Source organism: Cervus elaphus, chromosome 17 (assembly GCF_910594005.1).
Source record: "Cervus elaphus chromosome 17, mCerEla1.1, whole genome shotgun sequence".
Classification (NCBI taxonomy): domain Eukaryota; kingdom Metazoa; phylum Chordata; class Mammalia; order Artiodactyla; family Cervidae; genus Cervus; species Cervus elaphus.
The window spans coordinates 44,918,746-45,207,103 of NC_057831.1; the positions used below are offsets into that span (position 1 = coordinate 44,918,746).

Here is a 288,358-nt window from a genome sequence, read left to right on the forward strand (position 1 = left end):
TTGGTGGGGGACCTCTCATCTGACAATGACAAGTGCAAGTTACTGTGATGAGGTTTTAGTGTGGGTTGAATAGTGTCCCCTTTTTATAAAAAAAAAAAAAAAATCCTATGTCCATTCAAAACCTCAAAACGTGACCTTATTTGGAGATAGGGTCATTGCAGATGTAATTAGTTAAGATCACATCATACTGGATTAAGGTACTCCCTAAATCTAATGACTGGTGTCCTTATAAAAAGAGGAGAGAACAAGCAGAGATACATAGAGAGGAGCAGGCTGTGTGACACTAGAGCAGAGATTAGAGTGATGTGTCCACAAGGCCAGGGTTTTCCAGGAGCTACCAGAAGCTGGAAGAAACAAGGATGATTTTCCCCAAGGGCCTTTGGAGAGAACAACATCTTGATTTCAAACTTCTTGCCTCCTGAACTGTTGAGAGAATATATTCTGTTGTTTCACAGCACCCAGTTTGTGATGGTTTGTTAGGGCAGTTCCAGGAAACTAATCCAGGTTTCAAAGGTTGAGTCCCAGATCTCTTTGCAGGCCCACACTTGCTCGCCCTATTCTTCCTCCTCCCTAGGGGCTTAAGGATTGGACCAGTTTTCCTTTTCTTTCAACAACGTCACCATCTGCTTGTCTCCCCTCACCCAGACCCAGCAGCAGCGTGGTACCTGATTTCCCAGCTCCTCATTTTCTTGCTGACAAGCTAACAGTCTTCTCTCTGCTTCCATTGATTTTTCAGTAAGTACTGTGGACCGGCAACCACACAAGTAAGAATACCAGGGAAATTACAAGGTATATAAAACTTGTTAAAACCACAGTTCCTGAAGTCTGTCTTGTCCCTGGATTTATCTAGTGTCTGCAGTTAGATTGGCACTTGGCTGGTTTTGCTTTCTGTCTATTGAAATAAAAATAAAGCAAAAAATTGAATTAGAGTTATAAAACATGTAAATATTTCCAGCTATGCTTAACTGTGCAGATATTAAACCACACAAACTGGAAGTACCAGTGTATGTTCATCAATTACCTATATTTGTAACCACTATCACAGTTTTGTATGCCATGAACCCATCCCCATTCCCAACCAGGGTTTTGGAAAAGAAAATCCGGCAACTCTTTGCTTAACTGTCTTCTGAGATGGCCTCTGAGGAACTCGGCTTCTGTCCTTCATCTCATTCTGGAGCATGGGGCTAGTCAGCCCTTTCCCTCTTTTCTTGCTGAGGTGTTATTCTTTCCTTTGAGAGCTCTTCTTCTCATTTGGCAAGTATGATTGTTGCATCTGGGATTGACATCTGGGATTGACTGACATCTGGGATTCTCACTGACAACTAGGATTCCCACCATTCCTGATAAGAATGACTCACTGTGCCTGAAATGTTTATGCAAACATTATGGTTTATGCTGAACACATGCATTGTTTCTAGGGATCTGGAATTTTAGTAGATGCTAGGCAGAGGATGCCTGCATGACCAGCCCCAATAAAAACCTCTGACACTGAGTCTCTGAGCTTCGCTGGTAGACGGCATTTCACACTTGTTGTCATAACTTGTAGTCTGGGGAGGTAAGAGTGTCCTGTGTGCCTCCACTGGGAGATGCCTCTTGGAAGTGAGTGCCTGGTTTCCTCTCAACTTCATCTCAGGTGCCTTTTCCCTTTGCTAATTCTGATTTGTGTCCTTTCACTATAATAAGTCATAGATATAAATATGACCATATGCTGAGTCCTGTGAGTCCTCCCACTGAATCATCAAACCTGGGATGCTCTTGGGGACCTCTCAACACAGGCTTTCTTGGTGATATTTGGGAAGCAAATATCAATATTATCAAAGGAAAGTTGAGGATTAATGACTTTCATTACAGAATTTATTTACAGACTCCTTTAAATATAATTTTACTGATTTGTTCATTTGTTCATGAATTTATAAAACCTTTGTCAAGCACACATTATGTTCTAGTCACTCTCCTAGGAACTGGAGGAAGTGAGTGAGAAATACAGAGAGAACATCACCTCCTTTACTGCAAGGGACTTGCACTTTCACAGCACCTTTGAATAGAGAAATGATGAAATTTAGTGGGAGGTGTGCCACTGAAGGAAGTCAGAGCAAGGATTTAGGGAGAATATAGGATAGAGACATGATGATCTCTGCTTAGGGAAGTGGGGTTTTAGAGGTGAGGTAGATTATGGCCACGTGGAGAAGAGGGTAGAGATATCCTGTCAGCAAGATTAAAGACAGGGACAGGGAAGCCCGGTGTGCTGCAGTCCAAGGGGTCACAAAGAGTCGGACACAATTGAGCGACTAAACTGAAGGTTAAAGACACAGGGACATGAAATAACTGGTCCTGGAAATAGGAAATCACTCCGGATGGCTGCAGCTGGGGTTGATGCGAAGGGTTAGAGCCCAGTTGGGGAGGGATTACATGCCATGGTAAAATTTTAGCTTTGCTTCAGTTTTTGTTTTTAAGTGAGCAGTGAGGATGGCATTAGAAGTTAGTGAGCAACTGTCAGCAGATGAATGGATAAAGGAGATGTGAGATATATATATATATATATATATATATAGTGGAGTATTCAGCAACAAAAAAGAATGAAATAATGCCATTTGCAGCAACATGAATGGACCTAGAATTTATTATCTTAAGTGAAGTAAGTCAGAGAGGACAAATATAATATGATATCACTTATATGTGGTATCTAAAAAAAAATGATGAAAATGAACTTATCTAAAAAACAGAAATAGACTCACAGATACAGAAAACAAACTTATGGTTACCAAAGTGGGAAGGGAGGGGAGGGATAAAGTAGGAGTTTGGGATTAACGTATACACACTACTGCATTTAAAGTAGCTTATCAACAGGGCCTACTGTACAGCACAGGGAATGATAGTCAATATCTTATAGTAACCTATAATGAAAAATAATCTGAAAAAGAATATATATATGTATATATATACACACACATATATATATACAGGTATGTATTGTATACTGAATAGAGTTTCCCTGGTGCCTTAGTGATAGAAGATCTGCCTGCCAGTGCAGGAGATGCAGGTTTGATCCCTGGGTCGGGAAGTTCCCTTGGAGAAGGAAATGACAACCCACTCCAGTATTCTTGCCTGGGAAATCCCATGGACAGAGGAGCCTGAGAGCCACGGCCCAGGGGGTCACAGAGTCGGACACAACTGAGTGACTAAACAATAGCAATAACAATATAACTGAATCACTTTGCTGTATATCTGAAACTAACACAACATTGTAAATCAACTATACTTCATTAAAAAAAAAAAAAGATGTCCTGAAGAAAAAAAAGAAGTTAGTGACAACAATCAGAACCATGATTTAGAAAGAAACTTCCAAAGAAGAAGAAGAAAAAAAAAAAAAAGAAAGAAACTTCCTTTGGTTTCCTAAGCCAAGACAGGCTGTAGAATGGAATGACTGAAAGGGTGGAGCCAGACCACTGGTATTTCAACATTAACTCTTCCACTTACATCTGGGTGACCTGGGACAAATCACTTTCACCTGTATATGCCTTAGTTTCCCCACATGTAAAGAGGGGATAATAAGAACCCTGCCACAATGGGTTGTTGTGAGGGTGTATATGCTAATTAACTCAAAGCACGTGGAACAACATCTGGCTGTCAATAAACTGTAGCTTTCATTATCACCGCATTAAAGCAGCATTTGTTTCAGAAGCGTTTTATCTGCATGTAAGTTTTTGGGAACAGATTCTGCTTAAAGCAGGATCCAGTATTAGTATAAGATAAATTTGGGAAATGACAGAAAACTGGGAATTGTGTTTTTCTTTCATATGTCTGTATTCAAATCATAATACATCCATATAAATATTGAAGTGGAGCCGAATACAAAGATTGGAAGGCTCATCTAGAGGATCTTTGTGTTTCTTCAAGGCAATAATAGATTCCCCATGAAGTAAAAGTCCACTGCAGCTAGCTGAACAAAGCCAATATAGATGATCAACCAAGCAGCTATTATCAGATTTACTCAAAGGCTAGTAGTGTTCTGTTTTCTGTGGTTACACATGGCATATCAATTGAATCATAACCTTAAAATCAACCTCATCTAATTAAGACATTCACCTAGGACCAGTAGTCTTTGTGTCTTTTTTCCCTCATTGTTATAAAAACCTTCTAGTGCACTAAAATCATTGTAATGTAACTTTTTAATTAAAAAAAACACAAAAATTAGAACAGAGCCAAAAAATACACAGAAGAAGCTCCAGAATTTTGACATAGACTGGATTTAGAAGTAACCATGGATTTGGAGCACTCATCTCAGATAGCCTAATAGCTATCATATCACTGTCCATTCTGTCTTTGAGTGTTTGACTACTGTATTATTTTCTTGGTACTGTTGACATTTCTTGGATTCTTTGGCTTGTGGCCACATCTATGTGTCATCTTCACATTTGCCTCTATGTGTGTCTTTTCCTCTTTTGTCTTAAACTTCCCTCTGCCTTTCTTTTATAAGGACACTTGTCATTAGATTTAGTGTCATCTGGGATGATACAATCCCCCAGTCCTTAATTACATCTTCAAAAGCTTTTTTTCCAAATAGCATAATATTTACAGGTTCCAGGGATTTGACATGGAAATATCTTTTGGGGGAAATCACCATCCAAACCATTACAACCACCTTTTATGCAATAGCATCCACTTGTTTGTACTACTGTTATTCTGTACTCTTCACCCTGCATTATTCTTTTTCATAACATTTGTCATCATTTCACATTCTAACATTCTGTTGGCTACTTTTTTTATTTGTCTCCCCCATGAGAACGGAAGCCTCATGAGAACAGAGGTGTGTGTTCTCTCTTCTTTCCCCAGCACTAGAATAGCACTTGGTACAGTTTATTTGTTAAGGCAATGGAGGAATAGAAACATTCTTCAGTCTGTGTTTGCTTAGTAAGGATAGTTTTCTATTTAGGGGTGAAAATAAAGATCATTTGGGGTACCTGGGAGAGAGGAGGGTTGTTGATGGAGTCCAACCAATACCACTAGCAAAAAACAACAGCTAGATTGCTGAAAAACATGATCAGAAATTTCAGGTGGGATTTTACTCCAGCCAAGTCCCTTCCCTACCCCTATATTCTCTCTCTTAGCCCTCTTTCCTGATTGGTCCTTCTCATATACTCTCATAGCAGCCTGTACTTCCTCCACAAAGCTCTTAGGATACTGTAGTGTAACTGCCTATTTGTCTGTAAGTTCCATTTCATCATAATTTCCATTAAGGCAAAAACCTTCAGATCTTTGCTGAGTTCTGTGAGTTGTTCTAGCAAATTACAGAACTTAAGGAGGTCATGGGCTCCCCAAATATAGAGCCAGTTGGTTATAAATGGAGGTGGCCTGAGGACCCATGAAGGGTAGCTGACATCTGAAGTAAGGATGGCCTCATGGAGGACTGACCCTTTAACTTGTAAAGTCTGTGCTAACTCTGTGTGGTTAGTAGCAGAATTGAATTCCAGTTGGTGCTGGAATACCTATCCTGAATCTTCCAGTGCTTCCTTGTGCTGGGGTGTAAAAAACCTGAGACTCACAACGAAGACTGGATTTTGAAATACAGATGTTGGTAAAGCCTTGATTAATGAATGCCCCATGAAGTAGCAACAGTGCTTCATGTCTTTTCTTATTAAAGGAGCATTAAAGGTGATGGTGACATTGGACATGGTGCATTTAGTCCTGTGTTAGGATGTTCTGAATACATAGGTATTGTACAGTTAGATTGCAAGAGTGATGCCAAGTTTCATTTAAAGACCTTGCATCTTCAAAACACCAATACAGTATATTAACACATATATATGGAATTTAGAAAGATGGTAATGATGACCCTATATGCGAGACAGCAAAAGAGACATAGATGTGTAGAACAGACTTTTGGACTCTGGGAGAAGGTGAGGGTGGGATGATTTGAAGGAATAGCATTGAAACATGTATTATTATCATATGTGAAATAGATCGTCAGTCCAGATTCAATGCATGAGACAGGGTGCTCAGGGTTGGTGCACTGGGATGATCCTGAGGGATAGGATGGGGAGGGAGGTGGGAGGGAAGGTCAGGATGGGGAACACATGTACACCCATGGCTGATTCATGTGAATGCATGGCAAAAACCACCACAATATTGTAAAGTAATTAGCCTCCAATTAAAATTAGAAAAAAATAAAGATCTTGCATCTTCTAAACCCTGACTACTATCAAAGAATGTACTCCTAAAGATATGTTCTGTGGGAACAAAGTTGAAGAAATATCTGTGAGAAATACTAGAGGCAGCAGAGCCTGAGAATTTTAAAACTGAGATGCTGACACAGGGATATATTTTACCATGTTTGTGTGCTGGTACTAAGTTGCTTCAGTCACGTTTGACTCTTTGCAACCCTGTGGACTGTAGCCCGCCAGCCTCCTGTGTTCATGGGATTCTCCAGCAAGGATACTGGAGTAGGTTGCCACGCCCTCCTACAGGGTTTACTGTATTTGTTGTTCTTGTGAAAGTCACTCAGTCGTGTCCGACTCTTTGTGACCCCAAGGACTATACAGTCCATGGAACTCTCCAGACCAGAATACTGAAGTGGGTAGCCTCTCCCTTCTCCAGGGGATCTTCCCAACCCAGGGATCGAACCCAGGTCTCCCTCATTGTAGGCGGATTCTTTACCAGCTGAGTCACAAGGGAAGCCCAAGAATACCGGGGTGGGTAGCCTATCCTTTCTCCAGTGGATCTTCCCGAACCAGGAATCAAACCAGGGTCTCCTGCATTGCAGGCAGATTCTTTACCAACTGAGCTATAATGGATTGAAAAAAAATACTTGCTTTGGCTGACTGATTTGATAGTGGATATTGGCTTTACCAATTAACTTTTAAGTTAGACCTTTTTTTGCATACATTGAATGAACCAAATCTGTAGTCCTAAAGTTTTGGCAAAAATATACTTAAAATTCATGATAAGATAAAAGTATTTTAACAAATAATACTGTATTGCCAAAATTCTATAGATACGTTAATATTTTTATTTTCTCAACTCAGTTAAAAAAAGTGTCTTGAAAGAGTTACAGAACAATTATTAATAACTGATAAGTCTTTTAAAAGCCTTTTTGGTATACTTGCCAGAAATTAAATAGCCAAAAGAGTGAATTCAGTTCAGTCGCTCAGTCATGTCCGACTCTTTGCGTGAAAGAAAGTGAACAACTTAAACAAAAGAGGACCTAAATGAATTGCCTGATGATAGATAATAAAAAATAATTTTTGATGATAGAGTGCTATATGACTTTTAGCATATATCTTAAAAGATCAAAAATTTGAGTGACATTGCTATTTCAAAGCATTCATCATAATCATCTATTTATTTGAATATATTTTCTCAGTGTTCATATCTACGAATAGAATTAATGCTGAATCCTGTCTGATCTAGCAGTAAGTAGTATTCTTCTACTAATGTATGCATGTGAGTTCAGTCATTTCAGTTGTGTCCAACTCTTTCTGACCCCATGGCCTATAGCCTGCCAAGCTCCTTTGTCCATGGGATTATCTTGGTGGCAAGAATACTGGAGTGGGTTGCCATTTCCTCCTCCAGAGGATCTTTGCAACCCAGGGATCAAACCTGGGTTTCCTGAATTGTAGGCAGATTATTTACCATCTGAGCCACTAGGAAAGCCCACTAACGTGAACTACGGACCAAAAAAATAGCACCAGTGCCATTCACCTAACTAAAATATACAGTTCTGTAAAAATATGTCATAGGAAGTTATATCAGACTAAGCCTTTTATAGATAAAGTCATAAACTTTGGATAAAATATAAAAGCAATTATTTGAAGATGCTGAAAAGTAACCCAAAGCAGGCAGGTGGAATTTTAAGGGATGGCCACTGTTCAAAGAATTGAAATATAATGAGTGTGATTTTATGCTCACACATGTTTTTATCTGAGGGCATTGCTCAGTCTGCACTGTGAAAAGCAGCTGTAACTCAGAAAACTACAATATTAATGGCTTAAGGAATTAGAGAATGCAGCCTGGGGCTTCCAGAGCAGCTGGAAATTGAAGATGAAATTCCTGAAAAGGAAGAGTAGTAGAGGAAAAGAACTCCAAAGCTGACACATACACTCTGCCAAAATCCTTGGTTGACTCCTAAACTCTGTGTGCACAGGGTAAAAATTAACTACCTCCTAGAATACATCAACATTTATCAGAGGAAGGACAGCAGCATCTAGAGGCTCTACAATATGCATATATATACATCTATAATATCTAGTATACAATAAAAAAAATCAGCAGATATAAGGAACAGGAAAGTTTGAGTCATAGTTTAGAGAGAAGGTAGTCAATAGAAACTGACTCCAAGATGACTCAGATGTAAGAATTAGCAGACTTTTTAAAAATTATAGTTGATTTACAAAGTTGTGTTATTTAGGTTCACAGCAAAGTGATTTTATATATACATATATATATATATATATATATATCTCCTTTTCAGATTCTTTTCCATTATAGATTCTTATAAGATATTGAATGTAACTCCCTGTGTTATACAATAAGTCCTTATTGCTTATTTTCTATTTAGTAGTTGTATATGTCAATCTCAAACTCCCAATTTATCCCTCCCTCACATTTTCCCTTTGGCAACCGTAAGCTTGTTTTCTGTTAGTCTATTTCTATGTAATAAATAATTTTTTGTATCATTTTTTTTGATTCCACATATAAATGATATCATATGATATTTGTCTTTCTCTGTCTGACTTACTCCACCTAGGATGATAAATTCTTGGTCCATCTGTGTTGCTGTAAATGGCATTATTTCATTCTTTTTTATGGCTGAGTAATACTCCATTCTATATATGTGTGTGTGTGTGTGTGTGTGTGTATCTATGTGTGTGTATATACATATCTTCTTTAACCATTTCATCTGTCAGTGGAGGTTTAGGTTGCTTTCGTGTTTTGGCTATTGTAAATAGTGCTGCTATGAACATTAGGGTGCATGTATCTTTTTGAATTAGAGTTTTCTGTGGATACATGCCCAGGAGTGGGATTGCTACATCATACTGCAACTCTATTCTTAGTTTCTTAAGGAATCTCTATATTGTTCTCCATAGTGGCTAGCAAAAAATTTTAAAGTTATTATACGTTAGGCAGGAGAAGGGGACAACAGAGGGAAAGATGGTTGGATGGCATCACCGACTCAGTGGACATGAGTTTGAACAGGCTCCAGGAGTTGGTGATGGACAGGGAAGTCTGGTGTGCTGCGGTCCATGGGATTGCAAAGAGTCGAGACGACTGAACTGAACTGAACTGATACACCATACATACAAGGACATGAAAAAGTATATGGTCATAATAACGAGTTAGCAGAAAAACTCAGCAGACATAAAGAAATTCTAAAAGGAGAAGGGGGAATGGAAATTCTAGAACTGAAAAGTAAAAATTTTGAAATAAAAAATTCACTGGGTGGGTCCAGCAGCTAATTAGAAATGGCTGAAGGGTTGGCAAACTTAAAAACAGATTAAGAGAAATTATTCCAGCTGAAATACAGAGATAAAAACTATTGAAAAAAAATGGACAGAGCTATACTAATCTTTCAGACGATATTAAAGAGCTTAAAGTACCTTTAATAGGAATCATCTTTAATAGGTACCTTTAATAGTAATAGAAAGGGAAGAGAGTGGAGTAGAAAATTTTTTGAAAAAATAATGGCTGAGATTTCCCCAAATTTGGTACACTTACAAATTTGGTAAACTTACAAATTAAGAAACCTAGCAAAACCCAAACAAGGTACATATATTAAAAAAAAGAAAAAGGAAGAAAATTATTAAAAAGTTGATGAACTAGAGAACAGATAATCAATGGACCCATAGATGGCTTTTTGAAAAAACTAAAAATTTATATAAACTTCTAGCTAGATTAACCGGTATTTAAAAAGAGAAAATGTAAACTACAATATCAGGAATGTTTGGAAAAAATGACGAGGCCCTGGCTCTCCGGGACTTCTAGTGGGGGAAACATATGTTAGTCATACAAAGAAATACACAGGTATACATTGTGGGCAACATGAGAGAATTCTGCAGGGGCGGGAGAGGCCGGTTTGGGTTAGAGAGAGGCACCTCTGCAAAGGTAGATTAACTTCCACCCCCGCGCTCCACAAGCAGTAACTTTAGCCCCGCCGGGCGCCTTCCCCAGTTTAGGGAGACAGGTGGCGGCCGGGCCCCGCACAACGCCCCCGCACTTCCGCGCAGGCGCGGGGTAGGCGCGAGGTGGGGCTCGGCCGGCGGGCGGGGCAACCGCCTGGCGGGCGCCGAGCTGGACAGTGCACTAGCAAGGTTTCTTCGGTCTGACCCAGAGGCTCCGGATCCCCGCGATGCCGAGGCCAGACCCGAACGCCTCGCCTCTCTGAGTCGGTCTCAGCGCGGAAGGCACAGGGGGAGGCCATGGCGGAGGCCTCGGAGCCCGGGAGGCCAGAGTCCGCCGGCAGCGGGAGCCTGGAGGAGGACGAGGAGGACGAGGAGCGGGAGCCGCTGCTGCCGCGGATCGCCTGGGCCCAGCGGCGGAAGGTCGCTCCAGGGGGCGCCGTGAGGCTGGAGACGGCTGCCGGGGAGGAAGGTGCGGCCTCCCCTAGCCAGGCCAGCGACCGGGAACTGCTGCTTCTGCCCGTGGACGCGTCTTTCTCCTCCTCCCCGGGCTTGGGGCGCCAGCGGAGCTCGCCCACCAATCTGGACCGGAGCCGCCCCGTGGGTTCAGGTGCGACCCGGCTCTTCCCTACTCCCGCGCCCTGCCAGAGTGCCCCTCTCCGCCGCGCTCAGCATTCAAGCCCCTCCTCGGGTCGCTGCCCCCGGCTTCTTTCTCTGTCGCCCGCTAGCCCTTGTCTAGTAGGAAAAACTGTTCGCCAGGCATCTCGTCCTGAGCACTGGCCGAGGGTTCAGCTGTCTCTCACACCTCGGTCACCTCGCCTTTTTCTCCCGCATCCCCGCTCCCCCTCTCCTCGCACCTTCTCCAGAGGCTTTATAGGCTGCTTCTCCTGACTCCCGAGGTTGTCATTAAACTCCGATCCTTGGGGCCGCCCCTAAGAGTGATCCTAAACTTTTGGAATCAGACAGGAAATCTTAACACTGTAAAATGACCTAAGTTGTTTGCTCAAGTTTGGCTTTAAAGTTTTGGCTTAAGAACCCTGAACTACCAAGAAAGTTCGTGAATTTGCAAGGTGGATGACAGTCAAGAGATAGCAAGAATATCCGGTTGCCACTGGGACACGTTTCAAAAACTTTATTGTTATTGTGACGTTAGCCAAAGGGGGCAGAAGCAGTTGAACTTCTGTACCTGCTTTCTCTCTTGCAAAGTTTTCTTTCTCGAGACTTTTTTATTTTTATACAGAAAAAGGAAAAACCTTTTTCACTATTAAGCAGACTGACAGCCTCAGATGAAAGAGGGTTATTGAAATGTTGGAAGGTAGTAAAATTTAGGCACGAAGCTGCAGGCATGGGTATTTTTGGTAAATGTAATTTTTTGACATAGATGGGTTGAATTAGGCTAATTTGAAAAACAGAATAGACTTGTAAGGGTCCTAGGTAACGCTGGGACAGGCTTGTTTTGTAAAATGGTCCTGATAACACTTGCTCGCAGGTGGTAAGGATGGTTTAAATGGTTTAAATGAGGTTATGTTTGCATTCTGCCTGGAATATCACTCGGCACATGACAGCTTAAAGAAAAGGCACAGAAAATGTAGTTTGCATTACGCTGCTGAAGTTTTTGTGGAGTAGTTAGATTTTACATATTCTTCTGGTACACTAGTGGGGCTTCTGCACTTGATAGAGTAGCTTACTCTAGTTGTAGCTATGGTCAAATGGTAGAGTAAATGAATCAAAGAGACCCAAGGGAAGCAGACTTTAATGAAGAAAGCTTTAACAAACTGGTCTGACTTACAGGTCAGCTAGCTACCATTATTACTCTTGCCTGGAAAATCTTATGGACGGAGGAGCCTGGTAGGCTGCAGTCCATGGGGTTGCGAAGAGTCGGGACAGGACTGAGCGACTTCACTTTCACTTTTCACTTTCATGCATTGGAGAAGGAAATGGCAACCCACTTCAGTGTTCTTGCCTGGAGAATCCCAGGGATGGCGGAGCCTGGTGGGCCTGCCGTCTTTGGGGTCGCACAGCGTCGGGCATGACTGAAGTGATTTAGCAGCAGCAGCTGCCATTATAATGTTAACTTTTGGATACATCGACAGTACAACATTTAACAGAAAAAACAAACATGGATTTGGAACCAGATCACAAATGGATCTACATTCACCCAGCTACATTGATTATAATGTTATATATTACCTAGAAAGATTTGTGTGGCAAACTTGCCTTTTTCTACCCAAAGCTACCTGTGTAGCTAGGTTTTAAAAGATCCTAAAACCTTGAAAATGTGTTTATTCTGTGAAGGTAAGGTTTTGCAAACAAGTGATATTAAAGCTAGAAAAAGTAAAAGTGAGGATAGAGTGTAATATTGGAATACAAATGGATTATTAAAGAGAATTTTAACCTTTTTAAATGGAATAACATTTATATCTCAATTGACGGTTTCCTGAGATCTTCAAGGCTTCCCTGGTGGCTCAGATGGGAGCCACAAAAGAATCTGCCTGCAGTTCAGGAGACCTGATTTCAATCCCTGGGTCAGGAATATCCCCTGGAAAAGGGAATGGCTACCCATTGCAGTATTCTTGCCTGGAGAATTCCATGGACAGAGGAGCCTGGCAGACTACAGTCCATGGGGTTGCAAAGAATTGGACATGACTGAGCAACTATCATTTTCTTTTTTTTATGTTTCATTAATTCTTACAATAGCACAGCAAGTTAGCTGGGTTAAGTCATCCTGGGTATGAGGATGGGAAATGAATGAAAACTTTGATGACTAGTAGTTGATAGAACTTCAGCTGTAAGCCAAAGTCAAGGTCCAGAAAGTGAAAAAGCCAGACTGAACCTAATTCTTTCATATCCTGCATTTTGCTATAGATCCCCAACTGTTATAAAATAATTGTTACCTTTATTTACCAAGGTCTTATTTTTAATGGATTTAAAAATAGTTTTGAACTACCAAATTTTTAAAATTTCAAACCATTCTCCTAAAAAGTTTGATTAATTTAACTAGATAATTAAATCATTATTTTTTGAATTCATTAACTTTCTTTGTCCTTTGCCATCCAATTTCCATGAAGCCACCTCTCTAGTTCCAAGATATTCCTGTCTTTAGATTGATATTAGCATCATTTATCAAACTTAACTATTTTGTGTATGTAAATGGGAGCTTTATGTACCTTAACCAGTGGAAGAATGGCCTAGCTCTGTTATCTTTACTTGAACAAGCTGTGTGGCAAAGTCTAGAACCAGCGTGAACATCGGGTTGTTGGATCAGTGTCAAAGTAGAAGAATTAGTGGTATTCCTTTTGCTAGTTGTCATTTTAATCAATGAGTTGGAGAGTAGTAAAGATAATAATAGTTAACACCCACAAAACAGTACGTGCAGGGCATAGTGCATGTGTTTCACATATATTAATTTATAACCAACCCTATAATATGAGCACTTTTTAAAATTCTCATTTTAAAGAAACAGGTGAATTGAAGGTTCCAGTTAATATAAACCAGAAGCACTTATCAGTTTTTGATGGCGAGCCTAGTGATTAGAGAATGGTGTTAGAATTTACAAGATACCAAAGTAAAAGAAAGTGTGTGTTTATAAGCCATTTAATGATTCATGGTGGGTTATAAATGTATGAACAAAATAAAGTCATTTAAAAGTAAGGAAGAATTATGAGAATGGGAAGTAAGAGTAATGAAATAAATAAGATGGAGGCCAGAACAAGACTACAAAAAATTAACAAGTGCATGAATTTGATTTTTAAGATTACTGACCTGGCAGCTTGAGAGAAACACAATCACTATGCCCATAAAGTTAAAACAGACTAGTTATTTGAACCAAAACAAAACTGGCAAAGGATAAACTGTTAGGTTTTCTCCTGAAGAAGAGACTATATGCTGAGTAATATCTTGGTAATAAAAGTGATGACTTTCATAAGAGTGTTTCATACAACTTCCCTGAAGTTCATTTCAGTGGAAGTAATTCTAGTGGGTGATGTTATCAGTATTGCTGGATCTAGATTCAAGATGCTGATTGTCTGGCTTAATTTAGAGGAAAGTATTAGAAGAATAGATAATCTCATGGGTCTTGACAATCTTCCAAAACTGAGCTTTTGAAAAGTAGTGAGCATCAGTGTGTTGGAGAGTTTTCCTCAAACCACTAATTAGAATGCACTTGTTGCAGAGATCCATCATTCAGTCAGCAAATGTTTCCGTGCCTTCAGGCGCCAGTGGAAATCCAGCCCTTAGGGAAACAGTGGTGACCAGATACCAAATGGAGGTCCAGTCACCAGCCCTGTCCTCATGTAACCTTATAACTTAATGGAGGAAACAGTCAATTAAAAGAGCCAGTTCTAACAGGATATATGTGCTTCATGGGGAACTCTGAGAGTTCCTTGGAGCCCTGCCCTGGATATAGGGGCCAGGGGAGACTTCGCAGAGGAAATAGCAACCACTTTGAGACTTGAATAGCGCTGGCACCCCTGAGGGTTCCAGTTTAGTCCGGATCATCAAACTTGTGAACCGGCTACTTCACATTTTAGAAGATATCTGGCCAGGGGGTAAGATACATTCCCAGCCCTTCGGTGAGGAAGAGTTCATCTTGATTTACTTATTTAAAATGAGAACTTGAAGGCAAGGGTGGGATGTTTCGAGAGAACAGCATCGAAACATGTATATTATCTAGGGTGAAACAGATCACCAGCCCAGGTTGGATGCATGAGACAAGTGCTCGGGCCTGGTGCACTGGGAAGACCCAGAGGGATCGGGTGGAGAGGGAGGTGGGAGGGGGGATCGGGATGGGGAATAAGTGTAAATCTATTGCTGATTCATGTCAATGTATGACAAAACCCACTACAATATTGTAAAGTAATTAGCCTCCAACTAATAAAAATAAATGAAAAAAATAAAATGAGAACTTGATAAGTTGCTATGCATACTTATATAAAAGTAGTTGTTAACAGGTTATACAATGGGTTCTCTTAATCCATTTTCATTTCTACTTACCAGAGGATCAGCTGTAGCCCTTAAGTGTGGTTAACGGTTTGTTGATAAATACTTCTCACATTATTGAAGGTCTGCCATGTGTCAGGCACAGGTTTAAGCACTTGGCATATATCACAGAACAGAACAAAGATTTCTGCCCTCCTGGGACCAAGATCATTTTGTTACAGCGTTACAAGTGGTCAGATGGAGCTGAAGGATGGATAAAAATTAGCCATAGGAAAGAAACTTGGCATGTACATCAGAACAGCATGGGCGAAAGTTCAGAGGATGGACAGTTCTGGACATCTTGTGAAAAGTGAGGATTTTGAATAGGACTGGAGCTTGACTGGAAGGCAGGCCACCGATCCATAGGTTGAGTCCCAAAGGGAGTATACAGAGGTAGAACTGACAGTCTCCTCAGAAAATCTGAATATTTTCTAATACAGAGACAAATCAAAGTTTCACAGTTTATTCCTTAGAAGGAGTAAACATAATATTAACTGAACAAAATTTGAAGAAAATATAGCTATTTAAGCCCCTCAGCTATTAACAATCAAACCAAACAATGACAGCAAACCTTCAAACCAAATCTCCATTGCACATATACCTTGAAGTGGTATAACTTAGAGTGTATTCTCCAAGTTAAACTCATGGCTAAATATGCATTTAAGTAACTAAAATAAAAGTTGTAGGATGTAATTTTGAGTTATGGATCAGAAAAATCTACCGAAAAATAATTATTTTGGTTTTTAGAAGAGTTGATATGTAATCGTGTTGCTTTTTTTTTCTTTTCCGGTAGTAATTAGACAAGACCAGTTGTCTTCCAAGTGCCTTTCTGGACAGTGATGGTAAATCCAGACCATCCTCAAAGAATGCCGATTTTCATGTAGGGAGATAGTCTCGTTTATCCAAAAGAATTGCTCAGCAAAGGGACAAGCTAAAGAGAAAGGGATTGAAAACATGCTGGCTGATTGTATAGGAATGGTTGTGGTTTGGGTTGAAGCTGAATTATTAAGTGTCCTGAGTATGATTGTGGGCTCCATGAGAGTAACAAAGGCAGGTTCTATGATGAACTCATAAAGCTTAACCCATAAAGCAACCTGAAAACATGTGATAGTAATGTCAAAGTCTGCACATAGTTTCCAAAAGAACTGCTTTAGTACAGGATGGGAGAGACCAAGAGTGGTCCAAGAGTTTAGCCAGTTCAACGTGAATTAGTATGACAGGACTCCTAAACAACAATTGTAATACTAGAGTACTTCTTATTTTGGTATAGTGTCAAGACTGAGAGCTGTCTTTGTTCTCCGCAATGAGTTGCTCGATTCTGGAGACCATATTTTTAAAAGGCACATTGGAAAACTGAAGCATGAAGCCGGAGGGCAACTCGGATGCTGAAAAACCTGAGAACACTTCCATGTGGAAGGAGGCAGAGAATAGAGGAATCTTAGGGGAGCATGAAATGGTCTGCAACTATGTGAAGGCCTCTCCCTGGGAAGAGAGGAGTAAGTAGACTTTTGTTTTGCTCCAGGTGGCAAGTCTAGTACATTGGGTGAAGCTTCAAGGAGACCTGTTTCTGAAAAAGAAAAGTTTTATATTTATTTTCAAAAAAACACAAAAAGTAAAAAAAAAAATGAGTATCTCTCTTTGAAAGTGTTTAAACATTGGCCCAGAGACCACCTGCTGGAGATGTATTATAGAAAATATATCAGCAAAGTTGAGATAAATAACTTTCTGACTTCTTTCTTGTTATGAGCCTTGACCTAGAAGAAGTATCATTTGATTAATGTAGTAATTATTAGCACATTCTGCCATATAAATAATACTTTATTCATTTAAATGTTTATTAAGAACCCACTAAATGCTGATCCTTCTTCCAGGTGCTAGGATACACAGTGAATGAGAAAGACAAAGTTTCTCCCTTCATTCTTAAGAATTTTCATGGACTAGATCTGAAAATAGTATTTCAGTTTTATGAACATGACTAAATACTTGGATTATTTATTGTTTTAAGTAGGTTAAATATGCCCAAGGGCCCTTTTTGCAATATTTTTCTCAGCATAAGCTTTTAAAAATTAGTAAATAATAGTTCTATGTCTGAATTAAGGCAAGTTTTAAATTAAGGAAAGTTTATAGTTTGAATTTTCATAACATTTACATGTAATAATATTTATATGCCTTTCAAAGAAAAATGTGAATATTTAACTTGTCTATCATTTTAAATGATTAATTATTAATTATGCAAATATTTATTGAGTGCCTCTTATGTTCCAGGAACTGTAAAAAGTTGGGTATGTAGCAGTGAAAGAAATACTTGTTCTTGGAGCTCACAAAATAGCTAAGTTATATGACAGGTTAGGTGATAAGTGCTAAGCAGAAAAATAAAGTGGAGGTTAGGGGAGATTGGGTGGAGTCTTGGGGGCCAATATTAGAACTTGCGATTTTTTTCTTTTGAATGAGATGGAGAGTCACTGGGCTGCCCCGTGAATGAAGGTGCTGGGTCCTCACCACTAGACGGCCAGGCAATTAACTGACTTAGGTTTTAGAAGGATTCTATAGCTTTCCTGTTGAGTATAGAGGGGAGACCCGTTCAGAGACTCTTGTGACAACCTAGGCTAGAGTTGATAGTGATTTGAATCACAGGGAAGGAATGGAGATTGTAAGAAGTGGTTCGATTCCGGATGTTCATTTAGGGTGGAGCTACACCACCTGCTGATGGATTGGATGCGAAGGGTGGGAGAGTGAGGTCATGGATGACTCCAGGGCTTTTAACTGCCAGTAATACGGGGAATACTGGGAGTGAGGCAGTCGAGAGAAAATGAGTTGAGTTTGAGGCAGTAAAGTTTGAGCTGTCTTCTAAACATACAAGTGGAGAAGCTGGGTATAGTAGTCTGGGGTTCAGGGCAGAAGTCCAGGCTTGAGATATTAATCTGGAAGTGCTAATGAGGAAGAAGAGGACCATGAACTGAACCTGGGCTTTCCAAAGTTAAGCTGCTAGGGAGATGAAAATAAGCCCACAAGAGAGTGAAAAAGAGGAGCCGATGAAATGGAAGGACAACCTGGAGAAATGGCATCTTGGCTATCAAGTGAAGTCAAGTCAAGTTTTATGTGTTTGTGGAAATGATCCAATAGCAAGGGAAATCCTAATTCAGGAAAGAACTGCTGAAGAAATGTCCTGGGGTAGGGCTTCCCTGGTAGGGGTCAGATGGTAAAGAATCCACCTGCAATGTGAGAGACCTGGATTCAATCCCTGGGTCGGAAAGATCCCCTGAAGGAGGGCATTGGCAACCCACTCCAGTATTCTTGCCTGGAGAATCCCCATGGACAGAGGAGCCTGGCGGGCTACAGTCCATGGGGTCGCAAAGTCAGACACAACTGAGCAGCTAAGCGCACAGTCAGAGAGAGAGGTCTAGTAGACAAAGTGGAAGAGTCAACTTAGATTTTGGATCATTTCTGTATAGTAATAAGTGGAAGGCAGAGAATGTGAAGGGGTAAATATGATGCTGAGGGTAGGTGATCGTTTTTCCTGGCTGCTTCTGTTTTCTTCTTGAAATAGGAAGCTAGATCATCTGCTGAGATGAAAGAGTTGTTGGGAATATGAGGAGAGGAGAGCGTATGAGGTAGTCGTCCAGAAGACTGGGAGAGTCTGTGTGCCAGGGAAGTTGTCCTAGTTTAGGATGTTATGACGAAATGCCCTAGCCTCGGTGGCTTTTGAACAACAGACTTTATTGCTCAGTTCTGGAGGCTGGGAAGTCCAAAATCAGGGTGTCAGCATGATCGGGTTCTTGGCAAGGGCTCACTTCTTGGCTTGCAGATGGCAGCCTTCTCCCTGGGTCTTCACATGGCCTAACTCTATCGTGGGATCCCCACCCTCGTGGCCTCATCTAAGCCTAATTACTTCCCCCCAAGTTCCCCTCCATATATGATCACATTGGGGATTAAGGCCTTGATGTATTTCAGAGGAACACAAACATTCAGTCTTTAACAGGAATGTAGTATGCTCCCCAGACAACATGAAGAGTCCAGCTGAGGTTTGTGGGTTTTTTTTAAAGGGGAGACACCAGGCATTTAAAGGAAGACACTGGGTGTTATGTTTGGCAAGTTCAGCTGTCCAGGCACAGGCATAGTCAGTAGACAGTTGGATTTAACCAGGATTGAGATTTTACAGGTAACTATGATGAGGAGTGGGAAGAAGAGAGTGATTTTAGTGATGCTAGCCAAGGAGGGACACAAAGTGGGTAAAGACCCTTGAACAGTGTCTGGTAGATCAGTGCTTTAAAGGTCCTAGTGGGATGAAAGAATTTTCGGACTCAGGACGCCAGAGGCAGTGAACTAGGAAAATAGAAGATGATTGAAATGCTAAGTGTGATGTGGTTGCAGGTATTGGTGATGATATATCTGAGGAATGACTGCAAATGCAGGCTGAGGCTGGATGAAGAACAAAATCACTGGGAGGGAGGAGTTCAAGTTAACACAAGGAATTTGTGATTTTTTTTCAGCGTAGGAAATCTTGCTTTCCTTGTGTCTTAACTTGATACTTAAAGTGGGGTTAGAAAACAAACAAACAAAAAGACATCGAAACACTCCATGGAAAAAAAGTGAAAGCGTTAGTCGCTCAGTTGTGTCCAACTCTTTGTGACCCTATGGACTGTAGCCCTCCAGGCTCCTCTGTCCTGGCCAGAATACTGGAGTGGGTAGCCATTCTCTTCTCCAGGGGATCTTCCCATTCCAGGGATTGAACCCGGGTCTCCCGCATTGCGGGTGGATTCTTTCCTATCTGAGCCACCAGGGGAGTCTACATTTTTCTGTGCCTAAATGTCTTAACACTAGTAACCTAAATCTAGTATTACAGGTCTATGTTGTGAGCGTTCTCATAGCTGGTCTTTCTTCTTTTTTGCATTCTGTATTAATGTTTTTCTTAATGCAATAATTGTTGATTCTTCAGAGTTGAACACATTTTTGGATGATCCAGAATTTGCCGATATTATATTGAAAGCGGAGCAAGCAATAGAATTTGAAGTTTATCCAGAAAGAATCTCTCAAGGTTCAAGTGGAAGTTACTTTGTGAAGGATCCTAAGAGGGTGAGAATTTCATAGAGCTACTATATATAACAGACCTTTTGGAAAACACTAGTTTTAATGTGAAGTCATTGTGAGTTTTTGAAGATATTTTCCTAATAAATCTGGTTGCACCCTCTTTTCAGAAATAAAGGTCAGTTTATTTTTAACTAAAGCCCTCTACTATTTAAAACTAGAGCTGTTTATGTAATTTCCATTTTATTAATATTTGGCTTCAAGTATTTATTGAATTCTCAACATTCAGCTGTGGATTTCTGGGGTTTATATTCACAAGTCCTTGTTGTTGTTTAGTTGCTAAGTTGTGTCCGACTCTTTGTGAGTTCATGGACTGCAGCATGCCAGGCTCATCTTTCCTCCACTATCTCCCACAGTTTGCTCAAATTCATGTCCACTGAGTCGAGTGCTATCTAACCATCTCATCCTCTGCAGTAACTAAGCAGAGTTTTCTTTTACCCTCAGAGTATTTTTTCTGGCTTTATTATACCAGAGAAGGATCCTGGGCAGTTTGAAGTTTGAAGGCATTGGAATGTGACAAAATGAAATGAACCAAAGAATAATCCTAAGGCAGAAAAGAGACGCTGATATGGACTTTGTTCAACTCAGTTTAGAATTTTTCAAAAATTTGCATTATCATTTCTAAAAGCTTTCTGAATGATGCATAGCCAGCAGTTCTTTTTTCAGGAGGAAAAACAGATTATAATTCTACCCAAATATTTTTTCATAGACTGAAGTTATATTTTTTAAAACAGTCTTTTTGAGATTTTAATATATATATATATATATATGTAGGTAGTGTCAATGTCTCAATCTTTATTCCAAGCTTGATTTCTTGATTTGTTCTTGTTGACTTCTTTATTAGTGACTTAGACTACTGCATTATAAAACAATTATATACTTATAATGAGATTTTTTTATTTCTTATCTAAGGATAATTCAGCTTCTAAATTTAATATGAATATATTTTATCAGACCAATAATAAAGATAGTTCTAACAGGGTATATATGCTTGATGGGGAAAGACTTTTAGACATCCATGAGCAATTTTTTTTAAGAGGAGAGAATTTATTTAAAATTGGTTCATAAAAAAAATTGAAAAAAGGAGAATCCAGCAACATAGATGTCACTATATCCTATCATTTCCTTTGTATCTTAGAGATGGCTTTTTGTCATTGGATTTATTCATTTAACAAATGCTTGAAGCCTACTGTATGCCAGGTACTGTTCTGAGTACTGGTGATACAGCCCTCACAGAGAAAGTCCCCTGTCCTTTTAGAATGCACACCTACTGGGAAAGTAGATAATGAATAAGCATAAAATTTGAATATTTAATAGATGTTGAATAATAGCACTGTTTGACCTAGGTCACTGATTTTCAAACATTTTAAAATCAGCAGAACTCTTTTTAAACTAGGGTGTCCATTATGTAAAATGGGTGAAACCAGAGGATGGGGTCTCAGAGCCCTCTCTTCTCACCTTCTCTAGGGTTCCTCAGAGCACAGTTTGAAAATCAATAGCTCAAAAGATTACTGATTTTAGATTGTTGAATGAGAATGAGTGTAAAACTGTGACTGGAATTAAAACTCTTAATTGTTAAGGGTTATGCCCAAATCTGTGGTGGGAAGGGTAGAAAAAAACCAGAATGCATTTTATGGATTATCATCTCCCTATATTAAAAGTCTAACAAAGTGTTTACTTTCTTCCTATATAGAAAATTATTGGTGTGTTTAAACCCAAATCAGAAGAGCCTTACGGTCACCTGAATCCGAAATGGACCAAATACGTTCACAAGGTCTGCTGCCCTTGCTGCTTTGGCAGGGGCTGCCTGCTTCCTAACCAGGGATACCTTTCCGAAGCTGGTGCCTACCTTGTGGACGAAAAGCTTCATCTGGGCATTGTACCAAAAACAAGAGTAAGGGAGGCATTCTTTCTATCATGTACTTCTAGTTTACAGAATCTAAAGTCGCGGTTGGTAATCCAGAGTCACAAATGACTAGTAAATTGATTCTAGTGTCAGTCACTTGGTTCAGTCACTCAGTTGTGTCCGACTGTTTGTGACCCCATGGACTCCAGCACGCCAGGCCTCCCTGTCCATCACCGACTCCTGGAGCTTGCTCAGACTCATGTCCATCGAGTCAGTGATGCCATCCAACCATCTCATCCTCTATTGTCGCCTTCTTCTACTGCCTTCAGTCTTTCCCAGTATCAGGATCTTTTCCAATGAGTGTAGACACACAGAATATTCAAGGGAATATCTCTTTCTCATGTGAGGTGAGATGATGCTGACAAAAAGAGGAGAAAGAACCAGCATTCAGAAAGCAGAAAAAAATCAGTGATCTAGAAATTCTGTTGAAGGTAGAGATAACTAACATACTCAGAAGATTCCTGTCTTTTTCTTTTTGGCCTTTATACATTTTTACTTAAAGTTCTCAAAATCTTCCTTCCTAATTCTACATACTTCTTTCTTCCACTGGCCAATTTTAGGCTGTATTTCTCTCAGAAAGAAATACATGTGTGCCATTTAACTAACTTTGCAAAGTCTCTTAGCTTTTCTGTTTTAGGTTCTCAGGGGCATTTAGTATAGCATTAAACTTCACTCATTTACAACATTAATGTGAGTTCCATGGTGTATGTGAATAGACAATAATAATGCAAATTCTAATAGCCATTTCTCTAAACTGTACATTTCTAGGTGGTTTGGCTTGTCAGTGAGACGTTTAACTACAGTGCAATTGACCGTGCAAAATCTAGAGGCAAAAAGTATGCTTTAGAGAAAGTGCCAAAAGTAGGTAGAAAATTTCATCGGATAGGACTTCCTCCTAAGGTAAGTTACAGTGATGCGCTTTATGGGGAGGGTGGGAGCAGAGAGCGGGCAATTCATCACATATTGGGCTTCCCAGATGGCACAGTGGTAAAGAATCTGCCTGCCAGTGCAGGAGGTGCAAGAGACACAGGTTCAATCCCTGGGTCAGGAAGATCCCCTAGAGAAGGAAATGGCAACCCACTCCGGTATTCTTGCCTGGAGAATCCCATGGACAGAGGAGCCTGGCGGACTACAGTCCATGGGGTCACAAAGAGTCAGACACAGCGAAGCACACACAAACTTCAACAAACTTTATCACGTATTACCTGAGCTCTCTAGGCTCTGTGCTGTGGGCTGTGGGTATATTAGTAAAAACGGTTTTCCCATCTTCAATAGCTTGTAGTAACAAGCAGTCTCAACACAATATGATAAAGCTGTTAATGATGATTAAGTGAGGAGAGCTTAGAGTGGATAGAGGAGGGATATTTAACCCAGTTTGGAGAGCTGGGGAATTTCTGAGAGGAAATTGCACCCAAGACTTTAGAAAGTTACAGTTGAAAGTACAGGCCTAGAATTAGACCTAGGTTGTACTCCAAGCCTGGAGAAGGCAATGGCACCCCACTCCAGTACTCTTGCCTGGAAAATCCCATGGATGGAGGAGCCTGGTAGGCTGCAGTTCACGGGGTCATGAAGAGTCAGGCATGACTGAGCGACTTCACTTTCACTTTTTACTTCTATGCATTGGAGAAGGAAATGGCAACCCACTCCAGTGTTCTTGCCTGGAGAATCCCAGGGATGGGGTCGCACAGAGTCGGACACGACTGAAGTGACTTAGCAGTAGCAGTACTCCAAGCCTCTTCACCAGTTAGCTCTGAGACCTTGATCGAGTCTCTTACTCCCCAAGCTTCAGTTTCTATAAATCGAGGATGACAGAAACTACTAGGGTTGTGAGAATAAAATGATAAAGTTTATGTCAGGTACTTGGTATAGTCCCTGGCACATAGTAAATGGTAGTAACCAGGTTTACTCACTACATATTAGATTTTGTTTTTTTTCCTTATCATAGGTTTTAAATAAACCTAAGGGATGATAAGCAACTAGCTCCGCAAGGGTAGTGAAGGTTAATGAGAAAAGCATTCTAGAAAAAGCACTAGACTTTTTATTATATTTTTTTAAATATATTTAACCTGCAATTTTTTTGTCTTGTTGTTGCTATGCATTTATCTATATAAAAGAATTAGAGTAAGAACTACATGGTTAACTTGTCTTTAATATTGTACTCCAAGTAAGCAGGAAATTTTGAAAACATTGACAAGGCCTGTTACTTCTTGCATATGCTGAAATAATTTCCCGATTTATGACTACTAGGACCTCATTATGAGTGCTTTAGAGAAAACATTTAGGAAATCTTTAAAATCTTCATGCCAGCAACAGGTCACATAAAGTGTTAAGAGATGTTTATTTTTGGCATCACCATCCACCTTGTAGGATTTTAATTCCCCAACCAGGGATCGAACCCCCAGCCCCTCAGCAGTGAAAGCATGTAGTCCTAACCACTGGACTGCCAGGGAATTCCTGAGATAGATTTTCTTTGTAGTGATTTGTTTGTATTTATGAAGCCAGTTTCCCTGACGGCTCAGACAGTAAAGAACCTGCCTGCAAGGCAGGAGGCCTGGGTTCAGTCCCTCAGCAGGGAAGATCCCCTGGAGGAGGAGATGGCAGCCCACTCCAGTATTCTTGCCTGGAGAATCGCACGGACAAAGGAGGCCAGCTAGGTTACCATTATCTATGTGTTCTGTGCTGTTTAAATTTGTATTTTCTTCTTTAAAAAATTGTTTAATGTTAACAGCTCGTAATTTTAGTGATAGGAAGCCTTATAACATAGACATATCTTCAAGGAAAGGACTTTTTTAAAAACCATTGTAGAGGTTATGATTAATTCTTTAAAATTTATTACAGGATCTTTAAACTGCATAGTCAAATAATTCATTCATTTTAAAAAATAAAGTTATTTTCTGTTGTAAAAAAGAATCTTAATGTATTTTTCCAGTAAGATAAAATCACACTATTATTAAATAGCCAAGATAGGTACAGATTTTGGTCTTCATAATTGAATTCATTTTAATAAATATTTTTAGAAAATAGCATTCTTGTTGAGAATATTACCTCGAGGACATGTGTGTATTTTCTTTTTCAATTATCCTAAAATAGCTTCTGTGCTCCTTAAAATTCTAGGATTGATCATTTTTCATTTGCTATATATTCTTTATGTGATTATTTAAAATTAATGTATAAAAATAGTTTTCTTGATAAATGTGGCTTATATAAATTAGTGTTAATTTCAGTTTTTCTTATTGTGTTTATATAAAGTATTTTATGACAGTACTGCTGAGAAATTTTAAAACTAATTCCTTTGTTCTTGTATTTTCTTTTCTAACTATAATTCTTAAAATTATAGATTGGTTCCTTTCAGTTATTTGTTGAAGGTTACAAGGAGGCTGAATGGTGGCTTAGGAAATTTGAAGCTGACCCTTTGCCTGAGAATATTAGAAAACAGTTTCAGTCACAGTTTGAAAGATTAGTTGTTTTGGATTACATCATCAGAAATACAGGTATGGAAGTTCTCTCATTGTTTACTCACATCTTAACTTTCAAACTGTATTCAACTCTTGTTTATCCAAATCAAAGATTTAAAGTTTTGCTGCAGTAGTCTTAAGGCTACTTTTTGAAAAAGACAAAGTCTTTTTCTTTGCCTGCCTTGGAAAGCAGATATGTAGTGCCGACTCTCCCAGGCAGCATTAACCCCATACTGGAGATTCTGACTCAGGGTGGGCTCCTGCCCCAGTGATAGTGATGAGTACCTGTCCCTCAGGTGGAGTTTCTTGGCAGCAGTACAAAGCCTACTGGAAATTGGAGATGTTATCTGCATAATATGAATAATTAAAACTTGATTGTGTAAGTTATTTTAGATGTTTATTTTGACATTAGGTGACTGTTAGTACAGTCTGTAAATACAATAAACTCTTAATTTTTTCTGTGCTGGCAGGGAGCAGTGACGTTGATGATTTGCAGCAGTGATTCCCAAATGTGGTTCACTGGTCTGTTTTAGGGTCAGTGTTATGTGGGCCCAAAGGCATCTTCTGGGAACCCATCCCAATCCACTGAACGTGGGTCCAGTAGTTAGTGTTTTAACAGGTCCTGTGGGGCTTCCCTGGTAGCTCAGTCAGTGAAGAATCTGTCCGCAGTGCAGGAGACCCAGGTTCAGTCCCTGGGTCAGGAAGATCCCCTGGAGAAGGAAATGGCAACCCACTCCAGTATTCTTGCCTGGAAGCTACTATGGACAGAGGAGCCTGGCGGGCTACAGTTCATAGGGTCACAAAGAGCTGGACATGACTGAACAACTAAGCCACCACCCCCCAGGCAATTCTGATGTACTCTGAAGCCTGAAAACTCTAGTTCAGAATTTTTGCTCATTTATATTAGTTTCTGAAAAAGCATTATGTATCTTTTTAGATTCACCTTTTAAAATCATATAGTCTTAAATTAATGGTAAAGTTAGTGTAGAGTCCAATGGAATATAGTACTCAATCACAAAAGAGAATGAACTACTGCCATTTGCAGCAATGTGGGTGGATCTAGCAAATGTTATACATGGTGAAGTAAATCAGACTGAGAAAGACAAAAATTATATGATCAATTATATGTGGAATCTAAAAAAAGTAATACCAGTGAATCCGCATACAAAACAGGAAGAGACTTGCAGACGTAGGAAAGAAACTCACGGTTACCCCAGGGGAGAAGGAAGGAAGGAGGGACAGATGAGGAGCGTGGGGCGAGCAGGTACACACTGCTGAGCTCAGATAAATAGGCACCAAGGAGGTGGTGAAGCACAGGAAGTTATATTCAAGATCTTGTGATAATGGGAAATAACCTGATGAAATTGTCTATTTACCGGAATCACTTTGCCGTACACCTGAAACTAACACAGTGTTGTAGTCAGTAAATCAACTCTTTCAGTTTTTAAAGAATTTGTGTCTAGAGTACTCTTGTCGTGACATTAGGTAAGAGAAATTGGCTTGGTAACGGGGGTAGATAGTTTTTCTCCCTCAGGTGAAGAGACATTATCCTTCCTAATAATGCTGATTTAAAAGTTCTTGACAGTAATTGTACCTACTTCACAGAGTCTTTGTAAGAATTTGATGAGTTAATACATGTTAAGGCACTTAACAACAATTTCTGGCACAGACTAAACAATAAATGTTAACTAACATTTATGAGTATTTTTAGTTTGTATGTATTAAATTGAAGCCTTTTAATGTGTTACTGTGCTACAGATAACAAATGAAGGTCTCAAAATTGAGGAGGTGACTAGATTTTTCTGCTTGATATTAAGCTATGATATCTATAAAAAATGAAGTAATAGATTTTCCGTTTGTTTTGAAAGACAGGGGAAATGATAACTGGTTAATCAGATGTGAAAAGCAGACACATGAAGATGAAGTTACGGTGAGGGAATTTTACTATATATGCATATATAAACACACTATCAGTGTCTATTAAAAATTCCTTGAAGTTATTCTTCATCACTTCCTCATTTCCTTCACCTTGATCCTTGGTTTTTATCTCCTTTTTCTGTTTTTATCATCTTTTTTCTTTCCTTCACCCGCTTATGTTGCATTTTTTATTCTATCTTTGAAATCTCTGTGCAATTTTATTTTGTATGCTGTATTAGTGTAGAAGAAGAATATCAGCTCAGTACTGATATGCTTTTTACTGGAAAAAGGTCAGTTTTCATTCCAGTCCCAAAGAAGGGCAATGCCAAAGAATGATCAAACTGCCACACAATTGCACTCATCTCACATGCTAGTAAAGTAATGCTCAAAATTCTCCAGGCCAGGCCTCAATAGTACGTGAACCATGAACTTCCAGATGTTCAAGCTGGATTTAGAAAGGGCAGAGGAACCAGAGATCAAATTGCCAACATCCGCTGGATCATCGAAAAAGCAAGAGAGTTCCAGAAAAACATCTATTTCTGCTTTATTGACTATGCCAAAGCCTTTGACTGTGTGGGTCATGGCAAACTGTGGAAAATTCTTCAAGAGATGGGAACACCAGACCACCTGACCTGCCTCTTGAGAAATCTGTATGCAGGTCAGGAAGCAACAGTTAGAACTGGACATGAAACAACAGACTGGTTCCAAATAGGGAAAGGAGTACATCAAGGCTGTGTATTGTCACCCTGCTTATTTAACTTACACGCAGAGTATATCATGGTACATTCCAGCCCTGGGCTGGAAGAAGCACAAGCTGGAATCAAGATTGCTGAGAGAAATATCAATAGCCTCAGATATGCAGATGACACCACCATTATGGCAGAAAGCGAAGTAGAACTAAAGAACTTCTTGATGAAAGTGAAAGAGGAGAGTGAAAAAGTTGGCTTAAAGCACAACACTCAGAAAACTAAGATCATGGTATCCAGTCCCATCACTTCATGGCAAGTAGATGGGGAAACAGTGGAAACAGTGGCTGACTTAATTTTTCTGGGCTCCAAAATCACTGCAGATGGTGACTGCAGCCATGAAATTAAAAAATGCTTGCTCCTTGGAAGAAAAGTTATGACCAACCTAAACAGCATATTAAAAAGCAGAGACATTACTTTGCCAACAAAAGTCCATTTAGTCAAAGCTATGGTTTTTCCAGTAGTCATGTATGGATGTGAGAGTTGGAGTATAAAGAAAGCTGAGCACTGAAAAATTGATGCTTTTGAACTGTGGTGTTGGAGAAGACTCTTGAGAGTCCCTTGGACTGCAAGGAGATCCAACCAGTACATCCTAAAGGAAATCAGTCCTGAGTGTTCATTGGAAGGACTGATATTAAAGGTGAAACTCCAATCCTTTGGCCACCTGATGCAAAGAACTGACTCATTAGAAAACACCCTGATGTTGGGAAAGATTGAAGCTGGGAGGAGAAGGGGATGACAGAGGATGAGATGGTTGGATGGCATCACCAACTCAATGGACATGAGTTTGAGAAAACTCAGGGAGTTGGTGATGGACAGGGAGGCCTGGCGTGCTGCAGTCCATGGGGTTGCAGAGAGTCGGACACAACTGAATGACTGAGCTGAACTGAAATGATTCTCATCGTTTAAAGCTGTTACATCACTTTAAAAAGTTTGTAGTTTTCATAGTTCATCAAAGAATTTTGAAATTACATATTCAAAGTACTTAGCAATAAATAAAGAACACACTTGATACATGCAGTAATGTGGATGAACCTCAAAACCCTGCTGAGTGAAAGAAGCTAAACAAAAGGGAAGATACTGTCTGATTCCTTTTGTATAAAAATCTAGAAAGTGCAAACTAATTCCTAGGGACAGAAAACAGATGATGCTTGCCTGGGGTGGGATAAAGGGAGGGAAGAGACTGCTAAAGGACACAAGGAAACATCTGGGTGGTTTCATATCTTTCAGTGCTTATCAACTTGTATACTTTAATGTGTAAAGTTTATTATGTGTAAATTATACCTCACTGAAGTTGTAAATAGAAAAAAGTGTTAGAAATAAAAATAAATGACAGTTATAGCAGGGTTTTAAAATACATATATAAAGTTTAAAAATACATATATAAAAATATACCTGCTTATAATAGTTTCTAAACATATTTTATTGGTATATCTAAAGCAACTGGATTTTACTGAAAACCTTATTCTTTTGCTCTTAAGTATTTTCTCATTGAGATAAGAAATTTGATATAAACTAACAGAAACAACTCTGGCATGTATCATCTGTACCTTCACTGTAATACTTTTAATTAAAAATTATCTTTTTCACCTTTTTAAAATCTAGACCACTTAATAATGACAATGTCTATTTTTAGATAATAAGAAGTACTCTTCAACATGAAAACTCTCTTGCTTCTGAGGCTTGCATTTCCGTTACAGGAGAATGGAGAAGTTAGAAATGGCCTACCTTCTATAATCAAGAGTATCTTGAGGTTCCTTCTACTGGACCTTATTACATTTAGCCATGGTTGTTGGGGAGTTTTATTTAGAAACATTTTGTACTTGAACTAATTATTTCTATGAGACCCTACGAAAGACTTTATTTTAGTAAGGTAACTTTGTCATTATCTTAAAAATATCAGTATTTTGCAAATACCATACATTTAAGCCCTGGTGGCTCAGTCAGTAAAGAATTGGCCTGCCAATGTGGGAGACCCAGGTTTGATCCCTGGGTCGGGAAGATCCCCTAGAGAAGGAAATGGCAACCCATTCCTGTATTCTTGCCTGGAGAATCCGACAGACAAAGGAACCTGGCAGGTTACAGTCCATGGGGGTCACAGAGTCAGACGCAACTGAGAAACTAACACACATACATCCATTTAAGCAACACATCTAACAGTAAATTATCCAGAACTACACATTTTATTTATTTTTCTCCCCAACTTTATTGAGGTATTATTGACACGCATGCAGTTTTAAGGTGTACAATATGATGATTTGATACAAGTATATATTGTGAAATGACTATCACAGTATGGTTGGCTGACACCTCCATCCCATCACATAATTAACATTTTTTGGTATACATGGTCATAACATTTATTTTTAAAAATTTTTTTAATTGGAGGAACATTGCTTTACAAAGTTGTGTTGGTTTCTGCGATGCAACAGCGCAAATCAATCATAATTATACGTATATCCTCTGCCTCTAGAGCCTCCCTCCCCTCCCCCGCATCTCACCCCTCCCTCTAGGTCATTACAGAGCTCCAGGCTGGACTTCCTGTGTTATCAAGCAACTTCCCTCCAGTTTTCTATTTTACACATGATAATGTATACATGCCAATGCTACTTTCTCAGTTCATCCCACCGTTTCCTTACCCAGCTGTATCCAGAAGTCCTTTCTCTGTATCTGCTTCTCCATTCCTTCACTGCAAATAGATTCATCAGTACCATTTCTCTAGATTCCATATATATGCGTTAATATATAATATTTGTTTTTCTCTTTCTGACTTACCTCACTCTATACAAAACTACCATATAACCCAGCCATCCCAATGCTGGGCATATACCCTGGGAAAAACCACAATTCTAAAAGCCACATGTCCCCCAGGGTTCACTGCAGCACTATTTAACAATAGCCAGGACACGGAAGCAACCTAGATGTCCATCAACAGGTGAATGGATAAAGATGTGGTACATATATATATAATACAATGGAATATTACTTAGCATAAAAAGGAATGAATTTGAGTCAGTTGCAGTGAGGTGGATGCTGGAGCCTGTTATACAGAACTACACATTTTGAAGTCTTAATAATGTCAAGCCTTCTTCCCCAAAAATTAAAAGAATGAAACTATTACTGTATAACTTTGTAATAGCAGATTTAAAAAGTAGTGATTATGAAGTTTTTACTGGTTCTTAAGACCCTGTCTTCCCTTAAATGGTAAATTGGTACTTTCTGGTAACTTTATTTTTATAGACTCTTCTGATAAAATGTCTTTAGCTCAATAATTATTATACATTTTTTTCTTTTGGAAATATACATATAAATTGTTTTATCAACTATTTTCTCCCTTTTAGGATACAAAATGGACTGATGATAGAGAAACACTTATTAAAATAGCTGCAATTGATAACGGTTTAGCGTTTCCTTTTAAACATCCTGATGAGTGGAGAGCATGTGAGTATTTAGAAATTTTTATAGAATCTCTAGTGACCCCTTTTTCAGAATAGGATGGGAATGATATCAAAATAGCAGAGGAAAACCTGGGTATGTTACAGTCCTTCGGGCTCAATTCTAGACCCTTGGGATGCAAAGATGTGTAATACACTCTGTGAGCCTTGCCATGTATCATTCCTTATTTTGGGTGACTATGTCTGATTTTTATTTCTTGGCTTGTGTTAGCCTTGTAAAATAAATTTGATAGCTTTCCAAATTTGAAATTTGTTAGTCATTCTTTGCTAACTTGATCTATGGCCAATTTAAAGGACTATTTTTGAGAAGAATGTGGTTGAGCACCAAATCTGTCTTCTAATGAAAACTTTGTTAGTTAGTCAAATCATATTCTTGACCTATTTTTTAACCACTTAATCTGCTAATTTTTGAGAGACAAAGTTCACCGTGATTGAGATTTTGTCAATTTTTTCTTGTATTTCTATGCACTTTTTGCTTTGTATTCCACACTCAAAGTCCCAGTGTTTTATCTTGCTGGGGTGACTTGTTCTTTTTGTTAGTGTAAAACATATCCCTCTTTATCCCTCACAGTGTTTTTTGCATTTCTTATTTTTTCTGTTGTAACATCGCTATAGCTCGTTTCTTTTTACTAGTATTTACCGGTATTATTCTATGCTTTTATTTTCAACTTCCATCATTTTGTTTTAAGTATATGACATATAAATAGCTCCTAGCTGAAGATTTTTTGCCCAATCTGAGATCCTTTTAATAGCTACACTTAACTCTGTAGTTTGTCTCAATAAACTCCTGATGTGTTTGAACTTTCCCTACCATCTTTTTTTTTTCCTATTTACCATGAATTTCAATTTTTTCTTTTTTTCCTTTCCTATCTTTGGTTGAACTGACTTGAGATGTCTTTGTTCTATTTTTCTTTTTTACCTCTAATGGTTTGGAATCTATATACAGATTGCCTTTTAAAGGTGTCAAGTTTAAGATGCCTACAATACACCTGAAAAATTTTACCAAACACAGACACCAAAAAATAAGGGTCTAGAACTTGAAAGAGTAATTGGTATTGAGGATGTAATTTTTAAACTGTTACTTTGGTAAGTGGAAGCCATGGTGGAGTTGCTATCACCTGGGAAAATCGTGGTGAACAAATGCCATCACTCAGGCAATGTGAGATACACAGGTACTCAGTAAATGCTTCATGAATGTTTGGTGGAGCTTCCCTGGTAGCTCAGTCAGTAAAGACTCTGCCTGCAATGCGGGAGATCTGGATTCAGTCCCTAGGTTGGAAGAGTAATTGGTATTGAGGATGTCATTTTTAAACTGTCACCTTGGTAAGCAGGAGCCATGGTGGTGTTGCACCTGGGAACATCATGGTGAGCAAATGCCATCACTTGAGCAATGTGAGATACGTAGGGACTCAATAGACATTTCATGAATGTTTGGTAAATGAAGGAGAGAAAAGACTAAGTGTAGAGTCTGGCAATGGTGATGTTGAAACCGGGAGAAAAAGCCAACAAAAGAGAAATGGCTTAAAAGACAGAAGGTAAAGTTTGAGACAGTGGTAGCACCAGAAACCACATTTCACAGAGGGAGACGATAGAGAACAGTGCTGCTTGCTGCAAAAACACGTGAAGTAGCATGAGGACTGCACATGGACTTCCGGAAAGAGCCTTATGAGATGACTGGTGGCTTTAGGGGAGAGTGTGAACGGTGATAGAGGAAGCTGAGGGGCAGGGATTGGAATTAGAGACAGGCGGAGAATCAGAGCTTTTCTTTTATGTAATTGATCAGGGGGTGGCTTTCTTTGGAATGGACTGTACTTTCCATAGTATTCAAAGAGACAGATAAAGGAGAATTCAGAAGAAATGACTCTAAAGGCAAAGTGTTTTTTCCTCGGGGCTTTCTGAGTGGTAGAAGCTAGAGATTCTTCTTGAATGAACTGTAGTTCTGTAGGGGATCATACCGTCATAAACCTTACATTTTCTTGCAAGAATCTGAATATGCACCCTATGTCTAGATTATCTCACTACTTTCCGAATCTTTCTAGTCCTGGCACTGTGTATATTTAATGGTCTTCTTGGGCGAGAACTAGAGTTAGCCCAAAATCATGAATCTTTTCTCTCTCAAAGTGGCTTACCTAATGACCTGAAAGTGAAAGTTGCTCAGTTGTGTCTGACTCTTTGCCACCCCATGGACTATACAGTCCACGGAATTCTCCAGGCCAGAATACTAGAATGGGTATAGCCTTTCCCTCTTTCAGGGGATTGTCCCAACCCAGGGATCGAACCCAGGTCTCCCGCATTGCAGGCGGATTCTTTACCAGCTGAGCCACAAGGAAAGCCCAAGAATACTGAAGTGGGTAGCCTACCCCTTCTCCAGCAGATCTTCCCAACCCAGGAATCGAATTGGGGTCTCCTGCATTGCAGGCAGATTCTTTACCAACTGAGCTATCAGGGAAGCCCACCTATTGACCTCCTAATGATTTAAAATTTTAGAACATTTTACCTATTGACCTACTAGTGATTTAAAATTTTAAGCACAGACATATACACACACACCAGTGAGTCATCAATTCCTGACCATTTGTGGCTGAAACTGCAGGGAGACCTACCTCAGTCATGATATCTGGGGCTGTGAACAAATTATAGGTACCCCTCAATTTCCAAACACAGCAGCCAGACATTCAGATATGATATAGGGCTGTTGGAGATACACTCATGATCAAAACTACTATTTTCCTGTTTAAAACTCAGAAACCTAACCAGCTCGGGTAAATACTGTGCTTTACCATCTGAAAGTAAAAGTGTTAGTTGCTCAGTCCTGTCCAGCTCTTTGCAACTGCATGGACTGGAGCCTGCCAGACTCCTCTGTCCATGGAATTCTCCAGGCAAGAATACCGGAGTAGGTTGCCATTCCCTTCTCCAGGGGATCTTCTCGACCCAGGGATCAAATCTGGGTTTCCCACATTGCAGGCAGATTCTTTACCTTCTGAGCCACCAAGGAAGCCACCTGAATTAACCATCTAAGCTTAAAAATTTGAATAACTTAGATGGCAAAGAGTAATTGTTCTGATAACTTCTCCTGTCTTTTTGTTAACCCAGGAATTATAGAGAAAAATACTGAATAAATGTGAGTCTAAATAAACCATTTCCCCTCACTGATAAGAATACTTTTTTTTTTAGATCCATTTCACTGGGCTTGGCTTCCTCAAGCAAAAGTTCCTTTTTCTGAAGAAATAAAAAATTTGGTTCTGCCATATATTTCAGACATGAACTTTGTGCAAGATTTATGTGAAGATCTTTATGAACTTTTTAAGGTAAATAGATTTTTAGTTTTAACTATTTCAGAAAATGAAATAAATCTTAAAAGAGTTTTTCCTAATAGAGCTAATTTGCAGTTTACTACTTCTGATATCACTGCTTGCAGAACCTGATGTAACAAAGGAGTTAGCATTTTTCTTTATAGGAGCATAAATTTGTGAAGTTACACTTTGGGTATTCTTTGAAATGAGACTACATTATAATTTGGGAAATTGTTTTCTTCAAAAGTGGAACTTTTACAAAATTACTCTGTGAATTATAAGAAATGTTTGGTGATCTGTTATTATTTAATTCTCTTAAAAAGAGCCTAAAGCTGTTGGCTGGAAAGTCATTTTAAATCCTTTCTGGAACAAGTTGGAGTATAAGTAGAGTTATTTATTGTCATTCTAGAGGTACACAAAAATGCATCAAGTAAAATTAATCTTTTCGTGTAACTTTTTTTTATTAGGAATGCTTTGTAATGATCTCATGTGCTAGGTTGAAGAGTTCATTTGTTTTCAAGTGTTTTTTTCAAAGAGCTTGATTTTTATAATAATGTTTCCTTTTCTGTTTGTGATAGATGGACAGAAAATTTGACAAAGCCACTTTTGAAAAGCAGATGTCTGTGATGAGGGGTCAGGTAGGTCACTTTTTTAAGATCTTGTTCATTATTGAAAAGAGCTCTCTCTGAAACAGTAGTCAACTTTTTTCCTTCATTGTGACGCAGAGACAACTCTCAGTACTGTCCTTTATTCTGAACCAAAATAGCTCAGATGATTAGAAATAAAGTTGATTTCATTACTCTTTTTTTTTCCGTATTGTTTCCATATTAGATTTTTTTTTTTTTTACTTTGTTGTGTATTATTTGGTTAGTTAGTTTCCTGCTACTGCTAATTCTTGTCCTCACTTTAATAACTGTTTTCCTGAGTGTTAGTATCTTTCTCCTTCTCAAATCCACTTGCCTGAATGTTTCAATACCAAGTTCTGTCCCCTGTGGATGATTTTCCTCAGAGAACTTGTTTGACCTTTGCTAGAGCAGTCAATAAATAGTCATGTCACCAAGGACGAGCACTACTTGGGACATACAAGTACTAGTTGTAACTCAGTCCTCTCACTCCTTTTCACCTCCTTTAATTAGAAACACAGGGTATTGATTACATCTGCTGGTGTGGACCTGAAGGCTAGACTGACCTACAAGTGACTCTGCTTTTTCTGCTCTACTACTAGTATTTAGATTCCAAAAGAAAGACTTGAAATAAAAATAAACTATAGTGCAAACATGGTCATTCAGTGACTTAGTAATTAATTTTTTCTTTCTAAAAGATACATTTCATTTAAGGTAGCTGCTGCAGACCTGTGACCAAGAAGACAAGTCTAGTTTTTGCACTATTTATTATGCAACATTAACAAATGGATATAATTAAATAACTGTTGTATTTATCCATTAATTGCTTATTGACAGAACCAGTGCCAGAAACTGTCCTAGTGATTGAAAGAAAGCAGTGAGTAAAACCACTATCTTGGAACCTTGGCTCTGATTCTGCCCGGGGCTAGGAAAGAGGACAGATTATTAGCTTGCATACCTCTCGGTGTTCTGTTGTGCTTACACAGGGCTTTGCTGGAGTCATAAGTTTTAAATAGTAAGTGAAAAGGTTGGAGAAGCAGGCTAGAGAGTCAGATTTTGGAGGGCTTTAGATTCCACATGGAAGGGATTGGAGTAGTTATTCATCATTTCTGCCATTTTTTTTCAGATAATGTGTAAAAATATATTTCAAGTAAATTAGTATTTCTGAGGTCCAGTGTTCCAAATAGGCACAGGTAGAATAGGAAATGAATGCTCTTCTTGAGATTGATCATGACCCTACTGCTATTTAATGTAAAATTCAAAAGTTTTAACTTTAATAAACATTATTAGTCACATTTTAAAAGAAATGCCTTCATACTAGGTCCTATTAATAATTCCAGTGAACACACAATAAATTTATTTGTTGAGTGAGTGGGTAAGGCAAGCGTTTAGTAAAAACGAGACTATTTAGACCAGTGTCTGTTTAGGACCAGTGTCAGTGGAGTATGTATGTGGAACCATTCACTTTATTCCATCTCTGATTCAATTCTTCTGGATGTAGATGCATTCTAGAATATTTCAGAGTTGTCAATTGGCAAAAATTATTTAATTCTAATCTTGTGCGTTTGTTGTGTATGTGGATGTGTATGTACAAGCATACATACCTCCACACACTTGTACTGATGGCGGGTACTCCGCATCACCGTCTCTGTTGGGCACAAATGGATAAAATAAAAGCTGTAGTTATGAATAGAGAGTTAAAATACTATCAGTGAGCTGAGGCCTTTGCCTCTGTTGAGCTGATGAAAGCCTCTCTCCCCCCACAGATCTTAAACCTCACTCAGGCACTGAGAGACAGGAAGAGTCCCGTCCAGCTGGTGCAGATGCCCTGTGTGGTGGTGGAGCGCAGTCAGGGCGGAGGGCAGGGCCGGATCGTCCACCTCGGCAGCTCGTTCACCCAGACTGTCCACTGCAGGAAGCCGTTTTTCTCCTCCTGGTAGCAGCTGTGTGGCCTTGTGTGGTTAAAACATACTGTCACGTAAATCTGCTGGCAAGAGCGCCAGCTGCCCGAGCCTCAAATAATAATAAGTTTCTAAAAGGTTGTCTTTTGAATGTAATCAGAGTTTACAGTTTTTTTGTCCAAATATTAAATTTCTATTTCAGGGAAGAAGTGATATATCTCTTATATCGTATTTTTGTAGAAAAATTTTATCTTATGTTGTTGATGTTAGTTTAAGGTAATTTCATAGTTTACACATTCTGAAATGACTGTCATTACTCTTGAATTCCAAACAGAAAAATAAGGTGTTTGTTGACTTTGAATACAGTAACTTTTTATATACTTTCTAAACATTGACAAGAATGGTCATGTTAATTCTTCTTACATTATAAAAGGCTTTTGAGGATAAAAGTGCTCTTATGAGCTATAATAGAGTAGTTAATAAAAAATAGGTAAGAATAAAGCAATGTTGCCTTAATTTAAAAAGCTGCTATTTTAGAACTTGAATAAATACTCCTAACATGACCATTATTAGGGACCAGAAAATTATATTTTGTTTAAGTAACTGATAACCATTTTCTTTTTCATACTTCAGAATATTTTTGTCAATTATTTTGTTTACAGTGAGGAAAAAAAATCTAATGATGTCTCCCACCTTTAAAAAAAAAATGGAAACACTCAATTGAGACTTGAGGGAAATAATATGAAATGTAGATCCCCAGTATTCTGAAATTCCAAAATAGCATTAAAAAATCCCTTCTGTTTCTTGCATGGGATCAGTACTTAATCAGTTAGTACTTCTGAGTACTGATCTGGTTCAATTTAGTACTTCAATTAGTATTAAACTTCACTGAAAAGTAAAACATAACTCAAACTGTATATTGGATGGCATTTTGAGGTCCTAGGACATAACCTCTTAAAAATAATAGTAGTTTTGTAGAGTACTTGAAATTACTGATGTTGTTATAATTACAGTCAACTTTAGGATATCAGCCCCAGTTAAAGGGGAACATGACAGAGATAACCATAAAATCATTATTTTATTTTAAACACCAGTATGTCTGACATGCTGGGAATTTGTAGTACTTTTAACTCATTGAGTAATTTAAATTGAGATGAGCTCCATATGAAGATTTGATCCCAGAGAAGCAAGCAGAAGCCTCTTTTCTCTTCTTAGGTTCCAAACAAGTAACATCACCACTCAGATTAAACTGGGCAGTTTGTGGTCTTGGCCTTGTGTTTTTCAAGCTTTCTGTCCTGTAATCTTTTAAACTAAGTTATTTTTATGTAAAAAGTATTTCCTGAAGGTTGAATTAGACCAGAAATCCTCCCTTCCTCTACATCTTTCTCTTGGTCTTTGTGGATGTGACGAGTAAGGACGCTGCTGTCCCAGTGAAGTCCACTGGAAACCTGTGTTTTCTTACTTTCTCCAACCCTCCATGATCTTCATACTGAGATAATGAAAAACTGACTGGAAATTCAAAACTCAAGCTACTATCTTTAGATAAACACCAGTAATTAAAATGTGCCTTTTGAAGATGTTTTCTTAATGACATAAGTTTTTATGATCTGGATACTGCTCTCATAAGACAGTTTTTTTCAGTATTTTGATAATTGCTATATTAATTTTTATAACATAAACTTAGTAAGTTGCTACTGTTTTATATCCTAAAATTAAGTGGTTGAAAATATTTTTAAATGATCTGACCACGTCAGAAAGATAAAGCTGAAATATTTAAGATATGATTACAAGTCAGAATACATTGGTTGTACTTTGTAAATTTTCATGAACTTTGTTTTTATTTAAATATTGTTAATTTTTTCAGTGAGTGTATTTGTATTGTTAAACATGTAGACTAAAGGTAATAAAAAGGATTGATTTCTAGATTTCTCCTGAAGTATGTATATTGAATATTTAGAATGTTTGTTAATATGTTTATGTTTATGAATGATGCCAAACCACCATTTTCTTACTTTATATGTTAGTACAGCTTAATGCATTATCATTCCAAAAGACGTTTAGCTGGAATCTTTATAATTAGAGGCATTTTAATTTTTATTTAAATATAAGCTGCCTTATTCTCCAAATTTGTCAGCAAACATGGAGACATGTTTTTTGGTAGTCTTGGAAATGACTTGATTCATAAATTTTTTTTAAGTTTTGTACTAATGGAATTAAAACCTTATTAAAAACAGTGGTCACCAGTTCTTTGATTGGATTACATTTTAAATCATTTTACAGATGTACAAAGAGATGGGTACTGTTTCATAGTCCACTTTCTTTCCCAAAGTTGCTTGGGCAGCTGTACAGAGTTGAGGAAGAGATTCTTGGTGTGGCTTTGTTTCCAGTCCTTTCTTGTGGTTGGTTTGGAGTCACGTGACTGAGTCTGGCCAAGGATGTTATGTGACCTCCAGATCTGGCAATAAAACTCACTGCCTCACAACCAGTGGTCACTGTTGACCACTTTCCTGTCTTCTTGTTTGGCTATAAACAAAGAATTTGCAAAGTGGAAGTACCCAGGGCATGGTAGGCTTGGAAACCTACCAGTAGAGCATGCCAACTGCACTGGACTGTGACATGTGCAAGAAATAAGGGCTTGTATTTAGTCACTAAGATTTTGCATTTATTTGTTAAAACTTACCATAGTCTGTCCTATCCTAGGTGTTACAGAATAAACAGAAAAATATAAAACATTTTAAAATTAAAAACCAATTACAGAAGGCTAGGTGGCAGCCACAGTGAGTAGTTACTTAATGTCAGATCCTCATAGAGCAACTGGAATAGCAAAAGAAAAGTCACAGTGACACCATCTTCACTAAAATTAGGTGGAAGAATATCCCTCTGGACCCAAGAAACTAATAGGATCACATGGGAACAACAGCATTGGAGGAGTGAGCAGAGAGAAAGGGAGGGGGTCTTGAGGGGGTCTTGTGATGGTCCTAAGAGCCAAAGATCCCAGAACCTGCCCACATGTCCTCAGCCCCAGAAGGAGGAGCCCCAGTTGTCATGGCAGTATCAACTGTTGCATTCAAAACCACAATCAGAATTGGAAGAGGGCTGTCAGCATTCAACTGGAGCCTGCAGGGAGGTATGAGGGGGTGAGGGCAACCTGGCCTGTGGGGTTCCCAGAAGTATCTGGGGAGAGCACAGAGGCCTACACTGAGAGAAACTCCTAGGTGCAAAACAGACATCAACAAGGAAGGGACCCTGGGGATAAAGGAGAGAAAGGTTCTGATGCATTTGGAACAGGGGACCAGATAAGACAATTCAGAAAGTACTAAGAAGGTACATAAAAAGCCATGTCATCTGGGAGTATACCTAGTGCCACTGAACTGTACAGTTAAATATGGTTAAAATAGTATGTTTTATATTATGTGGCTTTCACCACAATAAAAAACAGCCAAAAAACCCCACATCATCTGGAAATTCCCTGGTCCAGTGGTTAGGACTCCGTGCTTTCATTCCCAGGGCCTGGGCTCAATCCCTAGGTGGGGAACTAAGATCCCACAAGCTGTGAAGCACTGTCAAAAAGGTAAAAATAAAAAATAAAAATAATAATTTAAAAATAAAAGTTATTTAAAAAAAATCTTATCAAATGATTTGTAGTAACTGCAAAAGAGGGAAGCCTAGAACCACAAAACCAAGAAATTCCAGGCCCACCTCACCATCTACACTGAAATCTGAAAATAAAGGAGCAAAGTATGACAAAGTTCATCTCATTTTAAACATGACCACATGGTAAGGCATGCTTTAAGAAGACAGGATAACCTACAGAAAATGAAGATATCCTAGAAACATTTACAAAGCAGAGGAAAACAGTAATATTTGTTAAAATGCTGAAGGAATTCAAGAAATGATAGCCCAAGAAAGAACAATATAGCATCAACATCAGAAAAGCTGAGAAATTAGATGCGGAAAAAAAGAGGTTGATTATCTACATTAAAAAAAAAAGAAGAATTGGATGGGTAAGCAATAGGAAATAAAATGACTGCTGACAGAGCTCAGAAGAAATATTAGAGTTGAAACTATATAAGAAATACACTAGAAGGAACCCAAGAGCAAACAGATAACATATACATAGAAACTGCAGCAAACATCATACTTAGTGCCGGAAAATCTGGAGTTTCCTCTATTTGTTTTCTGTCGCTGCTGTAATAAATAGTCACAAACATTAGCGTATTCAAACAAGACAAACTCTTCCATGTGTGTCAGCTGTGTAGATGAGAAGGCTGACATAAGCGTTAAAGGGCTGTTTCTTTCTGGGGGTTCTAGGAAGGAATCTGTTTCCTTGTCCTTTCTTGTGTCTATGAACCTCAGACATTCCTTGGCTTGCAGCCCTCTTCCTCCATCTCCAAAGCCAACAACAGTGGGTTGAATGCTTTTGTCATCACATCATTCTGACACTGACCCTTCTGATTCCTTCTTGCACTTTTAAGGACCCTGGTTATTACACTGGGCTCACCCAGGTAATCTAATCTCCCTATTTTAAGGCTTGCTTACATGTAATCTCTATTCCATCTTCAACTTTTAATTCCCCTTGGCCATGTAATATATTCACAAATTCTGGATGCTAGAATGTGGGCATCTTTGGGGGCCAGAATTCTGACTTAGGTACTTTCTCTCTGAGATCAATGGGCTTCCCTGGTGGCACAGAGGTTAAACCATCTGCCTGCAATGCGGGAGACCTGGGTTTGATCCCTGAGTCAGGAAGATTCCCTGGAGAAGGAAATGGCAACTCACTCCAGTATTCTTGCCTGGAAAATCCCATGGACAGAGGAGCCTGGTGGGCTACAGTCCATGGGGTCACAAAGAGTCGGACACGACTAGCGACTTCACTTTCACTCTGAGATCAATAATGTGACAAGGATGTCTGCTTCCACAATTTGTATTCAGTATCGTACTGGAGAGCTTAACCAGTGCAGTAAAGGCAGGGAAGAATTAAAAGGAATGAGGACTGGAAAGAAAATTGTCATTATTTACAAATGTCATAATTATGCACATAGAAATTTTAAAAGAATCTACCGGAAACTATATTAGAATTGATAAGTGAATTTTGCAAGGTTTATATCCCAGCAGCATCAGTTAGAAAATCTTCAAAGATACCAGTAGCAGCAAAACATACGAGATTCCTAGGGATAAGTTCAACCAAAGACATATAAGCAAGCACTCTATACCAGCTATTAAAAAAAATTTTGAGAAAAAGATTTAAATAAATGGAGAGCAATGCCATGATTATGTATAAATAATATTAAGATATGGATGCTCCCAAGTTTGTCTATACACAGTCAAAATGCCATCAGGATTTTTTTTTAATTTGACAAGATAATTCTAAAACATATATGGAAATGTTTTGGCCAAACTATGAGACAAGAGTATGAGGTGGAGGACTTATAGGCTACTTGGTCTCAGAACTTACAAAGCTACAGCAATCAAGACAGTGATAATTGGGATAAAGATAGACATGAAGGACTTCCCAGGTGGTGCTAGACGTAAAGAACCCACCTGCCAATGCAGGAAACTTAAAGAGAGACAGGCTCCGACCCCTGGGTCAGGAAGATCCCCTGGAAGAGGGCATGGCAACTCACTCCAGTATTCTTGCCTGGAGAATCCCATGGACAGAGGAGCCTGGCGGGCTACAGTCCGTGGAGTCGCAAAGAGTTGGACATAACTGAATCAACTTAGCAGGCACATGGATCAATGAAACTGAATAGGGAATCCAGAAAAAAAAATGTGTAAATATTAGTTACACATAGTAAACTAATTTTCAAGAAAGATGCCAAGGCATTTCAATGAAAAGTGTAGTCTTTTCAAAAAATGGTGCTGCAATAACTAGACACATAAACACACACACACACTCACAGAACTTTCACCTTAACCTCATACAGAGACCTAAGTATCAGAGCTAAAATTTACAGAAGAAAACAGGAGAAAATCTTACTTTGTTTTCATAAAGATTTCTTAGAGCACAAATGGCACAAACCATTAGAGAAAAAATTGATAAATTGGTCTTGATCAAAACTAAAACATCCTGCTCTTCAAAAGATACTTCAGAAATTAAAATTCCTAGTCACAAACAGGGAGAAAATATTTGACAAATATATCTGATAAAGAATTCCAAAATATAGAAAGAGATTGCACAACTCAAGAATAAGAAGATGACTCATTTAAGAGATGAACAAAAGATTTTACATAGACACTTCACAAAATAAGACAAATGAATGGCCAGTAAGTACATGAAAAGAAGCTTGACGTTATCACCAAAGAAATACAAATAAAACCCACAATGAATAAAGTTAAACTTACACCTATCATACCACCCAGTCATTCTTCTTTTACTGACCCAGGAGAAATGAAAGCAAACGGCTAGATAGAACCTAAATTCACCAACAGATGAATGGATAAGCAAAAAATACATTTATAAAATAAAAAGGAAAAGATAAACTGATAAGCCCAGCAACATGGATGAACTTCAAAATCATTATGCTAACTGAAAGAATTACTGCACTGTTGCACTCATTTCACATGCTAGCAAAGTAATGCTCAAAATTCTCCAAACTAGGCTTTAACAGTACATGAAACAAGAACTTCCATATCTTCAAGCTGGATTTAGAAAAGCCAGAGGAACCAGAGATCAAATTGTCAACATCTGCTGGATCATAGAAAAAGCAAAAGAATTCCAGAAACAATCTACTTCTCTGCTTTGTTGACTATGCTAAAGCCTTTGACTATGTGGATCACAACAAACTGTAGGAAATTCTTAAAGAGATGGAAATACCAGACCGCCTTACCTGCCTTTTGAGAAATGTGTATGCGGGTCAAGAAGTAACTGTTAGAACCGGATATGGAACAATGGACTCATTCTAAATGGGAAAGTACGCCAAGGCTGTATATCGTCACCGTGCTTATTTAATTTATATGCAGAGTACATTATGCGAAATGCTGGGCTGGATGAAGCACAAGCTGGAATCAAGATTGCCAGGTAAAATATCAATAACCTTAAATATACAGATGACACCACTCTCATGACAGAAAGTGAAGATGAACTAAAGAGCCTCTTGATGAAGTTGAGAGAGGAGAGGGAAAAAGCTGGCTTAAAACTCAACATAGAAAAAAACGAAGATCATGGCATCTGGTCCCATCACGGCCAATAGATGGGGAAACAAGGGAAACAGTGAGAGACTTTATTTTCTTGGGCTCCAAAAATCACTGCAGATGGTGATTGCAGCCATGAAATTAAAAGAAGCTTGCTCTTTGGGAAAAAAGCTATGATCAACCTATATTTTGTATTAAAAAATAGAGATATTACTTTGCCAACAAAGGTCCGTCTAGTCAAAGCTGTGGTTTTTCCAGTAGTTCTGTATGAATATGAGTTGGACCATAAAGAAAGCTGAGTGCTGAAGAACTGATGCTTTTGAACTATGGTTTTGGAGAAGACTCTTGAGAGTCCCTTGGACCGCAAGGAGATCCAACCAGTCCATCCTGAAGGAAATCAGTCCTGAATATTCATTGGAAGGACTGATGCTGAAGCTGAAACTCCAATACTTTGGCCACCTGATGCAAAGAGCTGACTCATTTGAAGGGACCCTGATGCTGGGAAAGATTGAAGGTAGGAGAAGGGGACGACAGGATGAGATGGTTGGATGGCATCACCGACTTGATGGACATGAGTTTGAGCAAGCTCTGGGAGATGGTGATGAACAGGGAAGCCTGGTGTGCTGCAGTCCATGAGGTCGCAAAGAATTTGATATGACTGAGCAACTGAACAAGAACGAACCAAAATAATCTGCCAGGCACAAAGAGAACATACCATCTGGTTCCATTTATATAAAGTTTTCTAAAACGAAAACTAGTTCCTTGCTAAAGAAAACAGTCCGGTGATTACTTGGGGACTGAGATGGATGCTGGGGGTGGCATATGGGGTGGGGGTGTGGATGGTTTGCATGGGGGCCTGAGGAAATTCAAGGGATGATGGAAATGCTTTGTGTCTTGAGTGTGGTCCTGATTTCATAGGTGAGTACATTTGTCAAAGATCATCAATTTGCACAGCTCATTGTATGTTAAGTATTCTTCATGAAACAATAAATGGTGAATTACTACTGTAAACCTATCAGATTTGGGAGAAGTAAAAGCCTGGAGTTTGGTACAATCATTTTCGAGATCAATCTCTTGTAAAATTGAAGATGCAAGTTTGCTGGTAGTATATGCGTTCAAGGAGACATATACAAGATTGGTCAATGCTGTAGTGTTTATAATAACGAAAAATTGAGAACAACCTGAATATTAGTAGGAAAATGGATAAGTAAATTGTGGTATACCCATATGATAGAAGACCACAGAGGACTAAAAATAATTAAACGATAGCCACATGTATCAAAATGTACACATAAACCTGAAAACAATGTTGAAGGAAAAAAATGTTAAGTTGCAAAAGTATTTACACATTTATGTAAATATAAAGCAGTTCGATGGTACTTATCATTGCTTTTTGATATACGCATACATCTAAGTATAATATGTGGAGAAGGAAATGGCAGCCCACTCCAGTACTCTTGCCTGGAAAATCCCATGGACAGAGGAGCCTGGTAGGCTACCGTCCATGGGGTTGCGAAGAGTTCTACACAACTGAGCGACTTCACTTTCACTTTTCACTTCCATGCATTGGAGAAGGAAATGGCAACCCACTCCAGCGTTCTTGCCTGGAGAATCCCAGGGACGGAGGAGCCTGGTGGGCTGCCGTCTATGGGGTGGCACAGAATCAGACACGACTGAAGTGACTTAGCAGCAGCAGCTGCTAAGTATAATATATTAAAAAGTCGACAGGAAACATACAAATTAGCCTCCCATTTCGAAAGAGTTGTTACCTCAAGGTTAGGAGGATATGGAAGCAGATCTAAAGGGTACCAATTTTAAGTATTAACATTTTATTTCTTTAAAAACAATCTGTTGTTTGCTCTGTTTGCAAAGGAGTTGCCTCTGGCTGGAATGTTTGTACAGAGTTCTAAGACAAAGGCCTAATTGTTTTGTAACATTACCTCAACTTTTTTCTTGTCAAATTGCAAAGGAAGATCAATAAACAGATTTTCATATGAATGTAAAAAAAATTTTAAAAATCTGAAACAAGTATGATGAGATGTCCACATCTGTTAAAATCTGGGCAGCAGATTTTAGGTGAGCTTTTAAATATTCTCTGTTTTCCATATGTTTCAATTATTTCATTTTTTAAAGTAAGTTTTTATTCGGGAACACATTTATGTGAATGCTTTGTATACCACCTTTCTTAATTTCCTAGGGCTGGCTGACATGAAAAAAATACCACAGAGTGGCTTAAACAATGGAAATAAATGTTCTTACAGTTCGGAAGGGCTGGGAGCCCAAGATCAAGGTGCCAGCCAGCTTGATTTCTGGTGAGGCCTTTCTCCTGCCTTACACATCGCTGCCTTGCCACTGTAGCCTCACACGGGCTTTTCGTCTTGCACTTAAGTCCCTCATGTCTCTTTCTTCTTTTTATGAGAACACCAGTTCGATTGAATTAGGGCCTGTCTCATTTGATTTTTTGTTCTGTTTTTAATTTTTTCATTACTTTTTATTGGAGTAGAGTTGCTTTACAATGTGTGCGTTTCTACTGAACAGCAAAATGAGTCAACTGCACATGTACACACCTCCCGTTTTGGGGGTTTCCTTCACATTTAGGCCATCGGAGAGCGCTGAGTAGAGTTCCTTGTGCTTTGCTGTAGGTTCTCATTGTCTATTTTATACATCGTGTCAATAGCGTTTGTGTGGATCGCAATCTCCCAATCCATCCTACCCAACTCATTTAATCCTAATTACCTCTTGAAAAGTTGTACCTCCAAATCTAGTCACATGGAGGCAATAGCTTCAGCATATGAATTTGATGCAGGGACACAATTCAGCTGACAGCACTATCCCAACCAAAAATTACTAGGCACCTCCACATGTGTTAGTCTCTCTGAAGGTGGCCAGGCTCGGCCTCTCCCTTGGCCACGGCTGCAGTTCCAGCCACCTGCTTAGTCATAATCCTCAGTGGACAACTGAAATAATAGGAACACCCATCTGTAAATATTTTCTGAAGTGAAGATTGAGGAACTTTCATCTTCATAACGTGTGGGACTTTTGTGACCTTTGGATTTGTAATAAGTATTTTGACAACTGAAGTAAATATCTTGCTGACTGCTGGCCTCCTGGTTCTGTTCTACACAGTTGTGAACCAGACCAGCTCGTTTCTCAAACATGGCAGATACATGAATTTGCTTTAACTCTTTCTCATTTGCTAAAATTCCAATTCCTGCATGGACAACAGTTTGTATGATAGATATGTCACACATGGATTTCAACAAACATTTATGGGTATTCACGTGTGCCAGATTCTCCAACAGGCAGTTTGGACATCAGTAGCAGTTTCAGCCCTTGGACTCATTCTTTAGGTACTTCTAGGACTTCCCAGGTGGCACAGCTGGTGAAGAATCCTCATGCCAATGCAGGAGACTCAAGAGATGTGGTCAGGAAGATTCACCGGAGAAAGAAACGGCAACCCTCTCCAGTATTCTTACCAGGAATATTCCAAGGACAGAGGAGCCTGACGGGCCACAGTCAATGGGATAGCAAAGAGTCAGACATGACGTAGAACAGTGAGCTTGTCAGATACTGCTCAAAGGCAGAAGGAAAACCAGAAAATGGAGTTAGGTCTAAAAGTGTTTTCTAGGGAGTAATGTCTTCATCTTTGATTGTGTGTGCACATTTCTATCTTTGCTTCTTAAATTGTGCATTCCATGCGTACAAGGTGAGGGAAAATGAAATGCTTTGTAAACAAAATGCTTCACTGGATTTGATTTGAGCACTCAGCATTTTTCTTATTCATAGTAGAAGCATCTATTCAACATCTAGATTTGTACTGTGGAGGGTGTGGCTTTCATTCAGTGGGTATATTTAATCCGTTTTCTGGACGGAAGGGTGTAGATAGTCTGCAAAGATGGCTGTCAGCACTCCCTTCCCTCTTTGCAAGCATGTACTTTTCCATCCATCAGGAAGTGGAGTCTACTCCTCCCCCATTTCTATCTGACCTGGCCTTGCAACTTGCTTTGATCATCAGAATGTAACAAAAGGATAGCAATGCCAGCTTTGGGCTTAACTTTAAAAAGCCTGGCAGCCTCCACTTACCCTTGGAAGTCAGATGCCATGTAAAGAGGTTCAACTACCCAGAGTCCACCATGCTGTGAAGAAGCCCAAGAAGCTTATGTGGAAAGATGATGTTGAAAGAGAAGCAGATAAAGGTCATTCTACTTATCACAAGGTTGTTGCTACTAAGAAAATTAACAAAAAAAATTCTATTATATACACCACATTCAAATATCTTCAATTATTCACCAAGTGTATATTTTATAGCTGGGTTTCTTTGAATTGAGATCCAATCAAATTTCATACATTGCATTTGTTTGTTGTGTCTTTTCATCTAGAACAGTCCCTTAACTTTCCCCATGACATTAACTTTTGGGATATCCCCCATTCTGGATTTGTCTCATTATTTCCTCTTAGTGTTCCACTTGATTCTTTATCCCCTGTATTTCCTCTAAACTGGAAGTGAGATCTAAAAGCTTGAATAGGTTCAGGTTAAACATTTTTGGCAATATTTCCCAAGTGATTCTGCATACTTCGTAATGCATTTGTATCAGGAGTTAGATAAGAGAGATTTAATTTTTTTAATTCATTTATTTTAATTGGAAGCTAATTACTTTACAATATTGTGGTGATTTTTGCCACACATTGACATGAATCAGCCATGGGTGTACATGTGTCCCCCATCCTGAACCCCCCGCTCACCTCCCTCCCCATCCCATCACTCTGGGTTGTCCCAGTGCACCAGCTTTCAGTGCCCTGTTTCATGCATTGAACTCAGACTGTGATCCATTTCACATATGGTCATATACATGTTTCAATGCTATTATCTCAAATCATCCCACCCTCGCCTTTTCCCACAGAGTCCAAAAGTCTGTTCTTTATATCTGTGTCTCTTTTGCTGTCTCACCTATAGGGTCATCGTTACCATTCTACCATTTTACCCTGATGGTTTCTAGGGTAACCATAGTTACCATATATATGCATTAATACACTGTATTGATGTTTTTCTTTCTGACTTACTTCACTCTGTATAATAGGCTCCAATTTCATCTACCTCATTAGAATGGATTCAAATGTATTCTTTTTAATAGCTGAGTAATATTCCATTGTGTGTATATATATGTACCACAACTGTCTTATCTATTTGCCAATGGACATCTAGGTTGCTTCCATGTCCTGGCTATTGTAAACAGTGCTGTGATGAACACTGGGGTACACATGTTTCTTTCAGTTCTGGTTTCTTCACTGTGTATGCCAAGCAGTGGGATTGCTGGGTCGTATGGCAGTTATATTTCCAATTTTTAAGGTATCTCCACACTGTTCTCCATGGTGGCTATACTAGTTTGCATTCCCACCAACAGTGTAAGAGGGTTTGCTTTTCTCCACACCCTCTCCAACATTTATTGTTTGTAGACTTTTTGATAACAGCCATTCTGACTGGCGTGAGATGGTACTTCATTGTGGTTTTGATTTGTATTTCTCTGATAATGAGTGATGTTGAGCATTTTTTCATGTGTTTGTTAGCCAGCTGTATGCCTTCTTTGGAGAAATGTCTGTTTAGTTCTTTGGCCCATTTTTTGATTGGGTCATTTGTTTTTATGGTATTGAGCTGCATGAGCTGCTTGTATATTTTTTATTTTAATTCTTTGTCAGTTGCTTCATTTGCTATTATCTTCTCCCACTTTGAAGGCTGTCTTTTCACCTTGCTTATGGTTTCCTTTGTTGTGCAAAAGCTTTTCAGTTTAATTAGCTCCCATTTGTTTATTTTTGCTTTTATTTCCATTACTCTGGGAGGTGGGTCATAGAGGATCCTGTTGTGATTAATGTCAGAGAGTGTTTTGATTATGTTCTCCTCTAGGAGTTTTATAGTTTCTAGTCTTACATTTAGATCTTTAATCCATTTTCAGTTTATTTTTGTGTATGGTTTTAGAAAGTGTTCTAGTTTCATTCTTTTACAGGTAGTTGACCAGTTTTCCCAGCACCACTTGTTAAAGAGATTGTGTTTTCTCCATTGTATATTTTTGCCTCCTTTGTCAAAGATAAGGTGTTCATAGGTGCATGGACTTATCTCTGGGCTTTCTATTTTGTTCCATTGATCTATATTTCTTTCTTTGTGCCAGTACCATACTGTCTTGATGACTGTAGCTTTGTAGTATAGTCTGAAGTCAGGCAGGTTGATTCCTCCAGTTCCATTTTTCTTAAGATTGCTTTGGCTCTTTGAGGTGTTTTTGTATTTCCACACAAATTGTGAAATTATTTGTTCTAGTTCTGTGAAAAATACCGTTGGTAACTTGATAGGGATTGCATTGAGTCTACAGATTGCTTTGGGTAGTATACTAACTTTCACTGTATTGATCCGTCCAATCCATGAACATGGTATATTTCTCCATCTATTTTTATCAACAAATTCATCATGGTAGGGGAGAAGATCCCAAAAAAGCCAGAGAGCCATGGCAGCAAGAACTCTTTTCACAAATCAAAATATATTTTTGTCTGTGGAGCATGGCTAGATCTCCTTCCACTCCCATTTATTTGAAAACTTAATTCTTGTCCCATCTTTTTTTTTTTTAATCAATGAATTTTACTTATTTAGCTCTCTTTTTGATGATAATGATAATGATGATGAGTTGGTTTCCATCAAACAAATGTTCTAATCTGTCATAATATCAAAAGAATGTTGTCATGAATGGTAGTAATTAAGCATAAAATCTCAGGAACAAAATACATAACTTGAAACAAAGTCATATTTAACTTTTGCTGCATTTATCCATTGCTGGGAGTTATTTTGCTTTTCTCAGTGCTTCTTATATGAAGATCCCTAAATGTTAAGTGTGCCCATGGATTGAACTGTGAAAGTATATAACACAAATACATGTATCTGAGCAAAGTGTGTTATTAGTCAACATCATTTTGTATTCAGTAAGTTTTGACCTGCTTCAGTTGAAGCTGAAGCTCCAATATTTTGGTCACCTGGTGCGAAGAGCCGACTCATTACAAAAGACCCTGACACTGGGTAAGATTGAAGGCAGGAGGAGAAGGGGCCAGAGGATGAGATGGTTGGATGGCATCACCGACTTGATGAACATGAGTTTGAGCAAGCTCTGGAAGATAAGGAAGGACAGGGAAGCCTGGCATGCTGCAGTCCATGCAGTCACAAAGAGTCGGACACAACTGAGCAACTGAACAACAAACCTGCTTCAGATTCCATGTAAAAATTTTTTGATGAAAAATAAATCCTTAGGCTTGAAGCTTTTATTCTAACGCTAACTAATACAACAGGTTTAACTTTTGTCATTTTGAAATACATTAAACTTATGTTCTAATATTGCTTATCTTTAATAATTAAAAGGCAGGCCACAGTTCTCTTTGGACTGAGAGTCTGAGATTGAGAGAGACCTGTGTTTAAGTCCTGGCTCCACCCTTCGTTAGCTCTGTGCTCCTGGGCAGATCGGGTAATCTCTCAGAACAACTTTCTCTCCCCATGTAAATTACAAGAGCTAATGCTAACTTCAGAGTTTGCAAAGAGGATGAAACATAACATATATGTATTTTGTGAAAAGTGCAGTACAAATTCTGTTATAGATTTGGTTTCTATCCGAGCAGCTGTCTGTGTGTATTAATGGCACTTTTGGATTTTTGGTTTTAGATGATAAAATAAAGCACACATCTGTGTTTATGGGTTTGGATTATTGCATACATTTCTGGATTGAATATCATGTTTCCTGGAGCATGGTGACAGATTGGGAATCAAAGGCTATTTTAAAGTTTTCTGTCGTGTGACACCTGGGGTTGATCTGGGGTTGAGAGGAAAAGGCACCTGAGGTCACTGGGTAACATTGAGAGATTTATGCAAACCTGACTCCCTAGAAATTAAATGACATTTCAAAAGGTATTTGCTCAGAATCCTGACACTCCTTTCCAGCCAGTGAAATGTTAACCTGGCAGTTGGTGGCTGGTACTTCTGTAGGTCGCCTTGTGGGGTTTTTTAAGACCTTGTGGGGTTTTTTAGGACCCGGAAATTGAAAGCAGATGATATCAAAAGGAAGCCGCTAATCTACTCTGTATGCAAAAAGATGTGTTTATTTTTCCTTTGACTCCAGGAACCCTGGCTGCTCCTCAGCTCTGGATACACAACCCCCACCTGACCATTAAGCCTTCTGAAACTACCGAAGCTTTCAGAAACAGTAGAAAAACCAGGTAGCTTTGCCTTCTGCAAGAGCCAGAAAGTTGTGTAAACATTTAGGGCTGATCCCCTGGCAGCTTGGAACTGGTTTAACCAGATTCAGTGAGGCTTGTGCAGAAATGCCTGTCTGGGTGAAGAAGCCTGCCTTTAATCTCAGTGGGGCTTTGGGAACAATCCAGAAAGCTGCTCTCCCTTAGGGTGTTTGTTTCAAGTTGTGGCACTTACAGGTAATGAGGAACTGCCATTCAACCAAGGCACTGGTTTAAACCAAGGTCGCTACCATCCTGGCACAGTGTCTAAGCATTTTAACATTCAGCTATGCTGGCTCTCCGCGCTGTAGGTGAGGAATTGCAAACCACAGTTCCATCAATCTCTAACCTGCTGCTGCTAAGTCGCTTCAGTAGTGTCCGACTCTGTGCGACCCCATAGACGGCAGCCCACCAGGCTCCGCCATCCCTGGGATTCTCCAGGCAAGAGCACTGGAGTGGGTTGCCATTTCCTTCTCCAATGCATGAAAGTGAAAAGTGAAAGTGAAGTTGCTCAGTCGTGTCTGACTCTTAGCCTAAATGCCGCTCATTTACTGGGTCAACATCCACCCTATGTTTTGAGGGCAAATATTACTATTTATTATTTTAAAAGTTCAAAAGTCTGTGGTTCAAAGAGAGCAAGTTGTCATTGCTGGTGTGGAAATTTGATATATACAGGAATGCAGTAGGAAAAAGTCTCTGAATAAAGAGATGGAAAGGTAACAGAATATGCCACTTTGGCTTAAGCACGATTTGGAGCTTAAGGCAACTGAGAATCAGCAGATATAAGAAAAGCTCACTGTCCTCCTCTTATTTACCTAGAGGTGGGACATACTCTGTAAAGATAACTTGTAAAGATGCCCCCTTCACTCCCTCACTCCCAGCCACCTCCCTTCTCTATTAAGAACAGAAATAAACCACTAGAGATAATTCTAAATCCTTATTTACCATTAGTTTCACCGTCTCCTTGCCTTCCCGAAATTTGCCATTCACAGGAGCTCAAAGTCCTTCTCATATCTTATGTCTCTAAATATATACTGTTCTTTTGTCAAGAGATTGAATATAAGCCTAGGTTCTAACCACCTCTGTGAGAGACTCACTTCTAATGTCCCCATGTGTATGGTTGACAAAAAATGTTCATAAATGTCTGCTTGTTTTTTTCTTATTAACCTAGTTTTGGTTTTTTGTTTTTTTTTTTTTTTAGTTTAATTTGTAGGGCCTCAGGCGGAGAACACAAGGTGAGTAGAGGAAAAGATTTTTTTCTTTTTCTTTCCCTACAAGATGAACTAGATTCTAGTGGAGTTTCTGGTCATACTTTGGGGAGGTTGAGTTTCTCATGTATGTAATATGTATATAATATATATACACTATACGTGGGTATGTGTGTGTGTGTTTGTTCACTTATTTAGTTAACTGTGCTACCACTTATGAAATTTCTTACTCAGCCGTGTACTGTGTTGTGTGATTTTTTGTGCTGTGTAAACATCTGTTTGCTCATCCGTATCTACCCTCCACCTTCCCCCCTCTGCTCTATGTTCTGGGAGGCTGACCTTCATTCATGGACACCATCAGCAGGCATCTCCACATCTCATTTCCGTGTTTTTTGTTTGTTTTTTTTCTTTCTTTCTTCCTTTTTTTTTTTTTTTGCCCATAGGAGATGAAAAGATGAAAGATCTGAGGGCCAAAGGAAGAAAGTGAGGTTGGATATTTATTCCCTCAGCTTCTTCCCTGTGGGCCTGCCATGGCTGGCTGAGGCCCTCTGCTGAAGGCCATCACTCTGCAGGGCTGTTCCTTCCACATAATTATTCTCTTTGGGTTTGCAGTAACTTCCTTGGCCTTGTAGACCTGGGGTGGAAATAACTTCCCGCTATTAATAGCCCTAAGGGAATACACTTTCCCTGGGTAGTTCCCCTTAACTCTGCCCACAACCTGGTAAACAGCCCCCTTACAAGACTTCCTTCAGTTACCCCGTGTGATGTGCTGTCTCTTTCCTGCCAGGATCCGAATGTTGCGCACGAGCTTTCATTTCATTCTTCCCTCGACTCAGAAGCCACGTGTATTATTACATATAGTAAACCTGAGAAAGACTCAGAGATGCTGAGCAACTTGCCTGAAGTCGGTGGCATAATTAATTTGTGAATGGTGGAGCAGGATTCGAAGGGGGCTCTGTGTGGTTCAGTGACCCACCCTCACCAGGCTGAGCCGTATGCATTGGATTACCTCTATGGATGGTCCCAACCTTTCCCCTTTGTCCTCTTTTCATAAAAAATACTTTGCTGACCCCCTTGACTCCCTCAAAATGAAATTCATAGATAAGGCAATCTAACTAAACACCTAATTTTTAATAAAATAAAGTGCACAAAATGTTTTAAAAGGACAGTTACTTGCAATAGAGTATATATTTCACATGTAAGTGCTTGGCATGACCACACTGTTACATGATAATGTAGCTGTCAGGTGTACATGCTTTCTTCTTTTTTTTATAAAATAATTTTATTTATTTCTTTATTTTCGGTCATGCTAGGTCTTCACTGCTGCTCAGGCTTTCTCCTGTTGCAGTTGAGTGGGGGCTATTCTCCAGTTATGGTGCTTAGGCTTTGCATTGTGGCGGCTTCTCTTGTTGTGGAGCACCGGCCACTAGCGCCACTTGGGAGTGGTTGGAAACAGTACCACCAGACACTTGGTTGCCCCAGCGAAGAGTGCTTTTGTGGCAGACTGTGTCATTGCCTCCAGTTCTTCAGCCCTTTGTGACCTATTCCCTTTGCCTTGTAACTTTAATGTTTGACCCCATGACCTGCTTGAGCCCAAAGAAGGAGGTAGAAGTGATAGTGCAGCTCCAAGCCTACGCCTTAAGAAGCTTGTCTGTTTCTCCTAGCTCTATTGTGTTTCTGTTATTCTCATGAGAAAAATGTGCCCAAGCTGGCCAGTTGGTTACAGTAGGAGGCTGAGGCACACATGGAGAAGAGCTGTGTTATCCTTGTCAAGGTGGATGTAGACCATCTAGACAATGACTTAGCTTAGGTAAGACTGGAGAGCTGAACCCCTCCACTATGAGAAATCTCTGAGATGACAAAATGGACCTGTAACAGCTTTTTTTTACAGGCATTCCAGCAGAAGCTCCAAGTCATTTCCCCAAACCCAAGCCAGTCTATATGGTTCTTTGTTCTCTCAGACTACAATGGGCTAAGGACTTCCCTGGTAAAAGTGGTTAAGAATCTGCCTTCCAGTGCAGGGGATGCAGGTTTGGTCCCTGGTTGGGGAACTAAGATCCCACATGCTATGGGGCAACTAAGCCCAGATGCCTCAACTAGAGAAGCCTGCGGGCTGCAGTGAAGAACCTGAACGCTGCTTCAAAGACTTAGCACAGCCAAAAAAAAAAAAAAAACAACCTACAATGGGCTGAAACGGAGGATGGTTGTTTTCCCAAAGGAAACTGGAATTCTGTTAGAGAAGGTAGAGAAGACAGAGAGCCCTACCAAATGCTTCCCCCATCTTCTCTGCAGGAGATTTGGGGACTGAGGGCTTTTATTCAGAAAGTCAAGGAGTAAGACTTCCTGATGTCCATAGGAAGATCACCAGTTTGTCCTCTGTTTGGGGTGGAGTACCAAAATCAAGTGTCTCTTAGCAGCATTAAAGATCATGCTCTGAGATGGAAGTATGACAAGGGTCTGTCTCAGAGTCCTGCTAAGACTCTTAGCTGTTTTCTGCTCAAGGATTTTTGTGTACAAACTAAAAATATTATGAGGCAATAACATGAAACATTCATAAATTAATGCTCATATGCATGGCCTCTCCAGCAAGGAACCAACATATGCTATTTAACATTTTGTTGTTCAGTTGCTCAGTCATGTCCGACTCTTTGTGATGCCATGGGCTGTGGCATGCTAGGCTTCCCTGTCCTTCACCATCTCCTGGAGCTTGCTCAAACTTATGTCCATTGAGTGTATATCACTCAACCACCTCATCCTCTGTCAGCCCCTTCTCCTCTGGCCTTCAATCTTTCCTAGCATCAAGGTCTTTTCAAATGAGTCGGCTCTTCACATCAGGTGGCCAAAGTATTGAAGCTTCAGCTTCAGCATCAGTCCTTCCAATGAATTTCCAGGGTTGATTGCCTGTAGGATTGACTGGTTTGCTCTCCTTGAAGTCCAAGGGACTCTCAAGAGTTTTCCCAAAACCACAGTTCAAAAGCATCCATTCTTTGGCACTCAGCCTTCTTTATGGTCCAACACTTACATCCATACATGATTACTGGAAAAACCACAGCTTTGACTAGATGGACCTTTGTCAGCAAAGTGATGTCTCTGCTTTTTAATATGCTGTCTAGGTTTGTCATAGCTTTCCTTCCAAGGAGCAAAAGTCTTTTAATTTCATGGCTGCAGTCACCATCTGCACTGATTTTGGAGCCCAAGAAATAAAGTCTGTCACTGTTTCCATTGTCTCCCCATCTATATATATTTAACATATATATCTGAACATAATGGGAGACTTTTTTTTCTCTCCAAAATTATCCCCCAGAAAAGAGAAATTCACCTATGGATCATGTTATTTTTGAAAACTTCAATTTCTGTCATATGAAGGGATGCGCTCTCATTTACTTTATTTGGATCAATTTTTGTTATATTTTTACTGTTTGGGGAATCTTTCCTGTAAAGGCTGAAAATCCAGACTGATTTGGGCTGTTTTTACAGGTTATCTCATGGAATCACAATTATTTAAGAGAGAATAAGAAAATATAGAATCAGGGGACTTCCCTGGTGGTCCAGTGGCTAAGATTCCATGCTCCCAGTACAGGGGGCCCAGGTTCTACCCCTGGATGGGGAACTAAGATCCCATGTGCTGCAACTCAGACCTGGTGCAGACAAAGGCGCAGTCTCCAAAGGAGAGTAGAAGCAACCCTGGGAGACACTTAAAGAGACAGAGTCCAGTGTTTGAGAACATATTTATTAACCCCTCCAAAAAAATGGTAATTATTTCTGGTGATATGATTTCATGAATTCAATCACAAATTTTGTAAACAAGCCTTTTAAAGATTACAGATACATACCTATAAGCCAAAACTTAAAAAATAGAAGTGTTAACTGCTAATGTGAATGAATAATTAAGGCTTAAGATACATCCCAAAATACCATCAACAGCAGGTCCTGAAAGTTTCCTAACTGGAGATGTAGAAGTGCAGATAATGTGCTCCAGAAATCCGTGCTGGAGAACTTGAAAAGGGGGCATTGTTAGGTCAAAGACCAGCTACTACAGGTGCAGGTGAAGATCTGAGTGAAACTACTGCATAAAAAGTGCAGGAAAAGAGCGGCATTTCTAGATTAATATACCCTAGTATTAAATGAGTGAGTCAAAATATGTATGAGTAGCATCATTTTTTTTTTACATAATATCAGTTCAGTTCAGTTGCTCAGTCGCGTCAAACTCTCTGCGACCCCATGGACTGCAGCACGCCAGGCCTCACTGTACATTACAAACTCATTGCCGTTTTTGAGAGTGCATCCAAGTACTGCATTTCAGACTCTTTTGTTGACTATGATTGCAATTCCATTTCTTCTAAGGGTTTCTTGCCCACAGTAGTAGATAAAATGGTCATCTGAGTGAAATTCACCCATTTCAGCCCACTTTAGTTCACTGATTTCTAAAATATCAACGTTCACTCTTGCCATCTCCTGTTTGATGACTTCCAAGTTGCCTTGATTCATGGACCTAACATTCCAGGGTCCTATGCAATATTGCTCTTTACAGTATTGGACCTTACTTCCATCACCAGTTGCATCCACAACTGGGTGTTGTTTTTGCTTTGGCTCCATCTCTTCATTCTTTCTGGAGTTATCTCTCCCCTGATCTCCAGTAGCATATCGGGCACCTACTGACCTGGGGCGTTCATCTTTCAGTGTCCTATCTTTCTGCCTTTTCATACTGTCTGTGGGGTCTCAAGGCAAGAATCCTGAAGTGGTTTGCCTTTCCCTGCTCCAGTGGACCACATTTTTCAGAACTCTCCGCCATGACCTGTCCGTCTTGGTTGGCGCTACACAGCAAGACTCATAGTTTCTTTGAGTTAGACAAGGCTGTGGTGCATGTGATCAGTTTGATTAGTTTTCTGTGATTGTGGTTTCCAGTCTGTCTGCCCTCTGATGGAGAAGGATAAGAGGCTTATGGAAGCTTCCTGATGAGATAGACAGACAGAGGGGGAAACTGGGTCTTGTTCTGATGGGCGGGGCCATGCTCAGTAAATCTTTAATTCAATTTCCTGTTGATGGGTGGAGCTGTGTATATATATAATATATATTACATACTATAGCTATTGACTATTTCATCTACAACCATTCATGTGTTTACTGCAGTTACACAATAAGTCTTGAAATTGGGTAGACTAATTTCTCGTACTTTATTATTTTTCAAAATTCTTTAGGCTATTCTAGTTTTCTCACATTTCCTTATAAATTTCAGAATAATATTGTCCAAATCTACAAACATCTGACCAAGATATGCTCTGAATATGGGGATAACTGACATCTTTACTAAGTTGAGTCTTCAGCTATTTTTATCAGTCGTGGCTGGTGGTGGTGGTGATGCTGCCTTTTGGATTTGTAACCAGACCAAATCTTTGCTGCACTGCTAAGAGTCATCCGTGGTCATAACCTTCACAGAATGTAAGAGTGGAAGTCTTTCAGTCGTGTCCGACTCTTTGCGACCCCATGGACTATACAGTCTATGGAATTCTCTAGGCCAGAATACTGGATTGGGTAGCCTTTCCCTTCTCCAGGGGAAGATTTTTGCAATCCCGGGATAGAACCCAAGTCTCCCTCGTTGCAGGGGATTCTTTACCAGCTGAGCCACAAGGGAAGCCCAAGAGTCATTTCATCTCCTGGCTATATTTTTAGAAAAGGAGGGTACTCACGGATCCTAAGGTACTAAGGCTGAGGCAGAAAATAGGTGTGTTTACTGCACAGGGTCCAGCAAGTTGCCTGTCAATCCATCCCGTCTCCCACTCAATCCCAGGAGAGGGACCTCTTAGCCTCCATCTCGCAAGGGACAGGGTTTAGGGGCATGACCTCCGCTCCAGCAGCCGAAGTTCCTCCTAGCAGCGTGGGGGCGCGCTAAAGTCGCTGCAGGTCCAAGCGGCGCTCTATCTCAGCCTCTTTGGTCCGGACTGAGGCTTTCGGGACGGCGGTGGGAACATGGCGACCTCCAGGGACCGGCTTGGAGCCGTGGAGGCAGAGGAGAGCTCGAGTCGCCAGGGGTACTCGGGAGTCGAGTTGGTGCTTTCTTCTGATTCCGCCACCCCCGCCCCGCTGTGCCCTCACGGTGGGTCCGCGTCTGGGCTCAGCCTGGCTGTCGGGCGCCAAGGGGCGTGGTTATCCTGAGGGCGCCTGGGGCATTTAGCGCTCCCATTCCTAGGGAAGTTGTGCTTTTCCACTTACTTAAGAAACCTTCAAAGAAGCCCTCCTGTTGTGGTTTTGGCTTCAAAGCCGTTACATCTTTTTTGAAGGGACGAGGCAGAGGCTAGGCACAAAGGATGTATGTTATTAATTCCCATTGCCAAGTACTTGGATATTTCATTTGTTGATTTCCTTTATTTTTAGTTAAAAAAAGTTAGGGAGGCGCGAAATCATGAATTCTTGCTTAGAAAGCAGACCCAGTTTTTCTCTAACTCGCGGAGAGAGAGTGTGTCCAAATCTAAAAGCTAAGAGTTTCACTGGAAAGATAACTGAGCCGAGGTAACAAAGTGCTCCGTTGTTCGAACTCTGTTGTTGTGTCAGGACTTAGACGGTTCACCATGTGGACTGCAGCTGTACTGACACTAGCATTTTCCTTCTGCAGAGACTGGTTTTCAAAATGTTTCTTAAGTAGTCAGTGCCTGAATGTGTGACTTTCGGTTAAAAAAAAAAAAAAAGTTATCAAAGTATTGCATTTAATTATGACAACCTGTGCATAAAGCTAAAACAAATTTTAAAGTCGGTGAAAACTAGAAACTTGATATCGATGACTGTCTGACATGTTTTCTTTTTTATTATGGAACTAGGACCTACTCTTCTGTTTGTGAAGGTGAACCAAGGGAAAGAAGAAACACGGAGGTTTTATGCCTGTTCAGCTTGTAGAGATAGAAAAGATTGTAATTTTTTTCAATGGGAAGATGAAAAGGTATATCAACTTCTTGGATATATTTATTTACTTTTGATGTGTGTGACATTTTGTTAAGAACGTATGAGATAAACATCTTAAGAGATGAAGGTATCATGTTTTTTGGTCCAGAGATTAGAATTTATAATTACTTTGAACTTACTCTGACTACTGATATCTTAAACTACTGTCTCAAAGAATGAATTTCCTTTAAAACTTTCTGAGGTATTAATATTGAGTTTGCAAATATAGATTTCTTCCTGCAGAATGCAGGTCATGATCATTCCTGGAAGTGTTTTAGAAAAACCCTTTTTGGGAAGCATTTGCATCAAACATCCTTTCTTCAGCTACTGGATGGCTGATGAAGGCACTTAGAGATACAGTTATGAGCTTGGTATCCTCTTGGCTCAGCGCCAATTCAAGTTTCTGAGAGTTTTGACTAGAAAACTTTCAGCTTTGTTAGGTTTATTGAAAAACAGTCTGTGTGCCACTCTTTTGTAGACTTGTTAAGATCACCATGTGTGAATTAATCTCTCAGTGCTTCAGTACATTGTTTACTGTTTCAATCTGCTCTAGAGTTTCCCAAGGTCTTTTGTTTCCCCCTGAAATGAATGCTTGTTTACATCTTTGAGCTGCCTGAGTTTCTGGCTTCTTGGTGTTCAAATATGATACCACTTTTTCTAGGATGATAGCCAGTTTGATGATTTACTAAGTGAGTTTTGTACTATCTTTCAGTTGTCAGGAGCCAGACTTGCTGCCCGGGAAGCCCATAACCGAAGCTGTCAGCCTCCTTTATCCCGATCTCAGTGTGTGGAAAGGTACTGATGGGGTGTCACTTTTAATTTATTATCCCATTGTTGATTTTTTTCTCTGTGCCTTTAAGTTTACTTTAATTAGTGTATTTTTGTTGTGGTAAAAGGCATATTTAACATTTGCCAATTCAGTGGCGATAATTATATTAACAGTGTTGTGCAACCATCACCACTGTGTTTCATCACCCCAAACAGAAATTCTGTCACTGTCAAGTAATAACTCTCCATTGCACCTTCCTCCAGTCTGTGATAACCTCTAATCTACTTTTTGTTTCTATGAATTTGACCATTCTAGGTACTTAGATAAGTGGAATCATCCGTATTTGTCCTGTTGTGTCTGACTTATTTCACTTGGAGTAGTGTTTTCAAGGCTCATCCATGTTGTAGCATGTATCAAAACTTCATCTTTTTTATGGCTGACTGATATTCCTTTGTATATGTGTACCACATCTTGTTTATTCATCAGTGGGCACCCAGATGTTTCCACCTTTTGGCTGTTGTATGTAATAGTCAATGCATGTTGGTGTATAAATACTTTGAGTCCCTGTTTTCCATTTCTTTTGTATATATCCCTAGGAGTAGAATTACTGGATCATATGATAATACTGTTTAGTTTTTTGAGAAATTGCCAACCTGTTTTCTACAGTAGCTGCACTGTTTTACATCCCTATCAGCAATGTAGCAGAGTTCCAATTTCTGCATGTCCTTGCTAACGTGTATTATTATTATTTTTTGCTAGGGTCGCCATCCTAGCAGTTGTGTAGTGGTATGTCATTATGATTTTGATTTTTGTTTCCTTCTATATTAATGGTGTTGACCATCTTTTCATATGCATTTTGGCCATTTATATATCTTCTTGGAGAAATGTCTATTCAAGTCCTTTGTCTACTTTAACAAGGTCATTACTCTTTTTGTTGTTGAGTTGCAGGAGTTCTTTATATGTTCTAGATGTGTGTGTGTGCATGCATGTACTTAGTCGTGTGTCTGACTCTTTATGACCCCGTGGACTGTAGCCCGCCAGGCTTCTCTGTCCATGGGATTCTTGGGCAAGAATATTGGAGTGGGTTGCCATATATTACTCCAGGGAATCTTCACAACCCACGGATTGAACCTGAATCCCTTGTGTCTCTTGCATTGGCAGGGGGATTCTTTACCACAAGAGTGTATCAAAGGGTCTCATCTTTCAATTTTTTTGTTGTTGCGTGTCCTTTTGTTATCATAGCTAAGAATCATTGCCAAATCCAGTTTCATGAAGATTTACTGTAATCTTCTTTCTTGAAATAGTATTAATAAAAGAACTAAAAAAATTTTTTTAAAGCTACTACATCTGTCTTTAAAAATCTGCATTTTTAAAATGTTTTATTGGGTTAACTGGAATTGAGTCACAGATTTAATTTATTGGTAAACCTGTGAAGAAAATTCATCCCTTTCCTTTGTGGTAGGCATCGTACTCTATGCGCTGGGGGAAGCTTCTTAAGAAGCCTCTCGTCTGGGTTGCTGATGACAAACAGGTTTTCACTCTCATGACAGCTCCTTCTGGTTACCTGGGCTGCTGTGTTGAGAAGGATTCTGAAGTCTTGTCTAGGTTAAGTGGAAAGGATACTGGGATCTGTTAAAAATGTCTTCCTGAGTTTTTTTTTTTTTTTTTAACAGCACTGTGCACCTTCATTAACCATTCAAGTACAGTAGTGTCTGTAAGATCCAGGCAGAATTGGGATTTAAAAGTGAGCAGATATTCAGCATCTAACAATTTGAAAGAAGCCACTACATACTCTTTTCACAGACATGTTTGCACGGAGCCGATACAGTACTAGCCATTAACCCAGCACACCAGGCGTACTGAGGTAGAAAAGATGCAACAAGAAAAATAGCTACATTAGAAAGACTTCAACACTTCAGAAAAAGTGTAAAACACCTTTCGTTTCTCCCCTTTAGCCCCTAGAACAACATCATACCCTCTGGATCTACCTATAGTCCTGCATCAGCTTCTAGAATATTTGTCAGGAGGGCAAAAGTAAAATGACACTGGCCAGTACAGTCTTTGGATATTTAGGAAGCGGGCGGGGAGAAAGTCAGTTCTCAGATCAGATTAGTCGGCTTCAGTCTCGTCAGCAGGGTCTTTGGATCCTTTGTTCTTCCGCGCTTCTTCAACGTGCTTGTCCTTCTGTCGCAAATGCTCCAGTTTGGCAGCCATTTGTGCCTCCCGGTTCTCTTTGTTGGCTTCCATCTTGTGGGTCAGCTTCTCTTCCGCCATTTTACTGAAGGTGGTGTTCTCCTCTATGCTTTCTGAAGCACTTCTTTCTCATGCTCCCGTTTCTCAGCAAGCTGCTTCAAGACCTCCGCTTCATGGGACTTGCGTCTTTCTTCTGCAGCTTCTAATTTCTTCTGAATTTCCTCCAGGGAAAGATGCTTCTTCTTAGGAGGGGAAAGGGGAAATTCTGGGGCAGATTCTTTTGATCTCGAGCTGAGAATCAGCTCAAAAGCCTGGCCTGAGGCACGCTTCTCCAGTCCCTTCACCTGGATATCAGAAGAAGCCATGGTGAAGAGAAGACAAGAGACTGGCAGTGTACTCTACACGATTCACTGACAAGGAAAACCCTGCTCAGTCCGAGCCGCCTGGCCACACTCTCCTTCCTGAGCTTTTAATAGATTTTAAAGTCCTTTGATGGAGGTGACTTTTTTTAAGATAACTTGATTGCCCCTCAGTACTACAGTACTGAGATATCAACTTAATTTATGGGAATTAACTTGATATATACTTAATTTATGGGCATTAAATCAGCAACAAAAAATGTTGAAAGGAGAATTAATGAAAATTGGGAATCACTGAGCCAGGCATTATGTTAGGTGTTTTCCATGTGAAGTGAAATGAAGTGAAAATCACTCAGTTGTGTCCAACTCTTTATGACCCCAAGGACTGTAGCCCACCAGGCTCCTCTGTCCATGGGATTCTCCAGGCAAGAATACTGAAGTGGGTTGCTGTTTCTTGCTCCATGAGATACTGTTTAATCCTTCCCAAGGTGGTTTACTTAGATGAAAATTGAGGCTTGGAGAAGTTAAGTTAACCTCATCAACTTCATACTACTAGAATGACTGAGCAGTGACTCAAAGTTATGCCTCTCTGATTCTGAAGTGGTATTTTTAAGCATATAAGCAGATAGTAATTAATATATGATGTGTAGTAATTTAAGGAGATTTAAGGATGTAAAACAAAGTTATATAGAGAGATATTATTATGAGGTTATCATAATGAGATAGAATAAATGCAGAAAGTAGAAAGTAGGGAAGCAGCATCATGGTTTCTCCCTTTGAAGCCATCACTTTGGTCATTTTCTAGTACTTCCTCCTGGCTTTTTTCCTGTGCAAAAGGGTTGTGGTCATAATGTGTACTTAGTTTTGTACTCTACCATATCACTTTTAGCTAATAAGCATGTATTTTATGTTATTGCATAAGAATATTGGTGATTCAGTTAAACTCCATAAGAAAATTTAGATGATCTTCTTTCCTTACATAATAAGATTTTAGCCTGGAGCTAAACCACGGTGCAAATCTTTGTACTGCCAGAGTATGGTTTTTGATACTGAACAATTTTTGAAATGCATATTTCATGATAATTAGAAATAAAAACACTGGCTAGAATATGAAAATATTAAAATTTTTTCAAAAGGTTATTTCTTGGGGGCTGTAATTTCATCTGTTCTAGTGCTGATTTTTGAGAGCTTGTCTTAAATCATCTGTGATCCAAAACCTCAGATTTTGTTTCCCAGGCCTCTGTCCATTTATCTATCCTTCCATCCATCCAGTCATTTATTCATTCATTGTTGAGGACTCAAAAAGAACTTAAAATGCTAGTAATAATGGAGTTGAGATATATTTAAAAATAATACAGTGCAAAGAAGAATGTACTGTGTTGCCAGTACTCTCAGAAAAAACTGGGTACTGTGGAAGGTCAGAAGCTCTACAGATTACTTGTGCCTTCACTAACTGATTCAGTTTAAGGATATGGTATTTAAATAGGTTTTGGAGGATTGGTAAAAGTTTACACTTTTTGAAGTGTAGTGTCATTGATTTTACTGCATCACTTTATAGCTGATGCTCTTATGCTTTCTTATTTGCTTGCTACGGAGTGAAAAGTTTGAAATTATTCATTCTTCAAAATTAAAAATGTTGCCTTCCTAAAACCAAAGCTTATTAAATTACCTGTTCTGTGCTATTGATTGCTTATTCTTTTAGTGTGTCTTCAGTTTGAGACTAGCAAATTATTCTTGTGTGTAATGGACCTAAGGATGACATACTATTACTTGAGATTATAGTTGTTTTCTAGTTTAATTTTATACAACTCATTTGTGTTATCTTATTAAGTAACTATATTTGAAAGTGTTAAAATGCATTTAAACATTATCCCTATTCTATAAAGCAAACTTTTTATCTGTTACTGTGACATAGCATTAGCTTTTCATTGATTTAGTTTTGAAATTGTTAGAAAAGAACAATTGTAGTTATTGAGATAAATCGACCCTTGTTACTTGATTTTTATTATGGAGCTGGCAGTGCTGCACGGACTTCTAAGTTCCACAATATAGGATTTGATAATCATTTTCCTAATTTTACTCTTTGAATCATGCTTTATATTTCATATGTGTTCAGCTGACTGGTTTATATTTTTGTGCCTGAGACTTGACTTCTTTTACAGTTTTCAGCTGCCTGTTATGTATTCTATTATGTAGTATGTTGGCATCTTTATCATGATCCCTGAAGTCTTAGAGAAGATATATTTTAATGCTAAAATCAGCATTAATTTATGTGCATCCAGATAGTTTTGTTTAGTTGATAATTCATTTGGTTATATTTTTTTTCAGAGCTCATTTAAACTCAGATTTTCAAGGTCTGCTATTAGGGAAATGCCATAAACATAATTTGTCTACTCCTGGAAAGGCAAATGGAACATCAAATGGAGATCAATAAAAGTGACATTCTGAATGCTAGCCTGCAGTTTGTGAGTCATGCTGAGCTGTGCCGCAGAATGAATTTCTCCTTGCCCCCACGTGTGTGTAGTTAAGTACAAATGAGGAGGCAGCGCTGAGTAATCCTTTGCTCTAGAGAGTCTCCTGTTCTTCCTGCCAAGCTGAAAAAAAACTCTTATGTCTGAATGTTACATAAAGCCATGTTGTTGAACGATGATGTAATTTTGAATAGAAATATGCCTAAGATCTCAGTTGATCTTGTCAAGAGAAGGTTAATAAACTAGCAATAAAAAATTTCTGAAGGAAAGTTTTGACCAGGCACAAAATGTGTAAGTGGAGGTTCATTTAACATTGTTCTTTTTCTTTTCTTAAAAATAATTAAAGTTAGTGCCTTAAGATAGCCTCATGTAGTGAGTGAATTGCCACACTAGCCCCTGGCTTTGAACTTTCAGCTCTTTGAACTTTCATCTGGTGATTTTGCACTTTCTCCTGCTTTCAGTTGGCTTCAGTGGGTGTGTGATAGGCAGTCCTTTTGACTGTTTTTAAGTAGCAGAAACTGACATAGCATCATCTCTTTGGGGAGCTTCCCTTCTCCTTTTTCCTGTAAAGCCTTTGATTGTGTTTGTCATTCATTCAGTGACAAGTATTTACTTCTCTGATATCAAAAGTGTGCTGTGGTTCCCAGGGCTTCTTCAGGCAGTGCTAGTGGTAAAGAACCTGCCTGCCAATGCAGGAGTTGTAAGAGATGTGGTTTGACCCCTGTGTTGAGAAGATCCCCTGGAGAAGGGCATGGCAACCTACTCTAGTATTATTGCCTGGAGAATCCCATGGACAGAGGAACCTGGCGGGCTGCAGTGTAGGATCGCAAAGAGTCGGCCACGACTGAAGCGACTTAGCACACAGGCACGTGCTTCGGCTCTGTCGCTCTGCTTTGGTCCTTGACTGCAGGTACAGTAACTGTGTTTCGGGACTGAGTCATAGGGTGATGGCAGTGACCCTCCACCTACAGTCTGGCTGGTGGCAGTTTTAAATCGTGCCTCAATATCCTCGATGCTAAAGTATGAAGAGATATGCATCTTAGAAGTGATGAAGTAGCCTGATTGGATTTTGCTTTTGTGATCCCGTCTGTCTTCTAATGGGTGGGTTTATTTAGCCCGTTTTAATAGTGGGTATGATAGATACGCTTGGTCCTGGCTTTGTTGCATGATTTTTATGCTTCCAGATTTTATTGCTTCTTTTTATTCTCTTTCACTCTATGGTCTATGTTTGCTTTTATTTTTTTAATATGCGTTTCTTCTGTATTTTTGTCTTAATGGTTGCCTTTGTGGTTTTTTAAACTAGATTTAATTTTTTTTTTTTTTATATTGCCTTCCTTCATCTAAAAATGAGAAATGGTGACTTTATGTATTTCTTCTTCTGTGTTTCCTTCTCTATAGTTACTATCTGATTTCAATTGATTATTTCTTGTTAGGGTTAACCTCATACCTTTGATTATTGCTTATAGCACTTGATTTTTCAGTTTTAAATTATATCTTTTGGCCTATGGCTCTAAAACATGAGAAAATCAGTATACTGATACAGATAGTATACTATCTCTCACTTTCTCTTCCCCTTCCTCTGCTGGTATTATTTGGATTTTTATTGTTTCCATTTTATACTCTGATACTCATATTTTTTTCTCATTTTAGTCTGTGGTCAAATGGATTTAGTGCTGACTGACAGTCTAGTGTTGTTTCATCTGACTGAAATTTATCCTCCAGCAGTTTTAATTCTTTCATAAAAAAGGCTTTTGTTAATTAAAAAATAGTTTACATCAAAATATCCATGTGGCTATTGTATAATTCCATTTATATTAAAACATGTTTTAATCATAATAACTTCTTTTCTGCACAACTTTTGTTTTGCAACTAGCTAATAACAGTTTTGGGTTATTTGTTTTGTAATGACTATCTGTTTAATTATTTATGTGCTTCAGAAATGATTCAACTGCAAACTCTCTGCCTGTTGTCTGAACTCTCTCAAAACATTCAGATGTAGCATAATCTATCAGCTTCACCTTCTTGAAGAAATCTGTCCTCAAACTTTCTGAACTGCTCCTGTCTGGAAAAGTTGCCCTTTCTCCTTGACATCCAGCTGTCCAGCAGTTTCTGCATGAAGTACCCAGATTATATAACCATATAACCCGTATTCTCCCAAGTCCAAAAATATTTAATGCCTTTATTCTTTGTTGTTGTTGTTGTTGTTTTTTACAATTAGAAATTTAATCTCTATTTGTTTCCTTTACACCTGTATATATTTTAATTGAAGTATACTTGATTTACAGTGTGTTAATTTCTGGTGTACAGTAAAGTGATTTGGTTTTATATGTTGTTGTTCAGTTGCCAAGTTGTATCCAACTCTTTGTAACCCCATGGACGCCCAACTCCCCTGTCCTGCACTGTCTCCTGGAGTTTACTGATTCATGTCCATTGAATTGGTAATGTCATCCAACCATCTCATCCTCTACTGCCCTCTTCTCCTTCTGCCCTCAATCTTTCCCTGCATCAGGGTCTTTTTTAATGAGTTGGTTCTTCCCTTCAGATGGCCACAGAATTGGAGCTCCAGCTTCAGCATCAGTCCTTCCAATGAATATTTAGGGTTAATTTCCTTTAGGATTGACTGATTTGATCTCCTTGTGGTTCAAGGACTCTGAACAGTCTTCTGCAGAACTGCAGTTCAAAAGCATTGATTCTTCAGTGCTCAGCCTTCTTTATGGTCCAACTCTCACATCCATACATGACTACTGGAGAAACAAACCATAACTTTGGCTGTATAGACCTTTGTCAGCAAAGTGATGTCTCTGCTTTTTAATACACTGTCTAGGTTGGTCATAGCTTTTTTTTCAAGGAGCAAGCATCTCTTAATTTCATGGCTGCAGTCACTGCCTGAGTGATTTTGGAGCCTAAGAAAATAAACTCTATCACTATTTTCATTTTTCCCCATCTATTTGCCATGAAGTGATGGGACCAGCTGCCATGATCTTTGTTTTTTGAATGTTGAGTTTTAAGCCAGCTTTTTCACTCTCCTCTTTTACCCTCATTAAGAGGCTCTTTAGTTCCTCTTCACTTTCTGCCATTAGAGTTTTATATATATGTATCAATTTTTCGGATTCATCTCCATTATAGTTTATTACAAGATACTTAATATAGTTTCCTATGCTATACAGTAGAGCCTTGTTGCTTCTTTTTTATGTATAGTAGTGTATATTTACTAATCCAAAACTCCTAATTTATCTCTCCCTACCCTCCTTTCCCCTGAGGTAACCATAAGTTTTTTTCTATGTCTGTGTCACTCCTTTATTCTTGAATGGCATTGTATTTAAATATAAAATTATTCAGGTGTGTATTTTCCTTGGGATTTTGCAGTATTGCTTCATGTCCTCCAGAGCAGTGCTTCCTAATGATCTTTGTTAAGGGTCAGTGTTTTGTTTGGTTGGTTGATTTATATTTTTATTTACAGTTCACTGGGATTGGATACTTCTATAATGTAAAAATATAATTAGAAAATAAGATGAATAAGGAGAAATACAGAATGCAAGCCCACATTTTTTATTATTAGACTGAACAGACATAAAAGTACTCTGCCTAAATGGTATCAAAGTTTCTAAACATGTACTCTGAATGTCTGTCTTTGTCTGGTCAGGAACTAGAAGCACATGGTGGCCAGCTCCAGAGCCTGGCCCTCTTTGCGGAGCACTGTTCTAGAGTTAAGTAAATACTATAGATGTCTGGAGCCAGTTTGATTTTTTACCACCCAGCAGTTGACTTGATCTTTTTTCTTTGCTTTGAAATCTTGCATTTCTGTAAATATCTTTATGCTGATACTTCATTGATAGGATTCTAGGTTGGGAATATATTTTCTTCAGAGTTTAGAAGGCAGTGTTCCAGCTTCTTCTGTCTTCCTCATGGCTGTTGAGAAGATCAGGTTCAACAAGTTCATGTTCAACAAGTTCATTCCTGATCTCTTTTGTGTAACCTGTGACTTGTTTGATCCCTCCATCAATTTTTTAGAATCTTTATTCTTAGCAATGTGATATGTCATGAGGGTCTATCTTGATGTGAGTCTGTATTATTTTATTTTGCTGGGTGTCAGGTAAATCCTTGCAAACTGGAAACTCATTTTCTTGAATTCTGAGAAATTTCCCTAATTACGTCCCCAATGCCAAAGAATGAAAAACCGAGTCTTACATTATTTTACGGCTGAGTAAAACCCAGTTCTTGCTTAGTGATCTTCTGGAGTTGTCTTTGTGTGTGTTTTTTTGAGTTTGACTCTTGCCTTTCCTTTAAAGTGCTTTTTAACACCTTTAACTTAGGAAAATTTCAAGCATACACAAGAGAAGAGAGAGCAGTGTAAAGAGCCTCCTTTATTCTTTGCAGTGTAAAAAGCCTGCCCTCACACCCAGCTTCATCAGTCATCAATATGAGGCTAATTTTGTTCCACCTGTACCCTCTACCCTCACCTTCAACCTGGACATTATTTAGTTCTACCCAGAAATACTTCTGTATGTATAGCAAGAGATAAGGCCTTTAAAAACATGATCACAATACTATTAAAATACTTAAAACATAAACAGTTTCTTAATATTATGTATCATGTGCAGTTAGTAATCAACATTTCTCTGTTTACCTCATAAATGCCATTTTATAGTTGGTCTGTTCGTATCAGGATCCAGACAACCTTCACACACTGCAATTGGTTGATATCTTTCATTCTTTGAAGAATCAGAGTCATTTGTCTGATAGACTTTCCATATCTGAATTTGATTGATTGAATCCTGTAATATCATCGGACTTTTATTCTATCCCCTGTATTTCTTGGAGGGTAACGTGTTACCAAAATCAAGTTCAGTTTTGGTAGCAGACTCTTCTGTAAGTGGTGGGGAATATTTCCTTTAACGTCTCATCAAAAGACAGATAATATATCATAGTTTTCTTCATTTCTTGTGCATGTAGCTCACTGAGTTTCTTTGATCTTTGGATACAGTTTTAAAAAATTGTAATCATTATTTTTTTTTAAGCTTTCTCCCCGCTTTCCCTTCTTGGAGGTTCATTTTCACATATTTGGGCCCTTTGATGTTCCATTTTAGATAGTTTCTAGGGCTGTGTCTTTTGAGGACCCCAATTTTTTTTTTCTATAGTGTCTGAACTACTGTTAGTCCTGAGTCCTGTCTAGCATGTTTTTCATTTCAGACAATTAAAAAATCTTCATAGGTTTGACTTTGGTCTTTTTCTGTTTCCCACGTCTTTACTTTGGCTGTTGCTTTTGTCTGCCTTCTTGAACATATGGAATATAGTTATAATAAAATGGCTTTACTGTCTCTGTCTGCTGATTGCATTGTCTCTGTCATTTCTGAGCTGGTTTGAATTGATTTTTTTTCTCCCTCATCATGGGTCATGTTTTCTTGTTTCTTTGCATACCTGATGCTGGCAATGTGATTTTTACCTCGTATATATGGATATTTTGTATTCCTTTACCTATTTTTGAACTTGGTTCCAAGGTACAGTTAAATTACTTGTCTACAGTTTGATATTCTTGAGCATGATTTGGCCAACAGTAGTCTGTAGGCCACATCTGGTCATGCCTCTTCGTTTCTGTTTGGTTTGTGGTTGCTTTTGTGCTCTGGTGATAGAATACTAGTGATAGAGAATGGATGGCCATGCTCACAGTATTTACTGTCTGCTTGTTTACAGTCCTCTGCTTTTGAAGGCGGATCTTTAAGTCTTTTGGAGGATCAGAGCAGCCTTTGGGATGTGGCTGATTTCTCCCCACTCCTGGGGCCGTACGTGCTGAGCACTGTACCCAGTGCGTGTGGATTTGGAGGCTTCCCACTCAGTGCCCTGGCCGATTGTCCCACCTGCTCCTTTGCACTGGCCCTTTCCCTCTGAGTGGGGAGTGTTTTCACACGCCTGCTGACCAGGGTCAGCGTAGACTAGGGGGGACTCCCGTCAGGCCTCAGTGCGCTCACGGTCCGCTCTGCGCCCTCTGTACCCTGTGTTCTGACCTGTGGACCCAGCCCGTGGCTGCCAGGAGTTCTGAACTCTGCCTCATGAACTGGTCATCGTGCTGCGTCTGGAGCCTTGGTCCTGTGTAGCCAGCTCTCCACGGGCAGGGAGCTGGACACCGTACCACTCGCTCATCTCTTCCCGTCTCTCAGCATTCACTGTTTGGGCTGCCAGTCGTCCAGTATCTTAGCACTGTGGTTTCATATGTTTTAACCATTTTTTGAGGGCCAGGACGGTGAATCCTCTCTCTGTTGCTCTGTCTTGGCTGGATGTGGAAGTCTTCAACAATGAACAGTTACTAATGAAGGGTAATAGCAGTGAATTCAGGGTGTCTGTTGTTGACGAGGGTACTGGTTCCTTCCACTTGCATCTCATGTCTTGGGGGCCCTTTTCCCTACTGACGTTCTTACTTTGAATTACTATTAAAGTTGCTTTTAATGTTGTGTTTCTTTTTCTTTCCTGTCATAGACAGAGCTATCAAAAGAACAGTTTATCATAGAAATAGGAGCATTTAAATTACCAGCATGATAAGCTTATTTCTTGCTGTAGCCTTTCAAAATATCTGTCACTGCCTTGGACGCTTTGAAGTGAAACTGCACTTAGATACAAAAAGTTTTAAAACCCACTTTGGTTCTATGTTAAGTTCACAATTTTTGCAGTGCAGTTCAGAGTTCAGTTCACCTGAAATCATATGACTCTTTGCAGACTCTCAAGAATCCTTTGGTGTGCTTAGATTTAGACATTTCTGACCTTCTATGAACCGTGATGGCTCAGACAATAAAGAATCTGCCTCCAATGTGGGAGACCCGGGTTTCACCCCTGAGTCGGGAAGATCCCCTGGAAAAGGGAATGGCTACCCACGCCAGTATTCTTTTTTTTTTTTTAATTTTTTTATTAGTTGGAGGCTAATTACTTCACAACATTTCAGTGGGTTTTGTCATACATTGATATGAATCAGCCATAGATTTACACGTATTCCCCATCCCGATCCCCCCTCCCACCTCCCTCTCCACCCGATTCCTCTGGGTCTTCCCAGTGCACCAGGCCCGAGCACTTGTCTCATGCATCCCACCTGGGCTGGCGATCTATTTCACCATAGATAGTATACATGCTGTTCTTTTGAAACATCCCACCCTCACCTTCTCCCACAGAGTTCAAAAGTCTGTTCTGTATTTCTGTGTCTCTTTTTCCGTTTTGCATATAGGGTTATCGTTACCATCTTTCTAAATTCTATATATATGTGTTAGTATGCTGTAATGTTCTTTATCTTTCTGGCTTACTTCACTCTGTATAAGGGGCTCCAGTTTCATCCATCTCATTAGGACTGGTTCAAATGAATTCTTTTTAACGGCTGAGTAATATTCCATGGTGTATATGTCCCACAGCTTCCTTATCCATTCATCTGCTGATGGGCATCTAGGTTGCTTCCATGTCCTGGCTATTATAAACAGTGCTGCGATGAACATTGGGGTGCACATGTCTCTTTCAGATCTGGTTTCCTCAGTGTATATGCCCAGAAGTGGGATTGCTGGGTCATATGGCAGTTCTATTTCCAGTTTTTTAAGGAATCTCCACACTGTTTTCCATAGTGGCTGTACTAGTTTGCATTCCCACCAACAGTGTAAGAGGGTTCCCTTTTCTCCACACCCTCTCCAGCATTTATTGCTTGTAGACTTTTGGATAGCAGCCATCCTGACTGGCGTGTAATGGTACCTCATTGTGGTTGACTTCAGACTCTACTACAAAGCCACAGTCATCAAGACAGTATGGTACTGGCACAAAAACAGAATTATAGATCAATGGAACAGAATAGAAAGCCCAGAGATAAATCCACGAACCTATGGACACCTTATCTTTGACAAAGGAGGCAAGGATATACAATGGAAAAAAGACAACCTCTTTAACAAGTGGTGCTGGGAAAACTGGTCAACCACTTGTAAAAGAATGAAACTAGAACACTTTCTAACACCATACACAAAAATAAACTCAAAATGGATTAAAGATCTAAATGTCAGACCAGAAACTATAAAACTCCTAGAGGAGAACATAGGCAAAACACTCTCCGACATAAATCACAGCAAGATCTTCTATGACCCACCTCCCAGAATATTGGAAATAAAAGCAAAACTAAACAAATGGGACCTAATGAAACTTAAAAGCTTTTGCACTACAAAGGAAACTATAAGTAAGGTGAAAAGACAGCCCTCAGATTGGGAGAAAATAATAGCAAATGAAGAAACAGACAAAGGATTAATCTCAAAAATATACAAGCAACTCCTGCAGCTCAATTCCAGAAAAATAAATGACCCAATCAAAAAATGGGCAAGAGAACTAAACAGACATTTCTCCAAAGAAGACATACAGATGGCTAACAAACACATGAAAAAATGCTCAACATCACTCATTATTAGAGAAATGCAAATCCAGTATTCTTACCTGGAGAATCCCATGGACAGAGGAGCCTGGCAGGCCCCAGTTCATGGTGTTGTGAATACTCGGACATGACTGAGCAACTAACAGACGCACACGTGAGCCATGATAATCTTACTTATTTTTCTTTTGTTCTCCTACTCTGATTTCTTAGTTGGATTTGAAAAAATCTGCAGTTTTGAAAACATACTGTGATTGTCTTCTGTCTTTAATCATCAGGAGTAAAAGGAAAAAAACCAAAATGATGACTTTGAAATCAGATATAAAGATGACTTGAAAGGGATCAACTAGGATATCTGGTATCATATTTTTTAAGGCTTTTGATTATTGTTTTGCTTTTTAAAATTTTTTTTTAGTTTCTATGGCCAGTTTTTTTTTTTTTTTTACTTTTTTTTTAATTGAAGGATAATTGCTTTACAGAACTTTGTTGTTTTCTGTCAAACCTCAACATGAATCAGCCATAGGTATACATATATCCCCTCCCTTTTGAACCTCCCTCCCATCTCCCTCCCCATCCCACCCCTCCAGGCTGATTCATAGCCCCTGTTTGAGTTTCCTGAGCCATGCAGCAAAGTCCCCTTGGCTATCTATTTTACATATGGTAATGTAAGTTTCCATGTTACTCTTTCCATACATCTCACCCTCTCCCCATGTTCGTGAGTCTATTCTGTATGTCTGTTTCTCCATTGTTGCCCTGTAAATAAGTTCTTCAGTACCATTCTTCTAGATTCTGTATATATGTGTTAGAATGCAATATTTATCTTTCTTTTTCTGACTCACTTCACACTGTATAATAGGTTCTAGGTTCATCCACCTCATCAGAACTGACTGAAACATGTTCCCTTTTATGGCTGAGTAATATTCCATTATGTATATGTACTACAACTTCTTTATCCATTCATCTGTCAGTGGACTTCTAGGTTGTTTCCATGTTCTAGCTATTGTAAATAGTGGTGCAATGAACAATGGGATACTTGTGTCTTTTTCAATTGGTTTCCTCAGGGTATATACCTAGGAGTGGGATGGCTGGGTCATATTGTGATTTTATTCCTAGTTTTTTAAGGAATCTCAATACCATCTTCCGTAGTGGTTGTATCAGTTTACATTCCCACCAACAGTGCAAGAGCATTCCCTTTTCTCCACACTCTGTCCAGCATTTATTGTTTGTAGACTTTTTGATGATGGCCATTCTGACTGGTGTGAGATGATATCTCATTGTGGTTTTGATTTGCATTTCTCTAATAATGAGGGATGTTGAGCATCTTTTCATCTGTTTGTTAGCCATCTGTACGTCTTCTTTGGAGAAATGTCTGTGGTCTATTTCCCACTTTTTAATTGGGTTGTTTGTTTTTCTGGCATTGAGTTGTATGAGCTGCTTGTATATTTTGGAAATTAATCCTTTGTCAGTTGTTTCATTTGTTATTATTTTCTCCCATTCTGAGGGTTGTCTTTTCCCCTTGCTTATAGTTTCCTTTGCTGTGCAAAAGCTTTTAAGTTTAATCAGGTCCCACTTGTTTACTTTTGTTTTTATTTTTGTTACTCTAGGAGGTGGGTCATAGAGGATCTTGCTTTGATTTGTGTCATCGAGTGTTCTGCCTATGTTTTCCTCTAAGAGTTTCTGGTCTTACATTGAGGTCTTTAATCCATTTTGAGTTTATCTTTGTGTATGGTGTTAGGAAGTGTCCTAATTTCATTCTTCGACATGTAGCTGTCCAGTTTTCCCAGCGCCATTTGTTGAAGAGGCTGTCTTTGCCTCATTGTATATTCTTGCCTCCTTTGTCAAAAATAAGGTACCCATAGGTGCATGGGTTTATTTCTGGGCTTTCTATCTTGTTCCATTTGTCTGTATTTCTGTTTTTGTGCCAGTACCATACTGTCTTGATGATTGTAGCTTTGTAATATAATCTGAAGTCAGAAAGATTGATTCCTTCAGCTCCATTCTTCTTTCTCAGGACTGCTTTGGCTCTTCGGGGTCTTTTGTGTTTCCATACGAATTGTGAAATTTTTTGTTCTAGTTCTGTGAAAAATGCCATTGGTAATTTGATAGAGATTGCATTGAATCTGTAGATTGTGTTTGGTAGTATAGTCATTTTGTAATATTAATTCTTCCTACCCAGGACCATGGAATATCTCTCCTCTGTTTATGTCATCTTTGATTTCTTTCATGAGTGTCTTATAATTTTCTGTATACAGTTCTTTTGTCTCCTTAGATAAGTTTATTCCTAGATATTTAATTCCTTTTGTTGCAATGGTGAATGGGATTGATTCCTTAATTTCTCTTTCTGATTTTTCATTGTTAGTATATAGAAATGCAAGTGATTTCTATGTATTGATTTTGTATCCTGCAACTTTGCTAAATTCACTGATTAGCTCTAGTAATTTTCTAATACTGTCTTTAGGGTTTTCTGTGTACAGTATCATCATCTGCCAACAGTGAGAGCTTTGCTGCTTCTTTTCCAATCTGGATTCCTTTTTTTTTCTCTTCTCTGCTTCCTGTAGCTGGGATTTCCAAAGCTATGTTTAGTTGTGGTGAAAGTGGACACCCTTGTCTTGTTCCTGATCTCAGGGGGAATGCTTTCAGTTTTTCACCATTGAGAAGAATGTTTGCTGTAGGCTTATCATATATGGCCTTTACTATGTTGAGGTAGGTTCCTTCTGTGTACATTTTTTTAAGAGTTTTAATCATAAATGGGTGCTGAATTTTGTCAAAGGCTTTTTCTGCATCTATTGACATGATCATATGGTTTTTATCTTTCAATTTGTTAATATGGTATCTCACATTGATTGATTTGCATATATTGAAGAGTCCTTGCATTCCTGGAGTAAACCCAAGTTGATCATGGTGTATGAGCTTTTTGATGTGTTGCTGAATTCTGTTTGCTAAAATTTTGTTAAGGATTTTTGCATCTGTGTTCATCAGTGATATTGGTCTTTAGTTTTCTTTTTTTGTGTCGTCTTTGTCTGGGTTTAATATCAGGGTGGTGGTGGCCTCGTAGAATGAGTTTGGAAGTGTTCCTTCCACTGCACTTTTTTGAAAGAGTTTTAAAAGAATAGGCATTAGTTCTTCTCTAAATGTTTGATAGAGTTCTCCTGTGAAGCCATCTGGTCCTGGACTTTTGTTTTTTGTGAGATTTTTGATCACAGCTTCAATTTCGGTGCTTGTAATTGGGTTGTTCATAATCTCTATTTCTTCCTGGTTTAGTCTTGGAAGATTGAACTTTTCTAAGAATCTGTCCATTTCTTCCAAGTTATCCATTTTATTGCCCTATAGTTGCTCATAATAGTCTCATAATCCTTTGTATTTCTGCATTATCTGTTGTAACCTCTCCTTTTTATTTCTAATTTTGTTGATTGATTCTTCTCTCTCTTTTTCTTGATGAGTCTGTCTAAAGGCTTGTCAGTTTTGTTTATCTTATGAGGAACCAGCTTTTAGCTTTATTAATCTTTACTGTTGTTTCTTTCATTTCTTTTTCATTTGTTTCTGCTCAGATCTTTATGATTTCTTTCCTTCTACTAATTTTGGGGGTTTTTTTGGTTCATCTTTTTCTGTTCATTTTAAGTGTAAAGTTAGATTGTCTATTTGATGTTTTTCTTGTTTTTTGAGGTAGGATTGCATTGCTGTAAACTTCCCTCTTAGAACTGCTTTTGCTGCATCCCATAGGTTTTGAGTTATCGTGTTTTCATTGTCATTTGTTTCTAGATATTTTTCGATTTTCCTTTTGATTTCTTCAGTAATCTATTGGTTATTTAGAAACGTGTTGTTTAATCTCCATGTGTTGTGTTTCTTACAGTTTTTTTCTTGTAATTGATATCTAGACTCATAGCGTTGTGGTCGGAGAAGATGCTTGATACGATTTCAATTTTCTTAAATTTACTGAGGTTTGATTTGTGACTTAAGATGTGGTCTATCCTGGAGAATGTTCCGTGTGCACTTGAGAAGAAGGTGTATTCTTCTGCATTTGGATGGAATGTCCTGAAGATAACAATGAGATCCATTGCATCTAATGTATCATTTAAGACTTGTGTTCCCTTATTAATTTTCTGTTTTGATGATTTGTCCATTGGTGTGAGTGGGGTGTTAAAGTCTCCTACTATTATTATGTTACTGTTAGTTTCTTCTTTTATGTCTGTTAGTGTTTGTCTTATGTATTGAAGTGCTCCTATTTTGGGTGCATAGATATTTACAATTTTTATGTCTTCCTCTTGGATTGATCCCTTGATCATTATATAGTGTCCTTCCTTATCTCTTGTAATCTTCTTTATTTTAAGGTCTATTTTGTCTGATATGAGAATTGCTACTCCAGCTTTCTTTTGCTTCCCATTTGCGTGGAATATATTTTTCCATCCTCTCACTTTCAGTGTGTATGTCTTTAGGTCTGAAGTGGATTTCCTGTAGATAACATATAGGTGGGTCTTGTTTTGTATCCATTTACCTGGTCTGTGTCTTTTGGTTGGAGCATTTAATCCATTTACATTTAAAGTAATTATTGATATATATGTTCCTGTTGCCATTTTTTTAATCGCTTGGGGTTGATTTTATAGATCTTTTTTCTTCTCTTGTATTTCCTGACTATATAAGTCCCCTTAACATTTGTTGTAAAGCTGGTTTGGTGGTACTGAATTCTCAAATTTTGCTTGTCTGAAAAGCTTTTTGTTTCTCCATCAATTTTGAATGAGATCCTTGCTGGGTACAGTAATCTTGGTTGTAGATTTTTCCCTTTCAGTACTTTAAATATATCCTGCCATTCCCTTCTCGCCTGCAGAGTTTCTACTGAAATATCAGCTGTTAAGCATATGGGGTGTCCCTTATATGTTACTTGTTGCTTCTCCCTTGCTGGTTTTAATATTCTTTCTTTGAACTATGGACAGAGGTTCATGACATTGTACAGGAGACAATGGATCAAGACTGTCCCCAAGAAAAAGAAATGCAAAAAGTCTGTCTGAGGAGGCCTTACAAATAGCTGTGAAAAGAAGAGAAGCCAAAAGCAAAGGAGAAAAGGAAATATATACCCATTTGAATGCAGAGTTCCAAAGAATAGCAAGGAGAAATAAGAAAGCCTTCCTCAGAGATCAATGCAAAGAAACAGAGGGAAACAACAGAATGGGAAAGACTAGAGGTCTCTTCAAGAAAATTAGAGACACCAAGGGAACATTTCATGCAAAGATGGGCTCAGTAAAGGACAGAAATCGTATGGACCTAACAGAAGTAGAAGATATTAAGAAGAGGTGGCAGGAATACACAGAAGAACTGTACAAAAAAGATCTTCAGGACCCAGTTAATCGCAATGGTGTGATCACTCACCTAGAGCCAGACATCCTGGAATATGAAGTCAAGTGGGCCTTAGGAAGCATCACTATGAACAAAGCTAGTGGAGGAGATGGAATCCCAGTTGAGCTATTTCAGATCCTAAAAGACGATACTGTGAAAGTGGTGCACTCAATATGCCAGCAAATTTGGAAAACTCAGCAGTGGCTACAGGACTGGAAAAGGTCAGTTTTCATTCCAAATCCCAAAGAAAGGCAATGCCAAAGAATGCTCAAAATACTATACAGTTGCACTCATCTCACACACTAGCAAAGTAATGCTCAAAATTCTCCATGCCAGGCTTCAGCAATACGTGAACCGTGAACTTCCAGATGTTCAAGCTGGTTTTAGAAAGGGCAGAGGACCAGAGATCAAATTGCCAACATCCACTGGATCATCAAAAAAGCAAGAGAGTTCCAGAAAAACATCTATTTCTGCTTTATTGACTATGCCAAAGCCTTCGACTGTGTGGATCACAATAAACTGTGGAAAATTCTGAAAGAGATGGGAATATCATACCACCTGACCTGCCTCTTGAGAAACCTATATGCAGGTCAGGAAGCAACAGTTAGAACTGGACATGGAACAACAGACTGGTTCCAAATAGGAAAAGGAGTACGTCAAGGCTATATATTGTCACTCTGCTTACTTAACTTATATGCAGAGTACATCATGAGAAACGCTGGGCTGGAAGAAGCACAAGCTGGAATCAGGATTGCCAGGAGAATTAACAATAACCTCATATACGCAGATAACACCAGCCTTACGTCAGAAAGTAAAGAAGAGCTAAAGAGCCTGTTGATGAAAGTGAAAGAGGAGAGTGAAAAAGTTGGCTTAAAGCTCAACATTCAGAAAACTAAGATCATAGCATCCGGTCCCATCACTTCATGGCAAATAGATGGGGAAACATTGGCTGACTTTATTTTGGGGGGGCTCCAAAATTACTGCAAATGGTGATTGCAGCCATGAGATTAAAAGACGCTTACTCCTTTGAAGGAAAGTTATGACCAACCTAAACAGCATAGTAAAAGGCAGAGACATTACTTTGTCAACAAAAGTCCATCTAGTCCAGACTATGGTTTTTCCAGTAGTCATGTATGGATGTGAGTGTTCGACTGTGAAGAAAGCTGAACTCCAGAGAATTGATGCTTTTGAACTGTGGTGTTGGAGAAGACTCTTAAGAGTCCCTTGGACTGCAAGGAGATCCAACCAGTCCATCCTAAAGGAGATCAGTCCTAGGTGTTCATTGGAAGGACTGATGTTGAAGCTGAAACTCCAATACTTTGGCCACCTAATGTGAAGTTCTTACTCATTTGAAGGGACCCTGATGCTGGGAAAGATTGAGGGCAGAAGGAGAAGGCAATGACAGAGGATGCAGTGGTTGAATGGCATCACCGATTCAATGGACATGAGTTTGGGTAGGCTCTGGTAGTTGGTGATGGACAGGGAGGCCTGGTGTGTTGCAGTTCATGGGGTCGCAAAGAGTCGTACAGGACTGAGCGACTGAACTGAACTGAACTGAACTGAACTTTGTGTTTAGTCTTTGTTAGCTTGAACAGTATGGGTCTCGGCATATTTGTCCTTGGGTTTATCCTGTATGGGACTCTTTGTGCCTCTTGGACTTGATTATTTCCTTTTCCACACTGGGGAAATTTTCAGCTATCATCTCTTTAAAATTTTCTCATACCTTTTCTTTTTCTCTGCCTCTGGGACCCCTATAATTTGAATGTTCAGTTCAGTTCAGTTCAGTCACTCAGTCGTGTCTGACTCTTTGCGACCCCATGAATCGCAGTACCGAGGCCTCCCTGTCCATCACCAACTCCTGAGTTTACTCAGACTAATGTCCATCGAGTCAGTGATGCCATCCAGCCATCTCTATTAGCTTACTCCTTGGAAGGAAAGTTATGACCAACCTAGATAGCATATTAAAAAGCAGAGACATTACTTTGCCAACAAAGGTCCATCTAGTCAAGGCTATGGTTTTTCCAGTGGTCATGTATGGATGTGAGAGTTGGACTGTGAAGAAAGCTGAGCGCTGAAGAATTGATGCTTTTAAACAGTGGTGTTGGAGAAGACTCTTGAATTCGAATGTTAGTGTGTTTGATATTATCCCAGAGGTCCATGACACTCACCTCAATTCTTTTCATTCTTTTTACTGTATTCTGCTCTTCAGAAGTTATTTCCACCATTTTCTCTTCCAGCTCACTGATTTGTTCTTCTGTTTCAGATATTCTGCTATTGATTCCTTGTAGAGTATTTTTAATTTCAGTAATTGTATTGTTTGTCTATGTATGTTTATTCTTTAATTCTTCTAGGTCTTCTTTAATTGATTCTTGAATTTTCTCCAATTTGTTTTCAAGATTCTTGATCATCTTTACTATCACTATTCTGAATTCTTTCTCAGGGAGTTTGCCTGTTTCCTGTTCGTTTGGACTTCCGTGTTTCTAGTTTGTTCCTTCATTTGTGTGGTATTTCTCTGCCTTTTCATTATTTTTTTTCTTTTTAACTTATTGTGTTTGAGGTGTCCTTTTCCCAGACTTTAAGTTTGAATTCTTTTTTCCTTTTGGTTTCTGCCCTCCTAAGGTTGATCCAGTGGTTTGTGTAAGCTTTGAATAGGGTGAGGTTTGTGCTGAGTTTTTGTTTGTTTGTATGTTTTTCGTCTGATTGGCAAGGCTGAATGAGGTGGTAATCCTGTCTGCTGATGATTGGGTTTGTATTTTTGGGGGTTTTTTGTTGCTTAGATGAGGCCTCCTGCACAGGGTGCTACTGGTGGTTGGATGATGCCTTGTATTCAAGTGGTTCCTTTGTGTGAGTTCTCACTATTTGATACTCCCTCGGGTTAGTTCTCTGGTAGTCTAGGGTCTTGGAGTCAGTGCTCCCACTCCAAAGGCTCAGGGCTTGATCTCATGAAATGGACTGTTGTCCACCATAAAATGCCCGTGGTACTGCATCCTGTTCCTATTCTCTGGGTTCCGGTAACTCATTGTCAGAAGGTTGCTGGTACAGCATCCAAACCAAACTGCTCTGCTCAACTTTGAGTGCTCGAGAGATGAAGGATTCCTCTGAGTCCTCCAGAGTGCTGGCTTGATGAGTTACTGGTCCCTGTAACTCCAGCTCCAAAACCCTGTGGAGCAGCAGAAAAGCCCCCCAGAAGGGCACTTCTGCACACCAGCCTGTGGAACCCCCGAGAAGGGCAGGAAAGAATGTTCTGCTGTTTTGCACGTGAGCTGCTCAGAACTGCCTCTATCAGTACTGCTAAGAATAGAGGAACTTTGTGGGAACATTTTTTCTTTTAAGAGGTAATTTTTCTTGCTAAGTATGCCATAAGAAATTGAAGAATGATCTTAATTCCTCATTTTAAAATGACTGTCTTACTGAGCCAGACTGTTTAACACTTCCAAGTTAGAATACATGGATTTGTCAATAAATTTAAAGGTGATAGTAGTCTCCATTACTACTAAGTTGTTTGAGTAATATATTATATTCACATTTTAAATGAATATTGATCTTCATCCAGTGGCTAAATTGGAGCATCTCAATTCTTATGAAATCGCTGATCCTTTTCTACTTTTAGGTGTGCAGCCAGACATAAATTCTAGCCAACATTCCATAGAGTTTTTTGTACCTTTACTTCTTCATACAGCACTCTTTGGGCTTCGCAGGTGACGCTAGTGGTTAAAGAACCAGTCTGCTAATACAGGAGACATAAGTGACACAGGTTTGATCCCTGGGTTGGGAAGATCCCCTGGAGGACGGCACAGCAACCCACTCCAGTATTCTTGCCTGGAGAATCCCATGGACAGAGGAGTCTGGTGGGCTACAGTCCATAGGGCTGCAAAGAGTTAGACATGACTGAAGTGATTTAGCATGCATGCACGCATAGCACTCTTTAAGAAGTAATTCTTTTTGCATATTAAAACTGGCAAAAATCAAATGCCTTTAAGGTAACCAACTTAGAATGTATTGCTTTCTGTTCTGTTGTGTCTTGAAGGTACTTGAAGTTTATTGAGTTGCCCTTGTCTCAGAGAAAGTTTTGTCAGAGCTGTCAGCAGTTGCTGTTGCCAGATGATGAGGAGAAGCATCGTGAACATCAGGTAGTGGGTGATGTTTCTATCACCCAGTTAAAAAGGCCCAGTAAACTCCTTTATCCACTGGAAAACAAGAAGACAAATGCCCAGTATTTGTTTGCTGACCGGAGCTGTCTGTTCTTGGTAGACCTGCTCTCGAACCTTGGATTCAGAAGAGTACTGTGTGTTGGGACCCCAAGGTATGTGATAACAGTGTTTTAAAGGCTTCTCCCATCACCACTGTCTAAACGGTAAGAAAATTTAGTGAGTAGTTATTTACTGTATAGAGGGTACAACATGCAAACCCAAGTATACAGTATAGTCCTTCTCTGAAGGAGTTTGTAATCTTTATTCCATTCAAGAGAAATCTTTATAGATTTCTGATGTATGATAGGAGATTCTGGCTTGATTCTTCAGTTATTTATTATTAATTCTAGAGTTTTCTGTTTTAGTATCTAAACATACTTCAAAATTGAAACTTTGCTTATACCTACCAAATTTTCTTCAGTGTTTCATTGAAATGTTAGAAATATCAGGAGACCATTGATGGGTTTTTTGTTTTTTTGCTTGTTACATGTGACATTAGTTGTTTCTTACTAAATTTGCTTTCACTAATTGCTTTAGGTTACATGAGCTGATCAGGTTGAAAGAATCAGGTGACAAGAAGTCTAACATTAGAAGTCTTTTATTGGATATTGATTTTCGGTAGGTTTACAAAGTATAATATTTATTCTCCTTCATTGTGATCTGTTTCTTTTTAATGTTTTCCTTTTACTAATCCTGTTATAATCCTTTACTTAATATAGAAGTAGTAATTGTTTATATGGTATTTTTTCAGTTAGATAAACTCAACATGTAAAAGTGAAAGTCGCTCAGTCGTGACTGACTCTTTGCAACCCCGTGGACTATACAGTCTGTGGAATTCTCCAGGCCAGAATACTGGAGTGGGTAGCCTCTCCCTTCTCCAGGGGATCTTCCCAACCCAGGGATTGAACCCATTTCCCGCATTACAGGTGGATTCTCTACCAGCTGACAGGGAGGCAGTAGGCTTTTTGCTAGTAGGCTTCCTGAATTTTTTCTGTGAATGTACCTAGTTGTCTTTGGCTTATAATTTAGACATACATTTCTATTGAGTGAAATTTCTTCTTATATACTTACTTTTCAAGGGTAATTCTGAATTTCCTCTAGGATTTTGTTTTATCATAATGTCTTAAATGTGATAAGATGTGTATTTTAATGTTTCTAATGAAGGATGTGCATACTGTCTTTCACTGGATGAAGCCTGAAGTGAAGGGAGTGCTAACTAGGAAATAGATCCCGAGGCAGAGGCTAATTAATAAGCAAACAGATAAGCTTTGTGGGAGAGAATCAGAATTAAGCAGCACCTGATATGTTGGAACAAACAGATGAGACAGTGGACCACATCTTGATTCTTCCCTCTGGGAGTAATTGAGAAGATTTTTGATTTACAAATTTTTGATTTACAGCACAGGATGGCAAATGTGTCCATCCACAGGCTCTGATTCTGTAAACTTGTAGTACTCTTCCTAGGTTCTGTAATTGTTTGAATTCCAGGAGTTCATGGTAAGTCTATGAGATACCATACCCTTAGTACATTTTTCTTATTCTTGAGTGTATTGAAGGAATCAGTCTTTGAGGTTTTTTTTTTTGTTTTGTTTAATCTGATAGAACTTATTTGGCCAATATTCCAGTAGTTATGTTCTCTCCAGTATTACTCAGATTCTCTGTGAAATTACATATGCTTTTTCTCCCTAAAAACAAGGCAGACAGAATTTTAAAGTGTAGAAGTCACAATAAAAAGTACAGTTTTCATCATTTATTTTTCTTTAGATTTCCAAGTCAGCTTTGGGTTATCTACTGTAAGCATGTACGTGTCTCAGAAATAACCCACATTTTCTACAACTCTTATTCCTTATTAACAAGACAAGCACACACTTTACAAATACCTGTTTGATGTTAGTAATCTTTGGGAAAATGGAATTCCATGAGTGATAATACAGACTTCTTCTTAAAGATAAACCCAATTTCTTTTTTAAAATTGAGATATAACTCATTTAAAATAGACCATTTTAAAGTGTGTATTTCAGCAGTTTTTGGTATATTCACTGTTTTGCATCTGCAATCTATCACCCATAACTCCAGAACATTTTTAATCACACTAAAGAGAAACTCCTTACTTCTCCTGATAAGCTCCTTACTTCTCCTGATAAGCATCAGTCTTCTTTCTTTCATCCAGATTTGTCTCTTCTGGATATTTTATATAAATGGAATCATACACTATATGACCTTTGTGTCTGACCTTTTTCACTTAGCATAATGTTGTCAAGATTCCTCCATGTCATAGCATATAAGTGTACTTCCTTTTATGACTGTATACTATTCCATTGAGTGAATATATCAATTTCTTTTTTAACTACCTTGTTTATTTCCTAAAGTATTATTAAATTATTATAAAAGTATTATTTTAAAGGTAGAAATTTAACTTTTAAGTTCTTATAACATGAAATATTAACTATAACATATTTAGTAAATGCTTGTCCCATGTCAAACCCTATTCTAAATTCTTTGGTTCCCACAATAGCCCTCTAGGATAGTTGCTATTAACATTCTCCTTTCCTCAGAATAGAAAGCTGAGGTACAAAGAAATTAAGTATCTTGACCAAAGTCACAGTTATAATTGTCCTATGGTAATTCTATGTTTAAATTCTTGAAGGACTCCCAAACTGTTTTCCAAGGTGACTGCACTGTTTTTTTCTTTCCCAACAGCAATATATGAGAGTTCCAATTTCTTCGCATGCTCATGAACACTTGTTATTGTCTGTCTTTTTGAAATAGTGGCTCATTGTGGTAATGATGTTGAGTACCTTTTCATGAATTTATGGCCAGTTGTTTATCTTTTTGGAGAAATGTCTATTCAGTCATTTGCTCAATTTTTAAAATTGATTATTTGGCTTATTGTTGAATTGAAAGAGTACTTAATATATTCGGGTACTAGACTCCTATCAGATATATAATTCATAAATATTTTCTCTCATTCTGTGGGTTGTCTTTTCACTTTTATGTAGTCAAAAGTTATTCTCTTTTCTTTGGTTGCTTGTGTTTTAGGTGTCATACCAAGAAACTATTACCTAGTCTAAAAGCATGAATATTTACACTTGTTTTCTTCTAAGAGTTTTTAATTTTTAGTTCTTACATTTAGTTAATTTTGAGTTAATTTTTTAGTATGATGTGAGGTAGGGGTCCAGTATCATTCTTTACCTGTGGGTATCCAGTTGCCTTTGCACCATTTGTTTAAATGATTATTCTTTTCCCATTGAATCCTCTTGGAACCTTGAAAACCACATGACCATATATCTGTGCATTTATCCGTAGACCTTAAATTCTATTCCATTTATCTGTGTCTGTCCTTATGCCAGGCCCATGCAATCTTAATTGTTGTTTTGTAGTGAGTTTTGAAATTGGGAAGTGTGCATCTTTCAACTTAATTCTTTTCCGAGATTATTTTGGCTATTGTGGGATTATTGCATTTCTGTATGAGTTTTATAATTACCTACTCAGTTTTTGTAAAAAGCTTGCTGAGCTTTTTATAGGAGTCACATTGAATTTGTAGATCAATTTGCGGGGTTGTTGTTTAGTTACTAAGTCGTATCCAACTTGTTTGTGACCCCGTGCACTATAGTGGACTATAGTCCACTGGGCTTCTCTGTCCATGGGATTTCCCAGGCAAGAACACTGGAGTGGGTTGCTGTGTCTTTCTCTGGGGGATCTTCCTGCCCCAGAGGTTGAACCCACATCTTTCCATCTTAAGTGTTCTGTTTCATGAATGTGAGCTATTTTTCCATTTATTTAGCTCTTCTTTAATTTCTTTAAACAATATTTTGTAGTTTTCAGTGTGCAGGACTTGCACTTCTTCTGTTAAATTTATTCCTAAACACTTGATTCTTTCTGTTGTTTTTATAAATTAAATTTTTAAAAAATTTTATTTTGTGTTGTTCATTGCTCATGCCCTGATTTACTTGTTTTTTTTTTTAATTCCAATAAAACATACATAGTATAACATTTACCATGTTAGCCAGTTTTTTAAGTATACCATTCAGTAGTGTGAAGTAAGTGAAGTATATTCACATCAGTGTGCACTGTCCTCCAAAACACTTTTTTGCATCTTATCTGTTTTAGTTTTATTTTTTTTTAAGTTAATCACTGTAACATTAATTTTTTAAAAATTGCTTAAAAAGAAATTCTAAGTCTTATTACTGGTTTACTTTTAACTTGAAAGATTTATATTGTGCTTTAACTCTTTTGCCTTAAATGCCATACCTTGCAGTTTCACCTTTCTTGAGCCTATAGTTAAATCCCCTGGTCTGAGTAGGGAGTAGGTGATGTAGATAAAGTTGTTTTATAACCTATGGAACACACAGATGCTTTTTTCTTTCTGTGTCTGCAAACCTCTGTGTGTGTTGCAAACAAAAGCTGAAGGTATTGAACTATGGTCTCCTGGCTCAGCTTCTTTGATAGCTACTCTATTTTTGAGTCACTTCTGTAAAAGGTCAACATTGAGTGCTAAGAGAGAGCCGGTTTAATTGAAATACGTTACTAGTCAGAATGAACTCTGCCTGTTGCCTGTGTTTACATTATGATGGAGTGTGGGGTTGGTTCACATTTTTCACAGAGACCACGATTAAATCAGGGAAACATTCCTGTGTAGTATAGTGCGGCAGTAGATAGTTCCTTTGGCACTTTGCATTTGGCTTGTTGTTGCCCTACAGAAGGTCTGTGCAGACTGTTTATAATAGCCAGGACATGGAAGCAACCTAGATGCCCATCAGCAGATGAATGGATAAGGAAGCTGTGGTACATATACACCATGGAATATTACTCAGCCGTTAAAAAGAATTCATTTGAACCAGTCCTAATGAGATGGATGAAACTGGAGCCCCTTATACAGAGTGAAGTAAGCCAGAAAGATAAAGATCATTACAGCATACTAACACATATATATGGAATTTAGAAAGATGGTAACGATAACCCTATATGCAAAACAGAAAAAGAGACACAGAAATACAGAACAGACTATTGAACTCTGTGGGAGAATGTGAGGGTGGGATATTTCAAAAGAACAGCATGTATACTATCTATGGTGAAACAGATCACCAGCCCAGGTGGGATGCATGAGACAAATGCTCGGGCCTGGTGCACTGGGAAGACCCAGAGGAATCGGGTGGAGAGGGAGGTGGGAGGGGGGATCGGGATGGGGAATACGTGTAAATCTATGGCTGATTCATATCAATGTATGACAAAACCCACTGAAATGTTGTGAAGTAATTAGCCTCCAACTAATAAAAAATAAATAAATAAAAAAAGAAAAAATAAATAAATAATACTACCATATCAACCAAATCAATGCTAAAAAAAAAAAGAAGGTCTCTGCAGAGCTGAGAGAGCCACCTCAACTCTAGGGCTCTGTGTATATGTGCTGTAAGTGCTCTTTCCTTCGTTCCCTCCTTCCTTTTATTTTGCCCGCACTGGGTCTCTGGGTGTGGGCTTCCTCTGGTTGCAGCAAACGGGCATCCTGTTGCAGTGGCTCTTCTTGTAGCAGAGCACGGGCTCTAGAGTGCAGGCTGAGGTGTCGTGGCTCGCAGTCTTAGTTGCCTTGTAGCATGTCAGATCTTCCTGGACCATGGACAGAATCCATGTCCCCTGCATTGGCAGGTGAGTTCTTAACCACTGGGCAACCAGGCAAGTCCAAAATGTCCATTTCTGAGCATCTAAGATACGAACTTCTTAAAGAGATGGAATACCAGATCACCTTACCTGTCTCTTGAGAAATCTCTATGCGGGTCAGGAAGCAAGCGTTAGAACCGGACATAGAACAATGGACTGGTTCAAAATTGGGAAAGGAGTATGTCAAGGCTGTATACTGTCACCTTGGTTATGTAACTTATATGCAGAACACATCATGTGAAATGCCAGACTGGATGAATCTCAAGCTAGGATCAAGATTGCCAGGAGAAATATCAACAACCTTAGATGTGCAGTTGATACCACTCTATAATGGCAGAAAGCAAAGAGGAACTAAAGAGCCCCTTGATGAAGGTGAAAGTGGAGAGTGAAAAAGCTGGCTTAAAACTCAGCATTCAAAGAAAGAAGATCATGACATATAGTCCCATCACTTCACAGCAAATAGATGGGGGAAAAGTGGAGACAGTGACAGATTTTATTTTCTTGGCCTCCAAAATCACTACAAACAGTGACTACATGAAATTAAAAGATACTTTTTCCTTGGAAGAAAAGCTATGACAAACCTAGACAGCGTTTTAAAAATCAGAGACATCAGTTTGCTGACAAAAGTCCATATAATCAAAGCTATGGTTTTTCCAGTAGTCATGTATGTGTGAAAGTTCGACCATAAAAAAGGCTGAGTGCTTTTGAATTGTGGTGCTGGAGAAGACTCTTGAGGGTCCCTTGGAGAGCAAGGAGATCGAACCAGTCAATCCTGAATATTCATTGGAAGGACTGATGCTGAAGCTGAAGCTTCAGTACTTTGGCCACCAGATGCAAAGAGCTGACTCACTGGAAAAGACCATGATGCTGGGAAAGACTGAGGGCAGGAGAAGAAAGGGCTGACAGTGGAGGAAATGGTTGGATTGCATCACTGACTTGATGCATATGAGTTTGAGCAAAGTCCAGGAGATAGTGAAGGACAGTGAAGCCCGGCATGCTGGAATCCATGGAGTCGCAAAGAATCAGATGCGACTTAGCAAGTGAGCAACAAAGAAAAAGAAAATATGAAGTTAACATTTGCTAAGATGGATTTCTGTATGCTCCAATTTTAGCATGAAAGATGTGAAATTCTGTTTGGCAAACTACATCCAAATAAAGTTATATCAAAAAGCTGAATTTCTTAGGTTCATTTCGTGAACTAATTTTATTCAGCTCTTGATTACATTTCCTGTGTGTAGAACATGTTTCATACTTGGTAACTGGCTCTCATTTAAAGAGAATGAATGGCCAAATTAAATGGATGTCCTTTTGAGCAGTTTTCAAGTGTATGCATTACTGATTGGTTTTGTTTGCCTTATTCAATGGAGAGAATAATTCTTTGTGGCCAATTTCATTTTAAGAGGGTAATGTTGAGTGATTTTTTGTAATTTAAAATATGAATAATTATGCTCCCTTATTTGTGTTTGATGGAAGCTTAGAGCTGAAACCTTGGCTTTTTTCTCTCTCTGGCTCTGCCCACTGCTGCTGAGAACATTTCGGACAAGTGTGCTGTGCTGAATTTTTGTAAATAACATTTTCTTTTTTAATTAAAAAAAAATACCTATTGCGTTATGAAGCAGTGAAAAAAGTGGAGGGCGATAGAAATACATTTAAAAAGGGATTGTATTTTTCCCTTGCTCACACAAAGCAGTGCAAGGGAGAACACCTCAGTGATGGTTGATCTACAACTGTACTCGTCTTAATATATATGTAAATTAAATAATTAATATGGATATATTATCGGCTATGGGATTTAGTTAAAGAGGAAGACATTTGTTAAATAATGGTAATTGACATTGTCCCACAGTTTCTGGAGTGTTCCTTAGGTTACAGTGTATAGTTTAAATATTTTCAGTTATTTAAGCCTTCTGTTTATTTCTTCAGTTTAAATTTATGTCAGCAGATGTACTAACAGTATCTTAAATTATATTAAGGGATATTGTATTGAGAATGGTGAACAGATGTTCTTCTGTCTCCACAGAATAAGAGGAAATGGGTTTAGATTACAGGAGGAGAAATTTTGGTTGGACATAAACCTAATTCCTTAATATTAGAGACATTGAGACATAAATCTTTATAGCTGGTATTTATTAAAATAATGATACCTGAAATCTCAGTATATGCTTTATAGCTGGCATTGTATAAGCACTTTGCATAATTATCTTATGTATTCTCACCTAGTCCTATAGGGTAGAAATCATTTTCCCATTTGGCAGATGAAGAAACTGGGGCTCATATAGGCACAATAACTTACTAAAGTTATATAGCTAGTAACTGAGAGACTGAAGAGCTTGAAACCTTGCCCCCTGACTGTGGAGCTGTACTCTTAGTTAACAGAAAGAGGATAAACTAGGCTTGTCCATTGTATTAAATACTCAACATGGTTGGTGATCGTGCAGATGGTATTAAACAACTGTGAGTAGAAGCAAAGAAGTGCCACGGTCATGATTTGGTTAAAGAAGTTGTATAAGTAAGTATGTGTCCATGATTTTTTTCAGTCTTTCCACTAGCTTATGTGTTCTGTAGAAGGATGGCGTGGTCCTGTGTGAATTGTTTTTGACTAACTATGCAAGTTCAGAATCCTATTGAGATGAAAGAGGTTTCTATATTACACAAAGAAAACCCTCAGAAGTCAGCAAGAAAGACATTAAGACCCATGGACATAGATAGGGAAAACAGAGATAGGCAGTACAAATAAAATTAAGGAAGAAAGAAGTTTCAGTTTTGTAAGAAATCAAGTAAATGCAAGTTTAAGCCATAAATGTGGTATGAATTTTGCCTAGTAAATTAGCAGAAAGTATAATGTGTTAATACCCAAAGCTGGTGTTCCCATTCATTAGTGATTGCATTTTAAAGTAGTATATTAGAAGAATAAAATGATTCAATCAGTAAATAAATATCCTCTTTCCTGGCACTAATTCAGTAAATTTGAAATGCACATAAATTCTTTTTCTTATGTATTAAGAAGCATATTTTATTAAGCTAATTTGCAATAGACAAGAAAAACTCTGTATTAAATACCTTTTTTGTTAGCCACAGAAGAAAATAACAGCTGTTGAGCAGAAATGTTGATGCAGTATTTTCCTTAAAATTAATAACTATGAGAGAGATTTTAACTGCCAACCCGACTCAAGCTTAAAATGCATAATAATCTATCAGGAGCATAATTATTTATTTATAATCTTCTGGTCCATAGGAATATGTGTTTTTTTGTATATGAGTTTTCTGTAGTTTTCCCATTGACTTATTAAACATAGGACCATAATCTAAGTTTGTTATTCATTCACTATTGTTAGCTTCTTGAGGTTTGGGGAAAGTATTCTTTATTTCAGAAACCTGAAGGATGATGAAATTGATTTTATATAAGGTGTGATTTCATAATTTTAAAATTCAGTTTGCATTTATTTACTATATAAGCTGTGACCAGACAAGTAACTACAGTAATAAATTATTTTACAGGTATTCACAGTTTTATATGGAAGATAGTTTTTGCCATTATAATATGTTTAACCATCACTTCTTTGATGGAAAGGTAAGAGTTATGACCATTATCTCTTTCTTCTTTTCTTGTATTTCCTTCATTATTTTTCTACAGTCCCTCAAGAGCAAATGGTGGCTGTTCCTCCATTGATTGATATTTACTTTTGTTTGTTCACTGAGTGTTATCGAGCATCTGGGGTGATCATGTTATTCACCTTTCATGCTTTTCACTGTTTCTTGGGTAAAGACCTACTTTCTCAGCAGGACCCATGTAGCTGTGTGACTTGATCCTGCCGCCCCCCAGCCTGTCTTCTCTCAGTTCCTGCTTTGCTGTCTGTATCCAGGACATGTGACGTTCGTCCCAGGCTGGCCTTTCCATCACAGGGGCTTTTGCCATGCTGTTCCCTCCTTCTGCTCCCTCTTTGCCCTGTTAATTTCACCTCATCCTTCAGAACCCTGTTCCAAGTTCCTTTCTCCAGCTTCCCCTACCCTCAGACAAGGTCAGGTTCTCCTTTGTAGATTTATGATACTGTAATTAAATAATTCTGTGGTTAGTTGTTTGATGTCTTCCTCTCTGATAAATTTCATGTCCCAGTTAAGGGGATTTATGGTTTTATTAAACTAATCCTTAAAAAATAGACCGTGTCAAGAGTTAACCCCAATCTATGAACTCTAGGTGATAATGATGTGTCAGTTTAGGTTCATCACTTTTAACAGATGTCCCACTCTGGTGGGGGATATTGGTAATGGGGGAGGGGTAGGAACAGGGGGTATGTAGGATATCTTTGAACCTTCCTCTCAGTTTCACTGTAAACTTAAAACTGCTCTTAAAAATTAGCCTTAAAAAGAGGAGAGTGGCTTAAAAAAACCTTTCAGTATGATAATAATGTCCTTGTGAATAAACAACATAGCAAGAACTGATATTTCTACTCTTGTTTTGAACTCTTTGTTAGTCCCATTACAAAATAAAATCTGTAACCAGCCAAGTAATCATACCTGACAGGAGGCTGGCCAAAAATATTTGAAATTATCAAGACTACCTGCAGCATACCCACACGTGTGCTGTGCTGTGCGTAGTTGCTCAGCCGTGTCCAACTCTTTGCGACCCTGTGGACTGTAGCTCTCCAGGCTCCTCAGTCCACGGGGATTCTCCAGGCAAGAATACTGGAGTGGGTTGTCATGCCCTTCTCCAGAGGATCTTCCCAACCCAGGGATCAAACCCAGGTCTCCCGCATTGTAGGAGGATTCTTCACTGTCTGAGCCACCAGGGAAGCCCAGAATACCAACTGGAGCGGGTAGCCTATCCCTTCTCTAGGGCATCTTCCCAACCTGGGATTGAACCGGACGTCTCCTGCATTGCAGGTGTATTCTGTACCAGCTGAGCTATAGGAGAAGCCCATGTCCATACATATATGCATATATATGTATTTTTAAAAAATGGTGAACTGTGCTTAAGTATATATTGTGCTTTAAGATATTAACTGACAGACTGAAAACCAAGAAGACCAAAAGACCTATGCATTTAGGAAATGAAAATAGATTCTAAATTGTTGGTTGGGATTGAAAAGTGGGTCTCCTGATTTAGTAGGTATAGCCAGTGATGTACTCCTCCCATCAGAATCAATTTAGCATTGGGATACACATTCTTCAGCAGTGAAAGCTATGAAAACCAAGTATTGAAGTAAATAGCAGTTACAATTAGATGTGTTTCACTGTTTCCTGAAGGGCTTATGTGGTTGATAATCACCAGAATTTGAGGACTGATTAGATGAGCTCTAAGGAGAACAAGAAATTGAAAAATCACTTGAGAGTAGATGAAAAGGGGCTTTTCACCTCAGACAGTGAGAGTAGGAAAAGGAGTGGAAGGAAGCGGGTTCGGAAGACATTTCACTGGTGGAGACCAGCAGACTTGGTGTAATTACTGTGTGTACACATGTCAATTATACCTCAATAAAAAAAAAAAAGATGACTTGGTGATATGTGTGCTGGGGAAGAGGTCAAAGATACCATGGGGCCATGACCTGGGTTCATCTTTCATTCTTCAAAATACAGAGTGGGGAAGTTTGTAAGTGACATTTGGAAATGTTGAGTTTGTGGGGCTGGCAGAACATGGACATGCAAGGGTCCAGGGTGGCCTTTTGGCACTGTGGGTCCTTGAGCTCAGGGGTGCTGTCAGCGCTAGTGACACAGATGAGGGAGTAGCCGAGCATCTCCTACTGCCTGATGCTTCAGTAATGGGTCAGGTATTCATTTTTTGTTCTTAATACTGGACCATGACTTTGCTTTTTATTTTGAACCATAAAGATGAGTAAAATTACATTTAAATACCTAACAGTTGGCCAGCAATTTTATATATTTCAAGAAACTAACACATAATTAGCATTTTTCTAGGAAATTCTATGGAAGTTTTATTGCGAGTTTATAGAATTACCTTGCAAGTTTCTAGAATAACCATTGGAATAAGCTATAAAGACTGAGCTCCATGTTTTCTTTCCTAGAAGAAAACAGTCATCCAAATCAGGCTCTCCTTTCTCTGTTTTAGGAGCAGCCTCTAAATAGCACTGCAGCTGTAGAGAATGATCTGTAGAAAACTATGGTTTAATGATTTTATTGTCTGCCCCTTTTCTACCTACTTGGAGTCAAGGTTTTCAGTAGAGATTACCATCTAATAATTGATCACTAAAGTATTTAAGTGTCTACAAGATGCCTGTCTGTGAAGGCATATAAGCCTTTGAGGCACCGAGTGCCTTTGAGGATCTAAGCCTCTGCCACTGCATAGAAGCTCTCCACAGTTGACTGGATTAAAAAGCAGAAGTTTCCTGTACAGGATTTTTTTTCATAGCCACTAATATAGTCTCTCAAAAAATAAAAAATGTCATACACCTTAATGGTTAGGGTGGTTAAAGTGTGTACAGAGGGTGCCTATTTAAAATGCTAGCCACCGAGATGAAGAAAAGAGTTAGGTTATTGTCAACTTTGGTGGCATATGCAGGTATCTTGCTTCCTGCCTTGTTTCCTAAGGTCATCCACCTTAGGACCCTCAGCCACTCAGAACAGTACACCCCACCATTGATTTCTTACCTGGAAAGGTACTCTTTAATGTTTCTTAAAAATTTTGTTAAGTGTTCAGGCTTTGTTTACTTTTTCTTCCCTACTTATAACTTTTAGGGATTTGAAGGCTTTTCAATAACATCGTCTGTAATTTTAGTCCTTGATCGTGTAGGCAGGTTAAGGAAGTGCCAGGCAGCACTTGAAAAATGATTAACCTTCTTGACACCATCCTTTGCTGTAGGACTTCCAGGAGGAAGTTAATAAAGACTTTCTTAGAGAAAAGGGATTCGGGTGTTGTGATTTTTCCTTTCTTCAATTGGGTCTTCTAAGTTGATTTAATAGTAGAACAATATATATTTTATTATAAAGTATATATGGTTTATTAAAGTTTAAATGCCATTAAACTTTAAAATCTTCTACTGTTTTGTATACTAAAAATGTTGACTTGCTTTTATAGATGAGTACTTGAAAGCTACTACAAAGTCAGTAGACCGGAGCTAGTATTATAGGTCTGTCTCTTGTTCATCTTTCCAGAAGCAAAAAAGGGATAAATATACTGGACAATTTTTAAGGTTAACTTTGCAGTTACTAGTTCAGTTCAGTCGCTCAGTCGTGTCCGACTCTTTGCAACCCCATGGACTGCAGCACACCAGGCCTCCCTGTCCATCGCTGGAGTCTACTCAAACTCATGTCCATTGAGTCAGTGATGCCATCCAACCATCTCATCCTCTGTCGTCCCCTTCTCCTCCTGCCTTCAATCTTTCCCAGCATCAGGGTCCCTTCAAATGAGTCAGCTCTTTGCATCAGGTGGCCAAAGTATTGGAGCTGCAACTTCAGCATCAGTCCTTCCAATGAATATTCAGAGCTGATTTCCTTTAGAGTGAACTGGCTTGATCTCCTTGTTGTCCAAGGGACTCTCAAGAGTCTTCTCCAACACCACAGTTCAAAAGCATCAATTTTTCCGTGCTCAGCTTTCTTTATAGCCCAACTCTTATATCCATACATGATTACTGGACAAACCATAGCCTTGACTAGATGGACCTTTGTTGGCAAAGTAATGTCTCTGCTTTTTAAAATGCTGTCTAGGTTGGTCATAACTTTCCTTCCAAGGAGTAAAGTGTCTTTTAATCTCATGGCTGCAATCACCATCTGCAGTGATTTTGGAGCCCCCCCCCCCCCACCAAAATGAAGTCACTGTTTCCATTGTTTGCCCATCTGTTTGCCATGAAGTGATGGGACCAGATGCCATGTTCTTAGTTTTCTGAATGTTGAGCTTTAAGCCAACTTTTTCACTCTCTTTCACTTTAATCAAGAGGCTCTTTAGTTCCCCTTCGCTTTCTGCCATAAGGGTGGTGTCATCTGCGTATCTGAGGTTATTGATATTTCTCCCGGCAGTCTTGATTCCAGCTTGTGCTTCATCTAGCCCAGCATTTCTCATGATGTATTCTGCATATAAGTTAAATAAGCAGGATGACAGTATACAGCCTTGACGTACTCCTTTCCTCATTTGGAACCAGTCTGTTGTTCCATGTCCAGTTCTAACTGTTGCTTGCTGACCTGCATACAGATTTCTCAGGAGGCAGGTCAGGTGGTCAGGTATTCCCCTCTCTTTAAGAATTTTCCAGAGTTTGTTGTGATCCACACAGTCAAAGGCTTTGACATAGTCAATAAAGCAGAAGTAGATGTTTTTATGAAACTCTCTTGTTTTTTTGATGATCCAATGGATGTTGGCAATTACTAAAAACACTTCAGTTAGTTTGTTGGGGAAATATGTTAGTAACACAGTTTCACAGCCTGAATAAGCTTTGTTTTTTGTGAACTTGCATTTATTTACTTTTCATTGTTCAAATGTGCCTGCCATTTACCCGGCACTCAAAAACACGTGTGTGTTTAACTGGTGATTTGTAGCTCACTAAATTGAAATTATGGTGTTGGACAAACCAGATAGGAAAAATATGTCTTATTCATCTTTGTGTCTCCAGTGTTTAGTGCAGTCCCTGCTTCTGTTTGTTGAATTGAATTTAGCATTTTAGATAGTCTTCATGGATAGTGAGTTTCTCTCTTTTAGGTTACTAAATTTAGTTTTTTAATTTAACTATTTGAAATGTGTAGTCCTCTGATAGTGATGGTGTTTGAATTTACAGTTTTATAAACTCACTTATCAAGGAACCTGAAGATAAAATCTTATGGGGCCAAATGAGAGAGGCTTCAGAATGTCACTGAGGGACTCTGGGGTGATAGGGTGGGTGAAGTTCAGGATGAAGAGAGAGACTGAGCCTAGTGCGTTCTCCTCAAAGTAGGGCGAAGTTCCTGCCTCTAGTCCTAATTTAGAAATGAATTTCTGTTTGTTCCAGGCTGCCCTTGAAGTGTGCAAGACATTTTTACAGGAAGATAGAGGTGAAGGAGTGATCATGGTGACAGATCCTCCATTTGGTGGCTTGGTTGAACCTCTGGCTGTTACATTCAAGAAGTTAATTGCTATGTGGAAAGAAGGTCACAGCCAAGGTGTGTGATTTATTATTTACTGCAAAATAAATATGTATATGCATCTACTTCCTGTCACATATTATCAGACCTTAGTGAATCAGAGCACTGAAAAAATATACATGCCTTGCGTTCTCTTCTTTTTTGAAAAATAGGCATATTTGATGATGACTTTATCATGATACACTTTGTTTTATTCTAATCGTGTGTTTGAAAAATGACTCATAAGTAAAATATTTGATTTTGGTGGGCATAAGGCGGCATTATCTGTGAACATTTAACAGAATATCAGTGAACTGTTGTCATTTATTTACTATTTACTAAATGGCCACTATGTTCCAGATACTGTTTAGATACTGGAAATGGAGTGGTAAATGGACACTTATCTCTGCCCTCATGGACCTTATATTTCATCTTCTGAAAGCCTTACCCAAAACTCTAGGAGGGCACCCAGCCTCTGGGCCAAAGCTCTGAACTGTGCAGAGATTTGTTTGGGAAGGCTGGCCATCAAGTAGCCTAGCAGTGATGCATGGACACCTGACTCTAGAAGTGGGTTAATGACTGGGGGATATTCAGCTTAAAGTGGCTTAGGACTTCAAAGTATTTTATATAATTGCCTAATTAGTCAGTGTAATCATTTTTCAGTTTCCAGCCTGCAAATTGATAAATATAAGAGTGTCAGGAATTAAGTGATCAAGCTTCTCCATTAATTGTGCTATATAAATAGTGTGCTTTGGGGACAGGATGCAAATGAAATCTGAAAAGTGACTCATAGTGCTAAGTATCCCACTTATTTTTGGTTCTGAGGTCTACTTAACAGAGTGGAAAAGTCGTTGCTGTTGGGGAAGCAATAAAGAACCCTGTGGGTTTGAATTCAGCTCTGCTGCTCATTAGCTGCATAAGTTTGAATAAAATGCTTAAATTTTGCAGCTGTGGTTTCCCCATCTATGATATGAGATTACTATATTAATATCTGACTCCAGGAGTTATCGTAAAGAGATAACATATAGAAGATTCCTAGCAGTATGCTCAGCCTGTATGAGGTGTTCTGTAAATAATAGCTATGTCCACTGTCTCTCATAAAAATTAATTTTGATGAAATTGTTCGTAAGAATCTTCCATGATTCAGAAAAGATGGATCCACCCTGAAAACTGGCTTAGTGAGTTATGGCAGAGATAAGGATTCAGATCTAAGGCCTTCTGCCTTCTGGTCTAGGAATCCTTCCACTGTGACACATTCACCTTTGTGCTTCATAGTGAAACTAATTTTTTATTTCTCACTTTTTAGGTAATATCTTTGCCTTTACCTAGACCACAGTGATATGCATATAAAGTTAACTTTTATATTACATACCCTGTGTAGCTGTGATTAAATATACAAGAATATTTCCATTGACTTTGGGGAAAAGTCAAGTTGTAAATGGTACTCCGGTAAATAGTCTCTCCTTCTGTATGATTTAAATGTATTGAAGGATTACAATTTCTCCCAATACCATATTTTTTTCAGTAACAACTCTCTGCTTTATTTTTTCTCTAATATCAGTTTTTTCTTTTCTTTTCTCTTTTTTGTGATCCATTAGATAACAGTCAGAAAGAACTACCCATATTCTGGATTTTCCCCTATTTTTTTGAATCCCGAATTTGTCAGTTTTTCCCAAGCTTCTGCATGCTGGATTACCAGGTATAGTAAATATTCTGTTTTCTGGCATGGTTGGGAAGTGGATATTCTGCTTAAATAAATATTCTGTTAGGACTATCCATCAGTTTTAGTAAATGCAAACACTATAAGCTATATGAGACACTAAAACTCTATCATATGTAACTTAGTGCAGTGGTTCCTGGTGTCTGTAATCTCCAGGGTGCCTATTAAAAATATAGATTCTTAGGTACCAAAATAAGCCTACTAAATCAAAATCAGAGGGTAAGCTGTAAGAAAAAATATTTTACCAAGCTTCCCAGGTACTTCTGAACTCAGCCAGGTTTTAAACTAAATGATCTAATGTTTCACATCACCAGGAGATTGGGCAGCACCCCAAGATCATCATTATGAACATGGGGTTTCCCCATTCAGAGGTGGTAGAGAAGTAAATCGCTTTTTCTGGTGGGTGGAATGCCGTGTACACTTTACTTTGTTGCCCAGAGGATGCAGGAGCTCCAAGGAGGGGTTTGCCCAAAGTCGTGTTGGAACAAGTAGTGTGTCAGAGAAGCGAAGGTGCTGAGGAGTGAGTGTGCTGATTCAGGGCACTGACCAGACCTTCTCCGTCACACCCTTGCCGTTCAGCTCGTCTGCGTTAGTGTCCGCTCTCCTGGCTTCATTTCCTTGAGTTCTGAGTTTAGCCCTACTGTTGCCATCACAGTGTGTGGCCAGCAAGGGGGCACAGTTTCTTCTTCTGTAATGACATTTTTCTGTTTGAGTTTTCTGAGCAGTTGACTAGTCTCTGATCAAGGCTTTTCAGCCCCCAAATTGTAAAAGTCTTCACTAGTTGCTGCAAGCCCGAAGTTGATTCTTTTGTTAATTGAAGCGCAGTTCGTTTACCATACGGTGTTACTTTCAGGTGCACGGCAGAGTGATTCAGTATTTTTGCAGATTATATAATATTAATTATTATTATAAGTATATATATAATTATTATAATAAGTGTATAATATAATTATACACTATTACAAGATAATATGTGTAATTCCTGTAGCACTTGGCGCTAATCTTTGTACATCTTGAAGATGTATATTATTATGAAAATTATTTAGAAATAATGTGAGAAACAGTGTTACTAAAAATGAGGGCACAGATCCTACCTGTAATTCTGCTCCAAACAGCAAATATGTTGTTGAAGTAGAGTTGACCCTTGAATAACTGGGTGGTTAGGGGTGCAGTTGGAAATCAGTGTATAACTTATAATTAGCCCTCTGTATTTGAACTTTCTCCATATCTGTGGTTCTGCATCTGTGGATTCAGCCAAATTTGTTTTGATAGTGTTTACTATTAAAAAAGATCCATGAATAAGTAGACCCACACAGTTCAAACTTGTGTTGTTCGGGGGTCAACTGTATTCACTTCTAGTCTTTTCAGAAAATCCTTTTACATGTTTGTAATCATAGCAGATGAATATGATTTCTGCTTCCTTCATGGTGCCTTATATAAATGTATATTTTTAAATGTAGCTATATAATCTTATGCTTTATTATTTCATTAATGGACTATGTTGTTGTTCTTTTTTCGGACTTAAGAGGTTGCTTCCACCTTTAAACATCTTTTATTCATAGAATTTTTTTATATTGTACATAACTCCCCTAAAATAAATTTCTAAAACTAAAATAGAATTACAAAAGTTACACTGTCAAGTTTAATGGACATTTTCATGGTTGTTGAACCACATTAACAGATTCCTTTCCAAAACTGTGTAGCACAAGTCATTTTAACCTTGATTTCTTAAGCTCTGCTTTAGGCAAAATCTGTATCATAATTCTTCTCAAAGCTGGTTTACTTTCCTTTTTAGGGCATCCAGTTTTCTGTTTCTTGTCTGAAGGATGCTTCTACTGTAATATGGACACTTGCAAAGCAGAGATAGCTGACATATCTTAGCGATGTTAATTGAGTAAGCCATTTCTGGCTTCCAGGTGCACCTGCTGCCTTTGACAGTGGATAATCATCCAGTACGATGTTTGGCACATAGTAGGTGCCCTAGACACGTTGAGTGAGTAATTGAATGAAAAAGAGCATGAACTCTGGAGTTGAAAAGGAACTGGGTTTTAATCCTAGTTCTGACACTTAATAACTAGGTCTACACATTTTATCTAACTCTCTGAAACTTATCTTACTTGTTAAATGAGCACAGTAACAATATATCTGCCTCATAAGGTTTTAAGAATTATTTGAGATAATATCTCAAAAAGCTTAGCCTTGTCTCTGACCCACAGCAAATGTAGAATAAAGGTCATTGCTATCAGCATTGTTGAAACCATCTTGATATTGTCATTATTCAGATGGTCCCAGAGTCAGGGTAAAACTTTTCTTCAGGTCTCTTTTGTACAGTATCTGAGACATTAAAATTGTAAAACACATCATTCCTCAGAAAACTTTCATCCACATTCTGTTGTTGTTCAGTTGCCAGGTCATGTCTGACTCTTTGCAACCCCATTGATTGCAGCATGCCAGGCTTCCCTGTCCTTTGCTATCTCCTGGAGTTTGCTCAAACTTATTTCCATTTTTTCACTGTGGGCAAGAGTTTGAAATGGTGAGGAGGCAGAAGAAGGCAGATCCAGGATAAGGCAGATGAGAGCAATTAATGTGGATTAACCAGTTATCGTTTGTTTAGACAGGCTGTGTTACTACAAAAGAACTTTTACAAATGTTGGAGTTTTAGTTTTGAGAACTAGTTCCAAGGTCCAAGCTCACTGAAAGTAGTTCTATAACTCAGTGCTTCGGGGGGAAAAGTTCTAATTAGATCATGTATATCAGACAGGGTGAAAAGCAGTGTTTTCAATAAAGAGAAAGCCAGCTTTTGAGAAGATTAAAATAAAACTATAAAACAAAACAAATCTTCATTTTTTTGTGATTGCTACTAAAGATAAGAACTACAGCCCCATTACATACTCACTGGGAGAAGATTTTGCCAGATCTCCTGGGTTGAATGTAAACCTCGTTTATTGTACTTCACCTTTGATGGTTTTTCTGTTTTTTGTTTTTGTTTTGAGACTTTCTCTAGACTTATTATTATCCTTTCCAAACCTTTTGCATTCTTTCTTTTTTTCTATTGTTACTTTAGCTTCATTTTTTTTTTTTTTTAGCTTCATTTTGTGGTAATTTTTTCCTTTATATTAAACTGCCTTCATCAAATGAAAAATTTTCAAGTTTCCTCTCCTTCACAGATCTTTTCCCATAGACCTTGATTAGGCCTTCTTTCTGACTTGGTCTGAGACGATTATATGCCCCCAAACCACAATACAGTAAAAAAAAAAAAAAAATCACAAAATCTCTTTTTTCAGAAATACTTTTTAGGTTAGAGGAAGGCGGAAATGCTGCAAATCTTCATAAGTCATAGAGAATCTTCAGTAATAAAGCACTTGATGAATAAAGAATAAAATAGTTATCAAAGACCTAGAAAGGAAGGATTTGGTAATGAAAAGAAATTCTGATTTAGAGTCAGAAGTTTGAGTCCTAGCATTGCCTTTTAGAAGCTATTTAATCTTGAGGGAAGTTACTTTATCTTTCCAGGTCTCTGTTTCCTTACCTGTAAAATAAAATAATTGAACCAGAAAAGGGATGGCAGATAAGTTTTACTTTTAGACTTAAGCCTGATGAATTGATAGTGACTTCCTGGGGAATTTGTTGAGAATACCAGACTCAGTGGCAGAAAGTAGCGTGATTGGTTAGTGATGTCTGCCACAGAGTCAGAGTCGAGAGAGTGGTAGATTCAGGTCCTGTATTTACCACGTCTGAGCTGGATCATCTCACGTTCCTTCCGCCTGGAACATGCTCTGACCTCTTGTTTCTACTTAGTCCGGGACATTTATCTGGATTGTTAAAAGTAGAGATCTTTGCTTTTTTTTTTTTTTAAAAGCTATCATTTAAAAAAATCATCCCATTAGAAAACTGTTTTTCAAGGCTGATTTCGAGAAATGAAGACACTTTGACAGGAATTTCTGAGAAATGATTGTAAATTATAAGGTGACAAGAATTTCTCAAAACTCATTATATAGTAAACACAAAATATTTAATGGATTTGAAGTGATGAATAATATACAAACATGTCTGTGTATGTCTCTGTATATGTCTAATATGTATCTATACATATGATGTTTAAAATAAGAGGCTACATGGAATAAGGTTTTTAACCTTTTAGAAGTTCTTTAATCTTGAGGGAAGTCACTTTCCAGGTCTCTGTTTCCTTACTTGTAAAATAAAATAATTGAACCAGAAAAGGGATGGCAGATAAGTTTTACTTTTAGACTTAAGCCTGATGAATATATTACATGTTGTATATGTAATATATATGTAAAAAACCTTATTGCTATGGCAGAAGTTGATTGATGGAGCTGAAGAGTTCACTTGGGATCTTTTGAATATAATGAAATTAAACAGAAATACTTAAGGGAGTTCTGAAAATACAAGTATGTACTGTTTTTTATTTAATTTTTATTTCCCAGCATAGCACTTGAAGCATAGTAGGTGCAGAGTAATTGTCGAGTTGAATGTCTTGGTTTCCATAGAACTAGTTTCAGTCTTGTGTTGCAGAAGACATTTGCTTATAGATAAAATTAAAAGTTAGGAATTGCAGAGATTTTGTGCTTTCCCTCATTTCTATACAGTACTTCATCACATTAATCAGTTCCATGGGAGAAATTTTCTATTTGAAAATGCCTCTCATCATCATTGTGAGTGAAATGTCAGGGATAATGATGGGAAAATGGTGTATCAGCTCTACCACTAGTGATATGCAATTTGCAAAATTGTGTTTGCTTTACAGCACTTCCATAGGAGGTTTATTTGTGTGGATGAAGCTATGAAATATGGATGTATGTTAGAGGTACATTAATTTACCCTAGCAGCATGCATTTTACATACCATATGTTTATAGTTAATTAGCACAACAAACCCACATTTAAAAATAATAATAATCTCAATTAGGTTATGCAAAATCAAGTAATCAGCCACCTTCCTGACACACACATTCTCTGACTCCTTGGGTAATCATAAAGAAATTGTTCTTTTCTCCCCCTCTCTTCCATCTGCTATTTATTCTATTGCATAGAGTATTCCATTTACTAGAAGTTTTTCTAAGATACTCTTTTCCAGCATTTGAAAATCTTCATAAGATTCTCTTGCAAAGAATTTTTTTTCTTATGACACTCATAAATGTTCAGAATATCTTTGTTGGATTTGATAAGGTGCCATGTATTTACTGAATACATTGAGGAGAAGTGCATTAGGGAAAAATTATGAATCTAAGCCATTTTAAAAGAAAACTACTTAAAGTACTGTTTTAAGGTGATTGAAGTAAAGTCTACTTTTGTATCTTAGCCTCTAATAGTAACATATATTCATAGAATTTTAAAGTTGGAAACAAGCATAGCTTTAGCATAGGCTAACTTCCCAATGTAATAATCCTCTCCACTAAATTCATGACAAGCAGCCATCTAGCCTCACTTGAATGCTTTCAGTGAGCAAAGTCCTACAGCCTTACAAGGCAACTCAATTTATTTAATAGCTCTAATCATTAGAAAATTTTCTCACATGGAGATAAAATATGCTCCCTATTAACTTCTAACCATTGGTCCTACTTCTATTTTCCAAAGCAATGAAGGAGAAGTCTAATTTCTATTCCACATGACACCCCTTCAGTTATAGCCATCAGATCCTCCCAGTCTTCTCTCTTCTGAATAAACACCCCCAGTCTGTAAAACTGTAAGTCCTATTTATCCCCATTACTTTCAGTAGAAATAAACTGGCTTTATTAATGTCTCTCTTAAAATGTAGCAACTGAATGCAGAGCTTTGAAAGTGATTTAACCTCATCTTCTTTCCTTGTTAATGATATTATAGTTGTTATAGTCCCGAGTAGTCCAACTGTAGGCCAACACCTACTGTTACATGGTTACACTAGACTGTGGACTCACTATGCTGACCTGTGTATGCTCACCATGCAGAACACCCTAGGGCTTTTTTCCTCACTGTCTCTCATTTAGTTGGGTCTCTTCACCTTGTACTTTTCTTTCCCCCCACTGCTGAAGCTTGTTAATCAGTCTTCCTAAATTTGTTCTCCTGTAAATCTAGCCAGCAGTGATATGGCCATGGAAGAACTTAGGAATCTTCCATTAAAGGCCTCTCTTTCCATTGTGCTCAATGCCTTCAGTTCAGTTCAGTCGCTCAGTAATGTCCCACTCTGCGACCCCATGGACTGCAGCACGCCAGGCTTCCCTATCCTTCACTATCTTCCAGAGCTTGCTCAAACTCATGTCCATCGAGTCGATGATGCCATCCAACCATCTCATCCTCTGTTGTCCCTTTTTCCTCTTGCCTTCAATCTTCCCCAGCATCAGGGTCTTTTCCAATGAGTCAGTTGTTCACATCAGGTGGCCAAAGTTTTGGACACTTTGACAGGAATTTCTGAGATGCCTTATATTTTTGTAATTCTCTCATTAAATAGCTAGCTTGCGAGTTAGTTCTGTTGTAAATTCTTAAGTGTAATCTTATGTAGAATCTACACAATTTATTACTTGAAAGTTGAGATCTATCTTATAAAAATCTCATAATACTCTTGTGGGTGATCTAAAGCAGTGTTTCTCAAGCTTTAGTGTGTGAAGAGGGCTTGTTAAAAATGCGGATTGCTGGACCCCACCCCCAGAGTTTGTGTTTTTAGGTCCTAGGTGGAACAAGAAATTGCATTTCTAACATGATCCCAGGTGATGCTGATATTGCTGATCCAGACACCACACTTTAAGAGTTAGTGATCTGAAGAAAGATGGACTTAGTGGCTAGGTGGAATTCACGGCAGGTTTAAAACCAAACTGAGAATGTTTATGGGTGATAGTTTGGAGGAGGAGACGGGAGCCAGAAGCTGATAGGAATCATGCTTGTTGGTTTCAGTTTATTTTCCAGATAATCTGTAGAAAGGGAAAGTTGAGTTAGGGATCTTAAGGAGAGAGGTGAATGCTTGAAGTAGTCATTGTGGGGAGAACTGTAGTTGATTTCCCTCTGTGTCTCCATCCTTCTATCTCCAACATATGCCAGGTCCTGAATTCAGTGTTTTACATACATTGGCTCATTTAACTTTCACAGCAACTCTAAGGTAAGTGTTAGTAACCTCCTTTTCCAGTTGAAAATGATGCAGGCTTGCCTGAGGTCATATAACAAGTGAGCGGCAGAGCCACTGCCTGGCCTTGACCTGGCTCTGTCAGAAAGTGACGGTGGAGGGCCAAACCAAGGTGGCACTGAGCCTCAGGGAGCTGAAAACTGACACGCAGAGAATGCAAAAAGTGAAAAACCCTCACCAAGCTGTCACAGATCATCAAAGGTGGAATTTTTTAACCCCCAAAGCTAAATTCTTAATTATGTAATAGCCCTTCTTGCAGAGTCTGTTGCATTGGATACAAGATTAGAGTTCTTCTCTTAATCCCAGGTAACAAGAATTTGTCATAACAAATTTTACCTTTTTTATAATAAAATTTTATTCTCATGGAGTCCTCTCTGAATCTGTTGACTAATAAGTAAACTCTTGCTTTTAAGAACTTCTTGTTAAATGCTCTGATTTAATTTGTATCTTGGCATCAGTTTGTTCACTTATTGGTAAAGAGTCTTAACAAATGTTGATTCAGTTGAGAAATTTTTCTTTGAATTTTTTTTTTTTTGCTTTCTAGGTAGATTATGATAATCATGCACTTTATAAACATGGAAAGACAGGACGGAAACAGTCTCCTGTGCGTATTTTCACAAATATCCCACCTAACAGAATAATCCTTCCTATTGAAGAAGGGTACAGGTAAGATCACAGAGGGACCTTGAAATACATGAGTCACTGAAAATAAAGTTCCATATATCTGACACGAAAATGCCTTTCATATTGACTCATGTAGTACTTTTATTACTATTAAATGTGGCCTAAAATGTTGTATTGAATTTAATTTGAATTATACCGAATTTTTGTAACATGCCTGTGAACTTTTATCTACCTTGTGAATCTCAATAGGTATAAATATACGCAGCTCATTTCATCAAGTCTTTCTTTTCTCCTTAGATTTTGCCCCCTGTGTCAACGATATGTTTCTCTAGAGAATCAACACTGTGAACACTGTAATTCTTGCACATCCAAGGTATAGTTTTCTTTAGAATGTGTTTTTACTCAAATACATTAGTTTTATTTTTGTTCACTAGTTTCATTACATTTGCTTAATGTTATTTTTTTAATATTATAATTCATATTAATGTATTAATGCCAAAGAATGTTCAAACTACTATACAGTTGTGTTCATCTCACATGCTAGCAAGGTTATGCTCAAAATCCTTCAAGCTGGGCTTCAGCAGTATGTGAACCAAGAACCTCCAGATGTGCAAGCTGGGTTGAGAAAAGCCAGAGGGACCAGAGATCACATTGCCAACATTCACTGGGTCATGGAGAAAGCAAGAGAATTCCAGAGAAACATCTACTTCTGCTTCACTGATTATGCTAAAGGCTTTGACTGTGTGAATCACAACAAACTGTGGGGAATTCTTAAAGAGATGGGAGTACCAGACCACTTTACGTGTCTTCTAAGGAACCTGTATGCAGGTCAAGAAGCGACAGTTAGAACTTAATATGGAACAATGGACTGGTTCAAAATTGGGAAAGGAGTACATCAAGACTGTATATTGTCACTCTGCTTATTTAACTTAGATGCAGAGTACATCATGTGAAATGCTGAACTGGATAACTCACACGCTGGAATCAAGATTGCCAAGGGAAATATCAACAGCCTCAGATATGCACATGATACCACTCTAATGGCAGAAAGTGAAGAGAAACTAAAGAGCCTCGAAAGAGGAGAGTGAAAAAACTGGCTTGAAACTCAACATTCACAAATCTAAGATCATGGCATTCGGTCCCATCACTTCATGGCAAATAGATCGGGAAAAAGTAGAAGCAGTGACAGATTTTATTTTCTTGGGCTCCAAAATCACTGCAGATGGTAACTGCAGGCATGAAATTAAAAGACACTTGCTCCTTGGAAGGAAAGCTATGATAAACCTAGATAAACCTAGATAGCATATTAAAAAGCAAAGACATCATGAAATGAGCTGACAGAAGTCCATATAGTCAAAGCTATGGTCTTTCCAGTAGTCATGTACGGGTGTGAATGTTAAACCATAAGGAAAGCTGAGCTTCAAAGAACTGATGCTTTTGAATAGTAGTGTTGGAGAAGACTCTTGAGAGTCCCTTGACCAGCAAGGATATCAAATCAGTCAATCCTAAGGAAATCAACCCTGAATATTCATTGAAAGGTCTGTCGCTGAAGCTCCAATACTTTGGCCACCTGATGCAAAGAGCTGACTCATTGGAAAAGACCTTGATGCTGGGAAAGATAGAAGGCAAAAGGAGAAGGAGGCAGCAGAGGATGACATGGTTGTATAGCATCACCAACTCAAGGGACATGAATTTGAGCAAACTCTGGGAGATAGTGGCAGACAGAGGAGCCTGCAGTCCATGGGATCGCAAAGTGTTGGGCACGGCTTAGCAACTGAACAACAACAGTTAGTGTATTATTGTTTATTAATTATATTTTAATGCAGTATCTTTTCTCTAATCATAAAGTACTGCAGGCTTTTAAAAATATTTAGTTGCCTTCATTATCATTAATAATTTTTGAGTTATTTTTATATGGTAATGTGTGACTGCTAAAATTATTAGTGTTTCAAATAAGGCACTAAATGAAGACTAAATTTTGTCGAGGGCAAAATTGTTTCAAATAAGGAATTGGATTATTAGATACCAATCACTGTTCTGATGAAGCAGCAGTTAGTAACAGGACTTGTTATGTGCCAGGCCCTAAGTGCTGTACATGGACTAAGTCGTTGAGTCCTCACACAGCGCTGGTAGACAGGCCTTTTCACAGGCGGGGAGGGACTGCAGAGGACATACCTCCTGCTGACATTTTTAGGAAGGCAGGATCACCCGTAGGATACTCTGTTATTTTAACTACATCCAGTCAAAAAGAACATGTGAAGTTTAGTTGGCTGATAAGCACGTATTATTCTCTAAAGGAAAGGCTATATTTTTATAACTATTGGAAAGTACATTATTTTATACCTTACTGGTTTTACTGGTTTTTTACTATGGTAACATTGATTATATATATTTCCAATTAGTTTAGAAATTGTCTGTATTCTTCATTTAAAAAAAATTATGCCCAAATCATACAAATTCCAAGATGAGAAAAAAACTTTTTTTTTTTTTTTAAATTTAGAGATGCACACATAGGTGGAAAAAATAAAAACAAGGAAGTGAGCATCAGAAAAGCTAGGCTAAGTGTTTCTCAGTGGGGAAGGAGGAATGCTGGACTGGAAGGGGCATTTGGGGAAGTGTCTAGGGGACTGATGGAATTCTGTCTCTTGACTTGTTGGGTTCTTCAGTGTTCACTTTATAAACTTTATAAACAGTGTTCACTAAACTGAATGTATGCATTTCATGTACTTTTCTAGGTATGTTTTATTTCACAGTTTTTAAATTACCCAGATAGTAACCTCCATCCTTCTAAATTACATTTTCTCAAATATGAACGTTATTAAGGATCATGTCAGATAGACTATAAAAACTATGAGTCATTAATTCTCTTGAAATTTTCATTGAGTCCTTCTTCGTGCAGTTTGGGTTGATTGATCTGGAGTGGACTTTCAAGATCATTTAGATAAATCCCCCAGTTTTAGTGTTATGGAATTTGGGGCATTTGAGTTGAGTGGAGAAATGCATAAATTAAAATCAAAGTATTTAATTGTAAGCTCAGGAAAGTGAGAAATAAGGAATGAATAATTTACACAGCTTTTAATAAGCCATTTTAATTTTTAATTATGGGGCTTGATTCTTAATGACAAATTAATCATAGTTTAAAAATTGTTTTTGTAGGATGGCAGGAAATGGAACCATTGCTTTCTCTGCAAAAAGTGTGTAAAGCCTTGTAAGTATTTAGACTTAGTGTTTGAGATCCTATGAAAACATTTGAGTTTTTCTTCATCTAAACAGAATTTTTATTTAACTTTATTTACAAAAGAAAAAAATTAATATAGAGACTTACATTAATTTACTTCCTTTTTAATTTTTGCACTTATTAAAATGAACTTTCTCTCCTTTAGAGAGAGAGAGATGACTTTACCTTGTTTGGTTTGGCTTATTTTAATAGGATTTTGTATCGCTCAGCCGGTCCCCATTGTGTTGGTGGTTCATGACTCATTGCAGAAGGGCGGAATTTGTTGCCACGTATCAGAAAGAACTTAGCTGGTTTACATGGGATTCCAACCTCTTAACCTTGGCCTCTTTAGCCAAATTATAATTAGCTTGGTAAAGAGATCACAATATTTGAAGTAAACACTATTCATACTTCCTCATCATAAAGGTTAATCTAATGAAAAATTCTATTAAATGAACCTCTTCTAAAACCTAATTTTTTATTTTACAGCCTGGATCCACTGTAGCATTTGCAATCACTGTGCTCTTCCAGATCATTCTTGCAAGGGCCCTAAAGACGGCTGCTTTATTTGTGGTGAATTAGACCATAAACGGAGTACTTGTCCTAACATTTCTACATCTAAGAAAGTTAACAAGTTAGTTGAATTCCTTTATTTACTAGAAAAATTTTTCTTGTGTACAGAACAATCCACAAAAGTGTGCAATAACTGGAGGATCCATAAGTGCTAATTAATTGTTGCTTTCACTGTTAGGCATAGATGGGGAGGAAGGATATCAAGGTGAGTCAGAGAGCTTAAGATTTTACAGGCAAGACCAGTAAATAACCAAAATATAAGGTAGAAAATGACTGACTAACTTTCCTATATGTGTATGTAATATAGTTGTTATAATTCAGAGCAACATGATACCAATGACAGTAGTTGATTTAGAAATACTATTGGTATTTCAAATGGGCTAACTTGAATGATTACACTTTTTTCTTTTTACACTAAAGGGATGACATGTATTGAGTCCTCTTGTTTTGCTGATGTGAAAACCAGATAGCTAAGTTTAATATTACATGAAAATTGACATCAGGATAAAGATTTTGAACACTCATATAACTCGTGATGAAAAAAACATCTTTTAGTATTAGAAGTGTTAGGTTGGTGCAAAAGTAATTGTGGTTTTTGCATTGTTGAATTTTGCCATTTGATACTGGAATACATTCTTAAATAGATGTTACTTTACACATTGTTTTAATGCACATTTCTTGCTTTTCTTTTTTGCTAATGACTCATTACTTGTTTATTTTATATTTTAGACTATAGAAATGATGTTAGACAAAAAAACAAATTTGAGCAGTTTTTTTATTCAAGGTCAAAATGGGTTGTAAAGCGGCAGAGATGACTCACAACATCAGCAATGCATTTGACCCAGGAACTGCTAGCAAACATACAGTGCAGTGGTGGTTCAAGAAGTTTTGTAAAGGAGACAAGAGCCTTGAAGATGGGGAGTGTAATACAGCTGGTCATAGGAAGCTGACAACAACCAACTGAGAGCCATCATTGAAGCTGATCCCCTTACAGAGAAGTTGCTGAAGAACTCAACATTGACCATTCTGGTCATTTGGCATTTCAAGCAAATCGGAAAGGTGAAAAAGCTCGATAAATGGTTGCCTCATGAGCTGACCAAAAGTCAAAAAAGTCATTGTTTTGAAGTGTCATCTTCTCTTATTCTCGGAGAAGGCACTGGCGACCCACTCCAGTACTCTTGCCTGGAAAATCCCATGGATGGAGAAGCCTGGTAGGCTGCAGTCCATGGGGTCGCTAAGAGTCGGACACGACTGAGTGACTTCACTTTCACCTTTCACTTTCATGCATTGGAGAAGGAAATGGCAACCCACTCCAGTGTTCTTGCCTGGAGAATCCCAGGGACGGGGGAGCCTGGTGGGCTGCCGTCTATGGGGTTGCAAAGAGTCGGACACGACTGAAGCGACTTAGCAGCAGCAGTTTCTCTTATTCTATGCAACATTTCTTGATTGGATTGTAATGCATGATGAAAAGTGGATTTTATATGACAACTGTCAATGACCAGCTCAGTGGTTGGACCAAGGACAAACTCCATGCACTTCCCAAGGCCAGACTAACACCATAAAAGGTCATGGTCACTGTTTGGTGGTCTGCTGCCTGTCTGATCCACTACAGCTCTCTGAAGCCTGGTGAAACCATTATATCTGAGAAGTATGCTCAGCAAATCGATGAGATGCACCGAAAATTGCAACGCCTGCAGTCAGTGTTGGTCAACAGAATGGGCCCCGTTCTCCACAACATCGCCTGACTGCATGTCACACAGCTGCTTCAGAAATTGAATGAATTGGGCTGCAAAGTTTTGCCTCTTCCACCATATTCACCTGACCTGTCTCCAACCAACTACCACATCTTCAAGCATCTCAACAACTTTTTGCAGGGAAAATGCTTCCACAACCATCAGGCGGCAGAAAACGCTTTCCAAGAGTTCATCAAATCCTGAAGCACAGATTTTTATGCTACAGGGATTAACAAACATTTCTCACTGGCAAATATGTGTTGATTGTAATGGTTCCTATTTTATTAATAAAGATGTGTTTGAGTCTAGCTATAATGATTTAAAATTCATAGTCCAAAACAATTACTTTTGTACCAACCTGAATACCTGATACTTTACTAACTACTTAGGATTGTATTCTTTTCCATCTGTTTTTATTTTTTTGGTCAGTAGAAATTTTTTTCCATTAAAGCCCAGCCATTTGAATTCTGCCTACTATTTAAACTACCTTTTCCACTGAAAAATGAAAATGGGAGTGTCAGTCACTTAGTCGTGTCTGACTCTTTGCGACCTCATGGACTGTAGCCTGCCAGGCTCCTCTGTCCATGGAATTCTCCAGGCAAGAATACTGGAGTGGATAGCCATTTCTTTCTCCAGGGGATCTTCCCAACTCAGGGGTCAAACCTGAGTCTCTTGCATTGCAAGCAGGGTCTTTACCATTGGAGCCACTAGGGAAGCTCATGCTTTTTATTGAATCTACTTTCAATAATTATTCCAACTAAGTAATCAAGGGTAGAAGTGGTATTATAAAAATTAACTAAAGAGGTATATTGAGTCTTAGAAAATACTTTTCCTTATAAACCTTTAAGAATACAATCTCATAAAGTAGGGGTGATCTAGGGGTGTTTTACTATTTACAGTATAATTCTAGTTGCAAACAGGAGTTAGTATCATGCTCAGCCTTTGATTCTGTGATTTTATGACACATGGAAACTGAATTTGCATTTTAGTAATACACTGTAGGCTCTTCCTTGGTTCTTAAATAAAGCTGTTTCTTAAAAAAGCTCTGACTAGTTTATTTGTTAGTAATATATTGTTTTCATTGAGGAAAATCATGTAGTATCCTTCAGTACTAGATTTTATCAATTTTAATTCAAGACCAAATCTTCTAGAATGTGGTATACCTGCTAATTCTTTTTTTTTCCCATTTATTTTTATTAGTTGGAGGCTAATTACTTTACAATATTGTAGTGGTTTTTGCCATACATTGACATGAATCAGCCATGGATTTACATGTATTCCCCATCCCGATCCCCCCTCCCACCTCCCTCCCCATCCCACCCCTCTGGGTCTTCCCAGTGCACCAGCCCCGAGCACTTGTCTCATGCATCCAGCCTGGGCTGGTGATCTGTTTCACCCTTGATAATATACATGTTTCGATGCTGTTCTCTCGAAACATCCCACCCTCGCCTTCTCCCACAGAGTCCCAGAGTCTAAAAATATGGAACACTTCACGAATTTGCATGTCATCCTTGCACAGGGGCCATGCTAATCTTCTCTGTATTGTTCCAATTTTAGTATATGTGCTGCCGAAGCGAGCACTACCTGATAATTCTTGAATAGTATCTTCTTCTCTTAGAGAAGACACCTAAACTGTTAATAGTTATTTTCAGGTATTGCTTTCAAAAAATTTTTATAATGAAATTGACAAGGCATGAACTTTTTATAATAGTAAAAAATAATTTTTATGCTTTTTTTTAAGCCTCTATGGCATAAAAGGTCTTTTCATCTTGTATGTTTTATAGTTGTCTTATGTTACTTTAGTTTTCCTTAGTATTAATTTTCCTTAGGTTATGAACTAGAATGATGCTGGCTCCCTCTTGTGGTTAGAGCTCATTTTATCAGTCACATAAATACTTGTAATTTACAGGACAAATATCAATACCAGGTCAATTTAATTTTAAGGCAAAATAAAACAGCCAGTTGATCTATACTCAGTTTATCACTGTTTAAAGACTCTACCTCTGGTGCATTTTGTTTATTCATATTACAAATGAGTGTTTTCCTTCTGTTTTTGTTTACCACATCTTCTAGTGAAATCTGGTTCATGTTTAGTTCTTATCAGTGGATAAGCCAAAGAAAATTTGTTTGAGTTTTGTATACAGGCATGCATAATAACTTCATTGATTTTGCGATCAAGAGATTATACGTCATTACATTTGCTAAATTCATCACTTACCAGGACATTTTCTTACTTTAAAAAAATGGCTGGAGAAAAAGGAGACTTATATAACATGCACAAAACAGAACGAAGATGACTGTTTTGTTTTATTTTGAACTTGAAAGATATCCTAGTACAAAATCTAAACATGGAAAAATATTAAATTACCAAGCAAAATTCTGAATAGTAGTCATGTGGAGCTACTAATAATAGCTAATATTTTTTAGGAGTTACTATATGCTGAGCATTTTATATACCTGAATAATTTATAGTAGTATATGTAGTATCAAGGTAAAATTAAAAGAGCACAGTTTCCTGAATCAAGCTGATTCTGCCACTTCCTCAGAGGTGGTTTCTTAGCCTCAGTTTCTTTCCCTAAAAAAGAAAAGTGGGGAGAAGGAAAGGGAAGGATGACACCTGCCTTGTCTCAGTCTCCCTGCTCCTTGAAGTCAATTGTACCCGTTCATGTTTGTATTCCCAACACTTAACATGTATACTGAATGACCCAAAGGAGAGGCTGAGTTTGTCCACTAGGAGATTATATACTGTGTATGAAGCTGCTTTCCCAGATTTTGGTCCTGGGAAGATCAAGAAGAAGCTTTTCCCTAGGACTTGTGGTGGTTTATAAGGAGGAGTCTTAACAGTTGATATTGCTGGGCAGCCTTGAAAGTTTCCAGGTTTGCCAGTGCTGGCAGCCCCAGCTCATCCCTTTGTTCATGATATAATAAATGGCATGATTCTGCTAGGTTGGAGAAAGTGAATGAACAGGCCAGTAATCTTTCTCAGGTATAGATTGCCTGTAACTTAGTTCAGAGAGCACCTGAAGCAAAGGATCTGTTTTTGTTTTCTGGTGTGATTTAATGCTTTTTAGAGATTGACTTTCAGCTTATTCATTTTGAAGCTAGTCTTCAAGAGACCACTAAATGTGGACATCCTGTATGGCAGTTGTCAGGATTTTAGGATACCGAGGAAAGGAAAATTAAGACTATAAGATGAGCTTCTGTAAGCCTTTTCAGAGTTGCAGCATTTTTCTACCATTGCTAACTGTCAATATATCGGTCTTTTTCTGAAAAATGTAATTCAGGGTTTTGGAGATCGAAGTGCTGAGTTGAGCAGTACAAATGTAGAAGGGAAAAAAAAAAAAACCTCCCAACTCATTGGCTTGACTATTTACCTCTGTGGTGTATTTGTCCTGAATAGATTGTTCTAAATCTGTAGTAACCATCTTTCAAAGAAATTTCTTCTCTAAAACATTTTGCTTGGTCAGGACTCTATCTCCTTGTTACTGTGGTTAGGATTCTGAGGATTTATGCTTACAATACAGTAAATTCTTTCCCTTCTGTTTTCTTATTTGGTTAGCTAGTTAATTAAACTTCAACATAATTACATAATTCACTGTGCTCATTCTCCAAAATAATTTAGCACCTTGTTTTTCAGGGCTGTCAGAAAGCAGAAGCAAAGAAAAAGCAATAAGATGAAAATGGAGACCACTAAAGGACAATCCATGAATCATACATCTGTTACAAGGAAGAAGAAAAGGAGAGAAAGAACCCATCAATATCTTTGCTCTTAAATGTCCAGTGACTTGAGAATAAGAAAGATTTATAGTCCAACCTTTGATGCCATTTTCTGAAAGTGCCATGTTGGACTTAAATTCTGTTGCTCTCAAAGGTATGCACCTTTCTAAGCTTGAAAATAAGGAGGTGGTATTTTGCTGGTTTATAGACATCCCCCCTTTACACGCACCCCCCCCCCCCCCCCCCACACACACACACACACTGCAGCCCCTCTGGAGATCTTTGCCGGCTAGCTAGCTTTTGGTGCCTTTTTTCTCTCTTTACATCTCTTCCAGTAATATTATTTTAGCCTCTTTTATCTGAAAAATGGGCACAGAGCATTCTTTTGCAGAAACAAAGAAGAAAATAAGAATGAAAACTCGAGGTTTTGTTTACATTGAACGTAAGAGTATGTTGTTATATATGTTAAATTAGATATTAAAATATTGTACAATGGCTTAAATCCCACTTGTAAAGAGAAATACAATGTACAGTTGTTTTTTTTTTTTAAGACAGAATCTGAAGATGGAAAGAATTTTGACAAAGGCCGTCTAAAACAATTATGGTTATATTAATATTAAATATTTATTTTTCAACTACTCTTTGCAGTTATCCTTCGATGATATAGAATCACCTAAATGTTTGTTGAATTATGACTTGCTCTGTCATCTTATTGTCTGTTAACTTAGGCAGGATGTTTCTTTATAAAAGTTGTAGCAGAGGCAGTCTGTTTTGGTGATTCAAACTCCTCTTTCCTATTCTAACACTTACTGGTTGTATATCTTTGGCCAAGTCATTCACTCTATAGAAGCCACTGTTTCTTCATTAATATAATAGGGACAGCACATCTCAGGATTGTTTGTGGTTAAATTAAATAAGGCTCATGCACCTGGCTCTCGGTTCGCTTGTTCGCCTGGAGAAGTGTTAACAGGTGAAGATGGTAATTATCTGTGGTCCAGGGTTGCAACACTAAAGGGAGGAGTTTGAACAAAGAATTCCTCTCCCCATTTCTCTGCTAGGTATCTGACATTATCTTCAAGACTTGGTAGTTTTGAATGGCTTGTATTTGCATAATGACTCTCCTCTCTTTCCCACATGACTATTTTAGAGCATGTTTGGAGGCATCTCTGCTTGGGCTTAGCTGGAGCCCTCTAAGTAGAAGTAGAAGAACTGTACTCCATCTCTTATTTAAATTCTACCTGGTATTTAAGTTTGGTACCTGCTGTGGAATCCTCACACATGGCCCTGACAGTGTGGTCCTGATAGGTCAGGTGACATCACAAGATGTGCCAAGCTCCTGGACTTAACAAGCATCAGGAAATTCTTCTCTTGTCCCATTTTTAATGGGTTGCTGTGGTTCTAGGAGGGGCAGATTTTGAGGTGATTGGATGAGATATGAACCTTGTAGAGTCATTGTAAGAGTCTCTCTGATTCGGGTATAGGTGTGGACATTGCCTGACTTTCATGGTGTCCATGATACTGTGGTTAAAATCTATTGAAATCTGCCCAGAAACTCAGACACCTGAGGGACCGTGACTGCTGAAGAATTGGCTCCTGATGGCCAGTGGTTATCATCACCACGTTTTCTTAGTTTTAAGATACCATCAATTGGTAAAGTGTGCTATTGATGGAATCATATCTTTTCAGGGGGAAAACACCCTTATCTTATTAATTGTATATATTAAACTTTAGATGTGTCTTATTTCAGAAATACTGAAATGTGAAAAAAAGCCCATCTTAGTATTGAGCAAATAGGGTGTTACTTATAATCAGGAATTCTGTACTTGAAAACTTTGTTACCTTCTCAGAGTTAAAAATAGGAAGTTTGATGGTTCTGTTCTTGTGTTCAGTTATGGTAATTTTAAGGACTTAATCTCTTTCTTTCCTCAGAGGATAAACGAATAGAATGTGAAAATGTCTCTGGGAGGTATAAAGTGTGATGGGAGATGAGGTCATTTGTTCTAATTAGGAATCTGCATATCTGAACATTAAGATACTTACTTAAAACTGCAGTAAAAGAAAATCCCTGAAATTTGACAGACAAACCTTTTTAAGCTTTTTAAAAGGAAATTTTTTTTGGCCATTCCTTGTGGGATGTGGAATCTTAGTTCTCCCACCAGGGATTGAACCTGTGCTCCCTGCAGTGAAAATGTGGAGTCTTAACCACTGGGCCGCTAGGGAAGTTCGTGAAAAGGACATTTTTCTTAAATAATTGCCGCTAAATTTCATTCTATTTCTTGTTTATATTACATAATGTAATGAAATATGATGTTACTTTGTCGTATTTTTGTACTTTGTCACATTTTGTCACTTTGTAGGCCCTGAATGACATTAGATTTTTTTCCCCTACATTTAGTGTGATATTTAGACTAATTTATTTCTCTGGTATGCCTCAGTCTTTTCATCCCATTCTCTTTTTTCTGTTTGGAATATTTCCCTCTATACAGCCATCTTTTAAAGTCTTACGGAGCCTTTAGGCCCTGGCCCCAATCCCACTCTTTCCTGGTAAGTTTCACATTTTAGACTGATACCAGCTGAGGCTTTCCTCTGCAAGCTGCTTGCTATTCTGCACCACACTTGAGTCACTTTTTATGTATTATTCCATGATTATATTGACAGATTCTGTTTCCCCGAAAGGTTTCAGTTTCTTAATGTCAGTACCCACTTCTTATAGTCTCATGTCTCCTATGTATTGTAGGTGCTCAATAGAAACTTGAAAGTATAGAATTTTCTAGAGATTTTCAGGTGGTGGGTATATTTATTTGCTAGGGCTACTATAACAAATGTATTGGATAGCTTAAACAACAGTAATTAACTTTCTCACAGTTCTAGAGCCTGGAAGTTCAAGATAAAGGTGTTGACAGGCTTGGTTCTCCTGAGGCCTCTCTCCTTAGCTTGCAGATGGTTGCCTTCTCACTGTGTCCTCACGTGGTCTTTCTTCGGTGTCTCTTTGTGTCCACATTTCCTCCTGTAAGGATGGTCAGATAGGATTAGTGCCCACCTTAAAGGCCTCATTTTACCTTTATCTCCTTTTTAAAGATGGTGTCTCTAAATCCAGCCCCTGTCTGAGGTACTGGGAGTTAGGACTTCAGCATATAGATTTGGAGAGACACAGTTCAGTCCCTGACATTAGGCTTGCCTAAGATATGGAGACAACTTGCTTTTTTTCTTAGAAGGACTGAAAAAAAAAAAAAAAAAAGAAAACCTAGTGGTTCAGATGGTAAAGAATTTGCCTGCAATGCAGGAGACCTGGGTCTGATCCCTGGGTCAGGGAGATCCCCTGGAGGAAGGGAATGACAACCCACTCCAGTATTCTTGCCTGGAGAATTCCAAGGCTGGAGGAGCCTGGCGGGCTACAGTCCACGGGGTCACAAAGAGTTGGACACGACTTAGCAACTAATACACAACACTTATTACTAAAAAATGCTAACCATCATCTCATAACAAAGGGATGCCACAAATCTTCGATCGTAAAGAGACACAGTATCTGTGAAGTACGATAAAACATGGTGTGCCTTTGACTTTTAAATATAAAATCACAGCCTACAAAAGGTTCTGGTCTGATGCCACCTTCTTCATGATGTCCTCGCTGGTGTCTCCAGTGGAACAGTACATCTTTTGCCAGTGAAATTAAAAACGTGTGTGTTTGTGTGTCTCTGACTTGTTTTCAGGTACTTAAATCATGCCCTGCATTAGAACGACTCTCTGTTCGTTTCCCCTCTGTGACTTAGAAGCTCGTTGGTGGCCGGGGCCTGTGGACTTCATGGTGCCCCTTCACTGGCTCCTAGAGCCGTGTCTGGCACACGGTGATATCAGAGACAACCAGCTGCAGGACCCAGGGCCTCCTTCCTCCTTCCACGAGCCTGGGAAGCTAACACCGATAACTGCAAGTGAGCACCCACGCTAACACCGTTCTGCACTCACCCAGTAGAAGCTCCTCATAAATCAGGGTTGGGTCAGGTGAATGGAAATGGTCATTCATGCCTCCAAACCCAGCTGTGCTGCCTAACAGTAAGACGCTAATCCACTTAGAGCTGCCAAGAAAGAAAAGCTTTAAAAAAATGCAAAGGAAACATCTAATTTGACTTACTTGATATGGTTTTAATTGGAAATTAGGACATGGGTTAAATTACTTGAGGGTCAGCTAGAAGGTCATTGCAATAAAGTGACGATAAGATCTCTACAATTTAATTTGAAGAGACTTAGTATAAATGTTAACTTGGCAAGATTGGGTGGGGAGGTGGGGAAGGGAAAGCATGAAAACTGAGCAAGCAGATCGCAGAGATCCAAGGGGTAAGTTTTATCCCATTAGCTGGACAGTCACAAGATTCTCACACTATTGCATGGCTTAGTACCCCTGCAGACTGTAACTGTGACATCCAGTCATCTTTAAGAAACTAACCCTGATTAATCAGATGGGCCAGTTTCGTCACTTGCAAATGTGGAGGTGAGGAGTGGGAGAAAACTAGAGATAGTCAGCCTAAACATTCTGCGTGCTTAAAGAAGACAAAAGGAAATAAAAGTTGCTGCCTGTTAACTTTACACTTAATACATGAGCCACCTGAGTCAAAGAAAATGAAAAGTAACTGATTCTACTACCCAGAGAGAACCACTGTCACAGCTTATGTGTATTTTCTTCCAGAAATAAGATTCCTGTATAAATAGCTACAGACACTTAAAATTTTTTAAAAATGGAATTGTAAAAATAAATTGTTTTGTAATCCTCTCATAAAGATGTTGTGAACATCAGTTTATACCTGTAATGACAGTATTATTCTTCAGTATGGATCAGTTAGTCAGTTCAGTCGTGTCCGACTTTTTGTGACCGCATGAATCGCAGCACGCCAGGCCTCCCTGTCCATCACAATCTCCCGGACTTTACTCAAGCTCATGCCCATCGAGTCGGTGATGCCATCCAGCCATCTCATCCTCTCTCGTCCCCTTCTCCTCCTGCCCCCAGTCCCTCCCAGCATCAGGGTCTTTTCCAATGAGTCAACTCTTTGCATCAGGTGGCCAAAGTACTGGAGTTTCAGCTTCAGCATCAGTCCTTCCAATGAACACACAGGACTGATCTCCTTTAGGATGGACTGGTTGGATCTCCTTGCAGTCCAAGGGACTCTCAAGAGTCTTCTCCAACACCACAGTTCAAAAGCATCAATTCTTTGGCGCTCAGCTTTCTTCACAGTCCAACTCTCACATCCATACATGACCACTGGAAAAACCATAGCCTTGACTAGACTAATTACCCATTCATAAATCTTTACTTCAGAATGCACTTCCTGTTTCTCTAGGTGAACTAATATAAAAACTGTCGCAGTGGTCCTTTGGCAGTGCTGAGTGCAGTTGCAAATGCTTCCAGATCATTGTCTGCCTGACTGCAACCTGTGAGTTACCTGGCCATAAACTGATCCATTGATAATATGGAGCTGGCTGCCTGGTTTTTGGGTCTCAAGATAACCTTCTCCATCCTCCAACACATGGCAATAGATAATCTAGATGATGGGGTGCATTTAGATAAATCCACTATCTACCTGCTTTACAATCTTATGAAAACTGAATGCCCACTTTCCTGAAACTTTTCCTGAATATGGTCCCTCATACCACACAGGAAAAGGACTGTGAATAAATTTATACCCTCAGTGTTACAAGACAGAGGAGAGTAACTACCTACAGATTATGAAACCTTCACAGAAGAGTATGAATTTCCCCCAAGATATGTATAACAACATAGGAAATATCATAGGCGTGAAGTTTCAGATGTGGCCATCTGGAAATGAGAAAAAAATTGGTTATAAGTATATTCATCAAATTGTTTACAATAGTGAAAAATGGAAACTTAGCTGCCCAACCACAGGAGACTGATTAAATACAATATATCCAGACTTCGACTGTGTGGATCACAATAAACTGTGGAAAATTCTGAAAGAGATGGGAATATCATACCACCTGACCTGCCTCTTGAGAAACCTATATGCAGGTCAGGAAGCAACAGTTAGAACTGGACATGGAACAACAGACTGGTTCCAAATAGGAAAAGGAGTACGTAAAGGCTGTATATTGTCACCCTGCTTATTTAACTTATATGCAGAGTACATCATGAGAAATGCTGGGCTGGAAGAAGCACAAGCTGGAATCAAGATTGCCGGGAGAAATATCAATAACCCTAGATATGCAGATGACACCACCCTTATGGCAGAGAGTGAAGAGGAACTGAAAAGCCTATTGATGAAAGTGAAAGAGGAGAGTGAAAAAGTTGGCTTAAAGCTTAACATTCAGAAAACTAAGATCATGGCATCTGGTCCCATCACCTCATGGGAAATAGATGGGGAGACAGTGGAAACAGTGTCAGACTTTATTTTGGGGGGCTCCAAAATCACTGCGGATGGTGACTGCAGCCATGAAATTAAAAGACGCTTACTCCTTGGAAGGAAAGTTATGACCAACCTAGATAGCATATTAAAAAGCAGAGACATTACTTTGCCAACAAAGGTCCGTCTGGTCAAGGCTATGGTTTTTCCAGTGGTCATGTATGGATGTGAGAGTTGGACTGTGAAGAAAGCTGAGCGCCAAAGAATTGATGCTTTTGAACTGTGGTGTTGGAGAAGACTCTTGAGAGTCCCTTGGACTGCAAGGAGATCCAACCAGTCCATCCTAAAGGAGATCAGTCCTGGGTGTTCATCGGAAGGACTGATGCTGAAGCTGAAACTCCAATACTTTGGCCACCTGATGCAAAGAGTTGACTCATTGGAAAAGACCCTGATGCTGGGAGGGACTGGGGGCAGGAGGAGAAGGGGACGACAGAGGATGAGATGGCTGGATGGCATCACCAACTCGATGGACATGGGTTTGAGTAAAGTCCGGGAGATTGTGATGGACAGGGAGGCCTGGCGTGCTGCGATTCATGCGGTCGCAAAGAGTTGGACACGACTGAGCAACTGAACTGAACTGACTTAGTCTTGGGCTTCCCTAGTGGCTCAGACTGTAAAGAATCTGCCTGCAATGTGGGATACCTGGGTTTGATCCCTGGGTTGGGAAGATCCCCTGGAGGTGGGTATGAAAGTTTGCTCACAGTATTCTTGCCTGGAGAATCCCATGGACAGAGGAGCCTGGCAGGCCACAGTCCATAGGTTGCAGAGTCAGACGTGACTGAAGCAACTTTAGCACAACTAGTCTTGTGGGTGCCAGGAATACGTCAGAGAAGGTTTTCATCATTGTTTGGGGACTAACAGAGCATAAAGGCCACCTGGTCCTAATAATTATTGAACAGTATTAACTGCAAAGCTCTTGATGACAGAGAAGTGATTTACTACACAGTACAGTCCTGGGTAGGGCAGTGGAAAGACAGGAGGAACTGTACATGCTCAAGGTGACATTGGTTGTGCTAACAACCGTACAACACTCCAGAACATTAAATAATACCCAAAAATGCATTTCATTAATAACAAAGGCAAGTCCATTCTCACCTTGGAATAGTGCCTCTGGACAAATTTGGGAACCATGCTTAATAGTTTGCAGAAAAAGCAAGGTAAAAGACTCATCTCTGAAAGGGAGCAGGGTAAACATCATGAGTTAGAAACTGCCTGGCACAAAATAGTGCCTGAAATATTTGTTGCTGAATGAGTTAGTCTACTTCTGTCACCTTTTCCCAGGGGCTAGATCCAGATAGATGGCAGGAAGATAGGGCTTATTTAGAGTTGAAGATCTTGCCACATTTCTTCTTTGAGCAAGTCAAAAGAAGTGAAAGGTAGATGGCTTTCTACCACAGACTTTAAGATGGAGAATCACAGGATGATAGTCACATTCTTTTAACCAGGTCCATAACTTACGGGAACTTTTGAACAAGTTAACACATTTAGATGTGTATCAAGAGGCATCAGATGGATTCTGATTCACACATCTGGCCAGGCTGAGCCCATGTCCCCTGCACTTGTGGAGCCCAGATTCCTTCGTATAGTAGTCGCTCCAATAGCTATGAGACAAATCTGGACTGAGCCCACAGTCCTCATTTATTACAATGCGGCTACCAATATCAGTAGTTAACGAAGCTTAAATGGGACGAAGAATCAAGGTATTTGCCTATGTCGGAGATTTTAAAGCAGAGCTCTCCTACGTAGGCTGCAAACTGGCATCACTCTGATGTTCCATAAATCCTGGGTCCCATTCCGTACTGTGTTGTGCTGTGCTTATTCGCTCAGTTGTTTCCGACTCTTTGCGTAACCTATCAGGCTCCTCTGTACATGGGGTTTCCCAGCAAGAATACTGGAGTAGGTCGCTCTGCCTTCCTCCAGGGGATCTTCCCAACCAAGGGATCGAACCCAGGTCTCCCGCATTGCAGGCGGATTCTTTACCGTCTGAGCCGCCAGGGAAGCGCTTTTAATCAGCCTGGCGTGCTGCCTGGGCACGGTGTTTAAAGCAAAAGAAACAAATAAAAAACCTCTCTATTGAGCAAGCAGGACTGAGGACCACCGGTTTGGAGACTGTCAAAGAGACTCTTGGCTAATAGAAACCTCGCCTCCATGCTCTCGCGAGGAAGTTCGGGCACCGGAAGTGCCCGGAAAGCGCGCGGCGGCGGAGCCGCCGGCGCGGGCAGGGAAAGCGGGAGGCGGAGACCGCCCGGTACCGCGTTGGCTGCGGTCGCTGGTACCGGCGCCGTTAGGGCTCTGCCGGAAGGGCCCGGGACGGGAGCGGCGCCGGGCCCTGGCAGAGCGGCCGCGGGGGGCCCCAGCCAGCCTCCGACTAGGGAAGTCGTGACAGGGCCGTCCCCATGTTGCGTTTCCCGACCTGTTTCCCATCCTTCCGGGTGGTGGGGGAGAAGCAGCTGCCGCAGGAGATCATCTTCCTGGTCTGGTCACCCAAGCGGGATCTCATTGCTTTGGCCAACACCGCGGGCGAGGTGAGTGAGCCGGCGCGCGGCCACGAGGACACCGCGCCCGGGCCGCCCGTCTACCCTGCCCCTCTCTGCAGTCCCGCTGCATAGTCTAAGTGAATATAAGGGACCATACACATTTCGTACACCCATTTCCCGCATTCTGTGGCCAAAACAAGTTTTCACACAGCTTGACACAACCACACGGTCCTGCATCCCGGAGACTTTCATAGTTATTTGTTAAATGGGCTTTTTAAAGGCTCAGGTATCACTCATGAGTTGGCATAGTAGTGGGTCCACAGATTCCGCCCTCCCGTTACTTACAGTTCAGGCAGAAGAAAGGTGAGTTGTCAGACTCGAGCTGTGAACGTGCATGTCTGTAGCTGCCACAGAGGATGTTTAAGAATCTTTATTCTGTTGTCCAACATTCACAGTGTTGGTTGGTTAGCCACCTCCCATTAAAAATACCTTTAAATTGAAACAAGAGAGTGATGCTTCACCTGATGGAATGTGCCTGATTCACTGATCCTGATGGAATGTGCCTGAGTGTTGTCAGTATTTCTGGTTCACATTACACTTCGTCTTTCTGCTGAAAGTTTTTAGTTACTTGGCAGACATTTTGTAAGGAAACCTTCACCTCTGCGTCTTTACTCCTTTGGCCTTTTGGCAGGTGTCCTGATAGTTACTTGGCCAGGTGGCAGTTGTCTTCAGCCAGGCTTGGAAACTAGTTGGAAAAGGGAACTTAGCAGCCAGGGAAATGCAGCAGCCTGGAAAGCTGTGTTGACTGTCCTGACTTTGTCGCCAGGGTATTGATGTCTGCTTTCTCAAAGCCCTCTATGAAATCTAGTCTCCCTCCGTATCCAGAGTGTTCTGGAATTCTGTCATGGCTCTTGAGAGGATTGAAGTTCCTTCAGCCACAACTGTAGGAGGGAAGGGAAAAAATAGGAGCATCAGTGTGACCAGATGAGTAGGTGTAATTGTGGGCACTTGTTGCTTCCATTTTCTTCGTGAAGAAGAAAGGGCACTGTTTAGGAGTGAGGACGGAGAAGAAAATATTGGAATTTTGAGGAGGGAAGAGAAGTTTGAAGAAGCCGACAAGGCAAGTGGACTAGTGAATCTAATAGGATTGTTCTTCAGTATTAAAAGGCACATGAGGTTAGTGGTTCTGTAGTGAAACTAGTGAGCATGCTTGTGTGTCTCTTCTGTTCAGCTGTATGCAGGCGTGGTTGGGTTTAACCAGAGTTGTTGTGACAAAGGGTGACAAAAAGCAAGAGATGCAAGGGAGTCGAAGTTATGTACAAGAGGAGTGATTGTAATGATGGACTTTGGATTCTAACCGGATTAGGGACGTGAGGTCATGTGTGGGGTGAGGGACAGAATCGGTAGACTCATTGGATTGTATGTCTTGGTGAGGTTGAAGAATTGAAGTTGGGTATTAGTAGGGATGAGCAGGAAAGATAGAGACAGTGATGGAAAGTGGGAAGTTTGCAGCTGAAGATTATGGCAGCATTTGTAGTTGTCGGTAATGACGGTATAACATACATGACCTGAGGTGAGGTAGAAGCTGTGATCATTGAAGAAGAGGTACCATTGAAGTTGTGAACCAACAAACCAGGACTTTATTGCTCTTGAAATCACCAAAGATGATGATGCATAGTGTTGGAAGGCATGAATGAGCCAATGCATGCCTGTGTGCTAAGTCGCTTCAGTTGTATCAAACTCCTGCGACCAGATGGACTGTAGCCTGCCAGGCTCCTCTGTCTATGGGATTTTCCAGGCAAGAACACTGGCGTGGGTTGTTGCCATTTCCTTCTCTAGGGGATCTTCCCGACCCAGGGAACGTACCTGAGTCTTCTGCTTGGCAGGTAGATTCTTTACCATTGAGCTGCCTGGGAAGCTGTATTCCTTTCTAAAACATAAGTCTCTTGTTGACATAAAAGTTAGGAAAATGTGTAGAGTACAGGGTTAAATTAGACCTTGTTTCACCCATTTCTTTGAAAATATGTTAAGTTCATTCAGACACTCTTGTCTTTGAATTTCTTCTGATGGCTAAATATTAGACTTGGTACAGTTTTTAAAAAAATTTATAGTGGGGATTTAGATTTATTTTATTTTTGGAAATGGATGCTTTTATTGTCTGCCATTATATCTGTTTTGTCTTAGGTTTTACTTCATCGACTTGCAAGTTTTCATCGAGTTTGGAGTTTTCCACCAAATGAAAATACAGGAAAGGAAGTGACCTGTCTGGCTTGGAGACCAGATGGCAAACGTAATGACAATATTGTAAAAATATGTTTTTGTTTTTCAGAGAGAGTATTCTATAAAAAGAACTTATTTACAGAAAGAATTTATTTTTCTTACAATGTACTAGAATTCTAAATACTAATTTGGAAACTTTGTTTTTTCAAATGCCTTATAGTGTTTTCATGGAACTCAGATTAATTCTGCCATCTTGTTTCATGGCAGAGATATCTCTAAAATGAAATCTGACTTCTTGGCAAAGATAAGCCTAACAGGAAGTTTTATGGGAATATACAGGGTACTTTGGTTTTGTTCTTTTGCTGTCTTGTTCTGCACTGTTTGCCCAGAGCTTCATTTGCTGCTCACTGGTCAGTTCAGAGCCATCATGGCCCTTTTCTCCCCAAAATGTGTCTTAGCGTTAAATGTGTGGTTCGTGAATATTCTCTCTGCACAAGTGTTTACCTCACCTGAAGGACTGTCAGTTTTGACCCCTTCCTTCAGTTTCCAGGTGATCTTACTTCTGTTGGTGTCCTGAATGTCGTAGCTTATTGCTGCAGCTCTGGGGACTGAACTCTCCTCTTCCACGTGTTGTTATAGTGACGCTCATTTGAGCTGCTGTCCATGTCTGGTCAGCACAGGAAAATGTTGCAAGTCACCTGTATCATTGGTGCCTAAAAAAAACAAATTGTTTTTGTAAAATGATACGTATTCCTCCTTGTTGCCTCCTTTTTCCCCTAGATAAATATAAGTATGTAAAAACGCCCTGAAAGACTGTCACTCTACAGATAACAGCTATTTTGGTCTATATTCATTTTGCTCAGTTCTTGTTTCTTCTACTGAAAAAAAATATATATGTGTGTAAAATTAGAGAACTTTTGTAAGTAGTATTTTGAGATCTTGCTCTCTTCATCCAAAAACATCAGGATCTCAAAAATCATGAAAGTCAGTGTGTGTGAAAATGTATTTAAGTAGGTGATATTTTTATCATTAAAAAATGTTTCCTGCTTTTGGACAGTAAAATAGGGCTTAGCTTGGTAATGATTATTTCAAGATTGCTTTAAATTGTTTTAAAGAAGAGGAGACTCGGATTGCCTCTCATCTTGCAGAGTTGTATGTATTCGTATACAGTGAAACACACAGCCTTCTGTCTAGACGTTCTTCAATTTTATATGTTAGGAAGACGTTAAAGACTTCTGTAGAGAAACAATACTAGATCATTCAGCCACAGTGAAAGGAAGAAGACCCATCAGTATTTGATATCCCTGTTCAATAAGGGCTAGAAATTAAAAAGAGGAATAAAAAACCTTCCCAAGAACCAAGCAGATGGAATATCACTTTAAAACTTTCAGGTGGGGACCAGGATGTCTTGGTGATAGAATATTATTGTTTATATGTTGATGTCTGTTCTGTGTTTTCTGCTTGGCATCAAGGTTCCAGTGTAGAGGCTCTGATATGTAAGATGTTAAGGACAGCACACAAGACAGTAGCAGATTGCTCACAAAAGTTTGAGCATTTGAAAATAAGTGTAGATAACAGCACAACTGTGTGCAAAGATGCCTTTCAGTTTTTTACTTATTTAAAGGAAGGATTTAAGGGTTAAATTATTTCTATGATTATGAATATTTAAAATAGTAAAATTGGGCAAGAAATGAAATACCCATTTTTCTCTTAATATTACACTGACTTATTCTGATTATTTCTTCTTGTTTTAGTTTTGGCCTTTGCCCTTGCTGACACCAAGAAAATAGTCTTGTGTGATGTAGAAAAACCTGAAAGCTTGCACTCTTTTTCTGTGGAGGCCCCAGTTTCTTGTATGCATTGGATGGAAGTGACTGTTGAGAGCAGGTACAGTGATAAAGAAAAACCCCGATGGTCCCAGTAGGATGTTCATGAAATTTTCATTTTTTAAAAGTGGAAACTTAGGCGTATCTGAGTGTTGAGTATGTGTATTTGCTTTTAACCTTTTGTCTTAAGCTTATCAATATGAAATTTTTTTTAATGTTTCCTTTTCCAGAAAGGAAAAAAATCTCTTTTATTATTGGAGCAGTAATGCCTGAATGGCCAAGATTTTTCTTTTTGTTTATTTTTAAAAGTTTATACCAATGACTTATACTTTCAAGTAATATTAGTTAAGATTGCTGATTAGCAAATTAAGGTTCTGTTTTTCTTTTCACCATATATTTCATTCTGGAACTTTGTTTCTCTGTCTGAGTAAATACTCTTTGAATATAAAAAGTGCTGAATTGAGCATTTTGTTTTGATACTGAATGAGTTCTTTCTGTTTTTGTGGTCCCTATAGTTTCCTTATTTTGTGAAAATAATTTTGCCTTAGTTTGTGAAATCAAGTACTCTGCCACCTTTTCAGTAAAGATAGCCTAAAGGGTCACTAGGCTTAGTGAATACTGAACATAAAAGTTTTTTTTTTTTTTTGAGGAAATAATATCATTTTCTTCCTGTTAGCTTTTCTGTTCTAATTAAGTTTTAAGTTAATATCAAATGAATTTGTAAATCTGATTATTAATTCACAAATATCCTCAGGACGGGCTTGTAAGATATTAGATAATAAGCTCTAACCTGGGGTTTGAAATTCACTGTAGATAAAACAAGGATTAATCTGTCATCAGATAATAAAGGTTGCAAGTGGTCATGTGAATTTATAGAGGAGCAGAGTATACCATGTGATTTCTGTCCCAGTCCAGTTACCTGCTAAGTGTATTCCTAACACACTCTCTGTTAAGAGTTCAGAAATGTTATGTGGCGATTCCAGGGTCTTTCAGGACACCACTTTTTCACCTTATTCATTTCCAACTGTATTTGGAGGTAGGATTGAAAAAAATGGGAGAATAAATAAAACTGTTTCAAAATAACATGGTGTCATCTGATATACACCAACTGGATTGTTACATCTCCAAATGTATATAAGTCATAGAACCCATCATTACATTGTATAATAACTGCAGTGTTCTTTAAAATTACTCTTGGTACTCCTGTGTTCAGTGTTGGTTTTTAGAGGAGAGTTAAGGAATCATAAATTCTCAGTCCATATCTGGTACTGATACTGAATACATATGAATGCATTTCATATACTGAGAAAATTGTTTATAAATATTTGTTCCTCTTAACATAAAGTGGGTAGGCTGATTTTTTTCTTTCAGAAATAAAGTTCAAGGTAAATGAAGAATTTCCAACTTTTCCATTTCTTGTTTGTGATTGTTAAATGCCATACACACAGTTTTACCACTGTAAAAGTCACTGTGTTTATTTGGTAATGTGTCATATGTAAAATTGGGCCCTTAAAAAATTAATATTTTTTAATGGAAAGAAAAGTAGAATCTTTGTTTTTATAATACTTATTTTTGTTTTGTCTAATTTTCCCCTTTATAGTGTTCTAACATCCTTCTATAATTCTGAGGATGAATCAAATCTTCTCTTACCTAAACTTCCTACATTGCCGAAAAAGTAAGTATCAGAGTTTAATCTCATTAGAATTAATCTTATAAGTTTCTTGAAATTTTAAGAAAAAGTTTCTTTCTTTTACTTTTAACACTGACAATTTTCTCATGTGTTTTAAAAAAATGCATTTCTATTGAGAGTTCTTTACCCTAATCTTTTTTTTTCCTAGTTATAGCAACACCTCAAAAATATTTAGGTAAGGTATGCCTTTTTTGTTTTCAAGTAAGATAAATCTTTTATTATTTGAAGCATATAGTTGAAAGATAACCCAACTTACTTTTATATTTTAGTGAAGAAAATTCTGATGAAATCATTAAGCTTTTGGGAGATGTCAGGTAAATCTTGCAGATATCTTAAATAGCAAGTTATATTTTCTTAAATTTGATACTTGAGGCAGTTTTTAGACCAGAGTTCCAAAGATATTTTCTTTGTCATTTTATTTCATTGCTGACAAATACCTCTGAACAGTAAACAGACAGTATCTATTATTCGCTCATTTTTATTGTATGATATTTGTGTCAAGTTTAATATTATGGTATACTTTCATTTTAAAAAAGTAAAGGAGGATAGAAGTGCTTGAGTTTCTGAAATTTAAATTGAAATCTTCAGGTTCTTTAAGCCCATTTAATACGTTTAGCATCAGGGCCATGATAAAACTGATGTAATTTATATTAACTGGAACAGAGATGATCTTGTTATTGAGGGTATATAAATACAATTGTCATTAAAATAATATATTCTTATCTTACTGTAAACTGAGGTTTTTTAGGCTGAATGAAATTTATGTGGTTCTTTTGGGGGGGAAAAAAAAGGAATAAGCCCGATGTGAATGAAACTTGGTGAATTTGTTTAGAGGTTCAGTCTCCTGCTAGGGAGCTTGAGTGTGCAGATTATATGAGGGCAGCAACAATTTGTATCTTGGTGTAAGAACTCGGTTCTCTCTGTTGTCCTCAACTTGTTGCATTATTTTTAATTAGGCTTAATATTCTTGTCCTTGGAGGAAGCTCTGGTTTTATTGAGCTTTATGCTTATGGAATGTTCAAAATTGCTCGAGTCACTGGGGTAAGTTTTTCTTTAAGATTCTCTATTTTTGCCTTAGAATGTAACAACTGACTGATTTATGGAAAAGAATAAAACATTACTTTTTTCCTCAGTTTCATTTCTTGGAATTACTTGTCCTTAAATGTTAAGAGGATAATTTTCTTACTAAGATAAAATAGTGATATGATGTCTGTGAAGATCAGAGGTTCTTAGTGGAATTAGTCAAAAATTTTTTTCTTAACAAAAAGATTAGTAGGGCCCTCTTGATTATGATTTAATGTCTTTCTAGCCTTGCGTGTTAAAGCTCCCATTTGTGATTGGAATGCGATGAAAGTCATTAGGAGCGATCTTAGGCTCGGCCTTGGTCTTCTCCATACCTTTTTCTTACTCTTACAGTTCCCTAAAAGGGTGGAAAATGTTGCAGGCTCTGTGGGCTGTGTTAATTATTTCTCCAGCACTTGGGCGCTTTGTTGGGATCTGTGTCTCTGTCCTTGCAACCAAGTGGACACGTGCCTTTATCTGCCACATACGTGGCAGGAGTTACTGCATTTTAGAGCTCTGAATTTTGGCTTCCTGTGTTGTAAGCAGATCCAGTGTAGCAACAACACTGAATATAATGGGGATTTGACTGTTTTACAGATTGTTGGTACTTGTCTTGCATTATGTCTATCAAGTGATTTGAAATCATTGTCAGTGGTCACAGAAGTTTCTGCCAGTGGTGCTTCAGAAGTTTCATATTTTCAGGTGAGTATTTGAACCTAACAGAGAGTAAGTATATATTTTTAAAGGTTTGATTTTTATTATCCATATCACTGGATTCTAATGGTCATTAAAACAAAACAAAAAATTGACTTGGAGCTTCTAAATCTTAGAGTGTTACTGTTGGATACCTTATTATTCCAATTGCTCACATAATTTTCATCAAAACAGTGTTTTGATGGTCTATTAATAACCAATATTAACTTGTTGCTATAGCAGTTCATGTTTGTAACACGTGTTTTCTTGGGATTTTAACCCTAATAATAATAAAAGCCAGTAGTTATTAATTATTTAATAGGTGCCCAGTACTGAGTAATTCAGTATAATTTTATGTGAATCCTCACAGTAACCTAATAGGTAGGTACTATCATTGTCCGCATTTTGTAGTTGAGTAAATGGCACGCAGAGGAACTGCAACTTGCTTGGTAAGGACTGGAAAGTGATGCTGGGCAGTCTGGCTCCAGAGCCGGGGCTCTTAACTAACACATTGCGTCTTGTGTGAGATGCCTGCTTAATGCCGGGGAAAACCTTATCTTTGTATGCTATTTGTATCACAAACTGTGGAAACTGGGCTCCTACAGAGTATTTAGATTGTAGCTTTGCCGTCAAGAAAATCTTCCCTAAAATTTCATCTCAAGTAACCCAGCCACTTAGTCTAAGTATGTGTGAACTCTCGTACAAAAGTAGGACGAAAAGATGCAGGATGTGATGCAAATGAGGCCTTATAGTTTCATTGTATTCACAACAGCAGAGAGCCTTTGACTTCCTGCTATTTGCTGGAACAGTTGTTCATGTTTGCTCTTCCTCTTAAGGTTCTGTGAAAATACGATTTCCTGAATTGTGTTTGGTGCTATAGTAAATAATTCACTCTTTATGTGGAATTTGTAACAGATGTTTTTAATAACAACTTTATTGTGATAATTCATGTACCTCTATAATAGTTAACTTGTATTTATCAGTAGCTATAATTCCTTAAAAAATTTTTAGATATTTGTGATCATTTTAAAAGTCCCTCATAATAGTGGTATAAATTAGATTATTACATTTATTCTAACTAAGTAGAGAGGACTGCTAACCTAGAGGGGATAATCTGACATAGTTAGACACTACAGATGAAAGAATCCTAAAATTATATTGTTATTTTCTAATTTGTTATACTGTAAAGGGGTAAAATTCTGAGGTAGTCTTTCTGATACATAGTTACACCTTGACTTTTCTTTTTTTTCCACTGGACTGTAAGTTTTATTTTCCCACAAATGACCTACGCTGCCCAGGGGCCCCAGGTCTCCCCATCTGGGTGAACCTCAGCGTGGCGTGGGGATGTTCCCCATGGCCTTGACTTTTCTTTAAAAGTAGTAAATATATCTGTTTGTGACTCACTTTAGTATTTTGATTTGACAGCTTGAAACCAATCTATTGTACTCTTTCTTACCTGAAGTAACTCGAATGGCCAGAAAGTTTACTCACATTTCAGCTCTTTTACAGGTATTTATTTATAGCTTGTTTTATGTGATTGTTTACTATAAGTAATTACTAATTACTAATGTTCTGTAAATAAAAAACTTGAAAATCTTAGTTTTTAAATCCAGCTATACATGGCAGAGGTGTCTAGTCTGATAGATAAGCTTATAATGTCCACTGAAACAAGAAAAAGAAATTTAATTGAAAATCTATTCCAACCCATCTCTATATCTGCAAAAGAAGAGAAAAAAGTAGTTTAAATCTTTTTAAACATTCTCATAAATAAAATATTTTGGAATTTTAAAAGTTTCTTTGCAAATCAAGTATTATGGAAAATAATCATTCTAACAGCTTTTGAATATAATAAATGTACCCCAAATTAGCTGGCGATAGGTGTTTTAGTTAGTTGACTGTTTGAGCCAGGCCCAGCTAGAAGGTTCTGTTGCTCTGGGCTAGGTTCAGCTATTCTGGCTGGTCTTGGTCGTATAGCAGTGGTCAGCTGGCTGGTCCAAGTATCTCTTAGCCATGCTGGCTATCTGAACTTTACACTCCCCATTTCCCAACAGGCTAGATCAGGCTTGTTGGGTAAGTGGTATGACAGCGGGAATGTCAGGAGTGCAAGTGGAAGCTTGCAAAGCCTTCTGGAGCCTTGGACTCATTGACACTTGGGCTGCTTTGTCACACTGAGACACATGGCCAGCCCAAATCGACAGACTGGAGAAACTGACTATCCATCCGGATAGAGGAGCTACAGAGAACTGTGACCTTCAGTCTGCCACAGTCACTGATGTACTTCATGTCAAAGATTTCTGGAGACCGGTATCTTTTTAAAAGGATACTGTTTGAAGATTGAATAGTTAACCAGTCAGCATTTTGACAGTTAATGTACATAGAACACATCGTATATGTAATAAGTTGAAAAATAATCTATTTTACCAGATAAAAACTTAATTTGAGAATGTTTGATCGTTAAATGATTATCAAGTGTTAGCCGTGGTCTCTTCTTTCTCAGGCTTAACTGAGTTAAAAGTGGTTTACAGTAAATCCTGGATTTCTTTGAGATAATTGGCAGTAAGAAGCATGTGTTATCTAGTTAGCATATTGACTTAAGTATTTTTTGCTACTTTAATATTTTTTCTTTTTGCTAATAGTATATAAATTTGTCACTGACATGTATGTGTGAAGCCTGGGAAGAAATACTGATGCAGATGGATTCTCGTCTTACCAAGTTTGTGCAGGTAATGTAACTGGAGTTTCCCATGGAAGGTGTTAAAGGGTGTATGATGTCCTTACTCAGTTCATGAGGGACATGAGAAAAATCGGTCTGATTTGTTCAAGGCTCATATCATTATTTCTTTGAGATGGCTTGACCTAACCTCAAACTCTTGTCTCAGAGAGAGATATGCCAGTCCTTCCTATTGGAAAAACTTAGGTGGGGACAGGATTGTGAAGTGGAGCTGATAGGATGTGGGGATTAAGGGTAGGTGTTGGAAGAGCTGACTGACTGTTTTCTTATAACTGCTGTTCAGATAATCAGTTTAAATATGGATTTGAAAGAAGGTTAAAGGTAAGAAAGGGAGTCATGTTTCTGTAATTTTGAATAAATAATGCTTATATAAAAAACACCTATCATGAGTTTATCCATCTTTCTCTAGGAAAAGAACACAACCACATCAGTGCAAGATGAATTCATGGACTTGTTGTTGTGGGGGAAAGCAAGGTAATAAACTTACATTAGATACTCTTGCTTTACCTTCTCTTTTTAAAGTAATTTATTTCAAAAGCAATTCATATTCACTGTAAAAAAAAAATAGAAAATTCTGATGCACAAAAAACAAAGAATAGTATGTATCTTTCTAGGCTTTTTTATTCACGTATTTATTTTCTATGTAAATGTAATCATTTTATGTGTATGTACCATGTCTACATATATCTGTACTTTTAAAATGTATAAACAATTAAAAATTTTTATGTAGCTAAATCACTCTTTTCCTTTATTGTATTTGCCTCAGCATTATTTTTAGAAAGATCTTTCCCATATTAAGCAATCAAAGATCTTTATTTTCATCCAGAGATTTTTTTTGTGGTTTATGATTTTATTCCATTTACATGTTCCAGATATGATTTATTTGGTTGTATGCTATGAAAGACACAGCAACTTATTTTTTTCTAAGTGTTTAGATAATTGCCCAGTGTAACTTATTGAGTAGCACGTGTTCTTACCGATGTGAAATACCATTTTAGTGTATAGCACATTCTCATGTCTATTTCAGTCTGTTTGTGGACTTTAATGTTTCCTGTTTTTGTCTGTTTTTCTGAGTACAACAAAGTCTTAATTTTTGTTGGGCTATTTCTTTTTATTTGTTTAAAATCTTTGTTTAAATTTGTACTTTGAAATTGTTTTAAGTGATGCATTCAGATTTTAAATAGAGAAGACTAAAAATACTTTCTTTTTCATTCTAGTGCTGAACTTCAGACCCTCTTAATGAATCAGTTAACAGTAAAGGTGTGGTTATCTTTGTACTTTAATGGCTATGAACATAGTCTTATTTTTTTTTAGAATGGCATATAGTATCTTACTTGTATGTTAAATGTTGTATTTTTTCCTCTTAATCAGGGCTTAAAGAAGCTTGGCCAGTCTATAGAGTCATCATATTCCAGTATACAAAAGTTGGTTATAAGTCACTTGCAAAGGTATAAAGATGATGTAGAATCTTTTGGTGTTGCGTCTGCACATACTTAGCATTGGTTTTCTTTCTCCAGCCTTCTTTTAATTTTCTGGCATTCTCTGTTTGAGCTTCTTCTAGCTGAAATTTTTGCCTTAGTATTTGAGGGGAATCTTGGAGTGCCCAAGATTTAAAGAATCGATGATAGTGACTCTGCTCTGTGAAATAACTTTCCAACATCTTTTCACCACCCTAGGCCCTGTCTGGGCTTTTTTCTCACCCAGACAGCCATGAGTTATGTCTTGAATAGGGCATATACCCTTTTTTGAGCGGTGAAATTAAGTATGTTTGTATATCATTTTATATGTTATGTAAAAGCATGTTGCACATTTTTGCATTTAAGTCCTTGGCAAGGTGTTGGTTGTGATTATCCTCATTTTACATAAGAAGAAACTGAAGTTCAGAAAGGGCGTATGGCTGCCCCAAAGTTATTACGTGTCAGAGCCAAGACTGTTCCAGATCCTCAAGTCTCATGCCATTTCTAAACACCACTGCCTCCGTGAGGCAGCTTGCAGGCTGATGTGCAGTGTTTGACTTAGATTTTGATAGATTTCTTTGTGCTGAGACCCCTGGCCCTTACCTCCCTCTCTGAGCTCTGTGGGGCTGTCTGGCCTGGCCTCCTCCAGTCCACACTGTGTCCCTCAGATGTGCTCTCCACAGTGGATCTGATCATGTTACTCTTATTAAAAGCTTCCAGTGCCTTCCCATTTCTTCGGACTCGTGTCTTTGGTGACCTTCTCAAACTTGACACTTTTTTCTCCTACCTGGGGCTTTTGTGTGTCTCTTCTGCTTTTTGAAACACTCCCACTCTGTTCTTCACTTGCCTTTTCCAGCTCTCAGCTCAGATGTTCAGAGAACCCTTCTCTAATTCCCAGACTAGTTCCAGTTCTTCTGTTTCTCCTGTACCTGCTGTGTTTTCCTCTAAGGCCTTTATGTAGTTGAAATGGTATACTGTCTGATTATGTGGTTATGACTGTCTCCCCCATTAGACTATCAGTGTTAAAAGGACCCTTTCGTTTTGTTTACCATGAGGTCCCCATAGTGCCTGACCTGAAGTTGGAGCTTAATAAATACTTGCTCAGTGTTAAATACATAGCTGTTAGGTGAACAAGATGACCATATGACTACCTTAACAGTGCCAGGACCAACTGTGGAGCATAATTTGATCTTATAAAGTTTAATCCTGTGGCCAGTTCATCTCACTAGTCATGACAACCAAATGATTCTGCTGCGGTTTTTTGAAATAACTTTGAGAGCTGATAGTCTCTCATAGAAAGAAAATTAAAGTTACTTTCAGTTTTTATTTTTGAAAACTTAGCAATAGTCAAGCAAGATAGTAGGTGCCTGCCACCCTGATGATGGTGATGATACTGATTTATTTCTGCTCTGTTTTTGATAGTGGCTCAGAGTCTTTATTATACCATTTGAGTGAACTGAAAGGAATGGCTTCATGGAAGCAAAAATATGAACCTCTTGGACTAGATGCTGCAGGAATTGAAGGTGGTAATTTAATTTCTCAATAGAATGCTTTAAACTCACTTTACTTATTGAACAAATGATATTTACTTATTTACTTCTTTTCAGATGCTATTACTGCAGTAGGTTCTTTCATACTCAAGGCAAATGAACTTCTTCAGTAAGTATTGGGGATACTTGAATATTGAAATCATTGACTTGAGAATATTTCACTTGTTGTAATTGAGAACTTAGCAAATTGTTGTCATTTTCTTAAAATGAGATTTTAAGTTCTTATGAAAATTACATGTTTATAGGATTAAAACAAACCAATAGCACAGTGATTTCAAAAATTCACATGGTATTTTCCTATCTTACCCATCCTCACCTCAGGTCCTCTCTTCAGAGGGAATCCTTTAAACTCTTGTAACTGTTTCTGGTTTTAGTTCTGTAGGTTACTTCCATATTTCTAAATTGTATGACTGTACTGTGTTTCTTTTATTTATCAGTTTTTAGAAATTATTCCTCTCTTTGTTTCTGTTTGTTTTTCCTAGACTCTTATTTGCTTTCTTTTTTCCTTGCACTGTCTCTCTCTACCACATTTTTAGGTTTTCTCCCTGTCTCAAGGGTAGTATCACATCCCTGGATTTCCCCTCTGTCCCTGGTGCCTCCTCTGATAGCCTCCCATCTCACAACACCCCCACCACCACCACCCCGGAATCAATCTGTCCATTGGTTCCAGCTCTTGTGCCAGCTACCACCCAGGCATTTTCTTCATTGCTTTCATGGGTTAGAGCCTTACTTTCAGGATCTCCTCTGTTTCTTGGTTCATCTAATCACTTTGTGGAAAATGTCCTCCAATAACTTAGAAAACAGATGTGTAAGGGTAAGCTTTCTGTGTCCTTTTGTGTCTTTTCTCCTTCCACACTTAATTGACATTTTTGACTGGATATAGCTCATGAAGGGAGATTTATTTTCTCCGAGAGCTTTGAAAGCGCTGCTCTGTTATGTCCTGGCCTGTTTGTTGCTGAGGGAAGGTCTGGTGCTTCTGATTCTCATTCCTTTGTATGCTGTTTTTTTTTTTTTCTTCTCTTGAAAACTTTATTCTTCATCCTTGATACGTTGAAATTTCACAGTAGTATTTTAAATGTGGGTCTTTCCATTCATTTTACTGATAATAAGAAAATGCTATTTTTAACCTGAATTCTGTTATATTATTATTTTGATAATTTCCTCTTCTCCCCCACTTTTTAAAACTAGATTTTTGTTCTAGAAATCTAGTTAGTCATATTAGACTTTGTGGATTGACCCTGTATGTCTTTTATTTTTACTCACATTTTTTTAATAGCTTTGTCTTTAGTGTTTGTTGTGAAATTTTCTTGACTTGATTATCCAGCACTATCATTCATCATATACATTTATTGTGCATTTTTAACTATGTTTTATTTATTTATTTTTTTAATTAACTATGTTTTAAACATTATTCTAGATGCTGAGAGTACAGTAGTAAACAAAACTGATAAAAATCTTACCTTCATAGATACTGTATTCTAACGTGATGAGACAGATAATAAAGAAATGAACAATTGAAATCTATAGCAGGTCAGATAGGCTTCCCTGGTGGCTCAGAGGTTAAAGCGTCTGCCTGCAATGCGGGAGACCTGGGTTCGATCCCTGGGTCGGGAAGATCCCCTGGAGAAGGAAACGGCAACCCACTCCAGTATTCTTGCCTGGAGAATTCCATGGACGGAGGAGCATGGTAGGCTACAGTCCATGGGGTCGCAAAGAGTCAGACATGACTGAGCGACTTCACTCACTCACTCATAGCAGGTCAGATAGTGGTGCATAGTGGTGGGAAAAGCCATGTGGGGAAGGAGGACTTGGGTATGCGGGGGTAGAGGTGCAGTTTTTTGGTCAGGGTCAGGGAGGAAGGAGTGAGCCTTGCCGATATTTTGGGGCAAAGGGGACAGCAAGTATAAAGGCCTTGAGTTTGGAGCATGCCTGGCATGCTTGAGGGGAACCTCCAGGAGCCACTAAGTTAGTGAACTTAACAACAGTGTGAGCGATAGAATGAGTTGAAAGAGGTCATGGAGGATGGGTCAGATTGTGTAGAGCCTGTAGGCCATTGTAAGGACTTTGGCTTTTATGCTGGACATAATAAAGAGTAACATAATAAGCTCTTAAGGAATTACAGGCTGTGGGGGAACAGGATATGACTTAGGATCTTTTTGATCCCTCTTGTTATTTACTTAGTGTTGAGAACAGATTATATGAGGGCAAGGACAGAAGCCAAGAGAGAATTGGTGGTCAGAATCTGAAATGGTCAGAACTTGAATATATTTTGAAAGTAGAAATAAGTGGGTAAGAGACAGTGAAAGATGGGAGAACTAGTAGGGTAAGTTGGTGGTACGACTGTTGGGATGCTGGCAAGTCACTGGAAAGATAGCTGGTGGTTGTTGGTGAGTAGGATGCTTGAAATTGAGATTTAGAAGGCTCAGGTTGGTAAAGGGGGTCTAGGTTGTGAACTTTGGAATAAGAACCCAGGTGGAATGGAGAATGAGGTCATTGACCTGAGCCATGCTGTTGCATGTTTTATTATGGCAGTCCTGTCTTTTAATTACTAAGTGTTTTCTTTTTTGTTTACTCATTTTTCAAAGCAGTGCTCTTGCTCTGTAGATATGACATTTCATGGCTCTCTGAGGACATTAATTAGATTTTTTAAAAGTCTTTGCTGCTTCCCGAGTTATCTCCTGTTTATATGTCACCTTGCCGTTTGTTTTGGTCTCCTGTTGCCAGCTTTCTTCAGAAACCTGATGCCCAACTGTTTCCTCATACTTACTCCTGAGGCAGTTTAAAGTTGCTTGGCATCGCTGGGTGCAGGGTGGGCCGAAGCCAGACGAGTGCCAGAGCCTGTGGGCCTGTGCTGTGCGCCTCTGTTTCCGTTTGTCCCCCCTTGTCCAGCCCCAGACGTCATCCCGATGTCTTCTGTTGAACTTGATGTTTATAAGGACTGAGTGTCCCTGGGGTTCTGCTGGGTGGATGACTCCTTGCTGCCCTCTCTCTGAAGTGCCTCGCATGTGGCCACTGCTGGTGCGCTTCACCAGTCACCAGTCTGTCTGCTTTTGACATTTCTGAAACTTAAAAAAACTTTTTTTTCTATCATCCTCTTTTTGTATGAGTTTATAACACGTCCATCCCTCCCCACTGTCGTTTTAACGGAGTTTAGTATATAGATGTGTGTGCTCAAAAAACAGAGCAGGAGGGAAATGACATTCCTTTTCCTGAATGTTGAATAATTTTGTGGTTCTGCATATTTGCAGAGTAAACATAAAATTCTAAGTTTTCTGTGATCATGTTTCAATATGAATGAAAGGTTGTTGATTTAACTTCTTGCTCCTTGGAGATAAGTGGAATATAGCATTATTTTAGATTATAATGGAGAAACTGAGACAGTGAGAATTTTAACATTAGCCTATAACAGATCAGTGGTTGCCTGGGGTTGGGGTGAACTGAGAAAGACAGGAATCTTTTTTTTTTTTCCCCCATTTTTGCTGCAAGAGAGTTTTGATCGTGGTGCTTGGTAACGCAAGAGATGTCACAGTTTTTTATGTCACGTGTTATACTGTGTACAGAAAGGTTAATGATACTGACCTACTTCTCCAGTAGTTTTATGAGACTTAATGCTTAGAAGGGACTTTGAGATTTAGGGGTAAAAAGGGCACATATTATTTGCTTAGAGTAATTATCTTACAGATGTGAGCTTAAAGAGCTTTCAAAAAAGTGATATCCATTTCTATATTCAGAAACAGTTTCATCAAAGTGTAGATGACTTCCACTTATAACACTTAATCTTCAGGGTACATTTGTGTAAAGCCCAAGGAAATTCGATTTTTGAGATCTGTTACTGTAAGGATAAAAATATCAACTTCCATAAGTAATGTCTTATTGATACCAGAGGTGATCGTAGTGACATAGTATAAATTTATAATAGTGATTTTCTGTTATGGTTGATATTTTTTCTTCTTACTGATCAGTGATTTTTTTTTTAAAAAAAACTGAGAATAGTGCTGAAAACAGTTTTTGGGGTTTTTTAAAAATTTCTTTTGGTTCCAAAGTTAGGAAAGGATTTCATACTTTATTGAATGCTCGGAGAGTCTATTACAGTTTGTGGCAAGGCTGTTATAACCAGTTAGAATCTGAGTTATTTGCTTTATTTTTGAAAAGAATCAGGATTTGCTCTTTTGAAATTTTATTTTTAGCTATGTGTTTGAGTTGTTAAATCTGTTCTAAAGCTTTAAATGTCATCCAGATACGCTATACTAGAACAGTAAGGATTGTTATATTCCATAGTAATTGAACATTGATGTATGAACCTCATGTAATAATTTCGTTTCTGATTTATTTTTATCTTTTAGAGTTATAGATAGCAGTATGAAAAACTTCAAAGCATTTTTTCGGTGGCTGTATGTGGGTAAGTTAATTGAATGAAGCATTCTTATATTTTTAACACTGTTGAAGAAAAAATGTGGGAATATCAATTTGGAATATTCAGTTACACTAGTAAAATTTTAAATATGTGTCAATGTAGAGAGAATAATTTTAATGACCCCACTTCTACACTTCACTCAGTTTCAGCAGTTTTCAACACATGGCCAATCTTATTTCTTCTTTATACCCTCCCATCCCCACCCCCACAGATAAAACTTCTAACATTGATTGTCTCTATCACTTACTGATAATTGACCTTTTTTTACTCTGTAATGTCTCCTTAGGTTCAAATACCATTTTTAAATCTCTACTTTGTATTAGGCACTGTTAGGTGTTAGGTTTGGAGTGGAAAGGGGGAGAGAAAATAAGACAAAGCCTCTGCCTTGAGTAGTTTAACTCTTGTTTTATACTTTGAACTCCTGTCTCTAGATCTGTGCCATTCATTATGGTAGCCACTAGTCAGTTATGGCTGTTTAAATTAGTTGAAATTACGTAGAATTGCATATGCAGTTCCTTAGTCATGCTAGCCGCATTTGGAGTGCCCAGGAGCTGCTTGTAGTTAGTGGCTACCACGTTGGACAGCACAAAACTAGAACTTTGACATTATCACTTCTACTGGGCAGTGACGCCCTAGCTAAATAGATCGCAGACCGCTAGTCCTTCTCTGTGTCGCCACATCTCTTTGCAGTTGTATGTAGTTAACAGATAGTTACTGACATGACACTAAACGTTTTAATGCTCACCCTACAGGGTGTGCATACTTCATGTGTGTAGTCCATTCGTACTGCTGTTTTTGTGACCTCTCTTAATGTCTTTGAAATAATTTAGCATCCGTTTCCTTCCAACACATGGAAGATTTAGTTGTGAATAGAATTTATTCCATAGTTCTTAAAATTCTAAAGAGTAAAATAGAAAGTAAATTACCTGTAATATGCTAATATCCTTTTAAACAAACGCCCAAGTCTTTTTTTAATTTATTTTTTCCAAATCTTTAATTCTCATGTTTTTAAAACATGACTTTTCATATTTGTAAGCCTAATATAATTGCTTTTAATAAAAAAATGAATGCAATCAGTGAATGTTGACATTTAAAATTCTTAGATTTTTCTCAAAACCATACCAACACTAGCCAGAATGGGGAGCCAGAGTGTTTATCAGGCCAGCCTGTTTAATATCAGAGTTAATTAGAATAAATTGCAATGTTAAAATTAAATGAAACCTTAGAAGTGACTTTCTATTAGAGAAATAGTAGCTTGGTTTTACTTATAATTACTGGAGTAATTAGGCAGTTGATATTCTTATTGCATGTCCTAACTGTAATAAGAAGCTGCATTAGAAGGTAAATGAGTTACCACCCAGTCCTTATTATTAGAACAAAGTGCACTGAATTGACCCCTGGGTCGGGACGAGCCCCTGGAGAAGGACATGGAAACCCACTGCGCTATTCTTGCCTGGGAAATCCCCTGGGCAGAGGAGCCTGGTGGGCTACAGTCCATGGGGTTGCAAAAGAGTCAGACAGGACTTAGTACTGAACAACAAAACAAACCCTGGATTGGAGAACTGGAGACCTGACTGTAACTGGATGCTGCCACTCGTTAGCGCTCTAACCCTGGTTTGCTCTTTTGTAAAATGCAGTCTCCATGAAGGCAGGGATTTATTTATACTGCTTTGTTCCCAGTACCTGTATTACGCTCAGTAAGTAATTTTTGAATGGATAAATGAGTGAGTGGAACTAGATTATGGCTGGGTTTTTTTCTTCAGATAAATTAGAAGTCTGAATTAATTAAAAACAGTTTCTTAAAATAATCCCTATTTGCAGAATCATGTCTAACATGCTTTTTCCTGGCCAAACATAAGAACCGTATTCAAACACTATGCAAAACACATGCAATATACTTCTTCACTTAGGTGGATGTAATATGTATAGAAAACACAGTATTGATGAAGACACCCCATAAAAGGACAAAAAGTGTCAACCACAAATATTAAAGAAGGTATATAAATACATATATACACACATATAAGTGTGTGTGCTGCTAAGTTGCTTCAGTCGTGTCCAGCTCTGTGCGACCCTACAGACGGCAGCCCACCAGGCTCTGCCGTCCCCGGGATCCTCCAGGCAAGAACACTGGAATGGGTTGCCATTTCCTTCTCCAATGCATGAAAGTGAAAAGTGAAAGGGAAGTCGCTCAGTCGTGTCCGACTCCCAGCGACCCCATGGACTGCAGCCTACCAGGCTCCTCCGTCCATGGGATTTTCCAGCCAAGAGTACTGGAGTGGGGTGCCATTGCCCTCTCCGATAAGTGTGTTTTAGTTCAGTTCAGTCACTCAGTAGTGTCCGACTCTTTGTGACCCCATGAATCGCAGCATGCCAGGCCTCCCTGTCCATCACCAGCTCCCAGAGTTTACTCAAACTCATGCCCTTCGAGTCGGTGATGCCATCCAGCCATCTCATCCTCTGTCGTCCCCTTCTCCTCCTGACCCCAGTCCCTCCCAGCATCAGGGTCTTTTCCAACAAGTCAACTCTTCGCATGAGGTGGCCAAAGTATTGGAGTTTCAGCTTCAGCATCAGTCCTTCCAATGAACACCCAGGACTGATCTCCTTTAGGATGGACTGGTTGGATCTCCTTGCAGTCCAAGGGACTCTCAAGAGTCTTCTCCAACATCACAGTTCAAAAGCATCAATTTTTCAGTGCTCAGCTTTCTTCACAGTCCAACTCTCACATCCATACATGACCACTGGAAAAACCATAGCCTTGACCAGACAGATCTGAGTGCAAGCATCTTTATGTGGCAGAAAAGTCCAAGGGGAAGACGCACATCTGTCCGGCATTCTAAGGCTTTTGGAGGAAGGAAAGAATTGCCCGCACATTTTAAGAGAAGAAACATGACTGAGTTAGGAGGGGTCCTGCACACGGAGTCTCTGCTAAAGGCAGCAGTTCGGTTTGTTTGTCTGGAGTGGCAATAGGTTGTATTGAAGGAGAAAATGAAAAATGGTTTAAAATGGCTATACCAACCGTTTTGAGCCTAAGAATATAAATCAAATTCTTCACTCTGTAGTTCTTAGAAGAAAAATAAGTTTTCCTTGGTGACAAGAGCTGTTGAAAATAGAAATTGTAGTCCAGTAAAATACATTTAGACTTGAAATGCATCTGTAATTAAAATTATGTTTGGAGTTTTCCTTTAAAGATAGTTTTAAACTTTATATTTTCAGCAATGTTGAGAATGACAGAAGACCATGTACTTCCCGAACTGAATAAGGTAGTATATAATAGTATTTTTCCTATATGTGTTAATATTACCCTGGTTGAGCTCAGCTTTGCTGGTCATCTTAGTAGTCTTATGCAGTTATTGTTAAGAGATGTTAGGCTGCAGGCACAAGAGAGATTCTAGTAAGCCCTTTTTAAAATTTCGGTGTTTGGGACTTCCCTGGTGGTCTAGCGGCTAAGACTCTGTGCTCCCAATGCAGGGGGCCAGGGTTCAATCCCTGGTCAGGGAACTTGATCCCATATGCTGCAGCTAAGGCCGGGAACAGCCAAATAAATAAATAAAATAAATTAAAAAAAAAAATTAAAAAAAAAAAATAAAATAAAATTTCGGTGTTTGATATTTTTTATCTCACAGAATACTTTTTTATGGCTAAGCTTATTGTTTTCATGTTTGTATAAGATTTTATAGTCTGTATAACATAAGGTATTTGGATTCCTTATTTTAACTTCCTAAAATCTTAAATGCATTTTTATTTTCCTTGGAAGTCTAGTACGTAGATATTAGTATCTATGTTCATGACTGGTGAGTACCAGTTTCTTTCTGACTGTAATAAGGATTGTGTGACAAGTAGCAATGGAATCTCCTTCTTGGAATATCCTACAGAATAGGCTAGAACTACCTTTTGGTTCCTGCAGCTCACTCATCCTCACCCCTCCCCAAACTGTGATTCAGGTAGATTAGGTGGTTTTAAGCCTGAAAAAATGGGGAGTATTAAAATTAGTCTTAGTGGACCAGATAAGTAAGGGATCACAGCGTTTATATGAAGTAGATCTTTTGTGCTGTGGATGACTGGCCTTCCAAACCAGGGATGTTCACTTTAGCTGTTTCTCTGCCATCACTCTTAGCTTTACTTTGGGAGATTGAATATGTTAGTTGTTGGCAGAGACCTCAATGTGTAATTTTTTGAGGGCTGTAGAACTGGGATAGGGAGAAGGTAGGGTCATTAAACAAAGCAGAGACCAACGCTGAAGCAAGCAATGTTCTCAGGTTGCAGCCCTTAACTCAGATTGAGGTTATTTATCTGAACAGACCGTCCTCCACTCCCAAAGGAGGGACTCTACACTCAGTCTTAGCATTAGGCTTAGAATAATAAATAGCCTTAGACCATAAAGAGATCTGTAGCTGTTGGAGTTGCTGATTGGAAAATGGGTTTAAAATATTTAATTACATGCCTCTCCCATTTATTGTTACATAATTTTTTATTGAGAAGCTTTTCTTTATCTTGATTTGTTTTCTTTTTGTTCCTTTTGGATTTGATAGATGACTCAGAAAGATATCACATTCGTTGCTGAATTTCTTACTGAACATTTCAATGAGGTAGGAAATTGGCATTTCTATAGTGCTTTTTAAACAATAATTACAATAAATCTGGATAATGGTAAGAAGTAATCAAATTTAATCCAATTTAAGTGACCTTCTAGCAATTATGTATGCTTTTTCAACTATTGAACTAATTAATGGCAATACTTATTTATTAAGTGTAAAGCATATAAATTGAACTTTCTGTTTGTGTCTTACCATCCACAAAAGAAAAGAGTAACTGCTACTAACAGCTTTCTTAAGAAGTAAAGTTTTTGGTTTAAATCTAAGATTTTCTTTTTTCTTTAATGAGTTGACTTAAGAATTAAACTTTATTTATTCTTTCTAGGCTCCAGATCTTTATAATCGAAAAGGAAAATATTTTAACGTTGAAAAAGTTGGTCAGGTATGGGCTCTGGATTGAATCTAGTTACTAATTTTTTAATTTTTAAAAACTAATTTTAGAGCATTAGCAGTGTTAGTCTTTATTATACAAAATTTTCTGAAAGTAGCATAATGCCAAATTATATAGTAGCCCTCTCCTTTTAGTAAAATCATCAAAGAGCAGCTTTAAACTTTTGGAGGGTCTCTGAACCCTTTATATTATTGAAAACTCCCAGAGAGCTTTTATGTGGGTTGTGTCTATGAATAGCATATATTGTTAGATATTAGAAATTAAACAAAAAAGAATTATTATTCCTTAATTCACTTAAAAAGAACAAACCCTCTTTTCATGATATGTTAATATAAATATTTTTAATGGAAAATAAATATTTAACAGAACAAAATTAAGAGTGACATTGTTTTATATAGTTGCAAATCTCCTTGATGTATGGCTTAAGAGAAGGCAGCTACATTTGTTCTGTTGTGATGTGTTGTTTGATTCAGAAAGCCTGGTTTTACACAGGTGTGTAGTTGGAAAGGCAGAAATATTTTAATAGCTTTTTAGAAAATTGTGAATATTCTTTGATACTGCACCACATTCTGACAAACAGTAGTATCTTAGGTTAGTTCTAGTGTGGAGTCTAAATTGCAACAGTATACGTTCCATATTATGATTCATTAAAATGTATTCATCTGCTTTTCATTTTGGAAGGATCTTGTTACTCTGTGCTTAATTTTGTAATATCATGTATTGATCTTTGGTAAAATACTGATTCACTGAATTACAGAGGTCTTCCATAGGCAGATACCTTTCTTCATACAGTATCCAAAAGTCAGATTTTGTTAATATCATTACCAATCTCATCAGACAATCTTTAACTACCAGGAGGCTGTCCAGCACACAGTAGCAGATACGGGTTTTCCAGAATTTTAATTTTTGCTTGAATGTTTAAATTTTGTCACTGACAACAAATACTGTCAGTTATTTTGCTTAAAGTGACAGGATCACTTTCTTTAGTTTCAAGAAAATATCTGCCAGATACCCAAGAACGGATAATCATAGTTTTACTGCCAGTCATTCTTTTGAATAAAAATGGAATTCCAGGAGCAACAAAGACGTGCCTAGCTTGACTCAGGTGCATTTTCATAAATGCTTTTCCTCATGATAACTGTCATGCTTTGGTATGCAGTGAAAGTGCTTTATTTGTACTTCCAATTCCCTCTCTCAGAATATTAAAAAGATCTTGTTGAGATTTAATAATAATTTTAATAGCCTTATCAGAGCTTAGTGAAACTGTATGTGGCAGAAAGGAGTCCAGTGGCTGCTAGCATGGTGTGATTCTTGGGGGCAGTGCCAGCAGTTGTCCCCAGCTGTGCTTTGACCACCAGGGCCGATGTCGTTACAGTGGAAAAAGCAAATGATGGCTTTATACCATCATAGAAATAGTAATGACCTCATGGGTCTTGGAAAGCATCTAGAAGACTCTCCAAGTGGTGTGGACCACACTTTGAGGATTACTGCCGTGGAGTAGATTGACAGGTGATAAACAGTTGAAAATTAATTTATAAACTTGAATATGTAAGTTTAAAGTATGTAAGGTTAAATGTTCTATTTTCTATGAAAACAGAACATGATACTTAAACTCAATTTATGGTCTCTGTGTCTGTTGCATTCTAATCTTTTAGTAGTCTGCAGTTTGTTCAGTAGCTTGGCATTTAGTAAATTTTGGTCATCTCACAGAATAATGTGGTTTCAGAGGACTTGACAGTAAAAATAACTTGAGTAGAATAGTGTTGAATATAAGCAATTTTAGAGCCTGATGCTTTGGCTTACAAAGCTGAAACGTCTCATGCTGTATTTCTAGTACTTGAAAGATGAAGATGATGATCTTGTGTCGCCCCCTAACACAGAGGGAAACCAGTGGTATGACTTTCTTCAGAACAGCAGCCACCTTAAAGGTATTTCATGAACCAGGCAGATTTGGGCCATGTTCATGTTTACTGGAGGCCAGTACCTCAGCAAGTGTACTTGCTGAATACTTACTTAAGTTCTTTGATTTATCTTTTTGTGTCCATTTTATTTGATTAGAGAAACAGGAAAATAATAACAATGTATGATATTACTGTGCTCAAAAACACTATGTTAACTGTGATGTAGTAAGATTGCTTATTTTAAGTATTATCTGTTATAAAAAGCAGGATATTGGGAAGAAAACTATAGAGCCTATCAGAGAAGTCTGTTTAAGTCAGTTCCAATTTATTGGCTTTTAAGTGCATATGATGCTTTTAACTCCTATAATGATGCATCACTGTATTCTCCTGAGGTGACTTTTTTTTTTAACTTGTGATGCCTTTCGTTGTTGATATGGTAAAATTTTATTAAGCCAACATTATTTGGGATGCAACACAAAATAGCAACCATTATGTATCAGAACTTCTCCTTTTTAGATGAAAAGATGTTTAAAGCATCTATTTCTTTGTTTTCTCAAAGAGTAATTTGACCAAGGTTTAGCTGTTTCTTAGATCATTGGGGTAATAGCCACCACATACATGTATTATCTCCTTTAATCCTCACAAGAACCTAGAAGGTTATCTTCATTTTACTAAAGAGGAAACTGAAGGTTAGAGAAGGCCCATGATGATAAGGGTAGTAACCGATAGAGCTAGGACTCTGCTAACTTGAGAGCCTGTGTTTTTAACTGTAGTCAGTAATAATCTCTGCTTCTTTCTGTTTGCTGTTTATCTGAATGAGGAGTGAGTGGGAGAAGCAGAGAAATCTCAGGCCCAGAACTTTGCTTGTTGCTCTTTTGATTTAACCCTAGAAGTCCACATTCTTTTTCGGAGCAGAACATGTTTTATATTGCTTGAGAGTCTTCAAGATCGCCAGAGAGATGTATTGACATAAGTTAGTATTGAATGGAGGGAGAATAAAAGTACAGCTGACTCAGCGCATTCACTGTATTTAATCAGGATGCCCACGGAGTAAGGAAGGACGCCTGGGGAGGGCTGATAGCAGTGTGCCAGCAGCGATGGCGTCAGGACCCTGTCACTGTTGGGCTCATATCCACCCTGAGGACTTTGGAAAAAACTGGTCCTACCCTTTTTTCTCCCCACATCTTCTGTAGCTGAATAGAAAGGCCTAACCTTAGTTACAGGCCTCATATTTAACTTGAAATTAACTCCATCTCTTAGGATGTTAGAATGTGACTTCAGACCAGCTCATTAATCTCCCAGTTTCTTAGTAGAGTATGAAGTAGTACAGATTGTCACCACGGAGCTTTTAAGAAACTTTGACGAAACTTCTTCCTAGAACTTTGCAAAAATCAAGTGCTGAATACTTAATGTGCATACCTTCCCCGGGGGAGGTGACAGAGTTGGAGTCACATGTGGGTGAAAGCGGGTGTGCTGGAAGCAGGGCTGCCTGGGCTGGGGGCCTGCCTTCCCACTTGCTGCTGTGTGGCTGCGGGCGCACTGCCTGACCTCTCTGTTCCCCAGCGTTCTCTTCTGCAAAGTGAGGTGATCACAGTGCCTCCCTCAAAAGTGGTTGTGAAGATCCAATAAATTAATCTAAATGGAGCACTTAGGATAGTGCCTACCACATAGCACACAAGCAGTCCGTGTGCATTTGAAGTGTTTTTACTCAAAACACTTCTGACTCAAAGTGAGAGGATTCCTTTCCTCCTGAGATCATCTCTGATACCACCTGGATGTCCCACACTTCCATTGTGATACTAACTGCAGCGTTAGCTCAGACTCTGGGGTTCAGGGCTTAGTCCCAGAAGACTGCCCCCACTTCAGAGTTCAGTCACCAGTACTGGGGCCCCAGGTTACCCACATTTCTGTCCCACTTCGCTACAAATTTGAGGGTTCCCATAATTCAAGTTTAATAATTTGCTAAAATGGCTCACAAAACTAAGAAACACTTGAATTACATTTACCAGTTTATTATAAAGGATGCAATTCTGGAATAGCCAAGTAGAGATGCACATGGGGTGAGAGATGGAGTGGGGGACGTGGAGCTTCCATCTCCTGTCTAGATGTACCCCCCACCCCCCAGCCCCTTAATGCAGGCAGCAACCCAGAGGCCCTAGCTCTGTCATCTAGGGGTTTTGTGGAGTTTTCATTATGTAGGTGTGGTTAGCTTACTGGCCACTGGTGACACTTCATATTTTCCCTCCATTGTCCTTAGGATCACACACTGTATTGAGTTGTGTTTTCTTAGTCTTCTCCAATCTATGATAGCTCCTCAAGTCTTTCCTTATCTGTTTATGACCTGATTTGATGAGTACTAGTCAGGTGTTTTTTTTGGGGGGGTGGGGTGCACAGTGCTTCCCTGGTAGCTTATATGGTAAAGAATCGCCTGCAATGCAGGAGACCTGGGTTCGATCCCAGGGTCAGGAAGATCCCCTGGGGAAGGGAATGGCAACCCACTCCAGTAACTTGCCTGGAGAATCTCATGGGCAGAGGAGCCTCTTGGGCTATAGTCCATGTGGTTGCAACTGAGCAACTAACACACACAGTCATTTGTTTTGTAGAATGTCTCTCGGTTTGGGTTGTTCATGTGTTCTCATTGTTAGAGGGACTCACTGCCGGCTTCTCTCTTCTAGCTGGTTGGGGGATGGGGCCGAAAGTTCCAGCTTCTAATCAGGGCTTGGTCTTTATGTGACCACCCTGCATCCTGAAGCTATCTAGGGGCTCTTTAAAACAGAGGATGCTCCTATCATAGTTATCACTCAGGAAATTCCGAAGGTTTTAAAGAGTTCTGTCCCAGGAACTGGCGACAGAGACCAAGTATCTTTCTGTGATACCAAAGCATCTGTCACCTGTTGGGAGCTTAAAATGTTAACATGATTAAAAACTCCTTTATCCAGCATAACTGGGGCAGGAGGTGCTATGTGGGAGGCCAGTAGAGCACAGTGGAGGAGGGTGGGTTTGGGAGTGGGACCTGGGCTTGATTTAGAGGTTTAGCTTCTTTGTCATTCTCACACTGGGTGATTGCCTAAACCTCCTAGGCTTCATTTTTTTTTTTTTTAAATCAGTAAAATAAAGAGTATGATACTTACTTTTTACAGCTGTTGTAAACAATAGAAATAACAGACATAGAAAGAATCTAACATAGTTGGTGTCAGTAGTTGACAAATTATATATTACTTTCTTCTGATAAAAGTAGCCTTTTCAGAAATGAAGAGCTTATTTTCATAGCACCAATTTCTTATCTCCTGTTTTTGTTTTCACCATCATACTCTCCCAAAACAATACTGGGTTGCTATTGTCACACCATTGTGGCAAAGAAGAGGGAAGAGTGAACTTATTTCATTATATGTCTTCTGGGTCCCAAGTCATCCTTTTCTTCTTACAGCCAACAGAAGTATACTGTTGGATTTTGGTGGGAAAAATAAAAGAATAGTAAACTGCCAGGACTCAGCTTGTAGTAAGTGTGGTGGTTTTCAGTGGGCTGGCCGCCAAGGATGTTGCAAAGCCGGAGGCCTTGGTCGTTTTTAGTGAGTTTGTGTGAAGGTACAGTAGGGTGGCCAGGGAGAATTCCACCATCAGATACGCTGTGTGGGCTGGCTCTAACAGTAGGTTAGTTTTGCCTAGCTATCTGGTTTGTTATAGCTTTTTGTTTTTGTTTTTGTTTGAAACCAGAAAGTCCTTTGCTGTTTCCTTATTATCCTCGAAAATCGTTGCATTTTGTGAAAAGGCGGATGGAGAACGTAATTGATCAGTGCTTGCAAAAGCCAGCGGTAAGTTTGAAAGAAATGCATGTTTTTGTATAGGAGCAAGAATATCTACAATATGTGGCTCATTTATGTAAATGATCATAATTATTAAGGTGAACCATATGAAAATGTTGATACTCAACTGTTTTTGACTAACAGAAGTGGCAGTTACATATGATTCACCCTAATATTTCCTCTTACTGTTGGTTTCTTACATAAATTAAAAAATACATGGTTATTGAATATGTTGGCATCTTTAGTATTTTATTGGTCCCCAGAACAAACTTATTATAAATGATCTTAGTTACAGAGCTGATGTGTCTGTTAACTGCTGAAGGATGGATGATTGATGCTGTGAAACTTGGAAGAGATGGTTTGTCACCTGCCATCACTTATCTCCAAGGCCCTTTGGCGCTCAGAGTTTTCTCTCTTCTTTACTGTCATGACTGTCATTAAAATTTCTTGCATGAAGTTTTGGTGACGTAGATGATTTTTCACTAGACTTAAACAGTGATGATCAGTCACTTTCTGTGGAGTATTTATTTCTGTGTATGTACATGCTTTAATTATATTTTTAAATCTTATTTAGGATGTAATTGGAAAATCAATGAATCAAGCAGTATGTATTCCATTATATAAAGATAGTAGAAGGTAATTCTGCTTACTTTTTGGGTGGTATAATTCAACAGCCGATTATAATTTTTCTTACCTTTCTTTTCTTTTGTTTTAGTGAGGACTCCACACGTAGACTATTCAAATTCCCTTTTCTGTAAGTGTGTGTTTCTTCCCTGTCTTCTGTGAAAAATGCAGTTTTGTTGTATAAACTGATAGCTAAATGTCATGTTTTGACATTAACTTTTTTCCTTAGGTGGAATAATAAAACCTCCAATCTACATTATCTTCTTTTTACTATTTTAGAAGATTCACTTTATAAAATGTGCATCTTAAGGAGACATACTGATATTTCCCAGTGAGTATTAATCTGAAGTTTGAATCAAGGAGATAAGATTCTAATATTTTTAATAATAAAACATACTGTTTCCCTCCCCTCCATTTCAGCTTTTAGTTAAGCTACTTTGACTTTAGACTTGATAACTTAACTCTTCTAAGTCGTACTTTTCACATTATTAAGGTGGGGTAATGAAAAATTGACTTCCCTTGTGGCTCAGACGGTAAAGCGTCTGTCTACAATGTGGGAGACCTGGGTTCGATCCCTGGGTAGGGAAGATTACCTGGAGAAGGAAATGGCAGCCCACTCCAGTACTCCTGCCTAGAAAATACCATGGACGGAGGAGCCTGGTACAGGCTGGTCCAGGGGGTCGCAAAGAGTCGGACACAACTGAGCGACTTCACTTTCACTTTCACTTTCACTTTCAATGCCAAATTAGGAAGTTGTGTAATCCCTTTTAATTTTAGATTATTTAATTTTGTATTGGTATATAGCTATTACATACAGGATTTTTTTAGGCTTAGGGAAAGTATAACAGCAAAACAGTTGGTATTATATCTCGTGAACTTGTAGAACTTCAGAATTGTATCTTAGCTTCCTTGTAGAAAGGATTTTTACCTCAGGTTCAGTATTCAGTTCAGTCTCTCAGTTGTGTCCGACACTTTTGACCCCATAGACTGCAGCATGCCAAGTTTAGTATGCCTTTCATTAAACAAGAGGCCTTGCCTATAGAGACTTCTTTTGAGAACGCAGATAAAAGTTTTGAAAGATAATCATATTCAGAATGTCATTAGAATCTTAAATGGTTTTAAATCTAAACCAAAGGAAACTTTTTGAAACCAAGATGTAGCCCAAGAGAAATAATTTGGGTCTGTGGCCATACCAGCCTAAACGCATCCGATCTCATCTGGTCTCGGAAGCTAAGCAGCGTTGGGCCTGGTTAGTACTTGGATGGAGAAATTATTTGGTTGTCCAAACATCCTCATTTTGTAAGGTATCTTGCTGCTTTGGTGAGATTTGGTGACTGTGAGATATTAGGTTGTCTGTCAGGGATTTGCATTAGTTATCAGTATTCTAGAGTGAGTGTAATAGTATTTTGGTCTGGGGTTTGGTGATTATGTAAATATACTGACAGTCTTTTTTTTTCAAGCATATATAGATTATTGCCTATCCAAGTTGTTCTACAAAGTCTCTCCCCACCCTTCTTCTTTCTTTAAGATCTGTAAGTAATGGACTAATTGCTGTTAAATTTGGGAGCTTCACATATGCCACAACTGAAAAAGTGAGAAGAAGGTAAATCTTGAACCTTGTCTGGATATATATATAGTAAATACAAATATATGAATACAGTTAGACTCAGTTACAGTGATGATATTCTTAGGCCTTCATCACTTGCAACATAGGGGTGCTGGGTTGGTTGTGTGTTTTATACTTAGAGGGTGATTTGACATACAGTTGAGAAGAACCTTACTGGCCTGCAGGAAGTTTTGTAGTATGGTTTCGTACAATTAATACTTCTGAAGTCTCTGTCCTCTAAGAAAGTAATGTGGTTCCAGGGGGGCAAATGGCTAAAGGTCTTCTTAGGACCAACAGAGATGTGAGGTGGTGGTATCCTTACTGCTCTGGGGTTTTCTTAGGTTAAGTGTAACAATACCGATATCATCTGGAGGCTTTGCAAGAGAAAGAACTGACACTAATCCTAAACTTACCTTTTTCTTACTGTTTTCCTTACATAAAGGAAGTTCTTTGAAGTTGTATCTTTTCATACATAAATCTTATTTTTACTTTTCATTCTAGATAACTTTGATTACCCAATATATTTATATGGTGTCATTCATAGAATTTCCAGAGGCTTAAGTCCTGACATTGATGTCAAGAATTTTCTGGAACTGTGAACCAACCTCACAGATTTTTCTTTTTCCATGATTACCTATTTTCAGGGCCTAGTTATGTTTGTGAATAATCAGCACCATAGGTAACTGTGACTTTAGCGTAAACTAATGATATATTTTAAATGTTACTGTATAGAATGTCAACTTGACATTCCCATTGTCAGTTTTTGGTTTGGTACCAGTATAATGCTATATATATAGTATTTTCTCAGTCATGGTAACACCTTTGATATAACGGAACTTACTTAATTCTAGCACCTACAGTTGTTTGGATGCCCAGTTTTATGATGATGAAACAGTCACAGTAGTTCTTAAAGACACTGTAGGACGTGAAGGAAGAGATAGACTCTTGGTGCAGTTGCCACTGTCTTCAGTATACAACAGTGAAGATTCAGCAGAATATCAGTTCACTGGGACTTACTCTGCAAGGTAACTTACATTAGTAAGATTGTCTTTCTGATAGAACAGTTAAATGTTCCTTTTTTTAAATGTATATTGTTCTTTAGGTATGATAAAGCCAACTGAGCAGAAATACTTCTATTTTTTTTATTAAAAAAAACTGGCTTCAACAGCTCTCTTGTCCTTTTGCTTTGTTAGTAAATCAAGATTTACTGGAAGAAGGTGGGGAATTATTTTGTGTGGAGAACAGCACTTCTGTTTTCAAGGATGACATTAGCCCTAGTTTGTAGTAGAATTATTTTAGATTTGTCTTTAGTATTTTCCTTTCAGAATTAGGACCTCAATAGCCACAGAAGGGTTTCAAGGTCACTTCCAAGAGATAGCTTTAGATTGAGATTTAAGTAAGCAGATCTCTAATTTATTAATAAAATGAGGTCATTTACTTACCTTAAAAGTGAATCAAAAAGCTTATTTTCTAAGGTTTCTGCTTTAATAAGATACTTGGTCCATCTGGAAGTGCAGTGTTTTCATAGAATATAGTATCACAGCTTTTTTATACAGTAGCTGGGAGGATTATGTTGGAAACGGGAATATTGGTAGAAATCAAACCCTGATGCCATCCCTAGTGACCGAGGGAGAAGAGCCCCGTCTCACCCCTGGGTTGGCTTTCTCCGCTCTCCAGGCTGGATGAGCAGCGTAGTGCTATTCCCACCCGCACCATGCACTTCGAGAAGCACTGGAGATTACTGGAAAGTATGAAAGCGCAGTATGTTGCTGGGAATGGTTTTCGAAAGGTGTCCTGTGTGGTAAGTGTTTATAAATTGTTACTAAGAGTAACAGAAGTAGCAGGATCTGTAAGATTCTCTCAGTGCAAACATTCTGTGATGTAAAGCTTTTATTGATGATGAGCATGTCGTGGTCTTAGCTATTTAGATCTCTTGTTCTGAGAAAGCTTACTAAGTAATTACTAACTGTTTTAGATTTTATTAATCTTGAAATTGTCACTGTATGTGGAGTACAGAATGAAAGCTAAGTTGAGTGATTCTGTTGTAAGTTGATGGGAAAATAATTTTCCTATGAAGCTACTATTCAGATTTCTGATTTTTAATATATATTAAGCCATTTAAAATTTCTTTATTTGGCCTTTCCTTTAGTTAAGCTCCAATCTCCGTCATGTGAGAGTATTTGAAATGGACATAGATGATGAATGGGAGCTCGATGAGTCTTCGGATGAAGAGGAGGAGGCTGGTAACAAGCCTGTAAAAATCAAGGAAGAGGTGTTGTCTGAGTCGGAAGCAGAGACCCAGCAAGCTGGGGCTGCCGCTTCAGCTCCAGAAATGGTTGTTAAAGTCGAAAAACTAGACCCCGAGCTAGACTCATGATCTGGCTTGCCATTGTTTTATGTGTTCTCATGTCAGGAAGGACACAGATGACGATCAAAAATGTGTTGGACACTTAATTTTCTTTACAAAATAAACAGTAAGTTTTGAGTTTTTTATTCTGTGTCTTCTCTCAGTGGTATAACCACTGTGAGAGGCTTTCTCCTTTTACCAAGACTTCTTTTTAATACTGGGTGCAGAACTAGTGTTAAAGAAAATGTAAATTGAATGTGAAGAAAAAGTTTAGTCTTTTCTGTCAAAAGGTAGTATCAGGAATCATCCCTATATCAGGAAGAAGTTACCTTTAGTCATTCATCATTGGAAGTTTTGACACATTTAGTACTTTTAAACTGCAGGCAACATTTATTTGTATTTTTCTATCTTCCCTTTCTAGTTCATTTTCGAGCTCGAGAATGCTTTCAAAATTACATTTGTTTTTTTTAATTAATTTATTTTTAATTGAAGGATAACTGCTTTACAGAACTTTGTTGTTTTCTGTCAAACCTCAACATGAGTCACCCATAGGTGTACATATATCCCCTCCCTTTTGAACCTCCCTCCCATCTCCCTCCCTATCCCACCCTCTAGGTTGATACAGAGTTTGAGTTTCCTGAGCCAGACAGCAAATTCCCATTCGCTGTCTATTTTACATATGGTAATGTAAGTTTCCATGTTACTCTTTCCATACATCTCACCCTCTCCTCCCCTCTCCCCATGTCCGTAAATCTATCCTCTATGTGTCTTTCTCCATTGCTGCCCTGTAAATAAATTCTTCAGTACCATTTTTCTAGATTCCATATATATGCATTAGAATATGATATTTATCTTTCTCTTTCTGACTCACTTCACTCTGTATGATAGGATCTAGGTTCATCCACCTCATTAGAACTGATTCAAATGTGTTCCTTTTTATGGCTGAGTCATATTCCATTGTGTATATATACCACAAATTTTTATCCAGTCATCTGTTGATGAACATCTAGGTTGCTTCCATGTTCTAGCTCTTGTAAATAGTGCTGCATGTGTCTTTTTCAATTTTGGTTTTGGATAGAGATGGTGTATTTAGAAAGGTGATTTTTAGTATAAAAGTGGTGACACAGTGTTTCAGAGGAGTGTTGATAGCAGAGGCCCTATTGGAATGTATACGAAATAGGTGTGAAGTGAGGAAGTGGAGACCACAGAAGCAGGCAAGTCTTGAAGAATTTTGCTGCAAGAGAGGAGAGAAAAGAGGCCGGAGACATGACTTCAGAGGCTTTTTTAAAAAAGATGAATGCTCTGAAGGCATACTTATATTACCAGAGGAGTGATCCACAAGAGAGACATTGACCATTCTAGAGGAAGGCAGAAATATGTGAAAGTGAAACCCTCGAGAAGGCAAAGGGCTGAGACCCAACAGCCAGAGGAATGGTCAGCCTCGGGTTGGAGCATGGTGTTCCTTCCACACTCACGGGAGTGTGTGGGGACAGATGCTCGTGGCTGATGGAACTGTGGGTGTGACAGTTTTCCCCAAGAGATACCGTCTCAGCAGAGAGAGATGAGGAGAGGAGACGTGTGAAATCCTTGACCTCAGAGGGAAAGGGAATTCACTGGGGAAGTGTTAGCATTGAAGGTCCGCTGGAGATTTGTATCATAAATTAATAACAAACCCAATTAATGGAATCATTTTCTCCTGCTGCTCAGATGTTGGGTGAAATTAGGTGGAACATTGGCTTTAATCTGGGTTGGGGTTTTGTCAAACCATTGCAACAAGAAAGGGATGCTGGGCTTAGAGAAGGTAGTAACACTGTGACAAGGTCAGTGGGTTAGAAGGTGGAGGATTGTGGGGTTTTAGATTCAGAGGGATGGAGAGACGGGTGTGGTTTGCAGTGAGTGGTAGAGAGGACAAGGGAACTGGGGCCACGGTGGCTGCTGTTAGGGAAGGAGAAAATCATGGGCTTAGTAGGTCGAGAATTGAGTGCCTGGTGCTTTTGGATGACTCATCCATGTGGCTGTTCATGTACCAAAAATGACAGCAAGCAGGAGGGAGAAAGTTACCCCGAGTAGGGTGCTGGGACCACCAGTGCAGGAGGAGGAGGAGCTGACAGCTCTTCGAAAAGCTGCCTGTGCTCAGGGCTTTGAGAGGCCCAGGGGAGGATCTGTGACTTAGGTCACTTAGGAAGTTGGGAGGAAGCGGGGAATTGGTCCCAGGCAGACTGAGGCAAGGCTGGGCTCCCATGCCCCACGCTGACCTCTGGAGAGATCGAAGTAGAGCCCAGGGTTATAGAGGACCCAGTGCGAATAAAATTATGAAGCCAGCTTGTGAGCACAGCAGTGTCTTCCGGTCCTGTATCAGCTATAGGTTGGCACTGCCTCCATCTGGGAGCTATGATTGAAGGCCAGGATGTGGGGGAAGTCCTTAAAGCTGACTTGGCAGCTCTCCTCGCTGGCTCTGGGAAACAGAGCCTGGTCCTGTCTTAGCGCAGCGCTGGTCACAGAGAGAATCCTGTGGGGTGAGGAGGCGGCCCAATCCGATGGCCTGGGAGAGTGGACTGGAGTGAGCCCTGCTCAGAGGCCCAGGCGGGACCAGGGATGGGCAGGCACTGAAGCACCCTTCTTTCCCCTGGTGGGGGCTGCATTTCAGGGCCTCTCTGGTGCTGGGTGCTCTCCTGGGTCATCTGAAGCATTACCGGGAGGGGAGCTACCCTGTTTGGGGGCTCTGGCTGTTTGAAAAACCAGGCAGTTCCCAGGCCCCTGGGAGATGGCACCGGGCTGCTTAGCAGACCCAAGAGGGCCTAGCCCCAGCTGGCCCATGGACCTCTGCATCTACCAAAGTGTACACAAAAGTCCTGAGTGCTCAGGGCCAGATGTTCCGGGGCCAGGCCAGGCCAGGCCCAAGGCTGGTTGCAATCAGAGGGTCTCTACCTGCACCTGCTGCCACCCATCCCCCTCCTCCTGGTCTGTGTGCCTTTGGTTTTTCAAGGTTCTCCTGTGCAGAAGCCTGTCATGGAAGAGAAGTAGTGTGGGAGAGGCTTCATATACATTATCCCATGTGGTTCTCTGAACAGCTCTGCAGCAAAGGAATTGCTCTCCTTAGTTCACAGAAAAGAAAAATGTTCAGAGAGGTCCCATGTATCCCAATTACACAGCTAGTCAATGTAACTGCCAGGATGCAAAACCCCAGGTAGCAATAATTGCTAGAACTGAGTACTTAGTAAGAGCCAGGTGCCATTCCAAGCACATGGCACAAATAACTCATTCAAGCCTCAGCCCAGTCCTCCAAGGTAAGTGCTGTTATTAGCATCATCTCCATTGCACGGATGGAGCAACTGAGGCACAGGAAATGTTCTCCTGTTCACAGGAATCCCAGGGGCTGCAGGGGCTGGATGGCGATGCCCGGCGCAGCACCCTCGCTGTTAACCGCGACACGTGCTGCCTTCTGGGGTCTGTGTTGTTCCACAGCCCACCCTGCCTCCCGCGTCTTGGCTGCCTTGCCCCTCACCACGCTCTGGCACACAGTCTTCTGCGGTGGCACAGCCGCCGTGATGTCTGTGCGGCGTGACTGACAGTGATGCCAAGGCTTCATTCTCAGAGCTCCGTCCTTCATAATCAGCGTCCGCTCAGTGAGGAAACCGGCTGCGAGGGGAAGCGGAGTATGTGGGGGGCCCCCAAATCCTGCCCCCCAAGGTCAGCGTAGTTTCCTCCAAGACAGCGCTGCCCACGCCTGTGACCGTGGCCTCTCTCTGCCTCCTCAGCAGGCTCCTGTTTGTGTGTTCAGGACTCAGAGACAGAGCCGTGCTGTCCCCAGAAAGGTGACGGTGTTTGTGCTGTGGACGTTCTCCGTCTCATTCCCAATGCATCAAAATATTTTGCATTTTGTTGGTCTACAGACTTCCAGTGGGTAAAGGCTTCCATGGAAGATGGGAAGCAGGTAGGAAGCAGAGATGATCTTCTGAATAAATATGGGCCAGGCAGGGGGTGAATCTGCAGTTTGCAGCAGAGAATCCATTCAAAACACGGGATGCTTGGTGGTGAAAACTGAGAGGGACCGTGTGACACTATGGAATACAGACCGGAAAACACACTTGGCCCGTTAGTTGTGGGCTAGGATCGATGATAATGCAGAGTTGAGAAAACAAATTCCATCTTATGTTTTTCCACAAAATAGCTCAGAGCATGACATGTCAGTTATCCCATTTATTCATCCAACATGTAAAAGGGACTTGAGACAGTCTTGGGATGGAGCAGGAACTGTAATAATGTATTTTCCATTTGAGAAACGGAAGTTAGAGGAACAGATTTGCAAACTGGCTCAGCAACTCGGTGAAAATGTGAGCCTTAGATCTCTCAAATGTCTAACCCAGTACTTTTCACTGTCCTTAGTTCCAAAATTAATTAGTATAAGGGTCTGTTTATGTTTAAATGCAAGACTGATTTACAGCTAGTTTTGCTCTGGGCTGGCTGCACACTAGGTGTGTGACACATGCCACGTGGTCCAGCACATTTCTTTTTTTTTTCATTTTTTTAATTTTTAAAATTTTTTTTAAATTTTTTTTTTCATTTATTTTTATTAGTTGGAGGCTAATTACTTCACAACATTGCAGTGGGTTTTGTCCTACATTGACATGATTCAGCCATGGAGTTACATGTGTTCCCCATCCTGATCCCCCCTCCCACCTCCCTCTCCACCCGATTCCTCTGGGTCTTCCCAGTGCACCAGGCCCGAGCACTTGTCTCATGCATCCCACCTGGGCTGGTGATCTGTTTCCCTATAGATAATATACATGCTGTTCTCTCGAAACATCCCACCCTCTCCTTCTCCCACAGAGTCCAAAAGTCTGTTCTGTACATCTGTGTCTCTTTTTCTGTTTTGCGTATAGGGTTATCATTACCATCTTTCTAAATTCCATATATATGTGTTAGTATGCTGTAATGTTCTTTATCTTTCTGGCTTACTTCACTCTGTATAATGGTCTCCAGTTTCATCCATCTCATTAGAACTGATTCAAATGAATTCTTTTTAATGGCTGAGTAATATTCCACGGTGTATATGTACCACAGCTTCCTTATCCATTCATCTGCTGATGGGCATCTAGGTTGCTTCCATGTCCTGGCTATTATAAACAGTGGTCCAGCACATTTCTGAAAGCCGGAGGGACGGATGATGGTTTGCTGCCAGAACGTGGTGAAGATGACAGTACCCAAAATCACTGGTAAAGGAAATGAAGACATGTTTTATGGGTTGAAACAGAACAGAGAGGAGTGGTGTGGCTCTAAGGGGAGAAGGGTGCAAAATGTGCCCACCTAGTTTGGAAGAATAAAGACTTGCTACCCCTCTGTCAGTCCCAGAGTCCAGTTCAAATGCTTTTCCAAAGCCTCCTTTTACTCCAGCCCTCACCATCCCAGCCCCAGGCTAGCTGTCATCTCTGCCTCGAATCCTCGCCAAACCCACTGTGTTCCCTGAGCACTAAGCCCAGGAGAGGACCTGGACTAATCAATGCACTGCGGGTGTGAACTTGTCCAGCTGCCCCCACCCCAGAAAAAGGGAGCATTGTTAATTGCCCTTTGTACCAAGGAGGATGGAGAAGCCCAGAGAGGTTAGATAATTTGCCTAAGGTCACACAGCTGGTGAGGGAGGGGTCAGCCGAGTTTCCTATCACACGTGGTACATCTCGGACATCAACCACTTCCTCCCTTTCTTGTGAACAACAAACCTTCCACTTCGGGCAGGCGAACTCCTCCCGGGCAGGGACCCCTGCTGCCTGGTGGTAAATCCTCACTAAAGATCTGTGCCCTACTGGAAGCCCCGCCCTTGAAATTGATGGAGTCCGGCGCTTTGAATCCTATATGGGAAGCCACAGCGCCCCCTAGTGCCTGAGAAGTCTTAACTATAACGCCAAGCCGGCCAGCACGGAAGGTTTCCCAGCGCCCTGGGCCAGGGCAGCAGGGCTGAGCCAGCCAAGGTAGGGAGGGGCTGCTCCGCACGGCTGCCCCACGCTGATTTCTGAGCCTGCCCTGTGGCAACGCCTCAATCCAGGACGCTCGGGGCACCACAGGGCCTTTCTGACTGATGCTGGGTCGCCAGGCAGCCCTCTGCCAGGCCCAGTGGCCTAGGAAGAGCATTTTAGAGAGGAAGCTGTGTGGGAGGGTCCGCATCAGGAGACGGGGTTCCCGAGGTCGAGGTGGCCTGCAAGTTGGCGGCTGGCCGAAAGGCCCTGCAGAGGGCAGCAGTTTGCTTGTCTATGCTCTTCATGCTGGGCTGGTTTCCTGACTCATGGGTCCCACGCAGGCCTCGTGTCCTGAAGGGCCCAGGCTCAGTTTAATGCTGTGGAACTAACCACATGAGAACAAGCAAAGGCTGTTTATTCTGAGCTTTCCTGAGCATCGGAGGCAGTCTTGCCTTTGGGCAGAGACTAGAGAGCAGGCTGAAGGGCTGGGAATGCTTTAGAGTGAAGAAGAGGGAAGGCTGCAGGCTTACTCTGACTGGAGGCAGTGGGCCCCAGGAGGCCCAAGGGGGCCTAATAGAAGCGGGACATCCTAAGTGTCTGGTGAGGAGTGTGTATTTGGCCTTATCTGATTGGTTCTGAGTTGGAAGCAGGGACAGAAAGTAGGAAAGCTGTCGATCACTTCAGTTCAGTTCAGTTCAGTTGCTCAGTCATGTCTGACTCTTTGTGACCCCATGGACTGCAGTATACCAGGCCTCCCTGTCCATCACCAACTCCTGGAGTTTACTCAAACTCATATCCATTGAGTTAGTGATGCCATCCAACCATCTCATCCTCTGTGGTCCCCTTTTCCTCTTGCCTTCAATCTTTCCCAGCATCAGGATCTAGTCCAATCATTCAGTTCTTTGCATCAGGTGGCCAAAGTATTGGAGTTTCAGCTTCAGCATCAGTCCTTCCAGTGAACACCCAGGACTGATCTCCTTTAGGATGGACTGGTTGGATCTCCTTGCAGTCTAAGGGACTCTCAAGAGTCTTCTCCAACACCACAGCTTAAAAGCATCAAGTCTTCGGCGCTCAGCTTTCTTTATAGTTCCGTTCTCGCATCCATCCATGACTACTGAAAAAACCATAGCCTTGACTAGATGGACCTTTGTTGGCAAAGTAATGTCTCTGCTTTTTAATATGCCGTCTAGGTTGGTCATAGCTTTTCTTCCAAGGAGCAAGCATCTTTTAATTTCATGGCTGCAAGTCACCATCTGCAGTGATTTTGGAGCCCCCAAAAATAAAGTCTGTCGCTGTTTCCATTGTTTCCCCATCTATTTGCCATGAAGTGATGGTTACTGATCATTGGCTATTGAGGCCGATTGTTGCAAGAAGATTCTTTGGCTTCCTGGATTGCCACTGTTGAGGTGGCCGTCTCCCTTCCTGCATGAATGGTTTATATAAAGCAGACGGTTTTCTGGGCTGGTTATCATAGATGAGTCAGTTCTCTGGGCAGGCTGCTGTAGGCTGCAGGTCAGAGTTCTATTTCATGCGTGGTCTGGCCATTGACTATATTCAGTTTCTCACTCTGCTAGTTTCTCACTCTGCTATCGCCGTCCCCGTATTTTCATTCCATACTGCGACCTGTAAATGATGTAGCTATTCCTGTGTTCTTTGGACTCATGACCAAGGAAGCTTTCATGATCTAGTTGCAGTTTTCAAACTTCTACTTAGAATTCAAGTTTGTGCTGTTCACAAGGACTGAGGGCCTCCTGGTGAAGCAGAGGTATGAACACCCTGGAGAATGTCTGCCTGTTGACGAGTCTGTTTCATGTCTGTTTCATTCTCAAGCCTGCAGATCTTCTGCTGTGTTTTTTTCCATCTTGGTGTGGCAGGGGTCTTCTGGGCAGTGAGGATAGTCAGTGAGCCTGGGCTGAAACAAACTTGTAACTTGGATCACAGCTTACTAATTTAGATCCTGTTCATTTTAAATAGAAAAGGTTTGATCAACATTTGATGAAAAGATTTGCTAAGCAAATGCACTGTGCAGAACGTTTGCAAGGAGGAGGTCAATATTTAATCTGTCTAGAGCAAAATTTTCAAGGACCTAATCAGCACTGTGTTATGCAAAACCAATGAATTACCTTGTAAGCGTAAAATCTAATTTCAATGCATTCTTTGCTGTTCATATGTTGGAGGAGGTCATTGAGAGGTCGTGACCACCAGCTGACCTGTGAGAGGACCCCGGCAATCAGAGACTCCTGACCCCATCCTCTGTCCTTGGAGTCTACATTCTTCCCGCTGTTCCCACACTAGGAGCTGTCTCAGAGATGCAACCTTGAGATAATGTGCTTTTGAGACCATTTGAACCCATTTAAGGCCTCTACATAAATTTTAAGACCAACGGGCAAGTGTGGAGATCTGGGGCCACCCCAGACAAGCCTCATTTGTTAACTTCCTTTGCTTGTTAAACTTGCTGTCTACCAATCTGGAGCAGCTTTCTCTTTCTTAGCCTCTCCTTGTCCCCTCTAACCTATTAGGGACAGTTTCTGATTTCATCTGGGGGAAGATCCTGAGCTTATTATCTTGAAAGTGGCTCTGAATCCTCCTGCCTCTAGACATAGCCTCACAAAGGTATCTTGACACACTGGAAAGCAGGACAGTGAAATCCTTCTGCAGGGATTTGCTAATTTAGGCTTACTGCAAAAAAAGCACATCTTTTTCAGGTCCCTGCACCCAAGTGCTGAGGCGTTTCTATACCTCTGTTACCCTCACTGCTCCCCGTTTCAGGTTTCCCGGGGACACCAACCCCGCGTGGGTTTCCCTGCAGTGCTGAGTCCTTCCCTACCTTCCTCAGGATGAGCCTTTCTGCCATTGTCTCTCCTTCCTGCACAAAGACTGCCTTCTCCAAGTGGTCACTTCCTTCCGCCTCTCCCCCATCTAGTCCCACCAAAAAGCTCTGGAGGTAGACAGAGCAGCTCCCAGGCCACACTCTGCCACTCAGTAATGATGAGAGCTTAATCAGGCTGCTTAACTACTTGGAGCCTCATCTTCTTTATCTGTGAAATGGAGACACTGATCCTAGCCTCCCTGGGTCCTGGTGAGGGCCAAGGGGATAACGTTCATGGAAAGGGATGAACTAGTGCTGGCCCAGCCCACACTCAGTAAACTCAGCCTGTGGTGGTGAATTCCAGATGGTAATGCCATTCACCTCATTGCTTTGGTTACATTTGTCTTTCTGGTGAAGGAAAATTTCCCCATTTATGTGTCACCTCAGACATCAGCTCTGGTTTTGATGCCCTCAAACTCAAAGGATGAAGACTCTTCTCCACTGAGGGCACTCAAGAGAAGATGCCACGGGGGCTGGTGGCAGCTGCCAAGGAGGCCTGTCTTAACCTTTTGGGAAGGCAGTACTATGGGCTGGAGCACAAGAGTGGCCTCTCAGGTGGCCATCTGCAAGGGGATGGGTTTGTTCACACAGTTTTGAAGGGTTGTTTTGGGAGGAGTCCCTTTGCTCTGCAATCGCCCATCTGAAGGAGAGGGGTGGGGAATGGCATTGATTCGTAAGCAAGAGGCGTGGGCACTGTTGCCTGCCTCTCTCCCAGGTTCCTCCTGGCTCTCCCTTCTGACCCTTTGGGTTTGAAGACTGCTGTGTTTGGCTGGTACCTGCATGGTGACTCATGGGGCAGTGCAATCATTTGCAAATACCTGGTGCTTACCTTCATTCTCGGTGACTAGAGGCACATAGTAAGTGCTCACTGAAATGACTTACCTGGCCACAGGCCCCACTGCCCTGGTTACTTGGTGACCTTCCTTCACCCACCAGGCCTTCAATACTTCGCAGTTGTCACGAAAGTCTCTGGGAGGCCTGAGGAACACCTGAATTACGGATCAGAAAAGACTGAGCTGTACTTTTTTTTTTTGCTTGAACAAAACTCAAGATCTTTGTTCCAGGGTTTTTTCAAATGCGAGTACCAGGCTTCTTATAATTAAAGAGGGAGAGGTGGGACCATAAAAAACACAAAACAAGAAGAGGTTTTTGACCGGCCCCAGCAGCCCTGCAGCTGTCGTCGCTGGCATCCCGTATTCCCTCACCACCATCCGCAGCGTCTCTTCACTTAATTCCTGGGTCTGTACCTTCCTCTTTCTCAGCCAAATCCCCATTTTGGGGGATCACATTTTCTAGAAGCTTCCTGAGAGTGGGTACACAGGGATAAACTTTCTAAAATGGCTTATCTCTGAAACTGTCTTTGCTCTGCTCCAACATCCACTGACGGTTTGGTTGGGTGCACACTTCGAGGTTAGAAAGTGTTCCCCTCACAGTTTTGAAGGCGTTGCTGCCTTATCCCTTAGCTCTGCTCGTGGCCGGTGACCCGTCCGTCACGTGTGGTGACCTGCTTGTTGGTCTTATTTCTGTTTTCCCCCCTGGGTGCATTTGGTACCCTCCCTTTCCCCCAGTATGCTGAGGTTTCATGATGATGTGTTTAGGTGGGATGATTGTTATCCATTTATTGAGCTGTTAATGGACTTTCATCTGGAAAGTCATGCCCATCGTTTACAAATAATAATAAAATATGCAGTACTCTCTGCTGTTAGTTCAATATGACTGGTGGGTTCTCAGAAGGCTTTCATTGTTGTTGCTATTTAACTCTTTATACCTTTAGTGGCAATTCAGGCGCAATTCGAAAAAAACAGGAAAAAATGAAGCAGTACCTGTTTACTATTCGGTTCAGGAGAGGTGTTCACGTCATCGATGAACAAGTGTACGTCCCATATCAATGTTAGTGGGTATTTTCTTCTGTGTTAAAGAGTGAAACGAAAGTCAGGCCACAAAGCTGTTGGACCTCACAGATACAGATACGTAGGCATTAATAACCTCAAAAGATAATAGTGACGTGTTGTAAAAGGTAGTAAAATGAGGTAAAGTAATTAGGAAGTAATAGACTTTGAGTATTCATTACGTTTGCTTTTAACACAGTTTACTTAGTTATAAGTTTATATAACTGTGAATAGTGGCTTCGCTTAGCAAGCAACTTAAGAAATTCCTGAAAATTTAAAAAATGCTCTCTCAAGTCAGAACAAGACAGTTACAGTTCACCATTAGAACTTAATGTCCTTCAGTTTGGGGACTTAAAAAAAAAATTTCTTAATTTTTTTCTGCTCTCATTTTCTCTGTTCTCTTTATCTGGAATTCATGTGGACTGATTCTCTTATTTTTTTTTAATCTTTCTCTCATTATTTTTAAAAATCTTATTGACTTTTGTGTTATTTTTTTGAAAGATTTCTTTCCTCGATTTTGTTTTCCAATCTTCTAATTATTTTGTATTTTTTCTAGCATATTTTAATTTCCAAGAGCTCTTTCCTATTCCTTGATTGCTATTATTATTTTTTTCCTCCACCTCCTCCTTTGTATAGAGCTGCAATATCTTGCCTAATGTCTCTGAAGATATATGTGAACGTTGGGTATGTATGTGTGTGTGTGTTTAGTTTTTATTTCCATGCATTGCCTTTAGCTTGACTTTGGACACATAGAATTCAAGATGCCCTTGATATATACAAGTGTGATTGTTAGCTCTCTGGGAGTGTTCAGAAGAATGGACTAAATTGGAACATAAATTCAGACATTGGCCTGGGTGTGATGATGTCATCTAAGGACAGAGCAGAGAGCGGTCTTGGTAGTGCTCAGCTTAACACCTTGTTTGTTGCCTGGTACCCTGACCTCCCCATTCTGTGCTGTTATCCCCACCTCTAAGGCACCCATCACCTTTGCCCATGATAATATGTTGAATCCATGCCTGACTCCCCTCTCCAGTGAGAACAAGGGCTTCTGCTGTTCTGTTCTCTGATGAATATGGTAGGTGCTCAATAAATTTCTTGGCATATAGCAGGTGCTCAAAATACAGTTATTGAATAATTGAATGAATGAATGACTATTTTCCCAATTTCCCTAGGAAAGCCTGAGACTGTATCATTTTCTTCTTACTTCTGTTGCCATTTGATGCTCAGTGAATCTTAAAGCTGATTAGGACAGAAATGGAGGCGTGTGTGGACTGTGAGTTTCCACCTGACCTTGGGTGGGGATGATGGTCAAGGCCTTTTCCCCAGGCTGAGGGGCAGAAGGAAGAAATGGCTCCTCTAAGCCTGGTTCCTCTGCCCAGCGCCTTCAGCCTTACTCTGGTTTCTGGCCCTTCTAAGGCAGGTGGGGAGGAGGAGCCCAGGGAGGGGTCCAGAATTGGTTTGCATTTCTTGGTAGGAATAGGGGCAGGAGGACCAAGACTTAGGCACCACACTGATTTTTTTTTTTAATCTGAAGAAAGATGCTTTTCTGTCTCTCCCATCTTTAGCTTCTGCTGCAGCCAGCACAGCACGTAGGGATCAAACCTGGTTGACCCACAGTTTGGGAATAGAAACTAGAGACAAAATTAAAGTTTTAAAGATGGGACCGGGGGACTCAAGACCTCTTGGATCAAGAACCCTGTTCCTCAGAGCCACATCACTTTTATTTAGTGTCTTGGCAAGCAGAAAGTATCTGTTGTGCTACCATAAAATCAGCCTCCTGTGTCCCGGGTCACGTCTCCCATTTTATTGATTACTTTGAACTATCTTTGCTAGTTTCTTGTACAAGGGTTATCACCCAGCTGGAGGTCATAGACCCGCATATGCTTTGGGAAAACATCTTAGTGTGTGCACAAGCAGTGTTCTGAACTTGCACTGACCCGGCTTTCCAAGGTCCACACAATGTTTTTCCTCAGCTTAGCAGGGCATGATGACCCCAATTTATCAACCTGATGTACTTTTGTTTAGATTATACTGTATTGCTCTATTTTTCTTTTGTTCTTTTCCCATGGTTGATTTCCTCATGGCTTGGCCAGAGCAACAGGCGACTGATTATTAACCCCTGCGAACTTCTCTGCCTCTGGCTAGGTTTTCAAACTCAACCCAGTCTAACAAGGGCTCTGTAAGAAGAGCTGAAAAGAAAATTTCTAGGGGCTTCCTAGGTAGGTGGTCCAGTGGTTAAAACTCCATGCTTCCAGTGCAAGGGGTATGGGTTCAATCCCTGGTTGGAGAACTAAGATCTCGCGTGCCAATTGGCAAGGCCAAAAATATATAATATAATGTATATGAAGTGTGTGTTAGTTGCTCAGTCGTATCCGACTCTGCGACCCCATGGACTGTAGCCCGCCAGGTTCCTCTGTCCGTGGGGTTCTCCAGGCAAGAATACTAGAGTGGGCAGCCATTCCCTTTTCTAGGGGATCTTCCCTACCCAGGGATCTAACCCACGTCTCCTACATTGCAGGTGGATTCTTTACCTCTGAACCACCAGGGAAGACCATATAATCTATGTTATTATATAACAAATATAAAGAAAGCTTCCATTTTGGTGCTTTGTTGGTAAAGCTGGGCTTTCCTGTCCCCTTTTCTCCCCTGATCTGGACTCTGCATCACCTTTCCCCTGTGTGTGGCCAGCTTCTCTGCAGCTGCTGTTGGTTCCTTCGCTGAGGAGGAAGTTTGCACCCCGAGCGCTCAGCCCCCCTTGGCGACAGGTCCTTCAGGCTGAGCCATGCCAAGATGGGAACACGGGTGACCTCATTTCCTGCTGGCTTCTCCACCACCTGTCTTCACAGAGTTGTCATTTTCAGAAGCTGTAACTCTGTGACCCTCATGCTTTGAGTGGAAATCCTAAAGGCTGTGAAAACCAAAAATTATTTGCTATTTATTTTGGTAACTAGCTTGGCATCAAAATGTGACCGGAATTTGGTGGCAAAACCTCACCTGAATGGAGGCTATTAATAGCTCCACTGAGTGTGAAGATTTGTATGTTTTGGTGCAGAAATATGACTATGTCTGATTTTGTCATGCTGTGTTCATATGTTTAATTGTGTGCTGTCTTGGATCCCCTGGGTGTATCTCAGATTGTGCCATACCGAACTGCATGAACACTCTTGAATTGGAGTCTTCTGGATTTCGACCCCCAGCTGACCCGGGGTTTGGATATGGGCCATGGATCTGTGTGTGTCCTATGATAGGGAGACAGGGAAAAATGCAGAGTCAGACAGCCTGGCTTCGCCAGCACATATTGACTGTGGGGTCTTGGCAAGCCTCGTATCCTCCTGGACCCTCTGTCTCTTCCTCTGTAATGTGGCGGCCAGGACAGTGTTCTCACAGCACTGGGGCAAGGTCTGCCCTGGCTGCCTCACCACCTGCATCTCCCGTCATGTCCTTGCTGGTCCCCTTTCTTGGATTCATTCTCCCCCAGATGTCTCCGCCTGTCTCCTACCACGGGTTCTCTGAAGTCGCCTCCCCCACGGAGGCTTTCTGACCCTGCAAATGAGGCATGGTCTCTCCCTAGTTCCATCCACTGCCTCTTTCTCCTACTTTGCTTCTCCACCTAGCACATGTCTCCACCTGCAGTGATATTGTATGACTATTAGTTTACTTGTAAATTGCCTGTCTCCCCCACTGGGAGGCAGGCTCCTCCAGGCATGACTTCTTGGCCTGTTTCGTGGCCTCCTGCACGGCAGGTCCAGCAGCCCTGCTGATACCCAGTGAGGAGCAGAGAGGTGCCCAGAGAGGAAACAGAGGTGCCCAGAGAGAAGGGGAGTGGCTCCCCTGGATACATGCCCTCAGGGAGCGGGCTGATGATGGGTACAAGACCAGGAGGGGCTCACCAGCCCCCAGCACTCTGGGGTGCTGCCAGTTCGTCCCTGGCGTTGCTGAGTTCTCCTTTTATATTTAGAAAGGATTGTAGGAGGCAGCACAGGCTGCGTGCGTGTGGGAGTGGGGGGTTCTGAGACGGGGAAAGGGAAGGCAATTTTGGTTTTTTGTCAGGACGCAAGTCGAAGCCGATTAGATATTTCCTTGAAGGCCTTTTTAGTGCGGATTTCAGGAAATAACTCAGGGGGGCATTGCACTCTGCCCATGCTGTGAAATCCTTGAAACCCTGGAGCTGGTCTTTGCTTTTGGCAAAGGCAATCCCCAGAAGCCTCCTGAGGGCGTAGATAAGCCGAGGGCTCTGCAGGGAACCCAAGCCTCTGGGTGCCACGGTTGCTGGAAGAGCCATTCCCTCTGGACCTGAGTCCTCAAGTTTCCTGGTACCTGGACTGGGCAGGGCTCCCTGGGAGGGAGACTGTGTTTCCCGAGTCCTTTTGCAGGACTTGAAACCTCTCCGGTGATGAAGCCGAAGCAAGTCAAATGTGCTTGGTGGCAGCCTGCATGTCAGATGATTCTGAAAACAAACCGAAGCAAATGCTGGACTTAACAAGAGAGCATTTGCCTGAATTTCAGGGCAGTGGGGTGAGAACTTAGCTCTCACTTAGCTCTCTCAGTGGGAGGGCAGGGTCTTAGAGGAGGGTCAAAGTGTTTAGGGAACACGTGACTGAAATTGGTTAATCAGAGGTGTGATTTGAAATATTGAGCCCAAGGGTCCCAGAATGAAATATGTTAAATATTAGAGATATTCAAAATGTATGCATGATGCCAACAAGCAGAATAGCCTGGCAGCCATGCACCTGCTATCCGAGTTTATAAAATTTCACCATTTTGCCAGATTTCCAATAAAAGAACAGTGTTATAGACACAGTTGGAGTCCCCTATGTACCCATGCATTTCCTCCCTCCCTCTAAATCTGGCTACTACTCATAGGCATGTTTTTATATTATTGATACAAATACTGTCTCCTTAAATAATTCTGTTATTATATGTTTAGCTAAAGTTCTATTTATTTATAATATAAAGTTTTCATTATGTAATAATATATACTATATACATACATGCATTATAAACTATTATGCCACTGGGTACAGCTTTCTGCAACTTACCTTTTATGTTGTTCAATATTATGCTTTGGAGATTTGCCCATGTTGGTCCACAGAGCTGTATGTGGTCATTTCAACTCTGTAGAACATTCTGTCATGTTACTACATCACATGTTATTTGTCCATCTTCTGTGGATGGCCATTCTGAGGCTGTTGCAAGCTTCTGCAATTACAAACAATACTTCAATGAACATTTCATGCCACATTCTTGTGGTCTTGCTTGAGTTTCTTCAGTGTTTATCCATGAGCGGAATTGCTAACTCAAGAGGTCTGCAAATACCCGGCCTCATTTACTTTTGCCAGATGGGTCTCCAGTCGGTCAACACCAATCTAGCCCCCCCGTTAGCTGAGTGGAAGAGTTCCTGTGTTGCTCCACACCCTCAGCAGCTCTTCAGTGTTGCCCAAGTGCTTCACCCAGAGAGGTGAGGGCTCTGGACCTTGAGCCTGCCATGAGGGCGGACTGCTGAGGGCACTCTGCCAGCAACACCCCCGGCCCCTGGAAGCTGAGGAAAGCGTCCTTCTCTTCCCAGAGGGAAACAGAGGCTACCTTCTGCCTTCCCCCAGCTCTGCCAGTGGCTCACTCCACTCTTGAACGCTGTGTGAGCTGGCTGATCTGCATAGATCGAATCACCCCAGCCCCCTGGCCTCTGCCTTCCCCTTGGGTCTGACCTGAGTGAGAGGCTGGGACAGGAGATCAGGAGATGACAGTAAACAGAGGTCAAGGTGTTTATTCCTGCCACCCCCCTTCTTTGGCCTCGGTCCCTGCTGGGCCACCTCCAGCTCATCCTACTTCCAGGGGTGCTGTTCTCTCCTCTCGCCCCTCTGGGCTTTGGGTGGTACCTGTTCCCCACTGCTACTGGTCTCACTGGCTCCCTTGATCAGCCTGCTTGTTATGAACAGTAACTAAACCCTTGGAAGTGTGCCATCTCCGTCTTTCTCTGAATGGTATTCTTCTTGATTTTTTAAAATAATTCAAATACTTATGAATACCATCCTCCATCAAGTTTCTTCATAAAAGGAGAAACAATGAAATATAACCAAGTGACACAGAGAGCTGAATCCAGCCTGTGAGCGACTGAGCCCCCCCACCCCCCAACCCCGTGACCTTCCCACAAGGATTTAGACTTAAGCCCCAGCAAAGTGACCAATGATGTCACATCACAGACCCACTCTGGGGGTCTTGCAAGTAACTGAATCTGTCAGAGTTAAATCTGTGAACTCAAGTCAGGGGGTCGCAGCGTGGGAGGGGGGGTGGTTAGTGCTGCTATACCTTCCTGAGAGCGTTATTGAGAGACAAGAGGAAATAGTCTAGGTCAGTGGTAGGGAGGCCCGGGGCTGATCCAGCCCCTCTGGATGAACTAGGAAAAGGTGCCCGTCCCCTGGGTGCTCACAGCCCTACAGGTAGTCTGGCAGGCAAAGCCCTTCCTGCCGGGGGAGGAGGAGGCCCTTGTACAGTCCACAACCTATGCAACAGCATGCGGTAGCCCTGCTGAAGTCCTCCCCCAATGTCCTTACCAAGAGTGGTGAAGATACAGTGGCTCCTGGATTCAGACAGATCTAGGCTCAAGTCCTGTTCCAGTCCTAGTCTTCTCCAGAAAGTTCTGCGGCACATCCAGTGAATCACCTGAACTCTTCGTATGTTCAAGGAATACAAACACAGTCTCTACTTTGGAGACCAGCAGTGAAGATGGAATGAAGAAAATGTCTGAAATATGTAAGGACTTCCCAGGTGGCTCACTGGTAAAGAATCCACCTTCCAACGCAGGAGACACAAGAGTCACAGGTTCGATCCCTGGGTCGGGAAGATCCCCTGGAGAAGGAAATGACAACCCACTCTCGTATTCTTGCCTGGAAAATTCCATGGATGGAGGAGCCTGGCAAACTACAGTTCATGGGATTGTAAAGAGTCAGACATAACTGAGTGACTGAGCCCAGATTGCTTGATGTGATACGTATAAAAATGTCGGGCACACAGAAGGTGCGCAGTGAATGCTACTATTCTGACTTAGCCGCTGCTATCTTTATGCGCAGTCAGTGTGGTCCTTCCCCGTAGGTGGGATCTATAGTTCTCACTGGGAGGGGCTCATGTTAGGGAAGGGGTGCAGCCGTCATTTGGGGTTGGTGCTCTGAGATGATTTTCCTTCTCTGAAATCCTCCTGCTGCGATTACCCCAAAGACAGTTTTTCACTCTGAAGACCAGCCTTAACCATCACTTTTGCTTCCTGATGTCTGGCTCCTTCCTCTAAACTGTTCTCCAACCATCCTCTCTCCCTCCTTCTCCCCTCTTTCCTCTCCCGTCCTTCCCTCTCTCCCACCCCCTCCCCTCTCTCTTTTCTCTTCTGAGCAGCCTTCAAGCTGCACAGACGCAGTGCTGGGTCCGAGGGGAGGAGCAGCTTCCCTGGCTCCCTGGTCTCACGGTAACATTTGCTCTTCTGGAAGGAAATAATCACTCGGCTCCTAGAGGGAACCCATGGCCTCCCCAGACCCATGCCCAGCCTCTGCTCTGGAGAGAAAGTTTGGAGTAGGAGGAAGGGATAGTGAGGAGGTCAGGAGTGTGTCCACTGCCCCACCCTACCCCTCAATACCCAGAATACACCTTCTCCTCCCAGAGAAGTCAGGTCAGGGTTCCCAGAGAGGGCAGTGGAAAGGCCCAGGACTCTGGGAGAACATGAAGACCAACCAGGCCTAACCAGTCAGCATCCCCTTGACTGGGCAGCTAGTTTGGCCCCAGCCTGGTGGGCTACAGTCCATGGGGTGGTGAAGAGTCAGACACAACTGAGCGACTTCACTTTCACTTTTCACTTTCATGCATTGGAGAAGGAAATGGCAACCCACTCCAGTATTCTTTTTTTTTTTTCATTTATTTTTATTAGTTGGAGGCTAATTACTTCACAACATTGCAGTGGGTTCCACTCCAGTGTTCTTGCCTGGAGAATCCCAGGGATGGGGGAGCCTGGTGGGCTGCCATCTATGGGGTCGCACAGTTGGACACGATTGAAGAGACTTAGCAGCAGCAGCAGCATCTGGCAAGGTGAGGCCCGACAGTTTGCAATTGGTTCGAATGTGTATGATCAAGTAGATGACTTTGTTTCTTGATGAAGACTGTTTTAGAAAGATCATAGTCATGTGGCTTTACTGAGAAGAAAGATCACTGTTTCCCTAAGCAGCCGTGCATGTGAGTGTGCGTGTGCGTGCATGTGCATGTGTGTGCTTGTGGGCATGTGCATGTGTGTACATGTGTATTTGTGTGTGTGTGCATGTGTGTTTGTGTGTGTGTGTGTCTGGGGGCGGGGTGGGGGAAGTGACTCCCTCTAGTGGGCAGCTATGGTAACACTGTAAACAGGAGCTGTTAGTGATCTGTGGGTTGAAAAATGGAGAAATGTGTGGAAGGAGCTGCAAATGTTGACTTTTTTCTCCTCTTGGGATCCCCTCTCCACCTCCACACCAACCTCCACCCCCACCCAAAATGGCTTCCCTGACAAATAGGCTCCTCTGCCCCACAAGATACTTTATTTCTTTTCATTTTTATTTTATTTTGGAGTACAGTTGATTAACAATGTTGTGTTAGTTTTGTATACAGCAGTGATTCAGTTATACATATACATATATCCATTCTTTTTCAGATTCTTTTCCCATGTGAGTTATAACAGAACATTGAGTAGAGTTCCCTATGCTATTCAGTAGGTTCTTGCTGACCATCTATTTTATATGTAGTAGTGTGTATATGTTAACTCCAAATTCCCAGTTTGTCCATCCCCCACATCTTTCCCCTTTGATAACGACAAGCAGCTGCGCTTGTGCATGTTTTTGAAGTCTATGAGTCTGTTTCTGTTTTGTAAATAAGTTCATTTGCATCATTTTTTTTATTCCACATATAAGTGATATATTTGTCTTTGACTTCACCTAATCCATTTATATTGCTGCAAATGGCATTATCTCATTATTTTTTATGGCTGAGTCATATTTCATTGTATATATGTACACATCTTTATCCATTCATCTGTCAATGGACATTAAGGTTGCTTCCATCTCTCAACTATTGTATGAACACTGGGATGCATGTATCTTTCTGAATTATGGTTTTCTCCAGATTTATGTCCAGGAGTGGGATTGCTGGACCATATGTTAGTTCTATTTTTAGTTTTTCAAAGAAAACTCCATACTGTTCTCCCTAGCGGTTGTACCAATTTGCATTCCCACCAACTGTGTAGGAGGGTTCCCTTTTCTCCATAACCTCTCCACATTTATTGTTTGTAGATTTTTTGATGGTGGCCATTCTGAGCAATATGAGGTGATACCTCATTGTAGTTTTGATTTGCATTTCTCTAATAATTAGCAATGTTGAACATATTTTCATGTACTTATTGGTCATCAGTATGTATTCTTTGGGAAAAAAGTCTGTATCTTCTGCTTATTTTTTGATTGGGCTGTTTGTTTTATTGATATTGAGCTGCATGAGCTATCTGCATATCTCAGAGATTAATCTCTTGTCAGTTTCTTTCTTTGCTAATATTTTCTCTCATTTTGGGGGTTGTCTTTTTATTTTGTTTATGATTTCCTGTGCTATGCAAAAGCTTTTAAGTTTAATTAGACCTCATTTGTTTATTTTTGTTTTTATTTTCATTACTTTAGAAGGTGGATCCAAAAAGATATTGCTGTGATATTTATGTCAAAGAGTGTTCTGCTTATGTTTTCTTCTAAGAGTTTCATAGTATCTGATCTTCTATCTAGGCTTTTAGCCCATTTTGAATTTATTTATGTGTGTGGTGTTAAAGAATGCTTACCTGCTAATGAAGTACTTCCCCTCACTGATGGCTGAGAGCAGGTCCTAAAGTTTCAGGTGTCAGCTCTGTGGGATCAGTGTGACCTGAAGGGTAAAGGGTGAAGAAGACATAAAGAAAGTGATTTAAAATTTTCCTGGAAGGGGATTCAAGCCCCCTCATTTATTCTCACTAACCCCCAAGGCCCTGGTGGTTGCAGGAAAAAGATGGGTCCTGGTTCAGAGCTCTGTAGGATTCCCAGCTTTGTCCAAATCACACAGTTTTGTGACCTTGGGCAACTTAAACTTTCTAGGCTTTAGGTTCACTTGGGTTCCTCATTGTGAGCGGGAAAAAATAAAACATAAAACATAATCACTAGACATTGCAGCGCTGCTTACAATAGCCAACACATGAAAGCAACCTAAATGTCCATCAATGGAGGACTGGATAAAGAAGATATGGTACATATATACAATGGAATATTACTCAGTCATTAAAAAGAATGAAATAATGTGCTTTGCAGCAATACGGGTAGACTTGGAGATTATCACACTAAGCGAAGTAAGTCAGGCAGAAAAAGACAAACATTGTATGGTATCATTTATATGAGGAAGCTAAAAAAAGTGATGCAAATGAACTTATTTATGAAACAGAAACAGACTCCAGACTTAAAGAACAAACTTATGGTTACTGGGGGAGGGATATATTGGGAGTTTGGGATGGATACGTACACACTGCTATATTGAAAAAGGATAGCCAACAAGGACTTTCTGCTTGACAAGGAACTCTGCTTAATATTCTCTAACAACCTAAATGGGAAGAGAATCTGAAAAAGAATAGATACATGTCTAACTGAATCACTTTGCTATACACCTGAAACCGACACAGAATTGTTAATCAACTATACTCCAATATAAAATAAAAATTAAATGCAAATCAACAAATTATATGAGAAAAGTTACATTATCATTAGAGTTGCTGTGAGGAGTGAAGGAAATGATGCAGTGAGGCAGGAGGCTACTTGGTGGGCATCCAGAATGAATGACTTCCCCTTCCTCCTCTCTTCTCCATCCTGCTGTTCCTCCTTTCCTTCCAGAAGGAAATGTGAGGCATCGTGATCATGATGTTAAGGCACTCCACTGAGAGGCTGGCTCTTTGTCTCTGGGAAATCTTGCTGCGTGGATGTGTAGCTGGTGGGTCAGTATGTAGTAAGATACTAGTGGCAGCCGCTAACGTGTAACAGCTGTATCCAGAGAAGCTCTTGTTATGCTCCAGACACTCTATAAGGTCATGATATTTGTTTCCCCTTCATAATGAGGAAACTGGAGCACACTTCCATCATGCCCATCCTTATCCAATTATTGGATACCTGCCACATGCTGGCTTTCAGTAGCTGAAGGGGGACGATGGGAGAATACACAGGAGAGGATGTGCCTGGCTAGCCCAGCTCTGAGTTCTTTGTACTTTTGCCCAAGGTGCTACCAGCTCAAGAGTTAGTGGTTCCAACATTTGCAATCAGCAGTTATTGAATTCCTACTTATTATTGTTGAGAAACATCAATAAGTTATTAATCAAAAGATGAGATAACATAAAACCTGATTTGTAAATAAAATCAGAAGGACAAGGGTATATCCTGGTTGCTTTCAACCTCTCTCTTTGTTCTTTGCCAGGTTCCTCAGGGCTTCCCAGGTAAGGAATCTGCCTGCCAATGCAGGAGATGCAAGAAACGTGGGTTTGATCCCTAGGTCAGGAAGATCCCCTGGAGTGAGAAATGGCAACCTGCTCCAGTATTCTTGCCTGGAAAATTCTAAATGGACAGAGAAGTCTGGTGGGCTGCAGTTCATGGGATCATAAAGAGTTGGAGACAACTGACATGCATGCACACAGGGTTCCTCAGGGTCACTGGTTTGGAATAAGCAGATACTTATCCCAACAGATTGCTTTGGAATAATCTTTCTGGAACCCCATGGGTGTGAAACTAGCTCCATTGACATAAGCATCTAGGTGCTTTGAGATCTCCCAAATACAGTGCAGCACAATGGTTGGTGGTAAAATCTTGAACTATTATACCAAAGGCCACTGGATGGGAGGGAATCATCCCCTCCTGCTTCCTTTCGTCAAATGATTTGGTTGCCGTGGTGGTGGGAGTTGGGAAAGAGATTGAGTACACACTGTCATATAGGAACTTTAAAACCTTTGTGGAAGTGTGACAGCTTCTCTTGTCACTGAATCCACCTTGGCCTGGGACATGCCTGACCCTGGTAGATGCAGTCCCCAGTAGAAGCAGAGTGGATGCTATGTGAATGTATGATTTTTCATATGTGTGGTCTGACCAAATGGATTCTGTGTGCCTTTAAGTTGCTCCCCTGGTAACAAGCACAGGAGTGGGTCCTGGCAATTGGCTGGTCTGCACTGGTGTAAGCTTTCTCTTTTGATGTTTTAGTCTAATCTCTCTTGGTCCTTCCTTCCTCCTCCCAGGTCCTGTTTTTAGACTGTTGTTTCCCCTTTGATCTGTCTGGGAGTTGAGGCTTCCTGCCTTGTCCCAAAAGATCACTGTGAGTTTTTCCCGTCATGGCACTATGTCTATTTCCTCATGGCCACCACCCTCCTGCCTTATCCTTCTTGCTGCGACCAGGCGGTTATTTCTACCCAGAGCTGGAGACAGAGTCTAGAGAGCTGATGGGCAGGATAGCTGGCTGCTGGTCAGTGGCCACAGCAGCAAGATGGCATCGTGGGGACTCGAGTCCATTTTCATGCCAAAGCACATCCTTCATGCTAAACTCATGTGGTTCTGCAGATGCCTGAGAAGCCAGCCCTGCCCATCCCAGTAGCTGCCTTTGACTTCATTCCTGACTCATATTTTCAATTAATCGAGAGAAGAAAGGCAGGTTAAAAACCTTTGGGGGTGGGCTGGTTTGAGACTGGGTGGTTGTGTTAGTCTGTCCTATCTTCTCTCAGAGAGGTTTCACACAGGAAGGCTGCTGGCCGGTAGTCACTGCTATCATCTGCAAGGTTCCTTTACTGAGCGCCTTCTATGCATCCCACTGTCCTAGATATCATGGGGGATGCAGACCTGATCTATGCACTCAAAGAGGAAAAAAAGTTGGTGCGAGAATAATGGCATATATAGATCAAAGACATACACCTGAGAGCTGAAACTATAAAACTGTTAGGGGGAAACAGAGGAAGAGCTTGATGACACTGGATGTGGCAATGATTTCTCAATATGACACCAAAGGCACAGGCAACAAAAGAGAAAATAGAAATATTGAACTGCATCAAAATAAAAAATTTCTATGTGTCAAAGGACACGATTAGAGTGAATAGGCAACCTATGGAATGGGAGAAAATACTTGCAAATCACATATCGGATAGGGGGTTAATATCCAGAGTACTCAAAGAACTCCTACAAAGCAACAGCGGGAAGAAAAAAAAATCAAACAGCCTGATAGAAAAAGCAGACAAAGGAAACGTCTCTGATGGTACAGTGGTTAAGATTCTGCACTTCAACTGCAGAGGGCACAGGTTCAATCCCTGATTAGGGAACTAAGATCCTGCATGCCTCACAGCTCAGCTAAAAAAATTAAAAAGTAGACAGAAGACTTAAATAGATAGTCTCCAAAGTAGATATAGAAATGGCCAATAACCACGTGAAAAGATGCTCAATATCACTAATCATTAGGGAAATGCAAACTAAAACCACAATGAGATACCACTTCACACTTATTGGGATGGCTAGTATCAAAAAAACAGAAAATATTCTTGGCAAGGATGTGAAGAAACTGGAAAACTTGTGCATTGCTGCTGGAAATGTCAAATGATGCAGTTGCTATGGAAAACAATTTGATAATTCCTCCAAAAATTTAAAAATAAAATTACAATGTGATCCAACTATTCCACTTTGGGTATATAACTGAAACAAATTGACAGCAGGAGTTTGAAGGGACATTTGTACACTCATGTTCATAGCAGCATATTCACAACATATTCATAGCTGAAACATGGAAGAAATCCAAGTGTTCATCCATGGGTGAGTGTTACATACACACAGTGTGGTATATATACACAGACCATGAAATATGATTCAGGAAGGAAATCCCAGCACATGCTACAACATGAATGAACTGTGAGAAGTTAAATCAAGTGCAATAAGCCAGTCATGAAAGGACAGATAATGTAAGATTCTGTTTATATGAAGTACCTGGAGTTGTCAAATTCATAGAGACAGAAAGTAGGATGGCAGTTGCCTGGGACTGGGAAAGAGAATGAGAAGTTATCGTTTAATGGGAACAGAGTTCCAATTTTACATCATGGAAAGAGTTCTAGAGATAGGTGGTGGTGATGGTTGCACAACAATGTGAACGTACTTAATGCCATTGAAAAGTGCACTTAAAAATCGCTAAGGTGATATATTTAATTGATGTTTGTTTTGTCACAATTAAAAAAAACAAACCTCTTAATTCTATGAAGTAGGCATGATTCCCATTTTACAGATGATGAAACAGGCATAAAGAAGTTAGGAGACTTTCTTAAACTTACACAGGTAATGGCTGATAGATCTGGGAGTTGAATCCAGTCAGCCTGCTTCCTGCAAATATCCATATGGCCCATCCTCACTTGCTTCAGGGCTACTTAATGTCCCCCCACTGCCCACCTCCACTCCCCACCCTGCATAAACAGCTGTCCCTTCTCTAATGTAATCCTATCCTTGTTTTTCTGCTTTAGTTTATCTTCCTGGCATTTACCATGATTTGAGTTATAATATACTTACATGATTAATTTTTTTTCATTGTCTCCTGGCTTCATGATGACAAGGAGTTGCCCTTTTTGTTTACTATGTTGTTGGTGTGCCAGACACATAGCCTGTACTCAATAAATATTTGTTGAATGAATGAATCAGGCATGTATTAGGTATCTTTCATGTGCCAGGCACTGGGAATGTTAATATATCAGTGAAATCTGGTCCCTAGCCCCAGGCCTCCTGGCCTGGTGGTGAGATGGGCAAACAGGTAGATGTTCACAGTAGATAGAAAGGAAATACCCAGCCCAGCCTGGGAGGAGGCCAGGAAGGCTTCCTGGAGGAGGAGCAAATCCCTGAACTTAGTTATGAAGAATAGATTGGGAGTGTTAAGGTGAAAAAGAGGAAGAAGGACTTTCTAGGTAGTGGGAAGAGCATGTGTAGAGGCCCCAAGGCCTGAAAGAGTGCTGGCATTTAGGAGAACCGAGTTAGTGAGTGAGTGGAAGGGAGGAAGAGGTTTGAGTGCTGAGAGGATCTGCCCAGGCAGATCTTAGCTTTCTGGGGGCCCCTGTTAAGTCTGGAGAGCTTAAGTTTGGAGAGCTGTTCCTCTCTTTGTCTCCTTTCCTGTTTCCTGTGTTCTAAGGGATGCCTTATAGTAAACCTATTCCAGCTTGGTGGGGCCTAGATTTCCATCAGCGATGTTTAGAATCACCATAAAAGAAATTCCCTGGGAGCCTAGTGAACTAAGGTCCTGCAAGCTGTGTAAGTTCAGTTGCTCAGTTGTGTCTGACTCTTTGAGACCCCATGGACTGTAGCACACCAGGCCTCCCTGTCCATCACCAACCCCCGGACTTTACTCAAACTCATGTCCATTGGGACGGTGATGCCATCCAACCATCTCATCGTCTGTCATCCCCTTCTCCTCCCACCTTCAATCTTTCCCAGCATCAGTATCTTTTCAAATGAGTCTGCTCCTTGTGTCAGGTGGCCAAAGTATTGGAGTTTCAGCTTCAGCATCAGTCCTTCCAATGAATAGTCAGGACTGATTTCCTTTGGGATGGACTGGTTGGATCTCCTTGCAGTCCAAGGGACTCTCAAGAGTCTTCTCCAAGATTTTGAACCACAGTTCAAAAGCATCAGTTCTTCAGTGCTCAGCTTTCTTTATAGTCCAATTCTCACATCCATACATGACTACTGGAAATACCATAGCCTTGACTAGGTGGACCTTTGTTGGCAAAGTAATGTCTCTGCTTTTTAAAATGCTTTCTAGGTTGGTCATAACTTTTTTCTTCCAAGGAACAAGCATCTTTTAATTTCATGGCTGCAGTCACCATCTGCAGTGATTTTGGAGTCCCCCCAAAGTAAAATCTGTCACTGTTTCCATTGTTTGCCCATCTATTTGCCATGAAGTGATGGCACCAGATGCCATGATCTTAGTTTTCTGAATGTTGAGTTTTAAACCAATTTTTTCACTCTCCTCTTTTACTTTCATCAAGAGGCTCTTTAGTTCTTCTTCGCTTTCTGCCATAAGGGTGGTGTCATCTGCATAAAAGTTATCTTAAGTACAAACCTCACTGGGAAAGGGATGGAAACTGGCCTTGTTGGAGCAGCCCTCCTTGAGATCTGAAACTTGGCTTGCCGTAGCCATGGAATCTGCACACCCACCCTGAGTGGCAGGTAGGGGAGTGCGGCCAGGCTGCCCATCTTGGCAGCCTGGAACTACTGCTCAGTATAAGATCACACAGGTGGCAGAATCAGGACGTGAACTCAAGGCCATGGTTCCAGAGCCTGGGTGTTCTTGCAGCATGGAGGACAATGGACCCCCCGTTCTTGCTCTTCCTGACTCCTCTGAGCCCTCTACTGGCTTATGTCACTTGATTGCTTGTAAACCAGGCTCACACTCTTCCTGGCTTCCATCATTGAGCCAGGCAGCAATAGGACACTGGGTTTAGCGGATACAATAGGACTCAGGTAGCTATCCTTCGGTGCAACCTGGGGAGGAATTGTTTCTTTTGGGATGCCTGTGTGTGTCTTCTCTGCCCGAGAAGGCTGTACCATGCTCCTGGCACTCACAGCAGAGCCAGGAGGGTGTGAGTGGCCCTGGGGTCTTGGTGGCTTCAAATAAAGGTGGTGGATGCAAATCAGCTTTGGACCCTGACAATCACTGGCTCTAGAGCAGAGACAAAAGGTTGGGGTTGGGCATTTAAAACTCAGCAATAGATGGAAAAGTAAATCCCACCTCGATGCCTGATGGGCTGATGGAAATAGCCCTCGTGTTTTCTGCATTCTCTTTTCTCGACACGTGTGCATTTCTGGGAACTTCCCACCTGCACTCATGGAGAGAGGGAGGGAGCTCAGTCCTCTGGGTTTGTGTGTCTGCATGTGTTTCTTCCCAGGGAGTGTTGGTGCCCTGTGTGTGTGTGTGTGTGGCAGGGTGGATCAATATCACATCGCTGGCAGATACACTTCTGCCTTCCAGAAATTGGGTGAACCAAATGTTGGTTTCCCTGGGGAGGGAGCCATCAGAGCTTGGTGGTTTACTGGGGGATGAACTCTTAGTCACTGTTTGAGGAGGGAAAAGGTTGCTGGATGACGTAGGACGACCCTGGTCTCACTGCTATCACACACATCTGCTTTCTAGAGGCTTCCATTTTGCATAAGTGTTTACCTGCATTTGGTTTTTCCCTCCAGATCACAGCCTTTCATCTTTGTACCCCTAGAGCCAGTTCTGGCTTGGCCCAAGTAGGTAATAAATCAATGTGTGTAGAAAGGATGGATGATTAAATGGTAAATGATGGAAGCACTTCAGTAATCGGGACCCTAGTGTCTGAGACATTGTTCTCAGTATTTCCATGTGGCCCATGCAGGAGTAATGTTGATTCTGAGGAGTTTAGTTGGGAGTTTTGAACAGGCTCCCGAAATCAATGAGGATGCTATTGGAGCTTTCTTGTTTTCCTACTAGATTGCCAATTCTCTACTCTTCTCCCATCAGTCTTCACTGAGGGACAGAGTCTGGCCTCCCATAGAGTGAGAGGAGGCTGTCTGACTCCATCTGATCAAAATCCTCAACAACAGACAGCCCAAGAGCCAAGGGGAGTGTGGATGCAGGGAGTTCTGCATGGAGTCGGGCTGAGCATTGGGCTTAGTTTGCAAGTCAGTGGGACAAGGAGATATCCATGAATCCACAGATTCTCATGAGCCTGCATACGGTGAATTTGGCATTCCAGACACCCAGCACCCTGCAACCTTAAAAATTCAAGCCAACAAATCCCAGGCTTCCTCTGTGACCCTGCAGAGTCTGTGCAGGTTAATAGTTGTCACTGTGGGTTATAATTATCGTGGATGCATTTATTCTCCGTGCAGTGAGGGTGGGGGATCCTTTAAGGCAGGGTCCATGCCTGGTCTTTACCTTCTGGGCCCTCACTGAGCTGACAGTGCCCCTGCATCCCCCAGTAAAGGTTAGTTGAGTGAATGATGGAGCACTAGTTGCCTATTACCAGTGACTGAATAGATACTATGAGGGATATTAAAAATGACAGGAAATAGTTCCCTCAAAAACACTATAATCTATTGGCATAATGAATATGTTGGTTTGAATTTTAAAAAACCCATGGAAGAAAGTTTTCACAATGTGATTCAGAATCAGACCAAGCAAAGGTGAAGTCCTCTTTAGACATTAATTTATTGTTTCTTCCTTACCCAGACAATGAAAGAGAGAAGAGAGAGAGAAATTAAAGAATCTCTTAGTTTCTGCTCAGGTTTAGAGGCAGTGATGGGATATTCCACATGTGATGAAGTGGGTGAAGGGAGACCATGAGACAGAACTACCCTTTTTCTCTTTCTTATATAAGGAATAGCTTTTCATGGCTGACATTTGGAAATCAGAGATGAGCAAAAAGTAAAAAGAAGCCCCAAATCTCATCATTCAGAAATAACCACTGTTTCTATTTTCTTTTTAAAAGAATATTTGTTTTTATTTATTTATTTGACTGAGCCAGGTTTTAGTTGCAACCACATTTTAGTTTAGTCCTGCATTTCAGTCGCTCAGTTGTGTCCAACTCTTTGCAACTCCAAGGACTGCAGCACACCAGGCTTCCCTGTCCATCACCAACTCCTGGACCTTCCTCAAACTCATGTGCGTTTAGTCGGTGATGCCATCCAACCATCTCATCCATGTTCACATGTAAATGGGTTCACATTTACTAGCTGTGTGGTATGCGGTATCTATAGTTGCAGCATATGGGATCTAGTACCCTGACCAGGGATTGAACCCAGGTCCCCTGCATTGGTAGCGTGGAGTCTTAGCTGCTGGCCTGCCAGGGAAGTCCCACCACTGTTTCTATTTTCATGTAGTTTATTCTGTTTCACTTTTTTCTCTCAGCTACTTTTGAAAAAATGTATTAATCTATATAGTTGCTTTACAAGATTGTGTTAATTTCAGATGCACAGCTTCAGATTCTTTTCCATTATAGGTTATTTCAAGATACTGAATATAGTTCCAGATGCTATACAGTAAATCCTGGTTGTTTGGTCTTTTTCACTTTTTAAAAACAAGACAGAATCCTTATTGTTTTTTGTTTTATGTATAGGGATTTTTGTTGTTGTTATTATAAAAGCAAAGAATGGTCATTGCAGAAAGAGAAGAAAATGTAAATGAGGAAAAGCAAGAGAAGAGCGATTGCCTTTGGGGGCCCTGAAGGAACTCCAGTTGTCGATATTTTGTTAAATTTCCCTTGAGTCTTCCTTGCTATTCCCCTTCCTTTTTTGGCTTCTGTCACACACACACACACACACACACACACACACACTAAAACCTCGAAGGTTTCCCCCCCTGTTTTGTACCAACTTAGAGAACACAAATAAACAAATAAAGAGAAAGCAGAGATCAGTGACCCAGGATCACCAGGTGTGTTTCAGAGCCCATGTATCTGAGTCGTGATTTCCTTCCCTCCCCTACTCGGTTCCTTTTCTTTCTTCTTTTATTTTTAAGGAGAAATGGGAACAAAACACTGGTTTAGGTTGAGGCAAGTCAGAGGAAGATACAGATAACCCCCCTGCCTTGCAACTTGTTTTCTACTTGGTGTTCACGTTTACTTGCTGAGGAGAACAGTCACACTTAGGCTTGTCACTCACTTGAAGAACACTCTTCTCCACTTTTTAAAAAAATTCTGAGAGGAGGGGGTGGGTTTATCAACGAAAGGCATGCTTAACTTGCCCTGGGAAAGTAGGGAGAAGGGAACATTTTATCACTGTCTTACATGATAATATAAACAAATTCTTTCAACAACCTTCACTCATCCATCCAGGAGGGCTTGAAAGAAAGAGTTAGTCACTCAGCCATGTCTGACTCTCTGCAACCCCATGGACTGTAGCCTGCCAGGCTCTTCTGTCCATGGAATTATCCAGGCAAGAATACGAGTGGGATGCCATGTCCCCCTCCAGGGGATCTTCCCAACCCAGGAATCAAACCCAGGTCCCCTGCATTATAGGTGGATTCTTTACCAACTGAGCCACAATGAAAGCCCAAGAATCTTGGAGTGGGTAGCTTATCCCTTCTCCAGGGGATCTTCCCGACCCAGGAATTGAACTGGGGTCACCTGCATTGCAGCTGAGCTATCAGGGAAACCCCACCAGAGGGCTTGGGTAGAGGGAAAGCATGGAAGGGCTTACAAATGGGAAACGCCCAGAATGTCCATGGGGGCCCTGGGCTGATTGAACAGAAAGGTTCTCAGCCATTAATGAAGACCTACTATGTGCTCTGCAGACACTGTGCTGGGCGGTAGGACACCTGGGGAAGGTTCGCCTATCTCCATCCTCCAGAACTAAAACATTGCGTATTCATTGTCTTTATTTCACCCTACATCTCTTCTGTTTGGAGCCAGCTATTGTTTTAGTTTACAGTATGAGCCACTATCACTTCTGGAAGTTTTAAATATTTTCAGTTCACTTCAGTCGCTCAGTCATGTCCGACTCTTTGCCACCCCATGGACTGCAGCACGCCAGGCTTTCCTGTCCATCACCAACTCCTGGAGCTTCCTCAAACTCATGTCCATTTAGTCGGTGATGCCATCCAACCATCTCATCCTCTGTGGTCCCCTTCTCCTCCTGCGTTCAATCTTTCCCAGCATCAGGGTCTTTTCAAATGAGTCAGCTCATCCCATTAGATGGCCAAAGTATTGGAGTATCAGCTTCAGCATCAGTCCTTCCAATGAATATTCAGGACTGATTTCCTTTAGGATTGACTGGTTAGATCTCCTTGCAGTCCAAGGAACTCTCAAAAGTCTTCTCCAACACCACAGTTCAAAAGCATCAATTCTTCATCGCTCAGCTTTCTTTATAGTCCAACTCCCACATCCATAAATGACTACTGGAAAAACCATAGCTTTGACTAGATGAACCTTTGTTGGCAAAGTAATATCTCTGCTTTTTAATATGTTGTCTAGGTTGGTCATAGCTTTTCTTCCAAGGAGCAAGCCTTGGAGTCTTGCAAGCCTTCCAAGTCTTTTAATTTCATTGCTGCAGTCACTGTCTGCAGTGATTTTGGAGCCCATAAAATGAAGTCTCTCACTCTTTCCATTATTTCCCCATCTATTTGCTGTGAAGTGATGGGACTGGATGCCATGATCTTAGTTTTCTGAAACTTGAGTTTTAAGCCAACTTTTTCACCCTCCTCTTTCACTTTCATCAAGAGGCTCTTTAGTTCTTCTTCGCTTTCTGCCATAAGGGTGGTGTCATCTGCATATCTGAGGTTATTGACATTTCTCCCAGCAATCTTGATTCCAGCTTGTGCTTCATCCAGCCCAACATTTCTCATGATGTACTCTGCATATAAGTTAAATAAGCAGGTGACAATATATAGCCTTGATGTATTCCCTTCCCAATTTAGAACAAGTCTGTTGTTCCATGTCTGGTTGTAACTGTTGCTTCTTGACATGCATATAGATTTCTCAGGAAGCAGGTAAGGTGGTCTGGTATTCCCAGCTCTTAAAGAATTTTCCACAGTTTGTTGTGATCCACACAGTCAAAGGCTTTGGCATAGTCAATAAAGCAGAAATAGATGTTTTTCTGGAACTCTCTTGCTTTTTCAATGATCCAACAGATGTTGGCAATTTGATCTCTGGTTCCTCTAAATCCAGCTTGAACATCTGCAAGTTTTTGATTTATGTACTGTTGAAGCCTGGCTTGGATAATTTTGAGCATTACTTTGCTAGCATGTTGAGATGAGTGCAATTGTGTGGTAGTTTGAGCATTCTTTGGCATTGCCTTTCCTTTGGATTGGAATGAAAACTGACCTTTTTCAGCCTTGTGGCCACTGCTGAGTTTTCCAAATTTGCTGGCATATTGAGTGCACCACTTTCACAGCATCATCTTTTAGGATTTGAAATAGCTCAACTGGAATTCCATCACCTCCACTAGCTTTGTTCATAGTGATGCTTCCTAAGGCCCACTTGACTTCACATTCCGGGATGTCTGGCTCTAGGTGAGTGATCACACCATCGTGATGATATGGGTCATGAAGATATCTTTTTTGTCTATTCTTCTGTGTATTCTTGCCACCTCTTCTTAATATTTTCTGCTTCTGTTAGGTCCATACCATTTCTGTCCTTTATTGTGCCCATCTTTGGATGAAGTGTTCCCTTGGTGTCTCTAATTTTCTTGAAGAGATCTCTAGTCTTTCCCATTCTATTGTTTTCCTCTATTTCTTTGCATTGATCTCTGAGGAAGGCTTTCTTATCTATCCTTGCTATTCTTTGGAATTATGCTTTCAAATGGGTTTATCTTTCCTTTTCTCCTTTGGTTTTCACTTCTCTTCTTTTCTTAGCTATTTGTAAGCCTCCTCAGACAACCATTTTGCTTTTTTGCATTTCTTTTTCTTGGGGGTGGTCTTGATCACTGACTCTTGTACAATGTCACGAACTTCTGTCCAGAGTTCTTTAGGCACTCTGTTTATCAGATCTAATCCTTTGAATCTATTTGTCACTTCCACTGTATAATCATAAGGGATTTGATTTAGATCATACCTGAATGATCTAGTGGTTTTCCCTTCTTTCTTCAATTTAAGTCTGAATTTGTCAATAAGGAGTTCATGATCTGAGTCACAGTCAGCTCCCAGTCTTGTTTTTGCTGATTGTATAGAGTTTCTCCATCTTTGGCTGCAAAGAACATAATCAATCTGATTTTGGTATTGACTATCTGGTGATGTCCATGTGTAGAGTTTTCTCTTGTGTTGTTGGAAGATGGTGTTTGCTATGACCAGTGCATTCTCCTGGCAAAAACTCTATTAGCCTTTGCCCTGCTTCATTTTGTACTTCAAGGCCAAATTTGCCTGTTACTCCAGGTACCTCTTGACTTCCTACTTTTGCATTCCAGTCCGCTATAATGAAAAGGACATCTTTTGGGGGGTTAGTACTAGAAGGTCTTGTAGGTCTTCATAGAACCATTCAATTTCAGTTTCTTCAGCATTACTAGTTGGGGCATAGACTTAGATTACTGTGATATTGAATGGTTTGCCTTGGAAATGAACAGAGATCATTCTGTGAGTTTTGAGATTGCACTCAAGAACTGCATTTTGGACTCTTGTTGACTGTGGTGGCTACTCCATTTCTTCTAAGGGATTCTTACCCACAGTAGTAGATTTAATGGTCATTTGAATTAAATTCACCCATTCCAGTCCATTTCATTCCACTGATTCCTAAAGTTTCGATGTTCACTCTTGCTGTCTCCTGGGTGACCACATCCAATTGCCTTGTTTCATGGACCTAACATTCCAGATTTCTATGCAATATTCTTCTTTATAGCATCGGACTTTACTTCCATCACCAGTCTTGTCCACAACTGGGCATTGTTTTTCTTTGGCTCTATGTCGTCATCCTTTCTGGAGTTATTTCTCCACTGTTCTCCAGTAGCATATTGGGACCGTATTGACCTGGGGTGGTCATCTTTCAGTGCCCTGTCTTTTTGCCTTTTCAAACTGTTCATGGGGTTCTCAAGACAGGAATACTGAAGTGGTTTGCCATTCCCTTCTCCAGTGAATGACGTTTTTTCAGAACTCTCCACCATGACCCGTCTGTCTTGGGTGGCCCTACACGGCATGGCTCATAGTTTCATTGAGTTAGACAAGGCGGTGGTCCATGTGATCAGTTTGATTAGTTTTCTGTGATTGTGGTTTTCATTCTGAGGGTGTAGAGGAGCTTGGGGTGGAAGACAAAGATGATCTCATTGTTCAATAAGTAGATTTTCACTTACTGCCTTTTTTTTCAATTGTACAAGGTTCTTCAACTCTGCCTGCTACACCCCAGGCCAGGGTACTTCTCTACTTAATTTAATTAAATAGTTTAATTAAATTTTAAAAATGTTTCTTATTGCAATATGAAGTACAAAGCTTGTAAAGCCCAAATAGAGCTGCCACATTCCCCTCCCATTATTAGCAGGAGGAATTTAATCAGGAGAATGACTGTATAAGTGATGGAAGAGCTAAGAGGTCAAACAGGATTGTGAGGCAACCCAGGGGTCAGCAATAACAAGATGCTGTTGCCACCTCCAGTCTGAAGAGACAAATGGGGCTGTGTGGTACCTGCATAAGCTGATTCAAGGTAGGGATGTGGCCACTGCCAGGGATGCTGCCTAGGAGAGAGCAGAGAGGAGAGAGGCAGAGGAGAGAAGGGGCTTCCCGCTCCAATGGCTTCTCGCCCTAGTCTCCTGTCAGTGTCTTCCACTGTCTAACCTAGTGTTTCTCAACCTTTTTGTCATTATCACCCACCACCTCCTCCCCACCACAGCAAGACTTTTCAGACATTTTTTTCCCTAATTGCCTTTACCCTGTACAGTTTTCATATCTCAAATATACATCTGTTTAGGTACTGTATGTATAAATGAGCTTTGAAAGTGAAAGTGAAACTCGCTCAGTCATGTCTAACTCTGCGACCCCATGGACTGTATAGTCCATGGAATTCTCCAGGTCAGAAAACTGAAGTGGGTAGCCTTTCTCTTCTCCAGGGGATCTTCCCAACCCAGGGATAGAACCCAGGTCTCCCATATTGCAGGCAGATTCTTTACCAGCTGAGCCATAAGGGAAGCCCCAGAATACTGGAGTGGATAGCCTATCTTTTCTCCAGGGGATCTTCCCGACCCAGGAATTGAACTGGGGTCTCCCCCATTGCAGGTAGATTCTTTACCAACTGAGCCATGAACTTTACACTAAAAGAATAAAATTTTTTTCACCTGACTACCCATGTCCTGGAAGCTGAGAGTATGGGGGAGCTTGGGGTGGAAAACAAGGATGGTCTCATCGTTCAATAAGTAGATTTTCACTCACTGTCTCTGTTTTCAATTGTACTTGGTTCTTCAACTCTGCATGCTGCACCCCAGGCCAGGGCACCTCTCTATTTAACTCAATTTCTTAATCTATCTTAATTTATGATATGTGATCAAAACAGAGTTCTCATCTGCAAGAGCTCAGAGACTAGTGTGAGGAATGGACACACAAACAGGCAACACATATTTATCAAATTTTAACTACATTTTGAGGCACTGGTTGGCACTGTATAAATAGAGAAAAAAGGCCAGTACCTTCCCTCAAGAAGGTCACTGTTTAGTGAAAAAGGAAGACCAAGAGACAGGTGGTTACTATCTATCAGGCCCAGGGCAGGACCAAGTTAATTGCAGGGTGGGGTCCAGTGGGAGCACAGGGAATGGGCAGCCAGGCTGGGAGAGGTGGCCAAGAGGAAACGTCTGAACTTAGCCTTGATGGAGGACATTCACCAGAGGGAGGGGAGGTGGGCAGGTGGGGACATGGTGATGCTAGTGGGAGGTGGAAGGATCTTCTAGAAAAGGAAGGAGCATGTGCAGAAGCAGAGTGACCTGTTACCAGATTCACACTCTAGTCCAACACCACCCTATACCTTGAGGTTTTAGAGAAATATGTCTTGGATGGATGAATGATCAAATACAGATTTGATCTGATTTGGTTTGATTTGATTTGACTTGAAGGCTGACATCTCTTCTCCCCTACCCCCCGCTTCCTGCCGCCAGCAAGTGTTCCCTGCTCCTTGAGTTCTGCATTTGATGTTGTTGGGATAGGCTTCATGTGAGCTCAACTGATCCAGGGAGACATAGGGGTTGCCCAAGCCCAGTCAAATCTGAGGCAGGAAGGGCTTGACCAAACTTCTTCAGCCAAACATTAATGCTAATTGATATTTGAATGTTGGAGAAAAAATTCCCACAAAACCAGTCCCAGGTGTTTCATGAATACAGAGGTTGGGGTGGATGGGTTGTTGCCTAGCTGTTACTTTTGACTGGTGTCAGGCCCAGGCGGGGGCAGGAATATAGGCCACAAGTTGTTGTTCAGTCGCTCAGTCGTGTCTGACTCTTTGAGATCCTGTGAACAGCAGCACAACAGGCTTTCCTGTCCTTCACTGTCTCCTGGAGTTTGGCTTCTTCCTATGCATCTATCCTGGCTTCTGCTCCACCTTGACTCAGGACTGGCTTGCCTGTTTCCTTAGGGACTTTCTTCTCTCTGCTTCCCTCTCTATTCCTAACTCATGGAATCATCACAGCTGCTCCATGCAGTAAGCCCAGCAGGTGAGAAGCTTGGTCTTAAGAGAGGTGAGCTGACCACACCAGGCCACTAAGCTGGTGAAAGGGAGAACTGGTTTTCAAGTCTTGGCCTTTTGCTTTCCAGAGTCTCTTCTGTTAGTAACTACCCTGTACCTCTCTATTTCAAACACCGATTGAGTGCCTGTCATGCCCTGGGCTAGCCATAACTGTCATCTTACTAGTGATTTCATTTGTTTCTTTGTTTGCTTGCTGGGGCCTCTTTGCCGTTTTCATTGTCATGTCCCCAGGGCCTAGCTCAGTTCCTGGCACAAAAAAAACACCTCAAGTAAACCTTGGCTGAAACCCTAGCACCATGAGGCCAAGGATTTTTGCCTGTTTTGTTTTCTTGCTGTATCCTTCAGGCCTGTACCTGACCCATAATAAATATTTGTTGAGTAAACTAAGGAATTGAAGGAACAAATGCTGGAATTTGGGGGATACAAAGATACATAAGCTTAGTCTTTACCTGGGGAACCTCACCACTAAATGTGGGAGACAGGAATTAGCAGCCCACCAGTCTGAGATTCCTGACCATCAGGCTGTATGTTGTCAGCATTAAGAAGCATATTGATGCTTTTCCAGGGGCTTGGAATGTGGCAGGTGACAAGGCAGACAAAGGTTCTGCCTTCTGAGAGCTTATATTCTCCTGGAATCATGTGATTTTAACATTTTGGGTGGTGGCTTGTGATGGGACCAGCATCCCTGCCCATGACAGCACCCAGGCCACCAGCCGGTGAGTGGGCAGAGGTCTGCTGTGGGTTCCTGGGGACAGGGGCTTTGCTTCCACAGGTGGAAGGCAACAACACTGGTCCAGCTGCAAAGATGAAAGACTCACACTCTGGAAGACATGTGGGCACTCACAGTCCCCGAGAGGCAGAACAGATAAGAAGTGACCGGGGTTAGGGTGCACTGGCAAAAAGAGGGGAGCCCCTGATACAGCACGTGGGCTTGGTGGTGGGCTCTGGATTTGAGACGCTTTCACTTGGTGACCTTGGCTCCACGCCTCTGAGCCTCAGCTTCTTCATCTAAAAATGTGGGGGCCACAGTACCTGTTGGGCTATGGGACAGGTTAATTGCAGCAAGGGGTCAAGTCCTTGACACAGGGCAGCACAGGGCGTCAGTGAGTGGTTGCTTGGGTTCAGAAGTTAGGGATCAAGGCGGATCATCTTCATGGCCGCTGCAGGAAGGCGTGTTCTCTGCTAGAACAGTTCTCGGGAGCTGGTGGGTACAAGACTGGCAATCCATCTCACTACCTGCACCATTCATTCACAAATTTACTCTTTCTTACTACATAGACATTTACATGTGGCACTTTAACTACTGGGGCTTCCAGGTGGCTCAGTGGTAAAGAATCTGCCTGCAGTGCAGGAGATGTAAGAAACTTGATGTTCCATCCCTTGGTCGGGAAAATCCCCTGGAGGAGGGCATGGCAACCCACTACTCTTCTTGCCTGGAGAATCCCATGGACAGAGGAACCTGGCGGGCTGTAGTCCATAGAGTTGCTAAGAGTTGGACACGACTGAAGCAACTTAGTATGTATGCATGCACGCACTTTTGCTATTAAATTCCAGATTAATCAGAAAATCACTGATTAAGTAAGCATTTAACAATCTATCCAATTTTAGCCTTGACTTTTCTAGGAAGCCTTGTCATAACACAGTGTTAGGTTGGTCAGTGCTCATGTACAAGGAGATTTTGACTTAAGCAGGGTCCCCAACCTCTAGGATTTAATGCCTGATGATCTGAGGTGGGGCTGATGTAATAATAATCGAAATGAAGTGCACAATAAATGTAATGTGCTTGAATTATCCCCAAACCATCCTCCACCCTGCCCCTGGTTCTGTGGGAAAATTGTCTTCCATGAAACTGGTCTCTGGTGCCAAAAATGTTGGGGACTGCTGGTAAATGTCATTTCAGATTCTAAGACAGTGAACGTTCCCTTAGGAAGCCCACTCACTCTAGGGTATCAACTACGTGCTGGGCACTGACCTGGGCATCTGGGTACCTGTCCCCCAGGAGCTTGTTTTCTAAAAAAAACATCAAGTAACAGATAAACAAACAACTCTGCAGATATTGATAAGTGCTTGGAAGAAAAACTAAACAGTGCAGGAGGAGAAAAGTAGCAAAGATGTTGTGCCAGGGTGGCCAGAAAAGGCTTTTCTGAGCAGGTGGCATTTGAGCAGTGACCTGAATCCAGGGAGCGAGGAAGCCAGGCAGATGCCCAGCTCACAGGTACACAGCGGGTGTCAGGCCATGCATACTGCAGCAATTACTCAGCAAATGCTAGCGCCCCAGGACTTGATGGTGTTAGTGAAATTGAGAGCCTTTGGGGATGTGAGCAGCTCTAGATCCCTGGCATAGAGCTTCCTGTAGGAAGGAGGAAGACTGGAGGAGTAAGATGGAGCAGTCATGTGGATGGCAGGAGAAGCTGGTTCCTCACAGTGAGAACAGCAGGTGAAAGCTCATGAGATGGGAATGTGCTCAGCATGGTCAAGGGGCCAGTAGGCAAGTGGTGTGCCAGGATGGCCGGGAGGAAAGCAGGTGCAGCCAGGGCACAGTCAGAGGCCCGGATCTCATTACACCTTTTAGATCATGGGCAGGACGTGGGGTTTGTTCTAATCAGGATGGAAACCACTGGAGGGTTTTATTACTAGGTTGCAAAAGGCTCATTCTGTCTGCTGCGTGGAAAGTAGGTGGGGTGCAGGGTGGGCTGCGATGAGAGGGGAAGCAAGGAGGCTGATTAGGAGGTATTGCAGTGGTCCCCAAGGGCTCATGGTGGCAGGCACCAGGTAGCCATGACGTAGGTGAGAGGAGGGAAGTCCGCTCAGGAAAGCACTGTGAGTGGTCATAGAGTGGGGGATGGGCAGGCAGGGCTGGGCAGGGCGGGTGTCACCATGTTGGTGATGGGAGTGGGGAAGTGGCTGTCACAGGTCATTAGGGTTGTATGGATGCAAACTCCAGCCTCAGATGCTTTGTTCCTGTTGTCTGAGCCACTTGCTCTTCTGTGACTTTGTGACCCTACTTGGAGGTCAACAGTTTGTTGCATTTCCTCCAAGAGATAACTATTGGTTAGTAAAGCCTGCCGTAAGCAGGTGCCACTCACTGGGGGCTCAAGCAACAGAAATGTGTTGCCTCGCAGTTCTGGAAGCTGGAAGTCTGAGATCAAGGTATGAGCAGGGTTGCCTCCTCTGAGGCCGTGACAGAAGGCTCTGTCCCAGCCTCTCACCTTGGCTTGTAGACGGCTGTCTTCTCCCTCTGTCCTCACACCGTCTCCCCCATTTGTGTCTCTGTGTCCAGCTTGCCTCTGCTTATAAGGATCCCAGTGATACTGGGATTGCTGTTGTTGTTTAGTTGCTAAGTCACATCCGACGCTTTTGTGACCCCATGGACTGTAGACCACCAGGCTCCTCTATCCATGGGATTTCCCAGGCAAGGACGCTGGAGCAGGTTGCCATTTCTTTCTCCAGGGGATCTTCCTGACCCAGGGATCGAACCCATGTCTGCTGTGTTGGCAGGTGAGAGTTCTTTACCACTGAGTTACTAGGGAAACCCCCATATTGGATTAGAGAAAACTTAATTCATTTTAATTTAGTCACCTCTTTAAGAGTAGCGCTGACATGTATACATTTCTTTGTGTAAACAGATAGCTAGTGGGAGGCTGCTGGGTAACACAGGGAGCTCAACCTGGTGCTCTATGATGACTAGAGGGGGTGGATGGACAGGGTGGATGGGAAGGAGGAGATATATGTATACTTATGTCTGATTGACATTGTTGTATGGCAGAAACCAACATATTGTAATGCAATTATGCTCCAATTTAAAAAAAAATTTAAAAACCCTGTCTTTAAATTTGGCTGTATTTTGAGGTACCGGGGAGAAGGGAATGGTTTGCACTTCAACATACGAATTTTTGCTGGGACACAATTCAGCCCATAAAAAATGACCCGTGAGCCCATGGTGGTGTTTGGTGCTGGTTAACTGGTTCACCTGACGCTCTAGACAGCTGAGAGGATATTCCTTTCACCTGGGGCCCTTTCTACAGGCTTGCTCCACCCATAGCCTGGCCTTCCAGTTTAACTCCTTCTCCCCGCTGAGCCTGGAAACTCCTCACAGGACCAGCCTGAGTTGCTGGTTGTGGTCTGTGACCAGACTATGAAGTGACCATTGTTTGTATTTTCTGCTGTCCTTCCTTATTCATTAGCCAAGCAGCCTAGTGAGTGGCACTTTTCCTGGCAGGGATGGACTTGAAGGGTCTATGGGGCTTTGTCCACAGGCACTTTCCCAAGATGTCAAAGTAGATCCCATGGCAAAGCTGGGCTTGGGGGAGCATGAGAAGCATGCGTGCTGTGTGGTTTTTCAGTGTTTGACCATCTTGGGACCAGTATTATCCTAATCCTTTGTTGATTTTGGCTTTAGATGATCTAAAATTCTATTGTGACAAGGCAAAGTGTATGAAATAGTTCACACAGTACCCGGTGAGTAATAGACCTGTAGTACATAGTACTGCTATTGTTGCAATCTGCCTTTACCTTCTTTTCTTTAGAAAAGGACTTAGAGATGGTCACATCCTCAGAGGCTACCAATTATGCTGATGCCGCTGAGTCCCAGGATATTAGCATTTGTTGAATCATCACTGCACTGTACCCACCAGAGGATTCACTACCATACATAACTGTACGAAATGGACATTTTTATCCTCATTTGACATATGAAAAATTGGAAACTCTGAAAGCTGCATTGACTTGCTCAAATTCACACAGTTACTAACGGGAGGAGGAAGGATTTGAACTTAGGCATTGGAGCTGGAACCCAAAATGTTTTCACTACATCCTTTTCTCTCCTTGTCTAATATAAATTGCTCATATCTTGGGTCTTAGCATTGTAGCACCAGCCCAGATTATGAGGTTGCAAAGAAGAAGAGGCCCTTTGGATGGTTGAAAGGAAAAATAATTTGGAAGACTTCCACTATGATCATTGCCTATGTAAGCCAGAGTCTTCTACTTTTTCCTCCTAGAAATTCACAAAAGTAAGATGACCAATAAAAATCCCTCTCTTTATCTCAAATCTCCCCCACAATTTACATTTTCAGAAATATAAAAAGTAGAAATAATCCACAAACTCTGAAATACCTGTACGGACTGCCCCAAACATCTGAGGTGAGGAGTTGCATAGAAGGAAGTACAAGAGAAGCCCTTGACATAGTGAGATGGTTCAGTGGTGGTGCATCTCAGAAAGTGCCAGCAAAATATGCTTCCTGAAGGCAAGCAGCTCATCCTGAAACACATAAGCTGTAGCCTTTCTTTGCAACCACTTGTGAGGGAACTGGGATATGTTAGGAGCAGAAGCTCTTCTAGACACAGCTATATTCAAAGAAGCAGTGGAGGTAGTGCTGTAGAAATACACTGTGGAGCCATTTTTGCAGGAAGCAGTTTGTCTTTGTGGCAGCAGAGACCTTTTGTGCTTTGAGCTATCCTGAGCCCTTCCTGGCCCTTCCCAGTGGATTAAAAGAAAAAAAAATCAGAATTTTTAAAAAAGGAACTGGCATGCCATTTATACACAGATCATATAAGAAAAAAGTCTGGAAAAGAGTAGCAAAATTAATATTAGGCAAAGTGCACTTATCAGAAAACTATATACCAGGAAAAGTCCCAAAGAGATCAAAGATTTTGTTGTACAAAATAAAACCACAGGCCTCCCGATGCTTACCACAGGCTGTGTTCTTACACTGACTGTATAGAAAGAGGAGGCAGAGTAAATCCACCCCATATACACCTCAGCCCAGGCAGGCCCTTTACCTGGTCAGTATTGTGAATGGGGAGACATGGAGGTAGAAAAAAAAAAATAAATAAATAAAACCACAAAAATGTAGAAGAAAATATAGAAACACTCATTTCTAATTTTTAAAAGTTGTTAATATGATTAACAAAGGCAAATAATGAGCTAGGCAGAATTTTAGCATAGATGAAGAACTAATCTCCCTAATGAATATAAATCCCCCAGAGACTGATGATGACAACAACAGCAAAACAAAGTTCATAAGAAAAAATGGAGAAAAACCTTAGTAAATAGAAGAACAGGTAGTTTAAAGCAAAGGCAGTACAGATGGTTCTTGGTTGTGTCTGACTGAGTTGTGTCTGACTCTTGCGACCCCATGGACTGTAGCCTGCCAGTCTCCTCTGCCAGTGGGATTCTTCTGGCAGGAATACTGGAGTGGGTTGCCATTTCCTTCTCCAGGGGATCTTTCTGACCCAGAGATTGAACCTGGGTCTCCTGCATTGCAGGCAAATTCTTTATCTATGGAAAGATGCTCACCCTCACTTATGATAAAGTAAAATAAGTGAAAGTCATATTGAGCTATAATTTTCATCTCTCAGATTGGCAAGGCTAACAAATTTGGTAACATACTCTGCTGGTGAGACTGGGGAAAGGCAGACACTCTCACACTTTGCTGTTGGGAAGATTCAGTCCCTGAATGGGGATATGTGAACAAATAATGCTTGTGCCGTTTGACTTAGCACTTCTAGGAATTTATGCTGGAGATACTCATTTACATATAGAATGCTCTATACACAAGGTCATTCATTGTGGCAGTGTTTAAACTTCAAGAGATTGGAAACAACAAAATTGTCTATTAGAGTCTGTTGTCTGGCTGAAAAAAATGAAGGAGAACACTATGTAATGACATGAAAAATTCTAAAATGTATTAAACAAAAAAAAAGATGCAGAAGATAATCCTTGGGAAAATGCTACCATTGGTTAAGGAAATGGGGGTAATAAGAATATATGTTCACATGTGCATATATTTTCATGTATGCAAATATGATACATATTGTATGTGTGTGTATTTGCATATATGTACATATACATACATATGGAGAGAGAGGGAGGGAGAGAGCTGGTGTCTCTTCTTAAAACAGCACTAATGCTTTAAGATCAGGGTTCTACCCTTGTGACCTCACAAAACCTTAATTACCTCCTTATCCCAAATACAGCCACACTGGGGGATAGAGCTTCAACTTAAGAATTTAGGAGGGCACAGTTCAATCCATAGCAGGTATTTTATTTTAGTTAATTTATTTTTAATTGGAGAGTAATTGCTTTACAATATTGTGCTGGTTTCTGCCATACATCAAAATAAATCAGCCACAGGTATGCATATGTCATCTCCCTTTTGAAACTTTCTCCCATCTCCCAGCCCATCCCACCCCTCTAGGTTATCACAGAGCTCTGGGTTGAGCTCCCTGCGTCATACATCAAATTCCCACTGCCTATCTATTTTACATGTGGTAGTGGATGTATCTCACTGCTACTTTCCCAGTTCCTATCCTCCTCCTCCCTACCGCTGTGTCACCAAGTCTATTCTCTATGTCTTTGTCTCTATTGCTGCCCTACAAATGGACTAATCAGTGCTGTTTTTCTAGATTCCATATATACGTGTTAATATACCATATTTGTTTTTCTCTTGCCATAGCAGGTATTTGAAATCAACCTGAGCATTTTCAACATTGATAAACTTAAGAGGCAAGTTTTAAAACTCAATTATGGATTATGAATCAGGTGGAATTTAAGATATTTTAGACACAATCATGAAAAACCCTAGTTTATCATTAAACAAACCACGTCCTGGTTTGAGTGCTAGAGATGAACATCAAGGTATTCATTCATGAATAGGAAGCACTTCTTTTTTTTTTAGTATTATTTATTTATTTTTTTTTCCATTTATTTTTATTAGTTGGAGGCTAATTACTTTACAGCATTGTAGTGGTTTTTGCCATACATTGACATGAATCAGCCATGGATTTACGTGTATTCCCCATCCCAATCCCCCCTCCCACCTCCCTATCCACTCAGTCCCTCTGGGTCTTCCCAGTGCACCAGCCCTGAGCAGTTGTCTTATGCATCCAACCTGGGCTGGTGATCTGTTTCACCCTTGATAATATACATTTTTTGATGCTGTTCTCTCTAAACATCCCACCCTCGCCTTCTCCCACAGAGTCCAAAAGTCTGTTCTGTACATCTGTGTCTCTTTTTCTATTTTGCATATAGGGTTATCGTTACCATCTTTCTAAATTCCATATATATGTGTTAGTATGCTGTAATGTTCTTTATCTTTCTGACTTACTTCACTCTGTATAATGGGCTCCAGTTTCATCCATCTCATTAGAACTGATTCAAATGAGTTCCTTTTAATAGCTGAGTAATATTCCGTGGTGTGTATGTACCACAGCTTCCTTATCCATTCATCTGCTGATGGGCATCTAGGTTGCTTCCATGTCCTGGCTATTATAAACAGGGGAGCACTTCTTCTTAAAGTCTTTGGACTCTGGACTCTCTCTTTCCCTCTGTATCTATATCTATATTATCTATATCCATCCCTTTAAGAAAGGCAGTGAAGACTTAAGGGGAGTTGGAATCTGGCAGATCTGGCTTCCGATCCCAGTTCGAGCACTTGGCAGCTGTGGGATTTGGGGGAAACTTTGAGTCTCTGTTTTCTCACTTGTTAAATGACAATGTAACAGCCCTCCTTGTGTTAGTATGGAATTAAGTGAGATGAGATCTAGGCTCTTAGTATTAGCAATAGTGAAAAAAAGCATACATGGAAAAATTTTGCCAAATGCCTAACTGAAGTCTAGAAAGAATTGTGAAGCAGGTGATTAGTGGCACGGAGAAAGGAAAGTGGGGTTTATCTGAAGGCAGAACTGTTTGATTTAGGAACAATAACTAGCTTGTTCTGATTGAGTTTGGAGGGTAAAAATTTTCCCACCTAACAATCAAAATTTATATTCCAAGAACAGCAGAATTTAGAGGAGGCGACATCCATTTAAAAACATGATAAATAATGTTTCACTATGAGGAAGAAGCAACAAAACCTTGACTTAGAATCTATGCCCCAGAGCTTACAGCTTCATTCATTTAACACTTGGCTGAACCCCACTCCTGACCTGGAAGGATTGTTCCTTAGCTCTGGGGCTCAGAAGTGCCCAGGTTAATTTTGTTCACATGCAAGTGGTCTTCCATTGTGGGGCCCCTCTATGAGAACTTTTGTGCATTTTCTCATAATAAGCATGTAGTGGGTATCACATTAATGGACTGATTAAAGAATCATCGTAGAAAAGACAAGGGGAATGAGAGAAAGAGTTGTAATGTCCATTTTCTTAGTCAGCTTACACGGTTGGAGAGAATAGCCTTTAAGACATATATTTTCACTAGGAGGAAAAATACTACTGAATTTTGGCTCAGAATGTCCTTGTGTTGGGGAAAATAATAGCTTTTCCACTTAATGTCTTTTTGACCTCCTTCCCCTCTCTCCACTTTTTTTCTTAGATCCTTCACGGGCTATTAAGCAGGTGCTCAGTGAGAGGTGGCATTGTAAAGGTTGGTTGGGGCAAGTTTCTCTCTAATTTTGTACACAATGGAAAACATGGAATTTTTCTAAACAGAGGACAACGTAACTCCAGGGGAAGGAGTCTGGGTCTCATTTGCAGTGTAATCTTTGGTCTGACACCAGACCTCTTTTTAGAAGGGGAACACTACACCTTTTTACAGGCTGTTGGGGAGCCCTGTGGGCTGTAGGACTTGGTAAACTGCAAAGCTGTTTTTTCTTTGGTGCTCTTACCCGTGAGAGTTCCCTTTGGTAAAGATTAACCAGGCCATGGGGTGTAGGCTTGCTGAAGGAAAGAAAGTGGGGCATGAGAGGATGGTCACATCCCAGGTCACATCCAAGGCCTTGGGACGCCCACCAAGTGTGAGTTCTTGGCTTCACACAGGAAAAAATTCAAGAGCAAGCCATGAGAAAGTGAAAGGAGGTTTATTCAGGAAGGAAACACATTCCATAGACGGAGTGTGGGCCATCTCAGAAGGCAAGAGAGGCACCAGGGTTTGAGGTTGTCAGTTTTTATAGGGGTGGGTAATTTCATAGGGTAATGCATGGGAGGTGTATTCCAGCTATTTGGTGGAGAGGGTGGGGGTTTCCAGGAATTGGGCCACAACCCACTTTTTGACCTTTATGGTCAGGCTCAGACCTCTCCTGGCAGCTATGTGTGTGTCGCTTGGCTTGTTGATGTTACAGTGAGTGTATACTGAGGCTCAAGGTCTAGTGGAAATTGCCTTGTCTGCCATCTTGGACCTAGGTGGTTCTAATCAGTTCATGTCAGGTCCTCAGGCTATGTCATTCTTTTAAAGCTTGTGCCCTACCCTCTTCCTGTCTCAAGCTGAGTTGGAGTAGGGACCCAGGGGAGTTCAGGGTCAAATACTGAAGGTCATTTCTATGGTTATAGACAAGGACTGCTGAGGAGGCCAGGGGCACAGGTGAAAGGTGGGGTGTTTAGGAGTGATGTCCCAGTAGAGATATGGTCCATATGATTTCCCATCATATGAGATGAAGAGAAGAAAACACAACACCTGCAGGTTTGGGGCTGGGCAACAGGGGATTGTAACCCACATTGCATGGGACAAAGAGAACAAGTAAGTCTGGAGGTGAAGGTGACATGTTCCATCTGGGCTCGGTTGAGTTGAAGGTGCCTTGAGATGCCATTCAGGGAGATGGGTACAAGGGAAGTGCTTGGGGAGAAATTTGTTTGGGCAAAGATGATGGTAATGACTAGTGTCGAAAGAATTCTGTGAAAGCAGTTCACGGAATTTGTGAAAAAGAGTAGGGTCCGCCCACACTCGAGAGTCGGTCTTTGAGTGCAGTGCTTAAGCATGGGCTGTGCTCTTAGATATCTTGACCTTGTATCTATTTATGTTGGGCTGTTGCTTCATCTCTCTGGGCCTCAGTTTTCTCCTCTGTAAAAATGGGGATAAAAACAGAATCTCCTTCATTAGACTGTAAGCATGAAGCTCTTAGAATTGTGCCTGGCACACTATGAACACAGTAAATAGCCATTCTTAAAAGTCACCCATCTTAAAAGTTACTTGGTGGCTCATTATAGAAGCTTTCCTCCACTTATTTACTGGGCTTTCTAAAAAAAAAGATGCACAATGTGAGAGCTGACAGTTAAGTTTTATTTGGGGCAAAATGAGGACAGCAGCCCGGGAGACTGTAGCACCTCAGATAGCTCTAAGAGACTGCCCCAAAGAGGGAGTGGGGCAAGTTCAACATATAAGATTTTGGTGAAGGGGGAGTTCAATGCAATTAAGCACTTATTTTGCAAAAGGTTTTCTGCTAGGTATGAGAAACTGATGAAAGGAAGTAGTGATTTTCTAGATATGAAGAAATGCAAGGATTGGAATCGTGGAATCAGTTCCTGAAAATCCCTATCTGAAGACCTGTTCAGTTTTCCTGGGGCGCACAATGCCTCACTCTCCACCCTGCACTCCCCTTGGGGGTGTTGAAGGTCAGCAGTTGCAGCAGCTCGGGGTTCAGACCCCACAGAGGCAGATGGCGAAGGCTCTCATTGTTATTCAGTTGCTGGCAAGTGCTCTGGGCAAGTGCCGATTTGTAGCTGACACTCCATATATAGTTTACAACCAAACTACTAAAAAACATGGGCTTCCGTAATATCAAGGAAGGCAGAATAGCATTCAAATGCATAAAGGTTCCTTCACGAAGTTAAGCTCTCTGGCATTAATTACAGGTTTCAGTACATGAAAGTGTTGTCTAAATCTAAGAATCCTTGCTTTGAAATGCAAGATCTGTGAAACTGAAGCCTGCAAATGGAAAAGCAAATGCCTCAAAGATTTGTGTTTACCTATGAGTCACGGCTTTAATCAAGATCCATTCCTTCCTTTGAGAAAACACAGAAAGCATTGGCTTTGACTGTGGTCAGACAGACCAGTCACGGTGAATGATTTTGGCCAAAGCCCTTCCTTTCTAAGGTTGCCTCTGAAAGGAGCTCTGATCTTTCTCCAGAGTAAATGGATGAATGTGCATATTAAAATACTGGCATTCATAGGACACCAGCAAAGTGACTGAGCCTCTGGTGACCTGCTGTCTTTATTTATTGCTTTAATAATTGAAGGTAACTGGAAGGTCTTTTCATATCTACTAAGTATTTATGAGGATTGGCGATAAGCTAATAAAACAGATTCTTTTTTTATTTAAATAAATAACTATTCCAGAGACAGGCATTCAAATAAATGAGACATTTGGAAGAGACACTTGGACATCCTTAGGGATGCTATGAATGTTTTAGAACATCTTTTTCAAGAAATGCCTTTCTAATTCTTGGAAACTGCCTTTAGATATCCTTATTCTTGAAGAATCTTTAAAGGGGTTGTAAGTTTTTGAAAAAACATGAAAGTGATTCAGATTTCATTGAGGTAGTACCATTTTTGTTCAAAATCAAGGTGTCACTAAAACACCAAGATTATGCCTGGGTTATAAGCTAGCTTGGAAGACTATCTTTAGAGATGGATTCTAAAGCATGCTCACTGAAGTGACCACTAATTTTTTACAGAAACAAATAGAGGGTCTTCTATGCAGGGAACCAACTTGTCCAGGCTTCCTGGGGATGTTTTCTGTTTTAGCACTGGAGTCGTGGGCAAACCAAGTCATCCTGTTATGAGGCAGGCATATTCCTGCAACTGACAAGACTTTAATCTTGTTCCTATGACTCAACAGTACAGGGGTTTCTATTTCTAGCTTCCTTCCCATGGGTATAGGCTCCTAACATTGCTGCTGGAGGTCAGCTCAGATTTCAGTGCTTCTTTGTTTTTATGTTGGTACCTTTTCACTGTTATTTGGGACCATATTTGGAATTCTCTTGTGGTTTGAAGCTTCTGCCTCTTGGCAAAGTTTTTGAGCTAGCCTACGTGGTCCAAGAACCAGGTTCAGGTTTCTAGACTGAGCTCTGCATTTACTAGCCATGAATCCCTTAGCCTATCTGACCCTCAGTTTCCTTAACTGACAAATAGGAAAATACGTGGCTTTATTGTTTTGTAGGGTTAAGATAAGGATGCAAATAGATAATATGTGGAGCTTCAAAGTTAAAATTTTTCAGGTCAGTTCAGTCTCTCAGTTGTGTCCGACTCTTTGCGACCCCATGGATTGCAACTTGCCAGGCCTCCCTGTCCATCACCAACTCCCTGAGTTTACCCAAACTCATGTGCATTGAATCGGTGATGCCATCCAACCATCTCATCCTCTGTCATCCCCTTTTCCTCCTGCCCTCAATCTTTCCCCACATCAGAGTCTTTTCAAATGAGTCACCTCCTAGCATCAGGTGGCCAGAGTATTAGAGTTTCAGCTTCAGCATCAGTCCTTCCAATGAACACTCCAACACCACAGTTCAAAAGCATCAATTCTTCATTGCTCAGCTTTCTTTATAGTCCAACTCTCACATCCATCCATACATGACTACTGGAAAAACCACAGCCTTGACTAGATGGACCTTTGTTGGCAAAGTAATGTCTCTGTTTTTTAATATGCTATCTAGGTTGGTCATAACTTTCCTTCCAAGGAGTAAGTGTCTTTTAATTTCATGGCTGCAGTCACAATCTGTAATGATTTTGGAGCCCATAAAAATAAAGTCTGTCACTGTTTCCCCATCTATTTGCCGTGAAGTGATGGGACCAGATGCCATGATCTTAGTTTTCTGAATATTGAGCTTTAAGACAACTTTTTCACTCTCCTCTTTCACTTTCATCAAGAGGCTCTTTAGTTCTTCTTCACTTTCTGCCATAAGGGTGGTGTCATCTGCATATCTGAGGTTATTGATATTTCTCCAGCAATCTTGATTCCAGCTTGTGCTTCATCCAGCCCAGCGTTTCTCATGATGTACTCTGCATATAAGATAAATAAGCAGGGTGACAATATACAGACTTGATGTACTCCTTTTTCTATTTAGAACCAGTCTGCTGTTCCATGTCCAGTTCTAACTGTTGCTTCCTGACCTGCATACAGATTTCTCAAGAGGCAGGTCAGATGGTCTGGTATTCCCATGTCTTTAAGAATTTTCCAGTTTGTGGTGATCCAAACAGTCAAAGGATTTGGCATAGTCAATAAAGAAGAAGTAGATGTTTTTCTGGAACTCTCTTGCTTTTTTGAAGATGTAACAGATGTTGGCAATTTGATCTCTGGTTTCTCTGCCTTTTCTAAAACCAGCTGGAACATCTGGAAGTTCATAGTTCACATATTCTTGAAGCCTGGCTTAGAGAATTTTGAGCATTACTTTACTAGATGTGAGATGAGTGCAATTGTACAGTAGTCTGAGCATTCTTTGGCATTGCCTTTCTTAGGGATTGGAATGAAAACTGATCTTTTCCAGTCCTATGGCCACTACTGAGTTTTCCAAATTTGTTCTTCTATGTATTCTTGCCACCTCTTCTTATATTTTCTGCTTCTGTTAGGTCCATACCATTTCTGTCCTTTATTGTGCCCATCTTTGCATGAAATATTCCCTTGGTATTTCTAATTTTCCTGAAGGGATCTCTAGTCTTTCCCATATTGTTTTCCTCTATTTCTTTGCATTGATCACTGAGGCAGGCTTTCTTATCTCTCCTTGCTATTCTTTGGAACTCTGCATTCAAATGGGTATATCTTTCCTTTTCTCCTTTGCTTTTCACTTCTCTTCTTTTCACAGCTATTTGTAGGGCCTCCTCAGACAGCCATATTGCTTTTTTGCATTTCTTTTTCTTGGGGATGGTCTTGATCCCTGTCTCCTGTAAAATGTCATGAACCTCCGTCCATAATTCTTCAGGCACTCTGTCTATCAGATCTAGTCCCTTAAATCTATTTCTCACTTCCACTGTAAAATCGTAAGGGATTTGATTTAGGTCATACCTGAATGGTCTAGTGGTTTTCCCTACTTTCTTCAGTTTAAGTCTGAATTTGGTAATAAGGAATTCATGATCTGAACCACAGTCAGCTTCCAGTCTTGTTTTTGCTGACTGTATAGAGCTTCCCCATCTTTAGCTGCAAAGAATGTAATCAATCTGATTTTGGTATTGACCATCTGGTGATGTCCATGTGTAGAGTCTTCTCTTGTGTTGTTGGAAGAGGGTGTTTGCTATGACCAGTGTGTTCTCTTGGAAAAACTCTATTAGCCTTTGCTCTGCTTCATTTTGTACTCCAAGGCCAAATTTCCTGTTACTCCAGGTGTTTCTTGACTTCCTACTTTTACATTCCAGTCCCCTGTATTGAAAAGGACATCTTTTTTGGATATTAGTTCTAAAAGGTCTTGTAGGTCTTCATAGAACTGTTCAGCTTCAGCCTCTTCAGCATTACTGGTTAGGCATAGATTTAGATTACCATGATATTGAATGGTTTGCCTTGGAAACAAACAGAGATCATTTTGTCATTTTTGAGATTGCATCCAAGTACTGCATTTCAGACTCTTTTGTTGACTATGATGGATACTCCATTTCTTTTAAGGGATTCCTGCCCACAGTAGTAGATATAATGGTCATCTGAGTTAAATTTACTCATTCCAGTCCATTTTATAATTTTATTGAGATATAATTCAATGTAACATGATATTAGTTTCAGATGTACAACATGATTTGGTATGTGTTTATATGGTGAAATGATTGCCAAAGTAAGTCTAGTTAACATCCGATCACCACACATAGTTGCAAACTTTTTTCTTTGTGATGAAAAATGTTAATATCTACTCTTTTAGCAATTTTCAAGTATGTCATATGGTATTATTAACTCACCATGCTGTCTATATACTCCATCTGCAGGACTTATTTTATTTTGATCACTTTCCCATTTTGCCCATCCCCACACCCCCCACCTCTGGTAACCACCAGTGTGTTCTCTGTATCAGTTAATTTGTTTCTGTTTTGTTTTGCTGTTCCACATGGAAGTGAAACCATACAGTATTTGTCTTTCTCCAACATTTCACCTAAGGTAACACCTCCAAGGTCCATTCATGATGTCACAACTGGCAGAATCTCCTTTTTTATGACTGAATAATATTTTATTTCCTTATCCATTTATCTATCAATGCACACAAGTTGCTTTTATGTCCTAGCTATTTAAGTAACGCTGTAGGTAACATAAGGGTGCAGATATCTTTTCAAATTAGTGTTTTCATTTCCTTTGGATATATACACAGAGGTGGGATTGCTGGATCACATGATGGGTCTATTAAAAAAAATTTTTTTTTTTTTTTACTGAGCCATGCAACCTGTAGGATCTTAACTTCCCAGCCAGGGATTGAACCCAGGCCCTAAGTAGTGGAAATGTGGAGTCCTAACCACTGGACTGCCAGCAATGTCCCATATTTTACATTTTTGAGAAAACTCCATATTGTTCTCCATAGTGACTACACCAATTTATAGCCCTGCCAACAGTGTACTACTTTCCTTTTTTTCCCCACATTTTCACTAACAGTTGTTATTAATTTTGACTATTACTGAATGCCCGCTATATGCAAGATCTTCTGGAGACTCATAATCCTGGAGGGAAATAGACATACATGCAGATATGTAATTGACCACTAGGTGATGGCTGGAGGTATGTGATCGATATCTGAACAATGTCTGGGACTTCAAAGGAAAGGCTGGCTAATTCTACTTGGGGCACTGCAGATGGCTGCCCCGAGTAGGTGATGTTTGAACTGGATCCTGAAGGATGACAGAAGAAATGGCATGAGCAGGGACATGGAGGTGGGAAGCCTGGGACATATTTGGGAAACTGTGCATTCGGAGTGAGGCAGGATTTGAAGCCAGATCTTGAGGGACTTCGTGTCAAACTGAAAAATGAACTTTATCAGGGGTTTAACCTAATCTGATCTTCTGGCTTAGTGTGGAGGATGTAATAGACTTTAAGAAGTAGTTATTGACATTTATTGTGTTTACCCAGAGAAGACTAGGGTAGAATAAATGAGGACAGTGACAAGTGGAAGGGAGAGGAATTAAAGTGTCCTCCTCATCAATAGTGTCCTGTAGTTAGAGAGGCCTCTTTTGACCACTCTGTTATAAGTTTACTTTTTATGTGTTTATTGTCTATTTCCCTCCTAGAATGGAAATTCCATGAGGGCAGGTCTTTTGTTTTATTCTTTGCCACATCCTTGGTGCTGGAATAGTGCCTGGTAGGTGGAAGGCTGTGCTCAATACATATTTACTGATTAAAAATAAGTAAGTTTGCGGTCCTTCCCTCAGATGATGTAAATCAACTGAGCAATGTGGTCAATTAGTCCCTGTTTTCACTTGTGGATTAAACTTACTTCATTCTAAAAAGCATCACAGGTGGCTCCAGATATATATATAACAGAACAATTTAAAAGTACAGAAATAAAAGATCTAAAGGAATAAAAGGGCTTCCCAGGTGGCACTAGTGGTAAAGAACCTACCTGTCAATACAGGAGATATAAGAGAAGCAGGTTTGATCCCTGGGTCAGAAGATCCCCTGAGGAGGGCAAGGCAACCCACTTCACTATCCTTGCCTGGGAAATCCCATGGACAGAGGAGTCTGGCGGGCTACAGTCCATAGCGTTGCAAAGAGTCAGACATGTCTGAGTGACTTAGCATGCATTCATGCAAAGGAAGAAAATAATTTAATAGAATTATGAAGCACAGAGAATCGGTGTGCAGATGTGGGTGCCACAAGGGCTGCACTAAAATTTTCAAGGTGGGAAGCAAATTCATGTCTGAGTTTCCTGACAACCAAGGCAAAGAGGGAAACATGACCAGCCACGAGACCCACAGTCTTCATTAGACAAAGACATGCCATTTTCACAGAAGCAGCCCTGGATTTTTTTTTTTTTGGAAGGATAAAGATGACATAGAAACCATCTGCTTTAGGCTTTGTGCTATTTGGTAAGGTGACTACTTGGTAACCCCTTAGCTGTCTTAGAGGGAGCTTAGTCTTGTGTTCAACATCACTCAGTCAGTCCAAGAGGTGACCAGAAGTTTATCCAATCTAGAAGCAGTTGTGACAGGTTAAGTGACACTCAAGGGCAGGATTGGGTGGGAGAGGAAGGGAAATAGACGGTTCCTGCCCTTCTACCCCCTCCAGAACCCAATATCAACCTCTAGTCTTATCTCCACTGATACAGAGGAAAGTTACAGAGAAATCTGGCGAAGGTCATGAAATCTGAGTCTTCCGTTTGCCTCTCTTGATTTCTTCAATTCCTCTTAAGTACTACTTAAGTGTGAGGTTTGGTTTGGCTGATAGTGTATGTCCGAGAGTGAGACCAGGTGAGACAGGACAAGGAAGCTGATTTGCCAAATGTTTAAAAGGTGATTTTGACTCTAGTAAAGGATTTTCTTTTATAAAAGATGTTAAAAGGATCTTTTAAAAAGTAATACGTCCATAGGGTAAAATAAAATTTAAGTAGTGCAAAAAAGATCAACCAATAATATCATATTTTTGTATATCCTTGTAGAGATATTCTTATTTGTACAAACACATACAAGACTTGTGCTGAAGTCTTCCGTGGAAGAAATACCTCTCCTGCTCTCTCTTCCTGCCCTGCAGTCTCCTGCCAGCGCCTCCCGTGAGCCAAATCCAACCACAGACGCCAGTAGGCAAGAGCACTAGGTGACCAGAGTTATCGCTTTCCCTCTGAGGACAAAGATGGGCATAGAAGAGTAGTAGATGGATCTGGGGTGGGAATGGAGCAGACACACAGTCTGTCTACGGGAATTCCTAGGAGTGGAAATTCTAGCTTAGGGGCAGATACATTTTTATTATTGTTTTGCAAGTCAATATTCATTTTCATTTACCCTTGTTTCTGGGTTTTCTCTTTCTTTCTGCATTCTGTGTTTCTACTGGGAATAATTTTCCTTTTATCAGAAGAACTCCCTTCAGTATTTCTGAGTGCAGTTTTGATGCTAAGAATTCTGTTTTGCTTGCCCTTTGACCTTTCATTTTGAAGGATAATTTCATGGAGTCGATGACCCTAGATGGGCAGTTATTTTCTTTCAGCTCCTTGTCTTCTGAGTTTTATTGTTTCTGTTGAAAATCACCTTTCAGTCTCAGTGTGGTTCCTTGGAAGTTTCTGCTTTTAAGCTTTTCTTTTTATCTCTGGTTTTCAGCAGTTTGACTATGATATACCTCAATGTGGTTTTCTTCATTTTCATTGTGATTGAATTCAGTGAATTTCTTTAACCTGAATTATAAGATATTTCATCAGCTTCAGGAAACTCTTGTCTATTCCTTTAAATAATGTCCTTTTTTCTCTTTCCATGTACTTAGTTACACATATGTTATCCCTTTTCACTGTATGCCGTTTACCTCTTAGATTCTTTTCTGTACTTTCCATCCCTTTTTCTCTTCGTCTTTAGTATCAATATTTTCTGTTGTCTTAACAGGTGGCTCAGACAGTAAAGAATCTGCCTGCAATGCAGGAGACTTGGGTTTGATTGCTGGGTCAGGAAGACTCCCTGGAGGGGGTATGGCAACCCACTCCAGTATCCTTGTCTGGAGAATCCCACGGACAGAGGAGCCTGGTGGGCTACAGTCCATGGGGTCACAAAGAGATGGACATGACTGAGCTACTAACACTTTCATATTCTTTTATAGTTCACTAATCTGTCCTTTCTGGGTCTAAATCTGCTCTTAAGCCCAATCTGTTGGATTTCCCATTTTCATTTATTGTATTTTTCAGTCCTAACATTTGATTATTTTTAATAGGTTTTGATTTTCTAAGAAATTAATTTTTTAATCTGTTGATCCATTGCTTTTATTATTTAAAAAACTGTTTAACTCTAGCTGTTTAATTCCATCATCTGAGTCATCTGTAGTTCTTTTTCTACTTTCCTTTTTTCTTCTCTTGGTTTTTGGCTACTTACATCTCTTAGCATGCCTGGTAATTTTTAAATCAATGATGGACATTATATATGAAAAAGAATGATAAGACTGTAAATAATATCTTTTTTCAGATGGAGTTAGCCTTTCCTTAGCTTGTCAGGGAGAGTGGTGACTAGTCTTTTTAATACAGAGACTGAGTCAACTTTAGGCTGAGTTACAGTTTTGGCAAACCTCTTTCTAGTTCTATTTCCCTCTAACTTCTAGGGTAGATCTCTCTAGGGGCTCCAGCTATGAATCTGGTGTATTAAGCAGACATCCTTTCTTTTAGTAGGTCTCAAATTCTTATAGTTGCATCCTTGCCACTGTGAGACTGCCAAAACCCTGTTTTTAGTTTCTAGGCTTTCTATTTCTCTCTCTAGCTTCCTGCTCAGACAAATTCAGAAGTTAGTGGATGTCTTCCAGAAAAAACTAATAGTGTTGTATTCAGTATTCTTCTCCTTTCTCACTGGGGTCCTGGCCCCTAAGCTTCTAATTTTATTTCTCTAGCCCACAGATGGCTGCTTTCTTTACCTCTTAACAGAAATCCTCTGACTGGTGTGACCTGGATTCTTTGCCACCTGCCCTGTAACCATAAAGAGAACTGAGCACAGAAGAATTGATGCTTTTGAACTGTGGTGTTGGAGAAGTCTCTTGAGAGTCCCTTGGACTGCAAGGAGATCCAACCAGTTCATCCTAAAGGAAATCAGTCTTAAATATTCATTGGAAGGACTGATGCTGAAGATGAAACTACAATATTTTTGGCCACTTGATGGGAAGAGCTGACTCATTAAAAAAGACCCTGATCTGGGAAAGATTGAAGGCAGGAGGAGAAGGGGATGACAGAGGATGAGATGGTTGGATGGCATCACTGACTCAATGGACATGAGTTTGAGCAAACTCTGGGACATAGTGAAGAACAGGGAAGCCTGTTGTGCCACGGTCCATGGGGTCACAAAGAGTTGGACACCACTTAGTGACTGGACAACAACAACTGTAACTAGAATTGGTAAATACCTTGAGGTGAAAACTGACTGTAGAATGTCAACTCATCTTTTTCCAGTTGCTTTTTCTCCCAGAAGCTTTCCCCATTAAATCCTAATACTTCAACTTCTTTCCAAAGCATCAAGTAGATTTTTCTTTGGTATTTTATTGACTTTTCTAGTTGTTATTTGTTGGAAGGTTGATCTGCTACAATCAACTCCATTCTATTCAGAAATGTAAATCATGTCTGGTAGTCTATGTTTACTTTTCTTGATCCTCTGCTATTCTCTTAGCTCCTCCCCTCAAAAGAATTTTTAAATAAAGGATTTTCTTTGTGTTTTGAGATTAAATTTTATTGTATTTGATTCCAAGTGAATTGGGGCTAGGTTACAACTTCAGCCCAAGCTTACATGCCTTGACTCTCTCTCTAGATTAGTTGTACGTTAGCCAGACTCTCTGACCTCAGACAAAATAAGTCCCCATTTCCTGTTTGTAAAATGGGAACAATGATCTTTTCCTCACAGGGCTATTTAAAGCTTAGCAAGATGTGTATCAAGGGCTTAGCACAGGGTCTCAGACTTAGGGAAGAACATAGTAAAAGTCACTTAGCGATAAGAAAGGAATAAGACATAAGGAGATTTGTAGGGGGACATTCATGGAAATCAGCTGTCTCTTCTCTTACCCAAACCACTTACTTTTTCACTTATTTTTTGGTCATCATTCACTTTTGCATATGAGGTACAGTCTAAAAGTTCTAGCAGTTCATGGCAAACTCTGTCAGTCCTTTTTTTTTTTTAAACTTGAAAATGTCCTCATATTTATCATTACTGAAAGGTAACTTTGTTGTATATACAATTCTAGATTTGCAGTTATTGTCTCTCAGAATTTTGAAAATACTGTTTAATTATTTTCTGGCTGCATAGAAGATCATCTGGGTTTTTTCTGTGTCTGCTTTTAAAATATTCTCTTGTTTTTGGTGTTCTTTAATTTTGTTACTGTGTACTTCTTTCTTTTATCTACTTCAGAATTTTTTTCCAGAAATATCTCAGGTGTCATCTCTTCTAACATTGTATCTCCTTATTCTCTCCAATTCTATTCTTGTGGAACTCCAATTCAGTATGTTTTCAAGTTTATCAGCCAGTCCTCCAGGCTGGTATTGTCCATTTTTATGTCTGTATTCTGTCCTCAAATTTATGTTCTAACTCGTTTCCTCTTCCACTGTTTTGTTGCTCTTCTTGACACCTTGTTTCTTGGTGTATTTTGTGATTTTTTCAAATTTTATTTTGTGATTTTTGATATTTGATGGAACTTTGTTGGAACTCTGTGAAGTCTGGGTTCTTTCTGAAAAAACTGACTTTTGCTTTGCAAGGTAACTTTTTTTTTTTTAATACTACAGTAGTGTAAATTGTTCCGCAAAAAGCCTGGATAAAGCCTGATGGTGACTATTCATTCTCAGAGAACTCCTCTATCCACAAGTCAAGCTTGTGACAGATCCGTGTGCTACCTCTCTTGCCTTGCTGTTGTTCAATCACTAAGTCACAACTAAAGAGCTGTGTATAACTCTTTGCAGCCCTGTGAAGTGCAACATGCCAGGCGTTCCTGTCCTTCACTATCTCCCTGAGTTTCCTCAAACTCATGTCCACTGAGCCAGCAGCCATCTCATCCTCTGTTGCCCCCTTCTCCTCTTGCCCTCAATCTTTCCCAGCATCAGGGTCTTTCCCAGTGAGTCGGCTCTTTGCATCAAGTAGCCAAAGTATTGGAGCTTCAGTTTCAGCATCAGTTCTTCCAATGAATATTCAGGGTTGATTTCCTTCAGGATTGACTGGTTTGATCTCTTTGCTGTCCAAGGGACTCTCAAGAGTCTTCTCCAGCACCACAAATTCAAAATCATCAGTTCTTCAGTGCTCAGGCTTCTTTATGGTCCATCTCTCACATTTGTACATGACTACTGGAAAAACCATAGCTTTGACTAGATGGACTTTGTTGGCAAAGTGATGTCTCTGCTTTTTAATATGCTGTCTAGGTTTGTCATAGTTCTTCTTCCAAGGAGCAAGTGTCTTTTAATTTCAAGGCTGCAGTTACAATCCACAGTGATTTTGGAGTTCAAGAAAATAAATCTGCCACTGTTTGCATTTTTTCCTCATCTATTTCTTAGCAGAAGATATACACACAGAGTGATAAATAGACTATCTTTTTACTGAGAATGTAGATGTTGGGGAATGGAACTTTGTGCAGCGGTCTCCAATCTGACCTTCACCTTGCCAAGTCCCCACATCCTGCCTCCTCTTCCTCATAACATCAGATAAAACTTTTACTCTAGGTCACAGAGGAGCAGGAGATGTCTCTGGTTCCAACTCTTGCTGACTTTTGTAATCTGGCTCCCATCTTAATGCCTGGGTCTAGAAGATCCCCTGAAGAAGGGAATGGCTACTGACTCCAGGATTCTTGACTGGGAATTCCATGGACAGAGCAGCCTGGTGAGTTACAATCAATGGGATAACAAAGAGTTGGACACGACTGAGCAACAAACACTCCCATCTCATCTTTAGCTTTTGGGTGTCTCCCTTACTTTCTTTCCACCTCAGTCATGCATTTTAAAATATATTAAACTTTTTTTAATCTAACATTTGTAGTGTTTTTTTAAACAGCAAGAGATACTGCAGGGTATTCAGACTGCAACAACACAGCTCAGTCATTACTTCTTCAAACATTTATTTATGTCTGCTAAGTGCCAGGTACCCTGTTAGGTGCTGGTAGCAAGCAGGTGGCTGGAACATAGATTAATTTTCCCTTTGATTCCATAAAGGATAGACGGCCTCCCTTTAGGAGGAATTTACATCTTAAAGCAGAAGGAACATAGGGTAACATGGAGGAAGGATGGAGAACTTTTAGTTTTCTTTTAAAATTTCATGTGCATGTAGAAACATCTGGTCTTGTGGTAAGGGGAAAACATATAAGCACAAATAGGTTAATACCCTAGCAAAATTTCAAAATTCCTATGAGTAACAGAAAATTCTTAAAACTTTGAGAGTGAAATGCAAAAAAAAAAAAAGAGTGAAATGCAACCTTCCTGTAAGTAAGCAGGAATCCAGTTGACATCAGTCTTCTTAAAGATGACCCCAATGGCTAGAGGACAATGGTGATGTATTTTCAAAGTTCTGAGGAAAAAATATTTTGAGCCTAGAATCCAATACTCAGGTAAACCAACTTTCAATGAGAGAGACAAGTAGATATTTTGAGACATGTGAAAGTGAAAGCCGCTCAGTTGGGTCCAACTCTTTGCAGCCCCATGGACTACAGCCTGCCAGGTTTCTCTGTCCATGGAATTCTCCAGGACAGAATACCGGAGTGGGTTGCCATTCCCTTCTCCAGGGGATCTTCCCAACTTAGGGACTGAATCCAGGTCTCCTGCATTGCAGGTGGATTCTTTACCATCTGACTTACCAGAGAAGCCCAATGTAAGACATGTAAAGGCATGTAAAAAGCATAAAAAATTCTCTTTGAAAAGACTCTTTGAGGATATAGTCCAGTAAAGTGAAAAATAAATACAAAAATCAGGAAGATGAGGATTATGAGAAATGTGTAGAATTAGTGTTAAATCTGTATATTTAACATTAGTGTATCCATAAAGAATTAGTGTAATCCATAATGTAAAAAACAAAAGAATTAATAATCTAGATCTAATGGGAGGTGATCGCAATGTTGGCATAGTGGGAGGATGTAAAACTGTGAATTTTACTATTCTGCTTAAAGTGATAATGGAGATGATTATTATTTTTAGAACTTTATGGAATATTGAATGTTAAAAATTTAAGGGGTGTAGTCAGAAATAAAATATAAAAAGAGCAACAGAAATAGAAAAGAAACTTGCTGTAGAGTAGAAACTAACACAATATTAACTATACTTTAATAAAATTAATTTAAAAAAAGAGAAGAAAAAACAAAACTACAACACATAAAATAGGGTAGCAGAATGATTCCAAATATAAAATAAAGGATATAAATCTTTTCAATGAAAAGGGCTTTAAAACACTAATAATGAATTTGAAAACTGAGAAAACATTTTGAAAAACTCGGTCCTTACAATTGAAAATAAAGATGAAACGAGTGACAATTTTATGTCAACATAGTAGATAATGTAGATAAATGAAGAAATTCCTAGAAAAACACAAGCTACTTAAACTGCCTCAAGAGTAGAAAATCTGAATAGAACTATAACAAGTAAAAAGTTTGAATTAGTAATTTAAAAACTTCCCCAAACAAAAGCCCACTAGTAACTTCACTAGTAAATTCTATCAAAGTATAAATAATAATTAATACCAATTCTTCACAAGTTCTTTCAAAAAACAGAAGAGGAGGGAATACTTCTCAACTCACTCTAAGGCCAGTATTATTACCTTGATACCAAAACCAGACAAAGGCATCACAGGAAAGGGAAACTACAGACCAATATCTTTACGAACACAGAAACAAAAATTGTGTCCAGTTGTGAACCGCAAGTAGAGTAAACCCTGGTTGCTGCAACTAGAGAAAGCCATTCACAGCAACAAAGATCCAGTGCAGCCAAGAGAAAAAGAATTCAACTAAATTTACGATCAATACCAGATTAAAAATTTTAGCAAATCTGGAAACAAAAGAATCTACCTTAACTTGGTAAAGGATATCTTCCAGAAGCTTATACCAAATATCACATTAATGATGAAAAACTCTAAGCATTCCTGTTAAAGTCAGGAATAAGACAGGAATACCTGCTACTACTGTTTGTATTCAACATTTGAAACTCAGACCAATGAAAGATAGTTTCTTGCCCTTATAATAAAACCAGAAAAAAATATTTTAAGCAATGAGACAAAAGTGTTATTATTTGCAAATGATATGATTATTTGCTGAGAATCCCAGGTAACTTTAAAAGCCTATTAAAACTAATGAAAGTTTCATAAGATTAGATAAAATATCAGAGTTAAAAATGCTGAGGATTCTTCTATGTATAGTTAATTACAAAATACCATGAAAAAATAAATCCCATTCACAAAAGTGTCCAAACCAAACCAAAATAAAAAACCTAGGAATAAAGCTAAAGACATGCATTAACACAAGTACACAAAAGGATATTTGGAAAAATAGAGAGATATCTTATGCTCTAGGATTGGGATATTCAATAGTCTAAATCAATCAGCACTCATAAATAATATATAAACTCATTCCAGTTTTTCATGGAACTCAATAAATGGATTAAAAGATTCATCTAGAATAAAACATGCAGAAGGATTCTAGTAAATTATTGCAAAAGAAATATAATGAGAAAGTAGAAACCTTGCCCTAGATATATCAAAACCTTCTCCAAGGTTATTGTAATTACCCTGTAGTGTTGTTATAGGAGAGATCAAATCAATCAATTGAACCTGAACAGAGAATCTGGAAATACACTTAGGTATGTATGGTGATACACATAAACAAAAGTGTAATTTAAGTCAGCGGTAAATGTCTGACCTACTTGACTAGTGTGTTGGGACAACTAGCAATCTATATAGGAAAAATAAAGTCAGATCACTATTCTAAAACATTGTGTTGTTGTTCTTTAGACGCTAAGTTGTGTCCGACTCTTTTGAGACCCCTTGGACTGTAGCCTACCAGGCTCCTCTGTCCATAAGATTTCCCAGGCAACAATACTGGAGTGGGTTGTTATTTCCTTCTCCAGGGGATCTTCCCATCCCAGGGATCTAACTCACGTCTCCTGCATTGGCAGGTGGATTCTTAACCATTGAGCCATCAGGGAAGCCACAGTTTAAAACATACACCAAAGCAAATACACAGACACGTACACACACACACATGATATAAAAGAGTTTGAAAAGTATATAGGAGAATAATTTTCTAATATGAATTTTGGAAGCATGATTTAAAGTAAGACAAAACCCCAAGACCAAAAAGAAAAAGACTGACAGATTTGAGTACATTTAACACTTTTGTTTAACTTATATGCAGAGTACATCATGAGAAATGCTAGGCTGGATGAAGCACAAGCTGGAATCAAGATTGCCGGGAGAAATATCAATAACCTCAGATATGCAGATGACACCACCCTTATGGCAGCAAGTGAAGAAGAACTAAAGAGCCTCTTGATGAAAGTGAAAGAGGAGAGTGAAAAAGTTGGCTTAAGGCTCAACATTCAGCAAACTAAGATCATGGCATCTGGTCCCATCATTTCATGGCAAATAGATGGGGAAACAGTGGAAACAGTGACAGACTTTATTTTTCGGGGCTCCAAAATCATTACAGATTGTGACTGCAGCCATGAAATAAAAATACGCTTACTCCTTGGAAGGAAAGTTATGACCAACCTAGACAGCATATTAAAAAGCATTACTTTGCCAACAAAGTTCTGTCTAATCAAGGCTATGTTTTTTCCAGTAGTCATGTATGGATGTGAGAGTTGGACTACAAAGAAAGCTGAGCGATGAAGAATTGATGCTTTTGAACTATGGTGTTGGAGAAGACTCTTGAGAGTCCCTTGGACTGCAAGGAGATCCAACCAGTCCATCCTAAAGGAAATCAGTCCTGGATATTCCCTGGAAGGACTGATGATGAAGATGAAGCTCCAATACTTTGGCCACCTAATGCGAAGAACTGACTCATTAGAAAAGACCCTGATGCTGGGAACGATTGAAGTCAGGAGAAGAAGCAGATGACAGAGGATGAGATGGTTGGATGGCATCACCAACTCAATGGACATGAGCTTGAGCAAACTCTGGGAGACAGTGAAGGACAGGAATCCTAGCTATAGTCCATGGGGTTGCAAAGAATCAGACGTCACTGAATGACTAAAACAACAACAAATACATATCTAATACAGTGATTCTCCCTCGGGCCCCCACTTGGTCCTTCCATCAGTTTCATGCTCTTTGTTGGGAATGTCATAACAGAGGGACTTAAGAACGGAAGTCACACTCCAGTTTATTGGGAAATGCTGCAGTCTCCATGAGCCTGGTTACATGGGTGGATTTTCCAGCTCCTTGCCCCCATTCCAAAGGATGTAACTGAGAAAGGATTCTTGAAAATGAAACAAGCAGGATTCTTTAGATATAATCATAGAAGTCTTTTTAAAAACATCTGTGGGATTTTCCTTTTGTGGAGACTTCTTAGTAGGCTGGAGTGGGAATAATCTCACCCTGTCTCTCCAGACCTGGGAGATTTTTGAAGCTGCCTTTCTTTCACGGATATTTCTGTTTTGTCCAGGACTTCCATGCTAGGTCTGCTCAACATCAGCTTGGGGTATCTGGGAATGCTTCTCCTGCAACTTACTGCTCCCCAGCCAGCCTCAGTTTCTATCACCAGATGTTCCTACCACAGCCTCTTACCACCTGGGTCCTCTCCAGCTGTAGGCTGCCATCTTGGGAGGATCCTAACCAGCTCATGGCAATGTTCTTATTGCAAGTTCCTGATGCATCCTGGAGTTAGAGGGCTGGGCACTCCCACTTTTGACCCACCACTGGAGGAGGAAAAGGCAGTGACTTCTGTGACTTCAACATAGGGCCACAGAGGCCCAGCAGTAGGTCACTAATAGTACCTAGCAGGATAAAATACCTGGCACTATAAAACATCAGTTGTTATTATTTTCCTAAAAAATAAGATGTTTCGAGCAGAAATTCTATAATATTTTATAATGAGATGGTGACAGATAAAGAGAAATACTGTATAATCTCACTTATATGTAGAATCTAAGAAACAAAATCAAACCAAGCAAAAAGCCAAGCTCAAGTATACAGAGACTAGAATTATGGTTCCTGAGGTGGGGGGTGGGGAACAGGTGAAACAGATGAAGGGACTCACATGGTACAAACTTCCAGTTATAAAGTAAATAAGTCACAGAGGTGTAAGGTACAGCATGGCGACTATAGTAGCACAGTATTGCATATTTGAAGGTTGCTAAGAGAGTGCATCTTAAAATTTCTCATCATAAGATAAATTTTTTTTGATAACTATGGGGAAAGGAAAGTTATGACCAACCTAGATAGCATATTAAGAAGCAGAGACATTACTTTACCAACAAAGGTCCGTCTAGTCAAGGCTATGGTTTTTCCAGTGGCCATGTATGGATGTGAGAGTTGGACCGTGAACAAAGCTGAATGCCGAAAAATTGATGCTTTTGAACTGTGGTGTTGGAGAAGACTCTTGAGAGTCCCTTGGACTGCAAGGAGATCCAACCAGTCCATCCTAAAGGAGATCAGTCCTGGGTGTTCATTGGAAGGACTGATGCTGAAGCTGAAACTCCAATCTTTGGCCACCTCATGTGAAGAGTTGACTCATTGGAAAAGACCCTGATGCTGGGAGGGATGGGGGGCAGGAGGAGAAAGGGAAACAGAGGATGAGATGGCTGGATGGCATCATCGACTCGATGAACATGAGTTTGAGTAAACTCCAGGAGTTGGTGATGGACAGGGAGGCCTGGCGTGCTGCAACTCATGGGGTCGCAAAGAGTCAGACACGACTGAGAGACTGAACTGAACTGAACTGAACTGATGTGTGATGACAGATGTTAACTAGACTTATTGTGGTGATCATTTTGCAATATATAGAAATATCAAATCATTAAGTTATACACCTAAAACTATTATAATGTTAATGTCAGTTATACCTCAATAAAAAAGTCTATCTCCAATCTCCAATAATCCTCCATCTTGGCACTCAATTTTATGCTGTTTACAGTACTTATCAGTATCTTAATTCACCTTGTTTATTTATTTACTTGTTTGCTCATCATTCGGTTTCTATTAGGATACAGGCTCCATCAGGGTAGTGTGTTCACCACTCGTGTTTCTGGTACCCAGAACAGTGCCTGATACACAGGAGACACTCCGGCTGGATCATGAAAACAAAACAAGGCCAAATGCCCCAGAAATTTGTTCTCTGCAATTCTCCCCTATTGGATTTAATTCCTCTCTTTGGGAACCCATGGATTAAATGTAACCCCTAAACTGCAGATCCACCCTTTAAATTATTTAAGATAATCATACCCTTTTCCACCCCCTCCATAACTCAACTCTAGGCTTCTAATACACCATCTACTGAGAAAGTCTCTTTATGAATAAGCAAGGTCCCGAAATCACCATAGGCATGACAATATTCCAGTAAAGCTGGAGAGATGGATTCCAGGGTTGGTAATTCAGGAAGAGCCATTTTGCTTCTAGTAAAGTAAATCACTTATTATATAATCACCAGTGCTATGGGAGCTACTTACTAAAATATTTACAGAGTCAAGGCATAACATTTATGGAGTACTTTTTATGTGCCAGGCCCTGTGCCAAGTGATTTGCAGCACTTAGTTCTTACAATAAACCCTGAGAGTTTATTCACTAGTATTACTCACATTTTACAGATGAGGAAACCAAGGCTCAGAGAGATTAAGAGGGTACCCATGTTCATGTAGCCAGCAAGTGGCACAGTGACATTTGGCCTCAGGTCTGGCTGACTCTAAGGTTCACATGCCCATGACCTTGTCTCCTGAGCTGGTGGTTTATATAATGGAGGGAAAAAGAAGCAGAGCTGGTTCCTCTTATTTACTGGCTTACTTCTCTTTGCCTTTAGAATTTTTCCTATTCAGGCAGCATCTCAATTCTCTGGACACACAGGGACTCCCGAAGTTTACCAAATCCTCATCAGACTCATCAGAAGAGATTACATCTTCCCTCTTCATAATGGTTGAGTTTCACAACTCTTGAGCTACATGTAGGCATGGAGTGAGACTGGCGTAGGATTCCTTCTTGTCCTCTCCCTATTTTCCCTGACAAATGGGTCACCTCTCATTATTTCCCTGCAGAGTGGCTCCTGGGTGGGCCTTGTTGAGAAAGAGCCACCCTGGTTTTGGAGCAGCAATTTCTGCCACCAAGGTAAGTGTGCTTTCTGAAGGAGGATGTGAGCCTGGGTGGCCTGGTGTGACTTCTCAGACAGATACTCCTTCTCCAAACCTGGTCTGCCTGACCTGAGAAAACCATATTTAAAATAAATTTTATTTATTTATCTATTTTTGAGGATGCTGGGTCCTCGTTGCTGCACGGGCTTTCTCTAGTTGCGGTGAGTGGGGGCTACTCTCAAGTTGGGCACGAGCTTCTCGTTGTGATGGCTTCCCTTTTGCAGAGCATGGGCTCTAGGGTGTGTGGGCTTCGGTAGTTGTGGTTCCTGGGCTCTTCTTTAGATTGTGTGGCTGGGAAAGTCTCCTCTGAGGTGACTTGAGTGACGTTGGGGTGATACAAAGGTCATGACCAGGCGAAATCAGAAAGTGTTTGGGCCAAGGGGACATTGGATGGAAAGGACATAGGGTAGGACTGAGAGGGAAGTGTCACTGCTGAAGAAGCAGGAATGAACCAGTGTGACTGGAGTACAGTGTTTAGTTATTTGGCCTTTGTGACAGTCCTTTGAGAAACTCAGTAGAACTTTTGCTGCAAGTTGGCCTAAGCTAACTTGGCCATTCACGGATATTAGGCTCTTTTTGGTTAATCCTGGAACCCTCAGGAGTTGGTGGTAAGTGGGGGTTTGATACTAAAAGGGGGTAAGGAAGTATCAGGCCAAAATTACTTCGAGGTTAGATATTTCTTCACCTATGGGCTCAATGGAGGCCTACAGAATAGTCTAAGAGTCGTTCTGCAAGCTCTGGGAAGTCCCAGCCCTCAGTCCCTTCTGGTGCTCCCAAAACGCCTTCAGAAGAGCTCTCTTGAAGAGACCATAGCACTCTTGCCAGGGGTGGGCCCAGAGTCCTTGATTTCAGGGGTCAAGCTTCTGGTGCCACCCTTGAGGGTTAAGGGTAAAGGATCAAGTAAGGGCAGGAAGCATTTCAAATATTTTATATTGAATATTAATCTATATATTGAATATCACTCTATATATTATCACTTACCTTATTGATAGAACCCATTCGGTACATGGGCTCTACTTATGCTGATTATTAGCAAATCACTAAGTACCCGTAATAGAAACTCTTTTCTAACATTCATTACATTGGAATAGTAGTAGTGTCAGTTGCTCAGTCGTGGCCGACTCCTTGCGACCCCATAGACTGTAGTCCGTCAGGCTCCTCTGTCCAAGGGATTCTCCAGGCAAGAATCCTGGAGTGGGTTGCCATTTCCTTCTCCAGGAGATTTTCCCAACCTAGGAATCGAACCTGGGTCTCCTGCACTGCAGGCAGATTCTTTCCCAATGTGGTGTCATGACTGGACGGACAGAAAAGAAGAGGAAGTGCTGATGGTCCTGTCCTCTGGGCTGGCTTTTAGGGGCTTGCTAATAGCTCACCAGGCCTGGAGGGTGCATACCTAATCAAGGCGACCAGATGCCCCTCCCTCATTCTCATCACACTGGCTTTGCTGAAGTATTTCAGAATAAATTATTATTATTATCATAATATGGATACAATTAGAAGTCAATCTCAGATAATAAACTCAAGCTTGGAATAGTAATAATAATCAGAGACTAGTTACTGAATCCTTTACTCTGCACAGGGTGCTGAGCTAAGTTCTTTGCATAAGTGTTTCACTTGATTCTCATAAGAATCCTGTGAGTCAGATGCTCTGACCTTCACTGTACATAATAGAAAATGGAGACTCAGAGAGTGACGTGCCTAAGAAACTTGGCTGGTGTTTGGCAAAAAATAACTTTGAACTTAGCTCTACATTGCGTGCTGTAACCATATGCAGCTTGGGTCCAAGACCGAAATTTGACACTTGCCCTTGGAAAAGGAAATGGCAACCCACTCCAGTATTCTTGCCTGGAAAATCCCATGGACAGAGGAGCCTGGTAGGTTACAGTCCATGGGGTCGCAAAGAGTCGGACACAACTGAGTGACTTCACTTTCACTTTCACTTGGAAAATTTGCTCGTCTTGCTATGCTTCGGTTTCCTCATCTGTAAAGTGGGGAAGGGAGTAATAGTGAACTGGCCAATGTGTGTGAAGGGGTTTCATAAGCTGCAAATGCCTTTGTGTTAAGTCTCACTGTTTGCACGACCTGAATGCTTCTTCTGGGTCCCTCACTTTAGTGTCCACAGTCTTCCTTGATGACAGGAGTGTGGCTAGGTATGTTTTGTGAATGTCCCCATAACCGTTGGCCCAATTTTCCCTTGGCTATTCTGTGGCCTGGGCTCAGGTCCCAGCATCCCAGAGACCATGGCATTTTCTTGAAAGTCATTGCGTGAACGATAGTTACTCCCTGTTTCTTAGTAACAGCCTCAGGCCAACCTCCTTGAGTGGGCAAGTTTGCATCTTGGTGATGGATATGCCAGCCACAGTCTTCCTTTGGCAGGTACTGGGCAACTATGGGGGCACGTGGCTGTGTTATGAGAGGGCTTGAAGTGTGGGGAAAGATGGCTCAGATCCCAACCCTGTCACATTGTTCATTCATTCACTCAATACATGTAAATTTAGTATCTACCACTAGGTGGGGAGAAGATGATAGTGAATAAGCTGACATAGCTCCATCATAGAGCTAATGGCCTATCAAGGGAGAAAGACAAACACTTAAGAATAAATAAATTTAATAAAGTGAGCCAAGAATGCCTACAGAGTACATCAACACCAATTTAGTATAGTCTTGGGGAAGTCAGGGAAGGCTTCCTGGAGGAAAGGATATTTAATTTGAAGGATTTTACCTGGTCAACAAAGGTCCATCTAATCAAGACTATGGTTTTTCCAGCAGTCATGTATGGATGTGAGAATTGGACTATAAAGAAAGCAGAGTGCCGAAGAATTGATGCTTTTGAACTGTGGTGTTGGAGAAGACTCTTGAGAGTCCCTTGGACTGCAGGGAGATCCAACCAGTCCATCCTAAAGGAGATCAGTCCTGGGTGTTCACTGGAAGGACTGATACTAAAGCTGAAACTCCAATACTTTGGCCACCTGATGTGAAAAGCTGACTCATTTGAAAAGCCCCTGATGCTGGGAAAGATTGAGGGCAGGAGGAGAAGGGGAGAACAGAGGATGAGATGGTTGGATGGCATCACCGACTCAATGGACATGAATTTGGGTAAACTCTGAGAGGTGGTGATAGACAGGGAGGCCTGGCGTGCTGCGGTTCATGGGGTTGCAAAGAGTCGGACATGACTGAGCGACTGAACTGAACTGAACCTGATTAGGAGAGTGAGGTAATGGGAGAGACTTCTTTGTAGGGGCTTCTGGATGTGATTTAGGTTTCATAACTTAGAAGAACTTGCATGAGAGTTAGAAGGCATCTGAATGGTGCCATGCATAGAATAGTATTGCTGGCTTTCCTGCAGTGTGTTTCAGTGTTCGGGCCGCAGTTACCTGGGAGTCCAGAGGCAGAGCATGGGCCATCTGTTTTTTACCAGGTTGGATCTTTCAGATGTTCTGTGGCTCTAAATCTAATATTTTATGCTTGAAGAGGTGTGTTCCTAGACATAGCAGCTTCAGGAGTGCCTTCTCTAGTCCTGCCTTCCTGATGGTGACAGAGGTGGCAGAGCAGGGTCATCCCAGGGCCACTGCTGAGGGTCTGGTCTAGCGCCCACTGCTCCCACCGATCTAAAGCTTTCCATAGATTCTTTCGACTCTTTGCAAGCCCATGGACTATAGCCCACCAGGTTCCTCTGTCCATGGAATTCTCCAGGCAAGAATATTGGAGTGGGTTGCCATTTTCTTCTCCAGGGGAACTTCCTGACCCAGGGATTGAAACTGGGTCTCTTGTATTGCAGGCAGTCTCCTGCCTTGCAGGCAGATTCTTTGTTAATTGAGCTACCAGGGAAGCCCTTTAATTGAGATACAGTTGACATATAACTTTGTACTAGTTTCAGGTGTACAACATCATGATTCACTATTTGTATATATTGTGAAATAATCACCACTATAAGTGGAGTTATCATCCATTATCACACATTGCTACTAATGTTTTCTTCTTGCAGTGAGAACTTTTAAGATCCACTCTCTTAGCAACTTCAAGTGGCAACACGGTATTATTAATACTAACTATAGTCACCACACTATACATCACACTCCATGACTTATTTATTCTATAACAGGCAGACTGCACCTTTGACTCTCTTCACCCATTTTGCTCAACTCCCAACCCCTGCCCCTGGTAACCATCAGTCTCTTCTCCATTTCTAGGAAAGAAAGAAAGAAAGAAAGTGAAATCTGTCAGTCCTGTCTGACTCTTTGCGACCTCATGGACTGTAGTCTACCAGGCTCCTCTGTCCATGGGATTTTCCAGGCAAGAATCCTGGAGTGGGTTGCCATTTTCTTCTCCAGGGGACCTTCCCGATCCAGGGATCAAACCCAGGTCTCCTGGGCTGTAGGTAGACACTTTACTATCTGAGCCACCAGGGAGAAAGCTCTGCTTTATTTTTTAATCTTAAAATTAAAAAAAAAATTATATTCCACAATAAGTGAAATTGTACGGTATTGTCCTTTATCTGACTTATCTAGTGTGAGGCCCTCAAGGTCCATCCATAGTGTTGCAAATGGCAAGATTTTCTTTTTTTCCTCTAATGTCTGAAGAATATCTCATTGTGTGGTGTGTTTGTGTATGTATATGTATATATATATTTATTTATTTATTTTTCTTTATTCATTCATCCATCAGTGAATACTAGGTTGCTTCCATGTCACTGCAGTGAATATGAGGGTGCAGATATGTTTGTTTTTTGCAGATATCTTTTTAAGTTAATGCTTTCATTTTCTTCAGGTAAATACCCAGAAATGGAATTGCTGAATCATATGGAAGTTCTATTTTTAATTTTTTGAGGAATCTCTGTATTGCTTCCCATAGTGACTGTACCTATCTACGTTCCCATTCCCACCAACAATGTATGGGGAATTCCCTTCCCTCCACATCCTTACCAACACTTGTTGTTTCTTGTATTTTTGATAATAGACTCTCTAATGAGAGTGAGATGATATCTCATTGTGGTTCTGATTTGCATTTCCCTGATGATTGGTGATACTGAGCACTTTTTCAGGTACCTGTTGGCCATTTATATGTTTTTGGTAAAATGTCTGTAAATTCTTAATTCCCCATTTAAAATCCCTTTCTGTTTACAATAGTTGGAGTTGTTTCTATTTCCTGCTACTGAACCTTTACTGATACTACTGAGGGACAGCTAGATTCATTTAGTTAATCGATATTTTCTGAACACCTACTATGTGACAGGCACTGGTTTTAGGGCCTGAGAATATAACAATGAACAAGACAAATTTCATGTCACCTTAGTCATATTTTCATGGCAATTGCATTCCAGAGCAGAGCTGTCCAATAAAAACATAATATGAGCCACATGTGTAGTTTTAAATTTTCTAGTATCACCTTATTAAAAAGTAACAAGATATAGATGAAATTAACTTTAGTGATATATTTTACTTAACCTAATATATCAAAATATTATTTCAACATGTGACTAATAGAATCAATATTTAATGAGATATATATTTTTTCATACTAAGTCTTGGAAATTCAGTGTTTAGTTTTTACTTAAGGCACTACTTGATTCAAAAAAAGCTTTTCCACTTGATTCAATTGATCTGTAATACATTTCATGAAATTCACAGTTGAGTAAATAGTTTCACGTACCTAATATGGCCCAAGCATACTTAAAAAGTTTTCCACTTAATCTAAAAATGTACCAAAAATAATTTCTAAAAAATATTTGTGTCTGTGTTGACAAAACTTATTCATCTTTTCTAGAATTTATTTGATTTTGGAGCAAAAGCATGAGTGTTAAGTTGCTTCAGTCATTTCTTGACTCTGTGCGACCCCGTGGACTATAGCCCACCAGGCTCCTCTGTCCATGGGATTCTCCAGGCAAGAATACAGGAGGGATTGCCATGCTCTCCTCCCAGAGATCCTCCTCTCTTCCTGATCCAGGGATCAAACCCACGTCCCTTATGTCTACCTTCATTGGCAGGTGGGTTCTTTACCACTAGCGCCACCTGTGAAGAAAAGGCATATCAGTTTCAAAACAACATCTGTCCAAGTTAAGTAAATTCACCAACTCTTGGGTCAATTCAGAAGCATATTGCATAATTTGAAAGGCAACTTAAAGTTTATCGCTGAAGATGAAGCATCCTGGACTTGTTTTTAGACTTTATAGCCAATTTATGTAACACCCATCAATTACAATGAAATTAATTTGCGTATTGATTTATGTTAGAAAAAGGTATAAAATAATTATCATTGATTTGTATTATAAAAGTTTCAGTTTCAACATGAACCCTTATACCTGTCTAGCTAAGTAATAAGTTAAGCCTTTCTTACCTTGGAGTTTCAAATTTTGCTGATGTGTGTGCAGTTTCATTTTGATGAGAAAACGTAAGTCACATTGCCATTTTCTGTCCTTGATAATGAATATTTGACAAGCATTATCTTTGTTTAAAGAAAATTTTGATTCAAAGTTAAAGATGAAGCAAGTTTTTGTAAAACTCTTCCATGACTCAAATAAAGAGCATTGACAAAGAACACAAGGTCATTAAAATCATCATATTCTATTTCTTTCAACTGTTCCATAAACTGGAGATGATTCATAGTATTTAAATATATATGGCAAACAATTTTAACAACTGTATCCATGATGGTGGGAGGATCAGTTTCTAGGCAGGTTGATAAGAAGTCTGGGGTCTCTGAGGTGAAGCAAGGGGTCTGAGGCTCTTGGGGAGGAGATAGAGGTCTGAAATTCTCAAGGAAGAGAAAAGGACAAACCTTTTTTCCTACATTGCTTTGTCTTAGTATAACAATGTATCTTGCTCAAGGGCATGTTTCTCCTTAACAAGAACCTTCTGACTAATCTTGTTATCTTAAGATGTATGTTGTAGGAGTGGGTCTGGTCAGTCAGTTCAGTTCAGTCAGTCAGTTGTGTTCAACTCTTTGCAACCCCATGGACTGCAGCACGCCAGGCTTCCCTGTCCATTGCTAACTCCTGGAATTTACTCAAACTCATGTCCATCGAGTCAGTGATGCCATCCAACCATCTCATCCTCTGTCGTCACCTTCTCCTCCCACTTTCAATCTTTCCCAGCATCAGGGTCTTTTCCAGGGGGTCAGTTCTTTGCATCAGGTGGCCAAAGTATTGGATTTTCAGCTTTAGCATCAGTCCTTCCAATGAATATTCAGGACTGATTTCCTTCAAAACCATCAATTCTCCAGTGCTCAGCTTTCTTTATAGTCCAGCTCTCACATCTGTACGTGACTACTGAAAAAACCATAGCTTTGACTAGATGGACCTTTATTGGCAAAGTAATGTCTCTGCTTTTTAACATGCTCTCTAGGTTTATCACAGTTTTTCTTCCAAGGAGCAAGGTCTTTTAATTTAATGGCTGCAGTCACCATCTGCAGTGATTTTGGAACCCAAGTAATAAAGTCTATCACTGTTTCCATTGTTTCTTCGTCTATTTGCCATGGAGTGATGAGACTGGATGCCTTGATCTTAGTTTTTTGAATGTTAAGTTTTAAGCCACCTTTTTCACTCTCCTCTTACACATTCACCAAGAGGCTCTTTAGTTCCTCTTCACTTTCTGCCATAAGGGTGGTCTCATCTGCATATCTGAGGTTATTGATAGTTCTCCCGGCAATCTTGATTTCAGCTTGTGCTTCATCCAGCCCAGCATTTCTCATGATGTACTCTGCATATAAGTTAAATAAGCAGGGTGACAACATACAGCCTTGATGTACTCTTTTCCCAATTTGGAACCAGTCTGTTGTTGCATGTCCAGTTCTAACTGTTGCTTCTTGACCTGCATACAAACTTCTCAGGAGGCAGGTACAGTGGTCTGGTATTCCCATCTCTTGAAGAATCCACACAATCAAAGGCTTTGGTGTAATCAATAAAGCAGAAGTAGATGTTTTTCTGGAATTCTCTTGCTTTTTCAGTGATCCAGTGGATGTTGGCAATTTGATCTCTGATTCCTCTGCCTTTTCTAAATCCAACTTGAACATCTGGAAGTTCTCGGTTTATGTACTATTAAAGCCTGGCTTGGAGTATTTTAAGCAATACTTTGCTAGCATGTGAGATGAGTGCAATTGTGTGGTAGTTTGAACATTCTTTGGCATTACCCTTCTTTGGAATTGGAATGAACACTGATCTTTTCCAGTCCTGTGGTCACTGCTGAGTTTTCCAAATTTGCTGGTATATTGAGTGCAACACTCTCACAGCATCATCTTTCAGGATTTGAAATAGCTCAAATGGAATTCCATCACCTCCACTAGCTTTGTTTGTAGTGATGCTTCCTAAGGCCCCCTTGACTTCACATTCCAGGATGTCTGGCTCTAGGTGGGTGATCACACCATCATGGTTATCTGGGTCATGAAGATCTGTTTTGTACACTTCTTCTCTCTTTTCTTGCCAGCTCTTCTTAAGAATACATGTAAATCCATGGTTGATTCATGTCAATGTATGACAAAAACCACTACAATATTATAAAGTAATTAGCCTCCAACTAATAAAAATAAATGAAAAAAAAATTTGCTTCTGTTAGGTCCATACAATTTCTGTCCTTTATTGAGCTCATCTTTGCATGAAATGTTCCCTTGGTATCCCTAATTTTCTTGAAGAGATCTCTAGTCTTTCCCATTCTATTGTTTTCCTCTATTTCTTTGCATTGATCACTGAGGAAGTCTTTCTCATCTCTCCTTGCTATTCTTTGGAACTCTGCATTCAAATGGGTATATCTTTCCTTTTCTCCTTTGCCTTTCGCTTCTCTTCTTCTCTCAGTTATTTGTAAAGCCTCCTCAGACAAACATTTTGCCTTTTTTGCATTTCTTTTTCTTGGAGATGGTCTTGATCCCCGTCTCCTGTACATGTCACAAACCTCTGTCCATAGGTCTTCAGGCACTCTGTCTATCAGATTTAATCCCTTGAATCTATTTCTCACTTCTACTGTATAATTGTAAGGGATTTGATTTAGGTCATACCTGAATGGTCTAGTGGTTTTCCCTTCTTTCTTCAATTTAAGTCTGAATTTGTCAATAAGGAGTTCATGATCTGAGCCAGTCAGCTCCCAGTCATATTTTTGCTGACTGTATAGAACTTTTCCATCGTTGGCTGCAAGGAATATAATCAATCTGATTTTGGTATTGACCATCTGGTGATGTCCATGTGTAGAGATTTCTCTTGTGTTTTTGGAAAAGGGTGTTTGCTATGACCAGTGCGTTCTCTTGGATAAACCCTGTCAGCCTTTGTCCTGTTTCATTTTGTACTTCAAGGCCAAATTTGCCTGTTACTCCAGGTATCTCTTGACTTTCTACTTTTGCATTCCAGTCCCCTATTATGAAAAGGACATCTTTGGGGGGGTTAGTACTAGAAGGTCTTGTAGGTCTTCATAGAACCATTCAATTTCAGTTTCTTCAGCATTGTTGGTTGGAACATAGACTTGGATTACTGTGATATTGAATGGTTTGCCTTGGAAACAAACAGAGATCATTCTGTTGTTTTTGAGATTGCATCCAGTTACTGCATTTTGGACTGTTTTGTTCTAATCCTGTTATCTTATATTGTGGGAGTGGGTCTGTTAAGACCTTTCACTGTAATAAGGTATAGAGCTCCTTCGCAAAGACTAGCAAGGAGGGCACTCTCCGTCTACCTTCTGATGTCTATGTCAGAAGCTTTCTCTGTCCCTTGTTATACTTTAATAAAACTCTGCTATACAGAAGCTTTTTTGGGGGAGGGGGAGGTATTAGTTCTAGAAGGTTTTGTAGGTCTTCATGGAACCGTTCAATTTCAGCATTACTGGTTGGGCATAGACTTGGATTACTGTGATATTGAATGATTTGCCATGGAAAAGAACAGAGATCATTCTGTCATTTTTGAGATTGCATCCAAGTCCTGCATTTCAGACTCTTTTGTTGACTCTGAGGGCTACTCCATTTCTTCTAAGGAATTCTTGCCCACAGTAGTAGATATAATGGTCACCTGAGTTAAACTCACCCATTCCAGTCCATCTTAGTTCACTGATTCTTAAAATGTCGATGTTCACTCTTGCCATCTCCTGTTTGACCACTTCCAATTTACCTTGATTCATGAACCTGACATTCCAGGTTCCTTTTCAATATTGTTCTTATTGGACTTTACTTCATCATCAGTCACATCCACAACTGGGTGTTGCTTTTGCTTTGGCTCTTTATTTTTTGGGGGGTGAGGAGGTGCTTTAAAATCACTGCAGATGGTGACTGCAGCCATGAAATTAAAAGATGCTTGCTCCTTGGAAGAAAAGCTATGACCAACTTAGACAGCATGTTAAAAAGCAGAGATATTACTTTGCCAGCAAAGGTCCATCTAGTCCAAGCTATGGTTTTTCCAGTAGTCATGTATGTATGTGAAATTTGGACTATAAAGAAAGCTGAACACCAAAGAATGGATGCTTTTGAACTGGTGTTGGAGAAGATTCTTGAGAGTCCCTTGGACTGCAAGGAGATCCAACCAGTCAATCCTAAAGGAGATCACTCCTGGGTGTTCATTGGAAGGACTGATGCTGACGCTGAAAATCCAGTACTTTGAGCACCTGATGCTGGGAAAGATTGAAGGCCAAAGGAGAGGGGGATGACAGAGGATGGACATGAGTTTGAATAAACTCTGGGAATTGGGAAGCCTGGCGTGCTGCAGTCCATGGGGTCACAAGAATCAGACACTACTGAGTGAATGAACTGAACTGAACTGATACAAAAGCTCTTGAGTGATCAAGCCTGGTCCCTGGTTCCGAAGCTAAATCTTCTTTGGAGATTTTGAATCCAACTTTGTTCACCATAAGCTACCAATGCTTTTCATAGATTCTGCTGCAGAAAACTATAAGTATTTTCAACAAGTATTATAAGCAGTTAGGGAAATTAGAAAAGACACTGATGCTGGGAAAGATAGAAGGTGGGAGGAGAAGGGGATGATGGAGGACAAGATAATTGGATGGCATCACCATCAATGGACATGAGTTTGAGCAAGCTCCAGGAACTGGTGAAAGACAGGGAAGCCTGGCATGCTCCAGTCCACGGGATTGCAAAGATTTGGATATGACCGAATGACTGAACAATGAACAGGGAAATAATGGTTTCTTATTCAAAGATTCCTATCAATTCAAAGTTTTGACCCAGCATAGCAGAATTACCATTTGTAGTCTTGGAAACTGATTTTTAAAAAATCTAGCTAGAATTCTTCTTTCACAGATATTAAAGGATTTAAAAGTATCTATGCCACATGCTAGATTTTTTTAAGCTGTGAATTGTCAACACTTCTTTGTAAACTGGAAGGTCTTTGAGACAAAATGTACCCAAAATATTAATTAGGCAAAGTATTAGTTATAGCACATGACAAATCTAAAACTAAGGAAAAGTACTTGTGATTTTTCAAGTTTATTGATTGGTCTTTGCTTCTGTTAGAAAAGTTTTGTATTCTATAGGCAATTATTTAGTGACATAATTGAAGAGCTTCCACTTTTTATAAAATATCTTTTTGATCTTTTCCTCAGTATTTTCTGTTAATATTTTAATTCAGTTCAGTTCAATTCAGTTGCTCAGTTGTGTCCAACTCTTTGCAACTCCATGGATTGCAGCACGCCAGGCCTCCCTGTCCATCACCAACTCCCTGAGTTTACTCAAACCCATGTCCATTGAGTCGGTGATGCCATCCAACCATCTCCTCCTCTGTCGTCCCCTTCTCCTCCTGCCTTCCATCTTTCCCAGCATCAGGGTCTTTTAAAATCAATTTCTTTTCTTTTACTATTTATTTATCTAGAAGTGCTTTTCTTTTATGTAAGAATCCAAGTTTTTTTTTTTTTTTTTTTGTAGCTGGCCAAATGTATAAGTATAGCTCTGTTTAAATTTATTTAAAATTTTAAAGAATTAAAAATTTTAATTACAAATAATTATGTACTTCTTGTTGAATATTTAATTCTGATTTTAGGCAACTGATTTATTAAATTTTCTTGACCACTGAAACGAAAATTTCTTATCAAATCAATTATGCATATTTGCAGAAAATGTCTCAGTATTGTCCACTTTGTCATCTTAAAAAGTTTTTTCACACAATGATGTGTTGTAGGAAATCATAATTGCTTTTCATCATTCTATTTTGTTGATATTCTGCTAACTGTTGCTCTAGCTACCACATTGCCACTTGATTCTGCATCATCAGTACACCCTCACTTAAAATTTTAAAATTTGCCCTTACTTTTTAGACTAGAAAATTTTAATTACATTATCATTTTTAAGATCAGTATTTTGATCTAATTCCCAATTATGATTGACACAGATATTTGGAATTATCATCTGCAGAAAATATTTGAATAAACACATTACAATGTTACAGGAAAGAAGGGAAAATGTGACCATAGAAACTATAGCCTTGGAGACAATGACTCTGGGTCATTCATTCATTGCCATTCTGGTTACTCAATCATAAGTAATGGTAATGTCTAGATGGTAAAATATGACTTCTGATTTCTTTTCTTTGCCTTACTCAATAATCTAAAATGTGCGTGTGTATTTTGGAGAATATCAGGAGTGAAACAATGAAAGTTAATGAAACAAACTAAGAATATCCTCTGTGGTTTTCAGCCTCACTCCAATGATTCCAGCCTTCAAGCCTTGGCCAGAGAGGCATCACCCGGGTGTTTAAGGGGCTGTAAAAAAGGATAGCAGCCCAGGAGAAAAAAATGGAGGAGCAAGGGCTGAAAGTCATGAAAGGGGCTGGAGCGCAGAGGGTGGAGAGGCTTGAAAACATGATGGAGAGGAGGATGCTTAGGGCTGGGAAGGGAACAGGGGCAGGTGCTAGAAGTCAGCCTGTGGCGTTGGGAGCAGGTCTGACTTGGAGAGAGGAGTCAAAGGAGGTTGAAAGAAATGGGACACCAGGATCAGAATTAGTTTTCAGTAAGTTACCTGGTGGCAATACAGAGACTGTGTGGGGGTGCTGAAGGGTGGGGTGGAGTGGGAGAACCCAAAGACAGGGAGCTAGGGAGCTGGTGAACAAGTCAGGAAAATGATGGTGAGGATCAGAAGGGAAGGCTGGGTTTCTAAGGACCTCTTCAAGTCAGGGTCAACACAATCAATCACTGTGATCGTCTTGTGGGAGAGATATGCATCTTATCAATCCTTGTCTTCCTAGTTGTTTAGCACAGGGTCACGAATGTCTTCTTTCCCTCTATCATTCATTCAAGCATCCATCTAATGAATACTAATTAGGGCTCGTTGTGAACCAGGCACTTGCTGGAGTTGGATCACTCAAACAAATGCCTTGGGGATGTTAAACCAGTAAAAAACAAATCAACAAACAAACAAACCAGAAAATATAATTTCCAATTCTGTCAGTAAGTACTACAAAGAAAATTACGAGGGAATACGGCAGTAGGTTTGGGGTAAGGATAGGAGGGCCTCCCATTCCATGGGGTTGAGACTGGAAGGAGCCAGCCACGCAGCTGTCAAGACCCCTCCCACCATTGTTGATGTGTATTTTGACCATTATTGATGTATGTTTTGAGGATACACACTCTGGGCAAGACTAAGTGCTCTTTTTCCTTTTTATTTACTTCTAAAAGTTGAAGTATGACTTGAAAATGCACAGCTGGGTTCATTTCTACACTTCAACTTTTTTTTTTAAACATTTTACTTATTATTTTCATATGTACAGGTCACCACCACCCAGATCATATATATTAAAAAAATGTTTCTAGCACCCCAAAAATTCCCTGACTTTTTCAATGAATAACCCAAAAGTAACCTCTTTTGACTATCATCATCATCATCATTGCTGGTTCCCTACTGGGTGCAAATAAAACCATTTAGTATGTATTTTTTTTTTTGCGTTTTGATTTTTTTAGTATTGTACCTGTGAGATTCACCCGTATTGTGATGTGTAACTGTAGTTTGTTTTCACTGCTATTCAATATGCATTGTACAAATAGATCACCATTTAAAAACTCTATTTTATTGTTGATGGACATTTGGGTTGTTTTCATCTTTCGGCTATTACGATTATAATTGTTATGAGTATTGTGTACATCTTCTGGTGAACATAAGCACTCAATTTTATTGGGTTTATATCTGGGAGGGGAATTACTAGCGCAGAGAGTAGGCATGGATTTAACTTTAGTAGACACTGGCAAAGTTTTCCAAAGGACTTGGATCAGTTTTTACCCACCCCACAAGAATGGGAGTTCCCATTGCCCCATATCCTCAAGAACTGATGCTTAGAATTCTCTCATTTGCCCTATTTTGCAAATCAGGAAATTGAGGCTCAGAGTTGCTAAATAATCCATCCAAAATAACATAGTGAGTGAGAGGTGAATCTCCACTGAAACCCAGATTTACTGCCAATTCATGATTGCCCACCACACCATACTGCATACAAGGATACTAAGTAAATGGAATAGATCATGTGTGTCCCTGGAATTCTAAGGAAAATGAGGTTGATATTGGGTTCCTCCACAGAGATGGAACTTGAACTTGACCTTAAAGGGCAGAGGACGAATGAGGGCCCCTGGCCAGAAACTTGGCTAAGGGCAACAAGAGGGGAATACATACCACTTTATTCTGTGTTTAGGGTTGCCTCTTTCATCTGAGAACTATTCCTCTTGTCTCAGTGATCTCCCTGGGTCCTTTGGTTGCTGCCACCATCCTAATTCCCAGGAGTGTCCATTCCTGGTTCAATATACAAACTTCCTCTGGTTGAAGAGAAAGCTAGAGCTTAGCTGAACCCATATAATCTGTCCTCCCTTTTAATTTCCCTCCTTAGTCCCTTTGGGCTCCTATAACAAAAGTACCATAGACCAGGTGGCTTAAACTACAGATATTTATTCCTCACATTTCTGAGGCTAGAAGCCCAGGATCACGGTGCCAACCTATTGGGTGGGAAGCCTCTTCCTGATTTGCAGACAGTCACCCTTTTGCTAGGTTCTCGCACAGCTAAGAGAGGAAGCACTAAACTTTTCTACTTTCTGTGTGTCTGCTCAGTCACTCAGTTGTGTCTGACTCTTTGCAACCCTATGGACTGTAGTTGGCCAGGCTCCTCTGTCCATGGGATTTTCCAGGCAAGAATACTGGAGTAGGTTGCCATTTCTTCCTCCAGGGGATCTTCCCAACCCAAAGATCAAATTCATGACCCCGCATCTCCTGCATTGGCAAGCAGATTCTTTATCATGAGCCACTTGGGAAGCTCTTTTCCGCTTTTTATAAGGGCACTAATCTCATCACGGGACTCTAGCCTTATAACCTTATCTAAACCTAATTACCTCCCAAAAGCCCCACTTCCAATGCTGTGACCCTGAGGATTAGGATGTCAACACATGAATTTTGGGAAGACACACATATTCAGTCCACAGCACTTGTTATGTGTTATGTTCAAGGGAACCGTATTCTATTTACCTTTATGCTCTTTTTATTTTGCATAAGTCTAGCCTTTCCATTAAGACTTTAATCGCCCTAAGGAGAGGAGCAGGGTTGTTTACCTCTTTTGTATATCAGACAATCCCTTGGGATTTTCTGGATATATAGATAATACACTCAAAGTTCACCTGTGTGACTCACGCACTGATGAAGTCACTCCTGTATCCACAAGGTCTAATTCCTTTCTTCACATGTCTGTGTATTGCAAGTTTGTGGTTTTTAAAGTTCCCACGTGAGAAACTTATCAGCTGTTTGGATTCCTATGATGAATTAATCTAGATATAATGAAATGTTCCTTGTCTTCATTATTATTTTTCATAGTTCAGTGTAGCTGGGAAAACTCATAAAACTAATTCTAATTATTTGTAAGCTGAAAATTATGTCTGAGAGAAAGGGATTAAAAATTGTATGTAATTTCCTCTCCATTCCTACTTCCTAAATTCTGCTGTGTGCATTGATTACCATCTCCCTGCTTTCTGGCCCTGAACTACCCTTTAAAATTGGTCACAACTTGGTTTCCTCTCCTTCTTCTAGTAGAGTTGTGGCTTTTCTATCTTATGATTAAAGGTCTTTCCAAAACTGCTGTGCACGGCTTCTTTGAGCCCCTCTGCTCTCATTGTTCTACATCATCTCTTGGAATCGATCCCCTCCTGCTTCTTCCTACTTGTACCATTTCACCTGATCCCTATTGGCACCTGCATTCATTTCGCCTGACTGAGTCAACGTCACTCATCCTCATGTTCCTTTTCACTCTTTCTCCTTGCCAAATTTTTCAATTCCAAGCATAGTACAGCTGCCCTCTTCCTTTTCTCTGTATTTTTGCTTGGGTTCAGACTGCACCTTTCTTTAAAAAAAAAACAAAACACTTCATTTAGTACAGTGTTAAGTGTACAGAATATGCACTTATATTCTGTATATGATACAGAATATATATAATACAGAATATAACACAGAATAATACAAAATTTTGAGCAGATAGTACATAGAGTTCAATATACCCACTCCACCTCCACCCTTACACTTTTCCCTATTATTAACATGTTGCTTAGTATGGTACATTTATTACAATTAATAAACAAATGTGAGGAGGAGCCAAGATGGCGAAGGAGTAGGACGGGGAGACCACTTTCTTTCCTACAAATTCATCAAAAGAATAACTGAACGCAGAGCAAACTTCGCAAAACAACTTCTGATCGCTAGCTGAGGTCATCAGGCACCCAGAAAAGCAGCCCATTGTCTTTGAAAGGAGGTAGGACAAAATATAAAAGATAAAAAGTGAGACAAAAGAGCTAAGGACGGAGATCCGTCCCGGGAAGGGAGTCTTAGGCGGCCTTGCTTGGGCTAGGGTCCGGGCCTGAGTGCCCTGAGGACAATCGGAGGGAGCTTCTGTGAGGTGCCAACTTGAACTGTGGGAGACCAAAAGAGAGAGAGTAAATTAACTGGCCCGAACACACTGCCGGCCGTTCGCAGAACAAAGAGACCGAGAAAGTCCAGAGAAGAGCTCGCAGGCTGCGGACCGGCCCAGCCCCGCCGGAGGCAGGAGGCAGGGGGGAGGGGAAGGTCGCGGTGAGACACAGGGCGCAGGCACCCGACCAGCGCGGGCGGGGACTGGGGCTGGGGACGCGGAGGGCGGAAGGCGCGCGCACCCGACTGGCGCCAGCGGAAACTGAGACTGGGTCCGCGGAAGGGAGTGGGCGCGCCACACCTGGGGATAGTGCGCCCATCAAGCCCCTCGCTGCCTGGACCGCTCTGACGGGGAAGGCACAGAGAGCAGGCGCAGCTTTTCCTTCCGCGCTTTTGTGGAACACCGGAGGGCTGGAACCTCGCGCAGCGCGGGGCGCGCTCCATATAGAACAGCCGGGAGCCTGAGCAGCGGCAGACGGAGAAAGCGGTGTCGGCCCCTCCCGGCAGCGCCAGCCCCTGCCCCGCAGAGCGCCGGAACGAGCTACCTGAATAAGAGTCCACTTCCGCCCGCCTGTGTCAGGGAGGAAATGAGGCTCTGAAGAGACCGGCAAACAGAAGCCAAATAAACAAAGGGAACCGCTTCAGAAGGGACTGGTGCAACAGATTAAAATCCCTGTAGAAAACACCGACTTCACCGGAAGGGGCCTGTAGATATTGAGAAGTGTAAGCCGGCACGAGGAGCTATCTGAAACTGAGCCGAACCCACACTGACCGCAACAGCTCCAGAGAAACTCCCAGATATAATTTTACTTTTTTCTTTTTTTTTTTCTCTTTTTTTATTTTTTCTCTTTTATATTCCTTTAAAATCCCCTATTACTCCCCCATTACTCCTTAACTTTCATTTCCATAGATTTTTATGATTTTTTTAATTAGGGAAAAAAAGATTTTTTTTCTTTTTTTTTCTTTTTCTTTTTTTTTCTTTTTTCTTCTTTTTTTTTTCCTTTTTCTCGTCTATTTTCTATTTTTCTTTTTCTCTTATTTCTTTTAAAGTCCTCTAGTACTCCTCTACTACTCCTTAATTTTCATTTTCAATACACTATAACCTTACAAAAAAAAAAAAAGAGAAGCCCTATTTTTAAACCAAAGATTATTCTCTCCCAATCTTGACTCTCTGTTTTCTACCTCAGAACACCTCTATTTCCTCCTTTCCCCTTCTCTTCCCAATCCAATTCTGTGAATCTTTGTAGGTGACTAGGCTACGGAGAACACTCTGGGAACAGACAGCTGCGTAGATCTGTCTCTCTCCTCTTGAGTCCCCCTTTTTCTCATCCTGCTCATTTCTATCTCCCTCCTCCCTCTCCTCTTCTTCATGTAACTCTGTGAACCTTTCTGGGTATCCCTAACGGGGGAGAATCTTTTCGCCATTAACCCAGAAGTTTTCTTATCAGTGCTGTATAGTTGGAGAAGTCCTGAAACTACAGGAAGAATAAAACTGAAATCCAGAGGCAGGAGACTTAAGCCCAAAACCTGAGAACACCAGAAAACTCCTGACTACATGGAACTTTAAGTAATAAGTGGCTGTCCAAAAGCCTCCATACCTACACTGAAACCAACCACCACCCAAGAGCCAATAAGTTTTAGAGCAAGACATACCACGCAAATTTTCCAGCAACGCAGGAACATAGCCCTGAACGTCAACATACAGGCTGCCCAAGGTCACACCTAACACATAGACCCATCTCAAAACTCATTACTGGGCACTCCATTGCTCTCCAAAGAGAAGAAATCAAGTTCCACGCACAAGAACACTGACGCAAGCTTCCCTAACCAGGAAACCTTGACAAGCCAATCGTCTAACCCCACACACTGGGTAAATCCTCCACAATAAAAAGGAACCACAGACCTCCAGAATACAGAAAGCCCACTCCAGACACAGCAATCTAAACAAGATGAAAAGGCAAAGAAATACCCAACAGGTAAAGGAACATGAAAAATGCCCACCAAGTCAAACAAAAGAGGAGGAGATAGGGAATCTACCTGAAAAAGAATTTAGAATAATGATAATAAAAATGATCCAAAATCTTGAAAACAAAATGGAGTTACAGATAAATAGCCTGGAAACAAAGATTGAAAAGATACAAGAAGTGTTTAATAAAGACCTAGAAGAAATAAAAAAGAGTCAATTAAAAATGAATAATGCAATGAATGAGATCAAAAACACTTTGGAGGGAACCAAGAGTAGAATAACGGAGGCAGAAGATAGGATAAGTGAGGTAGAAGATAAAATGGTGGAAATAAGTGAAGCAGAGAGGAAAAAAGAAAAAAGGGTCAAAAGAAATGAGGACAACCTCAGGGACCTCTGGGACAATGTGAAACGCCCCAACATTCGAATCATAGGAGTTCCAGAAGAAGAAGACAAAAAGAAAGGCCATGAGAAAATACTCGAGGAGATAATAGCTGAAAACTTCCCTGAAATGGGGAAAGAAATAGCCACCCAAGTCCAAGAAACCCAGGGAGTCCCAAACAGGATAAACCCAAGGCGAAACACCCCAAGACACATATTGATCAAATTAACAAAGATCAAACACAAAGAACAAATGTTAAAAGCAGCAAGGGAGAAACAACAAATAACACACAAAGGGATTCCCATAAGGATAACAGCTGATCTATCAATAGAAACCCTCCAGGCCAGAAGGGAATGGCAGGACGTACTGAAAGTAATGAAAGGGAATAACCTACAACCTAGATTACTGTATCTAGCAAGGATCTCATTCAGATATGAAGGAGAATTCAAAAGCTTTACAGATAAGCAAAAGCTGAGAGAATTCAGCACCACCAAACCAGCTCTTCAACAAATGCTAAAGGATCTTCTCTAGACAGGAAATGCAGAAAGGTTGTATAAACGTGAACCCAAAACAACAAAGTAAATGGCAACGGGACCACACCTATCAATAATTACCCTAAATGTAAATGGGTTGAATGCCCCAACCAAAAGACAAAGATTGGCTGAATGGATACAAAAACAAGACCCCTAATATATGCTGTCTACAAGAGACCCACCTCAAAACAAGAGACACATACAGACTAAAAGTGAAGGGCTGGAAAAAAATATTTCATGCAAACGGAGACCAAAAGAAAGCAGGAGTTGCAATACTCATATCAGATAAAATAGACTTTCAAATAAAGGATGTGAAAAGAGACAAAGAAGGACACTACATAATGATCAAAGGATCAATCCAAGAAGAAGATATAACAATTATAAATATATATGCACTCAACATAGGAGCACCGCAATATGTACAGCAAACACTAACGAGTATGAAAGAGGAAATTAATAGTAACACAATAATAGTGGGAGACTTTAATACCCCACTCACAACTATGGATAGATCAACTAACCAGAAAATTAACAAGGAAACACAAACCTTAAATGACACAATGGACCAGCTAGACCTAATTGATATCTATAGGACATTTCACCCCAAAACAATCAACTTCACCTTTTTCTCAAGTGCACACGGAAACTTATCCAGAATAGATCACATCCTGGGCCATAAATCTGGTCTTGGAAAATTCAAAAATATTGAAATCATTCCATTCATCTTTTCTGACCACAGTGCAGTAAGATTAGATCTCAATTACAGGAAAAAAATTGTTAAAAATTCAAACATATGGAGGCTAAATAACACACTTCTGAATAACCAACAAATCATAGAAGAAATCAAAAAAGAAATCAAAATATGTATAGAAATGAATGAAAATGAAAACACAACAACCCAAAACCTATGGGACACTGTAAAAGCAGTGCTAAGGGGAAGGTTCATAGCATTACAGGCTTACATCAAGAAACAAGAAAAAAGCCAAGTAAATAACCTAACTCTACACCTAAAGCAATTAGAGAAGGAAGAAATGAAGAACCCCAGGGTTAGCAGAAGGAAAGAAATCTTAAAAATCAGGGCAGAAATAAATGCAAAAGAAACTAAAGAGACCATAGCAAAAATCAACAAAGCTGAAAGCTGGTTTTTTGAAAAAATAAACAAAATTGACAAACCATTAGCAAGACTCATTAAGAAACAAAGAGAGAAGAACCAAATTAACAAAATTAGAAATGAAAATGGAGAGATCACAACAGACAACACTGAAATACAAAGGATCATCAGAGACTACTACCAGCAGCTCTATGCCAATAAAATGGACAACTTGGATGAAATGGACAAGTTCTTAGAAAAGTATAACTTTCCAAAACTGAACCAGGAAGAAATAGAAGAACTTAACAGACCCATCACAAGCAAGGAAATCGAAACTGTGATAAAAAATCTTCCAGCAAACAAAAGCCCAGGACCAGGTGGCTTCACAGCTGAATTCTACCAAAAATTTAGAGAAGAGCTAACACTATCTTACTCAAACTCTTCCAGAAAATTGCAGATAAAGGTAAGCTTCCAAACTCATTCTATGAGGCCACCATCACCCTAATTCCAAAACCAGACAAAGATGCCACAAAAAAAGAAAACTACAGGCCAATATCACTAATGAACATAGATGCAAAAATCCTTAACAAAATTCTAGCAAACAGAATCCAACAACATATTAAAAAAATCATACACCATGACCAAGTGGGCTTTATCCCAGGAATGCAAGGATTCTTTAATATCTGCAAATCAATCAATGTAATACACCACATTAACAAACTGAAAGATAAAAACCATATGATTATCTCAATAGATGCAGAGAAAGCCTTTGACAAAATTCAACACTCATTTATGATTAAAACTCTCCAAAAAGCAGGAATAGAAGGAACATACCTCAACATAATAAAAGCTATATATGACAAACCCACAGCAAGCATCACCCTCAATGGTGAAAAATTGAAAGCATTTCCCCTGAAATCAGGAACAAGACAAGGGTGCCCACTCTCACCACTACTATTCAACATAGTGTTGGAAGTTTTGGCCACAGCAAACAAAGCAGAAAAAGAAGTAAAAGGAATCCAGATAGGAAAAGAAGAAGTGAAACTCTCACTGTTTGCAGATGACATGATCCTCTACATAGAAAACCCTAAAGACTCTACCAGAAAATTACTAGAGCTAATCAATGAATATAGTAAAGTTGCAGGATATAAAATTAACACACAGAAATCCCTTGCATTCCTATATACTAACAATGAAAAAACAGAAAGAGAAATTAAGGAAACAATGCCATTCACCATTGCAACAAAAAGAATAAAATACTTAGGAGTATATCTACCTAAAGAAACAAAAGACCTATACATAGAAAACTATAAAACACTGATGAAAGAAATCAAAGAGGACACAAACAGATGGAGAAACATACCGTGTTCATGGATTGGAAGAATCAATATTGTCAAAATGGCTATTCTACCCAAAGCAATCTATAGATTCAATGCAATCCCTATCAAGCTACCAACGGTATTTTTCACAGAACTAGACCAAAGAATTTCACAATTTGTATGGAAATACAAAAAACCTCGAATAGCCAAAGTAATCTTGAGAAAGAAGAATGGAACTGGAGGAATCAACCTGCCTGACTTCAGACTCTACTACAAAGCCACAGTCATCAAGACAGTATGGTACTGGCACAAAGACAGAAATATAGATCAATGGAACAGAATAGAAAGCCCAGAGATAAATCCACGAACCTATGGACACCTTATCTTTGACAAAGGAGGCAAGGATATACAATGGAAAAAAGACAACCTCTTTAACAAGTGGTGCTGGGAGAACTGGTCAACCACTTGTAAAAGAATGAAACTAGAACACTTTCTAACACCATACACAAAAATAAACTCAAAATGGATTAAAGATCTAAATGTAAGACCAGAAACTATAAAACTCCTAGAGGAGAACATAGGCAAAACACTCTCCGACATAAATCACAGCAAGATCCTCTATGACCCACCTCCCAGAATATTGGAAATAAAAGCAAAAATAAACAAATGGGACCTAATGAAACTTAAAAGCTTTTGCACTACAAAGGAAACTATAAGTAAGGTGAAAAGACAGCCGTCAGATTGGGAGAAAATAATAGCAAATGAAGAAACAGACAAAGGATTAATCTCAAAAATATACAAGCAACTCCTGCAGCTCAATTCCAGAAAAATAAATGACCCAATCAAAAAATGGGCCAAAGAACTAAACAGACATTTCTCCAAAGAAGACATACAGATGGCTAACAAACACATGAAAAGATGCTCAACATCACTCATTATTAGAGAAATGCAAATCAAAACCACAGTGAGGTACCATTACATGCCAGTCAGGATGGCTGCTATCCAAAAGTCTACAAGCAATAAATGCTGGAGAGGGTGTGGAGAAAAGGGAACCCTCTTACACTGTTGGTGGGACTGCAAACTAGTACAGCCGCTATGGAAAACAGTGTGGAGATTTCTTAAAAAACTGGAAATAGAACTGCCATATGACCCAGCAATCCCACTTCTGGGCATACACACTGAGGAAACCAGATCTGAAAGAGACACGTGCACCCCAATGTTCATCACAGCACTGTTTATAATAGCCAGGACATGGAAGCAACCTAGATGCCCATCAGCAGATGAATGGATAAGGAAGCTGTGGTACATATACACCATGGAATATTACTCAGCCGTTAAAAAGAATTCATTTGAACCAGTCCTAATGAGATGGATGAAACTGGAGCCCCTTATACAGAGTGAAGTAAGCCAGAAAGATAAAGAACATTACAGCATACTAACACATATATATGGAATTTAGAAAGATGGTAACGATAACCCTATATGCAATACAGAAAAAGAGACACAGAAATACACAACAGACTTTTGAACTCTGTGGGAGAATGTGAGGGTGGGATGTTTCAAAAGAACAGCATGTATACTATCTATGGTGAAACAGATCACCAGCCCAGGTGGGATGCATGAGACAAGTGCTCGGGCCTGGTGCACTGGGAAGACCCAGAGGAATTGGGTGGAGAGGGAGGTGGGAGGGGGGATCGGGATGGGGAATACGAGTAAATTTATGGCTGATTCATATCAATGTATGACAAAACCCACTGAAATATTGTGAAGTAATTAGCCTCCAACTAATTAAAAAAAAAAAAATAAACAAATGTGGGCATGTTAAATCGCTTCAGTTGTGTCCGACTCCTTTCGACTCTATGGACTGTAGCCTGCCAGGGTCCTCAGTCCATGGAATTTTCCAGGCAAGAATACTGGACTGGGTTGCCATGTCCTTCTGCAAGTGATCGTCCCAACCCAGGGATTGAACCCACATCTCTTATGTCTCCTGCATTGGCAGGCAGGTTCTTTACTGCTAGTGCCATCTGGGAAGCCCCAGTGAACAAATGAAAGAAAAAGTGAAAGAGAAAGTCACTCAGTTGTGTCCGAGTGAACCAATACTGATACATTGTTATCAGCTACTGTCCATAGTTTACCTTAATGTTCACTCTTTGTGTTGTATATGTCTATGCGTTTTGACCAATGCTGTATGCAGGTATCCATCATTCGGATCTAGTATAGAATAATTTCATTGTCGCATCAGCCCCTTCAGATGATAGCTTTTTTGAGGCTTTTTCTTCACCTGATAATGCTCTATACTTTACTTACTTTTTTGTCGTCTGTCTTCCTCTCACCCCAACCTTTCTGGACTGTAAGCTCCATGAAGGTGGAGATTTCTAACTATTTTGGTGCTTGTTGTATCCCCAGCTCCTAGACCATTGCCTGCCATATTGTTGACATTCAATAAATATCTGTTGAATGAGTGAATTGATAAATGATTTAATGGCCATTTAGAGCTGAGTGACTTGCTAATCTATGTACCCTCTTTGTTAGTTGTTGAAAGTATTGTCGCACAATGTATTAGAATATATTAGAACATGTATAGACTCCTGCCTATCTGAAAATGGCTAGCTGGCCCTGGTTGGGGTGGAGGGGCTCTGCTGATGTTGATTAATCATATTGATGGGTGTCTGCAGCTCTTGGGACACCTCCAGTGGATTCAGGTGATGTTTTGCTCTAAGCCTTAACCTTTTGACCAGTGTTTCTCTATCATTTTTCATTATTGTTTTCTTAAGGAGCCTTATTAGACATTTTCCCAAATACTCATCTTTCTTATGAAAGTTTAATGCCATAGAGGACATACTGGATACCTGTTTACAAATCATATGCACATCTATGCTTTATACATTAAAAAAGTAAGTTTTTTTCTGCCCCTTTGGGGGTGATGTCACCCTCTTTGAGAATGCAGGCTCTCAATATTCTTATGGATGACTTGGAGAGTAGGGCAGGGAAGACATGCTAATGAGACTCAGATGAGACAAAATTGAGAGGGATGGGGGATACAAAGAATGACAGAATCGAGATTCTAAACTGTTTTGAATCATTAGACTCTCATCATTCAGTTTTAGATACACATTCCTGCACCCAGGTTCAAAAATTCAAGTGCACAGTTGGGCAGAGGAAACCAATTTGACAAGCTGCATTGATTGAATGGGAGATTCTTTCTCTTGGGAAGTGGTGGATTCACTGTTCTGTGTAGACATGCTGCATATGAAGAAACCTATTCTGTTCTGGGAATGGTCTTGGCAAGTCCATAGAGAGAAAGCAGATGAGTAATTGCCTGGAGATGGGGTGGGGAGCAGGGAGTGACTTCTAGTGGGTAAGAGGTTTCTTTTAGCGGAGACAAAGTTGTTCTAAAATTAAATTGTGGTGATGGTTGCTTGACCTGGTACATGTAGTAAAAAAACATTTTTAAAAGGTAATAAAAGACTTCCCCTGGGGGTCTCGTGGTTAAGAATCTGCCTGCCAATGCAGGGGACATGGGTTTGATCCCTGGTCCAGGAAGATTCCACATGCCACAGGACAACTAAACCTGTGTGCCATGACTACTGAGTCCACCCGTCATGACTAGTGAAGCCCACACACCCTAGAGCCTGTGCTTGGCAGCAGCAGAAGCCACCACAATGCGAAGCCCAAGCACTGCAACCAGAGAGTGGCTCCCCTCACTGCAACTAGAGGAAGCCTGCGTGCAGCAACAAGGATTCAGCATAGCCAAAAATAAAATAATATATTTTTTAATGTAAAAAAAGAAATCCTACTGAAGTTAAAAATGCCTCAAGGAGAGGGCAGAGACTCTCTGAGCCATCTAGAAATTATGGCTAAGACGGTTCTCCCCAGATAGGAGAAGGGGTGATTCAGAGGTGCCATGGTAGCTGAGTCCAAGTGCTCCAAGTTCTGAGATCCAGAGCAGGAAATTGACTTCTTCAGCATAATTCCATAGAGCGTGCAATGGGTTGAGTTGTGTCCCCTCAAAGACTTTGAAGTTTGAACTCCCATTACTGGTAAATGCGGCTTTCTTTGAAAATAGGGTCTTTGCAGATTATCAAGTTAGGATTTGATCATTAAGATGAACTCTAATTCAGTATGACTACTGTCTTTATAAAAAGGGGAAATTTGGGCATTGAAACAGATAAACATCAGTGCCATGGCTCCTGCCCTCTTCCCGACTCAAGTCTCTGACTTACCCCAGGGGCTCTGTCTTAGGGTTTAGAATAAATAAGATTCTGACCAGATGAATGTTTGCTCACCTTTCTCAACCAGGCCAGCCAAGTTCCTGATGGCCAGCTGTCTTGCTCTTTTATGTGTTCCACTTAGTGCCAGCAGAGACTCTGATCTGCAGTCTTGCTGGATGGTGGATGTTGAGTCTCTGCAGCACATTAATTAAGGCTGTGGCTTTTGATCCAGACTGCCTGGGTTTGTAAGCCTAGCTCTACCTCTCACAGGCTGTGTGTCCTTGGACAAGTTGCTTAACTTCTCTGTGCCTCAGTCTCATCCCCTGTGAAATAAAAACCCCGATGACTATATGGATTCAACATTCCAGCTGTTACTATTATTTTCCTCTGTGCATGTTTAGGTTGGCTTCTAATTTGAGTTCAGTTCATAGGACTATATTTCCCACGGTAACAATAAGGCAGTCAAATCGGAGCACAGAAAAAAAAAAATGCAAAAAAATCCTACCAGGAGGGAAGGGCACTTTAAGAGTCGGAATCCACATAAAATAAAATAGCTCTTCTTTATGTTCTCCCTGTGGTGTGTTTTGTCTTGGGCTTTCAAGAGTAATTTGCAGTTCCAGTTGGTGGTAAATCCTTAAAGGACCATTGTCTTCTGTCTGCTGGTTTCCAGAAGACACAAATAAAGAAAACATCTCCCAGGATGACAAGACCCTTTGTGCTTTTTGTTTGTGTTGCCTCTTTGGCCCAGTCTCGGGGAAGGCCTGAGTCAGTAGGCAGTATTAAATTTGATATAAGGATCCAGGAGGATCTTAACACTTTAAAGGATTATTCCAAATGATCTTAGCAGGAGGAACAAGTGATCACAGGCTTTTTTTTTAAGACTCTCAGGCAAGAGCCATGGGGTGCACTGGTTCTCACTCTGGCTGGCATGTTTTTTCTCACTTTGAATCAACATGGAGTCCACCAAGGACAAGCTACAGAATCTGAGCCCTGGTTTCATCATCTAAAAAAGAGAATTGCAAGATCCAGTGGTTTCACCAAATCAGCTTTCCCTCTCCTTTTTTAAAAATATTTATTTATTTATTTGGCTGTGTTGAGTCTTAGTTGGGTCACGTGGGATCAAGACCCAGTGATTTCACCAGATCAGCTTTCCCTCTCCTTTTTTTTTAAAAAAAAAAAATTTATTTATTTATTTGGCTGCGTTGAGTCTTAGTTGAGTCACGTGGAATCTTTTATTGCAGCGTGCCGGCTCTCCAGTTGTGGTGCTCCCCCGCCGCATGTGGGATCTTAGTTCCCTGATCAGGAATTAAACCCATGTCCCCTGCATTGCAAGGCAGATGTTGAACCACTGGACCACAGGGAAGGTACCTAGCTTTTCCTCTCCTTCAGGGGAGGGTGATTTGGGGAGGCGTGGGGGAGGTGAAGAGCATGCAGGGAGTGCTCTTCCTGCCCTGGTGCAGGGTCAGCTGAGTGCACAGCCTGCTCTGGAGACCAGCACAGCTCCTAAAATAAGCACTAAATGGAGAATCCAAAGATCTGGATATCCATGGTGTTATTTTGGATGATTAACATTAGTTTCACATCTTCATCTATAAAATGGGTTAGTTGGACTAGATCAATCTCCCCCAGCTCCCACAGTAGAAGTCAGTTCTTTATATAAAATCTTGCACATAAACCTTATTTGGAAAACAAATAGTAGCAGAGCTTCCTTTCTTGACTGGGGGACGGAGGTCCACGGTCCTATCCTCCAACCCGTATCTTTCCTCACTACTCCCTCCCTACTTTCCATGAACCTCTGTAGGCAGAGAACACAGGTGGAAAAAAAATACAAAACTTAACTATCTCTTGGATTCCTTTCAGTTGGAAAAATTCTGAATCTTATCTTGCGAGCCTTTGGAAAGACCCCTCATCCTCCTGAAATTTCACCACTGGCAGTTTACCTTTTTGCTTTGTCTTTTCCTTATTTTCTTTTAAGCAAAGTTATCTGGAAAGGTGATTTTGAGTCACCAACACTTTAATCAGTACATTTTACTATCCTGTTACTGACTTGAGGGTATTCCTTCATGGGCATCAGCTCTCTGCCCAGTGTCCTGTTAGACTCTAAATACAATGACTCAAGGACCACAGAGCAGAAACTCCCAATTATGAAGCTGTGACCTAGCGGTTGGGTTTCCCAGGTAGCAGTAGTGGTAAAGAACCCGTCTGCCAATGCAGGAGACATTAAGAGACTCAGAGTCAATCCCTGGGTTGGGAAGATTCCCTAGAGGAAGGCATGGCAACCCACTTCAGTATTCTTGCTTGGAGAATCCCATGGACAGAGGAACCTAGCAAGCTACAGTCCATAGGATCACAAAAAGTCGGACATGACTGAAGTGACTTAGCATGCTCTCATGAGACCCAGGGGTGAAGGGCATGACTAGAAAGATGTCAGCTCAGGGGCCTTAGGAAGGGGATGGTATCTTGGTATAAGGGATGGCTTCTAGGAAGAAGGAACAATTGATCTGAGTCTAATGTGTTAGTAGGGGTTAACCAGATAAAGAAGGAGATGTTAGTCTCTGTTATGTCCGACCCTCTGCGACCCCATGGACTACAGCCTGCCAGGCTCCTCTGTCCATGGAATTCTCCAGGCAAGACTACTGGAGTGGGTAGCCATTTCCTTCTCCAGGGGATCTTCCTGACACAGGGAGCTGACCCAGGACTCCTGCATGGCAGCCAGATTCTTTACCATCTAAGCCACCAGGGGAGTCCAAAGAAGAAGGTAGAGAAAGTAGTTCCAGGTGGAAGGACTTATCTTATGTAAAGACTGGCAGATCAAGGGTCCTGAAAGTCCAAAATGCCTTTCAGTTGGGTTCAGGAGGAAAACTGCAGAATTTAAAGCTTGATCTCTATTTTTGGGGATGAGGAAATGTTGAGGATAGAGATAATAAAGGGGACTGTTTAGTTTTTTATCTTAGTGTGCCTATCACATTAACAAAAATAAGGTATATGAGTGTGTACACTTGCATGTACAAAGCCTCTTCCAAACCCTTTCAGAGTCCTGCAAAATGCCCCCATTTTATAGATCACGATCACTTAAAGACCAAGAGGTAAGCCGGTCAGGGTCTTAGGTGTGTGTCTGCAGAGCCCGCCTCTTTGGTACCACGTCACTCTGATTTATTTCTGTTCTCTCACAGGGAAAGAGGGAAGTAGGAATGAGCTGGAGAAGAAGAGGGACAGGATCCAAGAAGAGGAAAGGCTACGTGAGGGTTTGGGGGAAGTCTAAGAGGAGACAGGACTTTCACCCGGCCAGGGTCCTTCTGGGCTCTGCCCTGCCCTCTGCTCCAGGACTGGACACGTGTGGTCCTCCCTGCGGTCACACTGCAGGGCTCTGCCGACACCAGCAGCCCGAGGCAGGCACTGATGTGATTTCCTAGATTTTTCTGGACCATCTTCATTCTCCCCATTGCCCCCCTTTACACCTGGCACTAGACAGGGCTCTTTTACTGGTAAGATCCAACAGCTGACAAGCCAGTCAGGCACAGTGCTGGCACCAAATCGGCTCTCAATGAACGTCATCACTAGGACTAAATGATCACGGTGGAGATGGCCGCTGATGAGGCTAGAGGTCCTAACACAGAGGGTGCGATCTGAGATGCCAGAGAAACATTTTTTGGTACCAGATGCATTGAACAGTGCAGGAGGCCACATGGCAAGCTGGGGGTGGAGTTCTCTGATCTATTTCATGGTGTTCCTTTACACGATCCTTCTCTGTGCCTCAGGCTTCACACCCATAAAAGCAAGGACTCTCTGATTCAGACGCCCCTCCCGGCTCTGCGCATCCGTGACTCCATAGATCACCCAGATGCATTTGGAGGTGGTGGGATTTCCCGTGCTGCAGACTGGTGTGTGAGGAGAGTCACATGCTCAGACAGGAAGGGGTCAAGGTCTTTCATTTCCAGAGGCAACAGCTCACACATTAGCATCTCGCTCTTTGTCTTGCTGGGGAGACTGGACGCAGCTTGTCAAGTTCAGGGGTGATGGGTGATCTCTGAGTTTGCATTGCCCTGATGAAACAAGTGGCTTCACCAGGCACAGCTAAGCTGATGGCACCCCTGAAACTGCCCGTCAAGGTTCCCCTTCTGGATCATTTCCAACTAACCACCTCGACTGCCCCTTGGTTTAACTTCACACCAGACAAGTTCGTGATGCACCTGCCACACCCATAAGGGCAAGGGGAGCTGGTCACTGAGGCCAGGTGTTTGGACCTTCTTCCATCTCCTTTCACAGGAACAGATAATGGAGATGCAGAAGTGGGCAGCATGCCATGTTATCTGGGTGCTAGCTATATAACAACTTAATAGATTATTTTGATAGTTTATTACCAGAAGGGTGTGTGATGAGCACAGCCTCCAGAGACAAGTTCCTTGTGTGGAAATCCTGACTCTGCCGTTCCCAGCTGTGTGACCTGGACCTGGGTCCTTATCCTCATTGCCCAATCTGAAACACAGGAATCATGATATCCTCTCAGGTTTTGAGGGGTTTAAATGAGTTAATCAGGTAAGGCACTTAGAATACTGCTCCACTGGTAACCATAAAGGGAAATGGTGTGGGGGATAAATGTGGAGTTCTGGATGGACATGTACACACTACTGTATTTAAAATAGATAATCAACAAGGACCTACTGGATAGAACAGAGAACTCTGCTCAATATTATATAACAACCTAAATGGGAAAAGAATTTTAAAAAGAATAAGTAATGTATAACTGAATCATTTTACTGTGCACTTGAAACTAATACAACATTGTCAATTATACTCCAATATAAAATAAAAATTAAAAATAAAGCACTGCTCCATTAGCAACATTAGCCATTTTTTTAAAAAATTATCTGTAACATATGGGAGTGTGTGTGCTGCTTACTAAGTTGTTTCAGTTGTGTCTGACTCTTTGTGACCCTGTAGATTGTAGCCCACCAGACTCCTCTGCCCATGGGATTCTCCAGGCAAGAATATCAGAGTGGGTTGCCTTGCCCTCCTCTAGGGAATCTTTCCAACCCAGGGATCGAATCCACGTCTCTTACGTCTTCTGCATTGGCAGGTGGGTTCCTCCCCACTAGTGCCACCTGGAAAGCCCTACGTATTGGAGACTTGTGGCCAACTATAAAGATTAATCCAACTCAGGTCTTGTTCTCTGGAAATCACAGGAGAAAGTTACTGAAGCCTCTTTCTCCTTCCAAGGTCTCACATAACTCAGGGGGAACCACGGAGGCAGGACAGGAGATACTGTGGGGATGTCAAAGCTCTCACCTTCCTATTGCAGGGGCTCCCAGAAGGATAGCTGTTTTGGAAATGTTCTTAAATTTAGTTTTTAACTGAGGTATCACCTACATACAGTAAAATGCAAATATATTAATATATTTACACCCGTGGAACCATCACCATGAACAAAATATGAAACATTTACCATCACCATGTACATTTCCCACATGCCTCGCCCCAGGCAGGACACCTCTCCTCTAGGTACTCTCTCCTTTCTGACTTCTAATAACCATGTATTAGTTTCTCGTATCCTTGAGTTTCATAAAAATAGAATTTTATCTGTGGTATGCCAGTGAATGTTTGACAACAGGCTCTCCAAAATAAACACATTTTTTAAAAAGCCTGATTTGTAGCCCATTTCCCTGGCAATCACCATCACTGATTTGAAGTCATCATGGTGAGGTCCTTGAACAGAGAGTTGGGAATAGATGTACAGTAGACCACAATTCTATAGTTTTTCCACCATATAGATACAACAAGTCTGAATAGATAGATAATCACATCAGTTCAGTTCAGTTCAGTTCATTCGCTCAGTCGTGTCCGACTCTTTGTGACCCCATGAATCACAGCACGCCCGGCCTCCCTGTCCATCACCAACTCCCAGAGTTTACTCAAACCCATATCCATTGAGTCGGTGATGCCATCCAACCATCTCATCCTCTGTCGTCCCCTTCTCCTCCTGCCCCCAATCCCTCCCAGCATCAGGGTCTTTTCCAATGAGCATAGATAATGGTAAAAGTATAGTAAAAGAATTAGGGAGTGTTGGGAGTATCAGGAGTTAGAGTTCTGAGTTTTTTTAATCTTTGTCTTAAATATACTTTACCTAGTGTATTTATATAATTTATTTTTTATTAAAGGTTGCATTTAATAGTCAGCTGGCAAAATTCCTGAAACCATAACAATCAGTTCTCATGAGCTATTATGAGCTGTCTCCTGCTCACTACTGTATCATACACTATATACTAATCTTTTGTGTCTGGCTTCTTTCATTCAACATAATATCCATGAATTTCATCCCTGTCACTCTGTGTATCAGTCTTTTATTCTTTTTTTTTGTATTGGTGTGTAGCATTTCATTCCATGGATATACCATAGTTTACTTCTTCACTTCCTGGTGGATGGTTGTTGGGTTACTTCCTGTTTTCAGCTACTAATTAGTAAACTGCTACTATCACTCATGGACGTACATTTTAATGGAAATATGCACTCATTTCTCTTGGATATATACCTTGGAGTGGATTTTCTGGGTCTCAGATAAGCATGTTTGTTTTCGGTGCATTAGGTCAAACTGGTTCAAGTGGTTGAACCAGTTCAACCTTCCATCTGCGACGCTGGAGAGTTCCATTGCTCCTCTTGGTTGCCAACACTTGGTATCATCAGCCTTGAAAATTTTAGCCATTCTGGTAGATGTGTAGGAATTAATTATATCATAAGGATTTTGTTTCCCTTATAAGTAATGGTATTGAGTTGCTATTGGATTTCTGCTGTTGTTTACTCCTCAGAGAAGTGAAAGTTGCTCAGCTGTGTCCGACTCTTTGTGACCCCATGGCCTATACAATCCATGGAATTCTCCAGGCCAGAATACTGGAGTGGGTAGCCTTTCCCTTCTCCCTTCCCAACCCAGGTCTCTCGCATTGCAGGCAGATTCTTTAGCAGCTGAGCCACAAGGGAAGCCCACTCCTCAGTTAAAAAGTCATAAATAAATTCAGTTTTGGAAATTGTTCCTGGGATTAATGGTGATCTTACTCAGCTTTGCCAGACACAGTGGCTGCTATTCTAGAATCTAGGTTCTTTCTTAGGAAAGTTAGCATTGGATATCTGTTAACACCCCAAAGGGGCTATTTGTGACCAGAGTGGTAGATCCTTAAGGCCAAATTACAGTGGTTCCTGATGGCCCATGAATCCCCTCAGAACATGTCTTGAAAAAAAGGAACTTCCAGGCAGCAGAGTGCTGCCCTGGAAGGCACATGGGATTTAGAAGTAGATGACCCAATGTTCTAATTCTATTTCTGCCCTTTTTTTTAGCCACAGGACTTTGGGAGGCCATATAACCTTATAATCCTCAATTTGCTCTGAGTCCAATAGGGTCTGAGCTGTTGAGGGGTTCTGACGATGCATGGAGAACTTATGTAAAACAGTGGGTAGATTTTACTTCTAAGTAGTTCTTCGGGGGTCAGCAGAGGGTGTCCATGGAGAATGGGAAGAGCAGATGACCCGAGGTTTCAAACACACTGTGTCCTCCAGAAAGATGAACTCTAGTGGCTTGATTTTGGCAAGTGCTCAAAAACAATAGAAAGTTTGACTTATGTTTTAATTCTAAAAATCATAAATGCTAAGTGAAGGAAATCTGGGAAACACAAGGAAGAATAAAAAAAGAAGAAAAACATTATCCACAATCCCATTTCTGAAGTCGATTATTGTTAATATTATACATGCACACATCTGTTCCCACTTAGCCTTGTAATATGCTATTTGCAACTCCTTCATATCATGTTTTTAATGGTTGTGTTGCATTCCATTTTGGTGAATACATAAAAATTTCTTTAACCACAAGATGGTGTTTTTCACCTGCTCTCCACTTAATATCTTCTGGATACTTTAAGATTTCTCAATTTTGCACTGTTTAACGTGCCAGAACTTGCCTACTTACCACTTTTTGAACATTAAATCTCCCACCAGGAACAGGACTATCTGACTAGCAGTTATTTGTGGACAAAAAAGCAACTTTGAGAGTGAACAGGGAAAGAACACAAAAGTCTCAAAGTGAGACTTTACATTTCTAAAATATATAATAATGTTAGTTCATTATCCCTTTATCATTCATTCTATTTCCTCTCATTTTTTTTAAGGCAAGATATTTCTCTCTTCTTGACTTAGCTCTGCTGCTTATCTGCTGAGAGACCTTACGCCAGTGACCTGTGCTCCCCAGGCCTTTGTTTTCCCATCTATAAAGCGGCTAACAAGGTTATTCAAGGCTGTTGTGACAACTATACCTAATTAAGGACCTGGACACCTTTTCTCACCTGCCCTTAAGCAGCCAAGAACCAAGGCAAGCACTAATGAATTAGGTTTATAAAAGCAGTTTTGCTGATGAGTGGAGAAAGATTCAGAAAACACAGCTAGTGGAGAGTAGGGTCACTCATTAGATCAGAGCGGGGGCTAGAAGAGCAGGGATCTTGGTTCCTTCCACTGGTCTGAAGTGCCTCTTGTAGGTCGTTTCTCCTGCGGAGTTCAGAAGGCTGTGCAAATATTTCTCACTCTATTCTGTGCCCTTGTGTGAGGAGGTCAAACATAATTTGAATGTCAGAACTGCCCTTAGCAAAATGACACTTGAGATTCTTGATTTTTTCCCCTATTGCTTTCCCAGTGTTTCTTCACTTCAAGAAGTTTTTGTTCTGTCTAGCTGTTGCTTTCCGATTCCTTCCAGTGTTTTTCCCTAAGCAGGAAGGCAGTGGCCCCTCTGAGGTCCCCAACACTAATGATGTCACATCAGTGACTTCCAGGGACCATTAGGCAACCAGTCCATAACATAGACATCCTTGCTGCCAGAGGGACATGGCATATGGAGGAAGGGGGAGCCATTCTCCCCTGCTGCTCTGACGGTCGTCACTATGCTAGAGACAGAGGAGGCCTTGTTAATGGCAGCTCCTACCTGACACCTGGGCTTCCTAGAAAGATGAATGTTCTCTTTAACATGGGAAAACAGAAGCCTAAGACATATCTTGGTACTCACTCCCCCTTGCCTCTGCTGCCCCTATTTCTGCCACTCTATTTGAAGGATTTCTCCCTTTCTACCATGAAGCACACTTAATAGCCCAGCGCATTGCAGAGACCTGAATTTCCTTGGTGTGTGGATCCATTTGACAGCTCGAAGGCATTGGGAAATGATACCTTCCTCTCTGTCACCTTCTGCACGGTGAGGTCCACACTGTCTAACCTTCTTCGTTCTTAACTCACTTCTTCATCCACGGCCAGGGATCATGGTGTCAGCCGACCCACTGGTCACTCTTCTGTCCGCAGCCCAGGCACCTGCTTTCCCTCCAGCCTGGGGTGCCTTTGTCTGTCCCTCCCTCTTGAAAATTTCCACTTCTGAGTATCCCTAGTTTGCAAACACTCCTCCTTCCTCTTGTGTTTTTGGCAGATCATCTGCACTCCCCTTTGTGAATTGCTCTTTTCTATGTTCATTCTTTATATCACTGGTTTTCAAACTATTTTATTTTTTTGCAGCGGAAACTTTTTTAACAAGTGAAATTTATGTATACCTAAGCCTCATGTAAAGAGCATAAAATCACAACTGCTGTGGTTGAAACAGAGGTGGTGGTCCTGGGAGCTAGTGGTGATTTGTTCCCTGGTCTCCTTCCCTGGATGCCCTGAAGGGACCTCTCTAGACCCTGGCACTCTGGGAAGTACAGTGTGTGAACCACACCCTTGAATGCTAGGTTTTCCAGACTTGGCCTCTTCATCTCTCCCTCTACTTATTTTCACTGGATAGTCTCATCCTTCCAAGAGTAAAACATCACTTACTCTCCTTCCTCCAAATGTGGTGAGTGCAGAGGACAGTGAGGAACATCCGATAATTGAGACATGAGACACAGGAGACAGGGAAGAAAAAGTCAGCTTCATTACTAGCTTTAAATCTATAGCCAAATGGGCTTGCTTTCTTCCCAGTTAACTTACTCACCAGTCCTGGTCTTCACTGGACGTTTACAAGCATTTCTGCCTGGCTGGAGAGCTGTCCAGAATTCTTCCAAAGGAGAAGGTAGAAGGGGTAATGCTCTCTCAAAGGCGTCAGAAAAAAAGTCACTTCTCCCAAGGGGAAGAGGCTGGAGGGGGTGAAAACAGAGACGGGGCACGTTACCCTCCGTCGAAAAGAGTGGTGCTGTTCCGTGGTGCTTTGTAATTTATGGGGTACTAACACATATAATGGATAAGGGCCAGTGATGCTAGGCATGGCCATACATGGACCCATTCTCTGTAGTAAAGAACTTGCCTAGTTCTGCATAAATCTCCAGTGTTCCACCAGACATTCTTGTAGGTGAATGATGATTCTAATTAGCCACATCTGGACCAAGACTCTGTCTTTCCAAAAGGAAGTACTTTTACAGAGTTTTGATAGACATTTTATACTAAATGGGGCTTGAGTGTTGACTATCCTTAGGTGGATTGAGAACTTAGATGAAGATTGCTAATATTTCATAAAATTATGTCACTGATGACAATGACTCATAGTATTTTCATCACTGATACAATATTTTCATTGTCACCACTGTATCAGCCAGTATCTGTGTCTATCGCATTCTCCTTGTTTCCACATGTGAGTACAAGCAGCTGATGGCTCCGTTTTGGCTTCTGCTAATTTGCGCCCAAATATTTACATACTAAAATGTATCTTATAAATTTTATTTAGTAGCATTTATTTAAGTACTTACTTAAAAATTACCCTCTTTTTATCCCTAACATGACAGTTGACAGTGAAAAAAAGTAAAAGTACTTATTCGACTGTTTGCAACCCCATGGTCTGTAACCCAGCAGGCACTTCTGCCCATGGAATTCTCCAAGCAAGAATACTGGAGTGGGTAGCCATTCCCTTCTCCAGGGGATCTTACTGACCGAGGGATCAAACCCAGGTCTTCTATGCTGCACATAGATTCTTCACCATCTCAGCCACCAGGGAAGCCTAACATTACAATTAGGGCAATCAATTTTTTTTCCTTAAGTAGGTTATATTATCTGTGCATTCTGTATCAAAATAGGAAAGGCAGTGTTACAAATAATTTCTTATAAAAATGAGGTACTGGGTCTGTACTGGCCTAGTGCAGGGTGCTCATGGAAACATGGAAACATGAGGTCAGAAAAATGGAGTCCTCTTCCACAGGGTGATTTGTTTAAAAATTCAGATTCCAAGGCCCCATCCAAAGAGGACTGCACCAAAGCTCTCAGGAGAAAGACCAAGCTTCTTCCCATGCTTAGAGGTCTCTCTACGATGCAGCCTCTGCCTGACTCTTCACATCCTATGCTCCAGGCTGGCTTGGATGCAGCAAGTTCTCTGAAGGTGCCAAGCTCTCTCCCTCCTCCTGGACTTGGCACTCCCTATGCCTCCCTGGTGGATCATTGGTAAAGAATCCTGCCAATTCAGGAGACTTGGGTTCAGTCCTTGGGTGGGGAAGATCCTCTGGAAGAGGGCATGGCAACCCCCTCCAGTATTCTTGCCTGGAGAATCCCATGGACAGAGGAGCCTTGCGGGCACTAGTCCATAGCGTCGCGAAGAGTCAGACACGACTGAGCAACTAAACAACAACAACAATGCCTCCATGACTTCTCTGAGAGGCATCTCTGACACCCCAGGGTGAAGCAAGAGTCCCTCCTCTAGGCTACATGTCTCACCTTATGTTGGCTTCTCTTTGCTGCCTCAAGCTCTTAAGTTCCACCAAGGGAAAGACCCTATCCCTTTGACTTCTGAAGTCCTAGTGCCTGGCCTAGGTTCAAGCCTAAGAGAAGCGTCCTTTTTCTTGCTGCCCAGGACAGGGATGGGGACATAGATCATCACACCGGAACAAACAGCATTTACTTGATAAGCTGTAAATCTCCAGTCCATCAGGCACTCATGGGGTCAGATGGTGGAATCCGCCCCATCAAAGCCAAGGTAAAATAAAGGTCTTGGAGAAGAAGGAAAACTTTCCTCTGAAGATCATCTTGGGAGACAGTATCTTTTATTCTTTAGTGTCTCTGCCAGAAAAATCAATTCTTAAATTATGCATTGAGTCATTTTGAAAGCAATCTTCCTACAGTGCAAAGCTTTATCAAAGTTGACATTATTCCTGCTATCAGAGCAGATTAGTTTCATAATTTAATACTTAATCTGTCCACAAAGCATAGTGATGAAGTTGTTGCTGCTTCCTGGGTACTGAGGGGAATCGAAGGCCTTTTGGATGAGTTTTACTCTCCCAATACCTTATCAAGTGAATGAAACTTGAAAGTAATAAAAAGAGACTCATGAAATGATGCTCATTGTGGTTTACGGCTCTAATCCCTTAATTATCAGCAGCTTAACGGCCTTCCCTGACTTCCTTTTGACTTTCTTCTTCCCACCGAGTGACAGGGTGCAATCATTGATCAGGAGACCCTGGAGAGAACCTGAGAGGTTGTTTTCGCCTGTCAGTCAGAGCAGGGGGTTAAAGGGCATGAAACTGGAGCCAGTACACTGAGTTCATTAGCTGATGGCCTTGAGGAGGACCCTGCACCTTTCTGCACCTTGCTTTCCTGATAAGTTAGGAGTGGGAATGCCTGCTTTGCAGAGTTGTTGGGCAGATTGAACGAGAGGTAACTGAATGGCCCCTGAAAGAAAGGAGTTGTTCGATAAAGGGTAGCTCCCGCTCCACGGGGACGCACGTCTGCCGGGCTTGCTCTCCTGCTCTATAAGTGTTATCCTCAGCCTTGGGTCACAGTGGAACACCTCATTCCTTCACTTTCTTCTTCTTTTGACTCTTTCAGCTGCACTGCACAGCATGCAGGATCCCCGACCAGAGACCAGGGATCAAACATGTGCCCTCTGTAGTGGAAGTGTGGTCTCAACCACTGGACCACCAGGGAAGCCCCTTATTTCTTCTTTTAATTAGGTCCTTCAGGTAGAATTTGAGTTCTCTTCAGAAGGTCTCTAGGGTGTTAACTGCATATTTATCTCAACAGGATTAGAGAGATTATGGTGATTAATAAAAACCATGCATTGGGCTCAAAGGGCAGCAGAGCCAAGGAGAGATGTCTGTGCGGAGACCTGGAATTGTGGGAGAGATTGAGCTTCACCATTTATAAAGATTCCAGTTCTCTTTACAGTGAGAACCACCTCCATAATTTGCCAGGCCTCAATGCACTATTAGCATTTTTGTTGACTAGGATTATCTCGAGTTATCCAGTGCCACAGGCCAGGATGAGAGATCTTCCCTGTGGATTATCAGCAACATGAGGACAGAGTCTGCATCAGTCTCTGCATTTTGTGTCCCCTGACAATGCCTGATGCCAGTTCAAATACAACTGTTGAATGAATGAATGAATCTATCTATCCATTCATGGAATCATAGTATTGAAACTGACTTGTTCTTGGGACTTCCCTTGTGGTCCTGTGGTTAAGATTCCACCTTCCAATATAGGGCACACAGGTTTGATCTTTGGTTGGGGATTAAGATCCCACATGCTGTGCAGTATGGCAAAAATAAATTTTTTTTTGACTTGTTCTTTAGTCATCGTTCATCAATGATTTTGTATTCTCCAAAGCTTTTGGTAGCTTGAAGAATTTCCCATGTGTTAATCTGATGATGGCTGGTAAAACTACTTTATTTGGGGAGCCATCTAATAACCTCAGATATGCAGATGACACCACCCTTATGGCAGAAAGTGAAGAAGAACTAAAGGGTCTCTTGATGAAAGTGAAAGAGGAGAGTGAAAAAGTTGGCTTAAAACTCAACATTCAGAAAACTAAGATCATGGCATCTGGTCCCATTCTTCATGGCAAATAGGTGGGGAAACAGTGGAAACAGTGGCTGATTTTTCTGGGCTCCAAAATCACTGCACATGGTGATTGCAGCCATGAAATTAAAAGATGCTTACTCCTTGGAAGGAAAGTTATGACCAACCTAGATAGCATATTAAAAAGCAGAGACATTACTTTGTCAACAAAGGTCCATCTAGTCAGGGCTATGGTTTTTCCAGTGATCATGTATGGAAGTGAGAGTTGGACTATAAAGAAAGTTGAGTTCTGAAGAATTGATGCTTTTGAACTGTGGTGTTGGAGAAGACTCTTGAGAGTCCCTTGGACTGCAAGGAGATCCAACCAGTCCATCCCAAAGGAGATCAGTCCTAGGTGTTCATTGGAAGAACTGATGCTGAGGCTGAAACTCTAGTACTTTGGCCACCTCATGCAAAGAGCTGACTCACTGGAAAAGACCCTGATGCTGGGAAAGATTGAAGGCAGGAGGAGAAGGGGACGACAGAGGATGAGATGGTTGGATGGCATCACCGACTCAATGGACATGGGCTTGGGTGGATTCCAGGAGTTGGTGATGGACAGGGAGGCCTGGCGTGCTGCAGTTTGTGGGGTCACAAAGAGTCAGACATGACTGAGCGACTGAACTGAACTGAACTACATACTGAGGGCTTCCCTGATGGCTAGGCAGGTAAAGAATCTGCCTGTTGTTTTACAAAACAGGAGACACAGGAGATACACGTTCGATCCCTAGGTTAGAAAGATCCCCTGAAGGAGGAAATGGCAATGTACTCCAGTATTCTTGCCTGAAAAATTCCATGGATAGAGGAGCCAGACCAGCGACAGTCCAGAAGGTGGCAAAGAGTCGGACATGGCTGAGCAACTAAGTATATTACATACAGAACTCAATTCATTTCTGCTTTGATGTATTTCACAGGTCAGTCTTGATAAGACAGTTAGGGGAGATGCAGGAAAATGCATGCTCGTGAGAAAGTCAATTAAAGCCTCAGTGGATGTGAAGTAATTAGCCTCCAACTAAAAAAAAAAAAAAAAAAAGCCTCAGTGGAAAGTATTTAATGACCTGTAGTAATTCTGAAGTATGACGGCAAAGTTTCACGTCTCTACCTTTCTGGAGCCATTGCTTGATTTTCCAACTTTCTCAGTGCTTTTGCAATAGGTTTTTGTTGCTGTCATAAATGCTGAAATTCCTTGTGAAATACTGGCCACTCAGATAACTCTTTAAAGCACTTTGGTAAATAAGAAAATCTGAGAAGTGTTCCTTTGTGTTGATTTTACCAGATATATCCCTTGGGAAGGCACTGGGTGGAATTGAAATAGCTAGGGAATCAAATATAGAGTGGCTGGAACAACGTTATTATTATTGCCAGTTCTAAAGTACTGTGGTTGTTTTCAATTGAAATACTATAGGAACATCTCAGTTAACTGGACATCAGCCTTCCTGGAACTTTTAGTAATTTGATGAAATGCAACACAACAGTAGAACTTAAGCAAGTTCCCATAAGGGTATAGAGCTCTGCTCTATGTTCTGTGCTTCATTTTGCACATTACTATCATCAATATCTACCCACAGTATTGAATAATGAGAAGTAATCTGAAGCTGAAACTCCAATACTTTGGCCACCTCATGCCAAGAGTTGACCCATTGGAAAAGACCCTGATGCTGGGAGGGATTGGGGGCAGGAGGAGAAGGGGATGACAGATGATGAGATGGCTGGATGGCATCACTGACTCGATGGACATGAGTTTGAGTAAACTCCGGGAGTTGGTGATGGACAGGGAGGCCTGGCATGCTGCGATTCATGGGGTCGCAAAGAGTCAGACATGACTGAGCGACTGAACTGAACTGAATATGAACCAGGGGGGTCTTGAGGCTCTATAACTTCCCCAGAGAACTTTCTGCTATGATGGAAATATTCTCCAATGGCACTGTCCAAGGCAGTACCTGTGCTTACTGGGCACTGGAAACATGGCTAGTGACTGAGGAACTGAAATTTTAATTAAATTAAATGTAAATTTAATATCCTTTTGTAGTTCATGAGCATGATGATTGGGTGTTCACGCTGCTGCGTGACACGTGCCTCCCTCCAAACCTTGTTACGACATCGGCACATTACCTGTCTGACGTAAAAAAATAAAAATAAAAAGATAAATGTAAATTTAATTATTGGAAAGCCCAATTGTGAGTAAAATTTTGAGTCAGTCAATGATGCATTTTCTATTATGGGATATTTTTACAGATTCAGAAAGTTACAGAAGGTGTTATAAACCATCAACTGGAATATACACATAGTTAACCTTTTGCTGTATTTGCTTTAGAGATTTTTAAAGAAATAAAATATTAAAGATACAGTTGAAGTTTTCTTAGAATTCCTCCCCCCCATTACCAGAAGCATGTGTATCCTTCCCATCCATGTTTTTAATAGTTTAACTATTTATCAACACATGTGGCCTTCTTTAAGTGTTTAAACAACTTAAACAGATGGCATTAAACTGTAAATACTGTATAAAACTTGCCTTTATCATTTATTAATATGCTTTTGAGCCCTATGCATGTTGATACATGAAAATTGGCTTCATAAATAAATCAGTCTCATTCATTCTTAACTCTTCTAGAAAGTTTCAGTTTATAAATATACCACAATGTATCTATCTAGTCTCCGAAGGATGGTAACTTTGGGTTGTTTCTAACTTTTTTCTTTTGCAAGCAATACTGTGATGAACCACCTAGCATATTTTTTCTTGGGCATATGTAGGAGGGTTTCTCTACAGTCATTTGTATTTGCTATGATTACTGATAACTGTAGACTTGATTTTACTAGCTTAATTTATGTTTTTGTTTCTATTTATCATATTTTTTCTTTGCTTCTCCACCTACCTCTTTTCCTTTCACCTGTTTAGAAGTTATACATACAATTCTATTCACTTGGTGGTTAATTGTTAGCCAGCATGATTAAAGACAATATCAGTCTATATCTCTAATATGTCTATTATTTTTTCCTTTTTTTTTCAGACAATACAAGGAACTCAGAGTTCTTTAACTTCTAAAACCTTCTCACAGCTTCTATGTTATTGTTGGGTAATATATTGCATGCTTAGTTGCTCAGTCATGAGCAACTCTTTGCAACCCTTTGGACTGTAGCCTGCCTGGCTCATCTGTCCATGGGACTTTTCAGGCAAGAATACTAGACTGGGTTGCCATTTCTTCTTCCAGTGGATCTTCCCCACCCAGGGATCAAACCTGCATATCATGTTTTGCCTGCATTGCAGGTGGATTCTTTACCCGCTGAGTCACTGGGGAAGCCTGGGTAATATTTTAGTTCCTTCTTGAAAAAAAAAAAAAACACCTCCCAGTTGGTCATCATTATTGTTATAATTTTACAGTCAGTATTATTTAGATGTATTAACTTTTTTTTATCAGTTCCTTGCCTTACCATTGCTTTTTTGCATCTCACCCCTTTCTTCTGGGTTGAGTTTCTTTCTTGCTAAGATGTCACCTTTGGTATTACTTTAGTGAGGGAATGTTATGGTAAATTATTTTAGACATAAAAATCTAAAATATATGTTTTATGACTAAAATACCTTTGTCTACTCTCTCATGTATAATAATTTGACCTGGACTCCTAGTGGAATCTCCTATTAGCTCTCTCCTTTCTCTGGGACTCATTAAATGTATGCTGAACCTTTTCATTCTAAACTGTGCATCTCTTTATTTCTTTCATACTCTCTACGTCTTTATTGCTGTCATTGGATGCTTTCCTCAAATCAATCATTTGATTCACTAGTTCTCTCTTCAGATGAGTGTCTATTGAATTTTTAATTTTAATGACTGTTCTTTTTTAATTTCCGTGAGTTCAGTTGAATTTCTTAAAAATGTTTCACTCTCCCTTCCTCAGTGTCATGTTCCTTCATTTTATTTTCTTTCTTACTTTCATAATTTTATTCATTCATATTATTGCAATATGTTATACTGAGTGCTATGATTTTAAGGTCTCTTTGGGATTGCTTCATATTTGTAGTTTTTGGTTCCGAATTTTTGTTGCATTTGTTGTGTTTGCTGATTTTCTCCCAACACTTATTTACTTCATGTGATTAGTAAATTTTTTGATGAACTTATCTTCAGTGGGAGTGGTTTTCCATGAAACACATGTACTTGGTCGGGATTTTATGGAGCCCAGACCATTTTTATGGTAGTTTCTCTGACTGGGTTTTTATATCTCATTGGTAGTGTGGATTCAGATCAGATGCTTGTGCGTGTGGCCAAGTGTTGCTGCTCTGCTCTTTTTAGAGTGATGCTTTTACTTATCATGGCCCTGAAAGATTGTCAGATTCCTTTTGTGCATACCTGGCCAATAAAAGGACTTCTGCTGCTGCCTGTTTCAGAGACTTCATGGTTTCTGTGTTTACTTGGGAGTGGGCTCAGTTCCAGCTCCTCATCTCTTATGGGCTGAGATCCCGGGTAGTTATTTCGTCAGCAGTCTCTGTGATATGTACCTGGTTCCAATACCCACATGGACTGTTTCCTTTTAGCAAAAGGAAGGAAAAACAAAAATGTATCTTATAAAGAGGTTCCCAACCTCATTTGTAATCAGGGATATTCAAAACACAACCAGAGGGAGATACCATTTTATTTTCCCAATAATGGCAAAAATTCCCGGGACAACCTGATAATACCAAGTATTAGCAAGGATGTGGAGAATCAATGACACCGTTCTTTGCTGATGGGAGTGTTAATTAGTGCAACTGCTTCAGGTAACAGTTTGGTATTACCTAGCAAAATAGAGAAATTCTATTATTTGCCCTTCTAGAGAAATTCTTAGACATGTACATATGTAACTTGGACGAGAATGGTTACACTAGGACGGATCAAAACACCCCCAACTGGAATCAACACAAATGTTTGAAAAAGTGGAATACATTTTATATTCTTCTTACAATGGCATTTCATGCAGCAATAAAAATGAATGTAATTGACATCTGGCATGACAACACAGAAATATCCTACAGTCAGAATATGAGTGACAGAAGCAAGTCACAAAGGACGTGTAAAAAAGGATGTGTCATTTACATAAAGTGCAAAAGCAGATAGAATAAACTATATTCCCATCCAATCAGTCTATCTGTATTCCTCTCTCCTTCTGTCTCTCCCCACTTCCATCTTGAGAAGACCTTGGGCAAGATTTTCATTTGCCAGCACTTGAGTGGTACTTACCCTGTGTGCTTCTGGTTCCATTTGTTCATACATTAATTCAACAAACATTGAGTGCCAACTGCATGCAAAGCCCTGCTCTTGGTGCTGATGGCAAAGCAGACAAAAATCTTGCTTCCAACATGGAGCTAATGGTTTTGGGGGTGGGTGAGGGTAAGGAGGAGACAGTAAAGTAAAATAATCATGTAAATTGTATGGTATAATAGAGGGTGATAAGAGCTATTTGTTGCTGTTTAGTTGCTAAATTGTGCCCAACTCTTGGAGACACCATGGACTATATAGCACGTCAGGCTGCCCTATCCTTCACTACCTCCTGCAGTTTGCTCAAGTTCATGTCTCTTGATTCAGTGATGCCATCCAATGCCATCAACCATCTCATTCTCTGTTGTCCCCTTCTCCTCCTGCCTTCAATCTTTCCCAGCATCGGGGTCTTTTCCAATGAGCCGACTCTTTGCATCAGATGGCCAAAGTATTGGAGCTTCAGCTTCAGCATCAGTCCTTCCAATGAATATTCAGGGTTGATTTCCTCTGGATTGACTGAATTGATCTCTGTGCTGTCCAAAGGACCCTCAAGAGTCTTCTCCAGCACCACAATTTGAAAACATCAATTCTTTGGCGCTCAGCCGTCTTTTTGGTCCAACTCTCATATCCATACATGACTACAGGGAAAACCATAGCTTTGACTATATGGACCTTTGTCAGCAAAGTGATGTCTCTGCTTATTAATATGCTGTCTAATAAAGTCAGGAAAAGTTATGGTCTTAAATGGGTGATCAGGGAAGAACTCTTTGTGAAGGCAATATTTAAACAAAGTCTTGAAGAAGTTAAGAAGCTAGTTATGTCAACATCTAGGAGGAAATCTTTCCAGATAGAGGGAAGGACAAGTGCAAATGTCCTGAGGAACTTCTTTATCAATCATCATTTTAGAATCTTATCAACATTAACTCTAAAAACCTTTAAACTTCCTTTCAGTGTTGAATGGTTCTTGTCACAAGTATGAGATTCATATTGTGTTTACAACCAAAAGGGAAACTTCCTGTAATTGTGAGTCTGTCATTGTGAGTGTGCATGACAGAATAATTTGGAGTAATGGAAGACTTGAAATCACATTTTGTTATTTTGTTGATCAGTTCCTTTCAGCCAGTATAAATTACCATACAGAGCAACAACGTGAGACTCTGGCTGACCCAGGTTTGAACTTGAGCTCTGCCACTCTGGGGACTGGAGCCATTTACCTGATCTCCAGGCATAAAAAGATGAAATAATACCCATCCGAAGCATCTTTGTGAAGACTGGGTGAAAATATAAATTCAAGTCTTTGTGTCCTTCAATCAAATTAAAATGTTTTCTTTACATATATTTTGTACATTTTAAAGTTATTAATATCCTAGGTATGCAATATTTTTTGTAAAAAGGAGAAATTTTAAAAGCTCCAAGTGAAAAAGGGTGAATCACTTCACAAGGAGTTTGGGGCTGAAGCTCAGCCTGGTGTAATGGCTCCACAGCTGTTACTGTTTCTGGTCCTTCATCTTTCCTCCTCGCTGCCCTTAGTGAATGCCTTTTGTTCTCATGCTTATCACCTCATGGTTGCGAGATGGCTATTTCACCTCTAGCCTCATTTCCACACAAGGAAGAAGGAAGGTACTCATGAACACTTTTTTATTTTGAAATGTTCTTTTATAACATCACTTAAAATGCCTGCCTTTGAATCAGTTCAGTTCAATTCAGTCGCTCAGTCGTGTCTGACTCTTTGCAACCCCATGAATCGCAGCACGCCAGGCCTCCCTGTTCATCACAAACTCCCGGAGTCCACTCAAACTTGTGCCCATCGAGTCGGTAATGCCATCCAGCCATCTCATCCTCTGTAGTCCCCTTCTCCTCCTGCCCCCAATCCCTCCCAGCATCATGGTCTTTTCCAACGAGTCAACTCTTTGCATGAGGTGGCCAAAGTATTGGAGTTTCAGCTTCAGCATCAGTGCTTCCAATGAACACCCAGGACTGATCTCCTTCAGGATGAACTGGTTGGATCTCCTTGCAGTCCAAGGGACTCTCAAGATACTTCTCCAATGCCAGAGTTCAAAAACATCAATTTTTTGGCACTCAGCTTTCTTCACAGTCCAACTCTCACATCCACACATGACCACTGGAAAAACCATAGCCTTGACCAGACAGACCTTTGTTGGCAAAATAATGTCTCTGCTTTTTAATATGCTATCTAGGTTGATCATAACTTTCCTTCCAAGGAGTAAGCGTCTTTTAATTTCATGACTGCAGTCACCATCTGCAGTGATTTTGGAGACCCCAAAAATAAAGTCTGACACTGTTTCCACTGTCTCCCCATCTATTTCCCATGAGGTGATGGGACCAGATGCCATGATCTTAGTTTTCTGAATGTTGATCTTTAAGCCAACTTTTTCACTCTCCTCTTTCACTTTCATCAAGAGATTTTTAGTTCCTCTTCACTTTCTGCCATAAGGGTGGTGTCATCTGCATATTTGAGGTTATTGATATTTCTCCCGGCAATCTTGATTCCAGCTTGTGCTTCTTCCAGCCCAGCGTTTCTCATGATGTACTCTGCATATAAGTACATCATGCCTTTGAATACATGTGCCCAAATTTATTTCTCTCTCCCCTCATTTGTGTGCATGTATATTTACACATATATGTGTATATTTATTACTAATAATAGCATATATGATTAAACCATATAGGTGTATGTGTGTGTTTTCAGTTGTGTCTCACTCTTTGCGTTCCCATGGAGTGTAGCCCACTAGGCTCTTCTGTTCATGGGATTCTCCAGACAAGAATACTAGAGTGAGTTGCCATTTCCCCCTTCAGGGAATCTTATAGACCCAGAAATCGAACCCAGGTCTTCTGCGTCTCCTGCATTAGCAGGTGGATTCCTTACTGTTGAGTGACCTGGGAAGCCCTATAATTAAACTGTAATGGTATATAATACTGGGTTGGCCAGAAAGTTTGTTCGATTTTGAGTAAAAAATACAAGACACATTTTTCATTTTCAACCAGAACTTTTTTTTTTTTAATTTTTTTATTAGTTGGAGGCTAATTACTTCACAACATTTCAGTGGGTTTTGTCATACATTGATATGAATCAGCCATAGATTTACACTTATTCCCCATCCCGATCCCCCCTCCCATCTCCCTCTCCACCCGATTCCTCTGGGTCTTCCCAGTGCACCAGGCCGGAGCACTTGTCTCATGCATCTCAACCAGAACTTTACTGAACATTAACTGAAGGAACTTTTTGGCCAACTCAATAGTATATACACATGAACAATGCTACAGTGGACATCTTTGTAGTGAAATCTTTGTGCCCATCCCAAGTTATTTTCTTAGGACAAATTCCTAGAAGGAACTTTGAGTCAGAGTGTATGCCCATATCTAAGTCTTTTTATGTATTTTGCTGAACTACTCTTGAGAAAGGTAGAGATATTTTCTCCTTTTAGGGTTGAATGTGAGAACCCTGCCACATTCTACCCACCTCCATCACAACACCAGCCATTGTCAGCATGGTTTATTCAATTCTTTGATTCATGTATTCATCTAATAAATAAAAACTAATAATTTTTGTTCTAGTTTTTTGGTATTGGTGAGGTTGGTCACATTTAACCCCTTTTTGTTCAAGTGTTGATATTTTAAAATGTTTTATAAGATAGCTTCAAACACTTCCTTTTATCCTTCCAGCTGCAGTAAATCATAATGCGAAAAAGAATATGTGTTTATGCTGGCTTTGTTTCTTAGTGCTCTGCAAAATAACTTATCTGTATTATGGTCTTTAAAATCTCACCCTCTGTGTCTAATATTAATACTTATGTCTTTGGTTAACACCTATATCATTTTAGTATTACGTATTTAGTATTTAGTATTACGATTAGGGTAATCTCAAATATAAGCATAAAATGATAATAGTATATTAGTCATAATGTTTTATGCTTACATAGTTTGTTTCCAGGGAGATCAGAGAACTGTGATATTACTACTTTAATGAATCATCTTTGCAACCTGTCTGTTATTCTGCTGAATGGATGTCTGTACTTACACTAAAAAATTCTTCATGTATCTGAAATTCAAATTTAACTGAGCATTCTGTTATGTCTTGTTTTTCCCTAAATCTGACAGCTCTGCATGAGGAGGATCCGGAGGTTGAAGTCCTGGGTGAGGAGGTTGGCAGGAGTTGCAAGAACCGGAGTGGCATCAGGCAGAGGTGGAGCCGATGCCCAGGAGGTGAGGGTCCCAGATGCTTCTCCTCCCACATCTACCAGCTCCTATTAACAGCTGCTGGTCCAAATCCTCCCTGTGTGGGGGACTTGAGCTGGGGCTGGGCAGATCCCTGTCATCCCCTCCCCTACTCCATCCCTAGGGAAATTCCAGCTGGCATGCCAAAAAAGAATTTTGGAGGTAGGAAGTATTGGGTTCAAATCCCATCCCTTCTTTTAACTAGCTTCGTGATTGGTGGCAAATTGCTTAAACTAGTGGTCCCCAACCTTTTTGGCACTGGAAGGACTGGAAGACAATTTTTCCATGGATGGCATGGGGGTGGGGGATTCAGGTGGTAATGCAAGTGACGGGGAGCGGCAGGTGAAGCTTCACTAGCTTGCCTGCTTGCCTGCTGCTCACCTCTTGCTGTGCGTCCTGGTTCCTTAACAGGCCACGGACTGGCTCTGGTCTGTGGCTAGAGGTTGGAGACCCTGGCTTAAACCCTTTGAACCTCTGTTTCCTTGGAGAAGGAAGGCAATGAGCAAAGATGGAAAACTAGGAAGACTGATGACAGCCGGAACCACTGAACCAGCCCTGACTTTAACTCCAGACTTCCTATTAAGTGACTTCCTATAACACAGAAAAAAATAAACCCAAACTCACAGGGTAATTGTGAGGTTTGCGTGAGATGATGTTTGAAAAGCTCTTAGCACAGTCTTTGGTATCTCATAAGCTGCCAACACATGGGTCTGAATTTCAAGACAAAGAGACTACTGAAGGCAGAGGAATCACTCAGAGGAATCACAGCCGTGCCCCTGGGAGAAGGGAAAACAATAGCTGAGCACGGGGAGACTGCAGACCAAAGAGACCAGGGATTCTAGTTTTGGGGGCACAAGGTTTGGAAGCCTTTAAAAATAAGCTATTTCTCTTTCTCAATATGTGTTTTCCTCTGGGAATGAAACTAAATCTGTGAAGGTGATTTTGAGTGCATTTGAGAGAGCAGTCTGGCAGCTACAAAGCTAGGCAGGTCCCAGGAAATCCAGCTACACACCCTGGTTTCCTGGTCAGTCCATGAGGAAATCTGAGGCAATTGGGACAGACACGTGCTTTTCTTCGGGGGAAAGCAAACATGTGACCAAGACTTCTTTCTGTAGACCTAGCAGAGCCTCAACAGCTCCCTCCTGATTCAACATCTTATCGAAAAGCTAAAGGGTTACCTGTTTGTAAATACTGCTGAGACAGCTTTGCCAGCCCAGCCAAGCCCTTCCCTCTGTCTCCAAGAGCACTTGTCAACAGCTCAAGTGCCTTCCAATTTCCTGGAGAAGGGACTTGTTATGGGTTAAATGAGGAGTGGACCTAAAGGGCCAGAGACGCCATTAAGGCTTCTGGCTGGCCGGTGTCCTGTCATTAGTGGGACAGGGGTATCTCTTCACCCACATAGTTATCATCACTTGCCTAACAGGTGTGGTCTAGGGGGAGCTCCCTCCAGTTCACCTCTAGATTAAAGTGGGGGACACCCTATACCTCTTCCTGAAGGCATGGATTTGACCCTGGAAACAGCAGGATCTGAAAAGGACAGGCTGTTTTAGGGAGGTAATAGGACTTCTTTCTTGACTGGGGAACTAGACAGAAGTGGGCATTTGGAATAAAGGAGATTAGGGAAGACAACTGCTAAAAACAGACACTGTTTTGGGTCTAGAGCAGTGTTTCCCAAAGTTTGGGCATTTATGTTCTGCCTTAGTGGTTTTTACTGCAGTCACTTTAGAGTCTATGCTATTGTTTACTCAATCTTTTTTTAAATTGACTCTATATTTTTACTTAAATACCATTCTTGCCTTTAATTTAGGCAATAATAGCAATGAACTCTTGGGCAAAGGATGTGATTTCTTTCTAATACGCGTTTAATTTTATGAATGCACACTATGAACACAAAAATGCTATCCATGTGACCTTTAGAGTCATCTCATGTGAAAATAGCTAAGATTTATTGAGTGCTATGGGCCAGGAACTGTTCCAGTCGCTTCCTTCCTGGGTGTAAATTTATTTAATCCTCACGGGAAGTAGGGGAAGGAGGAGGAGAAGGTTAATAGCAGTGCTGACTTGTGTGAGAGTTAGTTGGTTGATATATGGAAAGTGCTCAGAACTGTGTCTGCTGGGGAGAAGATAAAAACAAACGTTTGCTGTTATTATTATCATTATTTCCATTTTACAGGTGGGGAAGTGGAGGCACCCATGTGTGTCCGTGCTAAATCGCTTCAACCTTGTCCAGCTCTTTGTGACCCTATGGACTGTAGCCTGCTGGGTTCCTCAGTCTATGGGATTCTCTAGGCAAGAATACTGGAGTGAGTTGTCCTGCCCTTCTCCAGCGGATCGTCCCAACCCAGGGATCGAACCCACATCTATTAAGTCTCTGGCATTAGCAGGTGGGTTCTTTACCACTACTGCCACCACCCATAGGGACATTCAGTTGTGCATAAAGACCCCAACTGGTGGAAGACTAAGCCAAGACTCAAACCCAGACGCTGAGTCTGGAGCTCAGCCTCTGACCCCATGATACTATTCACCTTCCATGTTTTTGGAAACATTACCTAGGGGCCAATTCCCAACCTACTAGAAGAGGTATCTGCTACCTGGATGCAAAGGTTGGGGGGGGGGTGCGGTGTGGTATCAACTTCCCTGGCCAGGTAGGGAGAGGTGAGATGTCTACAGAGGAGCGGGGGATAAAGGGGCCAGATATGTGCTCAACAATGGCAGGACCACCCCGCTAAGCTGGCCTGCAGAACCTGGCCCGGGGGGATGCTGCGTGGAGCCGAGAGCAAGTCTGTCTGTTTGGGACATAGTCTCTAGAGCAAGGACAACCTATTTCACTTCATTGTTCCTGAAGTTCAGAACCAGTTGCTCCAGCTTTGAGCAAAGGCATCGACATAGTATCATCAACTGACGTATTCCATGCACCTAACCCAGGAGAAGATGTGGGAGGCCATTTAATCCATTCTGCTCCTTAAGTGTACGTGCCAGACTGTATTATGAAGGAGGCTGCAAATGAGCTTTTTGAACTTCTGCAGAACAATCTGGTTCTGGCCACCCCAAAGTCACTCATGAACTCACAAACACGTTGATTTGGTAAATAAGACAGTTTTATTTCTTCCTTATTGCAAGCAGATCCTTAAAGGATATTTGTTGTTAGAGTCACCCAGTTTATAGGCTTCTGTTACAGCAGCTGGAATGGACTGAGATTCAAAGTGATAAAGAGATTCACTCAAGGTTGTGCTGTGGTTTGGCTGGCTGGTGAGTTAAGAGCAGAAGCCAAATTCTCAAAATACCCTTCACAAACCTATGGTGAGAGACAGAGCTGCCTCAAGGAAAGAGCTAGAGCTTTCAAGCTGGGCACGTTTAGATCTGAGCTCAGGCTTTCAATTTGCTGAGTGGTGGCAGGCCTCAGCTCCTTATCTGTAAAATAGGTATGACAGTGCCCTCATTGCAGAATCTGTGATAGGAACTAGAATAGTTTATGTCAAGTCCCTGATGCAGTTCTCAAAAAGTTGAAATTAGAATCACTATATGATCCAGTAATTCCACTTTGGGTATATAGCCAAAAGAGTTGTATTCATAGGCTCACTTCCCTGGTGGGTCAGAGAGTAAAGAACCCACCTGCCAATGCAGGAGATACAAAGAGACATGGGTTCAATCCCCGAGTCAGGGAGATTCTGGGAGGAGGAACTGGCAACCCAGTCCAGTATTCTTGCCTGGAGAATCCCCATGGATGAGGAGCCTGGCGGGCTACAGTCCAGGGAGTCACAAAGAGTCAGGCACAGCACAGCACATTCCTAGACTCCTGTTCACAGCAATGTCATTCACAGTGACCACAAGCTGGAAGCAGGCCTAGTGTCCACGGATGGATGGATGGATAAAAATCAGGCACTGTTGCTAGTTCTCTGCTTTCCAGATGTGAAAACGGAGTCTTAACCTGTTACAATATAGCCCAAATCCAGAACATCTGACAATACCAAATGCCGGCAAGGCCGTGGAACAGCAGGAATTCTCCTTTATTGCTGGTGGAAATGCAAAATGGTACAATTCCTTTGGATGATAGTTTGGCAGTTTATTACAAAACTAAGCATACTCTTACTTTATAATCCAGTGATCGTACTCCTTGGTGTTTATTCAAATGAGTTGAAGGCTTATGTCCAAGCAAAAACTTGGCTATGGATGCTTATAGCAGCTTTATTCATAATTGCTGAAACTTGGAAGCAACCAAGATGTCCTTCAGTAAGTGAATGGATAGATAAGCTATGGTACATTCAGACAGTGGACTATTACTCACAGCAATTTTATCCAAAAGATATGAGCTATCAAGCCATGAAAAGACATGGAGAAAACTTTAGCGTTTATTGTGAAGTGAAAGAAGCCAATCTGAAAAGGTAACACACCATATGACTCCAACCATATGACATTTTGGAAGAGGTAAAACTGTGGAGACAGTAAAAAGATTAGTGGTTTCCAGGGGTGGGGCAGTGGGATGCAGTGAGAGGATTCTCAGAGCACTGAAATTATTCTGCATGGTACTGTAATGACGAATACACATCATTGTACCTTTGTCCAAACCATGGAATGTGCCACACCAACAGTGAACCCTTAGGTAACCAATGGACTGTGGGTGGTTATGATGCGTCAGTGTAGTTTCATCCTTAGCTTAAAAAAAAAACCAAAAAACACCATTTCTGGTGATTGATGCTAATAATGGGAGAGGCTAAACATGTGTAGGAAGCTTCCCAGGAGGTGCTAGTGGTAAAGACCCTGCCTGCCAATGCAGGAGAGACGTAAGAGACCTGGGTTTGATCCCTGGGTTGGGAAGATACCTTGGAGGAGGGCATGGCTACCCATTCCATTATTCTTGCCTGGAGAATCCCATGGACAGAGGAGCCTGGTGGGTTATAGTTTAAAGGGTTGCAAAGAGTCTGACTTGACTTAGCACACGTATCTGTGTAGGGGACGGAAATATGTAAAAAATTTCTGTTCTTTTCTCTCAGTTTTGTTGTAAAGCAAAAACTTGTCTAAAAAATTCTTTAAAAATTGAAACTGAGTCTTAAAAGAGTGTGTTTCTACTTGAGCCACACAGAGAGAAAGTAGTCTGGTTTCAAATTGAAGGCTGGTTGCCTGACTTTGGAATCAAGTTTTTAAATTCTTAATTGCTTTGCTTCATGCCTTTTCAAGTAAATGAAATATTTATATTCATTATCTTGATAGACAGATAGATATGTATAGATAGACAACTATATATATACATATGTATTCTTTTTCGGGGAAGAAAACAAAGGGACTGGGCAGTTGCTGAGACCTCTGTTCACTCTGGAAACAGGTCACTTTCCTCTTTGGGTCTTAGAATTTCCATCTATAAGATGCCAAGAATAGATTCAACATCCTGCCGTATTCTAGTTGCTCTCACTACCTCATCTCTTCTGAGAAGTCCCCCTTGGCACCCTTTGCAACAGCCTTCAGTAGCAACATCAAGAGACATTTATTATGAATTTAGAGGGCTATGGCAGGTCCTAGGCTGGCTGGTGATTATAGTAAATAGGGAGATGATGAACCCCAGCTTTGAAGAGGGAAGATGATGCAAGCGAGAGTCCCGGATTTGGAACTGCCATATACCTGTGTGAACTTGGGCAAGTCATTTCACCTTGATTCACCTCCGTCTCTTTAGTGTAGGAAAGGTACTCGATGCTTAGCTTGCCAGGTTGTGGGGACCCATGAGATCGTTATGTTGAAGCACTTTAAGACTATAAAATACTATATAGATATAAGCTACGCTTAATCATGTACATTTTTTCCCCATAAGGCAGAAAGATTGACTGGGTCTGCCCTGACAAAGTTTGGAAAGCCACATAGCAACTTGTAAATTTCTTATGACTCTGATTTGGTCTCAGCAAAATAATTAGTACTCATGTTACAGATTTACAGGCCTCCCAACTCTTGCTTGAACCAACCCAGGGCCTTTGCACAGCTGCTTCAACACTTTTCCCCAAATACATCTATAATACACACATGTATACATCAAATATCCTCTTGCTTCATTGAGTTTCTGCTCAAAGCTCTTGTTCAAGAAGATTTCTCTGACTACTCCATTTAAAATACACCTAACCACCTCACCCTACCACCTTCCCATCACTTTCACTCCTGTTTCATTTTACTTCATAGCATTTAGCTACACCTAACATATTATATATTGCTCATTACTCCCCTGATCCTTCCTACTAGAATTTAAGCTCCTTTAGGGCAGGGACTTTGTTTGTTCTCAGTGCCTGGAATGGAGTTATCTCTCAGTAAATGTTTATTGAATAAATGCTTGAAAAAGACACTGACTTAATCCTTCAAAGTCATCCGAACAAACAGGCAGGGTCAGTTTTTCAGATGATGGGAGTCCTAAGGGATCTTCCCTCGTTCTAGCCCCTGTGCCTAGGTTTCTGGGATGGAAAGGCAACACTGTACTGCAGCTTTTTCTCAAAGAATGTGTACCCTCCACTAGTCTTGAATGGCCCTGAGACAGCTTTCATTTCTGACCATCCAGCAGGCCATTCTAGCTAACTGCCCACTTAGAGATTAGTCATTTCCTTTCTTCCCATGACCCCTCTCATATTTACCAGTTAATACAATATTTATTAATTTCCTACTGTGAATACAGAACTATTCCAATTGCTACAGATGATTTAAAGAAGTGTGAGGTGACTCTTCTCCCAGGCACACCGCCTCTTATCTACTGAAGGGAGAAGAGTCACCTCAGTTCAGTAGATAAGAGGCAGTGTGGCTTAGTGATTATGGGTTGGGGGGATGTTGTTTACTGGTGACAGAAATTCTAGCTTTAAACCCTGGTTTTACTATTTACTGGCTGTGTGACTTGTACTAGTCACTTAGATTCCCTATACCTCAGTTTTTTTAATCTACAAAATGGAGTAATAATACCTATTCTTTAGGGCCATGAGTTTGTTAAGGATAAGCTCCCGGAATTGTGCCTGGCAGATGCTGCCACTTGATAAGTTTTAGTTGTTTTTGTTGAAATGTATTGTGAAGACTGGAAGGGCATCCATGGAAAGTGAAATAACAATAACAGTGCATGGACTGATGACTCAGTACAATGTTTATGCACACACGGACACAATGTATACCCTGGTATAATGGGTATAATGGAAAGAACACATGCTTTGGGGCCAGCCTGCCTGGCTGGGAATATCCACTTTGCTTTTGCCAGTTGTGAGGCAACCAGACCCTCCTAGGCCTCTAGTTTCTTCATTTATGAAGCAGGGATCCAAATTTTTGCTTCACAGAATATGTGTAAAGACTTACAAAGATGCTGTTAGTTCCTGGCCCTATACCTCTACTGCTGTTCAGAAAATATTTCTGCAAAGGCAAAGGAGCATACTGATTGAGGTGGGGAGTAGATATGAAGTCAATATCTCCCTTGGCAAATCAGGAAGGCTCTTTACAACAAGAAGGCTTAGACTTTTTATTTTAAAAAAAAAAAACCTGCCAAAGAAACTTTACTTTATTGAAACAGGAAAAAGACAGAGGATATGATTTATTTAAGAAATGTATTAAGTAGATTAATCATTAAAATAAATTGATTACTCATTAAATAAATCATTAATCATTAAATACATTAATAATTTATTAAGGAATAGGCTTCCAAGGTAACACTAGTGGTAAAGAATCCGCCTGCCAATGCAGGAAATGCCAGAGACATGGGTTTGATCCCTGAATCAGGAAGATCCCCTGGAGTAGGAAATGGCAACCTGCTCCAGCATTCTTGCCCGGAAAATTCCACAGACAGAGGAGCCTGGTGGGCTACACTTCTTGGGGTCACAAAGAGTCAGACACGGCTGAGCACACACCCAAAAGGAACATACTAACTTTTGTATTATGAAGATCATTATCCTTCAAACTGATGTTGCAGAATTCCAGAAACCCAGTCACAGTGAGGGAGCAGGGGGCTCAAGGCAGAGGCTCTCTGCCATCCCCTTAAAGGGGTCATCCTACTTGCCTCCACTTGAATACTTGCAGGATGGCCAACTCACTGCCACATGTGGTTGGCAATTCTGTTTTTGATCATCTCTAAGACTTTCCTCAAACCTTCCCTTCACCTGACTTCTACTAGTCTCTAGCAAAACACAGTTTCTTATTTTCTCTCCCTATGACTAGGCAGGGATTGTATTTTAATGCTAATCTATGGAGCAGAGTACTTTACAATGTTTAATAATGGGCCAGTGTTAGGCAAATTAATACTAGTAACAGTTTAAGTTTAAAATATATTAAAAAATTACCCATTTGTGGTGGTTTAATAGAATTACTTTTGTAATTCACAGCATGATCTGCAAGGTAGAATGGTGGGACTGAGGGTTAACACTGGCATTGACAACAAGGACAGTATATTTCTTAGTTAAAATATATTTCTTCATATTGCATCTTGCGCCCAATTCATTACATCATTATAGATCATCCACCAGGCTGTGGAAGGCACTAAATCCAACATAGTCCTGCTCAGCAGTTTCCTCCTTCGGCTCCGGTTATCATTGTTTGGAGCCCTATTCCCCAGATGTGAGTCCGAAGGAGCATGAATGATGCTTTTAACAAAGTCATGGAGCAGAGGAAGGCAACCTAAACTTCTGCTGGAAACTCCTGATCTGGGGCTGGGGACTAGGGTGAGCAGAGGGAGACACATGGGACGCAGATTCCAAGGAGTGCTCACTGGCGATTCATCACCCTAGTCCCAGGCTTGTCTTCATGGCCTCTTCTAGGTTCTGCGATTCGGTGCATACAAATGAGGTATGCGGTCTAAAAGTCACTGCCTCAGGAAGTTTTGCTTTCAAACAATGCTCTTCTGATTCCCATTTTAGAAACCCTTTCTTGAGAATTATTTCAGAGCCTGCAGTACACTTTTAATTATAGTACATCCTTGGGGATGGCAAATCTTAATCTTTTGAAGGTGGATTTGATTTTTAGAAAGAGACACAAACCATTTGTGGTCAAATCTTGAGACTAATATACAGAACACAAATCTTGTAAGGCTACTTGTGGTTAAAAATGGGTTTTTGATGTGTCTTGAAAATTGGCCTTGAAGGTAGTTGTTAAAGAGGAATTGCAGAATGTATTTTGAGTTGCAACAACACTTTTCAAAATTGGAACATAGTCTCAGAGGATAATAACTCCGAAGCCAACACTCATCCTATTATGAAAGCTTTGGAGTGTTTAAAAGTCACCCTTACTTCTTTCTAGTTGAACTTTGTATTATTAAATTGCAGTAAATAGAAACCATTTACCTTATCTCCAACCTAGAGATATTACATAAGATTAATATATTACAAAATACAAGTGTATTTGCTTTATAATTCAAAGAGTTGACCCTGAAGAGAAATTGAGCGGAACCAAAAACATTTTAAGTCCTCTCTTTCAACTTCCCAAACATCTCCATTTCTCTTCAGGTTTGATTCAAATATTTAGTGTTGGGGAAAGAGTCTTTCTTGGGCAAGGAAAGCATCCTTCTTGGCAAATCATCTGAATCAAAGCATTTGCTAAGATATTCTGAAGGGTCTTGGAAACAGAAGGGAGAGAGTCCTTCCAGTATTTCTACTGCTGATCTGAAAAAAATCTTGGTCGGCAGAGAGATGAAGGAAGAACTGAAAGTCTTACCATCTGACCAGTAAGGGGTTCTAAGAACACAGACTTGTTGACTTCTCTTGTGGTCACGCAGCTTGGGCCAAAGTTTGAAAACTGGAACTCTGGAAGTCTGTTTCCTGATTCTGCATTGGGCTCTTAGTCTCTCCAGATGTCCAGGCACCCACATTCCAGTCCTTGCCCCTCCAACTCTCTAGGGAGCTTTCATCCCTGGGGAACCAGCAGCCTCACGTGTCAATCATCAGAATTGAATTTTTTGGGCCCCCATCCTATTGACCACTTCCTGGCATCTTGGCCTCCAGAGAGATGTAGCCTCTAGCTGTGTTTCCTTGCCATTCTGGTTTCCAGTAAACCATTTGGTTCAAGCCCTCAAAGAACTGAACACCCTCTTATTAGCCCGTGAATTATGTGGATTGGAGTCCTGAGCACCTGTTTACAATCCCCATAATTAATTGCTTGATAACAGTTATTGCTAATTGTTTTATGGCTTTGCAACTGTCTGGTAGCTTAGAACTGGTTTGAAGCCAAGATCAATCATCTTCCTTCCAGATATTCTGAGAAAAGAAATTATCCTTGAATAGATGGAGTGATAGAGGGGATATCCAAAGATTTATACTTCAGGACAAATACCCTTTGAGCACCCACTATGGGCCAGGTACTGTTGAGTGATTTTTCTTATTTTTTTTGATCCAATGCTGTAAGAGTTTAGGGTTATGATCTCCTTTTTAACAGATAAGAAAGCAGAGACTCAGAGAGGTTATGACATTTCTGCACCATCACAAAACTAGTGAGTAGCATTGCCATGATTTTAACCCAGAGCCCAGCTGGGGTGGGGGATTGTGGCAAGGAGGGAGAGAGGAAGAAGTGTTGGATGATGGAAGGTGACAGAAAGCAGAAATGAAGATGTTCTGTGGAAGTAAGAAGTGTCCTGGGAAAAATGATGCTTTGAGAGAGCAGGCAAGGGAAGAGACGGGCAGGGAAGGAAAAGTAAGTCCAAACAAACCCTGATTTGCTCATTGTTTTGTTCAGTAAACATTTGCAGTTTAAGCTGTTAAAGTTTGTTCAGAACCTTATCGGCACAAAGGTAGAGCTATCGATGCAGAGGCAGAAAGCTATCTAGTTTTCAGGTCTTCATTAAAACCTGCTTACAAGGTGTGTGTCTAGGACTCCCAGCTGGGCTGAGATAAGGGCTCCACCGAGGAAATGAAATAGATATAGCACCTGACTTCTAGACCTTGACCTGGGAGCAGATTAGCAGGATCCATATCTCCACTTCCCCACTTCTTACCTGGGTGACCTTGGGCAAGTTACTTTCTCTCTCTGAACCTCAGTTTCCTCACCTGTAAAGGGGGATGATGATGAAAGTACTCACCTGGACATGGCGAACACTTGTTTTCTAGGTGTGCGTTGTATTCAATGGCCTATAGGCTAGGGTGGCTCCTGGGCCATCTTCCCCTCACTAACCTACAGTAGGGATGTTAGACTTTTATAATAGAGATTCAGCTCATGTCACGCTTCACATCATGGCAGGAAGTAAAGGGGAAGTGGTTTTCCCTAGGGTAGGGCTGAACAGAGTCAAAGCTGAATTCTCTCCCACGTACATCCTGGGTACATGAAGTCCAGATCTTGTGTCTCCATTCTGGGCTGAGGAGATGTGTGGAATCAAACCCTAGACATACTGCAGTGGAAGGAAGGTCCTTGGAAAAATGTACCACCCTCCCTCTCCCAGGGGAGGGTGCCCACAGCCCCTCAAGCAAGCCGTGCCCCTGGTGTGCCCTCCAATGCCGGCAGATGACGAGCCCAAGTCCATGGGCTGCACCCAGCTCCCTGCTGCAGGGGCTGGCCCGCCGGGGCACATGGGTGGGACTGCC

General features: G+C 40.4%; 3 protein-coding genes, 3 non-coding genes and 1 pseudogene across 11 annotated transcripts; 5 read left to right on the forward strand and 2 right to left on the reverse strand.

The window, feature by feature from the left end:
- The first annotated feature begins 10,241 nt into the window (after window positions 1-10,241).
- On the forward strand, window positions 10,242-39,703 carry PI4K2B (phosphatidylinositol 4-kinase type 2 beta). 3 transcript variants are annotated; one of them, XM_043871175.1, is made up of 11 exons: window positions 10,585-10,722; window positions 16,360-16,585; window positions 20,026-20,162; window positions 21,868-22,068; window positions 22,849-22,980; window positions 25,418-25,571; window positions 27,404-27,465; window positions 31,540-31,639; window positions 34,828-34,961; window positions 35,525-35,584; window positions 37,336-39,703. In XM_043871175.1, the coding sequence occupies exons 2-11, from the start codon at window positions 16,450-16,452 to the stop codon at window positions 37,507-37,509; spliced, it is 1,290 nt and encodes a 429-aa protein (XP_043727110.1). In that variant the 5' UTR covers window positions 10,585-10,722; window positions 16,360-16,449; the 3' UTR covers window positions 37,510-39,703. The 3 variants fall into 3 exon arrangements, with proteins under 3 accessions (XP_043727109.1, XP_043727108.1, XP_043727110.1); XM_043871173.1 differs by lacking the exon at window positions 16,360-16,585 and having other exon boundaries at window positions 10,244-10,722; XM_043871174.1 differs by lacking the exons at window positions 16,360-16,585; window positions 22,849-22,980 and having other exon boundaries at window positions 10,242-10,722.
- A 20,282-nt stretch (window positions 39,704-59,985) lies between these two features.
- ZCCHC4 (zinc finger CCHC-type containing 4) lies at window positions 59,986-118,699 on the forward strand. Of its 4 annotated transcripts, XM_043871165.1 has the most exons (13): window positions 59,990-60,156; window positions 60,875-60,993; window positions 61,708-61,790; window positions 84,517-84,792; window positions 85,217-85,297; window positions 93,833-93,905; window positions 99,259-99,409; window positions 100,969-101,069; window positions 108,745-108,866; window positions 109,122-109,197; window positions 111,981-112,032; window positions 112,531-112,675; window positions 117,985-118,699. In XM_043871165.1, the coding sequence occupies exons 1-13, from the start codon at window positions 60,030-60,032 to the stop codon at window positions 118,118-118,120; spliced, it is 1,542 nt and encodes a 513-aa protein (XP_043727100.1). In that variant the 5' UTR covers window positions 59,990-60,029; the 3' UTR covers window positions 118,121-118,699. The 4 variants fall into 4 exon arrangements, with proteins under 4 accessions (XP_043727104.1, XP_043727102.1, XP_043727103.1 ...); XM_043871167.1 differs by lacking the exon at window positions 112,531-112,675 and having other exon boundaries at window positions 59,988-60,156; XM_043871169.1 differs by lacking the exons at window positions 84,517-84,792; window positions 85,217-85,297 and having other exon boundaries at window positions 59,986-60,156.
- Window positions 63,874-64,395, reverse strand: LOC122673411 (annotated as a pseudogene).
- Window positions 115,822-115,928, reverse strand: LOC122673682. Its single transcript, XR_006334792.1, has one exon. It is a non-coding gene; the product is annotated as a U6 spliceosomal RNA (small nuclear RNA).
- A 7,951-nt stretch (window positions 118,700-126,650) lies between the features above and the next one.
- ANAPC4 (anaphase promoting complex subunit 4) lies at window positions 126,651-160,002 on the forward strand. The gene is made up of 28 exons (XM_043871236.1): window positions 126,651-126,996; window positions 129,133-129,238; window positions 130,923-131,055; window positions 132,595-132,669; window positions 132,833-132,859; window positions 132,954-132,998; window positions 133,641-133,725; window positions 134,344-134,448; window positions 135,865-135,948; window positions 137,076-137,162; window positions 137,580-137,644; window positions 138,388-138,430; window positions 138,542-138,618; window positions 140,050-140,150; window positions 140,235-140,286; window positions 144,521-144,576; window positions 147,808-147,854; window positions 149,124-149,180; window positions 149,512-149,568; window positions 151,412-151,505; window positions 155,193-155,290; window positions 155,856-155,917; window positions 155,997-156,035; window positions 156,135-156,236; window positions 157,434-157,508; window positions 158,363-158,536; window positions 159,189-159,312; window positions 159,661-160,002. The coding sequence occupies exons 1-28, from the start codon at window positions 126,868-126,870 to the stop codon at window positions 159,886-159,888; spliced, it is 2,427 nt and encodes an 808-aa protein (XP_043727171.1). The 5' UTR covers window positions 126,651-126,867; the 3' UTR covers window positions 159,889-160,002.
- A 42,383-nt stretch (window positions 160,003-202,385) lies between these two features.
- On the forward strand, window positions 202,386-202,521 carry LOC122673654. Its single transcript, XR_006334776.1, has one exon. It is a non-coding gene; the product is annotated as a small nucleolar RNA SNORA51 (small nucleolar RNA).
- Window positions 202,522-269,416: 66,895 nt separating this feature from the next.
- LOC122673656 lies at window positions 269,417-269,521 on the forward strand. Its single transcript, XR_006334778.1, has one exon. It is a non-coding gene; the product is annotated as a small nucleolar RNA U13 (small nucleolar RNA).
- Window positions 269,522-288,358: the final 18,837 nt, after the last annotated feature.

Coding starts and splice junctions, on each gene's coding strand:
- ZCCHC4 (XM_043871165.1), top strand. CDS start 60,030: ATGGCGACCTCCAGGGACCGGCTTGGAGCCGTGGAGGCAGAGGAGAGC. Junction 101,070..108,744: donor TCTGCATGCTGGATTACCAG/GTATAGTAAATA, acceptor TTTGCTTTCTAG/GTAGATTATGATAATCATGC. Junction 108,867..109,121: donor CCTATTGAAGAAGGGTACAG/GTAAGATCACAG, acceptor TTTTCTCCTTAG/ATTTTGCCCCCTGTGTCAAC.
- PI4K2B (XM_043871173.1), top strand. CDS start 10,413: ATGGCGGAGGCCTCGGAGCCCGGGAGGCCAGAGTCCGCCGGCAGCGGG. Junction 22,069..22,848: donor GCATTGTACCAAAAACAAGA/GTAAGGGAGGCA, acceptor GTACATTTCTAG/GTGGTTTGGCTTGTCAGTGA. Junction 31,640..34,827: donor TCCTGATGAGTGGAGAGCAT/GTGAGTATTTAG, acceptor TTTTTTTTTTAG/ATCCATTTCACTGGGCTTGG.
- ANAPC4 (XM_043871236.1), top strand. CDS start 126,868: ATGTTGCGTTTCCCGACCTGTTTCCCATCCTTCCGGGTGGTGGGGGAG. Junction 149,569..151,411: donor ACGTTGAAAAAGTTGGTCAG/GTATGGGCTCTG, acceptor CTGTATTTCTAG/TACTTGAAAGATGAAGATGA. Junction 158,537..159,188: donor ACTGGGACTTACTCTGCAAG/GTAACTTACATT, acceptor TCCGCTCTCCAG/GCTGGATGAGCAGCGTAGTG.